Source organism: Pogona vitticeps, chromosome 2 (assembly GCF_051106095.1).
Source record: "Pogona vitticeps strain Pit_001003342236 chromosome 2, PviZW2.1, whole genome shotgun sequence".
NCBI classification, from domain to species: Eukaryota; Metazoa; Chordata; class Lepidosauria; order Squamata; family Agamidae; genus Pogona; species Pogona vitticeps.
Window position 1 is genome coordinate 155,710,755 of NC_135784.1, and position 261,215 is coordinate 155,971,969.

At 41.9% G+C, this 261,215-nt stretch overlaps 3 protein-coding genes and 1 long non-coding RNA gene across 16 annotated transcripts; 2 read left to right on the plus strand and 2 right to left on the minus strand.

The window, feature by feature from the left end:
- Positions 1–12,801: 12,801 nt before the first annotated feature.
- Positions 12,802–64,760, plus strand: TOM1L1 (target of myb1 like 1 membrane trafficking protein). Of its 2 annotated transcripts, XM_020783988.3 has the most exons (15): positions 12,863–13,063; positions 19,603–19,687; positions 24,961–25,039; positions 39,625–39,774; positions 42,184–42,303; positions 45,276–45,356; positions 47,198–47,314; positions 53,754–53,887; positions 56,592–56,652; positions 57,033–57,153; positions 58,311–58,413; positions 58,751–58,811; positions 60,553–60,631; positions 61,378–61,459; positions 63,341–64,760. In XM_020783988.3, the coding sequence occupies exons 1-15, from the start codon at positions 13,006–13,008 to the stop codon at positions 63,399–63,401; spliced, it is 1,392 nt and encodes a 463-aa protein (XP_020639647.3). In that variant the 5' UTR covers positions 12,863–13,005; the 3' UTR covers positions 63,402–64,760. The 2 variants fall into 2 exon arrangements, with proteins under 2 accessions (XP_020639656.3, XP_020639647.3); XM_020783997.3 differs by lacking the exon at positions 24,961–25,039 and having other exon boundaries at positions 12,802–13,063.
- Positions 64,761–65,962: 1,202 nt separating this feature from the next.
- COX11 (cytochrome c oxidase copper chaperone COX11) lies at positions 65,963–76,438 on the minus strand. The gene is made up of 4 exons (XM_020783978.3): positions 76,065–76,438; positions 72,409–72,564; positions 68,872–68,997; positions 65,963–68,078 (listed from the first exon to the last, which is right to left on the minus strand). Exons 1-4 carry the CDS (start codon positions 76,377–76,379, stop codon positions 67,896–67,898), a joined length of 780 nt encoding a protein of 259 aa, XP_020639637.1. The 5' UTR covers positions 76,380–76,438; the 3' UTR covers positions 65,963–67,895.
- A 19-nt stretch (positions 76,439–76,457) lies between these two features.
- Positions 76,458–223,433, plus strand: STXBP4 (syntaxin binding protein 4). 11 transcript variants are annotated; one of them, XM_078385154.1, is made up of 23 exons: positions 76,461–76,574; positions 83,724–83,824; positions 91,509–91,582; positions 91,776–91,871; positions 94,031–94,100; positions 95,904–95,978; positions 104,057–104,142; positions 106,547–106,679; positions 108,134–108,266; positions 117,276–117,382; positions 117,784–117,970; positions 121,149–121,227; positions 124,650–124,744; positions 127,677–127,773; positions 129,004–129,116; positions 131,193–131,282; positions 138,698–138,763; positions 146,630–146,806; positions 151,177–151,293; positions 152,396–152,445; positions 154,373–154,506; positions 185,296–185,353; positions 221,249–223,433. In XM_078385154.1, the coding sequence occupies exons 2-23, from the start codon at positions 83,793–83,795 to the stop codon at positions 221,361–221,363; spliced, it is 2,184 nt and encodes a 727-aa protein (XP_078241280.1). In that variant the 5' UTR covers positions 76,461–76,574; positions 83,724–83,792; the 3' UTR covers positions 221,364–223,433. The 11 variants fall into 11 exon arrangements, with proteins under 11 accessions (XP_078241284.1, XP_078241280.1, XP_078241278.1 ...); XM_078385152.1 differs by lacking the exon at positions 221,249–223,433 and adding an exon at positions 201,578–202,181; XM_078385153.1 differs by lacking the exons at positions 76,461–76,574; positions 221,249–223,433 and adding exons at positions 78,003–78,065; positions 201,578–202,181.
- Positions 223,434–248,929: 25,496 nt separating this feature from the next.
- Positions 248,930–257,912, minus strand: LOC140704620 (uncharacterized). Of its 2 annotated transcripts, XR_012083933.2 has the most exons (3): positions 257,684–257,892; positions 253,468–253,705; positions 248,930–249,934 (listed from the first exon to the last, which is right to left on the minus strand). It is a non-coding gene; the product is annotated as an uncharacterized LOC140704620 (long non-coding RNA). The 2 variants fall into 2 exon arrangements; XR_013541555.1 differs by having other exon boundaries at positions 248,930–253,705; positions 257,684–257,912.
- Positions 257,913–261,215: the final 3,303 nt, after the last annotated feature.

Here is a 261,215-nt window from a genome sequence, read left to right on the forward strand (position 1 = left end):
GTGTAGCAACTGTAAAGGACTTCAGCATAAAGGAGAAGTGGGGGAAGGCCTCTCTTCCAGAAATAACCTTTTTGTGCCTGATGCAGAAAATCCAGTTAGTGCCCCATAAAACACAGCAATTTTTTTTAAAAAAGGAAAGGAAAAAGACTGATGAAATTGCTGCCTCAGGGAGAATGGCCTCTCCTGGGGCCATATTTAAAGCTGCAAGGTTGATCTGGGCCCAAAAATGGAAAAATCAGGATATTCTGAAGGTAGAGGAGCTGTTGAAAATTATTAGAAATTGCAGAAATTGACAGTTTGTCAGAAGCATTATGTGAGAACCCGAGAATATAGGTTTAACCTATAGGTTAAATAGGTTAAAGAAAGCTGGAAAAAATTTTTATGATTCGGCCCAGAAACAAACAGGAGTAGAGAATAGAATATATGTTATGGATTTTAGTATTTTAACACAGTCATGGAGTCAAGATTATATTAGATATTATATTATTGTAAACACTTCTCTATGTTTATGTTTTGTTTTGTCTTGTTTTTCTTTCCCTTTTCCCTCTGTATTTGTATTCCCTTGATTGTTGTGTGTTTGTTATATAATAATTTTTTTAAAAAAAATTAAAAAGATTAAGAGGTGAAATTAGGTTCAATTGAGACTAGAGAACTGAGGAGATTCAGAAAGACCAGAACTAATAAGAACCTCCTCCTGCTATTGATCATCATGGATAACCTGGCCATCTGATTCAGCCAGTCACTCCCTCAGTTTCCAAAGGCTGTTCTGATGTCTACAACTGCTTTCTCCATATCAATGACATGGTGTTATGGAGAGCATATGGTATATACCACAGAGGTAGTCAAGTGTATCATCTGTGAAGCAATTAAAAAATCCCTCATTTGAACATCATCTGATGACTCAACTAGGTGAATTTAGGGAATTCACTGTCCCGTAACCTCCCACATCTCAATGTCTGTGGTGCTATATAGTACTGATCAGCCATATTAATTGGTATGAATCATGAGTGTTCAAGAAAACACGTTGGTTAAAATCCTTTTGCTTAGTTTAATAAGTTGCAGTAGAATAAGCCCATCAGGCACCTGCTCTCCGAAGTTAAAGAAGTTCTCTCTCTGAGATGCAGGGGGACTTCCCTTTGCTCCGAGGAAGGATGGAGTTGGTGGGGAGAAAACCACCACCCCTGCTGCCTTTGGCAAATGGGGAATTTAGGAGTGGACTTTTTTTTTTAATTTGCAACAGAAGAGTTGAAAGGCTGGGCTGCATTTAGTGCCAGGATGCAGCCCGGTCTGACCTGTGTTTACTCAGAAGTCAGTCTCACTTGCTTGTGTGGTCTTTATCCTATGTATGGCTAAAGTAGAAGCTTCTGAGAAAACTGAAAAAAAGTGAAGGCTGGAGTGCCCTGGTGACAATTTGGGGCAAATTATGTGATTACATTACTGAGGGGAAAAGTAAACCAATATGCCCTCATAAACAGCACCAAACAGCAAGGCAAATGCCTGTCTGAACAAGCCAGACATAGCAACTAGAGTAGGCCCATTTGAATCAATGGAACCTATAGAGGAGTTGACTCACCAAATACCCTGATTCAATGGGCCTACTCTAGTGTAACATATTATGTTAGGCAACAAGATTCTAGCCAATTTGATATAGTTCCCCCATCCTCCTGACAGGCAAGAAATTCCAGGTGCAGCTATCAGTTTTTGCATCCTTTCAGTGGAAGATCACCAAGACTTTATGGCGAGGCTACATAAACAGACACTTTGTAGTCTGAGGCAAATGATATGATTCTCCCACTCCACTTCCCAATCCATGTAAAAATTCACTTTGACTAGACTAGCAGTTGAATCTTACTTCCCCACTATAGGTACATCTTTCTTAAACGTACCTAGCAAGTTCAAGATATGACTTGTGAATTAAGGATTTCTTATTTGCTCACAGATCATACACCTGGCTATTTCTGTGTAAATCAACATTATCATTCCACCCACCCACCCTCTGGAGAAGCAACATGGTAAACGAATTATATGTTTGCAAGGGTTATATATATCTGAATTTCTAAGATTTATAATAAAAGGCCATAAAAACACCCGAAGGTGAAAACTATTGTGCTATAAATAACAGGAGGATATGAATACTGTCTCATATTATATTTGCTGAACCACAAAGGACTGACCTGTTCTAAGCCATCCCTTGCATTCTAGGATTTCTGCAAAGGGGGAAAATAAAAGGCTGTGACCTGGGAAGGGGGAGTTATTCTCACCATTAACTTTAGAATTTGATGACCTTCAGTGTGCAGACAAAGCTTCTACTGGCTAGTTGGCTTTCTTGCTTGCTTGCTTCTTTCCTCCCTTTTGCCCTCTCCTGGGGCCATGCTCAGGGAAATCACACGTTAGAAGTGTGGAAGATGTCCTGTTAATGCCAACAATCAATTGTCTGGCTTGCACCCACCCATTGAACAGGCACACAAAGTAGGAAGAAATATGATCCTGTAAATAAAACTAGGAAGAAGCATTAAAAAAAAACCCAAAAGATAGGCATTTAAAAAATGAAAGAAAGTAGAAACACCTACTTTGATCTATTCAAACATTCCACCCAAGAGATCAGTCACGCATCCCTCATTCATACATCCCGGGAAAACAGTGTAACATTCATTCACTTCTAGGTGGCAGAATCCCCACTGGATTCTCGAGCACAAGTCAGGTCAATGGGCATGGGCACCCCTGAGAATCACTGCGGTGACCCGTTAATCGCCAGCTACAATAGAATGAATTTTACACCATTTGCCTTCAGCATGCATTAAAAAGGGACAGGATTTCAGCCACTCAGTCTCTGTGTAGCTGCCTAAATGGAAAAGCAAAAACCTAGCCAGCCTGATAACCAATGTACCACCTGCACCCTGCCACGCCTGAATGCAGAAAGGCTACTTGCTTGGGTGGATGGGGAATAAACAGAATCTAATGAGTTCAATCTGAATGATCTCCAGGGAATTCTTAATCATTAGCATTTCCAGGACAGGTTTTCATTGTCACTGGGGCTTCATCTGTCAATAACTTTTGGTTCCTGTGGTTCCTTTTCCTTGTCCCCAGTGTCAAATTGTGACATTTAACCCCCAGTACCAGAGCAAACTTACATGATTTGCAGGGGTGTATCTTACCAACACAACCTAACAGGGGCTCTTGAACTTCCTGTTTCCTGATTTGGAAACTCAGAATAATTATTGTTTTCCATTGTTTAGATGCTTTTGAACAACTCCAGCATGTATACCTGATAACAACAGATTATCCTCAGTACAAAGAGATCTTCTTTAACCTTAAAACTAAAAGAATGTGCTGGTTATTAGATATCTTGTGGTGAGCTCAGTCGCTTTCTTCTTGGGGAGAAATATAGTTAGGCATCCTTCAGTCTCGAGAGACTACGGTAACGTGCTCTGTATGGAAGACTTGGAACAGCGCCTAGTGTGGCTGAGGCCGATTCGAGAGTGACAATCTCTTCCACACTGAAGACAAATCCAATCTGTCCCCAGTCCAGCTCCCTGGTTTTGCTGCTTTTGTGACTTCCTCTTTGCCTCGGCCTGCTGGGCAAGGGTCTCTTCAAATTGGGAGAGGACATGATGCACCGCCTGCTAATGTCTTAACAAATGTCATTAATGGTAATAAAATTAATGTTACATGCAATTCCCCAGCTCTATTTAGAACGTCAGGCTTAGCTAGGAATTGGGGAGGGGGGCTCTTTACTTTCTCAAAGGCTGATGGCTTTTGCATTACAGATTCCCCAGAATCATAGTCCATGTCATCAAGAAACCATCTTTGAACCATTGGTCCCTATAAGGAGACACTTCCTGCTTATCCAGTGTCATTTATATCAACCACTTCCACCCCAAAGGATATGTCTGGCATGGCTGATATTCACGACATAAACACTGTAATAGTAGCATCCCTCAGCACATAAAGGCCTATTATCTGACTACAAAGCTTAGTATGGTCAGGAGACGGAGCTATGGGTTGACATAATAAGAATGACATCCTGTTGCCACGTTTGTAGGTCTTCCTTTGCTATCTCAATGCACTCAGCCTTCAGCTTATAAGTAGGTAAACAGATAGCAAACCCAACATTTCTCTTCCTGAAATGGCAAGGTTCCTCAGTCACGCAAAACAAAAGCAAACACAGTGCCATCCTAACCATGTTTAGTAAGCAGTGCCGCTGAGTTTGGGAGTGTGTGTGTGTTACTCCCTGAAAGCAGTGACTAGAACCTTGCCTTTAATAATTATGCTTTGAATCTGTCCTTCATGTGCCTCACCTATTACGAGTAAAACTGTCCAAGCCACAGATTTAAATTCTGATTTGATAGTACAGAAGGTGTCCATCAATCCTACCTGCATCCAGCTGTCAAAGGCAATTACGCTTTATGGCTATTTTGTTCACAGCCTTTCCAGAGTTCTGTAACCACTTACTGCATTGGCCCAAGACTGTGGTGTTTACATTAAGTACAGCACAGTTAATTATGACGCCTCTACTTTCTGTAAGACATACGTTCACAGCATCTCCTTGACAGTACAGATTAATCTACTTCTCCTTTCCTCTACTCATGAGAGAGGCAAGCTTAGGTCAGCAACATCTCCTACATCTGTCACCTTTCGGTCTTCAGGTGCCCCTCAGGCTGGCGTCTTACGTTTGAACTGGGCTCAGGATCTATAGGGATCGTTTCTAAACATGGTTTAGCCAACTATCAGATATTCTTTTTCTTTTTTAAAAAAAATAAGTAAGGTCACTTAAGATCCCATATGAGGATGTCTCAGGGTCATTTAAATGTCTGGCCAACTTATTAGTTTGATCCCTGAATAATTTTTTTTAAAAATGATGAAAAGAATCTGTAAATTCAGTTGGCATGCCAAAAATGCAAATCTCTTTGTTTTATTTTTTAAAAGGAGGGGTCTTTGAGTACTTTCAGGCAAGTTTGTTTTAAGTGAAATCCTTGTCTTGTTCCCAGAATTTTACAGTAGATCTTGAACGCATGACACTAGTCTAACAACAACAACAACCATCATTATTATCTTAGAACTACAGAGCTGGAAGGGATCCTATGGATCATGGAGTCCAACCTCCAGTCCAGGAGGCACAGCCCAACCTCTGACTCCACATCCAGAGACTTAGGCCACTGAGCTATCCAATCTTCCTGTGTTTTCCTAAAAGGTAACTACTTTTTTTGATTACCTTAATTTCCAACAAATAAATAAATTAGTTAATTAAAAGTTACTAAATACATGTGAAGATGGAGGTGACAGTAAAAGAAGGGAATGAGCCGTTCCCTCACACGTCTGAGGCAGGAAGAAGTGATAATGTAATAAATACCATGACTAGAGAGATGGCAGGTCTAAATACAGGAAGAGGAGGAGCAGGAGAGATGGAGAATGAGGAGGCAGGAAAGAGAGAAAGAGGGGCAGAAGTTTTCCTGATGACCGAGGAGGAGGAAAAAGGAGAGAGGAGAAGTTGGGGATCAGAGGAGTGGGTTAATCCGGAACATGAGGAGAAGAAGAAAGAAGGAGAGGGACCTGATGTATTCAATGCACTGGGAAGGGAAGAAGTAAAGAGAGAGAGATGGAAGATTTGTGCATGACAAGGCGGTCATGGTATAGAAGTTCAGCTGGGAGAAATCAACCCCTTAGAATGGACCGTTTAAATGTATCCATGGACACAAAGTCCTAGGAAGAAGGTGGTCCATCTGGAACCAATTCCACCAGCTCAGATGCCTCAAGAAGAAGATTGGGCCTGTTACCATTACCGTGGGACCACCTGCATGGTGTTGAGTGGTCCAATGAGGAAACTGGCCGACAAAGAGAAGTTCGGACCATCCCTGCGTTAAGAGGTGAAGAGTTAAATTATGGACTTTCGTTAACATGGACTGAGTTTCCGCTAGAAGCTAGTCCTGTTGGACCTACTGAGGTTATTGTTGATTCTCCTACTACATTTGTTAATAAAAGTTTGATTGAAAGAAATATGACTCTCATGGTTAATCCCACCAAAAAAGAGGAACTGCTCAGTTTTGCTGCTGAACCCAATCACAATAGAGAATAGTCCCATAGTGTATTTTGATCTGTTACACAAGGCTGACTGACACTGAAAGCACCTTCTATGGCATCAATAATGTGGTAGACCACACTTTTATGAATTTTTTATAAAGTATTTAAAAATAGAGATGGTATGTGGGATTATTGGTCTGTGGTTGCTTGGATTTATCCAAGGGCACTCCTTAACTCTGCGAAATTGGGATCGTCCCTCCCATCCCTCCCTCCCCCTGAGAACACTGACCTGCAAATTAGAACAATATATTGGTTTTTAGTCTCTTAGTCCAAAATTGACAATACTACACACTCCAATGAACTGCTGGATAGCTTAGTGATTTAGGTATGTGGTTGGGAGTTTGATCCCCTACTGGTCCTCCTTGACAGGGGCTGGACGTGCAGCTCTGCAGTCATCTGATAATAATGTGCCCATTGGCATCCGGGTCCTCCATGCTGCATCTTAAAAGAAAAACAAAAAACGATGGATAGTAAGTGTCTTCAAAGTAACTCTTCGTTGTGTACAGTTGCCATCTGTCCAGGAAATAAGTAGAGGTTTGATGATGTGCCAGCATCAGCAGGTGAACTTTTTCCTGACACTGGATGTGGTTGGATGGCTAAATATTGTGTTCATATCCAGCACTTGCTTAAACTCACAATTCCCAACCACAATCCTTTGAAGAAAGTCAAGGTAGTTGATCTTGGGGCAAGAACCACCTGTCACTCAATATAGGCTCTGCAACACCAAAGATCCTGCCTCCAGTGTTTGCAGTTTTAAAGGATAGCCAGGTGATGGGGGAAAGCCACTGCCAAGAGTCCACCTCTCTGTGACATCCAGGAGAGTCCCTTACAGCCAAACAGAGAGGCCAATACACAAGACAGACCAAGAATCAGTGGTCGGAATCCAATTACAACTTTATGCTTGCATGAGTGAAATGGCATAGGTTGTGGCAGCACATCGCCATTTGTTCACAAATGTGTCTCTGGGTGTGAGCTTCCTTGCACAACATTTGCTGTCATAATTTGAACTATTGCATTTACACCAGCATAATTTAGTGTTTGGATGCTGGCCTACGTTGGTATAAAACTGTTGTATACTCCTTATGTAAATAGACTTTCTGACATAGGCTGCTTTATTTGTGCATACTGATGTACTGAGGTGATCAAGGGGACAATCTCTGTTTTCAGGAAATCTGTATTTTGCTGAGTGTTCTTAATAAGACCACAATATTTTTTTCAAACAAGTCTAGTTTTCCACAATGCAACATTTGTCCTTCCGGTCTCCCAGCCTGCACAATTAAATGGAAACATGTTTGCTGTGAAAACAAATGAAAACAGAGTAGCCAAGAAATATTACCATCAAAACAACAATGAAAAACTCCTCATTTTCCCTCTCACATGCAATGGGGCCTGAGGGGATCAACCTAAGTTGCATCAAAGGTAGTGGCACCATCTCTCCTTCAGAGATTCAGCAAAGGCAACTGGTGAGGACTGATGAGAACAAAATTTTACTATTGTTCTTAATGTATTTGTTTAATGCTTTTTAAATATTGTAGTAATTTATTATTAGGCTTTTAGCTTTGTTTCTTTTAATACTCTAAGACACCTTGGATCCTTGGGGGGAGGGGAAGCACCATATATATGATATATATATGGTGCTTTCCCCCCCCCCAAAGGATTCAAGGGATCCTTGTCATATTTATATAATGATGATATATGATTTCCAGGTATCAGCCATTGGTGCCAGCTATGCTAATGAAAGAACCCTGTGACTTATCAATAGTGAAAGAAATGCAGACTTATTTCTTTCTCACAAAAACAAAGAATACCATTCAGTCTTTTGGGTAACAACAAAACCACAACCGGGAAATGCACAACAAAAGTTTTATGGGAGAAAACACAAACACATTCTAAAATGTAAAGTGTTCTGGCATAAGAGGCTTGTGACTGAAGATGATGTTTCACATGGAAAGTTTCACATTTCAGATCTTTATTTTTTACCTTAATACATTTTTGCTTTGCATTTGCGGTCATGGCTTCATTGTCATCCAAAAGATTTATGCATTCCATTGCCAGTGTATCTATCTGTTAGGAGCTATTGCTCATCTTGGTTGATACCATATTTGGAGAGTTGAACAATCAGGCCTGAGAAACGTTTCCCAGCAAAAGATCAGCAACTGGCAGCTGCTGGACAAAATCAGCTTCCATGGATAGTGCCTGGGTCAAGCTTAACAATGAGCAGCTCCACGTTCTGTTCCTTTTCATGGCAGTAGCAGCTTGCAATTCAGAGACAACCAGGAGAGGTTCAGGTATTAAAGGAGTAGAATGCAGCTGCTGTAACTTCAATCACAGAGAGGTGCTTACCACAAGCACTGAAAAATGACACTAATAAACTTTATCTGCCACTCCACTATCTTTTTTTCAGACTAAAAATCCCAGAATTCCTCAGCAGTGGACATACCAGTTGAGCGATTCTGAAAACTGTTCAGTGTAGCAAGTCGTAACTAGAGCAGGCTCACTGCAATCAATGGAAGAGTTGACGTAGTAAATCTCCACTGATTCTATGGGCCTACTCTAGCTGCGACTTACAACAGGATTTCAGCCAGTGTATAAATATCCCACCACAGCCTAGCTGATCAATAATCTCCTACACCCACAAAATTCAACAAGTACTCTCCTCTTGTTCTTGTTTACATAATAAATATTTTTCTAATGTGTCATGATAATTCACTTGTAGGATCATAGGAGTGGATGGATGAACCTGCCTTCTGCTTCTGGCAGCTCATTTAGTCCACTCAACCTTTAACCTTGACCCTGAGTTGATAACAAAACACAGAGACACCTCCTTACAAATCCAATTGAAAAACAGTTATTGGTGACTCAAGTGAGCGAGCACAGCTGTGTACTTCAAGGAAAGGCAAATAAACATAGTATTGTATCCTAGAAAGCCTCCTAAATATGGTGTTTAGTTGCAACTCTATACAGACCTGGGATGAAATCCTGTTGAACTTAATAAAACTTCCTCCTTCAGAGTTACATGTATGGAACTACACTCTTAATGAGGAATTGATAAGTCACAGGGTCTGTAAATGTGGGGAGGGGAAAATCTAGGTCCCATGCTCCAGGAAAGGTGAGTCATTCTCACAGCAGTGTAGCTCCATTGTCTAATGCAGTACTTCAAAATGGCCCTATGAAATCATCAATTTTACAACATGAGTCTTGAATTGGTGAAGTTCCAGCCCATTTTCTTGGAGAAAGTTGAGAATCACTGCTCCAGAGATATAAACAACTCTGGATGGGGACTTCTTATTTGTATACACTGGCACAGGTGACCAGCTCGATTACCACCCACCCCTAGAACCTGCCAGACCACTTACTGCACAGCGTGCATGACTCAGGGTGTCACCCTCTGTGCCCCAATCATGGCAACAGCCTGGCTGACGCAACCCCGCCTCCCTGCTCACCCGGCCATTCTGGCAAGGGGGTGGGAGGATGTGTCTCCCTGTTCAACTGTGGAGTGGCCCGGTGAGCAGAGAGGCAGAGCTTCAACAACCAGATTACTGCTGTAATTGGGACACATAAGATGATGCTGGCCATGCACGTCACACAGCAAGTAGTCTGGAGGGGAACCGGGGTGGGTGGGTGTTAATCAGGTCGGCCACCTGTGCCAGTGGGCTTTGTATTTGTATAGGAATGCGAAGCCCTCATGTTTACTCTGGATATATAATGTTCAAAATTGATTTTAGCATAAATCCGCAGATGATACACATGATACACATGAGAACCTGTGTGATGTAAGCTGGGTATATTAATTTTGGTAAGTCACTACTCATCCCAAGTCTCTATGCAATCTGTACTTTCAAAATATTTTCAGTTGGGCAAAAAATAAATTGTTGAGCAATCCAAGTTCTGTAATCATACAAGCTAAATTATACAACCTATATTAATAATATAAATATGTATTAAAAATTTTCATACTTAATTTTAAAAAAAACCACACTCTTTGGCTTATTTTTATGACTTTGACCATAAGGGTCAAGGGACTAAGTGGAAAATCTATCACATCACTCACGTGTTCTTAGTTTGCTACTTTTCTAGCTTTGGCAGCTTCGCATTGCTCACATCCATCTTTGTATCTATAAGGACTAGAAACTAGTAGTGGTCAGAGGTCCTCTGATCTTTGTAAATGGCAACCTGGTTTCCTTTAGGGCAGTAGTCCCCAACCTTAGTCCTCCAGATGTTCTTGGACTTCAACTCCCAGAAATCCTGGTCAGCAGAGGTAGTCGTGAAGGCTTCTGGGAGTTGTAGTCCAATAACATCTGGAGGCCCAAGGTTGAAGACCATTGCCTTAGAGCATAAGAGCGAGCCCTAAGGAAAGCCGCATCCACCATCTTTGCAAAGATGGCAGTGGTGACAGAGGCCAAGGAAATGATGCAATGGGGGCAGTGGGAAGGAGGTGGAGGGCAGGCTGTTGGGGAGCAGGGGCTAGCCTACCCTAGCCCTTCCTTCTCTGCCTATGGGCTGCTGATCTCTGGCTACAGGGATGCGTAAAATGGGTAACTATTCATCCCTTCGTATTCACTGAGGTCTGCATAACTGACGAATATGAAGAGAAGAATATTTGACAAATCAGCGATTTCTGACTAATATTGTGACTCTTTATTTGCCCCCATGTCTACTGACAGCTCTACAAAATAGATGCCAGAGCAGTTGCAAGGGGATATAAAAAGCACCAAATGTCTGCTGTATTAATTTCAATTTTCCCCTTCCACAGGTCAAATAGCTGACCTTTTTTTAAAACACTGTTTGGGACTTGAAGAATCTGTTGGGGTGTTGCTCTGACCCAGGGGTGGCAAGGAGCTCCCTGCTCTACCCACAATAACCCAATTCCCTTGGGTTTGTTCTGTATTTACACATCTGTCAGAGTGCACATGCCTCCCAGAAACTTGTTCAAAATATTAAGGGTTTGAGAAGAAACCTAAAATGCTCAGAGAGCTGAATTCTCCACCTAGGACCATATCCTGATCATTATCAGAAAACAAAAATATGTATTTGCTGTTTTAATAGTTACTGAAAGAATGCATAGATAATATGACATGGTGCATCATAAACATTTGAAAAGCACAATTATGTTGAGATGTTCTAGAAAGACCCTTTTAAGGATACCATTATCTCTAGAAGTCCACTCAGTGGACACACCCAGACTGTGGAATGTCCTCCCTTCACAACCACAATGTAAGTTCCCATAGTTCCTGCTTATCAGAAAGAGGACGAAGGCGCATTCAAAACGGCTTTGATGGTTTTTAACAAAATTATGGAATGTATTTGTTTGCCTGGCTAATTTGCTTTCAATGATGATTTTAATGGAGGCCCGTCCATTGAATACAAGAGCAAAGGGTCATTGCCCACAAGGGGCTCAGCGAGTCCACTCTTCCCTTCCTGTTTTCTTCCAGCCTGTATAGGAAAGCTTGCCTGCCTGCTTGCCTTGCTGAGTGAATACCTGTGAAAACATATATCAATGCCTACCTCTGGCCTGGCTCTTCTTGTCTAATCAACACTGCACTTTGTAACTACGTTAGTCATCTTGAGCCTTGCACGTTTCACAAAAAGGCAAATGAACAAATAGATAACGCAGCTAAACAAATACAAATGAACAAATAAAATAGTATGACGATGCCACTTCATTCAAATGACTGGCGAGTATCCACCAAAAATGGGGAAACTTAGAAAACATCTGTGAAACTTCAACGGTGATATAAAGTACTGTATCATCATTTCTATGATGGGAAGTTAAGTCCCTCCAAGTTTTCCAGAACTTGCATAGCATGGTATGGGAGACTTTAACTGCTAAGGCAGAAGCATTAAACAGTGATTTTTAGCACAGGATGCAGATGGCTCAAAAGGGTGACCGACATTAAAGGGAACGCATAAAGGTCAAAAACTCATAAGACGCAGAACATCGGAATGCTTCTATCAGTTGGGGGCCCCACAAAAAGTACATATTACGGTATTACAGTTGATCCTTCCAAGTAAAAGAAGTGGGGGGGAATGAAGGAAGGTTAGGGAATTCTCAGCTGAAACGCCTCGCGGACAGGGAAGGATGCAATATATTTTAATTAAATATATTGCATTTTAATTGTTTTGTCTTTTTTTTTTTGGTATTTTAAATGTTGTAAGCCGTCCAGAGACCATTGGGTAGTGTGGGCGGCAGATAAGCTAAATAAATAAATAAATAATACAGCACCATCAGTGTTTAGAGCTGCCATAGCCAAAGCCAAGCTCGGATCAAGGATCAGGCCCAACCTCCGGCAAGAGAGGAGCAAAAGGAAGTAAGCCAGTTCCGCAAGAACATACTGTGTATTTCAGGAGCTAAATGGAAAAGGGAGCACGACGGGCGAAACTAAGCCCCTTTCCCGCGCTCGGCAAGGCGAGAGGAAGTCCCACCCCCGCTTGGGCGAAGCGCAACTGGCAAGCCCTCCTCCGAGGATCCCTGCCTTTTGTAACGCCGAGGCTGGAGGGGGGAGAGGAGGCGGGCCGTGTCGTTCTCGAACACCAGGGACGCGCCCAGACAAGGTCAGGCTCGGGCCAGAGCCGCGCCCTCTGCCCGGGTCGGATCGGCTTGGAGGGAGAGCGCGGGCGGGCGGGCGGGCCGGGGGGGGGGCGCGCTCTTTGCTCTCTCGCTGCCGCGACGCTTTCGTTTCCAACCCGCGGCGGGCTGGATCTCCGCGGGCAGCACGTGATTCCCGGCCAGGAGCCAGTGGGACGCTCTTGACGGCGATCATCATCATCACCACCACCTGGAGGGGGCGGCTCCTGGACTCCTCCTTGCTCAGATCCCCAGCCGGCGGAGGAGCAACTGGCGGGGATCGCCAGACGGCCGGAGGTTGACATCGGAGGTGGCGGGGGGTTCCTTGGGCGCGCCTGGAAGCTCGGGGAGAGGAGCGAGCCATGGCTTTCGGGAAGAGCCAGAAAGATCCTTTCGGCACAGCCGTGGGCCACTTGATAGGTAAGCGGTGCCAGGCGGCGAGCTTTCCCCCTCCTTGGACTTCGTAAAGCAGCGGGCAACTTGGAGCCGGCGCTGCGTTTGGCCAAGGGCGGCGGGAGGATGGTGCTGGGGCAGAAGGGTCCCCCCGTCCGGGTATGACTAGGCAAGACCCGGGAGGAATACCCCCCCCCCAATGCGAGGTGCTGCCTGTCCCTGTGTCTGTCCTCCTGATGGGTGTGGGGCGACAACTCCCAATCCACCGTGGGAATGGGGATGGGGGTGGGAGGCGGAAGGCACCGCAGTCAGCGGCGGGCAGAAAGAGCCCTTGCCCCAGGTGAGCGTTCGCGCACCCATCCAGGCACATTCACACACAATGGCAATCCGTTTTCTGCCTTTGGTGAGGAGGCACATGGGGGGGGAAGGATGGCTGTGGGTAGCCTGAGGGCAGGGGCAGCACTGCTTTGACCAAACGGACCGGCTGAGATCCTTGGCGATTGACCTTCTTCACCTCCTACCTGGTGCCACCTTTGGGTAGACTCCTTTCTTCCTCGATGTAGATAAGGAGGGGACGGAAAGAGCTTCCTCTTCTGCCTTTGGTCCTACCAAGGATGGCTGGACGAAAAAGAAATTAAACTTCGTGCACCTTTAATAAACTGTATGGAGGGGGAAATTTCAGCACATGTAGCTTGTGTGCAAAGCGGCACCTGCTCAAACTTCCTCTTCTAAGCAACTGTTAACAATGCGGGAAGCCCAGTGTCTTTTTTTCATCAGGCCACCGGGCTCAGACTAGAAATACCGGACAGCTTCTGATTGAGGCTCCTATCAAGGTGCTGTGGTTTTCTTGTCAGGGCAGGCCAAGGCAATCCAACACATGGCACCAGCTCCTGTTGATGTTTTTTTTTTCCTGGCCGGTGGGGGATACCTGGTGGGACTGGGACACCCAGTCTGTTATTCGTTTCCTTGCTGTTGGGCTATCACCTCTCCAGCTCCTGAAGGGATTCCCAGGCTTTGAAAAGCTCTCCTGTTGTCAGAAATCAAACAGCTTCATTCTAATCTTCCTCTGCCGCCTTCTTTTTAAAAAGTTGTTTTTTGGGGAGGCACTCATTGTACTTTAGCAACACTGACAGGAACAGACTTTACTTTCTTAAGGCTGATAGGAAAAAAAGGCATTGGGGCCCTTGTGAGGACAGGGAAGTTGACACCCTCTTTCTGGAAGGGCTGAAGTCACTAGAGAGAACTTTAGTAAAAGTAGCTGGGGATCAGAAGAGGTTTTGCCTGCCTGTTCTGAATTGCTTCCTCCAAAACAAAGAGCCTTCCCTCCATTTTGGGCCGGTCCTTTCAGTGCTTCTAAAGAGGCCAATTGCAGACAATTCGGGCTTGTTTTAGTTTTGGCCTGGTGACAGATGGAGTTCTTCCTTTCCTTGGGACCCCCCCCCCCCTCCAGTCACATGCCTTAATATGGGACCAAGAACATCAGGGGCTCCTGTCTGGGTTAGCTTTTAAGGCAGGGAGCCTTTGGATTTTCAGGTTTCTTAAGTGATAAGAGATTATAGGACTTGTATTACAAAACAGTTAGAGGGGCAAAGTTTTTGCCACCCTTCCTTGGTAAGCTACTTCGAAAGTGACTTCTGGTTTTGACTTTTGGCCACCAGGACCTATTTGTCAGTTCCCTTTTGCCACCCCTTTTCATCTCATTTAAAGAGACTGCAAGTCACTGCTGTGTAATTTATTTATTTATTTATTTATTTATTTATTTATTTATTTATTTATTTATTTATTTATTTATTTATTTATACATACATACATACATACATACATACATACCCCACCTATCTGGACCACCAGACCATTCTAGACGGCTGTATGTATTGATGACGGAAAACACTGCATGATTTACCTCCTGTTTACATTTCTTCCAGCAGGAACAGGCATTACAGGTAGCCCCTGATAAGAAGAGGGGGTTCTATAGGCTGAGCACACAGAAAGAGTGTTTCTCACCTTGCTATGTATTGCGTTTGGCATTTAGGGCTTGAATATGGCAGTCCTTTGAAGTTTGATACTCCCTCAGTCTTTTGTGCATCTGGCGCTAATCATGGACTATTTATAACATCATCTTCTGCCCTTGGTTGTGTGAGCAGTGAGAGAGCTGCAGATATTATTTATTTTTTGGTGACGTGTACATCCTGCAGTGTGGATTCAAGGCAGTCCTCCTCACAACAACCCCGTGAGGTAGATCAAACTGAGCAACAGTGACCTGCCCAGGTCACTCAGAGAGATTCTTGACTCACCAGGACTAGAATCAGATTCTGCTAAGGCTTGGTCCAACTTGTAACCATTGTACCACACAGACTGTCAGAGACAGTTCTTTACATTGATCAACATACCAGATACAGGGTTGCCGCTTTCTGGAAAGTCTGGGAAATAGAAATTGGTCAGGGAAATTGGTCTGAAATCCAGAAAAGTCAGGGAAATTGTGATCAAAATATATTCAAGCCGTGGACTTTTTACCTGCTTCTGCAAGAGCTGCCTCTGTTCTTGTGGCAACTGGAATAGATAAATAGCAGAATACAAGTGAAACTTCATGATGCCCTTTCCCAGCCCCACCTTTTTCTCAGCTCTACCCTCAGCCACCAGCCTCATGCGTTTGTTGAGCTCTGACCCTGTATAATTTCCAAGGTCTGCCTGTAGCATTTGCAAAGCAAGGCCAGTTTAAACATTTAGCAAGATACAAATTTTAAACATCTAACTGTTTTCATCCCTACCTGCTAGTACTGCATTCCACTGTGTGAGAGTGAGGCCGAGACTAGAGAGCCTCTCGGTGGAGTGACATCCCTTCCACAGACAAGAGAAAGAAAGGTTCAGACTTCTCCCATTCACGCTCCTCGGAAAAGAGAACAATGGGGTGCCGATATCCGGGAACTGGAGCAAGAGTTACGCAGGCTAGAGATAGGGTGACCCATCCCGACAGAATTGGCGGGAAGAGACAGACATCAGAGGGTGGAGATAGAAGCAGGAATGGCAGGGATAAAAAGGGACAATAGTCAGTTACCGCCAGGTTGGGAATGGGTCTGGCTACAAAACCCTTGGACAGGGGTTTGGGAACACCTAAGAGTACCCAAGGAAGAAGCCGATTACCGCCACAGGAGAGAAATCCCCCCCCCATACCATCTTACTGGGGAGAGGCAGAGGCTCGAGAGTGGTGGTGGAGGTTGAGAGAGAAGAAGGAAAAGGTGGAAAGGGAAAAGAGAGGAGGGTTGACATGGAGGGTAGAGAAGATGAGGAGGAGAAACTATCCAGAGGACCCTGGGCGACCCTTTCTCCCACCAGAGATGATGGATGGGCAAAATTCGCAGAGAAGGAAACCGTTCCCTTGTTGGAAGGACAGACCAGAGAGGTTCTAAGGGAAGAACCAGTGATGGCCTGGCCTGGCCCGTGGAACGCATCCAGAATCAACCCTTTTTTTGAAGAAGTGTGGAAGCCCCTGTCTGACCCATTAGTGGCAGGTGAAAAGTTATGGGACCCACTTCTTGATACCAGACTCCTGTTGAATAATCCAATAAACCTTTCTCCTGATTCAAAATCAAAAAGTCCTCCTGGTTCCTTTAAAGAAATGTCGGATCCAAAATACGAGCCCTCACAAACTGACATAAAAAGATGAGCACGTTTTGGGGTCATGCTTGTGCATGGAATGGATGTTTTGTCTCCTGCTAAAAATGTTGTGTCATTTGTTAGCATTGAGAAATGACGTTTGTATCTTGGTGTAATTTTTGGTGCAATTGCAAAACAGATGTTGCTGCAGTTAATGTTGAAAGAAGCTGATATTAAATCTCTTTCTTTGACAACTATTTTTGGAGTTGAAACTTGTGTAATTGTAGAGAGGAACATTTCAATAAGACTTGCATTAAAGCAATACAACCTGTTCATTTTTTAACTTGTGGTTATATTTGAATGGTGGTGAGGGAAATTGACAAATGTTGGTCAGGGAAATGAAAAATAAAATTTCAGTGGCAACCTGCAGATAAAAACTGGCTCTCAGTGTTTATACTTTCTCTCCTCTGTCTTCCGTCCTTTCACCTAGTGGTCCTTCTTCCTTACCCTGTGTTGTCCCAAGAGACTGGAGGCAATGAAAAGGAGAAATTCAGTTTCCCTCTTGGAGTTTGTGTTTTAACAGCTGTCTTTTTTCTTAGCCAAGGCACAGGTGCCATCTGCTAAAAAAAATCCCCTCTTTATACAGCAGTTAAGAAAGGATAGAAAGCTTTGCACAATCCCATATTCTCAGTTGCTGATGACTTGTGACTCACTTCTAAAATTTGGGTCTTTCTTCATTTGTATTGGGGCACTGCAGAATTTAAAATTATGGGTGTATAGGAAACATAGGTAAAATTAAATTTTTAAAAAATGTTAAGATAATTAGACTGTTTTTGACTGGAAACAGGCTACTTTGATAGCATTTTGTTGGTTATTTGCTCGATCTTTTTTGGTACACATAAGTGTTGCACCGATTGAGTTTCTCCACAGTCTCAGAAAATTTCTCCTGTATCCAAGTAGCCCCATTTTACTTGATTATTCTTTATCTTCCCACTTTGCTTCAATGTCTGTTCAGTGACTTCCAGATGATCCAGCTAGAGTCTTGTCCTTCCGTATTCATTCATTTGGCAAGGTGTGTTGTTTTTGGTCTCTATAGGTTTATCTTAGCTCGAGATGTGTGCAGAAAACCTTTCCTCTAGGGGTTGGTGTCCATGAAGTGTTATTACCTTATTTTGTTCATTTGTTAGTACGTCTCAATGTACAGCTGGAGGGGCAATGCCAGCCAAATCATAAACATTTTCAGTTGTGGATAGATTTCAGAAGCCAGCAATAATCCTGCATGATTCATTGAGAGCCACATTCACTTGTTATATCATTTGTATTCTGTTGTGGAGTAACATGGGGACAACGCTGTTGTGATTGTTTATGGGTGTGCATTCCCATGTGACCCATTCAGTTTCCTAAGTATGTTATTTCTGGCAGCAGTTTTTTGTTTGGTTTTTAGACAATGTTTTTTGTAGGTCACAGTTCGATCCAGAATGATGCCCAAATACTTTGGGGTAGGGCACTGTTCTAAAATCTTGCCTTCCCGGCTAACTTGGAGCTTCCTCCCTACTTATTTATTTATTTAATTTATTGAATTTATACCCCGCCCATCTAGTCAACTGACTACTCTGGGCGGCTAACAACATATAGTATAAACAATTTAAAATATAGAAACAAAGCAATGCATTAATAGACAGTGCTCAAGATGGAAAAAAGTAAATCAAGTGGTGGCTGGAGGGAAGGCTTCCCTAAACAGCCAGGTTTTCAATTGGCCTTTGAAAATACCCAGCGAAGGGGTCATACAGATCTCAGAAGGGAGGTTATTCCAAAGGTGAGGAGCCACTGCTGAGAAGGCCCCGTTTCTTGTTTTTTCCTTCCGGGCCTCCCTCGGCGTTAGGCTCCTCGACCTCACCTCCTGGCTAGATCAAATGATACAAATAGATTTAGGTGGGAGGAGGTGTTCCGTCAGATATCGAGGCCCTAAACCGTTTAGGGCTTTATACGTAAGCATTAGAACTTTGAAATCAACGCGAAACCGAACGGGCCGAACTTCTCTGTTCTATAAGCAGAAGGTACAGATTTGTGTTTTTAAAGGGTTTGGTTTCAGCTGGTTGTTTTTATTATATAAGGAAATATGTTCTCATGCAGAGGTTAGCTGGTGCTCAATGGCCTCAAAAGTTTCCCTGGACTGTCAAGGCAAGATCATCAGCATAGATGAAATTCTTGGAGTATGGGAACCTCAGTTGATCATTTAAGTAATGGTGCTGGGAGGCTACCCTGTAGGAGACTGTTTCTTAGATTTCTCCAGGAACTGTGCCTCCTTTGAAATTCAACAAAGAATCTTCCATTTTGAAGTAGAATGGCACAGTTTCTACTAATCCAGGATCTTTGGTAAGGAGACAGAGCTTTTTGAGCAGCAGTTGATAATGGACAGTATCATATGCTGGTATAAGGCCGACAAATGCTGCTCCAGCCATATTATGTGTTTCAAAACCATCTTTTATATGCTGGTTTGTATTTAAGACTTAAGCCATATAGGCAGGATGGATTTGATTTAAATCACAATTAATTTTTTTAAAAAATCAGGGTTGTTTGAGGACTTAAATAAAAAATCATGTTTTATTTAAATCAATTTGGTTTTAAAAGAATCGTTGATTTTTATCCACCCTTTCCATGAGCCATCAAGTGACGCAGGAGATGCAATAGAAATATATTGGTTAAGTCCACTGAATTCATCCATGTCCAGTCAGATGAATTTCTTAGCTTTAAACCTTGACAGATGCTTATTTTCTCCCTGCTATTGTTTTATTTTTCCAAGGAATGACATTTTCTTTACAAAGTTACACATTTTCTTTATAAAGTTGCAAAATGTAAATGAAAACATCACCATCTTTGAAATAACCAAGGGCATTGTTCTGGATTGCCCTAAAATGCATAGGGGCATTGACTGGTGAGCTTGTAATTTAAAGAAATCTTTGTTTTCCCAGAAAAAAGTACTTTTGGAGCACTGCAGACAGAAGAATGGGGTCAGTTCATGCACATCTGCGACTTAATCAACACAACAGAAGAAGGGTAAGCTGGTTAATCAGTTTTAGAAAGTTTGCCCTGTCAAGATATCCCTACCTCCAGTTTTAGAATTTTGACTCTGTACTGAAATAAAGACCCTTTTTTTTTCTTTGTGAACTTTTGCACTTGCCATGCTTTGGTCTCTCTGTTAAGCTAAGCAAAGTACTAAAAATGTAAGAGCAGGTGATACCTGTATTAGACAAGTTTTTTTTAAAAAAAATCAAATGAACAGCTGGCTTTCAATGTTGATCCATCTTCTGCAGGCTGTGTAGTAGGTTTTTGTGGATCGTGCTGTTTGTGTTTGTGTGTGTGTAAATGTAAGTCTCTGTGTAAGTTACTTTTTTGGAGCATAACTTCCAGAATCTCCCAGCCATGGCCAGTAACTTTTAAGCTCTTTTTAAAAACAAATCAGTAAAGACTCCTGTATGGGGAATTTTCCCCTGGTAGAGTAAGTAGTTGTTGAGACCTGACGCAGTGTTTTCCAGTTCACTTTGAAGTTGGCAAGTTTCCCACAGCCTGGTTGCTGTGCCTTGAAACTTTATAAGCAGCAGATAACAAGTGACAATGTTTATCTCCCTGTTGCAAAAAAGTTCCCTTCTAGTTTCTCATTAAAGACACAGCTACGAATTATCCTATTTTCACTAGCTCCTATTATCACTAGCTAGCATAACCCATGGTGAGGACTGCTAGGAGCTGGAGTCCCATCACATTCCTGGGGCAGAGCAACTATGAAAGCAGTGTGACTTGGTAGGTCTGTGTCTTTTCCATGCCTCTGCACAAGGAAGAAAGCCACTGTTGCCTGTCTTGTGGCAGAACCAAATCTGTGCTTTCTCACTGGCGTTTTTCTTTTAACTAAACAATTCTGAAGGGCAGCAAGTTGGGGAAGGCTGCCCAAAGTTCAGACTGTAATTAAGATGCAGTGGATATTCTTCTCAGCTGCTCATTCCTGCGTGCAGATGACAGGCCAGGCCAATGAGAATGAATGCTTAGTCTCGCAGCTCTGAACCTTTTCCTTTATGAGAGTTTTCTTTGGATTACTGTAAGCAAGATTTTTAAAACATATTTGCAAGCCTTATGGCTGAAGGGAGTCAAATTGCCAGCTTGCCTGTTGTTGTCAGTAAACATTTTCACCATGTGGTGAATGCATCTGACATTTCATATATGGCAGCCATAACAAAGGGAAGAGATCCACCACTGTGAGCGTTTGCCCTTCTTCCTCTCTGCAGTTGGCTCAACCATTTTACCTGCATTTCACTGGCCAATCAGGGTAGTGCCCAACAGTCCACTTGCAGTCCCCTCATGGATCACCAGAGGCTTTGCATCCCAGTTTGGGAACCACAGCTTTTGAGTGTTGGTACAGCCCTGTGCAGATTTAGTAGGAACTAAACCACATACTGTTCAGCTTCTAGATAGGCCTTGAATTGCATACCACATAGATATACAGTACCTAGGATTTGGTTTTTTGTTTTGGTTTGATGTCATAAATGTATCCTCTGACCTTCATTGTAAAAAATACCAAATGCTTCTAGGGTGACTTGTGGACATCGCCATTAAAATTGACACAATAATTTTGATGATCCCTCTGCTTATATTGACCAACAGTGTTGTTCTCCAACCCATGCCCAGAGAGTGGCCTCACTAACATTTCAGATCTGTAGACTCCTTGGACTTAAAAGTAATAGCAATTTACGTTGAAGGTTTGAAATTGTGTGGTTCTCCAGATCTGTATTGAACTACAACTTCCAGCATTCCCCACCCTAGGCTATTCTGGAAAGGGGCTGATTGGCATTGTAGTCTTAACAACATGTGGAGCGCCATGCCTTTCTCCAGCCTTGACTTAGGCAGTGGCTTCAGGGACTCTGCTGTTTTCTCTGTGTGGCAAAACAGTCCTCTCTGCTGAGACAAAGGAATTACATATCCAAAGGCTGGTCACTTCATAGCAAAAGGTTTGTGGGCTTGAGTGTTCCTTGATCCTACCGTTTAATTGAGATGGGCAGCAAAGATATCTCTAACGTTAAGAGAACAATCATTGGCAACAGACCTGCCTTAGCCCTTGCCCTACCTCTTGAACTGAGTGTTTTCCCCATAGTGGTTGGCAGTGGTTCCCAACCCTGGGTCCCCAGGTGTTCCTGGACTAAATCTCCCAGAAGCCTTCACTACTAGCTGTGCTGGCCAGCGTTTCTGGGAGTTGGAGTCCACGAAGGGACCCAAGGTTGGGAACCATTGTCATAGAGAAAGCTTAGCTTCTATTCATGTGAAATCCTTCTCTTACACATTCTTTCACTTCTGTGTCATTATCAACCTCCAGAAAAAAAATATGGTGCTGCCAGTGTCTCCCAGCCTGCTAAGCCTTTACATTTTTCCTTAGCTCCATCAACTCAAAACTTTTCTTCCTTCAGAATTTTGTTCTTACAAGCCACAGTAGTAACTATAATGGGAGTGGCCTTATATTGGTGGCTTGTTGGCTGATTGTGCTTGTACTTGGCTCTAAAACACAAAAGCTCCCACAGCAGTAGTTCATCTGCTGTATCTTTTTTTTAAAATGCAAGTTAAATCCAGCCTTCAGGATTACAATCTGAAAAGACATAGCATGCAAGGGAAAGGGGTGAGAAGGGAAAAGGAGAACAAGAAAACTGGCACAGCTTCCTGACCCTGGCTAAAATCCAATAGTAAGTTCTAACTAGAGTAGGCCCATTGAGTCAGCAGATTTTACAGAGGAGTTGACTCACCAAATCCCCTCTAATTCAAGGGGCCTACATCTAGTTGTGGCATGCTACTGGATTTCAGCACCTCTGAGGTCGCTCAGCAAGGCTGACATGGTTGCTAGGTGACCGTTGGGCAGAAGCAAAGCCCAGAGGAATCGTCTTCCTAGGAGGTCCTGCTTTCCTGCTTTCCTTCAGCAGCCACTGAAGAAAGCTTGGAATATCTGGAAAATATATTCCTCTGAGTACCCATTGTAACAAGGGACTAATCATCATCATTTTAGAACTGCACATCTGGAAGGGGCCGTATAGTTCATCAAGTCCAGCCCTTTTCAAGGAGGCACAGTGGGGAACTGAACTCCCAACATTTGGCCCCACCACCAGATACCTAAACCACTGAGCTATCCAGTGAATACTCTTGCTTTGTTTATGAGCCACTGCTGAAGAAAACAGTCCTGGGCTAGGTGATCATTGTGTGATCCCCCCCCCCCCCGAAGATCACAGACTGAGTGCTAGCTAGCTGGAACATGTGATATTCTCCTTTCCCCTAACATGATATTGTAACCAAGTGTTCTTCTTTAAGTACGTATAGTCACTGTCAACACTGGAAAGAAAAAGACACATTCATATGTCTAGGAAGTGCCTCAGTCCTCCTTTGGTGCAGAATTTTGAAAGTCAGGAGCAGGTTTTCTTCTTGCTTCTACCTCGCCCTAGAAAAATGTGTGTCTGTAAACATGGATGTGCATCTCATCCCCTGTAGTGCAGCCATACATGAGGTGGCGTTCAGTTGTTTATCTGCTAGCATATAAAAAAATTGCCTGGATTGTTTTGAAGTTTCCTATAATTACACTGGAAGGGAGCCAGGATGCTACTCCGGCGGCTGCTGTTGACACCCCTAGTCTTGCATAATTCACCACCAGAGTTTTGATAGGCCGATGTAATGTTATGAGCCTTTGACCCCACAGAGTGGGAGAGAGCATTTAGGCAACCAGCTCCTTCTTTTCAATAACTTCCATCTGATGCAAGCATGAAAGCAGAGATTGGTTGAATGAATTACACCTCCTTTAATGGTGTGGTTGTGTTATGTGATATTTAAATACCATGTATGGTTATTATTGAATCTACATTTAAATGGATCCCACTGCATAGGGAAGAGATATGGCATTCTGTTTTCTATGAAGGTTTTCAGTGTAGTGTGCAGATCTCTTACAGTACACTTACCAGGTGCAAACAGAAATACAAATCTCACAAGAGTATTGTTTGGGACTGCAGAAACCATTGGCTGTACTGGTTGCAGGATTTTGGGAGTTGTAGTCTAGAAATAATATTTTCAAAGCTCTGTAACAGCAAGAGCAAACATGACCTTTCCGTCTTGCATTATTTGTATTTGGTACGTAATGACGCATATGTCTTGCCAGTTCCAACACTGTACTGTGACCAAAAGTCAGCACTCGGGATTCTTTGGCTATGAAGACTCCTAGCAGAGATCTAGAGATTGGAGGAGGTTAAATTACTGAAGGCTGGGGATATTGGTGGTTACTAGCAGCACAGCATGGGTTAGAGCTAGGGTGGATTAAAATAAATGTTTTTTTTTTAAAAAAAATTAATCAAATTGATTTAAATTATGATTAAAATTGTGATTCCAGTTTTAAAAAAATCATTTTAAATCTAAATTGGGATTTAAATTTGGATTTAAATCAAATTCTCCCATTGGAACTATGGATGGGTTCCTCCCTACTGTCTAAATGAAGGCTATTGTGGCGGCATTGACACCCAACATTGGCAATACAGGAGTGAATGAAGGTGTTATAATAGTTCTTTCTGCTGTTATTGTTTTTCTTGAAGCTGAGGTAAGCAGTGACATTTTAGAAGGAACTTGGGAATTGCTGAAGTTGCTCTAGTTTGTATCAGATGACAAACCCTAATTAGTTGTCATCAGAGGATAAGCCCAAAGATGTCTGACTTGACATTATAGGTTATTCTGAGGTGGTTAAAATATTAAGGCTACATGTTATACTGCAAATGATGCTTTTTTGTCTGCCTTAACGTTCTCTGAATACCCTTTTCATTTAGTCATATGAATACTATGACTGTCTTTTGCACCAGTAGAGTAGGAGTGGGATACTTGTAGACATGAGATGTTAAATATTAATACCCATCATTCTGGCTATTAGAAATTGAGGATGATGGGAGACTGAGTCCAACATCTGGAGATCAACAAGTTTCCCTTGCCCTTGCTATAGGGAGAAATAACACACTGCACATGGAGGACCCATGAAGGTATAAACAAAACCTGCCAGCCACCCCAAAACTGTGGGGGTTCAGTCTTTAGTTACAGGGAAATGTCACCTCCAGTTGTACACCTTCTTGGAGTAGACCCGTGTGTACTGAAATGCAGGATAGTTATCTCAGTCTTCTTTTCAGTTTTGTGAAATTGGTATTCTGCATTTCACCTAGAAATAAATGCAGCAGCACATGAGTTCCCATACCCTTGCTTAATATTACTGAGTCAGGAACATGTTAAATCAATATTTCTTTTTTCTCTCTCTTTTTTCCTTTTGTTTCTCATGACCTCAGACCCAAGGATGCTGTCAGAGCATTAAGGAAAAGACTTTCAAAAAACTGCAATCATGTTGAGATCCGTCTTACACTGTCTGTGAGTACAAAACTCTTGGTTAAAGAGTTTTTGAACGGGTTGACTCAATACTGCTGACACTAGGAGAGAGAGAGAGAGAGAGAGAGAGAGAGAGAGAGAGAGAGAGAGAGAGAGAGAGAGAGAGAGATGTTCTTTGAATCAAAGCCAGGGTGGTGAGTGGAGGGGAACATACTTGTTTAGAAATGCCCACAAGAAGAAGAACCTCATGGGGAAGAGATGATCTTTTCTGAGCCGTACTTCGTGGAATGCAATCTGGGTTAGAGAGAAGCAAACTATTGTTGCTTGTGGAAGCATCAGCAGCATAACCTCTTGACCAGAGCCTGGAAAAAGTTTATCTTTTGAACTACAGTTCCCAGCATTCCCCAGCCATGCTGTGATCATGATGGCTGGGGATGCTGGGAATTTTAATCATAACTAAGCCGCCCAGGGACCTCTGGGTAGAGTGGGCGGCATATAAATTAAATAAATAAATAAATAAATAAATAAATAAATAAATAAATAAATAAATAAATAAATAAATAAATAAATAAATAAATAAACAAACAAACAAACTTTCTTATAAAGACTAGTTAAAAATGAGTGGTTTTTTAAATCAAAAAATTCTGATTTTTTTTGAAAAAGGAATTTTTTAAATTCAAATAAGATTTCAAAAAGTGTAGTTAAAGTGCTATTTCATTTTTAAAAAAATGCTATATGATGATAAATTTAATTTTAAATCAGAATCCTGACTGTGTAAAGCCAATCACATAAGCAACTCTATTTCTTCAGCCGGGTGTCTATGACATTCCCTCACATCCACTCATTGAATCAACAGTCCTGCACCCAGTGGAGAACTGGAGGGAAAGCCATTACACAGATGCCCTTCCATGCACAGTTTCCCCTAATAAGGATTTTGGCCCATGCATTAGCACTCAAAGATGTGATTATGGAATACTACTTAGAAATTATAACTGGAGAGGAGCAGATAATATAATCTTTTTGGAAGGGTTTTGTAAATAACAGACCAATAATTCTTGGATTGAAGACTCAATTTTATGGGACTCTAGAGGTTTCTGTACAGATTGTTAGACTGATCTTTCTGCCTCCCTTAGTACTCAGTCTACTAGATACCATCAGAACAATTTCTAGTTCTCAAACTGCTTTTGTATCTGTCAGAGCAGTGCTAACAGATCTGGTGTTGTTGTTTTTACGTTTTCCTTACCTTTCTCTTTGAAAATGCATTAGGTGAGATATTAGAAGTGCTTGTGAATAAGATGATTATTAGAGGTTGTGTCAATCTGGGCAAAAAGATTGTAAAATAAAATATGTATTAAGATCATAGCATTCAGGACTACCTTTTTTGGTGAGGGGAGTCTTTTTGAATAGAAATTTAAATCAATTAAATTTAAATCAAATCCCCCTGCTTTTAATGTTTGATTTCCATCTTCCCCGAACTGACCAGAGGAATAAGACAAGATGATAAGGAAGAGAAGGCAATCCACATGTGGAAGCATTCAGAAATGAAGCATTTGATCCTCTTCCAACTTCTGAGTTGTATATTGCTGGGGACCACTGTAAAGTCACTATTCCTTTCAAGGCACAAGCAGTGCACGCCTGCAAAATGAGCATACTAGTTTGGGATCCTGGAAGTTTATTCAGACCCAAAATCTCTAAAAATTGTGTATTTATTGGAGAGGAAGGGCTTGTGAGCTGTGTGCAAAGGGCCCATCCTTTATTGCCGTAGCATCGTTGTAGGCCACCCATACAATGCGGTGCTTTAATATTTTACTCAGAAAAATGCCTTCTTTTCTTTTTCTCAGATTAAGGAAAGGGTAAGTGTCATGTCATATTCAGGATGTTGTTGTTTCCGTGCCAACCCATTTCCACCTTGCAGATTTCCATAGTTTAATGACGTGACAAGATGGGGTTCCATGTTGTTACTAATGCTAAATAAAATCAGTTGAAGGTTCTTCCAGATGGCGCTGCTGTTACTCTTACTGTTACTGTTACTGTCGGTTGGTCATGAAAAAGCTCAGGGCTCACCAGGATACATGTCCAAACTGCATTTTTAAAAATTACTTCTCTGAAAGCCTCTTCTCCCCTAACAAAATCTGGATGTCTTTTACAAACCTAGAATTCTCCTTTCTGGAGTCAAGTTGTTTGAGTTTTTGTGTGAAATTAGAACCTAATTAAAAGCTTCTGACCAGGGACACTTCACAGTCAGGTACATTTTGGAGAACTAATGCTCCATCTGAAAGAGTCCTTAGGCAGATACCCTGAACCACACATAAACATTAATAGCTCTGACTCAAATATAGGTGCACAGGTGAGAGGTCCTGAAGTTACAGTACAAGGAGATACCCCTGAGCAAGAATCCTAGGTTTCTTTATTACTTTATTGTAGGCAGATGAAATGCCCGCCCACTGCTAGAAAAATGTCTGTAGACATCCCAGGTTAAGGCAACAATCCTATGTTCACTTATCAGGCCTGACGTCTAAGTAACACATCCTAAACTGGCCTGCAAATTTGTCATATAGCAATGAAAGAAACTAGAATTGTATATTATAGACATAGAATGTCTCCTAGCCCCATTAAAGAACCAGCCTGTGTGGCCTTGGGCAAGCTGCACGGGCCCAGGGTGCCCTCAGAAGAAGGGAATGGGAAACCACTTCTGACGACGTTGCTGTAAGCTGGAATCATCCTAATAGCATGTAATTTTTATTTTGTGTGTCCTCACCAAAACGGGCGACAAAATGGAGCAGAGGAATGCAGTGTTGGGAAACATTACATTAATATCTTGATAGTTTTCTTAGTCTTGGAAAACAAGAAACACAGAATAGACATTTGATTAAAAGGCTCTTTTTTAACTGGCCAAATCTTCGAGTGAAACTTGAAAAAGAAAAAAGAAATAAATGTTTCCTAATGAGGTCATGATATCCTTTTAGCTGTAATCATACCTGCTCTGTTGAAGAAAAACAAGTTGGGACAGATGTTAATTATATGGGGATTAAAATGTAATGGCAGCAGGCATCATAAATACTATTGTAGTAGTGAACATTTTTACCTTAGCCAAAAAAAAAGAAAAAAGAAAAAGAAAAGAAAAGGATACAACACTATTTATCAGTGTGATGGTGAGGGGATCCCACAACTGGCAAAGCAGTCTCTCTCTGTATACCCCAGATCAGCTTTGAAGGGCTGAGGGGCCTTTCCAGATCAATTCTGAGAGGGGGGGTGTCACAGGAAACAGGAAAGCTTGGGGAAGTCCCTTTGTGCAAGCAGATTTCTCCTTGCCTAATACTGGATGTGGCCCAAAGAATTTCACACAGAGAACCCTCTGTTGTGCAGCCAGGGAATAAAAAAAAAGGCTGGATAGAGTTGCATAAAACAGGTAGCACAGAAAGAAGGCATAAAGAGCAGCTTCAGCATAGAAGAGTGGTTGTTTATCTCTTACAACCAATAAATAGCAGGGAGTTTTGTTTTTATTCATGATTCTCTAACAACATTCCGTATTATGTAGGTTTTGCAGCCTAACCCTATATCTCAAATGTTGTGACAAACAGTGTACAGCTTTGCCAAGGATGAACTGCATATTTGGAAGAGCTGGTGTTGTAGTTGCTGCAGACCCAGCAAACAAGCAGGGCAGTCTCTGGGCTTCTGGTCCGATGAGGCCGTTACTCTCGGATGGAAAAAAAAGAGAAAAATCTGAATGAATCAAAACAGAAAACAAAAAGAATGTCCAAAAATGGACTTCTGATGTCCTAATCCAGAATAAGTGGGGTTTTTTTTTGTGTGTGTTTTTGCTGGCTTGACCTGCCATTCCCAGGGTCTAATCTAGCCATGTGTTGTCATATAGTGATGGGTTGGGTAGTTTGTGTATTGGCCCACCCTGTCGTTTTCAACAAGGATAGGGCCAAAGACAGCCTTGCGTAGCTGTCAGCCCATTTGTGTGACCCTACCCCCCCCCCTTGATCCTCATCACCAGAATTTTTGTGTGGGGGGGATTAAATAGTATGTCTCCTAGCCCCATCAAAGTTAACCACCTCTAGTTTAGACCTACATAAATGTTGTCTGAGTCAGACATGTATGACTCCCTTTGTTGTTTGGTAAATGATATAGTCACAGCCAACGGCAAAGGTGAGCACAGTTACCTTATTGGTCATAGTTTCTTATGCACCTGTATGGAATTTGGGGAATTTGTTTTTCAAAAGCATTATTTGCATACGATAGGAAGTAATTAGTGAACAGGTTGACTGGCAATATTGTATTCTGTTATGAGCTAAGCTGCAGAAATCTGAATTTAATGAACGTTTTTGGGGTTGGCTAAGGATTTGGATCTGTTTTTCCTGAAGTTACAGAACCACAATGACTGGTAGATATATTATGACTCTGAATGAGTATATTTTCTTCAATTGTTTTCCCTATTTAGTTAGCTTCCTGAAAGCATGCAACATTTTCTAGATAAATATTTTGGGCTAGAAGGTGTCCCCCACCCGCATAATTTTCACATAATTTACTCTCCTGTTCTGCTTTTCTTCTTGACATTGAAAAAAATCAAAGATATTCATTTTAATTCAGCCAGTTGAAGCAATAAATCACATGTGGCTCAGTAATTGTGAAGATTGCAAAAGCATTATTGGGATTTTGCATCTTATGGAGAAAAATATCAAGAAATTCTGTCCATAGTTATTCTACTCATTGGTGATTGAAGCCTGAAATACTTGGGATACAAGCTAATCCATCCTGCCAGCTCCACCATTAGTGAAGGCCAGTGGATCTGAAGTGTGGGGTAAGGCAGAAAAGTTCTGACGAAGCTTGAAGACTGACATATTGATTGTATGCAAGCTTTTGTGGACCATAGTTCTAGTGGACAGTCCAAATGAACAGGTGGTTATCATCTGTCTTGGTCTGTGTGAGTAGCAGTAATGTTGTTGTCAATTCTAAGCCTTTCAGTGTTTACCTTTGAGTTTTAAATTGCCCTGTTGTAAAAGTAAAGGACCCATTGCCCTGCCAACGTAGCTGGAATACGACCTGGTCATATCTGACCATTAGCTTTTCTGGGGCTGATGGGAATTGGAATCCAACAGCATCTGAAGTGCCACAGAGTTTCCAAAACTGTTGTTGTACCTTGAATGTTTTCTCCAACCCAGTTTACCACTAGAAATCCTTTCTGAGATGAAAGTGCTACATTTATTTCTTTATCTGGTGTATAAGTTAAGTGTACATACATAAAATAAGCAAGATCACAATTCTAACTCTGCCAAATTTCAGGGTTCACATTGTTACTCAGCCTTCACTTGACTGGATCATGGGCGTTTCTGAGCATACAAGCAAACAGGATCTGTCTATTAGCTTTCCGGGACAATAGAATACTTCACTGTATGTTCTCTACTTCAGCAGCTTCTAGAGATTATACACAGTGCTCAGTGGAGTTCTTGCCATACATGCATGTGCTCTGTTACTCCTGCCATCTTGTTGGAAAGGATTGTGGCGGACATTTGTGAGGAGACAGTTTTGATTTGGGGGTATGATTAAAATTCTCTGAATGTGTAAAAGTTGCTACTACAACGTTCCACCCTCTTCTTTGCAATTCTGAGTCACTGTTATACATACATTTATGTTTAGTTCTTTAATACACATGTTTGCCTAACAGAAACAGCTTCTGCTTCCGCTTGGCATGGAGCCTCCGTATCAAAGTTGGCTGCCTTACTGTTTACTTTTCCTGCATGCTGAGCACACTCTGCTCCAGTTGGTGAGAGGAATTATGATAACATGTCTCATTGCCTTGAGATGTGTTATCTAAGAATTTATCCTGCAAATGTAACTGTGGTTTTTCCATTATGTGATGTGTAGGGAGGAGAAGACTCCATTTATATTTTCCTGTTACATGAATGGTGGTGCTTGATAACACCACTGACTGGCTGGAAGCAACTGCTGTTGAATCAGTAACAGAGCACATTAGTAGCTCAGACAGGGCAGCCAAAAGCCTTCCTGCTCCTACCTCATTCCAGGTTTTTAACTGAGACCTTAGTCTCTTTGGGACTGAGGTGAATTCTATGACTGGGTAAATGGAAACCAAGGCTGAAGTCTGAGGAAGCAATTCTGTCACATTGCATGATCAAAGAAGGAGAGGAAAGGGAGTAAAGGACTGAGAGAAGTAGACTGCAAGACTTAAATGGTTCAGGATTAGGACAGGGTGGGTGCCCCCCAATCTCAGGCTGCCCTTCCATCCCACTTGCTCTGAGAGAGGAAGACCACACCTCTTTTGGACCAGGATTCACTTGACCAGGAGAGATTTGATCCCGTGAGGAGGCTATATAAGAAATTGGAGAGGGCCAGCTGTGGGAGATCCTTTTTTTCCTGTTTTCTTTTTTGGGTTGAAGATTCAGTTTTTCTCAGAGTTCACAGAAGTGTTTATTGGGCTTTTGGCACATACTTTCTTTCCATGGTTTTGGTAGATTGTGAGATAGTGCTGCTGCTTCTTTATACTTCCTGCAGCCTTCATCAGATATTGCTGCTTTTGTTAAGTTGGCAGTTGGTGGCCGGGGGGGGGGGGCATTGTCCTCTGTGGCAGCCATTTTGCTTTCTCTGCTGGATGCAGAGAAGGAACCGGTACTTGATCCTTCCTATGACAGTCCATTCACTTGCCTGCATGAAATTCTCTGCCCCCCAAAAGTGCTTGCATTCAGAATCAAATTATAATGGGAAAAAACATTCAAGAAAGCAGTTTTTTTCTCCTCTCAGTTTCACATTATTCCTTGAAATTCATTGGTAATAATAGTTCAGGACATCATAAGACCTGTTAAATTAATGTATTACATTCACTGACAAACCAGCCATTTTTGGATGTTCTCATTCTTCAGGATCAAAGCTCTAAATTGGATGTGTGAATGTCTATGATCAGCAGGCTCTTCCACAGCTAAATTCCCCCACCCACGAAATATGCACAGAGGGAGAGGCAGAACTTGCAGTTGTAGCTGTGCTTCCCACGTCTTCTGTTTACCTCATAGGCTTCCTAAAGGGACTAGCACTTTTGTATTGGAAGTGGAAAGCAGGTGGGCTCAAATTGCTGCCCTCCAGATGTTTCCAGAAGACAGATCCCAGTATTCCTCATTATTAGGTTTGCTTCTGACCGCTGAGAGGAGTCGCAGGCCAGGAGCATTGCAGAGGGCTGCACTTTGCCCATGCCTGACATGGACTTTTAGTCTGATCCAGTCTCGCCTGCTTGATTTTTCCAGATGTTTTGAATGTAGGTGGCATGACTGGAAGTTGTAACGTAAAACATCTGGAAGGCAGCAGGTTGGGAAAGGCTATTCTGACAGTAGAACTCTTAAATTCATATATGAACCCATGTGATTTAGTTTTGATTATGAATTGGCTGTATTTATGTAACCTTTTCTTGATAATTAACAAGATTACCCAGTTTCAAGGGTTGAACGTGCTCAATTCCTTGTTTTTTAAAAAATCCACATTCTTTGTTCTTGCTTACAGTTTTATAGTGGCTGGATGTATATGAAATTTCAAGAACTGTCTCCTGAATTGTCATTCTTTACAATTTCTGTATTTTAGGCTCTGGATCTCTTTTATACAGTATAGATGAAACAGTTACAACTCTTGAACGTTGAAAATACTTGACACAGATGAAGTGGGAAGGAGGATTGCTTTCAGCTAGGCAATCAAGATGGCTGCTTGATAGTCAGCCTCCTTTAGTATAAACAAATTCTGGGTGTGTCAAACCTGTTTTCATTATAGGTTATTGGCTTTCTGTGAAAACCAAAAGAACTGCTGATTTCACTGGCACTGTAACAGTGTCTTTGGCCCTTTGCCAGTGGGATTGTACGATATCTGCTGTAGTGGAAAGTGTTAATTGAAGGGCTCAGGTGCTTCTTGTCATTATAAAGAAGAATAGTGGGATTTTTGCATCCTCCCACTCAGATCATAGTTCACAGATTTTTGTATTGCCAGCACCATGACTTTCCCAAGGAGGATTATACAAGTAGACTGGGCAGAATTACCAGGAAACTTTTTTAGGGCAAAGGTGGGATAACAAATCAGTGGTTTTGTAAATGCAGCAAATTCATTCCATTTCCAGGAACATCAGTGGATGCTGTGGGATTTATTGCTGCAAGTATAGGAATGGGCCAGATATGCACTAATGCACCACATATATCTATCTTTTTTAATGAGAAGCATTTTACAGATATACTTATTTCCCCTAGATTGAAACTGAGTTAACTTCTTAACATCCCAGCTCTGAAGCTTATTGAGCAAGAGTGAAAGGGATCATGTGATGTAATGTATATATTGTGTGTCTACGCACTTACATCACATATATATATAGAAGTGCTACCATATTGAGCTAAGCTAGAAGTCACTTCCTTGGTGTTTATTTTGCTACATCTGTGAAGTTTGTTTCCTTTAGATCTGAGAAATATGTGGCTGCACAGATACCATTAGACTGAAGCAGCCGCAAACTCTATTTAGCATAGTTAACAACATGGGCTTGCTCTGCTTTCTATGCAGAGATTGTTGCTGGTATGAACCACTCTGTTTCCCATGTTATGCCAACAGACTGGTACCATTAGGGTATCGCCTAGTAACTTAAGAGGCTTGAAAGGTATAGCAGAGAATTAAAACACCTTTAGACATTTGGAATGAAAGCATGCTATGCCTTACTTACCGAAGACATTGTTGCATTTAATATACCTATGATGTAATATTTCTTGGAATCCTTCTAATCCAATAATTGTTCCCTTTCTGGTTGCTGCGTTATACAACTGCACGTTTATGGAACACATAAGGCAGCTAAGTAAAAATACTGAGTGCACACCATCAAGTCAAACCAGACATACCAGACATAATTTCTAAAAGAAAAGAAATCATAGAGATAGATATTTCAGCCTGTGGAATAGCTTGCCCTGGAAGTTGTTGGAATTACCCTCTTTTAAGCAAGTTGCCATACAGGCTTCTGGTCTGACAACTATTATATCTTAGCACATCGAATGATTTCTGCCTTGTTCTGAAATATTACTTGGGAATCCAGAGTTTTGCTGCTAGCTTTGTGGTTCTCGACAGTGCAACTGTAATTACTCCTCCTTTTACATTATGACCTGTGGGCAAAATTCTGTTCGCTGAATGGTAGCCCAGTTTCCCAAGGCTTCAGCATGTGGGTTGAACATTTATAAATTCAGGTTTCCTTCCCAGATACTGGAGATTCACTGTTTCTCTTTGCCTGCAAACTTCACTTGCCCAGGGCACAGAAACTGCAGCAGCTTCCCCCCCCCCCCATAACTGCGCAATAGGCTGCTGAAATGTCGTTACGGTGCTGAAGGAAATGGCACGTTTTATTTGAAAAACAGTCCCCCAGAGCAAGCGCCGAAACCTGAATCCAGGATTTCCTTGTTGCTTGCTAAGGAATCAAGGCAACCCACTGCTGTTTGGCCACCCATAATAATAATAAAAAAAACAGTGCTCGCCCTCACTGCCTGAACATCCTATCTCTTAAGGTTGTTTCTCTCATCTATTTAATTCTTTAAAAGGCAAAATATTGTACTCCTATATGGAATAAATACATAAACACACATTTGGCTTTTCATGCTTACACACTGCCTTTCTGCCTATAAGGACTCCCGTGGCAGTTCAAGATCTTGACTATACACTGAAAATACAATATTTAACAATTTATTGGTTTTTCTATGTGTAGTTTTGTCAGTCTGTGAGGTGCTGTGAGCAAGGCAACTAATGAACAGCAGTTAAAAGTGACCAGAATACATAAGAAGCATCCCTCCCTCTGAGACTCAGGGCTATAACATGAGGGAGGAGAGTGCTTTTGATGTTACATGGGTTGGGCCCTCTGTGATGTCATAGAGGCAGGACAGTCGGGGGTCTGGAACTGCTGCTGAGCCAGGTTATTGTGGAAATGGGCACAGGGGAATCTGAGTAAATGGGCTGGGAATCTGGGTAAAGCCTAGCTAACCAGGTTATATGGCAATGAGGGGCGAGGAAGGAATCTTTGAGCAGGCAGTAAAAAGGACCCAGCAGGCACGTGGTTGTCGTCATTCCTACTGGGGCTCCTACCCTGTAACTATAATATGCTGGTCGCATGGAGAGTTTCCCCAACTGCTACCAGCACTTCTGGAACACTTGCTGCAGCCCATGGGGTTGAAGCCACCCACTGTCTCTCCAGTCGGCTCCCAACTCCTGGCTGTTAGGCAAGCCATTATTATGCAAGTGTGACACACATTCAGATTGAGGTGAGGTATGGAGTCCTGGCACTAGCTGGGAATGGGCAGAGATGAATGCCCAGGCCTTAAATCCATTACACAAATCCAAAGAATTCTGCTCCTCTAGTGGTGCTCACAGTGAGGTTTGTCTCCGTGCTTGGAGACCCAGGGAAGCATAGCTGTTCCTGAGATATCAGCTGGAGATAGGAAGCCTGGCAACCCATTCATTTTCAGATCTTTTCAGTAGACAGTAGAGGAATTTTTGATCTGGCACAAGATGTAGGGTGGAAAGGGTCTGCATAGAAAAGCTTCCTTGAGTCCTTCAGCTTGTGAAGGGTCTATATATTGCACATTTTGCGGTTTCCTGTACATAACAAGGAATCTATACCAAACACAAGTAGATGTCAATTGGTTTGTAACACATAACATCTGCTTATAATAATAACTGTGTTTTGTCGAATCATGTTTGACTCGTATGGCCCTTCCCAGGATTTTTTAGACATCAAGTACTCGGACATGGCTTACCAGTCTGTCGTCCTGGTAGTGATCTGGGACTGTGCAGCTTGCCCGAAGCCACATGGGTGGCAGGGCACATAACAACCCTGTCCTGTGTCCCAAGTGATCTTGACTGGCCCCCTCCTGCAAGGCATGGTGGCGACTTGAAACATCCACCCCAGGCACTCCAACACACTGAGCTCTACCAGCTTCCTCTCGGCTTATATCTTAGAAAAAGGTGATTCCGTGCAAGTAGAGAACCTTTGCCATCATGTCAGGAGCCTCTTGCTTGAAAGAACTGATGAACTTGTCTGACTGTGCCAGGGAGTGGGATGGAGAACAAGGGTTGGATGGTAAATATGTTTCACTTGTGTGAATGTTTTAGTGTGGCTGAAGAATAATTGAAGACCTAATTGTAGCATTCTTTTGTTACCCAAATCATTGTTACTGTGGAAGTAACTTCCATCCGTTCACTTGCAAATGCCTTAAAAATATGCATCCTCATGAATTCATCCTCTCTTGCTAGCTCATAAACTGCCTCGAAAGCAGTGGGAAGGTTTTGCTGCTGTAATGGAGTGTGGGATCTGACCCATTAATTACAGTAGTTCTGCTCCAAAGGGCATCTGTTCAGCCTTTCCTGTCAAGAGGGAACACACGAAAGGGAGATGCCAACCTAAGTCCTTCCTGCAATCTGCAGAAAATGCTTTGCCATCATTCTCTTCAAGGACTCTCTATAGCCAGATAGGTTGATTAGCATGTCTTTCATTCATGCTGGCTTTTCAAAAGCACAGTTCAAGCCAAGGCTTTTGGGAAAGTCCTGCTTGCTGGCTTAGCTTTTCAAAGGGGGCCCTTCTCCCCTTCTTTTCTTCTTTTTTTAAAAATGTTCTGCATCCTTTAAGTTTTGGGTTTTTTTCCCTTTCTAATTATTTTGGCTACCACAGCATCTTTCTCTGCCTGCCTCCATTGAGGAAAAGAATAGTCTTCAAAATCCAGAGTGAGGAAGGTTGCTTTTAAAATGTTGCTGCACAGTCAAAGCCTACATGATGAAAGCATGCCGTACTCTCCCTGAATACAATCTTACCTACACTACAGCAAACACACTTGAATTATTTATTGGCACCTCTGCCATATTGAAGATTTTTTTTACTTCAATGTGCAGAGTGGGCAACGCTGGCCCTAGCCTTGGGGAATTGCCACAGCTAAAGAATTGAGCCGATGATTAACAGTGCTGCTCATTTTTAACACTTTTCATTGTGTGTGTCTCAAGTACAGTGGTAACAAAATGGCCTCATTCAGGTGTAACGCTAGGCTATGGTGTGTCACTACACAAATAAGCCTCAAATCGGTGCACTTCCTTCTCCTCTCCTGGGGAAGAACAGAATAAAAGCTTGGGCTTCCTTTTTAAACTAAGTGATTGAGTCTTATGTCCAAACCTTGATAAACGGTGATAAGTCTTATTCTTTAGGGAAACAAAGGAATTTTAGACACCATGTTCTCTAAGCCATAATCAAATTAGTCATAGGGGCTAAGATTCTGTTGGAGAAAGCCATCCATGCATGAGGACAACAGTGCAAAAGGTTTCTCCTTCTCTCTGGTCATCTGTCACACACAGAGGATCTCTCAACTGGAGGAGGTTGAAGGGTATGATGGACACCTGCAGAGCTGTCACTTCCATGATTACTTAATTGCACTACATGATCCTACAGCATCCTGGCCAATGTGGGGTTTAGATATAATTTAATAAGCCCCAGTTAACTGAAGGAAGTAGTGCAGGCTTCCAGCTTCTTCACAGGATTTATGCATCTAATGCTGCAAACTGTACAGCATATAACTCTACATGTCAAAGTTGTGTTTTAGTGTTTTTGCTCTGAACACACCCTTGTTGAAGCTGGGAAGGATATTATTCAGTCATGATGACAGGATGATTTTCTTATTACATTATTCAGCCCCTGGGATGCTGTTCTTTTTTCTCTGTGCTGCTGTTGTATTCTTGAAAGCCTGGCAGCCCTATTATTCATTTTCCTGAAATAAATCAGAAATATTTCAATCTGTTCCTTTAGACAGTGGTTCCCAACCTTGGGTCCCCATATGTTCTTGGACTACAGCTCCTGGAAATTCTAGCCAGCATAGCTAGTGGTGAAGTTTTAGTTTGGAGACTCCAAGGTTGGGAAGTGCTGCTTTAAGATATGGTCGTTTTGCTTTTCCATTCCATTTCATATCCTCAGTATGGCTGGGTGGAATTCCTGCTGACTACAGCTACAGTGTAATAATAATAATAATAATAATAATAATAATAATAATAATAATAATAATAATAATAATAATAATAATGATAATAATGATAATGATGATGATGATGATGATGATGATGATGATGATGATGATGATAATAATAATAATAATAATAATAATAATAATAATAATAATAATAATAATAATAATAATAATAATAATAATAATAATAATAATAATAAATAGATGATGTCATTGTTCAGAGTCTTATTGGTTGGTTACATTGACACAAATACTGTGGTGTGAATTGCAGCATCAAATTCCACTAATTATTGTGGCTGGTATTTCCCCTCTTTTACTCACTCATGTGACTAGTGTATAAGAAGAGATGTAAGCAATTATTTGTTAACCAGTGCTAATTTGCACTGCAGTTTACACCATTGTACTTACACCAGCATAACTAATCAGTAAAATTCTGGGTCATTATAGCCAAAATTCTGTTGCTTAATGCAGTAAATCACACTAGAGTAGGCCCATTGAACAGTGGTATTTAACTCCTCTGTAAGTTTGTTTGATTCAAATGGGCCTACTCGAACCACGACTTACAGAGTAAGTCACAACTAGAGAAAGCGTATTCAGTCCATGGAACATATAGAGCAGTGGTCCCAAACCTTAGGCCTCCAGATGTTCTTGGACTACAACTCCCAGAAGCCTTCACCATCACCTCTGCTGGCCAGAATTTCTGGGAGCTGTAGTCCAAGAACATGGAGGCCCAAGGTAGGAGACCACTGGTATAGAGGCATGGACTCAACAAATTCCCACTGATTCAGAGGGCCTACTCTAAGCAACGGGATTTTGGCCAGTACATAATATAATGAAAACATGAATGGAATCTGAATGCACCCTTCTTGGTTGTTTCTGCTGCCTCAAGGTTCAGAGGCAGCAGTGCCTATGCCGGGTGGCAGCTTCTGGAGATTGTCACCCCGAAAAGGTAGCTTTTCCAAGCTCTGGGTCAAAGCGTTAATTGAGGATGACTGTTGCCTTCACAACTTTGGTAAGCCTGGTGGTGAAATAAGATGATGCCCTTTATAAGCTCTTACATAAAAGGCCACTAGCAGACCTTTGACTAAGAAAGCTTTAGCAGAATGAGAGAAAATCTAGGATGACAGCTGGGTCTGGGATGCCAGTGATGTGGGAAGCAGTCCTGGAGGAGATGAAAGTTTGGGGGCAAGGACTTGTGTAGTCCTCCAAGGGACTTGGGTGGTATTAAGAATTCTCATGTCTTCAAATCAATTTTCTAGTGGTTAGTCAACAAAGCTATGGTAGGACCTCTCTCTGTGTGCGTGCCATCAAGTCAGTTCTGAATTAGGGCAACCTTTTTCAGGATTTTCCAAGTAGATTGTTCAGAAGTGGTTGAGCATTTCCTTCTTCTGGGGTCACCCTGGGACTGAGCACCTTGTCCATGACTACACAGGCTGGCACAGTGGGAAATCAAATTCTCATCTTCTAGCTCTGCAGCCAGACACCTAAACCACTGAGCTATTTAGACAGCATGTGGGATTCCTGCTAAAGAATTGGAATTAAATGAAGGTGCTTGGAGTGCTGATATAAAAAGTCTTCATAACCGGGTGTGTGTGTGTGTGAAATGTCTCCTTACAGCTCCTCGAGATGTGCATGCAGAACTGTGGCCCAAGCTTCCAGTCTTTGGTTGTGAGAAGAGATTTCTGTAAAAACAGGCTAGTGAAGTTGCTGAATCCAAGGTTCAACCTGCCGGTGGATCTGCAGGAAAAAATCTTGACCTTTATCATGGTAAGCTGAACGCCCACACCCAGCGACCCACCTTTTCTTCTGCAGATGAAAGCACTGTGGGAGTAATAAATATTTCATGACGACTGCCTTTTGCCGTGCAGGGGAAAACACTGAGCAGAGCCTCCAGCTCGTTTGTCCTCCATCTCCCTTAAGCTGTATATGGAGAGCAGCCAATACAGGGCTGTGGAGAGAGCAAGGAAGCTGGAGACAAGAAGAGCACAACAGAGCAGGCTTCCAGCCCTGCTTTTAAGCCATTCCTTTGTGGCCGTATGAAGCTGCCCATAAAGCCAAATGTTTGGGAGCGAGTGCCCCACGGAGTCTCGTTTTCCATGCTGACTCCAGCCAGCTGATGCCTTTTAAGGCAGGCTGGCAATGCCAAGCCAGGTCCTCCGAGTTTGCCCTGCCTCCAGGGGCTCTGCTAAAGGTGCTCCTTCTGCTCCTTCCTCCTCCCTCTTCTGGTTCACAAGGTGGGACTGGAGTGCCTAGTGAGACATCTCAGTCTCCAGGGAGTGTTTGGAGCGGGTGGGCTGAAGAGTGCCACACCTTTCCCGTACCCTCACCCTTTAGCAGGCCACAAGGGGACCTATGCACTGGGCCAGGGGGTTCTGGATGTCCAGTGGCTACACTTCTCAAAGGGCCCTTTTTCTGTCTGTTTCCACTCCTTCCTTCCCCTCAGGGTCTGCTGAGGGTGGGAAGTCTGAGTTTGAGTTCCCCTTGTTTTCCTCCTCATCTTCCTTTAAGCTCAGGCCCCGCCAACACAGCCATACCTCCCACTCCCCCTACAGGTGTGGATTATTGAGTCACAGAGTTAGTTATTTGTTCAGGTCTCAGACCTCCTTTTAAAGGGCAGTGAATGGATTGAGCTGAAGCAGATTATAGAACTGCAAGAATAGGTGACCCCTTTATTAAACTACTAAAAATATATCAAACAATATGCAAGCTTTCATGGGTCAAGTCCACTTCTTCAGGCTATGCACCAATATGTTATGGAGAATGCAGAAAAATTATAAATGAAAGTATCCAAAATTAATGTGGAGTAGGGTCCTCTCTCCATGATATTGTAAATGCATCTCAGAGGAATGGATTGTCCAAGCTGGGACAATTCCTGCTGCGTCCTCTGTAAATAACTGGAATATATTCATCTGTGGCTACATTCTTCCTCTTCATTCTGAGTGAGTCTAGGCTGATTCACACCCCTATTTTTGAGGTTGGAGGTAATCATAAATCATTTATTTGCACAATGAAGTACGGTCTTGTGAAAGTGCTTCCATGTGATAACATCAGTATTTAACATGTCCTACAGCCTGTTGGATAATTACCCTTTTGAACCCCATTGTGAAATACAGCCTTGCCTTGTATAGGGACTTTCAGAAGAACACCTTTTACTATGCCACAGGAAATTGTCTTCTGTAATATTTTGCAAGAGCAAAATATTCAGAAGAACTCATTGCAGCCAATCCAGGCTTCTTAGAAGCCCGCATGCAGGACAGAGAGGCAAAGCACCCCTCTTCTTCTAAGGTAATAACAGGAGCATGGCTAGGACAGACACTTGTGCAGTTGCCCTTCTGTAGCCATGTAACGCAACAGGAATCTGGTTGATATCATTACTGGCCATTTATCTGTGAAGATTCTCAGTCATCCAGGTGAGATTATCTGGAAGTTGAGTCATGGCATCTAGATTTCTTTCTTATTAGGTTGAATCATTTCGCTACTCATCCAAGTAGCTTCCTCAGTGTGAGGAGAGTGATATGTCCCACTGGTCTGAATAGGCTTGTTAGAAGGACTGGGGGTGAGTGAATATCCCACTTCTGCAGTCCTTCACCCATTGTCATGGATCATTTACTGTTAATGGTCACATCCAGGGGGATGTGAAACCAACATGGAGGATATATCGGAGATCTCCTACCAACTCTCCTCAGACTGAAGAAGCTACTCGGATGAGTAGCGAAACATTTCAACCTAATAAAGAAATTCAGTTGCCATGACTCAACTTCCAGATATTGGCCATTTCACTTCAAATGTTCAGTTCTTTCTCTAATTACAGAATTTTCCATTTATAACTCCAGATGGACTGCAACTCCCACCAGTCTTCACCATCAGTTGTGCCATCTAGGGCTAATGGGAGTTGCAATCCAGCAAATTTGGAAGGGCCACAACTTAAGTATACCCACTACCGAATGTGTCAAGATGTTCACTGAACTGTTCACCCTCATGGTGAGGACTGTTCCATTGATCCTTTTTGGGAACATGCATGTAGAGTCGTATCACAAGACCACTTGTAGGTTCGTGAAAATGGGAGGTTTAGGGGGGGAATCTCATTTTGATGAATTTGTAACTTCAAGTGTTATCTTGCTTGAGGAAAAGAAACTTCATTCACTGTCAGTAGCTGTTGCCTTTCTTCACCAACAGACCTGGGCCCGAGGATTTCAGGGTGCTGTGGATGTGAGTGAAGTCAAAGAGGTTTACTTGGAGCTTCTGAAGAAAGGAGTTGAATTTCCATTCTATGAGATCAGCAAGGGGTCAACCAAGGTAGGGTCTTATCCTGGTGGCTGCTGATTGGTAACAGGATATGTTGTTGTTGCTTAGTCTTTAGTCGTATCCAGCTCTTCATGACCCCATGGACCAGAGCACGCCAGGCCCTCCTGTCTTCCACTGCCTCCCGGAGTTGGGTCAGATTCATGTTGGTAGCTTTGGTGACACTGTCCAACCATCTTGTCCTCTGACGTCTCCTTCTCCTCTTGCCTTCACACTTTCCCAACATCTTTTCCAGGGAGTCTATTCTTTTCATGAGATGGCCAGAGGTTATACACATTGCAAAATCTCCACACACCGGGAAGGGATGCTGATTAATAATCCACATTTTACACAATCACCTGCTTTGCTGAGGAAACCAGTCCTACCTTTCTGCCTTGGAGCATTTAAGAAAAAAGAGTGGGAGGCCTGTTTTTCTTAAACAGGAAATGTAGAGGCTGAGGCTCTCCAGAGCTGCTCACGAGGTCCGTAGAATTGTACTTTCTTCTTTAGGTTAAAGGAAATGAAGCATCTGGACTGCCCTGCAGGCTGTTTGTCTCCATCAAAACAAAAACAAAACCCAACATGTGCTGGCAGACTACAGGAGATTATTTGGAAGGGAAGGGAGGATTACAAAATAGAATCATAAAGCACATGATATACGTGAAAAGTATTGAAATGTTTTTTCCCAGCCCTCACACTGGTTGTCATGTTCTGATGGTTTCATCTCTTTTAATATAGGCATAGAACAAGTCTCATTTAATTGATTACTTATTTCTCATTATAAGTATTGTCTGTACAGTGGTGCCCCACTTGACGATGACTCCGCTTGACGACAAAATTGCTTTACGATGCCTTTTTTGCAATCACTGTAGTGATCGCAAAATGATATTCCAATAGGGTTTTTTTCACTTGACGATGAATAGTTCCCTGCTTCGGGAACCGATTTTTTCACATAACAACAATTTACAAACAGCTGATCGCAGTTCGCAAAATGGCTCCCCACTGTTTTGCTGACCTATTTTCACAAGACAGGAATCGGAAATTGGCCACCCTAAGGAGGATCTTCGCAGGACTATCAGGTATTTCCCCCATTGGAATGCATTGACCAGTTTTCAATGCATTCCAATGGTTTTTTTTTTCACTTGGCGATGATTTCGCTGTACAGTGATTTTGCTGGAACGCATTATCGTTGTCAAGCGGGGCACCACTGTACCTGTATCTAGCTATAGAGCATATTTGCCTATCACAACTGAATACGTCTGTTATTTACTCTATGTAATGTAGGGCTGCATAAGCAAACAGCTGTTTCCTTAACAGTTCATACTGTAAGTGCATACTGGGCTGGAGGGAAAAATGTCCTCCTCCATATTCTGCAGTCAGAAGCCATACTGTCAGCAGAAGGACTTAGTTAGCTCCCATCCTTACTGTTGATTGTTACTGATTGTACTGCACGTTGCAGTGCTCTGGACTGCGGAGTTGCAGCTCCTTTTTGATGGATCCCTCTAATTCTTACTTTCATCTGCAGAATCCATTATGGTGATACCCAGTGTGGTATAGTGCAGTGGTTCTTAACCTTTGTTACTCAGGTGTTTTTGAACTGCAACTCCCAGAAGCCCCAGCCAGCAAAGCTGATGGTGAAGGCTTCTGGGAGTTGCAGTCCAAAAACATCAGAATAAGAAAGGTTAAGAACCAGTGGTATAGTGGATAGAACAACGGACTAGGACTTAGGAGGCCTGGGTTTGAATCCCTGGTCAGAGCTGGGGGCATGGAACAGGAAAAGTCACTTCTTAAATATCTCACTTACCTTAAAAACCCTACTTTCGACTTGTGCCACCAAGCCCAGCTTGATAGCAAATAATAAAAACAAAAGCAGAGCCTCAAGAGTTGGTCACTGAGCTGTCTAACCTGTGAGAGGGTCAAGTGTGAAAATGAGGTCCATGATGTACTGCAGTATGCAAAAGGGTGTAATCCTGAGAAATATTTAGCCTCCTTTGCCAACAGAAAATAATCAGTCATGCTGTTTTTGAAACAAACAAAACATGTCCGTGATTCCATTCAATAGGCAGGGCCTTCCAAAGGTCAGTAAGCCAGGCCCTACTTCATATATCAATAGGCCTGTCTGAGCAACATGTCCACACATCTTCTGCCCACTTAAACCTTTAGACCCTAAAAGCAGGACCTGATTAACAAGGTGGGAGTGGGGAGCTGAGCAGCCAGACTATATTTTCGGACAAAACATTGATAGTTTTCTGCTACACATGGGAATCTGAAACTGGTCAGAGTTGTGATTACTTCTGTATAGTGTTAGTCTTGTTGGATAGGCATAGGCGTCTCTTTTTCTGGACAAAGAGATGAGATACAGTTCGAGGTTAGGACACACACCCTTCTTATACGTAACAGTTTCCTTAGAGTAGCCTCCGTAAGAAGTCTGTAGACCTTGCTGTTTATTCTGAATGATTTAAGTAGTCGCAAATCAACACTCGCTAATTCAACAGGTTAAACCGTTTCACACTTTCAAAATTAACAATGACTGACTTTTGCAGTTTCTAACAGTTAAAACCAATGAATTAATTTTCAAATCTAGCTTATCAAAATCTAGTTATTGGCCTGTTCTGATGCCCTAAAAGTGATACATAAAGTATTTGATGACAGTCTAAGTTCATTCCATACATTTAATATCTTTCCACACTTCTTAAATAGTTTGTCTCCAGTATGAAGAGACTCTTCACCCAACACACTTTTCTTAAAAAAACAAAGACCAGTGACATTCCTGAGCAGCAAGATGTAGTGAGCATTGTGTGTCTTGGGTTCTATTGTTCAGATAAAACATGGCAGGAAGTGGCTGTTGCAAGAATCCTCTCACATGTGTTAATGTGTGTGTTCAAAGAGTGACAACTTCTTTGAGCATTGTCTTCTGGTGGTATTTCTCTGGTTTAAACTCAAGGGGGAAAAGCACAAAACCCTAATTTATATTTATATATTCACAGCCCTTGTCCAACGGTACCTCCACGAAGGTATTATCAAGAGCACTTTCACCAACTGCAGTCATAACATTGATTCCTGAACAGGTAAAAAAAACCTGTTGTTCATTTTAATACTTTGCTGGCCAAAATAAAGTGCTTCTGGCACTGTTGACCCTGATTATTGGTTGCCATGGATTCTTCCTGTACAAACGTTGGGACAGCGAATTGTGGCTGGAAAAGCATGGGAAGCTTCTTATCGATGTATTTATTTATTTATTTATTTATTTGATTTATATCCCGCTCATCTGGTAAATCTATACCACTCTGAGCGGCTAACAGAAACATATATACAATTATAATAAAATAAATTAAAAATATCAATTAACAGAAAATGACAAAAATCATAAATAATCGTAAATAATAAATAGATAAAGAAGAGAAAAATAAATTAAGTTAGATTAGGTGCTGGCAGGAGGGAAGGCCTTGACATAGAGCCATGTTTTTAGTTGAGTTTTGAATGTACCCAGCGTAGGGGCCGCACGAATCTCAGGAGGGAGATTGTTCCAAAGGCGAGGAGCCACTGCCGAGAAGGCCCGGTTTCGTGTCTTCTCCCTCCGGGCCTCCCTCGGCGTCAGGCTCCTCAGCCTCACCTCCTGGGTCGCGCGGGTGGTCCGGGTAGAACTTGGTGGGTGAAGGCATTCCGCCAAGTATCGAGGTCCCAAACCGTTTAGGGCCTTATAAGTGAGCATTAAAACTTTGAAGTCAATACGGAAACGAATGGGCAGCCAATGCAGTCTAGCCAGGATAGGAGAAATGTGATGGAATTTTCTCCCTCCGGTAAGGAGTCTGGCTGCTGCATTCTGCACCATCTGAAGTTTCCGTATCAGCCTCAAAGGTAGCCCCACGTAGAGCGCGTTGCAGTGATCTAATCTTGAGATTACGAGCGTGTGTACTAAGGTGGTGAGCGCCCCCGTGTCGAGATAGGGCCGCAGCCGGGCAATCCGCCAAAGGTGGAAAAAGGCGGAGCGGACAACCGATGCCACCTGTGTTTCCATGGTGAGCGTCGGGTCCAAATGTATGCCCAAGCTGCGGACCCCACTCACCGGAGCCAGGGTGGTCCCCCCAAACGAGAGAGAGCCAACCAAGCCACCAACCACGGGGGGGCCCACCCTCAGGACTTCCGTCTTGTCCGGGTTCAGCTGCAGGCCATTTTCCTGCATCCATTCCAGTACAGTCCCCAGGCAGCGCTGAAGGGACAGGACGGCATCACCTGCAGTTGGTAAAAAGGAGATGTAGAGCTGGGTGTCATCAGCATACTGATGACACAGCGCTCCACACCCCCTGATGACCCCCGCTAGCGGTCTCATATAGATGTTAAATAGCATTGGGGAGATAATCGACCCCTGTGGAACCCCACAGTTGGAGTTCCACGGGGCCGAGACACTCTCCCCAAGCTGAACTCTCTGGGGGTGGTCCTCCAAGAAGGAACGGAGCCAGGCTAATGCCAGGTCACCGATTCCCAACTCGGAGAGCCTCCCCAGGAGGATACCGTGGTCGATGGTATCGAAGGCCGCCGAAATATCGAGGAGGACCAGCAGAGACGTTTTGCCCTTGTCGGTCTCCCTCAGCAGGTCATCATGCAGGGCGACCAATGCCGTCTCTGTACCGTGACGCGGCCTGAAGCCCGACTGGAACGGATCCAGGGCATCTGTTTCATCCAGGAGTGCCTGAAGCTGGTCTGCCACCACCCTCTCCACCGCTGTCTGATTGGAGATTATTCTAGAGAAGCTGTGTTGATTTTTTTTCCAAAAGCAGAAGGAAAAATAAAAAAATTAAAAGAATGTCATTTTCCTCGGAATTTAAAACATGCATTTCTTAATTTTAATTAGGACTACCACTTGATAGTTGCTTCCTAATATTTTTTGCCATTTTGTTGCCTCAAACAGGTTGGAAAGCTCTACAGTGAACTGGATATGGTCAAAATGAATGTGAGGGTCATGTCAGCAATCTTGAAGGAAAACGTCCCTGGCTCTGAAAATCCAGATGATATGGAGCTGTTACAGGTAGTGTGTGCCTTTTTTTTTTCCCCTTAGGTATTTAGTGGGAAATAGAGCTGATAGAATGTGTGTGTTTAGTCGTTTAGTCGTGTCCGACTCTTCGTGACCCCATGGACCAGAGCACGCCAGGCCCTCCTGTCTTCTACTGCCTCCCGGAGTTGTGTCAGGTTCATGTTGGTTGCTTCGCAGACACTGTCCAGCCATCTCATCCTCGGTCGTACCCTTCTCCTCTTGCCATCACACTTTCCCAACATCAGGGTCTTTTCCAGGGAGTCTTTTCTTCTCATTAGATGGCCAAAGTACTGGAGCCTCAGCTTCAGGATCTGTCCTTCCAGTGAGCACTCAGGGTTGATTTCCTTTAGAACTGATAGGTTTGTTCTCCTTGCAGTCCAGGGGATTCTCAAGAGCCTCCTCCAGCACCACAATTCAAAGGCATCAATTCTTCGGCGGTCTGCTTTCTTTATGGTCCAGCTCTCACTTCCATACATCACGACAGGAAAAACCATAGCTTTAACTATTCGGACTTTTGTTGGCAAGGTGATGTCTCTGCTTTTCAAGATGCTGTCCAGATTTGCCATCGCTTTCCTCCCAAGAAGAAGGCGCCTTTTAATTTCAGGGCTGCTGTCTCCATCTGCAGTGATCATGGAGCCCAGGAAGATAAAATTTGACACTGCCTCCATATCTTCCCCTTCTATTTCCCAGGAGGTGATGGGACCAGTGGCCATGATCTTATTTTTTTTGATGTTGAGTTTCAGACCGTTTTTTGCACTCTCCTCTTTCACTCTCATTACAAGGTTCTTTAATTCCTCCTCACTTTCTGCCATCAGAGTGGTATCATCTGCATATCGGAGGTTGTTGATATTTCTTCCGGCAATCTTAATTCCGGCTTGGGTTTCTTCCAGTCCAGCCTTCCGCATGATGTATTCTGCATATAAGTTAAATAAGCTGGGGGACAATATACAGCCTTGCCGTACTCCTTTCCCAATTTTGAACCACTCAGTTGTTCCATGACCAGTTCTAACTGTTGCTTCCTGTCCCACATATAGGTTTCTCAGGAGACAGATAAAGTGGTCAGGCACTCCCATTTCTTTAAGAACTTGCCATAGTTTGCTGTGGTCCACACAGTCAAAGGCTTTCGCATAGTCAATGAAGCAGAAGTAGATATTTTTCTGGAACTCTCTGGCTTTCTCCATAATCCAGCGCAAGTTAGCAATTTGGTCTCGAGTTCCTCTGCCTCTTCGGAATCCAGCTTGTACTTCTGGGAGTTCTCGGTCCACATACTGCTGAAGCCTACCTTGGAGGATTTTGAGCATAACCTTGCTAGCGTGCGAAATGAGTGCAATTGTACGGTAGTTGGAGCATTCTTTGGCACTGCCTTTCTTTGGGATTGGGATGTAGACTGATCTTTTCCAATCCTCTGGCCACTGTTGAGTTTTCCAAACTTGCTGGCATATTGAATGTAGCACCTTAACAGCATCATCTTTCAAGATTTTAAATAGTTCAACTGGAATGCCATCACCTCCACTGGCCTTGTTGTTAGCCAGGCTTTCTAAGGCCCACTTGATTTCGCTCTCCAGGGTGTCTGGCTCAAGGTCAGCAACTACATTGTCTGGGTTGTCCGGGATATCCACATCTTTCTGATGTAATTCCTCCGTGTATTCTTGCCACCTCTTCTTGACGTCTTCTGCTTCTGTTAGGTCCCTCCCATTTTTGTCTTTTATCATGTTCATCTTTGCGCAAAATGTTCCTCTAATATGTCCAATTTTCCTGAACAGATCTCTGGTCTTTCCTTTTCTGTTATCTTCCTCTATTTCTTTGCATTGTTCATTTAAGAAGGCCCTCTTGTCTCTCCTTGCTATTCTTTGGAAGTCTGAATTCAAGTTTCTGTAACTTTCCCTATCTCCCTTGCATTTTGCTTCCCTTCTCCTCTCTGCTATTTCTAAGGCCTCGTTGGACAGCCACTTTGCTTTCTTGCATTTCCTTTTCTTTGGGATGGTTTTCGTTGCTGCCTCCTGGACAATGTTACGAGCCTCTATCCAAAGTTCTTCAGGCACTCTGTCCACCAAATCTAGTTCCTTAAATCTGTTCTTTACTTCCACTGTGTATTCATAAGGGATTTGGTTTAGATTATACCTGAGTGGCCCAGTGGTTTTTCCTAATCTCTTCAGTCTAAGCTTGAATTTTGCTATGAGAAGCTGATGATCAGAACCGCAGTCAGCTCCAGGTCTTGTTTTTGCTGACTGTATAGAGCTTCTCCATCTTTGGCCGCAGAGAATATAATCAATCTGATTTCGATATTGCCCATCTGGTGATTTCCATGTATAGAGTCGCCTCTTGTGTTGTTGGAAAAGAGTGTTTGTGATGACCAGCTTATTCTCTTGACAAAACTCTATTAGCCTTTGTCCTGCTTCGTTCTGAACTCCAAGGCCAAACTTCCCTGTTGTTCCTTTTATCTCTTGGCTCCCTACTTTAGCATTCCAGTCCCCTAGAATGAGAAGAACATCTTTCTTTGGTGTCAGTTCTAGAAGGTGTTGTAAATCTTCATAGAATTGTTCAATTTCAGTCTCCTCAGCAATGCTGGTTGGTGCATAAACTTGGATTATTGTGATGTTGAATGGTCTGCCTTGGATTCGTATTGACATCATTCTATCATTTTTGAGATTGTATCCCATTACAGCTTTTCCCACTCTTTTGTGTGATAGAATATTTTTTTGCTGATAGAATATGGGGCCATAAATCCTAAACTCCGAAACTAGATTACTGAAGAGTAGTTCCAGTTCCACCTTGATGGAGGGTCAGAGCAGGTCACCCTACAAACCCTGCCCCCATCTCCATCATGGTCTTCTCTGGCAAGGTCAGCAGCGTGCAGGAAGGGTGAGTGGACCCAAAGCTTTTACATTTCCTCTCCTCTTTCCTTCACATTCTCTGACATTAGAGCTCTGTAAAATTTTCCACAGAGACACAGAAGGGGTTCCAGAGTCAAATCTCCCCGCTGAGGTTAGAGTTCTGTCTCTGATTTCAGAGGGGGAATCCATTTCCTACTGTGACACTCTCCCAGAGCCAATAGGTTTGTTCTCTTAAGTCAGTCTGTGGAAATCGCTGATAAAAATTGAGCTTATTTCAAAAAAGAGAGTGTGTTTTCTTCATCTTAAGCAGCTAGGGATGAGGAGAAGGGCAAAGCTGACACAGAATATCTGAAATTTGGGACACACAAGTTAATGTTATCAGCGTCTAGATATATGCAGGACCACTGGATCAGTACCCACAGTTTTACTTATCCTCTGCCTGAAAATATTAACCCCCCCCCCCCCCAGAAATATGTGTTTCCAAGCAGTGTGACCAGAACTGAGCAAATATTACGCAGTATATAAGGTTTACTTTATCCATGATATCTGGCATCTTTGGGTCAGGGGCCTGGATACCGTGGTCCTACTGCATAAATATTTCCCTGCTTGGAGGGACTGAATTCAGTGATAGGTGAGAGTTTCCCTGAATTTATGGACGTTTGCAACATTTTTCTGGAGCAACCAACCCACAGAGGGAGGAGCTTTGTTTACCAGACTTCAAACATTCCCAATAAGTAAGTACATTGTTTTCTCCTCACCTCGCAACTTAACAAAAACAGCATCATTAAAAAGAGAAGCGTGCCACCTCCCTAGTAAAAGGTTTGTGAGAAGCTCATTTCCTCCCCCATATCTATAATACAGAGAGATATTTGTGTGTGGGTGTGATCTTCCCTCCAAAGATGGAGGATCCTGGTTCAAGCAGGGGGTGTGGGTGTGGACTGATCTACAGCTGAATTTCCCCATTCACCCAGGCCAGGTGAGGAGCAGGCAGCCAAATACCTTCAGGTATTTTACTCCCTGTACAGAAGGGGCCCTTTTTGTAAGCATCTCTGAGCTTCTGGCTGGAGGTGATCTGGAGATCATTTTCTAGCCCTGAGGCAGATGGAGAGCCATTGAAGTACTTAGGATGATGGAACAAGATCTTACAGCGGATGCTAGTCAAGACATGTTTTGTTTTAAAATCTTGGATCAATTTTTGGAAGGCCAGGGAAAATGGTGATGATATGGGATGATGGCTAAACACCCAAAAACACTGCTGACTATCAGATGTTTTGAGCAAGCAATAAAAGCTAGCTGGCTCCATCATGCTCTGCATCTTGTGTCTCCTGGTGATTAAATGCTGGATTTGATGGATGTATCCACCACACATGTGGTGGCGCTGTGGGTTAAACCGCAGAAGCCTCTGTGCTGCAAGGTTGGAAGACCAGCAGTCATAAGATTGAATCCATGCGACGGAGTGAGCCCCGTCGCTTGTCCCAGCTCCCGCCAACCTAGCAGTTCGAAAGCATATAAAAATGCGGGTAGATAAATAGGTACCACCACGGTGGGAAGGTAACGGCGTTCTATGTCCAGTTGCACTGGAAACAGACCATGGAAACTATCTATGGACAAACGCCGGCTCTATGGCTTGGAAAACGGGGATGAGCACCATGCCCTAAAGTCGGACCCGACTGGACTAAATGTCAAGGGGAACCTTTACCTTTACCTATCCACCACACAGCCACTATTTGGCATTCTTGTGGTGGTTTCTTTTCTTTCCTTCTCCTATGACTGCTGCTGGCCTGCTTTTATTTCTACCCACACCCTTTCTCTCTCTCTCTCTCTCTCTCTCTCTCTCTCTCTCTCTCTCTCTCTCTCATGCATGCATGCATCTGCACGTGTGCGTGTACACACACACACACACACACACACACACAGAGAGAGGGAGAGAGAGAGAGAAAGTTGTGACTTAGCATGACAGCAGGCTTTTTCATAGACGGCCTGTCTGAGTACAAAACAAGGTAAGGAAAAGCACCACGTAGATCCCTATGGGAATGGGCCAGGGCATCTGGATGACATCTGTAGTCGAGATGCCTTGGACTACAACTCCCATAAGCTCCAACCAACACAGCCAATGGCCATGGCAGACAGAGAATGTGAAAGGTGTATGTCTAGAGAAGGTTGGAGACAGCCTTGATGTTTCAGATCATTTAGCCTCAGAAAAGATTATGTTAGGTGCAGGGGTTATTGTGGCAATTTTTGGAAGTACATATGGCAGGGAAGAACTTTTTCTCCCTGTCCCATCCAACAGGTCAGGGGCCACCCAGTGAAATGAATCAGCTAGATATTCAGGACAGGCAACGGGAAGTCCAGTTTGGCGCATAATGTTATTGCTGCTGTAGGGTGTGAGGATGACTGCAGGTTCTGATGGTTTAAAATGAGGCTAGACAAAATCTTAGAGGGTATGCCTGTTAGTCATGACAGCTAAACGGAGCAGAGCTTGGAGGAGTTACCTTTTGTACTGCGGCTCTCAGAAGCATCTAGCTAGTTGGCCACTATTGGAAACAGAGTACAAAAGTAGGTACACACTCCGAGATGATGAATAAGCTCCTTTGTCTATTAGGTTCTTTTTTTTTAAAGACAGTTTGAGATGCCGTGACATGTTTTGTCATCTTGTGCATACTTGGCATTCCAGAGGTGGAAGCAGAGCTGTGGCATCCAGATAATCCAAGCCACTGAGTCACTCGGCATGGTACAAACACAACCAAGTAAAACTGGCCCATTAGACCCAGGAAAACATACATATACAGACACTGTAATTACAACATTCAGCCTAAGTGCAGTGAACAAAATACATAATGATTTCTGAAGGCCAACCAGGAATGTGGGAAGTATTCCGTGCTGTGTAGAAACGCTGCACAAGTTATATGTTTCTGACTTCATCCTGTTCCTAGGAGAAGACGCCACTTCCTTTTTTCATCTCTGTCATCCCTGGGTAGTCCCAGTCTGCCCATAGGAAATGTTCACGCCGTTTCAGCAAGATATGGAGGCATCATATCTTGATGCTCGTCCCTGCTTGCCTTACACCCTACCCCGTTTACAACTCTTAGCTGCCCTCTTCAGCATCTGAAGCTCACTCTTATGACCACTTTCAACCATCAGTGGACAAGAGAGTTGAGAGGAAGTAAAAGAGCAGAGGTTGGGCAAGAGTACTCGGCAAGCAAACTAGAGAGAGGAGATATCAGAAGGAATTGGGAAAACGGAATGAAAATTCTCCTGTAAGCAAATGCTTCTCAACATGGAGCCTTTTAAAAACCCTAATCTAGGGTTTCTGAAACTTGGATCCCCACATGTTCTTGGACTGAAACTCCTAGAAGCCCTCATCACTAGCTGTGCTGGCCAGGATTTCTGGGAGCTGTAGTCCAAGAACATCTGGGGACCCAAAGTTGGGAACCACTGCCCAAAGCAAAGGATCTAATGGAAAGTAATGACCTAAATGTACTAATTGCTTGTCTTCCAAATACCTATGTTTGTGTGTAGTGGTGTAATTTAAGGTGCCTCTAGCATCCACTATATCATTCATATGTTAAGAATCAATTTCTTCTTCTGTCCCTCCGCAGAAACTATACAAGACATGTAGGATAATGCAGGAGAGAATCATGGAACTGTTAGCAAATGTGCAGAATGAAGATGTAATTACTGAACTGATACAAGTGAATGAAAATCTGAACAATGTATTACTGGGACATGAAAGGTAAAATTATTCTATCCAAACTGATATCTCATGTCTTGTAGATGCAGGCTCTGACCATAAGTAGCTGTGACTGAGCTAACAAAGGGCCTGCTTAGATGTTGCTTTTCCTGTGGAGTGCTTCCTCAGGGAAGCATTCGCTCTCTTGCCCTCACCTTTTCACTGAGGGGAGCAGCGAAGAACTGGAGCAAGCAGTCCCATACCTGGTAGCTGAACTTGGGATCTCTCTCTGGTGTTTGAAGATGAGCCTACGTTCTGGGACTGCAGAACCTCCCATTTTATTGTCCTCACAACAAGGAGCTCCTAATTTGTCCCCAGAAAGAAGGAAAATAATATTGGAAGACATCCCATATATCCATTGTAAACCCTGTGGGTGACATCTGGTTTATTTTCTGCACACTGGGCAGCATGAAACCTTTAAATATATGTGGAGTTGATACAGTAGACGCAAATACCAGCCTCTCTTGAAAAGTTTATCTGAGACACTTTGGCAAATGTTCTGCTCTTGAAGTTGGTGGAAACTGAGGGATAAATGAGAATTTTTTAAAATATATATACAGTGGTGCCTCACATAACGAGTGCACTGTATAGCGATGTTTCCGTATAGCGATCCCTTTTTCGGGATCGCTATACGGAAACATACCCGATCGTCGCAATGGGGAAAACCCGCATTGCGAAGATCGGGTATTGCGGTGGCCATTTTGGAGCCGCCGAACAGCTGTTCGGCGGCTCCAAAATGGCCGCCGGAAGCCCGGAAATGGCTGCCGGCAGCCGTTTTCACGCCGTGCCCTCGCTTAGCGAAGGCGCGAAAATGGCTGCCGGCAATTGGAATCCTCGCTGAACGGGTAAGTAAGAAAGGTATTGGAATGCATTAAACTAAGTTTAATGCGTTTCAATACATTTTCCCTACCCGTTTAGCGACGATTTCGCATAGCGAGGGTTAATCCGGAACGGATTAACCTCGCTATGCGGGGCACCACTGTATATATATTCTCTATGATAAGCCTGTCTTTCCTTCATTGACAGGGTTTTTCTCAGAGAGGCACACCTCAGCAACAGAAGTTCTGATACCTCCTCCCTTTCAATATGGGGATGCAGTCTCAAACTTGATTTAACAATCTTTTTTAAAAAATGGCAGAGTCTTTACTAAAATTAAATACCGTTAAATTTGTGTCTGCATTTTGTTGTGCTGCCAAAAATGCACATGTACATGAGGACTTAGTATGTGGGAAGAGCTTCCATATTGCAGGAATAAAACCTCACAAGATCTCAGAGTTTGAATTTTAATTCTGAAATTCAAATCAGACCTAGATAAAAACATAGCAGAATCCATTTTCCTCTAAGGAAGCAATGGTAAGACCTGGAATTTGTGTCAAATGCTACACCATCATTTTCATACTGTGAATTTTGATATGTCTTTTTTCCAAAAATGTCTGAAAACATTTTCTTGCCGTGATTAATCACTTTCGAAGTGGGCTTGCTCAGGTTGGTTACCTTTGTGTAAGCTACATCAGTTCAATTAAATTTGGTCACAAATTGAAATGGTGAGCAGATTCTACTCGCTTTCCTCATTTGTCATGCCAACTCTTAGCGACTCTAAGTTGCTCATTATTATGAGGCTTCTCCTAGTTGTTTGTAGTTTGCTGCCATGGCTTTAATGGACCCCTAGCTGTCACCATGGCATTCCCTTCCATAGCTAGAACAATAAACCTTTTCCCAGGCTCCTAATTTAAAGATCCCAAATGAACCTGATGTGAAGTACAAATAGCACCATTGAAATCACGGAAACTACGGATATGCACTGAACCTCCCTGCAATTTGAAGGAAAGAATAAGGTGTAGTTTTTGATGTTGCATAATGGCAGCCTCTCTTTATAGGTTTGCAGTGCTGTTTTGAAAGTGTTTTAGGAAGTACTACTAATAGAAGTAGTACAATAAGATTATATTAAGTAGGCCCCAGTGCCTGGGCAGGATTTGTTCCTAACCAGATAGCCCAGCACAGATGACAGGAACACAGAATGCAGGCTGCCTCTGCCACAAAAATGGGTCACATAGACCTTTCCATTCCAATCCAATAGTGCAAGACTTTGGTGCTTGTGTGCTCCTCAACCACCCTCATGCTTCAGACTGTCCTGTTGTGTGCACTGGTATTGAATATCTGTGTTATACTGGTTTTTTAAAAGCACACTATAAATTCCCAGTGTTCTGCAATGTTCTCCTTTCTTGTTCTCCATTTTTCAAGTCTTCTAGGTGTGCTGTGCTTTACCTTAACAGTTCTGTTGTGCTGTGCAGAACTGGATGTGATGTGCTGGTTGTTGCAACTACTCATGCCTATTATTTTGAAACAGATTTTTGTTGTAGTAGTTAAAGTCTTTTCATTTCTTTTCATTTTCCTTTGGTATATCACCTCTGGCTTATCGCTTCTTAAGCAGCGCCCAGAACTGTACTGTACCGTATCAACCGATTTTGCGCAGTATGGTTAACTGGGAATTGACAGGTCTCCTGCATAAACATGGAATAATGTCCTTAAAAAGGCATAATTTAACTTAATCAAGCCCAAATATATAGAATGAAATAAATTTGTTTGATTTACTATGTTTGAAGATTTGAAGATCAGAGGTTTAAAGCAAATGGTTACAAAATACTCCCTTTGTTTACCCCAAATTCGTGGCTTAGAAGCAAAGAACTAATGGTACTGTTTTATACAGGTTCGCTCGAAACAGAGTACGGTTCTTGGAGAATCAAAGGATTCAAAATGAACGCACAGCGGTAAGCAGACAATTTTACTGGCCCCAAACCCCCTGATATTGCTGTATTCTGGTGGTCTCTTGAATTATTATACACTGTTAGTGCCTTTGAAGTCCAGGTGACTCCGAGGTACGTTCAGTGTACCCAGTGGGGCACTAACTCCTAAGCAAGGATTGCAGGCTTATACAATATTCAGCAGAGGACAAAGTGTCAATACCTGTTCCACCATAACTGGATAAGTAATCAAAGACCTTGGTGGATGAGGGAATACAGCATAGTTGCTTTGATCAACTTCAACAATGCATCACCGTTGTTGAAATGGCTTATTGTAAAGTGGATGTTTGATGTGTGGTTAACAGGCGACACTGGGTAGAACCTCTGGCCTCCATCTTAATTTTCAGGTCAATGGCAACCAGCCGTCTGCTCCTTCTTGTGATTTGCTCGACCTCGAAACCAGTGTTCCTGCTGCTGTGCCAAATCCCGGGAGAGCCAACCCAGTGACTCCTCAGTCATCAGAGCAGAGTGAGTGAAGAACATAGATGGCTTAATGTTTTAACAGAATACTACAGACCTAGTGGGAAGGATGGAAATGAGTTTCAGTGGCGCTCATAATCTCTGCACTTGGGCAGAAAAGCTGTGTTATGAAGGACAAACATGAGACATGTTGACAAATAGGTAACCCAACAGAGCTTTGCTTCCACCTAGATTTCCATCCTCTTCCTTCCTAGCTGTGTCAGTGTTCTGGGTCTTCTCGTATGTTTTTCAGGTGGAAAATAATTATACTCAAGTTTCAAGTATTTTTTTAGGTTTAGTGCCCGTAGGCCATACACCATGTCAAGTTTCAGAGTTTAAAAATACATTAAAACAAAACTTAGTCACATCAACAACACCATTTTTGAAAGAATGATATTAATGCTTAATACAGCATTCCACATTCTTATTGGCACAATCTGTCAGGCACTGGAACTCCTCTATCAGGGACCAACTTATTAGCAGTACTTACTGTGGTTGAAAAGCAGGGACATCATTCTGAGGCAATTTCTTTGTCTTCACAGATGGCCCGTAGCTAGTGCCAGCACCATAGAGGGGGCAGAGGTCAGCAGATACCTTGCTTCTGTCACCCTACAATACATGTATACCATTCTGCCCAGTTAGTTGCAGAACTTGTGTCATTCACATGGCTCTCTTCCCTGTATCACCATTGCCCAGTTGACTGGAGTGCTGTTTAGGAGAAGGCTAAAAACGTGGGGAACATACATAAACATTCCTGAGGAAATAAATGTGTACAGATGGGATATGGGGATGAGTGTAAGGACTTCTTCTGATTTTGTCTTATTTTGCTTAACTCTTACTGTGGTTTCCTCACAGGCCTCTGTTTGTAATACACTAGGGACCAAAGCAGTTGTGCCATCAGGCAATCAGTTTGTTTGTTCGTATAGTTGCTCCATTCTTCCATAAAACAGGACTGATCTTGTTGGTAGTTTGTTTTTAACATACCAGTGTGTGTAACGTTATGGGAAACGGAATGGTCTTCCACACTCACATTGTGTCCCCAGTTTCTATTGTCTCACTTCACATACTGGGGAGATTTTGGTCCCGAGTTCACAGATTTACAAGGGGGAAAATTCTTCTGAGTCTAATACCAACCTTCCCTCTGCTGCTTTATTTCTGTTTTGAAGACTGCCAGACACAGAGCGCGGCTGTTCCGACCTACCATCCAGCTCACCCACCACTTTATCCTCAGCTAAGCCAACTCCTACCTACAAATGCTCCACAGTCTTCGTAAGTAGCAATTTTAAAGTAATATAAACACTGAGGTGGGGTCTGAAGGTTGACTTACATAGATGGCAATGAAGAGGCCAGAAAACGTCCTCTCTTTGGAAACTTCTCAAATAACGGAATAGACATTTAACTGATCCAGCCCTTAATCCTTCATTTTGTAGACTAATTCATGGGAAAGCAAGTATGTAGCATGTGGACAAAGAGATGGATAGAAACGGAGGCCAGGAGCTCATGAGGCTTCCAGATATCTGGTGGTCTTGTGCTGCTCTGAAGATGAGATAAGGAATTTCGGTTACGATTTCTCAGAGACTTCTAACGCCTTCATTTCTTCTTTTAGGTTCTCAGCTGAACCACTGAGCACGTGCCAAAGCTTCACAGGTGGCCAAACCTATGTCAATGTGAGCAGCAAACCATTTGTCAGTCTTGGTTCACTTACTCTAAAAACAACAACAAAACACCTCCTAGACTTTCTTAATATGCACAGGCAGAAGGTGATCTGGCCAGTTCATTCTCAGAATTACTGTGAAGCTCCTCCAATGCCTCGAGGGCCATTCAAGACCAGTCCAACACTGCAGAGTTTGCCTGTGGATACGATCCTGGTCTTTTGACAGCAGCTATGGATGGTCACCTAATAACTCATCCTGCCAACAGAATGGTGTCAGTTGATGGAATAAGGAATGGGTTCCCTCTCCCCTCTTGCACCCCCAGTCTGACTCAGCAGATTGGGGAGCCTGTGGAGTAGATGTGAGGGAAGCACATAAGGCTGCAGATCAAGGCAGAATCTGGTTGCATGATTCTGCATTTAACTCAAGGACAGAGCCCTCCTATGAGTGCTGAGGTTACTTTGAGAGCCAATCCTTATGTATCCAAAAAACAGCACCATCTACACACAGGTGGAAAGAGATCACAATGCTCAGATTTAAAAAAATGCTCATATCATTAATAATAATATTGACACGTCTTCTCTAAAGATCTCTGGACAGCTCATGGTAAAATCAGCTTAAATACCAAATGACACAAACCTATTAAAGAAATATAAATGCAGCTGCAGTATTAGCAACAAAAACTCCAGAGCTATACTGTAATTTTAAAATTGGGAGGCCCAGAGCTTGGTAAAGGGTCAAAAAGAAAAAAAATATTCTTTGCCTGTCACTGCAAAGGAGGCAAATGTAGTAGTAGGGAAATATTACTGCAGGGGGTGAGGGAGGTGCCAAAAGACCTTTGACAAAGTAACACAGGGAACGGACCACCCATGGGATCTCACCTGCTTCCTTCTCAGTCTTCGCGGTTAGGCCTGGGTGTAGTTCCATGCACCCTTCCTGGCCCATGACTTGTCTCCTACTCCTAGCACCGGCGACCCAAAGGGGGCAGTGCTTAACGTGATGGAGCCAATAGGCTTGGCACTTTGGTTTCCAGTGCTTCTTTTACAAAGGGATAGGCTGGTTCTCCCTCTGGGGTAACAGGTAGTCTGGTACAATCCATGGGGCCCAATGTCAGGGGATGTCTGCACAGATCCAATCTAATTTCCCTCGAAGGCTCCACCAGTGTGCCTAGTTCGGTCTCTTTGTCCCCCCTGCTCACTGTTGTCGTCACTGTGCTCCTGATCCTGAAGTATTTCCCCCATGGTTGTACCTTCCTCAGGTTCCTCCCTCTCTCCCTATGGCCCTTTCATGTGTCAGTCATTTGTCCCTCCTGATATTTCCACATGCCTCTCATGTGTGGTGAACAGCTTCTGACCTTCTGGGCTCTCCATCATGATACTCCCTGTCAGTTGTGCCAGGATCCCTAGGCATGTGAAGAGACTCAATGTGTAGCAGAAGCTTTTCTCTTCAGACAGCCCTATCGCTGTGGATGCAGCTCTAGAGCCCAGCTGAACCACTGCCTCAATACTAGCTGAATACAGAGGATTCTGTAATGAGCGCAATCAGGATTACTGTATTTCAGTCTGGATTGATGGAAGCCTTGACCATATTTCTCTTAATAGGATTGTTGTTGGTTTTTACTATAGAAAATAGCGCAATAAACTAAACAAAGTGGTGTAGGGGTTTTGAGGGTTTTTTTTAAACTTGTGTTCCTGCATAGCTGACTTAATTAATTTCATTTACATAAGTAAACACTTGACTTAATTCATTTCCGTAGGTAAACACATACTTTAATCCAGTACCTTTGCATCCTGTGAGCATTCAGAGTAATGGTTCAAAAGATGCCCCACCAGCAGGTAAGTCTAAATAACTGCAGTGATTTGCAGTTAGAATTGTCTGCATAGTTCAGGCATAAGCATGTCCGACTTTACAAAAACAGGTGCTGTCCCATCCTTATGTCCACATGTGGACAGTCCTTATTTACAGAGGCAGGGATGATATCTTGAGTTACCAGTGTAGTCTTGCTGCCCCATTCTAAACTGCATGCACCTTGATCTTCATAGGAACCTGCTCAACACATACCTGAATGCGGAAGGCAACATTCTGCATTACAGCTTATTTCCAGCCACAGTTCAGCTTGGTTCTATTGCTGTGGTACATTTTACTAGTTCAAATTTGCTTTGATGTTTAATCATTAAAATGTTCTCACATTTAGGTTTGGGTTCAGTCTGTGTGTTCCGTGTCTAGCTGGCCACGTGACAACGGAAACTGTCTTTGGACAAAATGCTGACTCTATGGCTTGGAAACGGGGATGAGCACCGCCCCCTAGAGTCGAACACGACTGGACAAAAATTGTCAAGGGGAACCTTTACCTTTACCTTCAGTCTTTGCTACGTTTGCCTGTTCCCTTGCTCTGAGAGGTGCTACCTCACACCTGTGCCTTGCGTGTATTTTACCTTTTACCCTACAGTTACAGTAGAAGGTGATAGTGAGGATAATTATATTTTGTCACTTCTAATTAAATAACATAAGAAACAAGGTTTTAAAATGTTGATTAAAAATGTTTGTTTGTCTATTTGGTCCCTGTCTTTCTTTCTTCCAGACTTCTCAAAAAACAGCTCACAGCCTCCTAATTATTATGAGCTGATGGAATTTGATCCTTTGGCTCCTAGTGATAAATCAGAGTAAGTAGTCTGTTGAATGGCTAAGGCATTGCTTGCTTTTTAAAAATTGCCTAGGTCAACAAATGCATAGTCTATCCTATATTAATGGAGCAGAGGTAGAATACACTTGCTTAGGTCAGTGATGGTGACCATAAAGTTTGGGCAGGAGTGGCGCAATGTGCTTCCCTGAAGGTGCATGTTCGCCAACCAGTTGCAGGTACAGAACGTACTGGTTTGTATCTATTGGCATCCATCTGTCAGTGGAAGACATCACTGGTGGAAAAGACTCCATTCTGCAAACACCATCCACATTTATTTTGATGAGTTTGTTTGTTTGTTTATTTATAGTGGTGCCCCGCATAATGGGCACCCCGTTTAATGACGAATCTGCATAGCGATGTTTTTTTTGCGATCGTTTTTGCGATCGCATTGCGATGTTTTAAATGGTAAAACATCACTTTGCGATGATCGGTAAACTGTTTCGCTTACCGATTTTCGCATAGTGATGTTTTTAGAACAGCTGATTGGCGGTTCCAAAATGGCCGCTGGGTTAAAAAAAGGCCGCCCGCTGTGTTTTCACGCCCATTCCTCGCTTACTGGGCAGCAAAAATGGTGGCCGTATGGAGGATTTTCGCATAACGGTGAGTTTTTTGCCCATAGGAATGCATTAAACGTGTTTTGATGCATTCCTATGGGCTTTTTTGTTTCGTATAGCGACGATTCCACATAGCGATGATTTTTCCAGAACGGATTATCGTCACTATGCGGGGCGCCACTGTATTTATTTATTTATTTATTCAATTTATATCCCGCCCATCTGGTATATTCTACCACTCTGGGCGGCTTACAGAATATCAAAACAATTAAAAAACATAAAAACATTAGCATACAACAATAACAAATAGTGCAGGAATAAATAAATAATAAATAGCAAAGCAAAAGAAATCATTAGTTGACAGGAGGGAAGGCCTGGATGTACATCTATGTTTTCAGCTGGCTTGAAGACCCTCTGAAACAGATTTGGGGTTATGCGGGTGTGTGTGGAAAAGAGAGTAGACGTGTGACATTGTGTGGGTCCTATTACATTTAAGTTCAGTAGATAATTTATCATGGTTTTCATGTCACTGACCCTCCATTGCCTCCTAAGAGCTGTTTCTGTTTTTCACCAATTTACACTTTATATGGTCACCTAATCACAACCCCCACATTTTGTCCAGCAAGGATCTTTCATGAACAAAGTTTCACTTACAGAAGTGTGGATCCAAATCATGGGAAAGCAGTAAGGCAACTGAGGAGACGGATGCAACTTCAGTCTTTATTGATTAGCAACAAGAGGTGTGCAGTTTTGAGCAGCTAAGGTTAGGTGGGACAAAAACATTACTGAATCCAAAAAATTGAGATGCCACTTTAATCCATCACAAACTGAAAATACAGTACCTTTAGTCGTAATGAAATTATATAGACCCATTACAGAAAGTGAGGTAACATAAAATTGTTTTGGATTCTGGGGGTAGTGCATAGCCACTCTTTTCTACTACGAAGAAGCAGTTATTGGGAGGGGGAGGACTTAAAGGAGTTTTATGTTGTCCATTCCATATTTCCAGCTTCTAGTGAAGTATCTGGTTGAAGACCAGAGGTTTGGAGTTCAATTCCCCACAGTGTCTCCAGGGATAAGACCCCACCTGTGTAGCCTTGGGCAAGGTGCACAGTCCCAGGATGCCCCCTGAAGAAGGGAATGGCAAAGCACCCCTGAGTACTCTATACCTAGAAAACCCTGACAAGGTTTGCCTTAGTCAGAATTGACTTGATGGAGCACACAGAGAGTTCCTACCATAGCTTTGTTGACTAAACATTAGAATATTTCATACCACTAACTAATGATTATTTTTGCTTTGATTTCAGACCTATTTATGAAGAAATCGATGCACACCTCTTCAAAGCAAATGTTCACAGCAGTTGCTAGAAGCAGATGTCTTAAGAGGACAATTTATCTTTACCAGCATTAACGACTGTCTTGACAACACCCAATATGTTAGTAAAAAGACAAAGATTTTTCTGTAGCGAAAAGGATATCTTGCAAAAGATATGGATGAATGACATTGTTCTGCTGAGTACATGTTAAGTCAGTGTCTCTTGCATAGCCTACCTTAAGTGCATTATATTAGGTTTCATGGATCACTAAGGGTACATGGTTCTGTGGCTGCGTACTTTGGACCAAAAGACATGTTTCTAAAATAAATAAACACCATTTTACTTGGGAGCATAAGAACCAGATCACAACTACCATAACCAAGGTGCTTTTATTTCTTATCCATTTCATCTAGTTACAAATGTAAACTTTTTGCACAGGAAGAACAGGATGAGCAATTCGTTCATAGGTATGAAATGCAATTTCACTAGAAACAGTTTTTAAAAAGCAGGGACTGGGAATCAGCAACTGGATACTTAAGTCCAGGTCAAGTCTCTTGAGCATCAGCTGTTGTGCAATAGCTAGGGCTGTAAGATTTACCGGTGGTCAGCTTTACAAAAGAGATCTCTGCCTCAAGGATGAGGGGTGGTGTTGCTCTCTGGTCTTGGCTGTAATATATAGAGGGCCACGTATTCCTGAACCCCTGCTGTGTTTCCTCCTCAATGTACTCCCAACCTAGCTGCTGCCCATGCATGCAGGTATTCAGAAGTTAGATACCTTTCCTGGTCTGATGGTGGCTAATCACTACAGCACATTTCCATAAACAGATATCAATATGCTAGTTGTCTTAAGCATGCACAAGCTATGGAAAAAGTACACAATGTGAATCACTGACAAGGTTATAAGAGGGTTTTGCCACTTCTGTCTTGCCACCATTTGAATCTCTTTTATAAATATATTTGTTCCCTGTGGAAGAATACACCCAGTTGTGGCTGCATTCTATTGGAGTATCTCTGATATGGCATTTACTAAGTGGAGATGGGAGATGGGGTGGAAGGCCCCACCATTATGGTACTTTGGAGTCACTTTGCTCTTCTGTTATTGTTGCATCTTTCCCCTGTCTTTGGGAACTCAGGGTGTCTTTAAGCAATAACATTCTTTGAAAAGATGGGTTCAAAGACTAGAAAGGCAACTGGAGTAAGTGCCTTCATTCCAATTACAAGTAAAATGTGCATTTGTCAGAGATCACACCTGAACTTTAGTAATAAGTGTCATTACAGTTAACCACTCAATAAATGCTTCAGCATGGTAAATGGGTACATGTTAAATCTCACTACTGTGTATATAATATTTAATTATATTTTACAACTATTATGTTTTTGTACAATCTAATTAAACAATCTGGGAAACTGAGTTATTACTGTGTTGATGGATGGTTCTATTACAAATACAGCTCCATTTTATCCTCCTCTGGATTTGTTTTTAACTAACCTTTGGCATCTCATGTGTAACACTTCTTCTCATGCCTTATTCTCTTTATTTGCTCTGATGTAACCCAGCTTCCGGCTGAGATTTCTGTTGTGTTCTCACTGCTTCTTCAGAACCATATTTCTGATATTATCAGGTAGGTTCTCTGGCCACATGTATGAATCCAACATGCATGCTGAGAATACATGTGTAAGAGGGGCCTTTGAGCCTTGACAACAGTGTGCAGAAACACTGTTTTCAGTCACTCACAAAGATATTGCCTGGAGAGATGCAGTATTGCTGAATACACAAGAATCAGCAGTCACAATAAGGGCACTGAATACTTCTGAACTTCAAATATTGTTCATCAACTTTCTGTCTGCCAGAGCTCCTAAGATGATGATAATAGTGTGTATAAAACTGAGAACCAGTGAAACATACAAAATAAAAGGAAAAACTAGAGGAATAGAATAAAAGCTCCATGAAATGGACTTAACAAAAATAACAATGCACACTTGCTGTGAGAGCAGTGGCTATGAGGTTTTTAAAAACTAAGGCGCAGTTGCAACTATAATAAGTTGGGTTTAGATCCAAGAAATCATAGGGGCTGGAACTAGGTAAATATGGAGTGCTGAGGCTTTTCAGAAGGAGAGAGAAGGTAGTTCCTGGAGGATTCAGAGATCAAGCCAAAAAAGATTACGAGTAGTCTGTTGCAATGTAAATCAAGTGCCAATGTTTATGCTAGGTCACTGGGAGACTGAGCATCCACCAACAAACTGGAGTAAAGATGACCCTAATATTTCCCTGACAACACATACATGAAAGAATTAACAGACTAGGAAGCTACAACTTGTAGCACAAGAAGCTCAAGAAAAATGAGAGCTTCAAAGATAGCTTTTTTCCTGAATCATATTAAGATCTAGCATGAAACTGTAGCAACTGCTGTAGAAAGTCAGTGGCAAAAGTTTGATTTGCTGGGTTCATGGTTGACAGAAATCGTGACTTTTCAGAGAAAACAAAATAAGGAGGTATTCTGGTCTCCACAGATTATCCACAGAGCTCAGGATTGGGCTAAGCAAAATTCAGAAAGCTATTTCAGGAAATAAAAACAAAAATGAAGAACAGAGTTCATGCATGAAGTCTCAGGATTTTTATATAGGCATGTTTTATTCATTCCTTGTAAAATAAATCTATTCAGACAGAATAAGCCTATACCTAACAAAATATACAGGACACTAAAGCCTCAGGCAAAAACACAATTAGTCCACTAGCATGATTCCTAGTAATAATTTTTTTACACCTAGAATATATAATTTATGAGACAGAACTATATAGCCATACCAAATGTTTTTGTGTTATCTCAGACTATATAAAAAATTAATGTAAGAGAGTTGCTCTCTATGGTCTGCTTCAGACACTAAATTTAGAGTGAATGTCTGAAATTAATGTAATCTGCAGAAAAACTGCCAAATCCTCTACTAGTACTGATTATCATATTTTAAGTACAAAGATCTACCACTTTCTCACTCCAAACTTTTACAGCAAAACTAGGCTTCATCTCCTTATAAATATACAGTTTCCTAAAACTGGAAACATCATGTTACTGCACAAGGCAACTGCATTTACTCAGAATGTGTTGTGCTCTTCAACAATGTTCATCAACCCTTCAGAATGATATCTATTTGTGAACAGTCAAAAGTTTTATTTTACAGATGCTGAAAGTCTATTCTCTTAACCACCCAGTATACATTGTCATTTGAAAAAAACAATGACAAAAGGCACATTGAAAGAAGGCAATCGTGCTTAAAATGACAGAAAGCAAAAGCAGAACAGAATTCAAGTATCAATATACCACTGGATCACTTTATGTTAATAAGCACTAACAGGCGAGGTTAATGGGGAATATCTACTTTCAGCTACTAGGTGCTGCTGAACTAATACTTGGACTGGGGGTGGGGTGGGAAATAAATAATGAGATTTTTAAATCAGATGTCTTACAGGAACTGTCTGCCATTTTTTCTGACTTGATTTCAGGCTACTCACTGAACTGGGAGCTGAGGTACCACGGTCAAAATGTCTGCTGCACGGAACAGCTGAATTTCAGTATATTTTTATTATACCATGCAATCTGTATTTTCATGAAAACACCACACAAACTTTATTAGACAATATTACCTCTGATACAATGTACACAGCTAAACACATATCTCATAGTGTTACATTTATAAGCCTGTAACCATACAAGTTACATCATTTTTTTTTTCCCCCATTTGGGCGCCTATTTATAAAACTTATTTTCCTCCAAAGCTCTCTAAACCATTAGGAATTTTTAGTGCTTCATAACTACTGCCACCAAATTCATAATGTACACTACCCAAACTCCTATCAGTTATACCCTCAAGAGTAACCCAAACCAGTTAACTTTGAGTCAAACTTCCTGTTTAAAGAATCAGCATAGATATTAACTGTGCAGAGACTCAGGCAACTTAGCACATAGCATGTTATATCTGTCTTAACCCCTTGAAGCAATTCACTTCCAGTAGCCACAATGTTTGCATTATGCTGGCCTAAAACTGCTAGATTTTGGCCACTGTTTAGACAGATGTACTTGTGAAGACAAACTATTAAAATAATTCATTATGCACATTTGCTTATCAATCATCTTCACAATCATGGTTCCTGTAGGCCAATATTAAGTATCACACTTCCAAAAGAACCAAACATCTGCTTGCATGCAATATCTAAAGCAGGGGTCTCCAAACTACACCCCGCGAGCCATATCCAGCCCACCTTGCCATTTTATCCAGTGTGTTCCCTTCAGCCTGTGCATGGGCTGGCAGGCAGGGGCTGTGGGCGGAGGGGGCGTGCACACCCTCCTGTTCCTTCGGCCCTCAAAGATGTTGAAAATATCCGGTGTGGCCCTCACAGACAAAAGTTTGGAGATCCCTGATCTAAAGCATATATTTGCTTTTCAGTTTTTCAGCATCTTCCTCCTGAGGTCAGAAATGTGCTTTGCACAGTCTTTAGGTCATCAGTATTGAACAGAACAAACATTTCTAATAGAGTCCAGATGGCGTTCTGTTAGTTAAAACCTGGGAGTGCCAATTCCGATCCTCCTTTTGCTTCGAAAAAGGTGTAGGAAAGAGTGATCAAATTACAATTCACTAGCCTTCCATTTTCCACAATTTCAGGATCAATGTAGAAAAATACAGGCATATCCACTTCTTCATGGGGATTAAGTAGCTGTTCTTCAAAACAAAAGCACTGCATATTGGAGGGAAGATTTTTTAAAAATGTTCAGTGCTACATCAACACTTACACAACAGTCTCTTTCTAAGCTAGCCTTCAGTTATAGGTTAGATATTATGCCGAAATGCTCCCTATAATAATTTCATTTGCATTTTGTTAAGACAAAGTTCATGCCTTATTTAGTTAGTTATTTTATTCATATCCCACTTTTCTCCTCAAAAGGACCCAAGGTGGCCTACAATAAACAAACAATATTAAAGGCTACAAAAAGTATTACAATATTTTGAAAAATAATTAACTAGCTAGTAAATTGAAAAACAATTTCACAAAAATTCTTTCTAAACTGTTAAGTATTTATTTACCTTCCCACTATTAAGTCATTCATCTTCTGGCAACTATAGTGCCTGCCTAAGTATAAAGTATATAAAGAAGCAGTAGCACCATATCTGAAGTGCCACTAATGAAACTTGCATTTTTGTGTGTGTGCACTTGGGAAAGATGGAATATTCTGAACTACTGCAACCACACTGATTTACTCTGTTACAGATAATGTAACAAAACCGCCAAAGAGGCCCCTTCCATAACAGCAAAGGATGGACCCTCCTTTTGAGTCAAGGGGAAAGAGTCACATTATATCAATATGAGGAAACCTTGGGGGTGGTGCTTGTGATATGCCTAATCCTAAGCACTGCTGCCATCACAGATAAATAAAAAATCAGATGCCTGCTATACTATATTGGAAAATTTTAGTTAACCAGAGAAGTATAACAACAACTTCCCACTCTTGGAAACATCAGACTTCACTTACCTGTATCTTGTTAAAATACTGTCCAGCTTCAAAAGGAACCACGTTGTAGGTAGAAACTCCAATTACTGGTTTATCAGTGGGGTTCTTTGCTTTGTAAAATGCCAATGCAGTCTCTCCTGGAACAACCTGTAAGAAAAAGTTTCCATAGTGACTCCCCTTATTCCCCCATATGCATGGGCTTTAATTTCTTTGTATTTAAAATAACAAGAGTCAATTCAAGATACGTGAAGCCACTTATCCTCCAGCCATTTTTGGCATTTTGAGTTAAAATGTTTCCAATATTCCACTCCAAAGTATTGCTAAACCAGGAACTACCTAAACTTCAAAGGAGATTTTTCTTCCTGGGCAAATGTGGCACTGAATTCTAGCAAAGGAGAGCCTCTGCAGAGTGCTGGTATAACATTCCACTCAGTGGCACTAAAAGACTACTATTTCTGTCAGGAGCATGAGTATGTATGCAGACATGCCAGCCACACAGTGCCATGCTGCTGTGCATCTTCTCTAAGCAAAGAGGCAAACCCAGGGAAGTTGAGCCTTCTTGCCCAGAGGCAATCTTTTGAAGCCACTGACAGCAATCTAATTAGAAAACTCATCCGTGCAACAGGGAATAAGCCTACTGCAGACAAAGCAAAACATATTTTGAAACGTGAACAAGACAATACACCAACCGCAACAATTGGGGTGGGTGGGAGAGTGGGTAATTAATTAATCAGTATACAGTACATATTATTCTCTCCTGCATCACTGGCATCATTTATTTGAGCTAGAGATGTAGGTGCACTCAGAATGAGAAGCTACAGAAGTAATTCTCTGCACATCTGACTCTTAGTGGTAAAAGGACAGGGCCTGCTGAAACTTCTTTGCTTCTATAAGCTCGAGACCTGACAGTGCACAGTATAGCAAGCAGTTAAACCAAGAGCCTTTCATGCCGGTACTCTTGTTTGGCATGACTAGTCACAAGAGCATTATGTGAAAAGGCCACAAAAAGTAATATTGAACCATAAGACACTCCCTTTATACAGAGGGAGGACATCCTTTCAATGGCTTGTCCCTTGCACCCACCTCGATAGGCAGGATCTTACAGCCAATGTTTGAGCAGTGTCTTTTACAAACTTTATCTCATATACCTGACTGTGCCTAACAGCCACTGTCGATGGCAGAGTCTTCCTACCATGTGTGGAAATGCTGCAATCTCCCTCCCATGGGCAGGGGCCTGCTGTCATGCAGACTGTTGCTGTTTGACCTGGGATTTGGGCTAGAAGGAACTAGATGATTTCTAGCTGCTTTGGGGATTCTGTCTGGATTGTCTGTGGTCTCTGTATTGGGATTTGTTGTACAAAAGGAACAGGACTCTTGCCTAGCACCTTTTATATCTCTACAGGCTATGGAAGGCAACACCTTTTTTAAGCCACAATACACTTTGTCTTTGTTCTCAATAACTCTGCAAATAATTTAGAGCCCTCGAAGCTTGCAAATATTAGGTTGGTATCAGCAGCAGAAGCAGCAGCTTCAGAGTTCGCCTGCCAGTGTCTGAGTCATACATGATGACGTACCAGAATAGCAGCCTCTTGTGGCCTGCATGAAATTGAATGGAGTCCAGACTAGTATCTGCTGAAAAGGCAGAAACTTTAAAGGCAGAAGCTTTGACAAATTTGTTCAGTCCCTGTCTGAGCTTAATGTCACCCTTGGCAAGATTACTTAACACATCCTTGGCCCAGAAGAACACTGCTCTTGCCATAACAGAGGCTCCTGTAGAGGTCTGAATGACTGTAGAAAGGGCCTTGTGATCCTTTCTTATAAGCGGAGTCTACCTTGATTTCTAAGACCATCTTCTCCAGCCACTATACTGTATATACGGAGGATCAGACCAGAGCATCCATCCAGGGGCACCTGTTGGCTGTAAGTAACAGAAGTAACTTCTGTTACTAATATACTGGTAGTAACGGGGTCCCCAGGAGACTGCAGACATCTCCCACTCTAATAACTGCCATGTAGATGCTAGGAAAGGGGAATTCTGAAGAAGAGGGGGCTTTTTAAACAACTTTCCCTGAGGCAAGTCAAAACAGACTTGGCTGGAGCGTCTGGGTCTTTCAAATTAATTTTTGTTTTTTAAACTGGAGTTCTGGTGGCCTTCTGTAGCAGCAGCACAAAATCTTTAGGCTAAAACAATCTGCAAGAGGAGAAGGGAGAAGCTCCCCTATCCATTTTCTGGATAAGCCTGCCCCTATCCCACCCTCAGATGGCTTTCCATCTTCTGCCTGTGAAGCTGAGAGGAAATCATCCCTGAGGGCAATTCCCATCTGGAGATGTTAGGGAAGGTAGGAGACATGTGAGCTGAAGGGCATATAGCCCATTCCGATCTTAAGAACCTTGGAATGTGGGGCCCCTCCTCTGCAGTCATTGGCTCCTGTTCTTGACAGCTCCTCCCTCCCTCTGCACATAAGTGGTTGTGTGGGAAAAGATGCACACAGCTCCTCTGTCTCTTTCTTGGCAGGTATATGGAAGCTAGAGAAGAGGGCTCTCCACCTTGTCACAAGGCCCTGTCTTCCACCAGCTATAAAGATGGGGAGGAACTGGGGAAAGAGGATCTTTTCCACACCTTAAGGCTCTCTGCCCCCTCTAGACTTCTGGACAGAGACAGGTGGGGGCTGGGGAGACAACTGGCATTTCTTTTGTTACAACAGCCCTGATTAGGAGCAGAACTTCGGGTGCAGGGCATAGCCTTCAGTCATCTGGGGAGAAGGTGAGGAGGTCTGCTGCTGGGTTTTTACCCCAGAGACTCTTCTATTTCACCTGTTAGTTCCTGTGAAGCTTCGGTAGGTGCATGGGAAAAGCCCAATCTGTGGGCTTCCTCCTGGCACAGGAAGCAATTTGACAGCCCTCTTTTCCCTGGTGCAGTAGGCCAAGGCTCCATCTCAGGTTCAGCCACAGGTCTACTCACTGGACCAGCAAATTGGCTGAGAGCCCCAAACTGTCCTCCTGATCTGACTAGAGGGTGAGAGAAGAAAGAACAGAAAAGTAGAGGCAAGAAGCTGATTGCAGCCCCTGGGTTTCCCTCATTAATAGAGGAAGCTGGGAGCTCAAAAGTAGCCATGAGATTTTCAGATTTTCCCCCCACTATAACTGCCATACTCCATTAGGAATTCTCCCATGCAAAATTCTGGCACCTGTGGCCATAAAAACTAAAGTCCTCATAAGAGTCTCAGGACACCCCCCTCCCAAGGCCCAGCATGTTCTTCTCTGCAGCCACTGTGGAGGGAGACAATGGGTGGGGACTTGCTAAGCTCCATAGGTACTAAAAGGCAGTGGTTCCCAATCTTGGGTCCCCAGATGTTCCTGGACTACAACTCCCAGAAATCCTGGCCAGCACAGCTAGTGGTGAAGGCTTCTGGGAGTTTTAATCCAAGAACATCTGGGAACCCAAGGTTAGAAACCACTGCAAAGGGTTGTGGAACTGGTTCTCTCCTTCCACCCATGGTATGAAAATTGGAAGTTACAGTATATAAATACTCATCTACCAAACTTTGAATTACTTACATATATTTCAGTCTGCTGAGGCCTGAAATTCCAATTCAGAGTTGAGTGTACATCTGCATTGAAGGTGACCTTAATGACATGATCTTTTACAGGTTCCATTGCCTCAACCTTGTCTGTGCCAGTCTCTAATTTTGTTGTTCCACCATATCCACTAACCTTAAAAGAAAATTAACTGTAATTAACAAATAGAATGATTAAAAATAACAAATGATTAAAAATAACAAATTAATGAGAATCAGTCTTATCAATTAAAAAATCTTTTATCCTGCACTACAGACCATGAATCTGTACTGTAGCTTTTGGTAATGAATTGCAGTTTTATATATGTGTTGTGGGAAGAACTATTGTGGGAAGAACCCAATCATACAGCTTAAGTGGTTCATTCACACATTCTATTCTAGGATTATACAGTGTGGAGGAAGTTTTCTTTCTAACCATTTTCTCCACAGCACATGTAATTTTATAGTTCTCTGTCATAATCTCCTTAATTTTTTTCTTGAAACGTTTCCAAACAAGGCCTCTGCCTGCTAGAAAATCACTTTAATCACTCTGATTGTTTTATCTGCCATTTTCTAGTTTGTATACAATGCTCCAAATTGGGTTTCACAAGAGATTTCTATACAGGTACTACAACACTACCAAATGTATTTTATCTCTCTCTCTTTCTTTGTAATCCCCATCATGGAATTTGCTTTTTCCCAGGATACCCACTGTACATCAAGTTTTAACTGAGTTGTCCACCATGGTCTCAAAATCGCTTTCTTTCTACATCTCTGCCAGCTCTCACTCATACAGTGTATACATTACATCAGGATCTTCCCATCTTAATTGTGAAGTTTCATTAAAACAGAACTAATACATTTATGTTCAAGGGTTCCTCAAGAAACACAGTCACCAGTATAAGAAAAAAGTTTATTGCAAATATAAATGTTCAATGACTGATGTATCCAGTCATCACTCCAGCAAACGAAAGCAAACACATGGCTTCTGGATTCCAAGGTCCCCAAGAGTACCACTGCCATTGCAAGGACTAAATATTTCCTGCACACAAGTTAGTTCATCATTTTGGGTCCTCAGATGTTCTTGGACTAAAACTTCCAGAGGCCTTCACCACTAGCTGTGCTGGCAGGATTTCTGGGAGTTGTAGTCCAAGAACAGCTGGGGACCCCAGGTTGGGATCCACAGACTTAGAGCATGGCTACTAGTGTAGAAGTCCCACTACAGTCCTTCCATGGATAGACCAATGTGACATAGCAGAAATTTATTGCTCATGAGTCTTTATTTAAATTCCTTTCACTACACTACATTCCACGTCTCACTTATGGTTGCTCACGCTGAATTGCCATTTCATTTCCCATTTGCCCAGCTTGGAGAAATCCCGCCAGAGTTCTCTGCAATCTTTTTTTATGTTCCTCATTCTGAATGACGTGGTGTTGTCAACCACCTTGGCCACTTCATTGTTACCCTAACACTATGCCATTTCTGACCAAGTTCAAAAGCACCAAGTCCTGATACCAATCTTTGGGAAACACCACCTCATAACTTCTATTTTGTGAAAACTCAATTTTCCTCTATCTGCTCCTGATCCCTAAAAGGTTCTGGCCTCTTTGCAGATCAATACAATTCCATGAATAGGTTTACTCAGGAGTCTTTGATTAGGGACTATGCCAGGGGTGGGCAATTAATTTCTATAGGGGGCCACGTGAAAAATCTGAACTGTGTTTGGGGGCCGAACCAATTTTTTGTTGTTGTTTAGTTGTGTCTGACTCTTCGTGATCCCATAGACCAGAGCACAACAGGCCCTCCTGTCTTCCACTGCCCCCGGAATTTGTTCAAATTCAGGTTCGTAGCTTCGATAACACTGTCCAAACTGGGAGCACACAAAGTGGGGGCATGGAGAGGTCACTGGTTCTGAAGGTGGGAGGCAGGTAGAATTGTGTGGCTGTAACTTGAAAGGAGAAGTGGGGTGTGGACCGGGAAGGAAGGAAGGAGAGAGACAGAATGAAAGAAGGAAGGCAAGAAAGGAAAAGAGAAGGAAGGCAAGAAAGGAAAAGAGAAAGAAGGAAAAAGAGAGGGAAGGAAGGAAGGAAAGAAAGAAAAAGAGAAGGAAGGAAGGACGGGAAGGAGAGAGTGCTGTAATCATGCACTGGAGAAATCACGGTGGGGTCTGTGTAGAGATCCTGAGAATAAGAGTGGGGAGAACTATATGGTAGAGGGCACTTCCTGGGCACAGAAAGAAGTCCACTGGATGGTGGTGGGAAGCACTGAGAAGACCCCCATCTGCCGGCGACTCCCCCCGCCTCCCCCCTTACCTCTTTCTACCAGGTTGTCGAGGTGGAAATATTACTTGCTGGCTGTCAACACCCAAAGAGGGCTCGCCTGTCCTCCAGCAGCAGCAGGCCCCTGCGGGGGGGGGGGGGCGCTAGTGCACTGATGCCGCCGCCGCCGCCTCGTAAGGGCAAGTGGAGCAGCAGCAGCAGGAGGCAGCGGTGCTGCTTGGGCGAGCAGGCATTGCCAGCGCGCTCCTCGCAGCTCTCCCAGTGGCGCCACAGGTCGGTCTCGTACCAGTGGTCTGTGAAGATGGCTGTGACGAGCAGCGCCAAGGAGCAGAGGCAGAGTGACAGGCTGAGCATGCCCACCAGCACCCACCCGCTCCCCATGGCAGCCTCACCCCTTCAGCAGATGTCCCTCCGGCCCTCAGAGAGCCCGTGCATCATGGCCAGAGGGGAGGCCGAGAGGGAGCACCTGCTGGCGCACGGGCGCCCGCACTCTCTCATCCGCCCAAGCCACGGAGTGGGCAGGTGGCAGCAATGATAGTGGCGGCGAAGGTGGTGGCGCTGTCCATCCTGTGCTTCTGGTCCACTCCCGATGGGCAGGCCACACCACAAAAAGGACAGCATGAGCACCTGCAGCACCTCTCGCCCACCGCCAGGCTTTCTGCCATGCTGGGTGACCGGAGCTGCAGCTCCAGCTCAGGAGCAACAACCGGCGGGCCGGGCTGGAGCAGCTCATGGGCCGTATGTGGCCCACGGGCCACACTTTGTCCAGGTCTGGACTATTCCAAAAGCTTTTCACAAGTTTAAGTGCCTTATCTGTGACCAGCCGCCCCCCACTCGTTACCTCTCTTGCTATTTATTTATTTATTTATTTATTCTATTTATATCCCACCCATCTGCCATATTGTACCACTCTGGGTGGCTATACAAATGAGGGTTAAATCTTCCTCCAGATTGTATACCATAACCTAGAAAAAGGGGTCTGAGTTCATCAGGGAAGGTGAGGGCATCACGAAGAGGCTATATGGTTACAAATCTAGGCTTCTCGCCATGTCACTCTAGGCGCGATGCTCAGAGCTGACACTCCAGATTTAAGACACATCCATTTTCTTCAGGAACGCGCAGTCTCTCTTCAGAAGAAGACAACGGACAGCTCCAAGGGGGGAAAAGTTAAGCAAAACTACTGCTGCTCTTCAACTGGAGCAACTGAAAGACGTTCATCCAAAGTCCTTTTTTCGGCTCCACAGCAACCCCGCCCAGGCAGCCAAGGAAGAGCACCTAAGAGGCGCGGGCGTGCGCGACAGGTCCAAGGTCACCCGGGACTTTCTCGGGCTTGAACCCAAGCCTCTGAGAGGCCCCACCCGTCCAGCATCTTCTCACCTGGCAGAACAGGCGATAAAGCGGCACCGACGCGTAAGACAGGCCCACCATGCCCACGGCCGCGGCCACCAGGTAGGAGGCCACCGTCTTGTTCTGGCGTTCCCGGAACTTCTCCTCCTGTTCCCGCCGCCACTGCCGCTGCTGTTCTTGACGCTCTGCCCAGAGGGGGTCCGTGCTGTTCCCGCGCCGCCCCGCCGGGACCGCTCGGCCCTTGCCAGGGAGGCACAGCCAAGCCCGCCATGGACCCCCTCCTCGCGTCGTCACCCTGGACAACGGGATGCCGGCACAGACCCATCCTCGTGCGAAAAGACCCATGTTTTCTTTCCCCCTGTCACGTGGGCTCTCCTTTGATTTCCCCCGCCTCCTCCCGCATGCGCAGATGCGCTGGACAAATCTCGCGAGAATACAGAGCGACGCCGCGACGAAGCCACGGGCGGGGATTGTCGTCGCCTTGCTGCCGGGATCTCCTTGCCAGATAACACGCCCTACGGTGGCCGCAGGGGCGGAGGGGTGAGTTTGCGTTCTTGTCACCTCTCCTGCCTCGTGGCCCCGCCCCTCTCCGTGGTTGAAAGGCAGGAGGTTCTCCTTGCCGGGTTAGTGGGGGGGAGATGGTGAGCGACACCTGAGGGCTGGGCAAAGGGGGGGGGATGCATGCATCTCCACGGACGCCCTTGTCTCTCTCCCCCGCCCCCCGGCAACGCTTTCGGCTAATCTCGGGGAAACTCTCGGAGCCTGGAAATAAAAAAGCAGCCCATCTGGTTTCCAGGGGATGAGGTGGCATCCTTGGCACGCAGGAAGGGGGTCAGCACGCCTGGTTATACTGTATCCCCTAAGCTTGCCTCCCCACCCCGAAACTCTGAGAAGAGTGCCAAAATAGGACTGCCGTTTCTTCTCTGCCTATTGCCTTACTTTCGAGCTGCTGTTAACTTGCCTGTATTTTATAACTTCCTGATTTGGTTTTATGCAACATTACATGGAGGCGTGATGGCATAGGAGGCAGAAAGTGCGGGGACACTTATATTTTCGGATTAAAGGGTTGAGAAGCACCTGTGGTTCTCCAGATGTGTGTGAACTGCAACTCCCATCATTCCTGCCTGTGGACCATTCCTGCCGGGGGTGGTTGCACGTCTCTGTCTTCCCCCTCCCTCATCCACCCACCTCATTTGTCTTGGATGTCGACTCTGCAAAAGCCCAGGCCAGTACTGTATAGCTAGTGGTAAAGGACAGCCAGAGAACAAGGCAGGCATCGTTAATACAGTCTAAAACTATTACAAGCAGTTTGGAAGGATGGCTTGAAGAGCCATTACTTTAACCATTTCCTCAGAAGAGCAAGACATTGGACTGGTCACAATGTTAAATGAATGAGCATACAGTACATCCTCCTGTGTGTCATACACTACAGTACCTGGAAGGCCAAATGCTGCTTTGACCCCATACTGGAGCCCAGGCTTCAGTGTCCGTCTCATATTTTGGATCTTTGCCACACACGTTAGATACCCCTCTATTCAAAATAATACATTGGTTGTATATGCCACTGAATTTCCTTCTTAACTCACGGTGGTGCACTTGGCTTTCTTTCTCTCCATTTTATTCTAAACACCAAGCCAAAAACCTATGAGACAGGGCAGGTTGAAAGAGAGTGGTTTGCCCAGTTACAGACCTTCCCTGTAATGTTACTGAATCTAGATCTCCTGTGCCCCAGCTCAACATCCTAACCATTAAGCCAAATAGGTTCTCCAACTGTCTGACATCTCTGAACTTAGTGGAGTTTACTTCTGGGTAAAGAATAAGATTTGTTGAGTTTTCTCTGAGTTTAAAGCTATGATGGCAAACCGACTTACTGATTGTCTTTGCTGCAGTTCATTCTTGTCTTTTGTCACATCATTTGAACAGAATATAGAGCTGATTTAACTACAATACTGCAGTCAAACCTCTGCTCATTACCCAAGTTCAATCCCAGGTAGCCAGTTTGAGGTTCACTCAGCCTTCCGTCCTTCTAAGGTCGGTAAATTGAGTACCAGCTTTCGGGGGGGGGGCAATGTGTAGCCTGCAAAATTAAATTGTATATTGCCCAGAAAGTGCTTTTAAGTGTATTGGGTGGTATATAAGCAGCACACTTTGCTTTGCTTCTTGTTTTAGGACTCGTGAATAATTTTCCTTAAAAAAAAATTAAGCTGTTTGAATATACTGTATGTTATGCTTAGGACTTAAAATAAATAAGTTGGGGTGGTGGCAGCAATATGTCCTCCTAAAAATAGAGGGGTTTTTTTATTTCGACCATTTTGCCTTTGCTAGCAATAGTGTGATTCTGCAACTAATCTCAAACTTTTGGCATCTGTGAAATTGCTCATTAGGGAGTAACAAGCACACACTGTAAGATTTATTAATATCTTATAATTTAACAATAAACTGAAATTAATATGTTTGATTGTGTACTTGATAGAGAATTATGGATTATTACTGAAGTAATTTAACGGTAGTACTAACACCTCCTATACATGTCCAGTATAACATGAATGGCTCTGTAATTTCTGCATCTCAGTGCATCTATCTAACCTATATCCTACATGAATATATTATCTCTGTCTCGTTAGAGACATATATAGTAGTAGTAAAACATAAATGTTCTTGGTTGCAACAGAGTTTATGTTAGTATTTTCAGTAACCAAGATAATGAAGTTTTTAAAATAACATTTTATTAGTTTTTCCCTATATCTACATTCAATTTGTGCTTGTTAAACATTGTGTTACATAGGTTTGCTTATAATGATCTATTTTCACGTTTTGGTGATTTAATCAATATACAGTGCTCTCAAAATCCTCTAGTATAATACCTAATAAAAGCAATTCTAGTTTCAAATCTATATAATTTTGACACAATTTTATACCAATAATAACTAAATAAATTCCTAACACATAGTAAATATTATATAAAGCATTTATGTAGATTTTCTTTATATAATTGTTTAGCTATTTCTACCTCCACATTTTCTGTCATGTCTATATCAATATCATATCTAATACAGTGGTGCCTCGCATAGCGAGGTTAATCCGTTCCGGATTAACCTTCGCTATAGCGAAACATCGCTGAACGGGACAGGGAAAGCCATTGGAACGCATTAAACATTGTTTAATGCGTTCCAAAAGGCTCCTTTACTCACCGTTCAGCGAGATTTCCTATGGCTGGCAGCCATTTTTGCGCCCTCGTTAAGCAAGGGGAGGGCGCGAAAACGCTGCGCGTGGCCATTTTGAGGCTTCCGGCGGCCATTTTGTCTGCCAAACAGCTGATCGTCGGAGCTTCGTTTTGCGAAGATCGGTAAGCGAAACGCTTACCGATCTTCGCAAAGCGAATTTCTCCCTATCTGAAGCTCGTTGAGCGATCGCATTAGCGATCCAAAAAAAGGATCGCTATGCGATTTCATCGTTATACGGTGCGCTCGTTAAGCGAGGCACCACTGTATATATTAATTAAGTACTATTTGTTTTACCTCACCTTAAGAACTGCCATTTTATGCCTTTACCCTAATTAGTGATCCCTTATTTCAATTTAATCCCCTTTTCTAATACAGTATACAGTGGTGCCTTGACTTACGAACTTAATCCATATTGGAACGGTGTTCGTAAGCAAAAATGTTCATAGGTCAAAGCACCATTTCCCATAGGAATACATTGAAAACCAATTAATCCGTTCTGGCCGAAGAAAAAACTACCCCCCAAAATAAAAAATAAAACACTGCAAGCCCCTGGGGCTGTAAAAAACAAAACAAATCTCAAAATAAACAGAAACATAACCCCACCAGCCCAATTCCACCCTGCAAAATATTTTAAAAAATAGATTTAAAAAAGGACCTTACCTCCGCAGCTGCTGCTAAGAAGCCTCCCGGACTCCAGCCACTGCTGCCAGGCCAGGGCTTCTCTGCCACCATGGGAGACCTCCCACAGGTCCCCTGCCACCAACGATTGCCACCTTCGGAGGCCTCCCAGGGCTTTCCTGCCACCATGGGAGACCTCCCGGGGGGGCCCTGCTGCTGCCTATCGTTGCCTTGAGGCTTTCCCGGGGGGGGGGGTAGACTGGGCCTACCAGGGGAAGCCCTCCCTTGGTAGTAGGCCCGGTCTACGCCCCAGGAAAGCATGAAGGTGGCAATCAGCGACGTACCCCCGTGAGGTCTCCCATGGCGGCAGGGAAGCCCAGGGAGGCCTTGGAAGGCAGCAATGGCAGCAGCGCCAGAAGCCTGGGAGGCTGAGCCTCACTTTCCCTAACTGTTGGGGCGAAAGAGCTACAAAGAAGCAGCCTCTTTGCCATCAACGGTTATGTTTTTTGAATTTCCTGCCCCTTTTCCCTGCCTTTGTTTTGTTCGTACATCAAAGCTCCGGCCGCAAGTCAAAGCAAAATTGTGCAGCCGGAGCTGTTTATAAGTCAAATTGTTCGTAAGTCAGGGTGTTTGTAAGTCAAGACACCACTGTATAAGATATGTCTCCTTACAATTCCAGAGGTTAGGTGTATATATGCTTTTCAACGTTGAGGGCCACCTTAATGGAGAGCCTCATGGCGCAGTGGTTAAACTGCTGTACTGCCACCAAAACTGTGCTCACGACCTGGGGTTCAATCCCAGGTAGTGGCTCAAGGTTGACTCAGCCTTCTATCCTTCCGAGGTCGGTAAAATGAGTACCCAGCTTGCTGGGGGGGGGGGGAAATGTGTAGCCTGCATAATTAACTTGTAAACTGCCCAGAGAGTGTTTGAAGCACTATAGAGCGGTATATAAGCAGCCCGCTTTGCTTTTTCGCTTTTTAATATTTTTTCATTTACATTTTTTCTAAGTAACTCCTTCTCTTGTTTGTCTTTTCCCAATTCTTATTCCTATCTCTAAAAATTCTGCTGTCCCTTGTACCATCTGAGAATATTTTATACACTTGAGCTATTTCCAATAGACCTTCCAAGCTATTTTTAATTAATTCTGCTGGTTCTCTCCCCTTATCTTCCTTTAGCACACCTAAGAATCTTCTCATCTCCAGGGTTAGAGTTAGGTCTCCTAAATTTTCTGATTTCCTCCAGCCCCTCTTTGGTTGGCATACATCATCCATCATCCCCACATTTCTTTGTTCATTATTCCCTGTCTCCTGTTGAATATAGTCCTTCCTTAACTGCTCATTTAATGATTTTTCCTCTTCGTTGTGGGATCTTAGTATTTCTAAAATTGCTTGAAGATTAGATTTTGTTTCATCCCCAAATTTTTCTTGTTTTGTAGCATTATGTCCCAAGATGTTAAATAATTATATTCCAAGTGAAATATGTCTACTTGCTTAAAGTAATCAGTCCAGTGCCATCAATAATTGCTTCAATAAGTCCACTTTAATAAATTGATCATCTTTAGTGTTAAATTTGAATCCAGTCTCAGACACAAAGTGACAGTTCAGTTCACTCAGTGTTTGTATTCATGGCCTAATGTATTTTGTAATCCAGCCCCGGATGTGGTCCATTCCAATATTAATTCTATTCTGGTCTGTGTTCCAGTCAAGTTCAGAATCCAGGATACATCCAAATATTTTTATTGGTCCACATAGGTCCATATTAGCCAGATATATATTCCAAGATGAATTGTCTTTGTTCAGATCTCAGCAAAGTATAGTTTAAAACTTCTGCTTTGGCAGGCTTAGACTTTCCAGGGTTAGTTTGTCTATGTTTCAGTCAGTTCTCGGGGGGAAAAAGGGAAATCAAAACAATTTCTAAGCTTAAGATGGCCATAGAGTGTTCAAGGTTATTGTTCTAGGCTTTTTGCCAATGCTGTAGATAGCCATATAACATAACCATAACTTAACAAGTTTAATTCCCAGAGTTGTTTAGCTAATAATGATTTTAAGAGAAAGATTTCCTAAATTTCTAACACCAAAGTAATACGAAACTTACTTCCTTGAAGTATAATTAAATGTCTAATTAGTGTCCAGTTTATTTTCATTGCATCTCTTTGTGTCTTCTTCCCTCTCTCTGTGACAAACCCAGACCTACTGGAGGATGCCACACTTTCACTAAGCTGCCACCAACCATTCCCTGTAAGGAGTCACACAGACCAGGAATGGATTTTTAACAAATAACAGGAGTAAGGTTTATTTAAATAACACACAGGGAAAATAAAATGATCAAGTGAATAAGATACAGTAACGTGGCTTAGTCTCAATCATACATACACCAGTTTGGTTCACACAGAACACCTTTAAATAAAGCACAGACCCTGAACCTATCAGTTCTGGCTACCCATAAAGACACCTGAACCTATCAGGTAGGTACTGACTGACACACAGTAGTACCCTGTCTGACACACAGACTCCCACACCAGCTTCTTCCCTCAGCTTCTTCTCCAGCTTCTCCTAACTTCTCCACACAAACTCCACATATATATACAGTACAGCCCCTCCTCCTGATGTCCCGCCTTCCACTCCCCATAGGATGGAACTTTCCCTCCAAACCCATGACAGACAGGTAACATCAGTGCTGTATGTAACACCTCCCCTCTTTATAAGTTGTTTTGTAGGGGGAAAGTTAAAGTGCTTTTCTCCAAAAAAACAACCTGGATCCAAAACATACAAAAACAGTTATACAATAACATACAATACCATACTTACTCTAGGATAAACATATCAATTAGGCATTTAAACATTTACCATTTACAATACATCAAGTTACCTTTATTCATACAAACCAAGCATGTTTAATAAACAAGTACATTTAACCTTTTGTCACCAAAATATATACATAGTCCATGTTTCTTCGCCGTCTTCATTCTTCGGGTCTTCTTGACAAGGCGTCAGCAACACAGTTCACTGACCCTCTGACCACTTTCACTTCAAAGTCATAGTCTTGCAGGTTTAAAGCCCACCTCATAAGTTTACTATTGTGGGTTTTCATTGTTGTTTAGCTAATAATGATTTTAAGAGAAAGATTTCCTAAATTTCTAACACCAAAGTAATACGAAACTTACTTCCTTGAAGTATAATTAAATGTCTAATTAGTGTCCAGTTTATTTTCATTGCATCTCTTTGTGTCTTCTTCCCTCTCTCCATATTTACCAGTGCTCTATAAGTGGTGGGGATAAGAGACACTTATTTCTCTTGTAGGGACTATCTTGTCCAGGGATAGTCATAAAGCAGTATAGTTATTATATTTTATCTCAGATATAATAACAACGTTAATTAGCTGATTTATCACTTCTCTGTTGCTGGCTGCCGATGACTTGCAAGCGAGCTATTCAGGTGCTTGTTTCTGCCCACTGTTGATTGGGGAGTTTCCTGGATCAAAATGGTGGTAACCGCCATCACCTCCATGATCAACAGGCTTCCCCAGTTCACCAACTCTTTGAGGTGGTTTTACCCTCCTGGTGGGTCCTAAAAAGGTCAGAATTCAGCCCAGGAGCCAGAGCTGTCTCCTCCTCCTGCTGTCTCATTGCACTGTCAAGCCGGAAGTTCCAAAGATAATGAAGTTTTTATTTTGCAGTTACCCTGCCTTAGTTGTAGAACTATGGACTTTAATAGACGTTCCCAACAATGAGAGCTAGAAGGATCTCTGTTTGGAAGTGCTATGTATGTTAGTTTAATAAAAAAAATTTACTCCACAATACAATTTACTCCACATGAAACCTTAAGAGATGTTTTATTATCTTTGACAGACAAGTGTTAATTTGGGTTGTGGACCAGACAGGACTCAGCATTATTAATGACAGAATTTGTACATACAGATGGCATCCATAGATGAAAATAACCCTCAAAAGTAAGTCACATATGATTCATTGCATGGTATAGAACAATAAGTACAGACCTGCAACCAACTGTTTAACAGGTTGCTAAAGCTAATCCTAGCCTGAAGAGGATATCTGCACACTATGTTATATGTTCAAACATCTATTTATTACATTCATGTATTACATCAGCTTTTCCCACCCTGGTGCTCTCTGAATACCTTGGGCTACAAGTCCGATTATCCCCAGCCATCATGGAGACAACTGGGTCCAGGAAGGCTGCTTGCATGTTTTAGACTTACATCTTCTAAATGAGGATGTGTGGAATCTGTTCATTTTGGTGGTATTTCTGTTCTATTTAATAAAGCCAGATACTCATGGAAACTTCATGGAGTGTTTCATGTGTCTGCCAGATGTTCTGGAAATCTTCTGCAGATGTATTCATTCTGCAAATTTTAAGGAAAATATATTCTCCCATGCTTTCCTGCAAAGTTGTTTGGGCATGCAGTCCTAGAAAGTTTATCTACTCGTTACAGGTAATCTTGTCTAAACTATGAAAGCAGCATGAAGTGCAGTGAATTTTGGAGGACATGACACATAGAGCATGGTTTATATTGCTCTTTAGTTTTATCTCTGTGGTGAAAGAATATTCATGGACTCAATGTGTGTGTGCGCGTGCGTGCACATGTGTGTTACGTTTCTTTGTTTTCTTTGATTTATTAGTTGTGGGTATTCTTGAAGGTTTTCACGGCCAGGATCTGATGGTTATTGTAGATTTTTCAGGCTGTTTGGCCGTGTTCCAGAGGTTTCTCTTCCTAATGTTTTGCCAGTCCCTGTGGCCAGCATCTTCAGAAGACAGGCGTTAGAATTCTGTCTGTGTTCTGGTGTAGTATGTGGAATAGTTGAGTACTGTATTTGTAGCTGTGGGATCAGTTTTTTGTCTTTTTCGTGAGATTGGGTGATTATGGTGATCAGGGTGTTTTTTGTTATGGGTGTATTGTTGTGATAACAGCAGCAATCATTATGTCAGACTATACCGGGAAGCCACTGAAATTCACAAACATCAGCAAAGCTTCAACAACAAAAAAGAAAGTATAAAATTCAACAAAGCCTGGCTCCCAGCATTGAAAAATAGAGCCTGCAAAAAGGTCAACAAACTACCCAGCCACAAGGACCAGTAATCACTGCACACAAAAGACTACCAAACGACACCCATCAATTACAGTGACAGATCATCTCCCCCTTATCACAACAAGAACCAGAAACTAAAAGTGAAACTTTCCCAGCTATTGGTGTCGGGCAGGTGATTCTGTGTACGGCTGTATCTGAAACCACAGAAGATGACTTCTAAGAGGACAGTTTTTAAAATGCAGTAGCTGGATTTCAGACTTCATCCTGACTTCGTTCTATGGCTATCACCAGCTGCTGGAGACAAATGCAAAGGTTATTGTAAAGTGTGTTGCAAAACCTTTGAACTAAGTAATATGGAAACTAGAGCTGCAAAGTATCATGCACAAGGACCATTACATCAGAAGAACCTGAAAGTTCAATCAAGTCAACAGTCCATCACAATATGTTTAGGTTCAAAGCCAAGTACAAGTTCAGATAGTAAAATCAGAGAGAGTGAAGCGACAGCCCCTGCGAAAACTGGAAAAGATTGTCAGAGTGACGAAAACAGCAAAGAATTACCTACCACACAAACTAGTATGGCTGCCTGTGTAATCAAGGACTGTGTTAGGAAAGCAGAGTGCCTGTGGGCTTTGCAACTGGTGATGAAGATGCCATTTAACTCTTGTAACAACATCAGTGAGTTATTCAAGCAAAAGTTCTCAGATACTGTAGCCAGATAGCTCAACAGTTTCATCTTGGAAAAAAACAAAAGCAACGTATCTTGTTGCTTCTGGCTTGGGACCATATTTCTCTGATCCTTTACTGAAACAGCTGAAACAGTGCCAGAAATATGTTATCTGTTTTAATGAAGCTCCAAATAAGGTGGTTCAAAAGGGACAGATGGATTTAGTGGTTTGTTTTTGGGATGATTACTGTCATAAAGTTTCCACACAGTATCTAACCAGTGTTTTTCTTCAAACTGCTACTCCTGAAGACCTTCTTCAAAAGTTTCAAGAAGGCATTTTTTCTTTATCAGTTGCAAAAGTATTACGGGTATTTATGGATGGGCCAAATGTAAATCACCTTTTTCTAACTTTGACTGTAAAGGAGAAGGAAAAGAATTGATTGGCTTTAGAACTTGTACCTTTCATGTTGTACATGGGCCTTTTAAAACAGGATTGCAAGTAGTGAATCAGTCTTACGCAACATATACTATCTGTTCAAAGATTACTCAGCTAGGAGGGCATCATACACTGCTATGACTGGAAGCACATTATTTCCCCTGAGGTTTTGCTCCACTATGTGGTTGGATAATGTTAAGTGCCTTGATAGAGAGAGCGATGACTGTTTTTGACAACATCAAGAAGTTGTCAAAAAACAGCCAGGTGTTTCTTGAAGCAGGGTGCAAGGGTCATTTACTTATCTACAGTATCAGGACTTTATAGGGAGACTGCTGATGGAGGCTGGTTTATTAGAATTGTTGGGGTTCTGTCCCACCTCAGGCTTTGGCTCCCTCCAGCTCCTTCCTGCCTCCTTACCTGAAGCAGGTGTCCAGGGATCCCACCTCTGTCTCCTTCCTGCTGAACTCCCTGCTTTGTCACAATCCATGTGAGTTGAGATGGGGAGGAGGCGAAAAGAGGAAAGCAGCACCTGTTAAGAAAATTTTTAAATGGCAGGGTCTACAGTGTGTTTTTCGGCTCTTAAGCTGAATTGTGGGTTGAATGAATGGGCTGAGGGTGAGTAATTGAGCTCATGCTGCTCAATGCCTTTATACAAATGCGTACGTTTACTTGGTTCTACTGCTGTTCAAAGTTAATGTAGTGGCCACCAGTTGCCACTGAAAACTGCACAGTCTTCAAAGTTTATACTGGATTAGTTGGTGATGTATCCGATTAAATACAGAGGAAGAAGATCAGAGTTTTGTTAAAGATACAAAACAGTATCTTTTATAGCATTTTTATGTAGCATCTTCGAGCAGCCTGTTTTGGCTAACTCAACCTCCGGGTGTAACAGATTATGTGTTTATGGGATAGTTAATACAGTCTGATCAGCAGATTGTTCCAAAGAGACACTAAGTGGTCTGTAAATTGTGTTTGAGAAGAAGGTTGCAGGAGGTTAATTCCATTGTAAGCCAAAAATGCTTGCTCATTAGAAGTCCCTTTGGAGATGGAAATGTGGAGTTGTATACTCCAACTGAGGGGGGAAAAACAGGTCATCTTTGCAACACTTAAAAAGCATCTCTGTAGGCTCACAGATTTTACAGGAAGCAAAGAGAGAGAGAGAGAGAAGGCTAAGTACTGCCCTCATAGGTGACTCGACCCATGTGACAGGCAGGATTTCAGAGATTAACTCGAAAGAGATATCATTTCAGTCTGCTGAGATTATTTTAGGAACAGAAAGTGTGCCGGATATCTGCTTTGCGCTACTGAACCTTCCAGTGCCTTTTATTAAGTTTTTGCTTTTTGTTTTGTTTTTTATATTGGTATTAATTGTTCTGTCAAAATGCCTCTTCTGTCACCAGTGGATGAACAAAAACCAGAACATTTTGATGGGCTCTCCCTGTTGTACTGGTATGGTAAATAATTAGACTTTAGAGAGCTGTTTTAATTTCTGATAAAAATTTGAAGTCTATTGTATAAATTGAGGTATTTTCATTGTTATAGACTTTTAAAATTGTTGGAGATTCCTTGTTTAACATCATAATAATAGTTTACCATTCATACTCCTGTAATTCAATGAACATATTTGTTGCTGCAGTGGTGTAATTTAAACACAAGGGGGTATTTTGTTTTATTTTTAGTTTTTTTCCTTATATTGGCTTTACTGTTGCAAGTTTCCCTGGATGCCTTGCTCATCAGTGCAGATAAGTGATTCATAAATATTAGAAATCAGTTTAATCAAACTATTTATTATAATGATTTGTATTATTAATTAAATTCCTATCAACTCTCCCTTCCCCTGTGATGTATATTTAGCTTATTTTAAAACAGAAAATGGATAAAGAATATGTGCTTTCATAATATCTCAAACCTTTAATAAGTTTGTGGCATTAGAAAATGACTTTAAACAGTTTTTCCTGGGGAACTGCTACTTGTCCCAATAAGGCAGATAATTGCATAATTTAATTGATTTGTTTATTTATTTATAATATTTATATAGGCTACAAAGAATAATATGACTCAAAACAACAAAATGTAGGAAAAACTTCTTATTGTAGTGGTAAATCCATACTTAGTAAATTATTGTCTTCTATTTGTGGGTAATCAAAATGGAATATGCAGAATTTTTACTGAAATCAAAGGGGCTTCTCCAGATTGTATGATGAGGGTACTGTGTGATCCCAGGTTCACCCCAACTGGAATGTGAGCCTATGCTTTGTTGTTAATTTCTTATTAAGACAATATAACTTGCCTTTTAGGGAAGAATTGGAATTAGCAAAATTTGGAGGAGTTACCTCTTTCGGTGACAGCTCCCAGAATCTCCCATCAGATATGGCTGCCAGATGGAGAATTCCTGGAATTTTTGTTTTAAAAACAACCCAAAGCTCTTCTAATTAGACATTTGTTAGTCTGTGGTGAATAAAAATACTGCCAGAGGACTAAATACTGATTGTCTTGGGCTGTGGGAACTTTCTTTCTTTCTTTCTTTCTTTCTTTCTTTCTTTCTTTCTTTCTTTCTTTCTTTCTTTCTTTCTTTCTTTCTTTCTTTCTTTCTTTCTTTCTTTCTTTCTTTCTTTCTTTCTTTCTTTCTTTCTTTCTTTCTTTCTTTCTTTCTTTCTTTCTTTCTTTCTTTCTTTCTTTCTTCCTTCCTTCCTTCCTACCTACCTACCTACCTACCTACCTACCTACCTACCTACCTACCCACCTACCTACCTACCTACCTACCTACCTACCTACCTACCTACCTACCTACCTACCTACCTACCTACCTACCTACAGCCAGAAGGATGGAAGGGAGTTACTTCTTTCCTGACAGCTGAATACCAAGAATGATGATTCTTGGCTCTGGATGCCCAAGGCATCATTGACCTTTATAGCTAGGAGGCAACATGGAAGTTGTAAAAGCACTAGTAGCATGTCCACTGCTCTTTTCATTCATACATTCATTCATTTTGGTGGCATATTATCGTGACAAGTGCCCATCTTGGCTCTGGATTAAAGAGACAGTCACAGGAGCTGTGAAGTTGGCATTGTGCTGTGTAAATACATTACCACCCTCTCAGAGGGCACAGAACAGGAAACAGTAAAAGGAGAGCAGTACAGTTGGGATTACTTTCTTTTACATGTTTGTAAAACTGCTTTGAAACTGAGGAAAATGGCCAGGACAATATTCTTTCCAGTTCTTCTGAGTCTGTATGTGTAGTTTTAAGATCAAACCTGTCTCTTGTCTTTAAAGGGATGACATGTACATTAATGTGAGTCTGAAGATACTTTTAAGATTCAGAGGAAGAGTATTATATTGGCTGGTGACAAGCAGAGGGAATCCTTTTTACGTACAGCTACTGTATTTATAAGGTTTCCCCTAGATAATCACTGGAACAGGGAAGCATATTGACAGCAATGCTCACTCATGTCAGCAAAGTGTGTTAGCATAATCAACACATTATTTCACCAAGAATAATGCAGTGCTTTAATTCATGGGAAGCCAAACTTCCTTTTTGTGGAATCTATTTTGCTTTCTTTAAGAATTTCTTTGATTGGAGCCAAATGTGAGATGGTGGCTCAGGAGACAGAGCAGTGATAGCTAGTACCCACTGTAGTCTCCCACTGTAGTCGACAGAATGGAAGGCACACCAACTAATGGTGGACAAAACTGGAGTGCAAGTTGATACACGCACACGTACAGAGACATGTGTAGGCAAACATTCACGCGTACACGCCCAGTAAACCCCCCTGCTTCTGATAAGGAGGCAGATAGAAGAGGGGTGCCTAGAGGGAGCCTGAGGTAGGTTGGCACTCTAGTTGACCTTGTAAATGAGCTGCTGCTGAGGCAACCGGTCGCCTGAACCCCATGGATCAGAACTTCGAACAGTTTCTTTCTTGAACTTGAATTCCCAGAATTTTCCAGCCAGCCTATTGTAATCCAAAGAAGCAACTTCTCCAAGCTCTGCTATGATGCATAATATTAAGATTATATACACACACAAATGCAAATAATGAGCTACAAGAAATTGGTTGTTTGAATAGGCTGACTTAGATCTAATATTGCCATTTTTAAAAACGGATGTGATCACCGGTCCTTGTGGTTGGGTAGAGTTCATTGACCTTTTTGTAGGCTGTGTTTTTCAGTGCTGGGAGCCAAGCTTTGTTGAGTTTTAGACTTTCTTCTTTTTTGTTGAGGCTTTGCTGATGTTAGTGGATTTTAGTGGCTTTCCTTTGTAGTCTAACATAATGATTGCTGGTTTTGTCCAGTGCTTCTGTGTTTTGAAATAGGATTTCATGTCCAGTTTGTTTCAGGGCATGTTCAGCTGCTGCCAATTTTTCTGGTTGTTTTAGTCTGCAGTGTCAATGAAAAAAAGGTCAACAAACTGTACCCAACCACAAGGACCAGTGATCACTGCACACAAAAGACTAGCTAATGACACCCATCAATCACAGTGAAAAATCATCCCCCCTTATCACAACAATAGCCCAATAACAAAAAATACCCTAATCACCACAACCACCCAATCTCTTGAAAAGGACAAAAAGCTGATCCCACAGCTACAAATACTCAACTGTCCCACACACTACACCAGAACACAGACAGAGATCTAACTCCTGTCCTCTGAAGATGCCGGCCAAAGAGACTGGTGAAATGTTAGGAAGAAAAACCTCTGGAATATGGCCAAACAGTCCAAAAACCTACAACAGCTGTCGGATCCCGGCCATGAAAGCCTTCGAATATATTGGAATATTTATTTATTGAAAAAAAATCCATGTATAACCAAAACCATGTTGTTCAGAGCTATACAATTCAAGAGAGAAGTGTATATAGGTAAGTACACAAAATTAAAAGTACTACATATGCATGAAACACTAAAACTGTAAATAAATGCTTTTATTCAGTACCTTTTCTACAGTAAAGCAGGTGGACATGGTGGCGCTGCAGGTTAAACTGCAGAATCCTCTGTGCTGCAAGGTCAGAAGACCTGCAGTCGTAAGATTGAATCCACACAATAGAGTAAGCTCCCATCGCGCTTGTCCCAGCTCCTGCCAACCCAGCAGTTTCAAAGCATGCAAATGCAAATAGATAAATAGGTACCACGTCAGTGGGAAGATAACGGCATTCAGTGTCTAGTTGTGCTGGCTTTGAAACAGGGATGAGCACCATGCCCTAGAGTCGAACACGACTGAACAAATTGTCAAGGGGAGCCTTTACTTTTACCTAAAGCAGGTGGAGTGTTTTCTGAAGTCATTGAGAAGTAACTTCAGTTGTGGGTTTTATACCTTGGAAGAAATATATTTTAATATATATTGGATAATACATTGAACGTTTTCTCATTATGAGGTTTCCTCCCCCTGACTTCCTTAATTTCTATGATGTTTGTGTATGCAGGCATCTCCGTTGACATTTAATGTAGTTCATCCACTCTGAAATCTGTCATTTTCCTTTCCTTTTCAAAAGGACTATTATGGGCCCTCATGGAATCAATCGAGCTATACATCGCGTTGCATTTTCGGGCTGCCAAAATGGATTAGGTAATTAGATTATGCATACTATTTACTCTAATACACTCTGAGTGTTGTCACTGTCCCCCTCCTGGGCACTAGCAGGCCACTCTGAAGTAGACAGGAGTTGAAATCCATAAAAGTATTTAGCAGTGATTTTGAGATGTTACTGCAAGGGAGGAAATAACCTGCTTATCTCTTGCTTCTTTTCCTTGCTCAACAGGCATTAAAATTATCGGAGGCTATCGAGAGCAATCTGAAGAAGACTGTGGGATTTTCATAAAGAGGATATTGCCCGGGGGGATAGCTGCAGTAGATAGTAAATAATTACTTTTCATGTACTCTTGGTTGCCAGCACTGCTTCTAACAACTGTATCATTTTATATATTGCTCTTTTCTTCTTTTTTTTTCATTTTTCATTGTACATGTGGGGGACAATGAGAGAGGTTCTGCTCATCATCAGGCTGGTGGCACACCTGTCCTAATATGGATTGCAGTCTCTCTTGTTCACATACAGTAATATTTGAGGAAAGGGTTCAGTTTTGTGCACTTGGGATCCTGTTCACATACTGGTTGCTGTGATCTCACCAGAGGAGAAAGTTGACAAGTTTCAGATAACAAGTTTACTTCCTGCCAGCTAGTTAGAATAATTGGAGATTTGGAAATTGAGCAAAAATTTCACTTAGAAGTTACAAAGGAAATTAGCTTTCAGTTCTTCAGAACTCTTCATCAGGTAAAAGATATCTGATGAATTGTGGCCTTGGGATAGAGGTAAATAGTTTTTAAAAATTAAGCCAGGTGATCTACAGATGGCTCATGAATAGAGATGGGCACAAACCGGAGAACCAGTGGTTCATGGGTACCCATGGACTATCATGAGCTCCCCGAAATATGAACTAGTTTGCAGTTCATTTTGCAGGTACAGTGGGGTCTTGACTTGAGAACTTAATCCGTATTGGAAGGCGGTTCACAAGTCAAAAAGTTCTCTGGTCAAATCTGCATTTCCCATAGGAATGCATTGAGAACCATTTGATCCGTCCGTCCATAGAAACTAATGGGAAGCTGCTATTCCGCCTTCGGACACTAGAGGGGGATATTTTGTTTCTTTTTTTTCTTAGGCCAAGAAAGGTTCAGGGAAGGCAGGGAAAATACAGTCCAGGCAGTACAGTACCAGGCAGTCGGAAGACTGTCTCCCAGTCCACTCTCTAAACGCTGGGAGGTGTGAGGAAGCAGACAGGCACCCTTTTCACTGGCCAACAGTTAAATGAAAGTTCACATTTTGCACTTTCCCTGCCTCCCATGTGGTTTTTTTTTCAGTTCTTAACTCAAATCTAAGTACTTAAGTCAAGTCAATATTTTCCTATGAGAGTGGTTCTTAAGTCAAAATGTTCTTCACTCGAGCTGTTCTTAAGTCAAGACCCCACTGTACATGGAAGGGGGGGGTGCAGGCATCTTGTTTTGCTGAAGCAACAACTGCTGTGAAGCCAGAGGTTGGGAGTTCGATTTCCTACTATGCCTCCTTGACAAGGACTGGACTTGATGATCCATAGGGTCCCTTCCAACTCTACAGTTCTGAGGTTATTAAGGCTAAAACGAAGTGCTGAGGGGAAAAAAGTTGGATTTTTTTTCCTCTTGATAAAGCAGGATCCCCGAACCAAACCACAAACCAACCCAGTTTGTGTTTTTTTCTGGTTCATGGTTTGTTTTATGCCCTTCTCTACTCATGAAGCCGGACTGCTGATGAGACAAAATAGAGTTTAGATGCCACAGGAGGCAGCAGGGACAAAGGCATTCATTTTGGGGGACTATCCATGCTTTTCAGACAAACCACTGACTTGCTCTGCTCCTCACCCCCCATAGATCAAAAGCCAGTAGCCTTTGGGTGAGATGAGACCTCTTTGTGGATTTGCAGCAGAAAAAAAATGTGATGCAAAATCTCAGGCTTTACATCTGCAAAATAGGAGGGGAATTCTTGCTAAGTTAAAGAGTTAGTTACAGCCACATTGGTGGTTATGCCTAGGGAATTGAAAAATCAGTTCCATCACATGGAAACACCTCAAGGCAGCAGAATTTCTCTCAGGCAACTGATTAGGGCATTTTGAAAAGCAAGGGCTTCTCCCACCCCACCCCCAAAAATTATTTCTTGGCTTGTGATAGCAATTCCATGTTTATAATTGTTCACGTGGCCACTGCAACTTCTCCCAGCATAGACACTATGGCAAAAGACAGAATTACAGATAACATTATGGATTATTGTGATGTCTTGTCATTCTATACAAATAATGCAGTCATTTGTATCCCTGCCACAGGGGAACTAACCCTGTACCTGTGAAGTTTTCAGAAGTGTATTACAAATAATTCTGCCACCTTATATAGTAAAAATGACAGAAGGTTGTCATTATGAGCAAAGTCTTTGTTTAGTGTTTCTTTTCCCCTGTAACTCGATTACCGTTCACCAGTAGCTTCTTTCTTTTTAAGGTCGATTGCTTATTGGAGACATGCTTTTAGAAGTCAATGGTGAAAATCTGGTTGGGGTAACTAATGAAAGGTATGCTTTAGAGGTTCAAAATTGAATGTAGGTCAAGATCTTAATGTTTGTATATTCTGATCCAAATTAAGTGTAAAAGGATAAATATCTCTTAAGTGGATTAGGGATATTTGTATACAAATACAAATATCCCTGCACAGCTGGACTTAATGAGAGTCCAGCCCCTGGGGCCAGACCATCCACTCATGCATCTGGTGGGATTCTTCCAGTCACTCTCAGAGTGCCGCTCTCTTCCTGCTCAGCTGGCCACTTGGCAACCGTGCAGAGAGACTCGTCCTCCATCCCCTTTCCTGGAGTGGCTAGCTGAATGCAAAGAGACCGGGGCTCCATGAATGGTTGGAAGGATGAGTAAGGTCACTGCCAGATGTGTGAGTGGATGGTCCGGGCCCTCATTAAGTCCAGCTGCATGGGGATATTTGCATTCATATACAAATACCCCCACCTCTACTCTTAAGGTTGGCAGGCTATTTTCCTCTTGTACTAGAGCTGAATAGTCAAACTTCTCTAACTTGAACAGAGGTCTGCAGTGGACAACATGTGATATCTCAGTTTTCATATTGTTCAGTTCCTGAGCTTTTAAAAAGAACATTAAATCAAATATATTTTTGAAAATATGAAGGTAGAATGGGTCTACTACAAGGCCTGTTTAGGTAGATTGTTGGCCTGTTTAGGTAGACAAAGGCATATCTTGCCTGTTTATATTTTAGACAGCCCAGTGGCTGTCTAAAATATAAACAGGCCCAGTGGCTGTCTAAAAATACAAAATACAAATCCAGGCTGCCTCCCTGCCCCCTTCCCATTGCCTTCCTATATTTTTCCTGCCACTGCTTCCTCCACCGCCGCTGCCATCTTGAGAGGCAGCCAGCTTCCATAGGTTGGCTGCCTGTGTGCATGGCCTGTCTCTCAGCTGACAGGTGGGCTCATGCACACAGGCACCTAGCTAATTGTTAAAAAACAAAAGAAAAGAACAATAATATTTTTTTTTAGCAGCTGCCTTTCAACTGAGAGTTGGGCATAGGTGCAGATGCAGAGATAGTCTCCCTAGATGGTGGCGGCAGCAGAACAAAGTAGAGAGGCAACGGGGGCAGTCGGAAGGGGGCTAGGGGCAGGCTATGGAGGGAACAAATCAGGAAATTCATTGGGGGAAAGTTTGTTGGTTTAGGAAAGTTTGGGATCTCTAGTTTTGACGAACCCTAACTGACCCAAATCAACAAACCAGCCATTTCTGATGAATTGAAGCACTTGAGGAATTTGCTCTCATATTCCTGTGAGGTGAATTTCAGTGCCTTGAAACTATGTTTTCCAGAGAGAAATCTAATTAGTTCTAGAGGTGGGTTGATTTTCTAGTAGTAACATTCAATTAAGTTCACATGCAAAATGATTTGTTCCAGAGTCTGTCATTTTAACAGAAACATTATTGGCACCTGAATGTGTTTAAATATTGAATATGAAAATACATTTAGTAGACCATGCTTCCAAACAAAGGTTCTTAGGGTTGTGCCTTATTTTGCCAGGAAAAGAATAAAGCCTAGATAGATAATTGTATATACCGCTCCATAAGACGCACCTTTCCATAAGACGCATCAATTTTTTAGGAGAAGAAAATAGGAAAATATAATCTGTTTTCTTCGCTCCATAAAACGCACAGACTTTCCACCCCCCTGTTTTGTGGGGGAAAAAGTGTGTCTTATGGTGCGAAAAATACGGAAAGTGATAGTATAAATTATTAAATTGCATCCAGTAAATCTTGTCCAGCACCTTACTAAAGGAAACCAGTACATGTAACTTCTTTGAACTCCACAGAGCTGTTGACATCTTGCGAACAGCATCAGCAACCAGTCATATGTCTTTACTTGTTGCCAGAGATGATGAAGCAAGGTAAGAAAATGTCTGATTTTTCTAATTTTCTGATTCTGCTAGGAGAAAAAAATAATGTTGAGAGTGGCCATAAATATTGGTGAGTGCCACTGCAACTTTTCTTCTATCTTAATATATCCTTTCCCTTACCTCTCTTTTTATTAATGGAAGAATTTTCTCACAAAATACATTCATCGCTCTCCTCTGTTTTCCTACAGATTGGTTTTAAGGAAACAATACATTCCCTCCATTGAAGGAGGGAAGAACAAATTATAGAGACAAAACACAGCATTTGTTTCAATAAGAATATTTTTGTGGCTCAGACTTCCCTTGCATCCCCTGGCCACATCTTTTAAATCAAAAGAGATGTAAAACTACTATGAAATCATCAGTATATGCTGTGATATTCGTCTTGATCTATTACTGAAAAGTGAAGTCTGGCTAATCATCTCTTTCCCTTGTTAGCTCTAAACTTTCAGTCCATCTTATTTATTGCACTTAGTCTCCTGCTGCATAAACATCCATGAGAATGCCCAGTTCGATTTTCCGTATCATATCATTGTAGTTCAGCTGCTGCAGACAAGTATGTCAAGACCCTCTTTGCATCAGATTCTCTCTGATTTAATTAATTCTTCTTTCAATCAATCAATCAATCAGTCGGGACCAAATTGGATATTATGTAGGGGAAACTGATATCCCAGCATGACCAGGAGTACTAAAGATTACTTTTAGGGAAGGCTTTCATAAGGCAACAATCATGCTTGTCTCTTCTTGTGGCTCCTGATTTCCCCCTTGCAAATGTTCTACTCTTTGTGGGTTTTTTCCCCCTCTGGCCATTCTCAGTTCTGATTTTGAACCCTGACAAGGTTTCATGTCTGTTAGGCAGGGGTTGTTACTGGTAGCTGAATGCAGGAATGCTTGCTGGTGCTGTGTTGGATTATCCCTACCAGATGTGCAAACTCTTGATCATAATGATTAAAAGGGCAGAGGGAGTTATACATCGTTGGATGTATATCATTTTGACATACGCACTCGGTGGATAGTATGCTTAGGCTGCAAAGGCTCACCAAAAGAAAAGAAAAGAAAAGAAAAAAAGCTTACTTCAGTACAAATGCAGTGAGTCTAGAGAAGCCACTTCAATTTGGAGGTGAACCTGACTGTGTTTTTTCAGAATCATCTCTGCAGTGAAAGGCTTTCTGCCTGTTTGTTCTGTGAGATCACTCACCCTTCTTTGCAGCCTTTGTACCTTCTTTAGTCACTGAACCATGGAAATTTAAAATCACAGTATAAAGAACCAACAATATTTCATATATACGTGAACAAGCAAGATGTGAACACATATAATGTCAACACTTGTTTGTAATGCACATCTGCTTACAAGTCTGTTTAAAGGGTGACAGCCCCCCCCAAAAAACCATTTCCAAAATATTTTACAGACTTTCTGTGACAACTCAATGAAACCAAATAAAAAGGAAAATGCTGCTAATTTTCCACTGCCACCAATATTTTGTGTGATCCTATGATTTTTCTTCCTTTTATTATTTGTTGGTTACAGACATTTTCTTTAATGCCTAGCCTTTTCCTATTCTGCAACTAAAGTCCTTTCTAAATCTGCATTCAGCGAAGGAATGCTGACCTAGTTTTCTATAACAATCTTGAATAATTAAAACCCACCAGCACTTTTGTCATTCCAGTAGACTTCAGTAGTGAAGGGCATTAGACTCCTTGTCAAGCTCCTTTAGGGTCTGTTTATAGAGCACTGAGTTAACTCTTTCTTAAGGTAGCTGTTTGGTGCTGTGATTTTCACAACAGCTAATGCATATTTGTATTCCTTTATGGATATTCCATATCTTGGTTGAAGTTCTGTATGCTAGGAGAACTGCCTTGTCTGCAACCTTCATCTGTCCTATAAAGTTTCCCTATCCAATTGGGAAAGCTTTTACAGACAGCCACATTTTCTTCCTAATGCCACACCTACTTTTCTAATTTGTGGGTGTGGATATTGCAGTCTCAGGTTTGTAGCAATTCCTCTGCCCCCTTATTTCCTTTTCCCTCGTCTGTCCCCTTATTTCCTTTCTCTTAATTTTATTTTGGTGTATACACTTCTCCCTTTAACAATGTTGGGGTTAGGGCCCGTTGCCCCAGTACCATGTGTTCTGAGCCTTAAAGGTACTTATCACTCCCTGATTGAGGCTGAATTAGAAATGCTCTGTTTGGGGGCAAGTAGACCACTTCAACGCCTTCAGCATTGAACTCATGCCCCTTGTTCCGAGTGGCCAGGGACACAATATTTATTGGGAAAAAAATCTGTGTATAACTAAAACCATGCTGCTCAGACCCGTGCAAGAAATATGCCCCTTTTCTGTGCTTTCTAGCATGTTCCCATCCTCCTCCTATTTATGGAAATAACTAGGGCAAGATGGAACATATAGAAGAAAAGTAAATAATATTCTGTCTTCATTTTCTATCCTGGCGTTTTGGAAATTTGCCCTGCACCTCTTGTCCCTTTCTCTGCCTTCCAGTTTAAGCACACGGTGTGCATAGCCTTGGGTTCTGCTTTATTTACAGTATATCACAGAAGTGAGTACACCCCTTCACATTTAATAATTATTTTAGTATATCTTTTCATGTGACAACACTGAAGAAATGACATTTGGCTACAGTGTAAAGCAGTGAGTATACAGCTTGTGTAACACCGTAAATGTGCTGTCCCCTCAAAATAATGTAACACACAGCCATTAATGTCTAAACCGCTGGCAACAAAAATGAGTACACGCCTAAATGACAGTGTCCAAACTGGGCCCAAATAGCCCTTTTCCCTCCCTTTGGAAAATAGACATATGAGTGCTGCCAGTATTGCTGCAGAGGTTGAAGGGGTGGGGGTCAGCCTGTCAGTGTTCAGACCATACACTGCACGCTGCATCAATTTGGTCTCCATGGCTGTTGTCCCAGAAGGAAACCTCTTCTGAAGATGATGCACAAGAAAGCCCACATACGATTTGCTGCAGATAAGCAGACTAAGGACATGGATTTCTGGAACTGTGTCCTGTGGTCCAGTGAGACCAAGATAAACTTATTTGGTTCAGATGGTGTCAAGTGTGTGTGTGGTGGCAACCAGGTAAGGAGTACAAAGACAAGTGTGTCGTGCCTACAGTCAACCATGATGGTGGGAGTGTCATGGTGTGGGGCTGCATGAGTGCTGCCGGCACTGGGGAGCTACAGTTCATTGAGGGAACCATGAATGCCAGCATGTACTGTGACATACTGAAGCACAGCATGAACCCCTCCCTTCAAAGACTGGGCCACAGGGCAGTATTACAACATGGTAACGACCCCAAACACATATCCAAAACGATCACTGCCTTGCTAAAGAAGCTGAGGGTAAAGATGATGGGATGGCCAAGCATGTCTCCAGACCTGAACCCTATTGAGCATCTGTGGGGCATCCTGAAATAGAAAGTGGAGGTCCGCAAGGTCTCTAACATCCACCAGCTCTATGGTGTCGTCATGGAGGAGTGGAAAAAGACTCCAGTGGCAACCTGTGAAGCTCTGGTGAACTCTGTACCCAAGAGGGTTAAGACAGTGCTGGAAAATAATGGTGGCCACACAAAATATTGACACTGTGTCCCCAATTTGGACATTGTCACTTAGGGGTGTACTCACTTTTGTTGCCAGCGGTTTCAACATTAATGGCTGTGTGTTGCGTTATTTTGCGGGGACAGGACATTTACAGTGCTACACAAGCTGTATACTCACTGCTTTACATTGTAGCCAAGTGTCATTTCTTCAGTGTTGTTACATGAAAAGATATACTAAAATGTTTATGAAATGTGAGGGGTGTACTCTCTTCTGTGATATACTTTATTTATTGCATGCCTGTGTCTCCTTTCTCCTGACAATAGGGCTCACAAATCAATAAAAAAGAATTAAAAATAATATGTGAGCAGCAATTAAAAATTATTAAACAAAGAATTATTAAAGCCATCATATAAAGCAAATTAAGTAATATAAAAACACATTCAAAAGGTGTATTAGCAGTAAATGTAGGGCAACTAGCAGTGTTAAAAGGGATGCCAACAGCTTAGATATTGAATGGGGTCCCCTAGCAACACCTTCTAAGTTTGCTTTTCTAGAAAGGAGTGGAACCACTTCAAAACAGTACCTCCAAGTCTCATCCCAGAAAAATAACGCAGAAGGATACCATGGTCATTGATAATGAAAGCTGCTGAAGGTCTAGCAGAACCAACAGGGACACCTTTCCGCTGTTTAGTTCCTGGTGTAGGTCATTTACCAAGCTGACCAAAGCTGTCCCATAATCAGGCCTGATCCAGATAATCCCTGGAGTTGAGAAGTCGACACTCACCCTTTCCCAAAAACGAACTACTGGAGACTGGCTGATAATTATCTGATATGGTGGTGTTCAAAAACACCTTTTTCAGTAGACCTTTTACAACTTCATGCTTTAAGCATGCCAGCTGCCTATCTTGCTGCAAGGAGGCATATATTATACCTCTTATTCATGCAGCTAGTCCTCCTCTGACAGCATTTGTAAGTGAGGAACAGCAAGGCACATGTGGTGTGCTTCCGCTTTCCAAGGATCCTGTCCACATTGCTAAGGCTGCACAGACTTGACAGGTATTTGTTATAACAGAACAAGCAGGAGCCAAAGTTACATCCACATGACATGTATTGACTGCAGCATCCATATCAGAGTGAATATGAAAATCTGCAAAATGCCATGCAAATTCTTCACAGTGGGCTGTTGATTAGTCAGTATCCTGTTCATGTGGGGTAGCATGTATAAGCCCCTTACCACCCAGAACAACTCTGCTGGTCTGATGTGTACAGACACAGTGGTTGCAGAGAATGTATTTGTTTATTTACTTACTTACTCCCCCCCTCTCTCACACACATGCACGCGCACACAGACACAGACACACACACACACACACACACACAGAGGTTGTTCACAACATATGATAAAATCAGAGTGTACAACTACAGTGTACAATAAATACAATAAAAAAATCTGGTTTCTAGCTAAACCAATAAACCTACCTATAAACAATTATACAAGTTAAAATACATTTAAACATGTCAGGTCAATAGTTCTATACTAGTAGAAGGCAACTTTATATAATTCCATCTTGATTAGTTTCCTAAAAACTGTGTGTGTGCGTGCGTGCGTGCGTGCGTGTGTGTGTGTGCATGCGTATGCGCCTGGCGAATCTCTGGAGAAAGCTTGTTCCAGAGGGAAGGGGGCACCACCAAGAAAGCTCAGTTAGTGGTGCTAGCTCTTTTGGCCTCCTTGGTTTTCACAAATTTTAACATCAGGGACTGCAAGGAACCGGTGGGACAGATAGCTATTTTGTGAGAGAGACATTCCACCAATATTGAGGTCCTAAACCATTAAGGGCTTTGTAGGTCATGTGCAGCAGCATCTTGGACTGGGCATGGAAACTAACAGGGAGCCAATAAAAGCATGTCAAGACTGGCATTATGTATTCATATCTGCTGGTGCCTGAAATCAATCTGGCAGCCACATTTTGGACCTGCTGAAGTGTCTGTGGTGTCTTCTACAGCAACTCTGCATAGAGAGTGTTACAATAGTCTATTTTACAGATTGCCAGCTCAGGAACCAATGTGGTTACACATTTCTTATCCAGATAGGGGCACTTTTGGACAATCAGCCAAAATTAATAAAAGGCACTCCTGGCCACAGCAGATATTTGCACCTCCGTAGAGAGAACTAGGTCCAAGAGTATCCCAAAGCTTTGAACCCAATCCTTCAGGAAGAGTGTATCCCCATCGAGGCCAGGTGAATGTTGTTATAACTGGCCCAGTGAACCACCCAACTCAGGATCTCCATCGTATCTGGATTCGGTGTCAGTTTTTTGGCTCTCATTTAGTCCATGATTGATGCCGAGCAGTGCTCAAGAACCTGTACAGTATCATTTGCAGATGAAGAAAAGGAAAAATAGAGCTGCATGTCATCAGTGTACTGATGACAACAAACTCCAAATGTTCATATCATTTCTCCCAGTGTATTCATATAGATATTAAAAAGCATTGGGGAAACAGCTACAGCTATCACTTCCCCAAGGTGTACCATTTTAGATCAGCCCTCAAGGAAGGACTGGAACCATTAAGAAATGTGGCAGGGAGTCCTAAACTTTATAGCTGTCTCAGAAGGATACCATGGTTGACAATATCAAAGGCGACAGAAAAATCCAGGAGGACCAGCAGGATTATACTCTTCGCAGTAGACAATGCCATGGAATAGGCCTTTCAATGTGTTGTCGCTTATGTTTGGTAGAACTTGCTCGAAGTTTCCCTCCAACAGTACTCTATTCTCTGTCCCTATTTTTTCATCATCACCAGCTCACTAGTAAAGCAGTTTGGCTCCGTTCCATGAAAGGGCATGCTTGGGAGCAGTAGGGTCTGCAGCCCCGGCCATTTCCCTATTCCAGAAGTTGGCCAGGATTTCAACAGGAATACCTGCCAAGGTGACAGGGAACTCCTGAAAAGCCATCAGAGAACCATTTGGATCCAGCTTCTGTGCCAGCCACCTTAATTAGTCCCCACCCCCACCAGGACTCTATCCTATACATTTTTGTGCTTTGAGAGATTTATCTAAGTGTGAAGTGTCCTTGGCTTTTGGTTCTCACTTTAAATTAGAATGAAAGGAAATGCAGGAGTAATCCAATTTACTTGGCATCAGAGATGTGATTAGAGTTTGTGTGAGGGTGATGGTAAGAACAGAAAGCCCAAAGTGTGTGTGTCCTTGTGAGATTAGACCCTTGAAAGTTAATTTCCGTTTAGAGAAAGGATGTCTTGACTTGTTTGACATCTTGACAAGCTGAGTGTTGGCTTAATATCTTCCACCTCAAGAGAACCTTCAGTCGGTCAGCAATGGCAAGTGTTTGTACTGTTAAATGTATTTGAGGCATTTGTTTCAAAGATTAGATTTGCACTGGATCACTGGTTCTTAACCTTGGGTTACTCAGGAGTTTTGGACTGCAACTCCCAGAAGCCTTCACCACCAACTGTGCTGGCTGGGGTTTCTGGGAGTTGCAGTTCAAAAACATCCGAGTAACAAAGGTTAAGAACCACTGCACTGGATGATCTTTGATGTAAATCTGACCCCGCATCACTCGTGACCCATTCCCAGAGGTTAACCTGTCAACAGCATATACATGCAACCCCTCATGTTGGCAGGAGAATTAACCTACAGTAGAAGAGAGGGAGAAAAAACCAGCTTTGCTAACGGACATCCACCAAGTACATTGAATTGCAATACGCATAGTCAGCATCTGGTTGGAAATGATGCGGTTTATATCCCAGCAGTGCTGGAGAGCAGCAGCTGACAGACTGTTCTAGAATTGCTAACTCCTGCTTCTAGTGAGTTGGGAAGAGGTGCAGCAGTGCAGCTATTAGCTGCCACATAATAGGTGAAGCAGAAACCCAAGATTTTGCCCCTCAGTTTCCTGAAAACCCTTGAAATAATGCATTTTGAAGTGACATCAGAGGGTGTGTGTGTATATCTAAAGAGAGAGAAATGTGGACAAAATGTGGCTTAGTTATGATCCTCTGCCCCCAAAATGCATTTTTACTCTAGGGAGTATTATGAGACTTTTTTCATGTTTTTCTCCCTATGAGGTGTTTTAGGGCCAGAGAAGGGTTGGGTTTTGTTCATCAGAATTGTAAGTGATTTCCAATCATTTCCAATTTTTTAAAGAAGATCTCTCTTGGGCCTAAAACTGCCCACATAGATGAACTTTTTCCTAGAAGATGGGAAATTTTGTTTTGCTTTTGTTCTGGTTTCTTGAGTTGTTTGTTTTTTGAGGGGGAGTCCCTCTGGAGTGTAGGAGGGCTCCCTGAACGCCAAGTGTGGGCTCATATGGCTCCTGGACCTTTGGTAGTTTCCAACCATGTCTGTGTGCAAGTGTGTATTTATGTGTATGGATATATGTACTGTATATGCTTGAATGTGTATACAGCATATGTGCACGTATACAGTATGTATCTATGTGTGCTTGTATAGAGAGGAAGTAGAGACGGATACTGACATGCATGTATTGTCTGCCTGTTTGTTCCAGGAACCAATTCCTAGACCTAATGGAGAGGTACAGCTCACAAAGCAACACAAGCTCTGAAAGGAGTTCTCCAACACAACTGCTGGCAGGTGAGCTGCTAGTTATATCTTCAGTATAAAGAATAAGAGAATAGTAAAAGATGCTCAGTGGCCTGATGCCCTCTATTAATATTTCAGGTTGGTAGAAATGTTTGCATGAATTGGAAGGCAGACCTTTAGCCCAGATTTTATGTGTGTGTGTGTGTGTGGGGGGGGTTGATGTCTGATATACAAAACAGATGTCTCTGTTCAATCAATACTTTAAAAATATTTTTATTTTTCACTAGGGGTTGACCATGAAATAAGTGCAGTATTGCCCTCTAGGGGTTCATTCACACATTACTGGATAGTTTGAGAACGTATTGAGTCCCGTACCTTGCCATTTGAGAAGGCTTTATGCCAGAACCTGGAGACCTTGCTTTAAAAAAAAATCTTCCAGAATTTGGGAGGGAATTTAGGAGTTCTAGCTGAAAAAAGCAAATTTTCTAATCTATATTTTGTGCAGTGTGTCAGGTTATCTTGGGCTGACACTGCTTAATAGTTGCTGCTATATTATAACTATAAAAGCAAGAGAGCACCACCCAGCCAAAGTGCTCACAGCTACTTCATGTTGTCAGGTTGCACACATTTTAACTATCTTACTGATTTGAAATGGCAGAATCAGGGTCTATACCTTGTGCTACATAGATAAATTAAAATTAGAGATGGTGGTATTTGTGTTTGTATACAAATACAAATATCCCCACATAGGTGGCGTTAACGAGGGTCTAGCCCAATGGGGCCAGACAGCCCACTCACCGATCTGATGCGGATGTGGACGGCATGATTCTACCAATGGCTCCGCACTGCGCAATCCACTCACCACTCCTGGCAGGAGGCAGGAGGACAAGCCTCACTGCAAGATCGAAGAGTGGCAAGTGGATCACGCGCTGTGGAGCCATTGGTAGAATTGCACCATCTGTGGCAGATCGGTGAGTGGACCGCCTGGCCCCATGGGGCTGGGCCCTCATTAACACCACCTGTGCGGGGATATTCTTGTACCCCCATCTCTAATTGAAATCCTTCATTTTTTCCCAACAGAGAACTTGACTACTGTTAATTTCTTCCACAGTGGAACATCTTACAAAGTTGTCTTATTATAAATAGAGTACTCAGATTTTGGTCCCTTGTTTATGCAAATTTGCTGGACACCATTACCTTTATTAGCGTTAAACTGGGGTTAATGAGAAATAAAGTGCTCCAGAGACTGAAGTAGCTTAGTATTTGATCACAAAGGACCGTTTCCTGACCTACCATTCTACCAAAGTGAAGCTCTGTTCTGCATCTTCTCACCTGTTACATGATCATGCAATTCGTTGTTTCCCTTGGGACAATCCTGTCCTTATTTAGTAAGCATAGGATCAAGATCTGTGACTCTGGTCCGTTAAAGGGGCAGCACCTAAGGGGTAATTGCCTGATACTGAACAGTGGGAAATATTCAAGAGAGCTATTTTATGACTTTTCAAAAAGGAATGATTCCAAAAATGATCTGTAATAGGACACTGAGGGGCAAAAATGCAATTTAGCCATGTGCAAGAAGTTCAGGGTGTGCATAAGTGAATAGCAGAGGCCCGTGTATAACAAAAGGAGCCCTTTGCAGGGTTGTGTTACACTTGTGGTTTTTCTTCACTTGGAAATTGGCCAGAACAATGGTCATTTTACTCCGTTCAAATATTTCCTTTACACATTTGCCTACACAAGGATAATTGGAGTAGGATCATGCTTTCAGCCCCCAGCATGGTGTGGCATACTTGCTTTGCCCATCTGCTCTTCAGCTCTGTGTATGCAGTGTGGAGGTTTATCGGAGGAAAGCTGCAGATGAGCAACTGCTCCCATGTCAGTACCCTGTCTGACTAAGACTGGGATTTTTTGAGGTGGGGTGCAAGGAGCTCATAGGATGCGTTGTCAGTAGGCCTCCTTGTGTATGCAGATGTGATATTAGGTCCACAGTAGGTGGACAGCTGCTGACTTGGCTAGTTTAGGACATGGGGAGATGTCGTCTATAAAAGCAACAATATTGTTTCTCCTCCTTGCCCTACTCACTCTCCACTGTGGGCAGAAAGAAAGAGGAGTCAGCCTCGTTCTGCTGCCCTGATTTATCCTATAGCAGAAAAGTCTATAGCTGCCAGTCTACTTCTGGGCAGGTAATCAGTATTTTGAACTTCCACTACTACTGGGAGTAATTTTTTTATCCCTTCTAATGTGAGAGGAAGGATGCCAATTTCAAAGAAAACTAGGGCATGGAATAAGGAAGAGTTGGTTTCAGATCATGACAAATGTAACTCATGGCACAGATTTTTGGTCTCTTTTCTATAGCATGTTTTGCTTACTACTGTATCTGAAAATCTGTGCATTATTGAGGAGGTTGCTTGTTGTGAAAAATGTTTATTTTTTGCTTGTCTTTTCTTTCTCTGAGGTAAATCTACTGACAACCTCTCCTCAGCGTCATCCTCAAGGTCAACAAGTCCTCAGCTGTTGCATCCAAGGGACTGTACTACAAACCACCATGGAAAGACCACTGTAGCGACTGCCTTTCAAGCCACCACAAAGTAAATTGGAACAGTGTTTATAAAACTGTTTGTCATAAGCATATAGTGGGAAACAACAAGGTATAAAGGGGGCACATCATAAAAAGGCTATTGTGTCAGAAGATACCTTGTCATTCTAGGTGATGTGAGTTGCCAAAACTGAAAGAAAGTTTTTTTAAAGATGATATTTATGTAACTGTGCTCTTTCCTTTCAAGTATGTAGAGCAATAGGCCATGTGGTCACATCCTCCAGCCTGCCACCTAATATTTTTCTGTAAATGCTCTGGTCAGTTTGAATACTTAACACTATGAAGTAGGGAAAAGTTGTCCTCCTGCTAACATCAGCTGTAGCCTGCTTGGCAGTGATAAAGATTATGGGAGCTGTAGTCTAAACCAGCTTTTGGAAGGCCAAAAATACTCTCTCCCAATATGTAGGGATATAAGAACCTGCCTTTACATGGACATGATATTTGCCTTTCTAGCCCAGTGCTGTATCTTAGCCTGGTTGCTTCTTAGCCTCTAAATTCCTATGAAAGCAGTAAGTTCTTCACACATGGCTTTTCCATTTTGGCTTTATTTTTTGTAAAGTATATCATGACATGCTGTAATATGTCATGTGTTGTTATTCATCTGAGGTGGTATTTATCTAATTTTCAGACCTGCTAAGCACCAGATGATTTTTATTGTGTCCTGATAGGTTAAACCATAAAATTCAAAGAGGGCGTGCTTTCTTTTTCACATGATAGTATGTTTCCTCTCTGCTGGACTTCCCCTTGTGCTCTATTCCCAAGGTGATCAAAATGTTTAGTATTTATATCATTATGACTTCATGAAATTCAACTTCTGTGTGTGTTCACACACAGAAGTGTTCACACCTAGAGATGGGGTGCACGTTTCACTTTGTACATGAAATTTTAGGAAGCTGTGCATTATCTCCTACTAGTAACCCCTTTGTGTTTTCTCCCCACTTCTGTTTTGTTTTATTTTGGGATATTAATCAGAGAAATTCTTGAAGGCAGGAAAGACAGACAAGCAGCATGGTGCCTTTTGATTAGGATCTGTAGGAACTCTCCGTGGAAGCTCCCAGGATAAAAAATTGGATTCCAGAATGGTTTTGTTTGGCTGCTTTGCTTTTAAAGGCAAATTGCATAGTGGAGTTTTCTCTAGCCCCAGTTAACAGATCTGTCTGCATTAGGCCTTACTCAGAAGGTTTCAATCTGTGTAGTCCTGAATGATCCCACTTCTCTTGTTTGCTATTTGTGCCAATAAGCATCTACAGTCACCCTCCTTGGATAGAGGGTGGTGATAGTGAAGTGTCCTGCTTTAAATTTAAGCATCTGAGAACAAGAGAGTTGTCAAAGTGTTTTGATGACACAACAAAGGAGACGTTTGATACAGGCTGGCCTTCGGGTTTGTACTGTTTTTCCCCAGCCACTGACCTTTTAAAGCTAACTTTGTTTTCTCTTCTTGTCTAGTGACAGTGCATTTCAGATTATCACCGTTTCCAAGGGAACAGGCCTCGGCTTGAACATTGTAGGAGGCATTAACAGGAATGAAGGGCCCTTGGTGTATATTCTGGAAGTTATTCCTGGAGGTGATTGTCACAAGGTAGAGAAGGGGTGGGAGAAGGCTTGTTCTGTTCACTCTTTTTTATCTTGCAGTCCACTCTTATATGGGGTGTGAAGGAGGAAATATTGGTGAGTATGTTGCTGGAGCTGCCATCCCTACCCAGCCAGCATGTGAGCAAACCAGGGAGAGGATTATTTAAGTAGCTTTTCAACTGTTGTAAGTGGTCTTCAAGATTATGGTGGGTTTGCAGTGGTTGCAAAACAGGGAAGATGCAACCTATCGTTGGGAATCTTTCATTTCTTCTTGCAGGAAGATTCTTAGCTCTACCAGTCCAACCACAGTTTTGCAGTTAAATTAAGAAAGAATCAAGACCTCTTGTTTTGAGGGAGGGGCAGACAAGCAGGACGTTTAAACACACACTTGAAATGGATTTTGGAGGGATCTGTTCATTGCCATATCAGTTAACAAAAAGCCTCTTATTTGGACAAGGATTTGGGGGCAGCAGTTTGTCAGAAATTGTCTATATGGGCAAGCCAAGAGCTGTGGAACTAGCCAGATGTCACAACAGAAGGACAATCTGGGAGATAAGCTCCAAGAGTAAGCCAGAAGTCATGACTGAAGGACAAAGTGAGGGGAGGAAATAACCAGAGCTAATAAAATCCATGGCTGTAATCCAGTTGTAAGTCATAGCTAGAGTAGACCCACTCACCAGATCCCCACTGAGTGTGAGCCTATTATAGTTGTGACTTACCAGCCCATATTCCTTGAGTAAGGCTCAACTGGAATAGGAAGCCTTGTTTTATTGTTACACTCCTTTCTCTCTCAAAGGATCCAATAGCCAACAGTATCCGTTCAGGGCCAGAAGGTTTTTTTCTCGATAGTCTTCTCTCTGCGATCCAGTGCCATGCCGTATGGAGCAGCTGTGCTGACGGAGGGAGAAGGTGGGGAGTGGTGACTCTGATTAGGCAGACAGTTAATCTGCTCTGAGTGTTAGACTGAATTGGAGAGGAGTTATGTGACAGGATCACTCCTGATGTTCCAACTAATACCTGCCCTTGCAAAATCAAGAGTCACTGATTTTGAAGCTCATTCTTTCTGCTGCTCCTGTTCAGGATGGTGCCTTTCCTTACCTCCCTGATTCAGCAGCAGAAAATGATCAAAGGCAACATTGCTGAAAGAAAGAGTGGTGGTAGAAATACACCAGCTCAGCAAGCAGTTGGCAACGCCTGGCTTTCCTTTGCTCTGGGAAAGCCCAGAAGCAAACCTCTTTTTGCTTTCTTCTGCCACAACAAGGTTTCTAAGGCAGAGCCATGCCTGCTGTTGCGAAAGACAGACTAGTGGAGGCTATGGGTACGAGGAATAGACTCACTATGTAGATCACCCTGCTTGATTTTCTGTTAGGTTTTTTTAAAAAAAGAATTAAGCACATTACTATGGAAATGCATACAAATTTTGCTCCATTTCTCAGACGTTCATCTGCTACTTCTTTTTTTATTTTTATTTTTTCATCTTGGAGCTGTTACAAATACCAAGGTAGATAAATTCTGGATCAGTGTAATCCTAGCCTATTGCTGATGACATCTTGCAGCTTCTGGCTACTAGTGCTGGACACAAGAGGCCTGGAGAGGCAGAGAGGATGCACCTGGTATAAAAGTGCTGTGCTTTATAGGAACAGAAGCCTTGGTTAAAACTTGTATTGGTTCCCACCACCCTTCACCAGAATTTAGAAAGCTACTTCAGCAAGCAGTTAGTTGCACCTTAGATGTAAGCCATCACTGCACATTTATTAGTTGCTGCTGTCATTACAGTCTTTAACTCTGCTGTTTCTCAAAAGTAATTAAAACAATGTTATTTTTAAGGGGAAAAAATCTAGGTGCTACAAGCTTGTGCCCTATCTTACAAAATGCACTCTTCTCGTGCATTTTGCTGTTGCCTCAAACCCCCAAGGAGAAGATGTGGTAGCAGCACAGGTCACAGAGCAAAATAGTGAACCACATCTGAGTTCTTTATACCAAGAAAATCCTGTGAGGTACTAGTTCCCCTCTGTTCAGCACTGGTTAGGCTTTATCTTGAGTGCTGTGACCAGTTCTGGATACTGCACTTCAAGAAGGATTCTGACAGATTTCGTTTGACAAACTTCTTAACTATTAGAGCAGTACTATAATCGAACCAATTACCTTGAGAAGTTGTGAATCCTCAAATTTAGACAACCACCTGATTGATATACTTTGATTTGTATTCCTGCACTGAACAGTGAGTTGGACTCGATGGCCTTATAGGCCCTTTCCAACTTCACAATTTTATGATACCATGTTCCTTTTGTTTCTTACCCATTTTTATTAATGTAGATGCTCTTGATGGGGCAACCAAGTTCATCCTTCTGTATTTTAGTCCAGGAATGTGCATTTTTTAAATATACTGCAACTCCACTTCCCTTTCTGTTCTTTTTGAACAATCTATATACTTTGATTGCTGTGTCAGTCATGGAAGTTATTCCACCAAGTTTTAGTTATCTTTGTCAAGTCATATTTATCCTCCTGAACTAAGATTTCTTGTTTCTTTCCCATACTCTTGGCATATGTATATAAACACTTTATATTGTATGATTTGTGGCCTGCTATCCTCCATAAATTTTTATGAAGGTTATTATTGGCCCCCATTAGAGCTACTCGGTCTGTTCCTCTTATTGTGCATAAGCCATCATCTCTCTTTACCTCTGAGTTTGCTTCTCTCTTCCCCTTTCTGTTCAGTTTAAAGCCTTCCTGGCCAAACGTATTCTTCTCAGTCCTTGTGAGGCACAACCTATCACTTTCCAGCAGTCCATCTTCTAGGAAGCTTCACCCGTCATCCCAAAAACCAAATTTCTCCCATTGACACCACCTTCGTAGTCAGTCATTCACTTGGAGTATTTCCCTTTCCCTTTTTATTCTTCTAATGAGTACTGGTACTATGGACAAGAAGACCATCTGGACCCCAAAATCCTTGAGTTACCTTCCCAGAGTTTCAAAGTCTGATGTTGTTCATTTTGGATGTCTCCACATGGACGAGAAGCAAGGAATATGTATCTGCAGGCTTTATGAGTGATAGCAACCCTCCTGTTGCAAATCTAATCTCCCCACACATACACACACACACACAAGAGACAGCATACCTGGTGGGTCTGTCTGCTGATTTGGATCTTTCCAGCACATTTCAGTTTCAGTCCCACACAGTAGGGAGTCTCCTACTACAGCTACGATGCTTCTTTTTGCAGAGTGTGGGTTCAGTGACTCTGCTTGGCTGAGCTTTGTCCTTCCATAGGGCCTCCTGTATGTCTTCCTCTGCATTCTGTCTGTCAGACGGCTCTTCAAGTTAGGAGCAAAAGAAGGAGTAGACCTTCTTCAAGTAGTTGTGCAGCTGCACTGGTGAAGAGAGGGTGCTCCTTCCTTCGCTCCTAACTGTGACTCTTTTCCATGGTGCCTTCTCCACCATGGTTGTTCTCTCCCCAGCATTCTCCTCCTCTGCTTTGTCTTGCAGTTCTTCCACCTCCAAGTGCCTTCGTTGCTGCTGCTGCTCCTCCTCCTCCTCCTTGAGGGCTCTGTCTATGTACTCTTCATCTTCTCTTATAGCCTGAAGTTTAGCAACTCACTGTTCCAAATTCTCTTACTTTTTCTTCCAACATTGCAAAGTTTGCACTTGTTGCATGTGTATGCTGTGTTGTTCTTAAGCATGAAGACAGACACTGCACACAGTCTGCAGCTCACCGCCACCAAAGTGTCTCTTCCCTCCACAATCTCTATTATTTTTTTACTTTCTCCTATTTATATATGAATGCCCTTTCCTTTGTCTTATCTGCCTCAAAAGATGCTGAGGAAGTCCACTAATATATAACTCTTTGCCTTTGTCTCCTTGGTCCCCCCTTTTCTTTTCTTTTTTCCTCCAGCAAACCCTTTCCTTACTACTTTTCCTTACTACTTCTCCCCGCAACAAGCTCCTGTTAGCTCTCGTTGTTCACTTACTCTATGGTCTGTCTCAGTTTTATTCCTCTGCTTTGCTCTGTTAGGAGTCAGCAAAGAGAAAGCGAACCAGGTTAGCATTGTTTAGGATTGTAGCTCTTATAGGTGGCAATTTTATGTCTTCCCAATCATCTCTCCATTTCCTTTCCAGTTTGTATATGTTTGGGATTAGATCTCTGCATTATCTAATCCAACCCTGTTCTTAGAGAGAGGCAGTTCTTCATCTAGAACAAAACTGACTAATAACCTGCCCATTTTGTGTGGTTCTCCAAGGTATAGGAGTTAACATTCTCCCTTCTGTTACTAACCCTTTTTATAGCTAGAAGAATCTTGAAGTTCTCAACAAATCTCCTTGGCCGTTTAAAGCTTTTGCTTCTTCTTTGAAAGAAGAAAAGCCAGGATAAGAAGTTATTCCCATGCTTTATATGTACCTTTTCTTAGATGTTTTTGGGGAAAGAATCAACATATTTCTTCGACTTGAATGTACCAGTCCTTATAGTTATTGCTCATAAACTTCCATTTATCATCTTTGTGCCTTCTCTGTAAATCCTTTTCAGGTTTTTATTACCCTTCCTGAATTCCAATGCCTGGAACCGAACATAATGTACCTACTGAGTTTCACTAGTGCCAAGTGTTACTGTACCTAGGCCTTGGAATTTGGAAACAGCACACCACTTAATACAAGCTAAAGCAATGTTTTCCTTTTGTGCCATAGTATTGCCTTGCTTACTACTCCTGCTTATACAAGTGCTGTCAGAACAGCTGCTTCCTCTTCAGGAGTCTTGCATTTTGCATTTGTGAGTTTGTGCGAATTACTGTGCAGTTTCCAATGGGTAATTAAAGTCAGTTTGTTGGTGTGATCAGCATTTCAACATGCAGTTGCTAATCCAGTGGGTAAAAGGGTAAAGCTAATGCTGAAGACAGTATCCAGATTTCTCCCATCTAGCAGTGCTAGAGGTAGGGTGAGTGGGAAAAAAGGCAGTAGCAACAGCAACTGCATTAATAGTTCAAAACAAAATATATCTTCATGTGGTACTCAGGAGAGGATCACCTTCCCCTCTCTTTATGCTTCCAGTTTTACACCTATGGGGAAAAAAACATATGCAGTATCTTCTCCACCATAGCACCCTCTTGACAGCTCCTGCCATTCTTAACCATTGGCCAAACCATTGGGTCTGATGGAGAGTGAAGTCCATAGCATTTGGAGGCAACTACTTATCAAAGGCATGGTGTAGATTGTGGGTATCAACTAATCTGTGTGGTGGGTGGAGGAATGGCTGTTTCAATATATCAGTTTGACATATTTCAGCACACTCTTCCCAATAATCCAATAAATGTATTATTCTAGATAGTCCTCTGAGCCTGTTGTGGCACTTAGCCTGTTGTTGCACATTCATTGAAGTGAGTTATCAGTTCCTTGTTATTGACTCAATTGCCAAGGTCTAATTTCAGTTATCACTTAGATCCAACAAAGCTCCAAACAATTAATTCTGGTTTAGACTTTGGCCATGAGGACCCCCAAATGCAGTGTAGATGCACTCTACCAGCTCCAATGTACATGAATAGAAAACAGAGGACACATCTTCTTGGGCATCCCCCCAAGTCCCCCCCCCCCCAATCATTGCTTTTTAAATTCATACTGCTTCATGACTCTGAATGTGAGTAAGCCAAAATGGATGAGAGTGGCCAGAAATAAATTAGAATTATAAAAATATGACAGGTATTAAAAACCAACTTGTTTTTAATGTGAACCCAGTCTAATTTGGGTCTTGTTTTGTTTATAATGATGTTGTTGGGAGCATGGTCTCAATACAGATCCATGTGTACCTTCTCCTTCAATCTTGTTTTCTTGAGCTTCACAACTTGGTATGTGGAGGGACGTTATGGTGGGCCCTCTATTATAACATGGAGCCTTCTGTGAACTTGTTTTGGGCGATGGGGTGCAGGAAACATGTAGCTCTCCAGAGGCTGTTAGACAGCAAGTCTTATCAGCCATGACCCAGTATAGCCACCAGTGAGAGTTTCTGGGAATTGCGATTGAATACCTGGAAGTACCTGGAAGGGACGTGGTGGTGCTGCAGGTTAAACCGCAGAAGCCTCTGTGCTGTAAGATCTGTAGATCTTCAGCTGTAAGTTCGAATCCACGCAACAGAGTAAGTACCCGTCGCTTGTCCCAGCTCCCGGACCACTTCGGTGGGAAGGTAACAGCGTTCGTATCTAAGTCGCACTGGCCATGTGACCACGGAAGATTGTCTTCGGACAAAACGCTGGCTTGGAAACGGGGATGAGCACTGCCCCCTAGAGTCGAACACGACTGGACAAAAATTGTCAAGGGGAACCTTTACCTTTACCTTTACCTTACCTGGAAGTCCAGTGGTTGCCAGCCCTGCTTTTTGATATAGCCTATGTCTGCTGGAAGCCATGAGAAAGGACTTTTCTTTTTCTTTTTAGCCAAGGCATCAGGAATCATAGGGACTCCATCTCCCTTGGTTGCTGGCAGTTCTGCACGCACAATGTTGTGGCTTGTTACAACCACAGACTTTGCAAACTCCTGTCTTATACTTTTATTACTGCCATGTTCATTTCAGCTAGGGAAAAGGAACAGGAAGGGAGGACAGTGAAGATGGCAGTTCAAAGCAGGGAATGAGGGCAAAATGACTCCATATCAAGCTAGCTCTGGAGTTGATGGGAGTTTGGGGCCTGATTTGACACCTGCGGGAAGTAGGGATGTTGCCATGGCAACACTCTCCTTTTTGAGCCACCTTCTGCGTTTCTTTTTCAACACTCTTTCCTGGCCCTAGTTACAGCAAAAGCCGTTCTAAAACCCGCTCGGTTTTCAGAGAGAAATATCCTGCACACAGAGATCTCCTCTTGTTGTGTATATGGTGTCCGTTGCCCTTAGCTACGGGGACATTTTATGTCAAACAAACATGAGCATAGTTATAGCACAGAAAGAATATACATTGCTGTCAAAGAAGTTTTTAATTTCCTGTGTTCAAATTTTATTGAATTTATTGGGAGGGATTAATTTGTAGTTGTTTAACCAATCCTTAAGAACATGAAGGTAATTCCTTTTTCCCTTCACGATGTGTTCCACAGTTTTTGCTGGGAAATAGTTTCCAGCGGAGACGGTGCTGTTGACCACCAGTGCCACTAGAGGTCAGCATTGCGTTGATACTCATTGGTGGATAAAAAGAAGTAATTTGGAGGCATTTGGGCCAAGCCAGAAATGATTATTAAAGAACACAACAGATGTTATTGCAGACTGATACAGTGGCTGAGGTTTTAAACCATCAAGTGTGAACCAATCTAAGGCAGAATCTTCTGGAGCAAAGCAGAAATCACGACACAAATCTTTGTATATAAAATACTGTTGGATGAAAAATTAAAAATCAATGTATGTGGTTAAGGATGTATATAGCTCATTATCTTCAGCAGATCTGAGACTACAGACCTTACCTGGGTTCCCAAAGATGCTGCACCCTGCAGCCCCTCTCATGATTTGATGGGTGCCAAATTGGAGAAGGCTGCACTAGCTTAATGAGATAAAAATCTTTATACAAGCAGGATGCAATTGTGACTGGTGTCTGTATGCCCTGATCCAGATGTTCACCAAAAGTGCATGTATAGTGGTTAAAATCATATCCCTTACTCCAAACCTCTCTGATAACAAATTAATCCAGCTCAGAACTGGATTAACTGGTACAGAAACATCTCTGTAGCTTAATTCTAAAACAAAACTACCATCTGTGTCCAATTTTATGCCCAGTGAAATTCCACTGACATCTCTCTGAACTGTTATTTTAAATCAGAAAGAAAGAAGGGGGAAATCCAAGCTTTATAGCAACAAATCTGTTCACCAAGATTTTCATGCTAACCTCTCGTCAGTACGCCCAGTATTGCTTGATTATCCCCTTTCATATTCCTTCCCCATACTTTTCATCCTTTCATTTTTGCATGATTATCGTTTTCATTTACTGCAGATCACAATAAATCTCTGTTTTAATACAATACCTAGCCTAAATAGAGGCAATAGGGTATCACTTTTGCCAATCCCACTTCTTATCTTGCATTTTAATAACCTTTTGAGTTGCTGTTATGTTCTGGATTTTAGCTGGATTTTAGCTCTTGCCTAAAGCAGCACTTCCAAACGAAACTGCTCTCCCAGGCACAGTGGGTCAGCTCTTCTACCAGTTCAGGATAGATGTCAGCACATGGCGTTTTAAAATTCCCTGTGCATGGAACAGTAGCATGTCAGGCAGAAAGCCCAAGGAGAATTCCTCCCTCGACTGTATGAGCTCTGAACAGTGGAATTGTTTTATTTTTGAAGAACGTTAAAGCACCCTACTTCATTTTGATCCACAGGAGACGATTGCATGACATATATTTTCAAAGAGTAATGCAGTATCGACCCAACTCCGGGAGGCAATGGAAGACAGGAGGGCCTGGCGTGCTCTGGTCCATGGGGTCACGAAGAGTCGGTCACAACGTAACGACTAAACAACAATGCAGTTGTGCTCTTGCAGCTCTCTTCCTTTGCATGTACACGTATTAATGCATAGGTCAAAAAGCCATCAAGTCTCTTGGGGCAGGAGTCTGGTAGGGCAGCAAATTTCAGCTATTCATACCTGGTAAACTAGACTAGTATGCCTGTAAAAGCCACTTTAAATATATATATAGTGACACTACAAAACAACAACAACCAGTTTCTGCTTCTGGTGAACAAACTGGACACCATTGCTTGGGCATGAGATCAGGGAAAAGGGTAAGGGCCAAAAAGCCATTAGTTTAAACAGGGCAGTTGTGTGCCAGAGCCCTCTCCCTTCCACCCACCGCTCCACAATATCGCAGTGTATAAAGAAAGCAGGCCCAGTCTGGCACTTCAATAAATCAATCCTGGCTAGTCCCTTCTCTAATAGTGTCTCTCCATACAGCCTGACAGATTGAATAACCCAGCTTTCCATGGGAGTTATAGATTTCAAAAGCTTGTGGTGACCTTTTGGGGCTGATGGGGAAAAACAGTGCTAAATGCTGTCCTTGTCGCTCTTGTTAGGATGGCCGGCTGAGATCTGGGGACCAGCTTGTATCTATTAACAAGGAATCATTGATTGGAGTCACTCACGAAGAGGCGAGAAATCTAATCAATAGGACCAAGCTAAGGTAAGTCCTGCACCACAAAGCCAGAATCCTGAACCTGGCATTTTACCCTCCGTTATTTCCCGTGACCTCTTTAGCCCTCTCTATTCCAGAAAGAATTGTGGGCACATATTAGTAAAAATGCTTTCAAATTAATGATACAGAACTGGCAGCTACTAGAAATAAGCCCTTGCATGTTAACTTGCATTGTAAGCTTTTAAGAGAAAAAGAAATGCATGCAAATTGTAGTTTTCCCCTTTTAAAACAGCAACTCCCAGTGCTACATTAGAAGGTGCATGGAAAAAGCTGAGGTGGCATAGAGAGTGAAAGAGAGCAACAGCTTCAGAAAGGGTGCTTATTATAATTTTTAATTGTTCTAGGATGATACCTGTAGGCAACTCTTCTTCTTCTTTTTTCCCATTTAGATCAAATTCCTCTTGGGAGATAGCTTTCATTCGACATGAAACTTCTCCCAGCCAAGTGGAAACTACGCAGCCCTCCTCCGGTCATTTAGTGTCAAGCACATGCAGACAGCAGCACACTCCGTTGGCACTCAGTTTGCCTTTATCTCCTAATGAGAACCTTACTTCAAAGATGTCTGTTTTGAATGTGGTCAGTATCCTCTTTAGCCCATACGAAGAGTCACTGTGTCAAAATTTTATCTCTTCATAGGAAATAACTCTTCTTGTTTAGAACAAAGGCAGAAAACTTTTGACTTTCCGAATGTTTTGGATTTTCAAAAGTCTCAGAAAGCCTGGCTAGATTGGCCAGAAATGAAGGATTATGAGGCTTCCAGCCCAAAACATCTTCAAGCCAAACTTCTCGCTGGCCTCAGTTTAAAGCAATGGTTCCCAACCATATGTCCCCAGAATTTCTTGGACTAAAATTCCCAGAAGCCTTCACCACTAGCTGTGCTTGCTAGGATTTCTGGGAGTTGTAATCCAAAGAACATCTGGGAACCCAAGATTGGGAACCATTGGTTTAAAGTAAGATTGTTGTCACCCTTCACAATGCTGTGGAATGGGGGACTTTTAGTGGGTGGGGAGTGTTCGGGGAATTTTATGTGTGTGCATGTGTCTGGTCTCTGGGTGTCTGTGAATTTCGTTGTATGGGTATACTGTGTATATACTTACAATGACAATAAATTATGATGATGATGATGATGATGATGATGATGATGATGATGATGATGATGATGATGATGATGATGATGATGATGATGATGATGATGTTTTAGAGCAGTGGTCCCAACATTTTTGACACCAAGGACCAGTTTAGTTGAAGACCATTCTCCCAAGGGCAGGGGGGGGCAGAGAGGTATTTGTTATGCAGTAGGTTGTTGGAGGATAGCTTTGAATCGAGTTCACAAAGGAAATGGCAAGCAGGAGTAGGAGGGAAGCTGCAATTGAAGCTCCGCCTCCTGTCAGATCAGCAGCAGCTTAGAACCTATCAGGAGTGCAGGCTCCTATGAGATTCTGATGCCACAGGCACAGCTGATCTAGCAGCAGCAGGAAGGGAGCAGGGAGCGAAGCTCCGCCTCCTGTCAGACCACCACCAGCATTAGAACCTAATAGGAGCATGCTGACAGGAGGCGAGCTTCACTTGCCACTCCCCTCCTGCTTGCTGCTCATCTGTCCCACCTTCCCAGTCCTTCCAAGGCCATGGACCGGGACTGGTTGGGGACCACTGTTTTAGAGTATTATTCATTCATGGAATAATCTAGTGTAATAAATGTTCCCATTTTAAATAAGCAGTGTTTACAGAGGTCACCTGCCTTAGATGATGCCTAGATTGGATTTAGAAAAAAGGTTTTTGTTTGTTCATTCATTTTGTTAATGTATTTTCTACTGATGCTTTCAATGTGGTTTGCATTTGAAAATAATGGTATACAATATTTGATGAAAACGGTACAAAAGAGATGGGGAAGATGTGGCCAGGAGGTGAAATCACGTATCAGCATGTGTATAATCCATTGTCATGCTCAGAACTGCCAGATGAACCCCACAGGATGCGATGTGTAATTTATTTTGCCATGGTATGAGCATTCCTAAACACATTGTGCTACATTCCTGACACATAACTTACACTAAAAAATCTACAAAATATAAGATATTTAGGATAACTGCATATATTGGTCTGGAAGGTACAAAAGAGCTCAGTTTGCATTAGAATTGATCAGAATGAAACTCTTCAAACTCTCTTAGGGTAGAATCTCTTTCTTGCCCCTGATTAATGCAGCCCTTGAAAATAAAGTTTGCTTCTATTTGTATGGAGTCTCCTCTTCATTGTCATCTAGCCAGCCTTCGACAAAGCTGCAAATTATGCCTCCTGTCAGCCCAGGTCAAGGTGCATAGCATCCAACACCAGCCATTTTATACAGCTATCTACACATGGACATCACCAGATGGGCAATACGGAAATCAGATTGATTATGTTCTCTGCAGACAAAGATGGAAAAGCTCTATACAGGAAGCAACAATTAGAACTGGAAATGGAACAACTGATTGATTCAAAATTAGGAAAGGAGTACGACAAGGCTGTATATTGTCCCCTTTATTTAACTTATATGCAGAATACATCATGCGAAAGGCTGGACTGGAGGAATCCCAAACCGGAATTAAGATTGCCAGAAGAAATATCAACAACCTCCAATATGCAGATGATACCACTCTGATGGCAGAAAGTGAGGAGGAATTAAAGAACCTCTTAATGAGGGTGAAAGAGGAGAGTGCAAAAATGGTCTGAAGCTCAACATCAAAAAAACTAAGACCATGGCCACTGGTCCCATCACCTCCTGGGAAATAGAAGGGGAAGATATGGAGGCAGTGACAGATTTTACTTTCTTGGGCTCCATGATCATTGCAGACGGAGACAGCAGCCCCGAAATTAAAAGAAGCCTGCTTCTTGGGAGGAAAGCGATGACAAACCTCAACAGCATCTTAAAAAGCAGACATCACCTTGTCGACAAAGGTCTGCATAGTCAAAGCTATGGTTTTTCCAGTAGCCTACTAGGAAAAAGCAGTTGTAAAATCAAGCCAGCTGGAGTAGAATTACTTAGCTATCATTCCTCCATCAAAGGTCCCCTTGTTACACATCATAGGTTGGCGAGATGGATAATGGAATATACCATCCCCTTTTTGTGGCTGTTGGTTACGACTGGTGACTGTCAGTAGGCTCAGCCTGCATAATAAGTTGCTTTTGGCTTGCATCCTTTTTATAATGTCCCTTACTCACAGCATATAATTCTGTTCTTTCCACAACTTATTGATTAAACTAACGATTAGACGAACAATTGAACCTCTAGACTGCCCATCTGACCGATGGTCACTCTGGGCAGAGTACAACAGTAAAAACTAACTATACAGCATACACTATAGCTCCATCACTACATTTGATGAGTCAGTGTGAGAATTGTTGACAGAAGTGAGCAGAGCAAAGGGAGAACAGACATGTCCACATACTAACTCCTCCGGTATTGTTTGAGGAATTGTTTTTTGCCTACTTTTCCACACGGGTTTCTGATCCTCATGCTATGGCAGAGATAGGGAACCTATGGCCTCCCAAATGTTGGACTCCAACTCCCATCAACCCAAGTCAGTATGACCAGCAGTCGCAGACAGTGTAAACCTATAAAATGGTAACATCTGGTGGGCCAGACAGGTTTCCTATTGCTCCTATAAAATTTGTGGTTTGGAACAAGTGTATGCTTTCAGATGACATATGTTTTTAGACTGGTCCTTGACCTACTTTAGTAAATGGCACTTCCTAATTTTCTGTTTTTCTTTCATAGATGAAAACTGGATTCAAGAAGAGAGAAGAACAATCTTCAGCATTTTCTTCAAACAGTTCCATTGACATGTCCGCTGGGGGTAAATGCTCATTCATTTGTTTCCCCTTGCTGTCCCTCTCTTTCCGCTACTGCTTTTTCATATAAGTAACATGTAATGTGTTTTATTTTCCTTTTAAAATGTCTCCATATGAGCCATTTTTTTTTATTTGAATGAAAGTCTAAAATGAATGAATTGTCCACCAGTTCCTTTGCAATGTAGTGACTCTTGGCTGTTTTATGAGACAGCTGAACAACAATGGGCTGCCCTTGCTTGCAGCATTTGATTGCATCGATACAGCTATAATACAGACTTTTATACAACATAATTGGGGCTACCGGTCCCAGAGCACAGTCCTAAGTGTTCGTTTTGTTAAAGTTTATTTGCTTTCAGACCAGCCATCCCTAATTGGCACTGTCCAGATGTTTTGTACTGATCCCTGACCATCATCCTTGCCTATTGCCCATGATGGCTGGTGCTAAGAGTTGTAACCCAAATCTTTGGTCTCTAAAACACCTGTCAGGTGCCTCCCTAGATGTGTTGGAATACAATTCCCATCATCCCTTCTTATCAGCCATTCTATCTGTGCAAGAGCACATATGGGGAGGTGCCAGGTTGGATGAAACTGTTCTAAAAGCAGATGACACAACAGTCTTGTTGACAGTCATCTGCACTTCTGTCATGGAATGTGGGATAGAAAGGAATTGGATGGAGAGAGAGAGAGTCTTTGTGTGTGTCTATGTGTTAGGATCCTATCAGATATTGGGTCTCTCTTGAAGCCTATGAAATGTCCCTTTGAAATACCCTAGAGTGCACATTTGGGTATGTTCTCAAATGCATCCATCATTCTCATAACAAGAGTTAAATCCAATAACTTGGCTGGAATCCTGCATGAATTGGGGTTGTGCTAGAGAACAGCCCAGAATAGTCTACATACAGGGGTGGGCAAAATGTGGCCCTCCAGATGTTGTTGAACTGCAACTCCCGTAATTCCTAGCCCACACAGCCAGTAGTGAGGAGAGTTGGGCCTAGCCCACACAGTGAGGAATGTTGGGATTTGCAGTTCAGCAATATCTGGAGGGCTGTACTTTGCCCAGGTCTGGTCTACAATCTGTGGGGGTTCTGTGGCTGATGTGCAGAAGTTCTTCTGCCAACAAATGGCTATGGAAAGGCTTTCTTGAAGGCAGATATTGTTGGTAATCAGTAGGGTTATTTGGCATAGTATAGTGAAAAACACTATATATCAAGATCAAGTTGCTATAGAAACTAAATGCCATAGCATTCTGCTTGTATACTGATATGACCATGTGTGATGAAGGGCATCACTGGGTGTTAGCTGGTACTGCATTTTGTTTTTTACATCTGGCAAAGCATATCTTATAGAGAAGGCAGAGACTTAGCTATGGCCAGTAATGGTAGTATATCCTTATTTTGTTTCTGAGTCATTGCCCTTGTCTTAAAGCAGCCATCGCCAACCTTGGGTATCCAGATATTGTATTCTTGAAGGCTTCCATGGCCGGGATCTTATGGTTGTTATAGATTTTTCAGCCTGTCTAGCCATGTTCTTGAGGTTTTTCTTCCTAACATTTCGCCAGTCTCTGTGGCTGGCATCTTCAGAGGACAGGAGTCAGAACTCTGTCTGTGCTCTGGTGCAGTTGGGAGCCAGGCAACAAAGCCTGGCTCGCAGCACTGAAAAACACAGCCTGCAAAAGGTCAACAAACTCTACCCAGTGATTACTGCACCCTAAAGACTAGCCAACAACACCTATCAATCATAGCAGTGACAGATCATCTCTCCCCCTTATCACAACAATACACCCACAACAAAAAACCCGCTGATCGCCATATGTCTCCTGAAAAAGGATAAAAAGCTGATCCCACAGCTATACTCAACTATCCCACAAACTGTACCAGAGCACAGACAGAGTTCTGACTCCTGTCCTCTGAAGATGCCGGCCACAGAAACTGGCAAAACATTAGGAAGAAAAACCTCAAGAACACAGCAGACAGCCTGAAAAACCCGCAACAATATCATTTCCAGATATTCTTGGACTAAAACTCCCAGAAGCCTCCAACACTAGTTGTGCTATCCAGGATTTCTGGGAGTTGTAGTCCAAGAACATCTAGGAACCCAAGTTTGGCAACCACTGATTTAAAGGGACAGGTGTCAAAACAAAAATGTGTGCAGTTCACACATAGGCAATTCCCATGAATTTTGTCCTAGAGTTCTACGTAGCCAGGTGAATAGTTGGGAACTGTTTCAGTGAATGTAGAAGATAAAATAAGTTGAGAGAAGGAGGAGGAAGATTTTTTCCAGAATTGTGGATGCAGTCATAGTTATCTCTGGGTTTTTTTAAATAGATAATACTTTGTGGAGCACCTTTGTGTAGGTTGAATTCAGTCCAGTAGGAAGGAAGAATCTAGAAGTATCTTTATGTCCCATTGAATCTAGAAGTATGTGGATTATGGCTGAGTTTGTGGTGGACATTCAAAACATTGTTCAAAGTTATAAGTGTATACTTAGTCTAACAGTTTTGGTACGTTTGAAGGGGGGGGATAGTCCCATTAAACATCACACCCTTGGTCCCATAAGAAGTGTGACTGTCTTTGGACAAACAAACAAAAACATTCTTAATGGTATATATGCAATTCTGGGCAGCTAAAAAGCTGAGCAAGGATCTTTTGGTCACTAGTGGCCAACTACATTTAGCATTTTTATGATTAAAAACTGCCTATTGATTTGAACTGATAAAAGGGAAAACTACAAGTAATGCAGTAAACTGAACTGCTGGCACTAGAGGAGAAGGCAGCCGAATCCTCCAGGGAAGCCTAAGATCTTCCCTGCATTATCCAGTCACTGAAGCATTAGGGAGGGCCCAGATGGAAATCACCACACTCTATATGTTTCTCCATGCAGCAGCTCTTCCTGTCATTTTGTGGTACTGTAGAGAAAAGAAAAAAGATTTGCATTGCTGCTGAAGTGTTAGTAGTGCTCTGGAACATTATTTTCTTCCTTGTTCTCTCCCTCAGCTTAATTTATTAAACTTTGCTGAAATAATGCAGTGGATAGTTCGCTCTGCACCCCCACCTCGCCCCAGATCGCAACCAAATTCCATTTCTTCCCTCATTTATGGGAATTAACAAGCAAACAGAGATCTGGAAACACAGAAACAATGGAGTGAGGATGATGGGCATTGGAATATATCCTAAGTGGTGCAGGATAGGTTGGTCCCAGTCTTTATGCTCTTTATTCAGGCATAGAGCAGGTGGGGGGCTTCACGCATCCTTGAAGCTTGTGTTATGGCACTACATAATGTCCAAATCCCATAATAAGCATGGGAGTTAATTCATGTGGCCAGGTTGATGAGCATGAGTTGTTTGAACAGTGGGAGTTAAGAACACATCCTTCAAGCAAAAGAAGCCCAATTAAATTATCAATTCACATGCAACCTGTTGTCTCTTAGCTGTTGGCCCCACCTGGAGTGATGATTACGGACTACAGAGGAGGAAAATTTCTCTAAACCCTGCAGTTCGTCTCAAAGTAGATAAACTAGAGACTGTAAGTGTCTTCCATTTTTTTTTCCTTTTTGTTCTGAATTTTGCAGCAGAAAATGATTGCTGCACATACCGGTATTCCTGCTATTGAAATTGCTCTTCCACTTGGATTGATAATGTATTTATCAAATTTATGATTTGCCATGTTGGATCACCACTGATGTTTGATGAAATAATTATTTGGGAAGCATAGAATTCTTGTCGGCCAGTCATTGGCTGAAACTTAACAAATCTGTACTTAAATTCATATGTGCAGTTATTTGTAAACTGCTATGTTTATAGAACCCTTGGTTCTAAGTTGAATCTTATTAGGCAAACCATACTCTAGTAGTGACATTCCATTTTTAAATATACAAAATCCTTAGCTGAAACAGTGGAAAGTCAGCTGTGCTTAAAACCCATTAAATCAATAGGACCTGCTAGTTGTGTAACTAATTTATGTCCCATTGATTTCAGTGGGACTTTAATACGATACAGCTTTCTTTGGCTTTAGCCCTTGTTATCCTTACTTTTAAAAATGGAGTCAGACTAGTTTATTTCTAATGATCTCTGAAATTCACAAAATATTACTGTTTGTCTTCAGCCAAAGTAAATTGACTAACCCATATTGGCCAACAGTCATAAGCACTTTGTGGCTACAGCACGGAATTGTTCTGTTTGTTCTTGTTGCCAAGAAAATTAATTCAGCAAGGATTTTTTGGACTCCACTAGAGACCTCACACAGGATAAATGAGAAAGAGTGTACTGAAAAATAAGTAGGAAAATTTACCTTTTAGTTTAGGGAAAGAAAAATACTAGATTGTTTTTTAGCAGGATTGCGGTGCTGAAACTGTAGTGAGAATGTTCACTTTGGGTGCGTTTCCCATAAATTCCTAGTAGGTTTCACAGACGGAAGTGCATTGCAAATTGACTTTTCAGAAGAGTTCAGGAGCGCTCCACCCTCCTGGGTCCCGCTTAACACTTGCTGGGAGCTGCATCACATGTCACAAGCCACCTCCTTGTAGAGGGAGCAGGATTTCAGGCAGTGGTTACTTTGGGAGGAGGGCAGAATGCTAAAGCATACAATTTGGCTGTTACATTGGAGTAGGGGACAGCACACAATGGGATAGCCTTGACAGTATGGAGAAGTTGTTGGTTGTAGGCTAGCATCCACCCATGATTCACAGGGCAGTGGCAGTGACTGCAAGTGAATTCTCTGGAAATTGGTGCTCCTTGCACTGGATCAGGGCAAGTATGAGGGTTCAGGATTTGAACTTTTCAGTCTCGCAACTTTTACATTGGCTAACAAAACAAACATACAGTAGATCTGAAGGCAAACTGGAAAATAAATGGAGAGAGAGGCTGATTTACTTCCCAAGTAGTGCACAAATGTTCATTTTGTCCCATTGTCCTCTTTGTTTCAAACAGGATTGGTAGGAGGTTTTCTGTTAAAATGATGCAGATGCCTCTAAAGCCTGTTTACCAGACTTAAAGGCTGAAATTCTGTTGCGTGAGGTATGCAGAAGGCAAAAGTGTAACACTTAGTCATTTCTAGTTGGCATTTAACAAGTCCCCACAGGGATTCTCAGTGGTCTATGTGCCCACTAGCTTGGCACACATACAAGAATCCCAGAGTGGACTTATTAATTGCTGGCCAAAGTGACTGAATGTTAAGCTGTTTCCTTTCTACATGCATAGCAAAGCGACAGGATTTTAGCCATCGGTGACATGAGTATGCATACCCTTATCCCTATTTTTAACTCTCTAAGGAATAAATTACCATCTGTTCCCAACCTTAGACAGATTTCTGAGAAGGGATCATGTACACTGCAGCAGTTTGATAGTGACTTTTGTTCTGCTTGCTTTTAAAATTAATCTTGCAAGGAATGTATGGCAAATTGCTGGCAGGGCAAAGTGGGAGTGTCTTAAACAAGAACCTTGAGCTCTACTAGCTTCAGTCATCCAGACATCTCAGTCCTTGTAAGGCTGTAGTACGAGCTGGCCAGCTAATCCCATTGCCTGAATATAGTCAGCTGACCTCAGAAGCAAATGGAGACATGTCAGCTCCCATGACATCATCATTAATTCATAGCCTAATCTGCTTGATCGGATTTACAGCTTGTGTCCATGACTATTTTTTTCTCTGGCCCTGGGTTCATGATTCCCTGATTTCATGCCAGACCCTGTAGCCTGCTTGTGACCACGTTGCATCACAAAAATGGAAACCTCGTAGGACAAAAAAAATCACAAGAAAGAAATACATTTATCACCAAAAAGGGGAACATTTTTGCCTTAAAAGCTCCATATACTAGTTTAAGCTAATATATTCATTTATGTCATAATTAGCTATATCTGCTGTATTTTCAGTAGAATTACCATAGTAGAACAGAAGTTTGACCAGGTGATTGCCTTGGTTCCAGTATAGGCAGAAAAGTGGAATTTGATTTAAATCAATAAAGCATAATGCTGAGTAACCTCCTAATATTTTCTCCAGCTCACCAGCTCATCAGTATACTTAGAAAATAGTATTTACTTTGTCTTATATCTTTCAATGTTATTGAAATACATCCATTAAGAATTAAATACTCACCAATTCTACCCATCAAGAACTGACAAATTATATTTTATTTTTAAATTCTTAGAATAGTATCGATCCCTTATATTAAATGCATCGCAAAACAATTCAAATAAAATAAAATAAATTCATTCATTTGGATCAACTGTAGAATTCAGTCAACATACTTAATTCCATATTATTAAAATTGGTAACCTAAAGCACTGAGAAGAACATAGGATAGCTGATCACAGGGTACTGCCCCCCAACTGCTGAGCCATTGCCCCATTGCACATATAATAATGGTGTTACCGAGCCATAAAGCAAGAGGGAACACTCATCAGCTTAAGCTGGAATACTTGGATCTAAATACTTTTCCTTTCACAACAAATTCTTCGTTTAGGCTCTGAATTATCTTGGGATTCAACCCACAAGAGAACAGGAAGATGTGCTAAGGGAGCAGCTACCAAAAGATTCTTCAGGAACAGTGTCTTTTGGAGGTAATTATTTGAGGAGAATGCTTGTATAATCTAACAGGGAAATCCTTCCATCTGTTAGTTATTACTGTGATTACAAAAACAGGTTTTCATGGTATTCTGTGAGGTATGAGATTGGTTTTCTCTTTATAGTATTGTGGTCTGTTTTCCTGGACAGCAGTGCATTAATAGTTATTGCATTATAAACAAACTCCATTTTTGATTACCATACATGGGAGTTAGCTGTGTTAGGATGACTTCTGAATTAAAAACCAGCTCCTCCTGTACTTCAGTCTCATCTTACCTGAGTAAGTGCAGAATACTTGAAAAGGATAGGTAAATTTATAATTTGGGATAGTGTTTGCAGCTGGTCATCTGCTGCTGTTGCGCCCATGTCCTGTTGGTGGGCCTTCCATAGGCAGCTGTTGGCCTCTGTGTGAACAGAAGGTTGAACCAGGTAGGTTGGTGGTCTGACCCAGCAGCTTTTGTGCTTGCCAGTGAAAAATAAGCAGTGCATGTGGAGAGCAAGTACAAATCTGTCTGACTGCTTGCTCCAAGGAGAATAGATCTGCCAAATCTGTGGGACTTAGATAAATGTTTACTTGCCATTCAGCAGTTGATTGGATGGGTTTGCACTAGTAGGTATTAGCAGTGAGATTGGAGTCCTAGCTTGCAAGCTTAGATTTCATGGCCAATTATGTTTTACGCTAAAGAGGATGATTCAAAATTAATCTGTATCTATGGTAGAAGGGAGGAAAAAATCAAATCACAAGCTGCCTTGTGTGAACTGAGCTTTTCTCTTAGGAAATACTGAGCTTGCTAAACATTAAAATAATGATTCAAGGGATTAAAATGCTATTTCAAAGAATCTTCCTAGCAGTGTCCTTCTAAAAAAAAGACTTTTGATCAGTGGGTGAGTGGGTTGGTTGGTTAGTTGGTTGTTTTGGGGTCTGTAGATCCCAAAATACCCTGCCAACATGCCCACTGCAAATTCTGGGAGCTGTAAAAGTAACTTCTCCAAGCTGTGTACAAACTTGATTGCCTACCGTGGAAGGGGTGATACAGAGTATTGCCCGAAAGGATGACATAAAACAGTCTTTGGAAAGAGAGAATTAAACATCTGGAAGAAATAGTAAATGTTAATGAGGCTGTGGGAAGTTGGAAGAAAATGGCTTTGTTTTACTTTAATTTATTTGATTCTGTTTTATTAGCAATAGTTCCTATGGGCTTTTACTGATGTGGCCTCTTTTTCAGATTTTGTTCAGGTGGCCAAAAATCTATTTAGTTTGCATCTGGATGGGACAGGTGGGACTGCAGGACCCACTAGAAGTGGTTTCCATGACATTGGCAGATTATTAGAATCACAGGTAAATGGTGCAACTTTCTTTCTAGATCTCATGGTATGTGTCAAATATAGTTGTTAATAGAGCTTATTGGTTTAAATCTGATGAAGCTTTAAAATTTTAGTTCAGCTCATTTAACCTGACTTTATACCATTTTTAAAAACCATGGTATTTTAAACTCGTGGTCTTTATACACTTAGTGTGGGGGTTAATTTTCCACCATATATCATTTGGCCTCCCCTGTTCTAAAAATGTCCAACAATGCCCAAAATATAGAAGGAAGTATACTTCTGTTTTGATTTTTAAATATAAGGAGAGAAACTCATTATTTCTGGAGAACTCCCAAGAGTGGGTGAGGGACATGTTTGGCCCATTTCTTTTCGCATAGGAATACAGTGGTGCCTCGTTTAGCGACGTTAATCCATTCCGGAAAAAATGTTGCTAAGCGAAAACATCGCGAAGCGAAATTAAAAAGCCCATAGAAACCCATTAAAACGCGATTAATGCGTTCCTATGGGCTTAAAACCTCACCTTTAAGCGAAAATCCTCCATAATGCCGCCATCTTTGCTGCCTCTTAAGCGAGGAAAAACAGCAGGCGGCCATTTTTTTCCCTGGTGGCCATTTTGAAACCGCCGATCAGCTGTTTAAAAAGGGTCGCTTTGCCATGATTGCTTCCCTGCGATCATCGCAAAGTGAAAAAAACCCATAGCGACCATCGCAAAGCGATCGCTTTTGCGATCGCAAAAACTCCGTCGCTAAGCGATTTCGTCGCTCAACGGAGCGATCGCTATGCGAGGCACCACTGTATTAGGAGACTCTGGGCTATAAAAGTGCTCCTGTGGGCATGAAAGCCACAGACTTCACTTTGCTTTTCCACACAGTAGTGTGAGAGACAAATACCCTAGATCAAGATGCACCAAATTATGGAAAGGATTATTTTCAACTGTTCAGTTACTATAACATTCGTAGTTAACATCATGATTACAGTTTCATCTACCAATGTAATTTTTATTTGTATTTGTTTTCACACTTTAACCAATTCCTATAATCATAAAAAATTTTAAAATGTTATTATAGCTTATCTTAAATGATAAATAGAAAAGCAGAATGCCTGTAAATGTACATAAGTCCTTCTCAGAAAAAGTAGAATATCATAGAGGGAATAATTTCATTAATAGAGAGACTGGTGGGATATAAAATAGGAACAGTTGAGAATCACTATTTTGAGGAAGCTACAAAACAGAGTGTAATTGCTGGAAATGCTTGTAAATTGGTATAGAGCATTGTAGTGGATTTTTAAGTGGGCACCATGTAAAGTATTAATGTATTGGTCAATTTCTTTAAAATTATTTTCCTTGGTGGGAAATTAGACTCCACCAAGAACAGGGGGTGTTTCAGTTAACACTCCAGGGCCTAGAAATAGTCTCTCAAGAGAGGGGCAAACATCTGCCTTTCTAGGAGCAGGTTAAAAGAAAAAAAAAATCTGAAAACACTCAACAGTTCTTGAAAACTAATTGCTTTAGACATGTTTTGCATTGTTTACAGGTCATTCTTGCTGCTGCTGCTACTACTGCTAATATTTTTTTAAGTTTAATGTATTGTATCACTTTTAGTTTTGTTGTTATTTTCATAGCTGATTTTGTGTATTAACTTTGTAGCAGCAAAAGCTATGTATATACTTAGTTCCAGTCATGCAGTGAGACTTGCTTCCAGATAAGTGTGCATAGGATTATGGCCTTTACCCCACTATGTGATGTGGCGACTTATGATGTAAAAATAAAGTTTTTCCTTGTGACCTTTGGTTAAAAATCCATTCCCTCATTAAGACGTTGATAAGACATCTTAATTATGGATCTGTATAAATACAGGCAGGTTTCCTAGACTTAGTTTTTTCCTTTGATTTTACATTTATCGTTTTGCATATTGATTTGTGTAATATGAAAATCTAGGATTCTTTATGAACAAAATTGGGTTAGAGAAAGTCTAAATAACATTGTGATAGATTAACTTTGCTTAAGTGTTTTTGTAGTAAATTATGATGTTCATGTGTTCACAATCTCTCCCTCCCCCGCACCCCCATTCTGTTGCAATATATACAGTTTATATCCTGTGATCGTTCAGAAAAAGATGAGCTGGAAGAACTTAGGAAAGAGAAAAATGAAGCTTTAAAAGAAATATGTAAACTAAAGGTAACTTTTTCTTTTGCTTATTAATATCTCTGCTTATTGTTACTCATTTTAATCATCTCTCTAAAGCTGATATGGTTGCTAACAGCACAAACTTCAGTTGCTGGCTGCTAAAAAGCATTTTCCTGCGGGAACCTGCTTTGGGGGAGTAAAACTCAGACATTCGAAATCCACTCTTCACTAAACTTAGAGGGGTTGGGGAGGAGAGTCAACTGAAGATGCTTGTTCTATTCATGAACAAATCCATTTCATTTAAGTCTGTGCCTTGATTACCAAGATTTTAGTCATTTAATTTTACCAGTTCAAATGGATGAAATAAAAAAAAAATATAAAAATCAAATGGTAGTTTGGAAGCAGAAAACGTTCTGCACTGATATGAGACCAAAAGAGCAGTGTTCCTCAGGCACTTGCACATGTGTGGTTTTGTTCTTATGTTCAAGGCAATATGATACAGTGCTGCCTCAACTTACAACCATAATCCATTCCAGAAGATGGCCGTAACTCAAAATAGTCGTAAGTCGATACATGCATTCCCGTAGGAATGCATGGGAACGCAATTAAAAAAATTACACCCAAAAAAATAAAATAAAAATATAACACTGAAAGCCAAATAGGAACGTGCTGGGGCTGCAACACACACACACACACACACACACACACACACACACACACACACACACACACACACACACACACACACACACACACACACACACACACACACACACACACAGAGAGAGAGACAGAAATAAACAGCAAGAAAAACACACCAAAAAACAAATGACACAGCACACAAACATAATCCCCCCCCTCAGCCCAAAACCACGCTGCAAAACCCACCCAGAACAGTTTTTAAGCAAAGCATGCTGCTGCTTTTAAAAAGCAAGAAGCAGCATCTTACCTTACCAGGCAGTCCCAAACCTCCTCTGATGGTCTCTGCGAGCCAATGCTGCCCCTGCTGCTGGTGTCCTCACGCCGCCTCCAGAATCGGCACATGCAGCTGCTCGCCGGGGCAGCCACGTCAGGCCCCGGTGCTCCTCGCTGCCCTCCATGGGCCATCGGTACATTTGAATTTCCCACCATTGGCCCCCGGAGGGTGGCGAGGAGCACTGAGGCCCGATGCAGCTATCCCGGTGAGTAGTCGCTGCTGCCGGAGCTGGAGGCAGTGCCGGGGACCAGCAGCCGTGGCTGCATCAGCTGCAGAGGGTGGTGAGGAGCGCCAAGGGATGCCCCCGCCTCCCCTCACCGCTGCATCCCTTTTGCCTAAGCGCTAGGGTGAAAGAGCTACAAAGAAGCAACCTCTTCGCCACCAACGGTTAGCACATTTGAATATTCCACCCCCTTTCCCTGCTTGTTTTTGGTTGTAACTCAAAATGGTCGTAAGTAGGGATGTAAGTCGAGGCACCACTGTAGTCCTAATCAGTAATGATTAGGCCTGGGTTCAAACCTTTTCTTTCCCCGAAATCCACTAAACTCCATTGGAAGGGTCATCCTTCCTCAGCCTGACCTATGCCACAGGGTTGTTGGAAGGAAAGTGGTCAAGGCATCTACCCTGCTCTTAGCGGAGCTACATTCCATTCTTCTGAGAATGCCCTCGGATTGCAGATTTTCCAAGGCCACACAGGCTGTCTCTTGTCACAGGAGGTACAGTAAGGAATCAAACTCCAGTCCAGATACCTATCCAGTCAGTCTGGTTGTTACAAATCTATTCTTATTTTCACATTCTCTGTCCAGGGCCTGCAAATTCCTGAATAATTCAAATTTCTTCTCCTTTGTACAATGTTTTAAACCACATCTTAAAAATCAGTGATAAGCTGAATTTGTCTGATCTATAAAACTAATTTCTTCTGAATCACACTGAGCCAAGTTTCCCAGTAGTAAGTAAGGTAATAGATATGTATTCTATTTCTATTAAATATATAAGTGCATTTTTAAAAAGACCTCTTTAAACCGTTACTTATTATAGGCATTTAATTTTCTACTGACAGGTTTCCTACTCTGTAATTTATGTTTAATAATGCTCTGCAAACTTTTATAATCACTGCTCCTATGTGATTGCCTGCAGTAAGACTTGATTTGTTCAGTAATAATAGAACATTTCTGATTATATCCCTTGGCCTGGTCCCCAGGACAAAATCCTTCTATGATAAGCCTTTGCTGGTGGTCACAAGCATTACTGCCATTGCTACCAACTACAGTTGAAGTGTTGGTTCATTTTTAATTTGTAGCTGCACTTGTTTTAATTTTGTAATTTTTAAAAAGATGCCTTACTGCACTGGTTTTCAACCTTTTTCAATCCGTGGACTGATTCAGCGGGGGGGGGAGGGAGGAGGAGGCATGAGTGGGGTGTGGGTGGGGCATGTCTGCATCCATGAGTGCCAAGGCGGGGCATCTGTGCCTGCATGGGTGGGGCATCCATGCATAGGTGGGCAGGGCATGCGTGCGTGCATGCATGTGGGGGCATGTCTGTTTCTGCATCCATGGGAGAGGTGTGCGTGTGTCAGTGCATGTATGTGGGGGGGCATACTTGTGTGCATGGAGGGGGTCGTGCGGGAGCAGGAGATCTGTCTCCATGGTGGTCCTACCAAGGCCACAGACTGGTAGTGGGCCGCGGACTGGGTGTTGGGGACCCCGGCCTTACTGGACTTGGGCATTCAACCTTTAATTAGGTAAAATTCAGAGAGAATATCTAGCTATGCCACCTTGGCTAGGCATGGTAGAAGTTGGAATCTGGCCTACCTAGCAGATTACCATTCATCTTGTGAAGTAAGGCAGGAGAAGAGACGGAAGGAAGCTTTGCTTAATACAGGGGTCAGGGAACTTTTTTACCTTTTACCCCCCAAAAAATTTATATACGCCGACATTACCCCCTTGATTCGAAAGGAAGGAAATCATACATTATTTGAATTAAAAATATTATTGAATCTACACAGGCTGTGTACTGAACTAGCAGGATGCTCCAAATTTGATAAAGATGTGAACTATTTTTGCTGGAACATATTGCACTCCAGCCATGGTGTGGTATAGGGAGTAGTAAGGTGTCTAACGTTCCTAGTAAGTTGCATTAAATTTTTGCTAGCTCGCAGAGGATTTAATCATCATCAGTGGCTGCCAGAGTGGTGCTAGCAATGACATGCTTGCTAGAGACAGCCAACGCAGAATTGGGGGGGGGGGGGGGCTTTCCCTACCATTTTAATCATTCTATGTGTGGTGTGCAAAAAGGAACAAACCAGGCTAAAGGTCATGTCACCCACCCTGGTGCCACAGCCCAGTATCAAAGGACCAGTGTGCTTTTTTATCATCATCAATGGAAAACTCAGCAGTGGCCAGAGGATTGGAAAAGATCAGTCTACATCCCAATGCCAAAGAAGGGAAGTGCCAAAGAATGCTCCAACTACCATACAATTGCACTCATTTCACACGCTAGCAAGGTTATGCTCAAAATCCTACAAGGTAGGCTTCATCAGTATGTGCACCGAGAACTCCCAGAAGTACAAGCGGGATTCCGAAGGGGCAGAGGAACTAGAGACCAAATTGCTAACATGCGCTGGATTATGAAGAAAGCCAGAGAGTTCCAGAAAAACATCTACAGTACTTCTGTTTCATTGACTATGCAAAAGCATGGCAGAAAGTGAGGAGGACTTAAAGAAGCGCTTAATGAGGGTAAAAGAGGAGAATGCAAAAAAAGATCTGAAGCTCAACATCAAAAAAACTAAGATCATGGCCACTGGTCCCATCACCTCCTGGCAAATAGAAGGGGAAGATATGGAGGCAGTGACAGATTTTACTTTCTTGGGCTCCACGATCACTGCAGAGGGTGACAGCACTCATGAGATTCAAAGCCTGGTTCTTGGAAGGAAAGCAATGATAAACCTAGACAGCACCTTAAAAAGCCACCCTTTTCCCTTCACCTTAATTCATTCTTGCCTGTTCATTTTCACAGTTTTGAGTCAAGTCTCTCTCTCTCTCTCTCTCTCTCTCTCTCTCTCTCTCTCTCTCTCTCTCTCTCTCTCACACACACACACACACACCCATCCATCCATCCATCAATCCATCCACCCACCTTCCCTCCATTTCCTCCCTCCATTTTGTACATTTAAATAAGCTTGATGAAGTCCTCAGTCTCTCACACCTTTCTTCTCTCCTTTCCCTTGCTTTGCTCCGTGCTCCTTTCCCTCCTCCTGCTTGTTTGCAGTCATTTCCGGAGGAAGCAGTCATTCAGAAGCCCTGGATTGATTGATTGCCCGGGGCTAATCCCCAGCTGTAACCAATTAGGGAGGCTTATCTTCCGATCTACTGAAAGGACAGAGCATTTAGAAGTGCCCCTGCTGCAACGAAGGAAGTAGGCTTACAATTTGAGCTTTGGCGGCATAGGGTGGGGGTGGGAGGGAGGGGGGGTAGCAGTCTGCTCATTACCCCCAGGATTTTCACTTTTACCCAATTTGGGGTAATTTACCCCGTTCCCCGACCTATGGCTTAATATGTTTCAAACAGTTCTTCTTCGTGGCCTCTGTGAATCACGCCCTAGGTGATTCGCGCCTGTACAGAGCCTCATCAGAAGATTCTAGAGCTTCTGTGGTAGCAATGAACACATTAGAATAAGTCCCTCCCCACCTATATAAGTACCTTGGCACTAAGCGTCCCCTTTCAGCTATGTCAACCGCTGCTTAATAGTAAGCAAACAATGGTGTGACAGAGGGGAGGAAACAATAGCTTCTAGTTAGAAGATTAATTTACAGGTACATACAGACTGAGTCCCTACACTCCTAAATCTAAGAACAGCAGAGAAGATCTTCCCTGACTTGCTTTTGAGGAGGTCCCCTGATCTACGCTCAACATCAGGAAGAGCTGCAGGTGAGAGGAGATCTACCTCTGCCGTCATGTCATTTCCCTTATGACAGTGTAAGTTATAAGACAGGATTGTGGTTACAGTTTGAGCAACCTCTGAATTCTAAGTGCATTTCATGGGCCGTGCTCTGCACAGTCTAACACAAGTTAAGTACATTGCAAAAAGAAGGGTTTTTTCCCCCTGAATCTGAGTCTGTCTCCCTGTTGCAGAATTACTGTTCTTGCAGTCAAGATTTAAAGTGAAATTACAGTTGAGGGCTAGGGATCTTTCTGTGCCAAGTTATCCCTGCACGTGTATGGGGTGAAAAAACATCCCTCCTACTGATAATGACTGCCTGTAGAATTAGGGTAGTAGGTAACTCTCTTCGTCCAGGAGGTGTAACATGCTGTGTTCACAAGGCATAGTTGCATGGCCATTGAACTGCTTGGAAGAAGAGGTATGAATGACGCTAACACTTCATTTCATGGAGTCCTCAATGAAGCTGCAGATAGTAACAATCCGTTACCATCAACTGACACATTGAATTTTTTTCATCTTTTGGTTTTAAAATGTTAACTTGTAAAGTAGAATATTGGCTTCAGCTGTTATTTTCTAAAATACTTTGCTCCTCGCCCTTTTCTTTTCCTTTCTTTTCCTTTCTGCCATTAACATAACCATCCTAGGGTGAAGGTTCCCCTTGACAGTTTGTCCAGTTGCTCATAACCAATGTTTAAGTACTGGGCCAGATTTTATACTGGTACTAGATACTTGTTTATTGTAATACAACTGCCTACATAACAGATGTAGTGGTAGGAATCCTTAGTTTTTCTGGATGCAGAGAAGACAGGGATACAACAAAATAGAAGCGTACAAAGACCTCTTTTTCCTTCAAAACTGTGAGTGTTTTAAATCCTATCTAGATAAAACTATCATAGGGACAGATGGTTCACCTTCATGATCCCTCTTTATGTGTTCACTGGAAGGATTAAAAACAGCATGCGAGGAAGGGAGTGTACTAGGTCTGTCTCCTATTGTTTTTGCTCTCCAAATGGGGAGAGCAATCGTCTAAAAAGAAAGCTGCTGCACTGAGCGCAAGACTACACTGTTAAATTGGGAGCTGGACCAAGTTTTTAGAAATCTATTTAGTGTCATGTGTTTTTTTTGTTGTTGTTGTTGATGTGCACATCCACAAGGGCCACCTTAGGTCCTTTTTACGGAGAAAGGTGGGATAATAATATTTTAAATAAATAAAAGAAATCAGTAGTTAGATGGTAAGATATGTGGTACATTGGGACTTTAGTGTTCCAGGTCCTTTCCCCCCCAGTTTTTGCTCTGTGCTGGGAAGTTAATTCTTTACCTGATTCTTCAGGGAGAGCTGATGCCAGACTCAGCAACTTTTATTTAGCACAACTAGTATCAGCAGCGTACAACACAGCCCACAACTATTCAAACAGCCATTTCCTCTGGCCTCTGCCCTTTAAGAATAATCATATCTGGTAAATTGCTTTTTAATATTTTTTTTAATATTAAGTTCTGCACTAGCATAACGGTAGATAGATGGAAGTGCTAAAATAGAAACAGATAGGGGTTAAAAAAAAAGGAAGAGTTTGGACTGCAGGGTGTACAATAATCCAAAATCCGTTGTACTCAGTAAACCCTGCAAAGCGCACAGACGCTATTTATAGGTGATTGGATATGCCACATCAGGTAAAATGAAACACAACCAGAAGTGATTCAAAGTAAACAACTCCTAAGCAGGCATTTAAAAAACTAGCTTTCTGCTTGGTGAGGGGAAGTGTGCTTTGCTGTGCCTTGTATAGTTGGAGACTTTTAATTTCAATCATGCCAAATCTAACACAGAAACATGAGTATATCACCATGTAATCACACCCACAGAGGTTTTCCATCTAGTTAGGTAGGACTTCTGAGGAGAGGCTCCATGTACAGAGGACAGTGTTGCTTCCTTCAAGTTAGTTCCTTGTCAACTGTTGGAAGTATTGATGAACTATTGTCTATTCCCATCAAAGTTATTTTTCTCTCTCTTGACTTGTAAGTTGTCAATCTTTTGATAGCTCTTAGATTTTGGACAGAATCACAAAGGCCTAAAACTGAGCTAGCCAGAGGTAATGGCCTGAAGGATTCAGAGGTCTGTCACTGGTGTGTGTGTGTGTGTGTGGGGTCTTTACAAATGTCTCCATTTTTCCATGTACGGGGAGGCTCAGGACTATTTCAACCTCTGGGAGGCTCTTACCAAATAAGGACCTATGAAAAGATTTCCAGAAAATTAGGCAAGATCCTAAAAGATCACTTATGTAGAAATGGATAGAGGAAAATGTATTCTGTTTCTGGAGGCAGAAGAGATAGTGGGGTGTTGTCCCTGGATCAAACAATGTGAACATCAGAATAAACTCCATGTAACTGAATCCTCCTTTTTAAGGCAACTCAAGTCACTTGCTGGCAGCAGCTGTAGCAACAAGTGACAAGTCCAGTTAGATTTACTTGAAATCACATGACAGTGAATCAAAGGACAAAAACAGAGTCTTAGAATTGACTGCTTAATTAACTTCTCTCTCTCTCTATGTACTTTCAGGAAGAACTGGCAGAGTCAGAGCGCCTGAGAAAACATCTAGCTGAAGAGTTACAGAGTACCAAGCAAGTAAGTGGAAAGTTGGTCAAGTCTTGTGGGTCCCCTTTCCCACCGCCATCACATAACTCTGTTTTGTACTTTCATGAATGATTCTTATAATTAATAATGATTAAGGGGTTTCTTCCTCCTAAAAATCAAATTATGTCCTAAAAAGATATATATAGTCTGTAGAGAATTCTGTGTGTTTTTGCAAAAATTTTAATTCCACTCAAAGGTAGAGTGGTGCCAGGGTACACAGAGCTGAAACCTAGGGACTTCCTGTGATGTCGATTGCCACCCTTACCTCCCACAAAGTCTTGCTTGGAACTTAGATGCAGCCCTCACAGTAGGTGTGACAAAAACTGATTGGTTTTTCTGGGGAACAGGATGCTATTGAATATTATACCTTTTCAGTGCAAATTATTTGAGGGTTGTTTGATCCTTCGCTTTTCAAAAGACCATATCTTCATTTTTTAGCCTTTTGTTTCTGATTGGAAAAGATCAGTCTACATCCCAATGCCAAAAAAGGGAAGTGCCAAAGAATGCTCCAACTACCGTACAATTGCACTCATTTCACACGCTAGCAAGGTTATTCTCAAAATCCTACAAGGCAGGCTTCAGCAGCATGTGGACCGAGAACTCCCAGAAGTACAAGCTGGAACCTGAAGGAGCAGAGGAACTAGAGACCAAATTGCTAACTTGCGCTGGATTATGGAGAAAGTCAGAGAGTTCCGGAAAATCATCTACAGTACTTCTGTTTCATTGACTATGCAAAAGCATGGCAGAAAGTGAGGAGGACTTAAAGAAGCTCTTAATGAGGGTAAAAGAGGAGAGTGCAAAAAAAGATCTGAAGCTCAACATCAAAAAAACTAAGATCATGGCCACTGGTCTCATCACCTCCTGGCAAATAGAAGGGGAAGATATGGAGGCAGTGACAGATTTTACTTTCTAGGGAACAGGGACAAACATGTCACCTTTGAACAGTACAGAGTTTTTAAAGGAAATGTAACGTATGCTGCCATGTCCCCAGAACACATGTCACTTCCACATATGACATTTCTAGCCATAAATACAATATAACAATATTATTAGAATAACTTGGTAAATCTTTCTGAGCAAGAGTGCTTCTTGCTGACTTCCATGACGCATGGCTCTGCAGCATGATTCCAGAGCCTAGACACACCCAGCCTAGATGTCTTCATAAGGACTAGAAGTCTGAGAGATCAGAAGCTAAGCATCAGAAAGGAGGGGCTTGTGGATAAAGGAGGCAAGTAATAGGACTGGAATGGGGAAGGGAGTCTGCCCTAGAAGCTGAAAATCCACACACATAGTAGAGCAAGGGTAGGCAACCTCCTGAGGTTATGAGACTGCAAGTGGCTAACCCCACAATTTGAGGGGCTGCTTCTGTGACCTCCAGCTTCAATTATCTTTTCATTACAAACTTTTTAAAATGGTTGAGGCCCCTTTGCCGCTCTTCTGGCAATTTTAAAAATAAGTTCGACTTACGAACTTAATCCGTATTGGAACGGCGTTCATACGTCGAAAAGTTCGTAAGTTGAAGCACCGTTTCCCATTGAAATGCATGGGAACAGGAGTAATCTGTTCCAGCATTTAAAAAAAAATATCAAAAATAAAAATACAACAGAGCAAGTCCCACGCTGGGACTGCAAAAAAAAAACCCACACACCTCCTGGGGGTCCCCCGCCACCACGATTGGCGCCTTCAGGCTTTTCCAAGGGGTAGACCAGGCCTACTAGGGAAGGCCTAAGGAGGGCTTCCCCTGGTAGGCCCGGTCTACCCCCCGGGAAAGCCTGGTAGACCGGGCCTACCAGGGAAGAGCTTTCCTGAAGAAGCCCTTCCCTGGCGGGAAATTTAAAATTGCTCCCCCACTGCCGTGATCAAACCCCCAGGAGGTCTCCCAGGGCTTCCCTGCCACCATCGGAGGCCTCCTGGCGGTCCCTTTTCCTAACCATTGGGGCGAAAGAGCAGCCTCTTCACCACCAACAGTTTGAATGGAACGAAAAAAAGGCAGGGGAAATTTGAATTTCCCACCCTTTCCCCCTGCCTTTTTTTCATTTATAAGTCAAGGCTCGGTTTGTAAGTCAATGCAAACTTTTGCGAACAAAGCCATTCGTAGGTTTAAATGTTCATAGTTAAGGACATTTGTAAGTCGAGGTATCACTGTAATATGACAGAGTGAGAAACCCATGGATTCTTTGAAATCTGGCTAAATTCCCCCTCATGTCTGCTAAGAGGCTACAAGATAACTTTTTGAGCCCCCTGAAATTGTTTTCCAAAAATTAATTTGTGGGATGAAAATGCTGCTGGGGGGCCTTGTCCTGCGTACCCTAATAGTAGAGAGAAGTGAGGAGCTGCAGCCACAGTCCTTCTACCAAGGCAGGAAAAAATGGGGCTTATTTATTTTATTTATTTATTTATTTATTAAATTTATACCCCGCCCCTCTAGACCATGTCTACTCGGGGCGGCTTACAACTCTAAGCAAGCAAAAGCAGAGCAACTGAACACAGTTGCAGGCCATTTACCACCCACCCTGTTGAAAAATTATACCGGCTTAATGCCAAGCTGTGCAATTAATTTGTGAAAGCAAATACCTACGCTGACTTCTCAACTGCAGTAGTGCCATTTTGCTAATAAAATGTGTGCTGATGGACTTAGGCTGGAGGGTAACAGTGGGGGAGTTATGGCTGAAATAGTTCACATCTGATAAGAAACTAGTGCTCAGCTTCAGCATCTGCTTCCTCTGGAAGGGTTTTAGTTTCATTGGGCAGAGTGTAGAGACAGACTCATACACACATCCGCCCCCCCTGAAAATGCCAATTGTGTATTCTCTAGAAAGCTGCATTTCATTATTTATTTTTGATATAACACTGTGATTTTTAAGTTCAAGACAATAACGGTTTCTAGGTTTTATTCTCTCCCTCCACCCTTCAGATAAATGAGCAGAATTAAATTCTGCCTGCAAGAGAGATAAAGGCGGCCTTGAATTTTATTGGTCATGTTTTTAGCCCATGCTTATAGCCTCATTAAAGGAACATCTTTCGTGTACAATGAAGCACCTTTGATATTGCTCTGTCTGTAAATCTGTAATAATTGAGCAATCAATGAGCAGATTATCTGCAGAGGAAGTGGACTGTGGTATATAAATAGTAATGCAGAACAATTTAATTCTGCTTGTTTTCCTTTGACTTTTTCCTCTGAAAGACCTTCGAAGCTGCCTCCACCATGTCAGACTAGTGATTGCTATAGCTCACTATTAGGTGTAAATATATATGTATATATATATTTAAAGGCAAAGCATGCTGCTTATATACCACCCTATTGTGCTTAAACCACTCTGGGCGGTTTCCAAGTTACCGTAATTATGCAGGTTGCACATTGTTCCCCACCCACCCCAGTGAGCTTTCAGACAGCCTACCTCAGCCCTGCCTGGAGGTAGCCAGGATTGAACCTGGCACCTTTTGCATTCAAAGCCCCGTGCCTACTACAGAACTGCAATTCTTCCCTCTTCTCTGCCCAAACAGTCCAGCCTGCTGATCATAATAAAACACACTCCTGCTCTGACAAATAAGAAATATGAAGGAAGTTTGTGTAGAGATTGTTGTTGTTGTGTTTTATAAAGTGTATACAGGGTTTAAGAAGGAGAGCTACCTCTGCAACAGATTTTCATTTCCTTGCATGCAAAGAAGATTGAGCTGTGAATCACCTTTCAAAATGTTCAAAGGTGACATCTGAATTTCTATTTGCTTGGGCTGACTTTTACAATAGATATGTTGCAATGATTCAGCTAATCGCTAATCGTAGTAATAAAAGCTGACCGGATAGCTCAGTGGTTTAGGTATCTGGCTGTGTAGGAAGAGGTTGGGAGTTCAATTTCCCACTCTGCCTTCTGTCAGTGGGACCAACCTGTATGGCCTTGAGCAAGCTGCACAGTCCTAGGAGACCCGCAGAAGAAGGGAGTGGTACACCACTTCTGTGCATTATCCACCTAGAAAACCTTGGGAAAGGTTGCCATAAATCAGAATTGACTTAATGGCATATAATTAAAATTAATCATAGTAAAAAAAAACAATGTGTGAGGTTAACAGATTTTTCCCTTCAGGCAAATTTCAGAATGTAGTCATTCCATAACAGTAAGGATTTGTTTTTCTTTTGATAAACCTTGAGTAATTTTTTTTCTCTCGAGGCAAATATAAAGTTAGAATACAGTAATTTGATGATGGAAATTTAGCTCTAAAATAAGAGTATGGGTGGGCAACATATGCCCCTCTTGGTGTTTGACCACTGCTCCTATCGATCCTCACCCTTTGCTGTGTTACCTGAGCTTTCTAGGACTTGTAGTCCAGCATCATACCATACAATTGCATTCATTTCACACCCTAGCAAGGTTATGCTCAAAATCCTACAAGGCAGGCTTCAGCAGTATGTGGACCGAGAACTCCCAGAAGTACAAGCTGGATTTCGAAGGGGCAAAGGAACTAGAGACCAAATTGCTAACATGCGCTGGATTATAGAGAAAGCCAGAGAGTTCCAGAAAAACATCTACTTCTGCTTCATTGACTACGCTAAAGCCTTTGACTGTGCGGACCACAGCAAACTATGACAAGTTCTTAAAGAAATGGGAGTTCCTGACCACCTTATCTGTCTCCTGGGAAATCTATATGTGGGACAAGAAGGAAGTTAAAACTGGATATGGAACAACTGATTAGTTCAAAATTGGGAAAGGAGTACAAGGCTATATATTGTCTCCCTGCTTATTTAACTTATAAGCGGAATACATCATGCAAAAGGCTGGACTGGAGGAATCCCAAACCGGAATTAAGATTGCCGGAAGAAATATCAACAACCTCCAATATGCAGATGATGCCACTCTGATGGCAGAAAGTGAGGAGGAATTAAAGAACCTCTTAATGAGAGTGAAAAAGGAGAGCGCAAAAAATGGTCTGAAGCTCAACATCAAAAAAACTAACATCATGGCCACTGGCCCCATCACCTCCTGCCAAATAGAAGGGGAAGATATGGAGGCAGTGACAGATTATACTTTCTTGGGCTCCATGATCACTGCAGATGGTGACAGCTGCCCCGAAATTAAAAGACGCCTGCTTCTTGGGAGGAAAGTGATGTCAAACCTAGACAGCTTCTTAAAAAGCAGAGATATCACCTTGCCAACGAAAGTCACATTTATGTTTTTTTCCTGTAGTGATGTATGGAAGCAAGAGTTGGACCATAAAGAAAGCTAACCGCCAAAGAATTGATGTTTTTGAATTGTGGTGCTGGAGGAGGCTCTTGAGAGTCCCCTGGATGTTAGGAAAGTGAGGGCAAGAAGAGAAGGAGACAACAGAGGTTGGAGAGGGTCACTGAAGCGACCAACATGAATTTGACCCAACTCCGGGAGGCAGTGGAAGACAGGAGGGTCTGGTGTGCTCTGGTCCATGGGGTCACAAAGAGTCGGACACAACTAAATAGCTAAACAACAACAATCATGTGGAGGGCTATATGTTGACCATCCCTGCTTTAGAGGTTTGCCACATTTTGTAGAATCTGTTTCTATTTTTGTCAGATCTGAAGTAGACAGAACCAGAGATCAATTGATTAATTCACATCTTACTAAACTCTTTAATTGCAGACTTTTCATGCACAAAAAGCAAAACAAAAGCAGTCATTATTTAATGGTTTCATTGATTGCTTCATTGACTTTTCAACCATATAATTAATTTTGTTGTGTAAATATTTTCTTCTGTTTTCTGAGAGAGAATGCAATGAGTTTGCCAAATTTCCAAGACCAGGCTTTCTTGTCAAGGCCACCTGTTTGTGAAAGTTCCATTCCTTTCAGAATATATTCATTAGAATAATTGCTATTGAAGACTGGGTTCTAATTTACAAAGTCGCTTCAAGAACAAGAGAGTTGGGAATATGTTTCTTCATACTGTGGTTTAGCTTGGCTAGACTATCAAGAAACTAGATCGAATTGACTTAGAAGCCAGCTCTAATTCATGGGCTATTTGTAAGCAGTACCTGAACTCTAGGATCCTGTCACAGAGCAAAAGGTTTTATTTTTCATAATAAAATTTAGCTGTTCTGGAAACTTGTAGTTTTTAACAGTACTTCTAGTGCGACCCCAGAGAAGAAGAGTATATTCTCAGAGACCAAGGAGCTAAAGAGCAAATATTAGTTCCACTTTAGTAGGACATATCTTCAGCAAATTAAATTGTAGATGTATACCGTTTTTGCATTTTCTCAAGCTTTTTGGCTTCTTAAGTACATTATTTTGATCTGTGTCATATGTTTGAGTTACGCAAACTAGTAGCTCTTGAGTAGCTGTGGACTGAAAGCCTCAGATAGCATGGATTATTTTTATTTATTTATTTATTTATTGTATTTATACCCCGCCTATCTAGTCATTTCGACCACTCTAGGCGGCTTACAACATAAAGGATAACAAGTTCAAGAAAAATTTATAATAATTAATTAATCAAATGATTATGGATTATAGTCTGAAGTACAACATACATGGGTGACTGTCACACCCCTTCTGTGTGCTCTCAGTGTCAGTCCTCCTTTTGCCTTGTTACTGTGTAGGTGATGGTATCTTAAAATGAACAGAGTAAGGAAAGAAAGAAAGAAAGAAAGAAAGAAAGAAAGAAAGAAAGAAAGAAAGAAAGAAAGAAAGAAAGAAACTCCTTTTCTACCTGTTAACCCAGGATGACAATTAGATCAGATCAGATAAGGTGATGCTTGAACTATCCCTAAGAGCTCGGCAAAACTTTACAGATCTCTAGGGAAAAATCAGAAGCCTATGTTTGTCACAGCTGGGATTATCCCAAAAGGAAAAGGTTAACTTCAGAATGAAACCAAATAATTACAGAAAACCAGATCAAAATTCATCTGATTATAAAGGTATACTGCAATAATTCCAAGTAACATAACTGATATAATTTTATAACCTTTATTTATCTTTATTGCTTCTGTGTTCCACAAACACAACTTACTCCAGAACTGTTGTAAAAATACAAAGGTTTTACAGATATAAAAAATGGTGTGTGCAAAAATACTTTAAAATATTTTAAAACTAAACTTAAGTTGTAAATGACAAATACTTTACTCAAAATTCAATCCAAAATACAGTAAAATATCTTTTAAGAGTAAAAAAGAATAACAAGAATTATTCCATTGCATTCTAAAAATGTAAGAGCTTATAGCCTATGAAGGCACATTTAAAAACAGAAGACAAAGAATGCAACTGTTAAAATATGGAAGTTCTTAAAAGTAAAAATATCTAAAAGAAAATAGCATTCATAGCCTCTAGGCACATTAAGAACACGTATAAAATAATTCTAAGTTCTGATCCAGCTGGACCAATTTGTATTTATAGAAGAAAATCCATGTTGATCATTTACTGTCACTGTTTTGTTGCTGCTACAGGATTTTTGTCTTCTCATGTCTGGTGCCCAGAATGGCATGGAGTTGTGCTGATGTGATGAATTCTGAATTTGTGGCTGTATGTCTTATTTCCCTATATGTATAATTCACTCAGTTGTTCGCATATCCCCCAATTTGGAAATGATCTCAATTTGTTCAGCTATCAGGAATTGTTATTATTCAGTAACCTTGCTCAGCTGGCTAATTGTTTTGAAGTGACTATAGTAAACTATTATTCAAGCCTCAATTTTAAAAGCACTTTCATTTTCAGGGCTACTTTTTCTATGACCCCCCCCTTAATGATTTCTACTCTGTACACATACAGATACATACACATTTCAAACCTTGACAATTAGTTGGGAATAGTTTTGTACAGTTAAGAAGAAAATGAGCCCTTCCTGCACCTCCAAAGTTACCTTGGGCAGTACGTTTTTAACATAGAATTTTGATCCCTGTAGGAAGTCAAGGCATCAGTGGAGGAGACGAGAGCCTTGCGAAGCAGAATCCATCTTGCAGAAGCTGCACAAAAGCAAGCTTGTGGTATGGAAATGGACTATGAAGAAGTAATCCGCCTGTTGGAGGTAGAAATCTCTAAACTAAAGGCTCAGCTTGTCGACCACGGTGGCCAAAATAAAGTAAGCACCTCAGTAGTCTCTCGTAGGGTTGCCATGGTTTCCTCGCTGTTGTCATGTATCTTGTTTTTCATTTTTCTTTCATCTGCTCTCCTCAAGTAGGTCACCGCTTGTCTTGTGTTACCCAATAGGTAGAATGATGTGTTGTGAAAATGAAGGCTGAGGGATGAGAGTAAGATTAGGACTAGGATTTTTCCCCCCTTTGGAAATCTCTCTTTCTTGGAAAAACGCAAGTAACAACTTTGTCTGGGTCATCTGCCAAAATACACACAACTCAAGCATAAATATTATGGAATTTATAATACATCAAGTTGCTCTTCTGATTTCATTTGATGAATATGTTGGCTGAAAACATTGGTTTTATGATATAATTTATGAAATACTAGAAAAGTAAGGCAATAATGCTGTATTCACTTACCAGGGAGTAAGTCCCGGTGCTCCAAGGTATAGCCATTAGTGTTGCATCCTTAGGCTTTTTCTTTCCAGGTTTTTCAAAATATTCACATTTTTGTCTGGATTCGCCCTTGTTACCCCTGTTTTCCTGAAAGTAAGACCTAACCTGAAAATAAGCTCTAGTATGATTTTTCAGGATGCTCGTAATATGAGCCCTACCCCAAAAATAAGCCCCAGATAAGTGAAACTCCACCATTGTGCAGCAACCAGAAGAAGATAACATGATTGTATTTGAGTAAATGTAGATTGTTGTACATGAAAAAATAGAACATCTCCTGAAAATAAACCTTAATTCATTTATTGGAGCAAAAATTAATAGAAGACCCTGTGTTATTTTGGGGGAAACACAGTAGTATACATGCAATGCTTAATCAGGGTTTGTTGTATCTGAGAGTTGTGACATGTTTCTCAAAAACACACAAAGTGTGTGTGTGTGCGTGTCTGTGCTGTGCTGTGCTGTGCTATCAAGTCAGAACTGATGTATAACGACCCTAACAGGGCTTTCAAGGTATGTGAAGGAGTGGGTTTTTTTAAATTCCACTCTCCCAGTGAGTTTCATGGCCATGTTCTCTGGAGTCCTTAGTCTATCACGCTAACCACTATAACGCACACAAATATTAGGAAGTGGTGTAAAAAAGAGACTTCCTGTGTAGATTCCGGTTTATTGAGCTTTAAAACATAGATAATATCAATGTGGTGGAAACATTTTGTTTCGAACTCAGTAGCCTTCAGCTTCTAGTATTCAAAATGCAAGGACAAGATCCCAGACATGGAGGCTACTTTGTGCAGTAACTCATGTTGAATTCCAGGGCCAAGGTTGCCACTGCCTTCAAGAGCAGAAATATCTTGGGACAGCTCTGTCCATATGCATTACCTCATGTATAGTCTAGTCTGTCCTGTTGTACTACAGTCCATATAGTCAATTTACTTCTGACTCTGGGCATAGAATGGAAGATGGAGATTGATAATTAAGTACAGTGGTGCCTCGCTTAACGAGCGCTTTGTTTAATGACGAATTCGCTTAGCGATGACTTCTTCGGAGCGCTCTTACGCTCCGTTTAACGATGTTCCCTATGGGCGATTTTTGCATAGCGATGTTTGGGACCATGCTTCGCATAGCGATGACAGTTTGGGTCCCCCTGTTTTGCTTAACGATGGTTTTGACAGCCTCATGTTGGCTGGTTTTTAAATGTTTAAAAATGTTTTAAAATGTTTAGAATGCTTGAAATCATAAGTGCACTTAATAAACCCTTTATTAAACTAATTTGACTTTGTTCTGACTCTTTTTTAATTTGTTGTTGAATTTCCCCCCCCCATTGAGATGCATTGAATAGGTTTCAATGCATTTCAATTGGGGAACCGCGTTTTGCTTAGCAATGTTTCCTATGGCGATTTTCGCTTAAGGACGGCAATTCATTCCTATTGGAATGGATTATCCGGTTTTCAATGCATTTCAATGGGAAACCGCGTTTCGCTTAGCGATGTTTTCCCATAGCGACGATTTTTTTGGAACCAATTAAAATCGTTAAGCGAGGCACCACTGTACAGATATCTTCATGCAGCATTTGCAGTGTTAAATCTGTTGTAAAGAGCCTCCTTGGCTAAAATTAGCTTGGGTTGTAGAAGAATGAGTCACTCTTAATAATTCCTGTATTGTGCCGGCTTTCTCTAAAGTCACAATCATTTTCTGTTCATCAAAGGATTGCTTCATTGATAAAGTCTCAGCAGTGTCCAGGGAGTAGAAGTAAAATGGACTTGTAAAGGATGTGAACAGTGAACTAGGATCAGACCATAATTTGTTGCATCACTTTACCGTGAGGCCATGTAGCTCTTCTTTGAAGAGGAAAAAATAGTGATTACATAAAACAGAAATGTGGCTTTAGTCTTACCTTCTTGTGATGCACAGTATCAGGGAGAAACTGTATGTTAGATAAAGGTAAAGGTTCCCCTTGACATTTTTAGTTCAGTCGTGTCCGACTCTAGGGGGCGGTGCTTATCCCCGTTTCAAAGCCGTAGAGCCAGCGCTTGTCCGAAGACAGTTTCCGTGGTCATGTGGCCAGTGTGACTAGACACGGAACACCATTACCTTCCCACCAAGGTGGTACCTATTTATCTACTCGCATTTACATGCTTCCGAACTGCTAGGTTGGCAGGAGCTGGGACAAGCAACGGGAGCTCACTCTGTCGCATGGATTTGATCTTACAACTGCTGCTCTTCTGCCCTTGCAGCACAGAGGCTTCTGCGGTTTAACCCGCAGCGCCATGTCCCACTAGAAACTGTATGTTACCCTTGATTTAATTAATTAAATAATTTTTGCACTTTGCCATGCAGCCATATTGTCACTCTGGCTGATGTATAGTAATCACTCAAACAAACAAAAAACTAAAAATGCCACCAAAACAGTATTGGTCCTCATATTTATTTGTTTGTTTGTTTACAATATTTTTAACCCACCTTTCTCCTTAAAAAGGACCGAAGGTGGATTACAACAATCAAAATAAAGTATTTGAGTTAGTGACAATGGATATAACTGTACAATACTAAAAGAATCTATCAATACAAAACCAAAAAACATAAGTATCCCCAAAACACATTTTAAAAAAACCCATTTGGCAACCATTCACTCAGGGAAAGTCGAGTGATTTCTTCCACAATGTTCCTGTGCCCAGACAGTGCTTTTCCCCATCATCTACAGCCAAAGATGTAGAGGAGGGCTAGAGAAACTATTCAACATCATGTCATCAGGATATTGTTTATTGGTTTAAAGATGTTTACCTCATCTTCAGCTGGAAAACATAGCTCTCAGTGTGTCATACAAATAATCCAAAAGAAGAATTTTGTAGTACCTTGAAGATTTGTTTGGCATTCACGGAGAGTAGGCCACTTCATCAGGTGCATGAAAATGAGCTACTGCTTACAAAAACTCATGCCAAGTAAAATTTGAGAGTCTTCAATGTAGTACAAGGGTGGTTTGGGGAAAATAGGCTACTATTCATCTTGAAGTTTTCATAAAGCTAAGATAGTTCGTGCATACTGGCTTACACCATAAAATGAACAACACAAAAGGAAAAGTTCCTGGGACGGAGGAGGAAAATAGAGTGCCCTTTTTCTCTGTAGTTCCAGGGCAATATGACATTTGAGCCTAATTAATTGTTTTCTGGAATAGTCATTTCTGTTCACCATCCATAAGGTCAACATTGGCCTACTCTCTCTGGTAGCACAGATATCCATCTTTCTTACACTAAGAAGAAAAAATGATTTTTTCTTTCAAGGACACTTGTACAGAAAGAGCAAAATTCCTCAGGGCCCAAGATATTTTGTTTTATGAGGCAGAAAATATCCCCTGTCTTCCCCCAGTTCCAGCTGCATGGATGGATAGTAGTCTCTGTCTTTCATACTGATTGGCACAGCGTCTTCCATCACACCTGATATTGGCAAGCGGACAGAGCAGGCCAGATGATCTACACTGCTCAGCCCTCCAGTACCTTGCTTCAACTTTTGCCTCCAGATGCCACCTGAAGCAGCAGCTTCAACCTATTCAAAGGTGCAGCAGTTCTCCTATGTGTCTTTACTATCATCAAGTAGCCACAATTCACAAGGATTCTGCGATATCTGTTTCTGGGCAAAGCCCATAGGCATCCATAAGCATCTTGGTGTCACTGTAATATACAGATCCTTTCTTGGTTACACAAGAAACAATGATTTTGTGAGTTACAGATGAAGGAATTGTGAATGGAATGTCTTCGAGGACATTCGGCTCATCTGTTTGCCCCATGTAGTCATTTTCCTACTCTTGGCATAGTCTTTGGATATTAGAAGGAATGCTGCTGTTCCACTTTTAGGAAGAACTGAAAACATTTATCAACATTAAGTTTCCACACGTCAAGTTTTGTGGCCTAGCTGAATTTCTTTTTCCTAGGACAGTGTCCAAGATTTAAGGAAGAGGATTACCGTGCTCGACTGCCAGCTGAGAAAATCTGAAACAGCCAAGAAAGCTTTTGAGGTGGCAACTGAAAAGTTACTGCAGTTTGTTGAGGTAATGGTGTTTTCCAGCAATGTTCCTCTTTTGAAAGGAACAAAGCATATGGATTATATTATTTTCACCACAATGTTCTTATTCCTCAGGATGTCAGGGCTAGGGCCGGGCATATTAAGTCAAGAAAAGATTAATTAATTGAGACTTGTGGAGACCAGATTTAAGCAAAGTGTAGCGGGATGGTCTTCTTAGAAAAGTAGTTGGGCAACTGTGGCCTTCTGATGGTTGCTGTGCTGTAACTCTCTTCATCCTTCCCCACTGGCTATGCTAGTTAGGCTTGAGGGAAGTTGCACTGCCGTAATCTCGGGGGGTGGCACTTACTGTGCATCCCTTTATTAGGCCTAGTAAGCACTCCGTTCTCTTCTGCAATGGTCTTGTTGCAGCCTTAAAAGACTGCCTAGAAAGCGTAATTTGGCTAAAACCAGGGCCGCTTGGTATATGTACTGTATGTGTTTGAGGGGACGCTTGTAGATTTCATTGTGCTCCTCCTCTACACACACACACACAATCACACACACACACAATCACACACACACACACACACACACACACTCCATTCTTCCCGAAATTTGAGCATTGAGCTCAGGATAGTCCAAGGTCTTGTATGAATAAAAATAGAATGGGAAATGGATAAGAACAGAATGAGGCAATGGCTTGGTCATGTCCAAATCAAACAGGACCAAGCTTTCATTCTCTCTCTCATCTTAGCACTTGTGTCACTACAACCACAAAATCTTCCTTTTGACCCAGAAATACAAGTACTATGGACTGTGTGTGGGCTTTGTTGCTTAGAGATCATAGAATACCAGGTAAAAATCTGAGACTGGCTGGCTTCTGTGCTGTGTACGCTGATACAACAACCGCCGTTCAGGCCTTCAGAGAATCAAGCCGTTATCGCAGTGAAGACAGCTAGACAGCCAGTTAAGATGAACAGCATCTTTGCTGTTGGTTTTGGTGGAATATGAATTGCATGGAAGAGGTCTAAGGTGGTTAAGCGCAAGGTAGACAGGGCTGCATCTGTTCTGTGGACTGTACAAGAAAAGAAAGAGAAAATGTAGGAACCTTTCAAAGATTGTAACTAAACTCCTCTGTTTGTCAATAGATTGTACCTGAAGTGCTATCAGAAAGCTCCACCTCCACAACCAACCTGAGGTAAGACTACGTAAGATTTGGATTTGCTGTTGAGATTAATTTGGCAACATGATAATACTGGAAAAAACTGATAAGGGGGCTTTAAAGCTTTGCGCATTTTGCCTTTACTCTTTCTATGGCTAATTCCTTGTAGCGTTTTTGATCTGCAGAATTTTTTTTTCATCTTTAATACTTGCAGTGCCCTCCCTAGTAAGAGAAATATCCCTGCTTTTCACACACTGGGAGCTGGGGGAAAGCATTATGTGCCCAAGGTTGGCACATTTGAGTCTTACAGTTGAGAGGATGAATGAAAGCCATCTCAAGCCCAGCTGTCCACTGAGTCACTATTATTATTATTATTATTATTATTATTATTATTATTATTATTATTATTATTATTATTATTATTATTATTATTATTATTATTATTATTATTATTATTATCATCATCATCATCATCATCATCATCATCATCATCATCATCATCATCATCATCATCATCATTATTATTATTATTATTATTATTATTATTATTATTATTATTATTATTATTATTATTATTATTATTATATCCCGCCCACCTGGTCTGGTGGACCGCTCCTCCTGAGCATCAGTCCCAATAAACCTGGGGATACCATTTGAGTTTAGGGTTAAAATACCAATGGCCGTTCACCTTTTATTGATACAGATATGTGTTTGATAGACAGTCTTCAACACCTTAAGCCACACACCTGGCTTTGTATTGCACTCCAGTGGGAGTGCAAGAAAATGTGACTTTTTGAAGCTGTCTGAAACTGTGTCTTGCCATTTATCTTGCTGCCACAGTACTACTGTCTGTGAGTGATAATGGCTCTCCGTTGCCTTGAGGCTTTCTAAGCTCCATCACCTAAGATCCTTTAAACTGGAAATGCTGTTTGGTTGAAACTGGGGCCTTCTGCATGCAAAGTGTATGCTCTCCAATTGAGCTATAATCTGCAGCTAGAGACCCTGCTACACGTTGATTTTAGAAAGAATCACAGCCAGTAAACACGGGGGTACAGTGGTTCCTGCCAAATAGCTTGAGGAATGCATTCCATTTTCAATTACCTGTTGGAATTTATTCAACCCAGAGTGTTTGCTTGTTCTTTTTTGTTGTTGTTTTTTATGGGCAGCCTCCATAAAAAAACAAAAACAAAAGAGCCAAAAGGTTGTCTTACAGCCATTTGGAAGAAGCCAGAGTTTTCCAGGGGCTGCTTGATACAGTTTTTGTTCACCTGCCCCTTAGCTTTCTCCGCTAAAATTATTCATCTGGGGAAAAAGCAAAGATGTACAGACTTCAGGCTTTCACAGATTTGAGTTTGTTTTAGGCTCCTAGCTTGAGACTCACTAGCTGGTTCCAAATGAAAAATGGCAGCTTTGAATTAAGGATGAGAGTACCTCTGAGCAGTCCTTCTGTCTAGGAATTTGTTTTTAGGCTTGGAAGAAAGCTCCATTTTTTTAAGCCACAAGCCAGCTCCTGGTTTACTTCTAAGCATTCTTCATTATGGTAGTCTAATTGGTATGTAGAAACCTGTTTTACTGTTAGCTTTAAATAATTAGGGAGCCACCAGTAGGTCCAGTATAAGACATATAAGGGTTTCTGGTGTACCTTCTGCCTTCCTTAAGAACTTGTAGACAATGGTCAAAGTGAGTGCCAAAGCTGCCTTTCACTTTTCACACTGGATGGTCTGGCTTCCCTCTCCCTCTGTGTACATTCTGCAACCAAATTCTTAGTTTAGAATCAGAACGAATAGCAGTAGTTTACATTGATCAGTGTTGCAGGCTCAGAACAGAATGTTCTTGTAAGTTTTGATTACTGTTGTGACCCAGTTATATGTGAAAATGAATGATATGCATGCAGTATCATGAACAGAAATAATGTAGTATGCAAGATAAAACATTCTGGCCTTTTCATATATCTCTTTTTCAGTGACAGAAAAGCCACATTCTCTTCAAAAACCCTACTTGCACATCTGGGAAGGAATGGCCGCAGTATCCAAGCATCTCTTGCAACTGAAGCCAAAGAACTTGCTAGATCCGTCCGTGCCATTCTGGAAGCAGATTGTAAGTCTTATACGACTTTTCCCTTTTCTTTTTCTTTTTTCTTGGCAATTTAAAAGAGGAACATTTGGCTTGCAGGTTTTGCCTTGACTCCAGTGGGTGGTTTTTCAAAAGAAAGGAAAATATTAGTAAGTTAAATGCTCAAATGTGGACAATGATTTTGGTAATTCCAGTATTTATACATTGGAATTATACATGCCATCACAGAAATACGAAACTACAGGTGTTTGCAAACATTCATGTTCCGTAATTGCAGGTATTATAGCATGCTCTATTGTTTCACTTCAGACATTTCGTGAAATTTCAGTGGAGAGTAAATGGTGGAAAAGAACTACATCTCTTAGTTCAAACATTCAAACAGAAGCAACTTGATGAGTACATACTACTTATTCCAAGTGCTTTTCCTATGAGTAGCATGCTACCTAAAAGCATGACAGAAACAAAACAAGTATAATCAGTATAACAGTAACAAAGGAAAATACAATCAGAAGACTAAGAAATTCATTTCAGTATGATCTTTTTGCACATTTCACCACACGTTGGTCTTTAAGGCTGCACAACACTTTTTGCTCTTTTTGTTTTCATTATATATACTAAAACTTGCCAACGTAAGTATTTAAGAATTAGCTCCATAGCGGCTTCGCAGAAAGGAATACCTAACATTACAGGTAACATTTCCCTAAATATCTTTTACATTTGAAGGCAGTGGATGTGGGTGAAGGGTTTTGCATAGGGTCATTTGCCAGCTTTCAGTGTGGTCATCTTCAGTTTTCTTCAAGGAAAGCGTTAACTATAGATGGAAAAAGGAACTGAGTGAATTGCCCCATACACATATTCGTTCTCTCTCTTTCTCTCTGTCTCTCTCTCTCTCTCTCTCTCTCTCACACACACACACACACACACACACACACACACTCACACTCAACACACACTATGATATCCAAATGCTATCAGAGTCTTTTAAAGACTATCTGGTTTATTGTAGCACTAGAGCCCACTTTGTCAGATCATTCCATCTACCTTCTCTTGCATATCTTCTGTTAAATGAAAGATTTGTGGTTGCATCTGAAGAAACCATAGTCATCTCTTCCTTTCAGAAAATAGCAATATTTAGAATGAATTTAGAAGACTATTTGCAGGTGAGTGTTTATGTATAGGAGAGCTATTTCTGTTCAGCTCAGTTAACATAAGAACATAAGAAGAGCCCTGCTGGATCAGGCCAAGGGCCCATCCAGTCCAGCTTCCTGTATCTCACAATAGCCCCACCAGATGCCTCTGGGAGCACACGAGGCAACTAGATAACTCTCTCCTGATACCTGAGTTCAAAAAGCTGGGACAAATTAAAAGGCACACAAACTATCCAAAAGGCAAGTACTACTCTCCCTGCAAATAAGGGGCAGAGAAAGACTTCTACAACAAAATCATTGACCATAATTATATGATTTTATGTTTTCAGTGTAAATTTTAGTTGTAGAAATGTGAACCACTGCTAATTAATATTTCTCTGAAATGTGAAAGAAGGGCACAAGAAATGTCAATGAGGTAAGCATTTAACAATAAACAATTTCACTTAGCAGCTGCCCAAAAATAAAATATATTTTGTTGTCCCTCTTTGTATTTGTACAAATTGCTACATTTACACAGACAGGAGAAATGTGCAGACAGTGTGATAGATTAACAGAATTTTAGAAGTTTATTTTAGTCAAGAATTCTACCCTGCAAAAATCTTTTTTCCAAAGCAAATCTGTAAAATATTCAGGGCAAAGCTATTTTAATGTGATGTTATTAACACATTTTTTTCTTAATATATGTTTTCTGTGAATGATTATGAACATCATCCTCTTAGTCTTGATTGCATTTGTTCAGGAACTCTTTCAGGATTTTAGAGACAGCAGAAATATTTCCAGAATGGTAAAAATGTAATTTCCCTTTTTAATTTGTATTTAATCATAACAGTCATATTTTTTTCTCTTTAACTATAGAGAACATTATTTCATATTCTGGAGCCTATTGAGAGAAATAATCATTAGCCTTCTTTATTTAATCAGGATGAATTTTCTAACTCACTGAAGGTCATATTATCTATCATAACAAAAGAGTTTACAGAATCCTGAATTATACCGGAAAAGTAAATTCTATGTAATACAATCCTTGAATATGATGAATGTTTTGAATGAAAACCAGGTCAAAGCAAGATACAGGGCAGCTCCTGCAGGGTCTCTTGGGGCCTCTTCGAGCTCTGCAATTCTGTAATTCTACTTTGTATAGTCCTCTTGCATTGCAAATGAATGCACCATCCCATTTTCTGATGGGGTTTAGACTTTCAGTTGCCTTCCCTATCACAGTGAACATATTTTCAAATCTTAAAAATAGTGATCCTTCATTGTCATGGATATGGGCACTAAGCAACCAAATATGGCTTGCTGAACCCATTTGTAAAACCAGATTCCACATGGAATATATCTGCATAGAACACAACTACAAAGAGTAACCTTAATCTGGAAAATAAGATTTGTATGATTTTCCAGATTAATGTTACTCTTTGTAGTTTCTCACAGATAACATTCTATGTGGAACCTGGTTCTGATCACTTACTTACTTACTTACTTACTTACTTACTTACTTACTTACTTACTTACTTACTTACTTACTTACTTATTTATTTATATCCCGCCCATCTGGTCTGGTCGACCACATGAGGGCTATAAGGGCATCCAGCTAGATGCATTCATTGATGATTGTCTTCATTTTCTAGGGAAGCAAGATACAGTAGGAATTATAATTCACATTTTCCTGAACATATTCCTGTAATTCTCTTACATTTACAAATTATTATAATGTAATTTGGGATTTAGTTCAGCATTTTATAAATATGATTTTATAAATGTGCAAGATTTCTTTGTTAAGCATCTCCTACCACCAAAGGATAGATTATTTAAAAGTCTTGTCATAATCTATTTATAAACAAACCCTATTAATTTAAATGAGGTTATATAGTTGGGTTGCAGGCCATATCCAGCTGTTATCCAGAACACATTAAGCTAGTATTATTTTAGATGTTTTTGTTTTCACTCATATTACTGGCATTATCATTACCATCATTAAAATACTACTATAAATTTTCGCTGCTTTATTTATTTATTTATTTATTTATTTATTTATTTAATTAATTAATTAATTAATACCCCACCTATCTGGCTTTAATTAAGCAGTGAGCATATATTTTATTTATTATATATTTATTTATTTTATTTATATGCCGCCCACTCTACCCAGAGGTCTCTGGGCGGCTTACAACAATTAAAATTCAATACAGTAAAAGATAAAATGATTAAAATACAATTAAAATACAATTAAAATACAATTAAAATTGCCATCGGACCCACAGCTAATGTTATTTCAATTACCCACAGCTAATATTATTTCAATTATATGACAGCTCCAGTCTCAGAGGGAAGGATTAAAATCTCAACAACCCCAAGCTTCTGATCTTTTCTGAATATCTTGATATGCAGTATCTATAAATGTGGCCATATCATTTGAATTAGTGGCAGTTTTTAAGCACAGTGTATAAGAGTGAAGAAACTAACATCCACTTTTGCTTGGATGCACCCCATGGCTGATGGACTCAAACTATGTAGCCTAATATGTTCTAGTCTTACAGCAATCTGTATGTCAAATCCAGAGTGGGTAGAAAATTATGGGACAAAGGAGTGCAGTTGGCAAGTAAGACATTCACACAAAGTCATGTTCAAGCAATAGAATGGAGTTTGAGGAAGCTCATTGAATGATATTTTATTTATTTATTTTTTATCTGTGTGTGCTGCTGCAGTGAATTTCATCACTGGACATCAGAAGATGGCTTCTAATCTATGTTAAGACTTCAAGACAAAAATATTAATTTCAATGGCTATAGTATGTAGTCAAAGGCAACATAGATTATTTGGTTTTCTCTGAGGAAAAAAAGAGGCACCCCAGAGTTATATTGCAGAGTTCTGGATGATTAATTACAGGGTTCCTTTGTCTTCTAAAATGGAAATGAGAAAAATGGTTTGTGAAGCTTAAGGCCAGCCATATTTCAAAATGAGTTCCTTACCTTCTTAGAGAAGATAGCCTTCCTTCTGTACCTTCTGTGTATAGGAGTGCTTAAATAATGTAGCTGATGTTCATCATCAATTGCTATGACTTCCTAACAAGCCAGGAGAACTTGTATCAGAGGAATAAAGGTATGATGGAAGGCTAGTGTGACTTGATGACATCATTTGTCATCACAGAAATGTATCTAATGCACAATGTTACCATTTTAGAAGCAATAAATAATCCTTTTTTAAAAAAAATCAGCCTAGTTCTAACAGTTTTTTAGCAAAGGTCATGTTTGGAGAGGTGGAGAGAATGTGGAGGAAGATGTTCTGTCACATTAAATTATATCCAGCAGCCTGCACGAGAAGTCATGCAAGACAAACCTTTCATTCTAAATGCAGCTAAGGACTAACATCTGGTTGTGTCAACTATAATAGGTAGAAATTGGTTAGAAAGCTCTCGGGGTAGGGGATAGGTCCATTTTGTGAACCTGTCAGTTAAAAATAGCTCTGTGGCAAAGGATTTAAAGATTGAACATCATTCCTCAGAGTCCACTCTTACTTCGGGGAAATTGGGTGTGCACATGTGCAAACTGAAGACTTTGGGATTAAAGAATTAAAGCATTCCAAGCTATTTGGAAAACAAATAACAGCGAAGCAGACTAAACAGTCAGACATCTCTACCTCTAAATCTTTCCGATTGTTCAGCTTTTAGGCATTTGTCATTGTAGCAGTCAACCTGTGTTTGGTTCCATTTCTGAACTTGCACTGTTTCTCTTACCTGCTCACCAACCCACCCATCCCGCTCACAGACACACAGTTCTCTTCCAAAAGACTTTACTTGTGCTTTGAGACAATATGCTTGTTGTTCCACAGTTCCACGTGAAAGCTCAGCTCAGGTTGGTGCGTGGTACATCTTGGACGTTGCAGTCTGGTAAAGAAACTCACTTTCTGAGAGTCTTAGCTTTTCCTGAAGATGAAATGTTTCTGGTTTTCAATGTGACCTTAAGAAGGCTTTTAAGAAATGCAGTGGTTGTTGAACACTTAGTGATAAAAGAGCCAAAGGGAGTCATGACGTGATATAAGAGCTAGAGTGTCTGTTCCCTTTGCCTTCTGTGTAAGTAACACACACTGTTCTAGTGCTCACTGCCTTTTTCTTTGCTGACATTCTTCAGCTACTTCAACATTTTTTTCAACTATTTAAGCTCTTGTAGTAGCCCTCTGCAACTGCTAGTGGAATCATAGAACACTAAATCCAAAAGGTAATTGAATGAGCAGAAGGGTTTACTGTATTCACAGGGGAGTGGAAGCTAGAATTCTTGACAGTGCTACCTTCATGCTACATCCTCCTTGTTCTAGAATGTCCCCACATTTTCTTAAGAGTAAATCAGACAGAAGGACATCAAAAGCTTGTGGAGTGAAGAGAGAGGCAGAAGAGCTCTGTTCCATGAATAGAATGGAAGGTACCATCCTGAAAAGAACTATCACACTAGTCTTCCTTGCCTCTCAGTCATTAGTTCTTCCTGACCCTTCTGAACAGTGAATATGCTTGCACTGATATACAGGCATCAGTCTACCAGCATCCCTAAATGCATCATGTCTAAATGCATCACCAGCATCATGCTGGCTGATGCTGATGATTGAGAGCATCCAACAAGATCTTAAAGCCCACAGTGTCCCTGTCCTTATGCTTTAAAAAAACAAACAAACTTGTATTTTGCTTCTGGGGGAAAAGGCAAAGTTTACTGTTTGACAGAATAAGGCAGTCAGCTCAGAGAGAAGAGGAGTCTGGATATCAAGAAAGCTCCCAAATTATTAGATACTTATTTTGTTCTATTTTTATTGCTGGGGATGGAGAGAGCCGCTTGTGAGCTGTCCTGCCTTGTGTGCCAAAATAATTTGACTGATTTAGGTGCTTTATGTTCTGACTGAGGTGCTATCCTTTGCTGCTTTTCTTCAGTCAGCAAATATCTTGGGAAGGTTCTCGAAAAAGTGCTTCTTTCTAAAAGACTTCTCTTTGAAAGTGTATCTGGTTGTGTACTGGCAAGATTAGCCCTCAGAATCTTGAACCAGTTTAGAAATATTTAGAAATATGCATCATCCCAAAACGTAACCCTTTCTGCTAATTTATACTCAGCACTTTTTGCTGTAAGATATTGGCGGAAATCCTGTTATACACTACTGATATGATCAGTCACAGTGGTTTTTCAAAAATTAAAAATTCTGGACCCTTTATTTTATTTTATAAAATTAAAAAATCTGATACACATCCCTGATACAAACCTAATGAATCCTGTCTCTCCCATGGGATCCCTTTCATTGTGGGGAAAGCCATTAAAATCATGGGATAAGAAGGAGTCCTTAATTTTATAAAGTCATTACCAGTTTAGGTGCATATTTCAAAATGTTATAAAAACAATGCTCAGTAATGAATGCAATAAACACATTTTTGCAAATGTGCTTAGGAAATGTAAACAGTCGAAATATACTTTTTGCAGATAAGGCTGCACAGCTAGATTTTCTTCTCTGTGCTATGTGAAACAACCCACACCTCAGTTTCATTTTGATATGAACTCAGTCCTTCTCAGTGTGGAACTCTCCATTTGTTTTCAGTTATCGTTAACAAGGTCAGCACTCAGTGCCTTTAAAGTACCTTCAGCACATCAATCATTATTTAAATTATCATTAACAATGTCTTCAACACCATACTCAACAGGAACAAGAACAAGGAAAGAAGTGAGAAGATTCCGCTAATGAAAACCAACTCTGTTACCAATCAGGTTGGGACATAGTGTTGTTTGCACTCAGTAGAACGTTTTGGAAAACATGTTAGCCCTTATTTCAAATCATGGTTATGAACTACCAAGGGCTTTGAAGTTGTCCATCAACAGTTAGCAAAGTGAACAGCAGGCACACATCTTACTTAATCACAGTCTTTGATATATATGATATATTCTATTTAATTTACAGTATTGAATTTTAGATTTGCTTCTTTCTATACAAAGAAGTGGAAATATTGTACACATCCATTTCATCTTTTCCTCTTTTTTGAATGATGAATTTCCTCCCTTTTAATGAAATGTAAGTGGCCATTTGCCTCTGCTAAAGTTTTAGAAGTATTCATAAAGACTGTCAGTCATCCAGGTGAGGTTATCAGGAATTTGAGTCATGGCAACCGGACTTCTTTCTTATTAGGCTGAAACATTTTGCTACTCATCCAAGTAGCTTCTTCAGTCTGAGGAGAGTTGGTGGGAGACCCTGATATATCCTCCACATTGGTTTTAGGCTCTCGTTAGATGGACAAAGGATGGGGGTAGTGAATGAAAATCCCACCTGTGCATTCCCTCTCCACCCATTGCCATTTGTTGTGAACAGTAGTCTTTCTGATGGGTGTGTTCCTGATCTTTCTGGGGATGGATGAAAGGGCAGCATGATGAATAGGAGACAGATTGTATCTAAGGCCTCCACCCCTGTTGAGTGAGGGATTTTCTGTGTGCATATATATGGCCTCCCTGATCCCTCTCTCAAACCACCTATTTTCTTGGTCCAAAATGAGTACATCGTGGTCATCAACTGAGTGTCCTTTGTCTCAGATTGTTCCGTTGTCCTGCTGAGTCAGGACATTGCCTTGTTAAAGGCCCATTTTGGATATGCACGGGCCATAAGGGCTGTCTTCATATGTCTGTCTTCCTTCTTCTTAGCTTCTGTGGAGGTGGGGATGTTTCTTGCTCTGTGGTTAATGTCCTGATGACCCCTAGCTTGTGTTGCAATGAGTTATGAGTCAAACCTCAGGTATTGATCAGTGTGTGTAGGTTTTTTGTAGATTTCTATTCTTAAGCTGTCATTGGATCGTATGATGACTGCACAGTCCAGGAAAGCCAGCTGGTTGTCTTTGGTGTCTTCCCTGGTGAACTTGATATTTGGGTCCACTATGTTTATGTGGTCTGCGAAGGCCTGTACTTGATCTTCACCCCGGTGTCAACCACATACCTGAGCCAATAGGTCGAAGTCGTCCCCTAGAAGGTGTTTAGTGCCTTCTTTTCCACTTATTTCACGTACAAGTTGGCAACAATGGGCGACACTGGGGGGAGCCCATGAGACAGCCATGTTTCTGTCTGTCAAAGTCCCCTCTGTAGGTGAAGCAAGTGGTGCTCAGGCACAGATCCAGAGGAGCAGGCATATCTGGTCTGGGTTGAAGCTGCTCCTGGTGGAGAGTGTGTTGTCTTCTTCCAGTCTCCTTTTTACAGTTGTTATGGCATTGGGGGGTGGAAATGCTGCTGAAGACCTCAGTAGAAAGGTACAATTTGGGGGGCAATTTCAAAAGTTCCTCTTTCCATCTACAGTACAATGAAGCTTTTGGAGGCTGGAGGAAACAAGTGTCAACAGTGGAGACCCCCCTAGGACTGTGTAAGGACATGACTAGTCCTAAAAATATTTCTTGTTCTTGATTATTTTCTGAGCTCCTACTCTTAACCATGCAGAGACTTTCTGCAGAGACTTCCTAAGAGATTGCATGGCTTCCTTCAATGATGTGATCCTAGACTCTTTTCCCCCCCTCTTCCACCTCCTGTTTTTTCATCTGCTACTTTTGCTTAGGGAATCACCAAATTCTGCACTGCTCTGTCTCCTTTTCTGGAAAAACCTAAGCAGAATTTGGGGAGACACCATGCAGCTCAGCGCCATTTCAGCACAGGAAAGATGCCCTCACAAGCAGAATTGTAATAATGTAAAAGTTGAATTTACAAAAACCACAAATTGGTGCCTCTTATGAATGAAATGATGTGAGATTCATATCCCTGGTGCTGCGTACCCAATGTGATTTTCTCTTCTGTGACTTGTATCCTAAGCTTCTTAACTGAGCAACAAGCTCCACTATGTTCAGTGGGATTTCCTTCCTAGTAGATATTCTTAGCATTGCATATTGCCAGCTTTGGCAAACAGTTACTAACAAGCATTAATTGCTATAATTAACTGCCCATATAACTCAGTTACAGAGTAAGTGAGCACTTTATAATACCATTGCAATGAAAAATAACATGTACTTCAATCCTGACTCAAAGATGTGCTGGCTGTAGAGAATTAGAATGAGCAGAAATCTCTCAACCAGCAGTAATTTCCTTATGCTGGCAGAAGTGCCTTTGGGTCTCTAGAACCTGCATCTGAATCTACCACCAGAGGAGCTGATTCAGAAATTTGCCACCAGATTCAGATCTTCCACCAGAGCTGCTCTCCCAGCTAAGATGTCCTAGCAGGAAAACCAAAAAGGGAGAAGAAATGTGTGTGTGGCCCGCGGGGTGGGGGGGATTAAGAGGTTGGACTGAGGGAAGCTCCAAATTGTGCCAAATCTATGCCTCCTCCTCAGGAACAAGCCTCTGTGCCAGCCCAAAGTTAGATCAAGGTGAGTTCTAGGTAATTTCCAGCATTCTCAGGTAGGGAAGGTGGATTCGTGTTGACTCAGTGGGACCCTTGGCCTTCTTGAAGGTAGTATTGCACTGCGATGTTGCAGTCATGGGCACAGTCACAAGGATGTAAATCCCAACAAAGTCAATGAGTCTTGGATGTAGGAGAGCTTTGCAGTGTTCCTTTGGTTCTTTTGTTTTCTCAGCTTAGCAATCAGGCCTGGTGCTTTTTAGGAATAAATGTCATCAAATTAAGTGTTACTGCCAATAGCCACAACTCAGGATGTGAATCTTGCAAAAAAAAAAAAATCAATTGCATTTTAAAAAAAATTCAAATTTCAACAAGTGCCTGCTAATGAGGAATTCTCTTTGGAGCAGATGAGGCATCTGCTCTACTTGCCACACACAGTGCGAATGCCAGCTAGCTAGCTACTGAATGACAGCATCAAAATGACCTTTTTACTGAATTTTAAACATGCCTTATGAGTCCATTATGAACACTAAGCTCTTAAGAGAAACATGCAGAACAGTGTTTGTGGTTCTGTTTTACTCTCTCCATGTAATACGTTCATGGAATGTCTTTTGTAGATAATAGAGAAAAGAGGTCAGTGGTTTGCCCGTGTCAGGATCTGTAGTCATCATGGTGTGGTTCTTAAAAGACATAATACATTGCTCTTTAAATATTTACAGTCCGCATAAAAGTTTAAACTGCACAGGGAGCAGATGTTCTACCATGTATTGATTCATCTATAATCCCAAAGTCACCGGGATGCTGCAATCTTTGCATCTGGCATTGTGTAATCTAAACGCCTTAGGTTGATTTGGGTCTGACTTTTCCTTTAAAGTATACCGTAAGCTACTTTATCACATTTCTATGAGAGTGACCCTCCTCCCAAAAATAGGTATAAACATTAATGAAAGATGACCAAATACCCAGGGAGGAATCCTCGTTCAGTTGCCATGTGCCACATATGCATATACTGAAAGAGATGCTAGTTACATTTGATTTGGGATTTTCAAAGATCTGTCAAGTCTACCATGAAATTTAGAACAGTTTCTGTCCTCTTAGCTGGGTTGTCATTAGTTTTTGCCATCACTTACTTAGCTGTGCTTCTTATCTTGTCAGTTAGGAGCTCCAACCTGTTTCTTACAGAATGCTGTCCTCTGAAGATGCCGGCCACAGAGACTGGTGAAACATTAGGAAGAACAACCTTAGAACACGGCCAAAGAGCCCGAAAAACCCACAACAACCACTGTTTCTTAGCCTTTCTTCCATTAGATGTCTTACTGAGTTGTCCTGCCTCCAGTGCTTTCAAGCTACTTGCTCATGGTGGAGACCTGTTTGCAACTGTCTGCTCTTCTGGCCGGTTAACTCCACGATCAGATCCCCTAACCATCTGTCTTCTAGTAGCAGCCAGGGAAGCGTTCTTTGGTGCCAACAGGCCAGTGATGCCTACCTGCCTGCCTGCCCCCATTGCACTGTCAAGTCACTGGTGCTCCACAGCTTGCTTGTGGGTTGGCTGTTGAATTCCAACACCACCAAACAACTGTTTAGTTCCATGCACAAATCCTGTTGATACAAGCTTTGAGCAGTAAGAGATGATTGTTGTAGGTTTTTTGGGCTGTTTGGCCATGTTCTGGAGGTTTTTCTTCCTAACATTTCACCAGCCTCTGTGGCTGGCATCTTCAGAGAACAGGAGACAGAACTCTGTCTGTCGAGAATACAGTAAGAGATGACTTTCACTTATAACAAATATTAAGACGGGGGCACAAAACAGGATGGTATCTAACTGAATCCTCTACATGCAAAGACTCTGAGAGAAAAAAAACGCTGCTGCTCTCACCCTCATGATGAGCAGGAGAAGTAGATTGATAGCCGCTAACAGTCAAATATTATAAATAAGAAGCTAATGCAACCTGCCCAGCAGAAATACAAAATACTAAAGTAGGCGTCCTTGTTGCAAAAAGCAGTTGGGTTCAGAGTAGCTATTTTCTGGGTCCCTGGTTCTTAAGAGTCAGGTTGCCGCCTAGCCCTCTTCAGCCCATTTATTAAGCTTTTAGTATGCACATCCCTACCTGCTGTTGTTTGCTTACTTCAAGCAGCCTTATGATAGCTCACATAAGGTTGCACAGTAGTCAGATATAGAGCACATGTGTTTACTGCAGGCAGCCAAGTTCCCACAACTCACGATGATCCTTGGGACAACAAGTCAATGAGTAGTCTGATAGATTTGAGAAATATTGCTCTAAGCTATTTGGAAACAAAATTTCACTAATATTCTAAAGATGGTTTATTCTCATGTCCCTTGTTAATTGTCAGAGCTGGCTCACATAATTTGCTGACATATCACTACCCTGTTTCCCTGAAAATAAGACCTAACCTGAAAATAAGCCCTAGTATGATTTTTCAGGATACTCGTAATATAAGCCCTACCCCAAAAATAAGCCATACAGTAGTTAAGTGAAAGCCTGCCTTCCACCATTGTGCAGCAACCAGAAGAAGATGACACGGCTGTATTTGCATAAATGCAGATTGTTGTACATGGAAAAAATAAAACATCCCCTGAAAATAAGCTCTAATGCGTTTTTTGGAGCAAAAATTAATATAAGATCTTGTCTTATTTTCGGAGAAACATGGTATAAAGCTCTTCTGTTTTTCTGGACTTTGGACCCATCCCACCAACCACCAGGAACAGGCTCCTGCAACAGCACAGTTTAAGGGGAACGGCAGGAAAACTAGATGCTATGTGTTTTTGACAGGGTTGCTTTTTAAAAGAAAGTTGCATAGCTTTGAGACAATGGACCTTCTTGAGAATACCGTCCAGCATCCCAACAGGCTAGCACTCATCATAGTATGCATGCTATAAGAATGAAGATCACAATCAGAGTGGAGAGCATACAAACTTAAATGCAAAGTGTTGTTGGTGTAAATAACAATACCAAAGAAAATCCAGCAACCAAGCATGCTATGGAGTTTTTTAATCAAGAAATTTCTGTGCATGACAAACTCGAGTTGCAGATGAAAAATATGTGTTGAATGTTAATTCACAGTATACTGTCATTGTTATGGATTTTCTCATTTCTAACCAGTGAAACTATGAAAGGGTGATATTCTGATAGAGGCAGAATTTTTTAAACTTAAGTGGGGGGAAACTTGACGGAGGATGCTGATTTTGCCAGTCTGCTTATGTTTTCTACATGTAATTCAGATAAGGGTTCTTACATCAAGTGGATCTGCATTTTGTACCGAGGACCTGTCAGGTTACCAACAAAAGAGAAATCAAAGGGCTCATTGTTCTGACTGGTGTAAGAAGGACTTTCTCCAAGGCATCTTGAATGAGCCTGATTTACTGGTAAATGAGGAAACCATCTTGAAACTCATGTTTGGACACAGATGCAGATTTAGGGAAAAAACAAGAAGTCCTTGAAAGAAAGAAAAAAGAACTAATTTAGGTGTTTGTATTAATGACAAACTTGTTTGTTGCTCTGGGACAATATAAACCTTAACGTTTGACTTTTGTAATAAAAGAAAATAAATCTAGAAGTGATTGAAAATGTATAGCATCACTAATTTTATGTCAGACACACACACACACACACACACACACACACACACACACCCCATGTCACAACAAGTAAATTGGATGGATATAAGAAGAGAACTGGGGTCTTTATGCTCAGGAAATGTAGGTGGTGTTAAATTTCTGCCTTGGATTGAAAAAAAGATGGTGTTATTTATAAAACCGCCTTCTCCACCCTCTGCAGTGCTCAAGGCACTGTACAGTGTAACTGCAACAATAAAAAACATGCACAGACAGCACAAACAAAATATAGCATTGAAATCACCCGTGGAAAGAGAAGTAAAAGAAAAGCCAAATCTTAGTTTTGCTCAGATAAACATGCATAAAAACAAAAGAATATATACAAATGGAGAAAAAAAAACTCTTCAGATACAGATAAGGGGGAAATCTCTTCATATGGTGTGTTGAGCTCGTGTTGTGTTCTCTAGAGACAAAGATGTTTCCAAAGTAGGTTCATTGTGGAAGGAACATGAAATACCCAAGACGTGAGATAGCATTACTGTTGTGATGGAGAGTGATGGCTAGGCCAGATTTCATGCTAATAATGATGTGGGGCTATTTGGAGATTAGTGGTGTACATTGAATGAATGTATTTATTACGGTCCAGTGACCATCTCATAAAACATTATATGGCTAAAGTATACAAAATGCAATTTTAAAAAGTGCAACCAGTTCATAAAACATATTATATGGCTGAAATATACAAAATGCAATTTAAAAAGTTTACAACAGATAATTAATTGTGTACCAGTTGTAATATATGGAGAGAATCAGTTACTGTACAGCATTTTTATAGCTATCCTTTGAACCATTGGATCATCTGGGGGAAAACTGGTTTGGACAGGGTCTTTGGGGTATAGGGAGTCCTTCCTACATATTTGTAAACATTTGTAAACATTTTGTCCCTTCGGTTGGGACCACAACATTATTCTACACTCAACAATAAACCACTCTCACACTAAAACCAATCAACCTGTGACCTCAGGAGACTATAAGGGCACACTGTGCCATTGCTGCTGCACAAAATTTTGCTGCAAAGTGCGTAATAAGGGAGCCTTGATCGGAAAGAAGTAGCTTGATGTAAAATTCATCAGGTCTCCCTGGATATCTGAGAATAATTGGTCTCAAAAGGTTGGTACGTAGATCTCTGTGGAAAAGACAGTACAGTAAAACATGACCTACAGTTTCCATTTGGCCATCATTACATGGACACAGACAATCCGAGATAGGTGTATGTTGAAATCTTCCCTCCAAGAGCTTAGAGGGTAAAACATTAAGTCTCACTAATGAGAAGGCTCTTCTGGTCTTTGTTGTCATTGTGCTAGTCAAATATGAAGATATTGTAAAGGCATTATTAGTGACAACACTGTATTTGCCTGACTGGCTCATATGCTCTTGAAGTTTTATGTCCCACGTTCTTCGTTTGAGTGCTGCTTTAGCATCAACATGCCCCATCGCCAAGAGAACATTGGTGGAAAAAACCATTTGCCTTATTTCTTTTGTGAGTTGGAGTTTCCAGTCTGATTGAAAGGAATCATAAAGTAACATCTGTGCCAAGCCTTCAGAAGAGAAGAGAAGTAGAGATGGGGACAAATATAAAAACGGATCGGCTTTTTCAACTAAAATAGCTGATTAATTAAATATTTTTTCATATTTGTGGGTTCCAAAGACCCCCACAAATACAAAGAGATGAATATTTACCAGTTTTTATTCATCCTTCCTATTTAAAAAAAACCAACCATTTTGCCTGCCGGCCGCCAATCAGCTGATTGGAGGCAGAAAGGCAGGCAGCCCCTCACAGCCCCCCAAGCCCTCACCCCTCCCCCACCCCCTTCCTTTCCCTACCTTAGCCCTCCCCCACTGACACCCCCTTACCTTAATCACCGCTGCCGAGGTCTCCTTCTGGCCTCTCAACAACGGCATGTAAAAAGGGAGACTGGCTGCCCTTTACAAAGATGGCGGCTGTGGCTTCATTTCGGGTAGGGAAGCTGCAGCTGCCATCCTTGCAAAGGCCAGCCTGGATTCCCTTAAGGTAAGGGTGACCATTTATGTGGACCACTTTACTCGGGCAGCTCTTATTCGGTTGTCCACAGGAGGGCCAATTTTCTGTCTGCAAATACTTTAGCAGCTCTGCAGTTGATTGATACGGACAAAGGGAAGTGATCACTCTCAGGGAGTGAGATAACATTACTGTCATGATGGAGAGAGATGGCTAGGCCAGATTTCATGCTAATAATGTTGTGGGGCTATTTGGAGATAAGTGGTGTGCATTGCACCTAGTTCTTGATGGTGTTCTAGCAATCGGAGCAAGAACTTACTTATCTTTCAAGTTATCCTTTCTCTGTTTTCCTAGGTTCTTTTTATGGACATTGTAACTGTACTCCTAATTCAAAACTGAGGTTAAGTGCTCCGTGTTTTGTTCCCACACCTATCATACCTTTGACTTGCACTGTCTCTGCAGTCCTCTCTTGATTTGGCCACAAAAGCTCACATTAAAATAAAGCAGTTAGCCACAACATTTTTGTCTTCTTTATTTTATTTTATTTTATTTTATCTTATTTTATTTTATTGCCTGATATATGCACAAATCAGGTCTCTCTATGCATCCAGATGTACACATTTCAAGCCTTCATCTTAGACAACAGGAAACAGTGCAAACACCAGCTCCCATTACCACATCTGATTTATTTGTCTGTTGTTGGGTGTACAGTGGGGTCTCTACTTAAGAACGTCCCTACTTAAGAACAATCCAACTTAAGAACAGCTCCATTTGCTAAATTTTGTTTCTACTTGAGAACAGAAATCCAAGATAAGAACAGGAAAAAAAAACCTTTCCTGCTCTTTTTTTAACCTTAGGTCATCTTAGGTTAAAAAAAAAATTCTCCCCATAGTGGTAGAGTACGTATTAACCAGCTCTGGTTAATGTACGAACGCACCTCTACATAACAAAAAAACAGCCAGAACGGATTAATTGGTTTTCAGTCCATTCCTATGGGAAATTTTGCTTCAACTTAAGAACATTTCAACTTAAGAACACCATTCCAAAACAGATTAAGTTCTTAAGTAGAGGTTCCACTGTAGTTTCTATGGATGGAAAAGAGCAGATACTGATTAAATGGTTTTCAATGCATTCCTATGGGAAATGCAGATTCAACATAAGAACTTTTCAACTTGAGAACCACCTTCCAATACGGATTAAGTTCTTAAGTACAGACCCCACTGTACTTTGTATTAAATTTTTCCATTTAAAATGATGTTAAAATATGGTGTTATAGAATTTGTAAGAAAAATCAGTTAAAACACATTGAATTAATTTGATAGAAAACTAGCAGTGGAGAGAGGAATAATCTAAAGCTACGGAAATTCCAAACAAAGGCAGCAGCCATCCTAGGGGAAAAAATGTCCTTTTAAAAAAGTGGGAGAGGAGTAATCACGTTAATCTGTTACCGCAGAAACAACAGAGAGTCTTGTGGTATTTTAAAGACTAAGAGCTTGTGTTTGCCACAAGTTTTTAAGGAAGTGGGCTACAGTCCATGAAGGCAATCGGTAAATAAAGTTTGTCAATCTAAGCTACCACAAGACATTTTGTCCTTTTAAAATACGATTATCTTCAACTTAGTAAGTATGCAAACTACCCGTGTAAGAAGATCTTACCCTGAGTATCTCCAGTGACAAATGTTTTGAACAACACACTTGTCATCAGTCATTTCTCTTTTGTGATTAGATATATCCCCATGGCTATTGAAATGGCTTGGAAGTTTGGGCACAGCGGCAACTGAGACTGGATTTGTGGTTGTTTGTGCTCTCTTACGGCAATCATCTGAGGATTTTGGAAGTATGTGAGATAGTCAAGGAACTATTTGCCTTTGTCACCCCCAACTAAGGTTCCATAGGAAAGTCTGGATTTGAACCCAGGTCTTCTGGTTCATAGTCTGACGTTCCATCTGCTATTCTAGCTCTTGACTGGGAGTGCAGTGTGTGTAATTGAATCAAGCCTATTCCTGTAGTGTCTGTTCCCGTGGTGGTTTAAAGAAACCTCAGTAGGCAAGTGACAAAGCAAAGGGAGGTTTGATGTTGATATCAAAGAGAAGGGTTGTAACATAGTGATAACTCTTGTTTTTACATCTCACTGTGTAATAAGTGGAAGGAAGTGCAAAAGTAATACATAGTTTTTGTGCTTGAGGAGTTTCATGGGATGGTGAGGATGTGCCCTAGCTTTTGGTCAGTTTGATTATGTATTCATAGAGGGTATTGACAAGAGAAGAGCTTGAGCAGGTAGTAATAGACCTGAAGGCTTTAGTGAAGGTCCTTCTGCTAAATAAGTTATGGTTGCAGTTTGAAACTTTAATGTTCTTGACATTTATTGATTTTGAACTTGTGACACAGTACTTGGTCAAATAGCAATTTCTTAGAATTACTCTGTGCATTATATGTAGGCTTTTCTATGAAAGAATTATCTGCTCAGGAGATCCATGGGGTATCTTGAAAAACCGAATCACCATATAAAGCATTAGTGCTTCCAGATTAGGCTTTTATTCTACAATCAGCCTAACTCAGTCACTGTTTACAAGAGGTCCAGACCACAGCGTCTTCCATTTGCAATTCTTCTTTCCAGCTACTACTTCTGACATTTGCTGTTATCACTAGGTGCAACCCAGCACATAGTCAATTAGCAGCAACAAGCCATACAACCCTTACTAACAGGATTCCAGACCTGGTTGGAAATGTGCAGGAAAAAATTGGTGTGATGATATTTTTATCTCAAGTTCAGCATCCCCCTGTAACCACTGCAAAACATACGTAGCCAGTTGGTGCTTACTTCTAAATTTAGATGTCACCACTGGATGAGTTAAGAATAATGTGTGTGTTTTTAAAATTATACTTATATTTTAAAATCACATGTGTCAGTGAATAATATAAAATGACAATGACAGAGGTGGGTGGAGAGTATAATAGGTGACAAAGAAAAATTACTCCACTAAGGAAAAGAGGCAGATGAATTCCAAAGCAAAGATGGCAATCAAAATTTGAAGTGTTCCTCTAAATCAAAGCATATGAATGTAAAATTAAGAGTTATATGGAAAGACCTCTGTTTCCCTAGTAACAATTTTAAAATGTGGTCCAGTAGGACTTACTCAACTTCAGATTTATAGGTCTCTGTGAATCACAAATGTTATTCTGTCTGTGCCTGCACAAAACTCCTCAAAACATTCTAGATCCTAAAGGTCCATTAAGCTAATCCACTCTATTGCACATGCTCCCCTGTGCGACAGGATCCTCAGTTCCCTTTCAGCCGCAGCAGAGGAAACACCCCTCTCAGAGTGTCCTTTAGCCTCTTTCACCTTCAAGTTGTGTACATACTCCTTACCTGTGGTTTGTTGTCTCCCTGTCCTTCATTTTATTCTTGTTGTCATTGTAAGACATCTGTCCTGAAAAGAAAGGAAAGAAAGAAAGAAAAATGTATTAGTTTCACCCAGCCTTCTATAACCTTTGCAGGCCCATTCAAAAGGTGTACCGTTTGTACTAATAAAATACCCCTCACTGACAGACACTTGAAGTGCCTTTACTGCTTGGGTGAGGGCCCAAGACCCATCACTGTACATATCTAGGGAGAGCTTCCTGTTGTGGATCTGAGGCCAGCCATTAAACACTACATTACCTAAAACCGAACTTTATTGCTCAAGTCAGATTTTTGATGTTTTCTTCTAAGTTTGGTCAATTTCTCTTTTATCAAAGCAGATTTTATGTTAAAGCTTTCAATTAAGAGCCATTTTGTTTCCACCTTGGAGGCCATTTAAATTATGAAAATTGAATTTCATTATACAGGGGGGGCAGAGCAAATGAGAAACTGCTGATGTTGGAGGGTCTAGGCTTCAGCCTGAAGGTCTGCTCAAGAAGAACTATGTAAAACAGGGGAAATGGGCAGGAAGGTAGGAGTAAGAAAATACAGCCACTGAAGTAACACCACCGACTTAATTTATATTCTGTTCTCTTCATATAATACTTGATGATTGACTTTGCTTTAAGTATACATTTCAGGCTCTGCTGGCTTCAACTGGCTGAGTACAACAATTGCTCACATTTGATTGCTATCCACAGAGCCAGGTAAAGGTGTTTTATTACTTTCCTTAGTGCAGTGTGCTCATTTCTTCCAATATTAAACTCCTGCTTGGATTAGAAATTAGGCTCAGCTGGATCTACTCCCTTCTGGATTTAATGACCAACTGCAGCCCATGAAGTTTGCTCTGATTTTCAATTGTGGAAACTCCTATTTGACAAGGACCTGTTGCTCTTTGAGGACAATGGAGTTGAAGACAATAACAGCGACAAAGAATTTCTATTTTAGCCTTGAAAAATAACGCCGTCTCCCGCCAAACCCATTCATACTTATTGATTGATTGATTGATTGATTATTGGATTTTTATCCCGCCCTTCTAGACAGAAGTCTCACAATATATTAAACACAAAACAGATTTAAAAACAATAATTAAAATCTACAGGAATAATATAATCAAGATGGGAGAGTGAACGGCAGAAGACAAGAAAAATAAAAATTAAGTATTGGCAGGTAAATTAAAAGTTAATTAAATACTTTTAATTTTTCAAGACAGTAAGTTAAAAAGACTTTATTTATACACATAAGAGGTTTGTTGGCAGGGGAGGAATGATTACTAATGCATGTTCATGCTATTCCTCCCTAAGTTGAAACTGCTTCAAGATGCACAGAGCTCCAAAACATGCCTGAGCGCCAGATTATCCTTGTCCTTTCAATCATTGTTAGCCCCAAGGGCAAGGCTTGCTGTGTTAGCCCATCCTGCCCCGACACAGTGCATTTCAATATCAGATGTGGTTTACTTGATGTTTCCATTTCTGAAGTGCCTTCTCATCTAAACCAGCAGCAACAACAAACATGAAGATCCACTGCTTAAAATGGAATCTGCAATGCAGACAGAAAGAATGGAATGTCCCTTTAGCAGAGCCTTATTAAGATGAAAATGCATACTAGTTTACAAGGAGAAATGGCTTAAGGAATGGAGAGGCACGCAAGGTTGAAGAGATGCATTTTTTTAGTAAAACTCAGTGTTTTGAATCTTCTTGTATAGTGGTGAATGATGTTTAGTAAAAGGTGCCAAGAATATTTACCCAACATGCATTATCAAATCACAAAAGAAATGGTTCCTACACAATAACAGAGCTTGCCATTGGAATTGAGAAGACGTGATACAAAGTTTTTAATATATAAATACGATATTAGAGACAATGTCAGAGAACTAAAATACAGACTTCTTTCAGGCTGCGATTTAGAATCCAAGGTGACAATTACTAATGAAGCTTAAAATTGAATACCATGAAAAATACAGGTTAGGACTTAGGATGGCAGTTCAGCAGTGCAATTTGTGACCAGCGGAAGTCTTGGGCTGAACCCAAAGCAGGATTGAACAGAGAATTGGTTCTGTGATCCTTGCTGTGTGACATGAGGCCTTTGCAGTTTTGTTCTGAAGTTTTCGAATCGAGTTTTTTACTACAGTGGAAGAAAGGGAAAAATAACAAGGAAATGGAGAGGTCAGTAAACAAGAGAGGAGTGTGAGCATCTGAAATGACAAGGTGGCATCCTCCACATTCCAAAAACAAAAAGCCTGATTAGATGGACAGCTGATTCTTGCTGCAGCACAAGAAATTAGACAACATGCCCCACAACACCTGAAAGCGGATGGCTAGCCTGAGGGGTATGGAGCAAGTTGCTTGAGCTAGTGGTGTGTCAGCCCTGTTGTTTCATTTGTAAATAAGAAGTTGGAGGATAACACAGCCAAAAACCATGGGTTTGAGGAGGGTCATGGAGCAGGACAGAGAAGTCACACCGTTAGAAGGTCCCTGGAAGCAGATCTAGGTATAAGAGGCAGGTAAACGGAGAGCTGGAAGAACAATTTAAGCTTGAACAGGGGACCTTTGTGTGTGTGTGTGTGTGTGTGTGTGAAGCAGTTGGACTGGAGGCTAGAGGCAAGTGTGTGTTTAAGCGCAGCCTCCTAACCATTGCTGGGCTGCTGGGAGGAGAGATCACTTCTGCACCAGTGGGCAAACCAAGCTTGCTAGAGAGGAAGGAATCCCCCTTCCTTCTGAGAAGCCAGCACAGAAATGCAGCAGGCAAATTGAAGAGAGGAGCGTGAAATTGTCTGCTTATCTTCTGGCAATCCCCCAGGAGACTAGTAAAGGCTTTTTGCAAGCCAGTAACTTCCTCAGGCTTCTTTACAAGGTCAGGCTGAGGGTCACAGGAAGGAACAACTGAAAACAAGGCAGAAAAAGAAGAGCAGGAGCCATGGAGAGCTTTACAGGAAGACTTTGGAGTTAATGCTGGACTCAGGGGTAGGACGATTATTTTTAAAAAAAGAGAAAAATCGGAAGAGAAATATTCTATATATCTTGAGCAGTAAAGAAATGGGATGTTTTAGGTAGTGTGGATCTTAGCACATGTGAAAGAACAAAGTGTGATAGATGAAGGAAGAAGGAAGAATAAGGTTGCAGCATTTATCAAGGTAGAAGATACCCATAGGTATCTCAAACTTTACCATTATGACTCTCTTAAAAATGAAAAGGTTATGTTAATTTTCAGCCATAAATGAAGGTGTATCTGGAAGGCAGTTTTCCACTCCTTTGCTTTGCAAAAGGAAAGTCTTTATGTCTTCATTGCCCTAAAGTGTTACATTAGAGGCAACATCAAGTCCCTGTAAATATTATTGCCAAGCTCGGTTGTCTTTATGCTCCTCTACCCCAATCCCTGATATGGAACCACCTTGGATATTTAACTTCCATAAATTGCATTACATTTCCTCTGCACATGTCCAACCATGGAATTTAGCAGCATGTGAGTAGGCTGAAGGCTTTGGAAAGCAAAGGAAAAAAAGAAAAAGTGGGCTACTTGTATTCTTGAAGTGAAGGTTAGTCATCTGCAGCTTCTTGGTTAGAAGGTGTACCAGGAGATTGTGGCTGCCCCAGAGGAGGCCCTATTTCTTAGGTCCCAGAAGGGACCCCAACCAAATGTAATGAATCAATGAACTCACACAAGAAAATATGCTGCCTCAGGGTTACTCAAGCAGCAGCAATGAAGATAATTTTGTGCGAAAACAGAAAGCAGAGATGCTGCAAAAACAGATCAATGACTTAGATAAGGCTGTCTAAATTATATGGTGAGAATCACACAAAAGGAACAGGTCAGAATGTCTTCTGTGAAATAGATTGTGGCTGCTGTCATACTGTGAAAAGTGTGGGATAGGATTCTTGATATCTTAGCAGCCTGCATAATATTCATGCAGAATTGCTGAAAGCCTGTCTTTAATCAGTAGTTAGTTCATTTGGAAAGCAGTTACCCAGAGCATAGAAGTAACTAGTTATAAAATGAGTTACTATGGGTTAAATTATTTTCCTGATAAGAAATGTAGAATTGCATTATGACTAACTTGTGTAGATTTATGTTGCTGGATTACAGCTTCCAGAATTTCCCAGTCAGTCCAGCCATCATGTGAAATTCTATGACTTGTAGTCCAAAACCACAAATCTTTAATTACAAATGTAACTTAAAAGGGGATAGCTTCACTCTCTATTAGGTCTAACTGTAATGTTTACAGTTAAAGTGTGGATTTTATACTACAGGCCAGTAGCTTGCAGCATCCAAATGTTTATTTCTAAGTAACTTAAGGTAATTTCAAAGAAACAGGACAACGTAAAAGCACTTTTTGAACTTTTAATTATTGTAGTAATTAACTATTGGGGGTTGGAAGTTTAGTTGTAAGTAATAATTTTTAAAAAGTAACTTTTAAATAACTTTCTGGCTGTAAAGAAATAACCCCAACATCATACTTCTATGATTAAACAAACAGCCTAGCATTATGGCAATCTAAAAATGACTGTGTGGATTTTATAATATTTGGCAAGCATGGGCATTTTAAGAAACTTGGGCTACTGCTGCTGCTCTATCTTCTTCTGTTCTTTGCAATGTTGTAAAATAGAATGCAATGTACAACTCACTGTGTCCCTTTTCTTTGCCTCACATGATTGGCCAGTGAGGGTGAGGCAGTGTGCAATATGATGATGATATATCCCATGTTGTATATTTATTTTATTTTAACTTATTCCATGTACTGTATATCCTCCTTTCTCTTCTCTCTCCAATGAAACTTAAGGCAGCATAATGATCTGTCACATTGCACTTTAATAGGAAGAAGGGGAGGGAGATGAGGAAAAGTAGCAGGAAATACACAGCTAAAGTATAGCTGACAGATGGCTAACCAACCTCTGTCTGGAAAACTACTACAACAACAATATCCACCAGTGTCCAAGGTACTCCCACTATCATACTGTGCTTACGATGTAGAAGTTGATTCTTTAAACCAGAAAGTTCTTAAGGTTTAGTCAAAATCTTCTTTCTTATATTCTTTGATTTAGGCCGTAGCCTTCAGAACAATAGAAGGCAAAGTTGTTCCATCTTTCATGCGACACCCAGATATTTGAAGGTAGCTGTCATGTCATCTATCAGTTTTCTCTTCTTAAGACTAAATATTACAAACTCTCCCAATGGTCCATCATAGAGCTTGCTTTGCAGATCATTTTCATCTTGGTTGCTCTCTTCTACTAGTCATTTATACCGTTCTTATAAGAATTGATGCTTTTGAATTGGGGTGCTGGAGGAGACTGCAAGGAGAACAAACTTATCCATTTTAAAGGAAATCAACCCTGAGTGCTCACTGGAAGGACAGATCCTGAGGCTGAGGCTCCAATACTTTGGCCATCTCATGAGAAGAGAAGACTCCCTGGAAAAGACCCTGATGTTGGGAAAGTGTGAGGTCAAGAGGAGAAGAGGACGACAGAGGATGAGATGGTTAGACAGTGTCATCGAAGATCCCAACATGAATTTGACCAAACTCTGGGAGGCAGTGGAAGACAGGAGGGCCTGGCATGCTCTGGTCCATGAGGTCACGAAGAGTCAGACACAACTTAAAGACTAAACAACAAAATATCCTTCTTAAAGTGGTCATTTATACCCTTCTTAAAGTGCAATGCCCAATTGTAAACACAGTACTCCAGGTGTGGCCTGGCTGAAAGAATAGTGGTATCACTTCCCTTGATCTGGACACTGTACTTTCCACTGAAGTTAGTCTAGAATTGCATTAGGTTTTTGTGCAACTGCATCAGACTGCTAAATTGTGTTTATATTCTGGTCTGCTAAGATTCTTAAGAGTATTTCTGTCAAGATAGTAATTTAGTAATGCATTGGATTTTTACTAACTAGGTATCTCTTATGAAGTACTTTTAATCTACTTTGGCCTAGTTGTTCAGTCTTTGACATGTTAAGGTCACCCTAAATCTTTATTCAGTCTTCTGAGATAATTATCTGCCCTTCCAGTTTGGTATTATTTGCAGTTATATAAATATTTCCTCTACTGCTTTATCCAGGGTGTTTTATAAAGATGTAGAATACTTGCTCTCTTTGTGCAGGTAATGAAGATTTTATTTCAGAGAGGTTTTTTTTTTTACCAGTGGGGTGTTTACGATGTCATTGTGTACTTTCAATCTGAAGTGCTGTGTCTGACAGAACTGTGTCATACAAATATTCCCAGTGTATGTAGATCAATGTTCAGTACTAGTACTGAATGGAGCCCTTAATTCTCACTAAAATCAATTCCTGGTTGCCCTAGAACTGTGGGTGGATATTTTGTTGCTACAATTACTGAAAATGGAAGTGAGAAGCCCTACTCTAAATCACCTAAAATCCACCAGTAGACCCAGATCTGTCTTGTAATTATGTCTTCCCCTATCCAATGGCTCGCTTTGAGATAGAAAGGAGAATTAAAATGGAATTGTCCATTCTTAATTCTTAACTGCAATTTTGGCATTAGTCTTATAGCTACTTACATTGTGGTAAATCCATTGTATACAATGGGACTTATTTCTGACTAAATTTCATTTAGGAACTTGCATGGGACATTTGATCTATATTGCAACAGATAAAGAAACCAAATAACAAATATTTGAGAACCTAAAATAGCAAAAATCAAAGGGCAAACTTTGAGAAAGTAAAAATAAGTAGAATGGCAAAATATAGTGAGGAAAGTGAGAGTCAGCCTCAGGAAGGGCACTCTCGGTATCAAACTCAGATGCCTTTTATTAGAGAGATGAACACAACTAAGAAAGTCAGTAGACAACCAGGAGCAATGGAATCAATACTGACAAGCCAAGAAGGCTTGACTTTCCATTGGACGGGGACCATCTACTCAGAAATGATCAGCAGTTAGAAGGAATGAAGACAAAGAGGTAAAAAATGGAATTAAAATGTAGGGTTCCAACTCCCTGGTCTTCCATTTAAGTGTTGGGAGGGAGATGTATCCTGGAATAACATGACTGTGGGAGCGGGAATGGAACACTAGTACAGCTGCATCCTGGAAATGAAAGTTGGGAGTCCCCTCTGTGCACACACTTCATTGGAAAATAGACACACTGGACAAGGAGAAGTGAGCCATGGCGTATCAGATCAGTTTTTCTCTGTGTGTTGTCATTGTCACTGCATCACAGAAAGAAATTCAGCTAAAGAGTTGATACCCATTCACACTTCTGGAGAGGCCAGGAGTGCAGAGAACAGCATGACCCCTTTGTTCCAGCTACTCCTGCTTTCTTCTGCTGCAGTCAAGTTTCCATCAAGTTGAGCTCTTAAATATGAGGGAAACTGGGTTTCCTTCCAAATAGGACACTTATGTTTCCTGCCTTTTCAGCTGTATGGAAAGGGTGGCAGTGGTGGAATCAGTTGTGCTGAAAGAAGGATCTTCCATATCACTGCGGGGAAAACTGGAGCTGGATTGTGCACATATTGTACGTCTTGCAAGGTTTTCAAACACATAATTGATGAAACATCCATTCCTGGGGGACTCTTCCTCTAAGTCTGCAGCTTTAAAATGCTCTATCTCCAGCAAGGGCATTTGCATCAACAAGGCATAACAACATTGTCCTGAATCAAATGACATGGATTCCATGCGCTAACCTTCTCCAGCCTGGTGCCTGCCTCATACATTGTGGATTGCATGGCTCATCATCCCCAGTCACAATGACTTGCAGGGTTGTAAAACACCTGAAGGGTACTGGATTGGGGAAAGATTCCATAGGGTTTGCAAGAGGATTTGGGGCAGATTAAATGAGATATAATCCCAGGCTATCAGGATTCTTAAATGCAGTGCATAAAACAAGAGCATGTCCTAGAATCAGAAATGAGAAATGTTAACTGCTTTAGACTACGTAATCCCATAGACAACATGGCAGTTCTGAGAGCACTGATCCAAAAAATAATTTTTCTCAGCTTTGCCTAGACTGCCCTTTTTTCAGCTGCTACCACCTTGACTGCACAAGGAAAACTCCATGAGATACCAGAGCTGCCTTTCAGAAACTACTCTGCTCTTAAGAAACTGCCCTTACAATTCTGAGATACAGTGGTGCCCCGCTTGACGATGATAATCCGTTCCAGGAAAATCGCTGTTAAGCGAAATCGTCATCAAGCAAAAAAAAAAAAAAAATTGAATGTGTTGAAAACCTGTTAATGCGTTCCAATGGGTAAATACCTTATCGTCCAGCGAAGATCACCATAGAAAACCACCAATCAGCTGTTTAAAATCACTGTCTTCCGAAGCAGGGGTCTGGAAAACAGCCATTTTGCGAAGGGAGGGAAGCCATTTTATGAAGGGAAGCCATTTTGCGGAGCCGGAAAAACCATCGTTTAGTGAACAAACGGTTCACGAAACAGTCTCCTAATCAATGTCAAGTGAAAAAAACCCATAGGAACCATTGTTTTGCGATCGCAATAGCAATCACAAAAAACTCATTGTAAAGCGATTTCGATGTCATGCGGGGTAAGCGTCAAGCGGGGCACCACTGTAATACAAAGCTTTGAGAAGGTGCAAAAATCCCTTTAAAAAATATTGCTGATTGGCTTGGCAATCTTAACCAAGCCATTGCTCTCCGAAAACAGCTCCCATATTTCCCTAGTCGAGATGACCATGCTAGCTGGTATTGATTTTATTTACAATTTTTAATATGATACTCGTTTAATTCTTTTAAAATATTTGTATACTTGCTATGTTTAGCTTTTAAATGTTATCTTTGTAATGATATAAGCTGCCTTGGGGTCCTTTTAAGGAGAAAGGTGTGGTGAAAATATTTTGAATGATGGAAAGGATGGGAGAAAACATCCGAATGGCTCTGGTTTGGGGATGTCTAGCGTAAAAGTTACTGCAGCTTTTCCACAGTGAAATGTGACATAAACTAACCCCTGGGAAAATCAAATAGTGTGGAAATCTAACAGGTTAATCAGCAATTAGAAGTGCCAAGAATTGGGCCATGAAACGCCAGGATTTGCCACTTTGACAGGAGCACAGAATAGCTGTCCAAAAAAAGATAGGATGCATTGCAGCCTATTAAAAGACTATGAAATGATATTATATGTTGTTGTTGTTTTACAATATGGGATTTGGTGTTCATTGTTTTGTCCTTGAAAAAAGTCCAGAAACCAAGTTGGACAAAGAGGTAGATCAGACAGGCTGACATTATCTGTGCACATTTTCATTGATTCTGTGGCTAGAGCCTAACACCAGCCTAAAGCATGTTCATAATTCAACCCTCAATAGCTGTCTTCTTAGGGAGAAAGTTTATTCTTCTCAATGAAGCTCCCAGATAAGTGTATCTGAGAGGGTGACGTGGGACACTTGGAATTTCCAAAGCAGCCCACAGCTTTTGCTAACTCGCTGCAGATGGCAGCATTCCTTCCTGCAAAGAATGTGGTGCCAGAACATATAGAGTTGGGATGAAACTGAGAAGGTGCCCTGGCAGACAAGTGACTGCAAAACGTTTTGGAGAGATTTGTGCCTGACTGTGGCGTATAGCTTTTACCCCCGAAGATGACTCTTGTGGGCATGTTGCTTGACCTGACTGAGTGAAAATTCATTGGCTCGCACACCCTTTTGTGTTTTGTTCTAGGCATTTATTGGCATCATTTTTTCACTAAGCCAACTTCTTTAGAAACACTTTCATGGCTTGGCTATTTATAGCCTGTGGCAGTTGCCCAATGAAATCAAGCTCCTTTCTCCAGACAGAAATTCAATCAAGGCTGGAATAAATTATGAAGGAATTTATTTTCAAATTGGCACTGGGGCACAGACTTACAAATTAAGCTGTTCACTTGTAATGCTCCAGCTTTTTGTGCTTCATAAAAAAGCCTTCGTGCAGCATACGCAAAGCCTGCCAAGGCTTTCAGAACCCCTTGAGGAGAGCCGGCTGAAAGCACAGTGCACGAAGAACATTGTTTTCTGTCAACAAGCATTGTGTAAGCTGCCTGCATTGAAGTCTATAAATGTTGCACTATACCAAATGAATAGCAAGTTGATAAAGAGCCAAGGTCTGTATTTGTAGACATCATGGGAAACATGCACCTTCAAGAGATAGAACTGCATGAGAAACTGTTTCATGGCTTCATAGGAAAGTTCACATTCAGTGCAGGATCAAGTTAGATGCCTATCTGCAGAACAGTTTGGCTGATGAGGGATTTATAGTCCCAACACTTCCATCTTGGAAGCAGGAGCTGGCACTTGCTAAGGTCCTGCTAAGATTTGCACCCTAGGTGAAGGTGCAATTGAGACCAATCCTGTAAATGCTGTGATCCTGAGTGTTCTCCTTGCTTCACAGCCTGCTCATCACCCGTCTCTGAGTGAGCAAACAATGGTGGTGAACAAGAATCTAGAGCAAAAAAACTGTTTGACTTGCCCATTCCCTGTGTTTGAGGATCAGAGGAAGAAAGTGAGCATATAGACAACGGCAAAAGAAAAAGGGGCCCAAGGCCGGACAAGACAATTATGGTTGAAGGATTGACCCAGACATGGAGCCAGCATCATTTTGAAATGTTGTATGTTTCAGAATAATTTCTTAAAGCAAATGTTCTACTCCAGGGATCCAAATCCATCCCTAACATTCCTGGATCCCCTCAGCATCACTACCCCATAGCAACTGCATTCAAACAAACAAACAAACCTATTTTGGGGGCACAAGTGGGCTTTTCTAGTGTAGAAAACATATTTTTATAAGACAAGACAGGGAGGGTCAGGGCCACAAAACTAGGTGTAAGTGCATTTACACCTCCAGGCTCTAGGGATGGACTTGTACAAGCCCTGGGCCTCTGGATGTTGGGCCTCACTTGAACTCGAAGTACCGTATGTCTTCAATAGACATTTCTGCCAATTTCAGACTACTGTGTAAGTCTGACTTAAAAGTTGAGTCTGCAAATTTGTAGATAGTTTAGGTACCTGGCTGCAGAGCCAGAGGCTGGGAGTTTGATCCCCCACTGTGCCTCCTATGTGGCCTTGGGCAAGCTGCACAGCTCCAGGACGTGCGCGCACACACACACACACACAAAGAAGAAGTATTCTCTACTTGGAAAATCCTGAAAAGTTGTGACTTGACGGCACATGATTGTTATTATAAAAGGACTAAGAACAACAACAATAAAATTAAAAGACAATTAAGGAAAGTGACAATCGAGATTCATCAAATAATAAGCAGTATGATATCTTTTCTCTCTCCCTCCACACAAAGTTTGGATCAACACTTGAAGTCTGAAACTGATTGTCAACAGAAGAGATTGGGGTTCTTCATTCAGCATGCAATTAGCTATAAGTTCGTTGCTGCTCGATGTTGAGAATGACACTTAGGTAGTAAAATAAAAAAGGAAAAAAAGGAAAGGTTTATGTCACAGTAAGAAGAGAAGTCGAGGAGGGAGCTAGATTTTCATCATATGGTGCATTTTTTCTCCATGTTCTAATAATCCTTACAAAAAGTTTGCAGGGTAGGCAAATGCTGTTACTGCCATACAAGGGATGAGAGCCACAGATTAGTTTGCCAGAGGACGTTTATGTCAAAAGTGCAGTTTAAATAAGTGTTTTCCTAGTTGTAGCATATGCCCACCAGTTTTTTTATAGCTAAAAAATTTAGCCTTTTCTTTTCTAAATTTAGCATATATCAGCAGATTCATCCTGATTTCTAGTTCTTCACCTGTGTTGCTTCTCCAAAGCCTTTTTCACACTTTCCTCTCAATTGATCCTGTTTTCCCCCAAAAACCTATTTCTGATACATCCAGAAAACAGCCTTTTAATTTTTCAATAGAACTGTATTGTGTTATCCCAATAAGTCCTTGCTTTCAGCAGTTGCCTGATTTGCAAATATCTAGGGGAAAGTAACTGTTTGCCACTCGTTTAACAGGACAGTTTTGTATATAACAGCGCCTGGCTGATTAACAGTGAGATGGTTCTCAGAATTCCGACTACTGTCTGTATGATATTGACAACTAATTGTGTCAAAACCAATATTTCATTGACACAACAGCCACTGCAGCTGCTGTATGCAGTCAGCATGGGGGACATTTTTGTAAAACATGGGAGTTATGTTTATGATGATTAAATAAATGATGAATTCCTTGAAAATTCAGTTCATATATTATGGCTGAAAACCATTATATATATTTAAGTAAAACAATTTATACTAAAAACTTCTGTAGTATGCAATTGTTATTTTTATACTAAAAAGTTGTGTAGTATGCAATTCATTCGCTGTTATTTAAAGCAATATAAGTTGGTGCTGTGTTATGAGTAGTCAGAGTGATTCATACTAATGTTTGGCTTTGTTTTTATCTCTTCACCCCTCCCCTAATTGACCTAGGTCTGCCTTATGGATGGGAAGAAGCCTATACAGCAGATGGGATCAAATACTTCATCAAGTAAGTGCTTTCAATGACTGTCTGAAAAGAATTATTATTAGTGCATCTCTAAGAAAGCAAGCAAAAATATTTTATCTCAAGCCAAGAAAAAAAAAGTCTTGAAATGTTCTGGGCAGTATTGGCCCAAATCCTGTTGTTTAGTGTAATAAATTGCACTAGAGTGGTTCCATTGAATAAACTGGTGTTTGGTGAGTTAGTTCCTCCATAAGTTCCATTGATTCAAATAGGCCTACTTTAGCTGTGACATACTTTCGATAAGTTCCATTGATTCAAATAGGCCTACTTTAGCTGTGACATACTTTAGCATAGTAAATTGCAGTTAGAGTGTATGCATTTGAATCACTGGAAGTTGCAGAGAAGCTGACTCACTAAATCCTCATTGTTTCAGTGGTCCTACTCTATTGTGATTTACTACACAAAGCAAGAAGATTTGGGGTAATGACAATAAATAGCTCTATCAGATGTGTATTATAATAAATGTATATCCTTTATTATCTTCACCTAACAAGGAAAAGAACTCTCTAGTTGACTTACTTTTGGAAGCATCAAAATTGTAAAGTTTCTAAAACTTGAGGATGCTAAAATAAAATTTAGCTGCTATTTAAGTCATTGACAGTTCAGCTGATAGGATGTCTAGCAGTAAGGTCTGGAAAGTATAGCTCCAGTGTGTCCCTTTGAAACACCATGCTGAAGCCAATCGAATAATACCTTTTTGAGTCTGGAATTAAAGAGTTTGCAGGGGGATTGTTGTTGTTTGCATCATTTTGTTTTGTTTTTTGAGTTGTCAGTGTGGATTAGAACAGTTCTCTCTTGACTGTTGTTCATGCATCTGTAGAGGTTTGGTAGTATAATAATGGAGATTAAAAACAGCAGCCGAACTCAAAGCTCTTAACTAAAAGAAGGAGAGATAATGCATTATATCTGCATGAGAGTGTAACTATGATATTGTGTACTGCAGCACAGCAAATCAACATTCCACAAGATAATTCTAAAAATGAGGCAACCCAAACAAAAAAAACATATAACTTTGAAAGTGGGTTTCAGATCAGCATCACATTGGGTTTTCAAATTATGGTTGTTTTTTAAAAAGTAAAACTATTCCCCCATTCAGAAAAACGTGATCTCAAATAGACTAAATAAATTGAAAAGACCAATCTTGCTTATCTTGAAAAAGAATGGTTGACTTCACCTAGTTTTTTAATTGGAAAGAATCCAGGTTACAGCAGGTGAAATGTTTATCCTCAATTAAGGTATTTCAAAAGGGAGAAACTGTGACTTTGTTATAACATTGTGCATGCATGGTACAGGTTTGCCAGCAAGAGCTTCATGAAATTATTCATTGTTTACATTGTTGGCCACAGGAGGGAGATGTGTGGAGAGCTACAAGGGAACTAAGCGTCACATAAACAGAGTTAAAAGACAGCTTTTCTTTAAAGAGTGTTTTAAAAAGCAGGTTTAATCTGAAGAAAATAACAAAGTGGCCATCCTCCAGAAGGGTGGTGGTGGTGGTTCTTCCTTCGTACTGCTCCCATCTTCCTAGCAATATTGTCTTTTCCAGCAAGTTCTGCTCAGGTCTTGAAATCTTACAGTTGTGGATTCCTTTCTTGAGCCCATCCATCTTACATTAAGTCTTCCCTTTCCCCTTTTACCTCCCACCACCACTTTTCCCAAAAACATTTCTTTTCTGGTCTGTTCTATATTCTCATTACATGTACAGAATAGGATAGCTTCAGTTTACTCATTTTTTACTCAAGAGTTCTTAGCTGTCTTGATTGATCACCCACTTATTTCTCTTTCTGGTGGTCTGTGGTATCTGTAAGGCTCACATCCTGCACCTCTGATTCTATGCCCCTCTGCTCTGTTTTTCTCCACTGTTCATCTTTTACATACTATGGATGATTTTAACCTTAGTTTCAAGTGACAGATTTTGCTAACTCCTAGCCTCTCTTCTTTTTTTATTTCAAAAAGCACAGGGACATCTTTTAGAAAATACACAGGCAACATGTTTGTAGGCCTTTGTAATTGGAAGATAGGTTTCTAGTTTACATCCTGAAGAGCAGGCATGACAGCCTTAGTTTGCCTCAGAGGTCAAAGAGTGTGTGTGTTTCTCTGTTGTATGTGTTGCACTTACTCACACTTTTGTGTCATCATTTCATTGAGTCCAAAATAGGTCTTCAAAATATTTTGGCACAGATTGACTACAGATACATCCAAGCTGTTGTTCTTCTGTCCTTTCACAGCAACGATGAGTCTATGTGCTCATCTTCTGGGATCTTCTAGCACCTTCTACAGGAGGGAAGTTTCTGTTGAAATTTGTGTGCATGTATATGTGCACTTACAGTTTTAAAAACCAGGAAATACAGTTCAATAAATACCTTGGGAACTTGTTGAAAAAACAGCCCTGACAGTTGCTTTGTGTTTGGGTGAGAAGTGGTGAACTGAGGAAGAAGAAGAAGTCAGATTCTGGGATGTCCCCCTGCTTGGTCTCCCTTTGCAAATGATAGTGAGCCCAAGAGGGCATCCTGTAGATCAACTTGACCACTGACACAGGATACATCAACATTTCGGGTGATCTTTGCTATGTAAAGTTTGGCATCTTTTTTCCTTCTAGCAATGTGAGATGTGATATTGTGCTGCAATATTGGGCCCTTCCTAGCATTTTGAATTGTGGATAAGGACGCATGATATCCCACATTCATAAACCAGAGGCTTCTTGGAGAATTTAATCAACCACATTCCAGTGACTGTGCTGCCTCTAGTAATAGCAAGGAGCTCTAGCAGAACCCCAGCCTATGTTAGCCAGAACTGCTACTCTCACCTGCATCACCCAGTGACTCCAATTCTGCTTTGTGCTACTGTATACCAAAAGAAAGCCCAGTTCTCAGATTATGGCAGTGATAGAAGGGAAGTGCTGGCCTCTAATCAATCCACACCAGCACTATAGTTGCAAATTTAAATGAGCAGCATTCTTCCATAATAGACACACACATGCACTTTTCATGGGTATTCCCCATCCTTCCTGATTGTGCATACACACACATTCACATACACCAAATTATAATTTAGCTGCAAATTTGGGGATGGGTAGGAATCCCTGGGGAAGGAAAGGAAAAGCTGCCTTCCAGAGACCATGACCCCATTTCATCTTGCACAGCTTATGAAATGTGGAGGCAGAAACAGCTGCTGCAGTTTTCCTACTGTGCCTCCCAGTGCTTCCACCCTTCTTCTTTCTCCTGGGTTTAGCAAAACACATACACACGGATGGAGGAGAAGAAGAGAACTTTTTCCAACCAGCCCAGTGAGTGAGTTGCAGAATGGCTGCTTTTCTGTGTTTTTAGCTAACATCTAATGTGCGCACACTGACAAAGAGCAGGATGCAGAAAGCCAAGCAGCACCCAAGGCATCCTTATCAGGCCAGCAGGCAAGCATTCAAGTGTGTGAGGACAATTCGGCTGTCTCCGCCTTCGATGTAGTATGAGGTGGGACAAGATTTCTCCTTCACCCAATGGGGAAAACAGCCTAAGTGAGGGGGGGAATGATACCCCTATGAGATGTAAAGGGAGAGTGGTGTTGAAGAAGGGGACAGCTAGAAGAGACACAAGCCCATGGCTACCTGAGCAGAGGAGATGAAAGGAGTGATCTGACACAGCCAATAGAGTAATAGTTCCCAGCCTTGGGTCCCCAAATGTTCTGGGACTACAACTTCAAGAAATCCTGGCCAACATAGCTAGTAGTGAGGGCTCCTGGGACTTTTAGTCCTGGAACATCTGGGGACTCAAGGTTGGGATCCACTGCAATAGGGTTGACCTGGAAGGTTCTTGGCTGCAAGAAAAGTGTCACTGATTCAACACAAGCAGATACACATAGGGTGGCATGATTACACCACTGGTCAATACCCACCTGCATGGATCCCAAGTAGGAAGAGAACAGTAGGTCGAATGCAATTCTGGTTTGCTTCAGGATTTTTTTAATGTTTTTTTTTTTTTGCAGTAAGCATACAGACAGCTATCTCTCCAAAACAGTCCAGTTGTTTGTTCCCACAATTTTGACAAACTGCAGTTCATATCTCTGCAACATCAATTCAGAGTTCAATAATTTTTGCGTGGCCAAAAGTTCATGGGCTAATTGAAAATGTGTCCAGGTTCATCATCACATGGTAAGGAGAAAGCATTCTGCAGAGGAGATTGGGATGTCTCCCCAATATTTACTGTGGTTGGAGAAAAGATCCAGTGAAACCCTTAAAGAATGGCAGCTGAGGTATAAAATGCCCTTTTCTCTATTCGGGGTTTAGGTTAAAAACTGTGAAATCTTAAGTAGTGCATTGAAATAGCACTGAGCCCCAAGACTCCAGATTAGTCTTTTTCATAGAAGCCGTGGCATCCCAAGACACTTTGTGGCCTGAATTGAAGCCCATGTACCACATCCCTTTGCATATGCACGCACAGATATTTATTTATTCATTTATTGGATTTCTATCCCACCCATGTAGACCAAAGGTCTACTCTGGGCATTTTACAAATTTAAAAACAATAAAACCAGTAAGCATATTTTATAAATCCAAGGTGGCGAAAGTATAAGAAATTAAGATACGGCAGGAAGGAAAGCCTGCCCAAATAACCAGGTTTTAAGTTTATTCCTGATAAACTTAATATGTTCACATTACGCATTGCCGAGGCCATTTTAAAACTTGGTGCCTTGAGGGTTGTTATAAAAGCTATTCTTATGTAAATTGGTGCAAAATGTTTTTTCGCTGTGATGATGATGATGATGATGTCTTGCACCATTTGGGCACCAATTCCTGCTGTCATGTGGCACCCGTAAATGCATCTGTTCCTCTTAAAACAGGTAACGTCACTCTGTTGAAGAGGAGGAGAAGCCCAGATTCAAACACATACTGCAGGAAACACTACCATAGGTCTCACAATAATGAAAATTTTGTGATACTGAAAGCTCTTTTCTTGGCGCATCTCCAAGGTTATCTGGTGGCGAGTGGGGGGGGGGAATCAGTTTCTTAGCATTTCTGTTTTCTGGTTTGCAGTTCCTCTCCTGTAACTGCCTGTGCTTATCATGCATTATAGTGATAGTACAAAAGATACTTCCTGGGAGATTTTTTTCAGAGGGAGGGAGCAGAGTGTGCTTTGTCTCTGACTTACATGTTCGTGTGTGTGTTTGTATGCACATGTGTCTATATACACTTGTCCTTCACGGTTGTACTGAGTCCCTTTAACAATTGCACTCTTCTCAATGTTATAAGGGCAAACTTGTATTATCAAAGCAGAAAGATTAAGGGGAAAATGTGCATGTGCAATGGAATGTCATCTGCAATTGACAAAAAAAAGTGAGATGGCTGTGCAAAGGCCTTTCCAAGATCCCTTCTGAGACTTCAGGCGGAGGTGACATTGAGACCGGGCTGCAGTCACTTACCATCTTGATACATGCTGTCAGATATCGCAAAACTTGAAAAGGCACAATCCTCTGGAGAGAGCTGGGTTTGTGCTTCTTTTAAGACACAAAGAACCAAGATCAATCCCATTTCCTCATTTGTTCTTTCAGCCTAATTAAAGGATTTTCTTAATCATTTCCCTTTTGGGTGGACAGGTCCTCAAAGAGTTTGACAGATGGAAGGCTTCTTGAAATGAATATTACAGACCTGAGAGAGATTTGGTCTTTGCTGGAAGATGTTTTAAAGTTAAATATGTCAAGAATAGCTTGTAAATGGACTTTTGTACCATCCATATCTGGTAGCATCTTGGCAGCAGTGTCACAGGGATGCTACCGAGAGCTCTCCACGTCTCCACTGAATACACAGGGCTCTATGGGACAAGCAGTGCCCCATTCTTCTGTCAAAGGAAGGGTTTGATTCCATGGACAATATGAAACACTGTTGTGCTGCAATCTGCTTTTTTTTAAAAAAACACCACTTTTTAAAAAGGTGTCTACATGATGTAAACACAAGACCTGATTACTTTGCCAGGAAAGCGTGTTTTATGGTGACCACTGAGCTAAACTACTATTCAGCTAGAGGGTCATTTAAAATAGCACACATTTGAAACTCAAATTATTCCATTCATTTCTGCATATGTACACCCCTCTGTCGCTGCGAACCTTGTAATGAGAGTGAAAGAGGAGAGTGCAAAAAACGGTCTGAAACTCAACATCAAAAAAACTAAGATCATGGCCACTGGTCCCATCACCTCCTGGGAAATAGAAGGGGAAGATATGGAGGCAGTGTCAAATTTTATCTTCCTGGGCTCCATGATCACTGCAGATGGAGACAGCAGCCCTGAAATTAAAAGGCGCCTTCTTCTTGGGAGGAAAGCGATGACAAATCTTGACAGCATCTTGAAAAGCAGAGACATCACCTTGCCAACAAAAGTCCGAATAGTCAGAGCTATGGTTTTTCCTGTCATGATGTATGGAAGTGAGAGCTGGACCATAAAGAAAGCAGACCGCCGAAGAATTGATGCCTTTGAATTGTGGTGCTGGAGGAGGCTCTTGAGAGTCCCCTGGACTGCAAGGAGAACAAACCTATCAGTTCTAAAGGAAATCAACCCTGAATGCTCACTTGAAGGACAGATCCTGAAGCTGAGGCTCCAGTACTTTGGCCATCTCATGAGAAGAAAAGAGTCCTTGGAAAAAACCTTGATGTTAGGAAGGTGTGATGGCAAGAGGAGAAGGGGACGGCCGAGGATGAGATGGCTGGACAGTGTCTGCGAAGCAACCAACATGAACCTGACACAACTCCGGGAGGCAGTAGAAGACAGGAGGGCCTGGCGTGCTCTGGTCCATGGGGTCACGAAGAGTCGGACACGACTAAACGACTAAACACACACACACACACTATCGCTGCAAATAGCATCTTTTGGTAACCAGCAGGGGCAGTGGGAGAGGTAGCAGGAAGGAAGGAGGAATGGGTGCAAGATCTGCTTGCAAAGCTGTTTGTAGAAAGTTTTGATACTTCCGTCCCTTTAAGAATGTTTTTTCTGATCTCTGGGCTCCTGCGAGAGAGAGGGAGGGAGGGAAAGGGACTGAAGGGAAATAAAGGGAAGGGCTAGAAGGAGAAAAAGATGTTGGGGGGGAAGGAGATGTGCATCCCAACCAGAATGCTCCCTAGGACACACCTTGTTCCTACCATAAAGGCAGGTGGTAGGGAAGTGAAATGCAAGGAAGCTGACATGAGAGGCAAGTATTTATTACTGACATGTCTCTGTTTTGCGGGGGAAAGAGACCCAAACACACAACCTCACACAGGGACTGTCTTTGCCAGCCACCTCCCAGGTAGGAATGCAAGGAGACACAGACAGCGAATCATAATAACACAAGATGACACATGACTTTAAATCATAGCAAAAAAAAAAAAACTCCTATACTTATCACAGGGTTAATCAGTAATGCAGATAAACCCAAAGTTTAAAATGGGATGATCTTTCTGTTTTAAGTAAATATAGTAGCTTCTGTTTTTATTCCACTTCATGTGTGCTTTGCTCACTGCTTACTTTGTATTGTGGGAAGCATGTGAGTCTTACATTCCCTGTGTTTCTTTATGTTGCCATTTCTCATGCTTTTCTTGCTGTCCTCATGTCTATACATAATTTTGATTGTGCCATGCTGACTGGATATATAGAGCAGAAGAAGATCCTTCTTTGCCAGTGTGGTCCATCATTGCTGAGCCCATTAGACATTAAATCTTCTAGACAATACAGAAATTGTTGCTATGTGCCATCAGCTGAGAACGGCTTATACCATGTTTCCCCAAAAGTAAGACAGGGTCTTATTTTGCTCCAAAAATGCATTTGGCTTATTTTCAGGGGATGTTTTAATTTTTTTCATGGACAACAATCTATATTTATTCAAATACAGTCATGTCATCTTCTGGTTGCTGCACAATGGCATAGGGTGGGGTTTCAATTAAATGGGGCTTATTTTGGGGTTGGACTTATATTACAAGCATCCTGAAAAATCATACTAGAGCTTATTTTCAGGTTAGCCTTATTTTCAGGGAAACAGGGTAGCAACCCTAATAAGGCTGCTTTCAAGTGTTTATATTTATATATATTCTAAAAATGCGGGGACTTATAGCCTAATAAGGCACATTTTAAAAGCAAAAGGCAGAGAATACATCTCTAAAAATATTATAGTTTTTAAGAATAAAAAATATTTTAAAGAAAATGACTTTCTTAGCCTCTAGGCATATTAAAATGAAAATAATTCCAAATCTCACCCAGCCAAACCAGTTTGAATCTATGGAGGAAAATCCATATTACTTGTTGTTGCTGGCTTCTGGAAATGAAGCCTGCATGGTTGTTGTTAGTATCTCATGTGTTTATGCCTTTATCACCCTATAACTACAGTTCTAGCAGTTCTTTACTTGTCACTTCAAACTATAAACATTATTTTCTCCAGGGACCTGGAGAAAAGTTTTTCAATAGGAAATTCTTTTGTTCCTGCAGTCTTTGTAACTCCAGGGGTCTATAACTTGGAATCTGAGAAGCTGCTACTATGGAGATATCACAATTGTTTTAGCTAAAATTTTGCAGTTTTGAGGACTAAGACTCTACAGCATAAAGTATTTGATGCACCAGTGTCCTGTAACACCAGAATATTGATATCACCAAGGTATTAGAACTACAAAGAGTATAAACTATAGGACTTGCAAACACCACCTCCATATTTACACATTGCAGAATAAACACAAACAACTGTCAGGATTATTATGGTGCAGTGATCTTGTTCAACAGGAAAGCTAACTATTTGTTTTACAATGGCTATAGTAAACTATAATTCAAGCTTCAATTTTTTTCAGGGCTACTTTTTCTATACCCTCTTTAATTATTTTAACACTCTAACATCTTGAAATGACTGCTGGCCTTATCCTTCATTAATTTCTTTAATATTCTTTTAAAGCCATAAAAGCCAGTGGCCATTGATATAGTATGTGTGTAGCATGTAAAAATGAAATCGATCATTATATCACCCATGCAGTAATCAGGCAGGAGACTTCTCAAAATGGAGTTTATTTTAGAGTTCAAACTGGTAAACAGCCACCATCACACAAATCAGCATATATGTGTAGATAATTCAAATGTTTGGGATATTCCTTGTTGCCCTGAGGGATCTCAGCTTGACTGCTCCTTTTGTTCATAGATACTTAAAAGCACAACCCTACTCACATCAACTGAGACATAAACTCCACTGAATTGAGCAGGATTTATGCCCCAATAGATATCTGTAGGAATGCAGCTTTAATTGCTTAGTACACCAGGATTATTCCACAAATGCAGTTCAAGAACAATTGCATAACAGAAGGAAATCCATTCCTTAGAAACTGCTGGCTTCACAGAATTACAGAAAGCAAAATATTTCTTCAGTTAAACCACCTAAAATTCTAAAATGTATCTTTCTTGTATCTTTCTATTTGATCAGTCTCTAGGTTTGATGTAGTGGGTACAGTGATGGACGAGGATTCAGGAGATCTGGGTTCAAAACTCAGGAGTGGGGGGAATGGAATTAATAGATGTATTCCTTAAATATCTCACTTACTTTCAAGGCTCTATTAGAATTCCTATAATTGGGTTCTGACTTGATGGCAAATAGCACACATGGTCTATAGATTAATCATGTTCTTTTATTTTGTTTTGGCAACTAAGAATTTGGACTCCGCTTGAAGTACATGGCTCTGCTCACAAGCACATAACTTGTCTGTGGGATCCTGTTTTGCCATTCATATTCTTCCTGCTTGGGTCATATAGCGATCTGGATGATAGAGACTAGGGAGCTAAGAGATTCTGTCTGCAGCCAGAAACTAGCCAAGGTGAGCGTTTACTCCCTTTGAAAGTCTAGCAGTCTGTCTTTAGTACTTCACAAAATTCCTCAAGAATCAGCACAGTAGGGTTAGGAGAGAAGTGACCTATACTTTTGTTGTTGTTGTTTAGTTGTTTAATTGTGTCCGACTCTTCGTGACCCCATGGACAAGAGCACGCCAGGCCCTCCTATCTTCAAATTCATGTTGGTTGCTTCAACGACACTGTCCAACCATCTCATCCTCTGTCGTCCCCTTCTCCTCTTTCCTTCACACTTTCCTAATATCAGGGTCTTTTCCAAGGAGTCTTCTCTTCTCATGAGATGGCCAAAATATTGGAGCCTGAGCTTCAGAATCTGTCCTTCCAGTGAGCACTCAGGGTTGATTTCTTTTATAATGGATAGGTTTGTCCTCTTTGCAGTCCAGGGGACTCTCAAGAGTCTCCTCCAGCACCACAGTTCAAAAGCATCAATTCTTTGGCGGTCAGCTTTCTTTATGGTCCAGCTCTCACTTCCATACATCACTACAGGAAAAGCCATAGCTTTGACTATTCGGACTTTTGTTGGAAAGGTGATGTCCCTGCTTTTTAAGATGCCCAGAAGATGTTCTCCGATTTCTACCAGTCTTGCCTCTACGGGAGGAGGGAGAAGAGGATTTTAATTTCCAAAAGAAATTAAAGCGAAAATACAGTATAACCACAAAAATATCCAATGCCATTATTTCATTTTTTAAAAATTAGGTACATCTGCTTGTAACATTGCTTTTAGTCTAAACAACTGGAACCAGCAACAAAATATTGTAGTGTGCAGCACGTTCCCATCCAATGTTCTAGCCAGCGAGGTCTGCCTATTGCCAGATAGTCCGTTTCATCTCTCTCCTTTGGGCAAAATGCACAGTCCCGGGGTGCCACTAGAAGAGGGGAAGAGTAAGCCACATCTGAGTATTTGCTATACAGAAAACCCTGAAAAGAGCTGCCATGAGTCAGAAGAGCCACCATTCTGTAGCCACAGAGCATACCTGGTTCTACCAGAACTGCTTCTATTCCCTCTTCCTTTCATTCCTTTTTCCTAAAGAGCCTTTCTATTTCTGCAAAATTCAGAAAGCCTGCCCTCTAAATGTCTTGATGTACTAAAAATCATGCAAGTCAGAATAGAGTGACCTTGGCTGACCTCTTAAGACTGATCCACACATTATATTACATTATCCAATATCTCATTGTCCTAGCAAGTTCCGTCCTGAACTTGTGAACTGCCTGAGTTAAAATGTGTTGTATTTGAGGCAGTAGCTAATTATCTCAAACTTCTGTTTGTGATATTTGATCTGCAGTGGCTGCTTTACAAAATACTTATGGGCAGAGCCCAATGAGTGATGCACATATATGTGTTAATTTCCTCTTACCGCTCTTTGCTCTTTCAGCATGTTATTTCTGTGGTCATGAAAGCATTTGCATGGAAGTATAATTCACAATAAAATTATAAGAGTTTTAGACCTGTACAGTGCTTCTTCATAGATCGTTATATATATATTTCATAAATATTCATATGTACTTTTCAAAATCAGATCCTTATTTCTTTGTCTACACCAAAATGCTAAAGAACAAATCCTGGCAAAACATACTAGGAGAAATCTGTTCTACACTAATATGAAAAGTCATGGTGTGCATTCCAAAGGAACTGCGTTCCATGTTAAAACATGTTTGCATGTCTGGAAATGATGTTTCAGAATCCTTCTCCCCCTATCAGTCACTGCACCAGACTAGATAAGGAACCACTCTTGCAATCAGCAGTGATGTAAAAGGCTTCTTTAAAATAGATACCAGGCTCAGAGTGCCCAATTCATATTAAGGCCTTGCTGGAGGTATATATGGTGTCTTTAGCTTTTTTGTTCTCTGAGGCCATGCTATTCTGGATGCAGGCACTCACACCATATATCTGTGTTGGAAGAAAATCTTGAATCAATACAAGCGGACACATTATTCAGTCCTGTAATAGTGTTGCCAGAGTAAATATGGGGACAAAACCAGCTCCTGGATTTCTTATAGTATCTGGTCTTGGAAGAAGAGACTTGTTGCTCAATTTACACTTGGATGGAAGTGGCCGTCCTGGATAAACAAGGTCAATCCTGAGCCTAAGGCTGTCAAACTGTTAAGGAGACACTACAACACATGCAATAGGGGATGACCACAAAAGGAACCTGCATAGAGACCCAAAAGACATCCAACGGGAGCTTATGGCACTCAGAGTTTGAAATGTTACTTTTTTGGTTTACTATAGCTCCCAAGGCTGGCTGGCTAGCTCCGTGGTTTAAGTGTCTGGCTATGGAGCCACCGGTTGGGAGTTCGAATCTTCACTGTGCCTCCTGCAAGTAGAGCCAGCCTGTGTGACCTTGGGCAGACAAGCTGCACAGTCCCAGGGCACACCTAAAAGAAGGGAAGGGTAAACCACTCCTGAGCACTCTCTACCTGGAAAACCCTGAAAAAGTAAAAGAGTCGGATTGACAGCACGTGATTGTTATTTTAGCTCCCAAAATCCTGTAGCCAGTATAGGATGATATTGTAGGTATCTGCAGCATGAATCCACTATCTGTATCTTGCAAAAATAGGAAATATTGGTATCATGTTGAAAATCCATGACGTGCATGCACGTATGTGTGCATGTGTTAAGCAAAAAGGTCCTGTGCAGTTAGTGCATGGACGGGGTGGGGTGTGTATTCAGCTGCTATTGTTCTTTTCCATTCTCTGAATAATTTTTACACCAGCCATTTATCTGCCCGGAGTTAAACATTTCAAAGCAAGTCTTACCATGGATTGGCCGTCATCCTTCGACACTGGTCACCTGTGACCCAGATTCAAAAGAAAGCTGCCATCCACTTATAAAGGTATTCTTTCTCTGGAGGAGAACATACTTAGAAATGCTTCTAATCAGATGATCCCATTCAGTAGGCTTTAATATAACTGTTGTGTGTTTAAATAAGGATTAATGGAATGGTTGGTACTTAACAGCACGACTGCTAATACTGTCTGTAACCCTCTTGGATCGCTTGGCTGTGAATTTCAGTCCCTTCTTTTGCTCTCCTGTATTTGAAATAGCTGCAGCTATGAGGGCTGCAGAACTATTTCACCAGTGGTCTTTTTCCAAGGAACAAATTTAGATATAGAACAGGTCTTGGTTGTCATGACGATTATAATTTCCCAAATCTTATAGCGTTAAGTTACTGCATCTGAATCCTCTAACTTTCTATGAATGGGAACTGGAGGTGCCGTGGATTTAATTAGGAGTTTATAGCATGCAAGTACAATGATGCAGTTCTTGTTTTGTTATAGATGCCCAACTCTTTTAAATGCCAGGTATGTTCCTCAGTAGCTAGGTAGGTCAGTTCCATGAATTTCAATAATTCCTAATTGAATACAATAAATAGTCCAGGAATATGGTAGCTGAATATCCTATTAGCCATAACCTGATGCTAAATCTGTATAAATTATCATTGAGGGAAATATTTATTTGAATGAGATATTTATCCTGTTCTTAGCAGACATACCAAAATGAAACGCGGCATGAGAAACAGAAGCTTAGAAAGAGCCAGACCAGCTGGTGTGTGTTGCATTTTACCATGGCACACATTTCTGTAAATAACAGACAGGAATAAAACATTTATACAAAGACATCCTGATGGGGAAAACATTCCTGACCTGTATGAACTGGAGCTCCTCAAACAATGAAACATGGAAGTGAATGTTTCAATCATTCAGTTTAATTTATGAGTTGCCTAGTAATGTCAGATTATATACATAATGGATTCATTCAGTCTGCTTCACATACCGTGGGAGGCAGTTGTCTGTACATAAAAACCACATTTCAGTCCAGCAGTCCTGTAGGTACCAACTGCATCTTTAAACCCAGTGAAACATTGGTTTGCCTATTATTTCCCAGCAACTTTGCAGATTAATAACATAAGGGTTAACCGCCTGACCTGAGGCTGCAGTAGAAACGTCACATGTGTAGGAGCACCATGGGTGAGCTTTAAGTGGCAGTCACATGGCTCCTAGTTCAGTCTATTAATGGCTGGAACAATCAAACCTCTGTTGCATTCCAAGGGGCTGTAGAAACACATCTGCATAATGTTTGTCTTAGAGAGTAAAAACACTCAGACAACTCACCTGATCCCTGTGGTACTGGAGAGATTTTCTCCTCAGCTCTTTGAGCCACACTGCTGAAGGGTACAACTAAGACAGGCATAAGCAAAATAGTTTACTTGACCATACACTCATTTTTCAGTCCCTGAGCACTTGGCACTTCATTCACTAAGATTTTCCCTTGGGGATAAAAGCTGGACTAGAATAAGTGGAGGCCACACCACACAGTAGTACAGATGCCATTCATTCAAATAGAACATGTGCAGCCGTACATCCTGATGTGTACAATAACTGCAATATGAGAAAGAAGTCAGGACTCTTGTACCTTTAGCAGCTTGAATCATAACTTAGTGCTACTGCAATTCCATCCTCCACACAGTTAGGAAAGGTGGAAAAGCCCTTGCCTCTTTTCCATGAGGCTATTCTAGTGCATGGATCTACTGGTGCTCTTGGTTCTGCTAGCACCAGACCTCATGAACACATGAAGGAAGCAGGAATTGTAGTGATTGAAGGATTATCACAAGATTCTGTAGTGGTTTATAAATCTGTTCCCTGAGAACAAATCATCCGGTATATTATCTAAAACCATTCTCCAGCAACTGCTGAAGTGAGTTTAAGAGATGCTGTTAACATGTCAGTTGAAAACGGTGATGTTGCAGCTGCGGTTTTGATTGTAGCACAGTTTCAAACTTTTCCGGGGCCTGGTGGTACATTGATTAAACTGCTGTATTGCAGCCAAAATTGTGCTCACAAGCCGGGGTTCAATCCCAAGTAGCTGGCTCAAGGTTGACTCAGCCTTCTACCAAGGTCAGTAAAATGAGTACTCAGCTCATGGGGGAGGGGGCAATGTGTAGCCAGCATAATTAACTTGCAAACCACCCAGAGAGTGCTTTAAGTGCTATGGGGTGGTATATAAGCAGCACACTTTACTCTCTTTTTTCTGTAATCCCTAGGTGAATGCAATCAGCAAAATAAATTCAGAACATATTATCTTTCCATTCAAGCCATATTGACTCATATGTAGTATAATATCTTATTTTACACATTTTTGACACCTTGCTCCCACGTCTAATTCACACAGAGAAGTCAACAAATACAAATAACTGCTCTGGTAAGAAAGACTCATCAGTAGCAGAAAAGTATTTACTTTTGCTATGAAAACAAATAACCACAGCGATATGCAGTTATTAAAGTACATGGCTCATTGTTCAAGCAGGGGAGGAGCTTACTACATTTTGAAGGGAGGAGCTGTCCCTGCTTTGACTGTAAGCCTCCTCTACTAACTAGCATGACTTACCACAGAAATGTGCCTCATATGAAAGGCAAAAATTTAATTAGGAGAATATATCGTGAAGTCACTGTTGGTTGTCTAGGTTGGTTTTCTCAAAAGTGGAAATTGTACTGACCAACTTGTACAAGGGTGGTGATTTTAGCCACATGTAGAATGATGCCAACGTTCCGTGTATAGCTGCGTTGGCCACGTGACAACGGAAACTGTCTTCGGACAAACGCTGGCTCTACGGCTTGGAAACGGGGATGAGCACCGCCCCCTAGAGTTGGACACGACTGACTAAATGTCAAGGGGAACCTTTACCTTACCTAGAACAATGGCACCAGAACATGGCATGATCCATCTAATGCTGGGTCTTCTTTTGTGTCCTCTGTATGAGAACAATGAAAGTGCTTTATTGAAGGTCTCCAGCCATGTACAGAACATTCTTTATTCTGCCTTCTCGTTTTCTTTCCTTTCCCCACCCTGTATACCTACCAAATCTCACCTAGGATAAACTGCTCCAAAATAAAAACTCTTTGTTAATAGATGCCCCACTGATTTCAGTCAGAGAACAACACATAGGCTTAATGCTGTCCTACTTAAAAAAACCAGTGCGAAGATCCTTGCAAGGGTACACTTCCAGTGTAAGTATCACTCCGTGTGTACCACGGTGATGATACAGGACCTATCTCATCGTCTCATTCCAGGATGTGGAAACAGATCAATTTGAAACTTGTGACATTATATATCATAGCTATCTAGCTGTAGGAATTGCTGGGGGAGCAGAGTCCATTGTAACAGGTTGACTCTAGTGTCCTCTGTTTAGAAAAAAATGTGTTTTCAATGTCTCTGGTTTCAGAGAAAAGATATAGAGGAGTCTTTTCTTTTGTTTTGCTGTTTTTAAAGTACAAAGAACCTGTCATCTTGAATGGGCTAAAGTAACCCAGGCAGTAGTAGTCATGCCAAAAAGTTCTAGAATACACCACCCTAAGCAGTCCCTTCTGTCCTCCTACATTTCAGGTTTGCCATATTGCAGCTCAGCATCATGAGGCAAACTCTCAAAAAGTTGGTAAGGTCTTGCTATCCTCCCACATCCACCCACTGCTGGCATATGTGTAAAATTTCAAAGGATTTTGCCCCATCTGATTGACTTTGCTACCTGCTTTCTCAAAAACGGCAAGATCCAACACTTTCAGTCACATGGTATACCTTCCCAGGCAACGGGCAGAAATGTTTTAGATTTAAAAATATTCCTGGAAGTCTTGGTGTAGATTCACAGTTTTTTATGATTTGGAAAACCCTCTTAAATTGCAGCCGTCCTTCCATTCGGAAATAGGCCTCACCTCTTTTTATTTATCCAAGAAAATCAGAAGTCTCATAGCACCTCTAAGACTAATTAGTTTTTATTTTTCATAAACTTTTCTGTGTTTAAATTCTTTTGTTTTTTTTTTTAAATAAAAATTAAAATAAACACCTGTTAATCTTAAAGGTGCTAAAAGATTTCTGGTTTCTCTTGTGTTACTACTGACTAGCTCTGCTATGGGCTAAATATTATTCACCTAGTTCAGGCGAAGATAGCATAGATACTTATACACATTTATTTAAAATATTCCTGCACCACAGTTCCATCACAAACTTGTATTCCTGAGTGTTTATGCAAAAGAAAAGGAAACCTACAATCCTAAACACCTTGCATCATCACAGAGAGAGCTGGTCCAAGATTAACCCCAAGCTGTGAACCTAATTCTTCAAGGGGTGTGTAACCCCATCAGAGCCAGCTGACTGGTCTTACAATTCTCCCAACAGTTGGATTTCCATCTTATCTGGATTCAGTTTCATTTCACTGTCCTTTGTCCAAACTACTAACAATGTCAGGCAGTGCTCAGGGACGTGTACAGCATCACTAGCAGATGAAGAAAAGGAGAAAGACAGCTGTATGTCATCCTTGTATTTATAAGAATGAACTCCAAATTTTCATGTAGCTACATATAGATATTAAAAAACGTTGGGGAGATGGCAGGTCCCTGAGGGACCCCCTAATGGAGGTCCAAAAGGTTTAGGCATTGCCTCCCCAAGCTGTACCATCTGGAATCTACCCTTGAAGAAGCCCTAAACTCAAAAGCCATCTTGAAAGGATACTGTGGTGGGCAATACCAAAGGCCACAGAAAGATCCTAGCAGACCAGCATGGTTACATTCTCCCTGTCTGCCACCTTTAGGAGATCATCTTACAGGATGACCAGTGCCGTTTCACTACCATGGTGCAGCCTGAACCTCAACTGAAATGGATCTAGGCTATCCATTTCCTCAAAGAACCCTGGTCAGCCACCACTTTCTCAGTCAACATGGAATGTTGGCAATGAGCCTATAATAACTAAACTTGGTTTCTTTGGAATGGGCCTCATAACGGTTCATTTAAACTGAAAGGTAAATGACCTTTCCATAGTTGGTTAGGCATCCTTCAGTCTCGAGAGACTATGGTATTGTACTCTGCATGGAGGACTTAGAACAGCATGTAGTGTGGTTGAGAAGGCCAATTCGAGAGTGACAATCCCTTCCACACTGAGGACAAATACAATCTGTATCTCATCTAGCTCCCTGATTTTGCTGCTTTCGGGACTGCCTCTTTGCCTCGGCCTGCTGGACAAGGGTCTCTTTAAATTGGGAGAGGCCGTGATGCACCACCTGCCTCCAGGCTGAACGCTCAGATGTCAAGGTTTCCCATCTGTTGAGATCCATTTCCAAGGCCTTTAGATCCCACTTGCAGATGTCCTTGTATCACATCTGTGGTCTCCCTCTGGGGTGATGTCCCTGCACTAATTCTCCATATAGGAGATCTTTTGGAATCCGACCATCAGCCATTCTTACAACATGCCCAAGACGTTGCTGTTTCAGTAATGTATACATGCTAAAAATTCCAGCTCGATCTAGGACTACTCTATTTGGGACTTTGTCCTGCCAGGTAATGCCAAAAATCCGTTGGAGACAACGCATATCGAACATGTTCAGCTTTCTCTCCTGCTGTGCATGAAGGGTCCAGGACTCACTGCAGTACAGGAGTGTGCTCAGGACACAGGTTCTATAGACCTGGTTCTTCAGCATGGTCTCTGTGAATCACACATTTGGGTTAAATCAGCACCTACACTGGAACTTCGCAACCTTCTAGAGCTTTTCTGAAAAAGATACAAAGTTCAGATTGCCCCTTGCACACATGCTCCATCCTCCCTTCCGTCTCCAGTTCCTTTTTTCTGCCATTGTGCTAGGAACGTTTTCGGACAGAGCTCTCTTTTTTGATCAAATTGGCGATTTTGGACTGTATTTTTGACTATTCTTGCTTCTGTTGCCCCTTTATCTTGGACTGCTTTGACTACTCTTTTGCCTGACGGACTTTGGCTCTTGTTTGACCGGTTTTTTCCCCACGCTTTGTGGATTCCCTGATTGCCAGGCTGATTGCCTCAGCGGGAAGCACCACTACCAGCTCAGCGGGAGGCTCCATTATCCACTTATCTCCTAATTACCGCGAGAACTCAGGCTCCTATAGCCTACTGTGTACTGTTTTATATCCCCGTCAGGCCTTTTTAGTAAATATAAGGTGTGCTCCAGGAAGATACCCTTTTATGATAAGCATAGTCTTTGTTTATTTTGTTTGGGAGACACGCACAATACTTCTACCTGCCGCCATTGTAAATAATTTACTAAAGCTGCTTTGAAAGCGCGCCAGCAGAGACTTAAGCTTTATCTTTGGGAAAAGACTCTGTTTGCAACCCATCCCTCAGAGATGGAGACTTCCTCCAATCCTTCAGGAACCCCTCGTTCTGAGACAACTGTGTCTCTCCCCTCTACTTCTACTTCCAAGTCATCTAAGCCCGCTAAGAAAGCCACCTCAGGTCTCTCCTTCTACATCTTAGGTGCCTATTTCCAAGGACGTTGCAAAGACTAAAAAACAGGTGGGACAGCCTAAGAAGTCCAAGGCTAAAGAGGTCACCACTCTTCCACCTGTTACACCTTCACTGCCTTTGCCAATTTTGGAGGATTCTTCAAGGGATCAGGAATCCCTGTCTGAAGCGGCTCCGTCTTTGCCTCTCTCCCAGCAACCTGAGGCACCGCTTGAGCCTGGGCATTCACCCAGCCCAGACAAAGTTAAGGAGGCTGTGTTATCCAGCCCTCATTCTGCCCATCTTGGCCATGCATCTGCTGGCCGGATGACTGAGACTCTGCATTCCCCCCTCTTGCTCCCCGAGGAGAGATTTTCCTCCTCGCAAAAAGGGGTCGAAAAGGCGGCATTCTTCTTCCAATTGATGTTGTGTTTCTGACGTGGAGACTTCTCGACATCGGAAGAGACATGGGCATGAACGATCTGGGCACAGTCATTCAGGATGAAGGAGGACAAAACATCAACGTCGACATTATGATACCGATTCGACGTCGTCGTCCTTCTCCTCTAGTTACCGCAGGCACAGAAGGAGGTGCTATTCTCCCTCTTCGACCTCAAGTTCTTCACCTTCTCCCCGTCGACGTCGACAGGCTCATAATACTCTGCCTACTATGAATATGAAGGCCTCTAAAAAGACTTCTTCTACCTCGACGTCGAGGGCTAAGAGCACCCAACAAACTACTCAGCTCTCCTTAGCTGAGACTGCTGTGCATAGAGTCCCATCGGATGAAGATGACCAGCTTTGCCAAGTGTCTTCCAATCAGGATGAGGAGGTGTTCTCTCCATTACAAGCTCAGTCACCAGTGGAGGCGGACTCCTTCAAGTCAGATACAGGGAATCCCCATCCATCCTCTCCCTTTGAGGATTTCTCTTCTTATTCACAAATGGTGACCAGAATGGCTAGTGTTTTGAAAATGAAAACACAACTTCCACCTCCTCCAACAGATGATCCCATTTTTGGAGACATCGATCGAGAGTCTTCTCAACCACTTAGCCTCAATTACATTTCCCAGTTGTTTACTCTAATTATGGACGCTTGCTCTCAACCTTTCTTATCCAAGCATCCTGCTCCCAACTCTGTCATTGTCCATGCAAATGCATCTAAAGCTTAAGGGAGACCACATGTTACTCCCACCAATAAAGAATGCAGGAAGATGGATGTTTTGGGTAGAAAAATTTGCAACTTCCAGTCCTTCCTCCTGAAAATATGCAATTACCAGGCAGCAATGGGAGCATATCAGAAGCATCTCTGGAATAAAGTGCTACCAGCGCTTCAGGTTGCTCCTGAGGATATCAGGCAAGAGTGTTTAAATGCTCATGCTGAAGCTATGACGTTATCCAAGCACCAACGTTTAGCTTCTAGACATGCCACAGATGTTTCTGCCAAAACATTGAACTCTGCCATAACCCTTCGATGCCATGCCTGGCTCAGGGCATCTGGTATTATTGAGGACGTGAAGAAGCAAAAAAGGTTTATTTAACGAAAAGACTGATGAATCACTCAAGTCCATACATGAAAGCAAGAAAACTGCTAAATCGTATACAGTTCACCAGCAGCCTTGTTTCCAAAAACAACAATGGCAAAGGCAATTTCTGCAGCAGCAGTATCATCAGCAGGCTTCTCAAGGCCTTTCAGGAGTTCTCAAGGTAGATCTTCTCAACAGTCTTCTACCGCTCCACCCTTCAAACAGCAAACATCACATAAGTGTCAATCTTATCATCCACCTATCAAAAAATCCAAGCAGTACCTTTGACTTAATCAACCCTCTGCTTCAGGATCATCACACACGGCTTGCCCCATTTTACCACAATTGGCAAAGGATATCAAAAGACAACTGGGTTATGAACATCATCAGATTCAGCTACCGGCTAGAGTTGGTAGAACTTCCTCCTCTAGGGCATCTGCGAGTGACAACATCCAATCCCACCCTGGAGGAGGAGGTTCTCACTCTACTCCAAAAGAATGCAATACAGCAGGTCCCTCGTCAAGACATTCTCAAGGGGTTTTACTCCCGCTATTTCACCGTTCCAAAAAAGGATGGAGGTCTCAGGCCCATACTGGGTCTCAGGGACCTCAACACTTACCTTCAGCCACGCCGGTTCCGGATGGTCACCCTGGAGTCCATCGTGCACCTGTTGAGAAAGGGAGATTGGTTTGTGGTTATAGACCTGAAGGACGCATACTTCCATATCACCATACACCATCATCACAGGAAGTATCTGCGGCTCATAATCAACAACAAGGTTTACCAGTATGCAGCCTTACCATTCGGCTTAACAACGGTGCCACGCACGTTTACAAAGTGCATGGCTCCAGTGGCTGTATTTCTACGTCTACAGGGAATAAAAGGATTCCCGTACATCGACGATTGGCTCATAGTGTCGCCATCTAGATGGAAAGCTATTCAGGACACCACATTCACCCTCCACACTCTACAGAGTCTAGGCCTCACCATAAATTTCGAGAAATCCACCCTAAAGCCTTCTCGAGTTATGAGTTACATAGGAGCAACACTGGACTCCAGAAAGGCAAGGCTCTTCCTTCCTCCAGAGCGCACCCACAAGCTACAGACCGCACTTCAAAAGTTTCAACTGCACTCACTAGTGTCATCACACATCACACAACATCTGCTGGGCCTCATGGCCTCAACTACAGCATCCTTACCACACGCCAGGCTAAAGATGCGATCGCTACAGGCGTGGTTTCTCCACCATTTCGACCCAATGTTAGAGGATCCCAGGAAGAAGATCCTAGTCACCCCAGAGGTGGCAAAACAACTAGAGCGGTGGCGTTTCCTTCCTCACCTACTAATGGGCTGCCCATTTCGGCCTCTACAACTCTGTGCAAGTAACAACAGATGCGAGCCCCACCGGTTGGGGAGCCCATTGCAACGGTCATAACATACATGCCCTCTGGTCACATCATCAAAGAGGACTCCACATCAACCATCTGGAGATGCTAGCAGTAATCAAATCGTTCGGGGCCTTCCTGCCACTGATACAGGTTCGTGGTGTACAAGTTGTAACAGACAACACCACGACCTTGTACTACATCAACAAACAAGGCAGAACAAGATCCTTGTCCCTTCTCTACCTTGCAGTGCACCCGTGGGAGCAGTGTTGCCACCATCACATTTACCCAGTGGCAATTCACATATCAACATCAGAGAACCAACTGGCAGACAAGCTGAGTCACCGGAGGGGACAATCCCACGAGTGGGAACTGGACGCCGATGTGTTCCAGATGCTGTGCTCCAGATGGGGTCACCCGGTCATCGACTTACTTGCTACTCACAAGAACAGGAAGTACGAGAGGTAGGCATCTCGAGCGGGCAGGGGTCCCAGCTCCCTAGGGGATGCCTTCATGATACCATGGCAGAACCACCTTCTCTACCTGTTCCCACCGATCCCTCTGATCCAGAGATCTCTAGTCCGGATCAGACAGCAGAAGTCGTCAGCAATCCTCGTAGCACGCTTCTGGCCGCGTCAACCGTGGTTTTCTACTCTGGAGGAATTAGCCACCAAGATATTCAGACTTCCACCAGTGCCACATCTACTGACGCAGGATTCAGGGAGTGTTCTACATCCAGGCCTCAACTCCCTCCACCTAGCAGCATGGAAGATTTGCCTGAAATCAGAGAGTTGTTAGACAAATCTAAAAAACCATCTACTGTTCTTTTATACAAATACAAGTGGAATAATTTACTTCGTTTTGCCACTGTTAGAAATCTCCAAACTTCTCCAGTTTCCCTACAGATTTTACTCATTTATCTCAAACATCTTTTTGATCTCGGTCTTACCTTGTTGACTCTCAAGGTGTACATTTCTGCAAGAGTCTCTTTCCAGCCCAGAGATTCAGAATCTTTATGTCTTTTTTCTCATCCTACACTGAAAGCATTCTTAAAAGGACTAATCAATATTTGCCCTCCTACAAGGCCTCCAGTACCTCAGTGGTCCCTCACATTGGTCCTACAATCACTCATGAAGCATCCATTTGAACCTATGGCTTCGTGTGTTGTCAAGTTTCTTTCTCTAAAGACTCTGTTTCTAGTTGCAATTACGTCTGTTAGATGAGCAAGTGATTTGGTAGCTTTAGGGTCTGATCTTCCTTACCTGCAATTCTTTAAGGACAAAGTTATGTTGTTTCCAGATGTTTTGTTCCTGCCTAAAATTGTTACAGATTTTCACCTCAATCAACCTATATTGTTAACTACCTTGTTTTCTGATCCTTCATCTGACGTTGAAAAGATGCTCCATTCCCTGGATGTTAGAAGGGCATTAGCATACTATGTTTCCAAGAAAAAGGACTTTCGGAAACCTGAAAGACTCTTCCTGTGCTTCTTTGGACCACACAAGGGTTGTGCAGCATCATCTTCTACGTTGTCAAGGTGGCTCGTCTCCACTATTACTCTTGCCTATCAACTTGCAAGTAAAGAGGTGCCTTAAAGTCTTAAGGGTCATTCTACAAGGTCCATGGCAACATCTGCTGCCTTATTGCGTGGTGTGGACATCCCAGACATCTGTAAGGCAGCTACATGGTCCAGAGTGTCCACATTTGTCACCCACTACAGACTGGACTTTCGGGCAAAGAAGGATACAAGTTTTGGAAAGGCTGTCTTGACATCTGTCCTGCAGTAACGGCCCTCCTTCCGGTAAGTTAGCTTGCTAGTCACCCAAATGTGTGATTCACAGAGACCACGCTGAAGAAAGAGAGGTTACTTACCTGTAACCATGGTTCTTCAAGTGGATCTCTGTGAATTCACGCATTCCCACCCGGCCTCCCCACTATCCGTCACTGCTTGTCTTTTACCAAGTTCTTACTCTAACAATGGTGGATAAATGGAACCGGAGACGGGGGGAATGGAGCATGCATGCAAAGGGCAATCTGAACTTTGTATCTTTTTCAGAAAAGCTCTAGAAGGTTCCGAAGTTCCAGCGCAGGCGCTGATTTAACCCAAATGTGTGAATTCACAGAGATCCACTTGAAGAACCATGGTTACAGGTAAGTAACCTCTCTATTTTGGTGTATGCCGTCAGCTTCTTATTGAGCCATACTCTCTTTGTGAGTGTTGAGAACATGGTAGCTGCTTTGCCAATAGGTTTGTCCAGCACATTAATAATGTAAGTGGTACATTCTATTGTCATTTTCTTTCCTGATTATAAGAGCCACAGTGACCAAGGATCTAGTGCGGAGGTAGTGGCTTTGTCCATGTCATCAGGCCATAGTAGCTGAAAGGTCCTTATGAATGCATCCCACTGAACCCTTCCAGACAAGGCTTTTATGATGCACTTGCTGTGTCTCATTCGTGGAACTGGAGGGGAGATGGATCCAAAGGACAATGTAATCTATTTACAACCATGATATGTTTTCCCACCTCTTCTTCCATCTCATTTTATTTTCACACCTACTGTAAAAATCCATTAGTAAGGAAGAACAAAATGGTTACACAAGATCTTGTGTCTTGGCAACATTTAGGAGTTTTCTGTCTGGAAGCACCCTGGATCTGACTTCTGAATAAACAGTGAATTTGGGACCTTAAAACAGCCAGCTGGTTGGGCAGCCAAATACGTACTGAGCACTGCAGGGAAGACTTTTCTCAGAAAGTACGTCTGTCTACAGCTACAGTGTGCTTAGTACAAAGGAGACAGCAGTGTGTTTGTGGATTCTCAGGAATCTGGGAGACAGACTGCATATATACTTTTCAACTGTTTCCTAGTTGCCCTTACTTTTTCCAGATGTATTTAATCCTAGAAGAACCAAAGAAATGTTGAATGGCAACTATAGATAATGTGAGAGGGAAATACGGGGTCAGTACCATGGGTGAGATGGTTGGATGCTTGCTAAAGTCTGCACCTCTCCAGGGGCCCCATCTGCTGATGGCATTATGTCCCTAACTCAGCAGTCATTCCTCTTTGCTGTTAATCTTTGTCTACGTGCCCTCTCTGAGAGGGTACACAGTGACAAGCCTAAAATGATTGAGAACGTTCTTCTGCTTGCCTCACACACTCAGTCTGGGTGAAGGATTGGGATCTGAAGAGAGAAGACAAGCAGACAAACAGCAGAAGCAAACATGAAGAGGAGGTGAACCTACCCACTCTGGCAGCCAGTTCGCTGAGAGCATCTTACCCAAGGGACCCTCAAAACATGGAGCCAGTGCTGCTGAAGGACAAGGGTACTGAAGAGTTGCAGAACTGCTTGATGGTTCAGACTACCTTCCATAATCTCAAGAGACTCTCTCTCTCTCTCTCTCTCTTATTGATCAAAAAGATAACTGTATGGTTCCAACCTCTGCTTCCACCAGCACACAAACATGGCATCCTGAGCATAGGCTCCGTTGTCTGGTGTTTTGTTTTTCTTGTGCTTGTCCTTGTTAGCTTGTTCCTGTTTTTCCTTCAGGAGGACTGGCGTGTTAAGAATTTTGTTCATTTATGGTTGCTCCAGAGATTAAGATTGTCATTCTTCAGGGTTTGGCCCCATTTACCATTCTCTTGAATTGGCCCTTTTGGTTGGGAATGATGGAAGTGATAACTGAACACATCTATAATATAAAGTCATAGAAGGCTGTTTTAGAATTCCAGGTAGGAATGTCAGGTGAGGATATGTGCTTTTGTTTGGAGCCAGTTTACAAAAATTGCCTAGTAGTTGGAGGATATGAAGCTCCTGATGAAAAGTCTCTTTTGTTTCCCCTGTCCTCTGCTTTATCATGCCACTACCTAGCTTAATGGGGAGTACTGGAGAAAGCTTGTGTGTATTTGTAGCAGTTTGGCCATTCCTAAGAGAGAGAATCATTTTACAGAGCTGGAAGGGATCCTATGGGTCATCAAGTCCAGCCCCTATCAAGGAGACACAGTGGGAAATCAAACTCCCAACCTCTTGCTCTGCAGCCAGATACCTACACCACTGAGCTCCCCAGCAATTCATATATCCCATTAACTTTCTATTTTCTTTCTCATAGGGCTGGGGGCTGGCAAAAGCTGGAAAGCATTCACAGATAAACATGGCACATCTCAGAACACAAAGAAATTACTTTTTTTTTTTTTTTGCTTTTTAAAAGGACTTTAGCAAATGCTTCTTGGGATATGTCTTTTTTGGATGTGGGTTTCTTTCACCTGGACTAGCATGGTTAACCCTTTTTTATTTTCTGAAATCCAAGTACCACAGAAAAATGCTGACCCACACCAAACAGATCCAACAATACCTCGGCATCCATCTAGTCTGGTAACAACATTGCTCTTCATTCCTATTAATCCTTCACCTAGTTGCTCACTCTTCCCTCCATCAATTTTCCTTCCCTCGCCTTCTATCTTGGTCTATTGCACTGGAAAATCCTTGCCTATTACTTTTCCCTTCCTTCCCTGCTATGTCTTTCTCTTCCTATGCCCTGCCACCCCCCACCCCCCAACATCAAAATGAATTGGATAAAGATAAAGCAAGCCTCACTAACTTCCTTCCTTTCTAACTGTTCCCCCCCCCCAAGTCAATATTTTCTTCTGACCGGGGGCCAGTTGGCTACCAAATAAACAGAAGTTATTAAAAGAAATGTTGACGTTTACGGTCAAACCATCTGGTTTTGATTGCAAAAATAAGTTACTTCCCAAGCTGTTGGCATGTTCTGGGCCCCTTCAGATTGTCTCTGCCAGCTGCTCAGGGAAGAGATTTACTGTACTTGCTTCAATTTTTCTTCTTCTGCTTTCTTTGGATCAAGCGTTCCCCCTGAAAAAGCAAAAAGCAAAAGAACTGCAATTAAGTTGAGAGTGGCTTAATCCCATGAGGGATAAGGACAGCAGCATTTTGTGCTTTTAGAAGACAATGCCATGTTTGTTTATTTCTCTTGGAGCTCACCCTGTTTTCCAAGGAACTTATAATGGCAATGTATACACTCATCAGCACAGCAGCCACCACCCTGTGAGGCACACTGTCATGAGCAAGAGTCATTTTGCCCATCATCACTTTGCTAATTTCATAGATAAGGGAGATACTTAAACTCAGCTTTGTTGAATTCACTCAACACTGCAACCACCATCTACTGCTCATTTTCTGTATAATTTATTGAGAACAAATTAGGCATCTGGCTGCAGAACCAGTGGCTAGTTCAATTTCCCACAGTGTATATGCCAGAAGAGCTAGCTTGTGTAACCCTGGGCAAGCTGCTTAGTCCCAGAGTGTCCTCAGAAGAAGGGAAAGGTAAACTATTTCTGAAAACCTTAAAAAGAGTTGCTGTACATTGAAATGGACTTCTCCTTTCCTTTATCATCATGATAGAACTGCAGAGTTGGAAGAGGCCCCAGGAGGCACAATGTGAAATTTTCTCCACAACCAGAATAGTATATTTTATGTGGCTCTATACACATTGTAGACATGAGATTGTTGCAGAGTCATCCTGGCCTCCAGTGGGAGGGAGTTCCAAAGTCTGGGAGTAGCAACAGAGAAGGCCCTCTTCTGTATACCCACCAAACACACCTGTGAAGGTGGTGGGACTGAAAGAAAGGCTTCTCCTTATGATCGTAACACTCAGGTGGGCTCATAAAAGGAGATGCGGTCCTTGAGATAGCTTGGAACCAAGCCATTTAGGGCTTTATGGGTTAGAACAAGCACTTTGGATTGCCAGCCAGTGAAGCTGTTGTAACATGGGGGTTAGCAATCTGGCTGTGGTGTTTTGGACCAGCTAAAGTTTCCAGATACTTTCCAGAGGCAGACCCAGGTAGAGTGTGTTACAGTAATCCAGCTGGAATGTCAATATGAGGCATGTGTTACCAATGGCCAGATCAGACCTCTCCAGGAATGGACACAGTTAGCACACTAGTTTAAATTGTGCGGTACTGGCGACTGCCCGAACTTGGGCATCCAGGCTCAGAGATGAATCCAGGAGCATCCTCAAGCTCCACACCTGTGTTTTTGGAGGTAGCATAACTCCATCCAGCACAGGCTGAATCCCTGTTCCTTGATCTGCCTTCTGACAGGTTGCTGTTTAAGTGCAGAGACAGATATGCTACAGAAATAGCCCATAGTCCTCTGAATGATTATTTACTTTAAACTGTTTACTCTTGGTTAATTGTTCTGGAGTTGACATTGCTATATGTACATTTGTATAGAAATGTGTTGCAAGTGTTGTTTTCTGAAAGCTGCATCTTTCAACTTCTCAAGGGAGAGAGGTTGGTGATTTCCTGTTCTGATGGCAAACATTTCTGTTTTCTTGCAATTAAGAGGGCAGTTCTCAACAGGCAAGATGACTGAAGGCCAGCTGAGCTGAAACAAGGCCAGCTGAAGCTGTGCTGAATCCGGTCTCTTGCAGCCTACAAGGGGTTGGCCTATACTTAAAGCTTCTCTTGTGTTGGCTGACTTCAGACCAGCATGATGCCTGTGTCCTTGGGTTAGAGGAGGTCTAGATTTGCTGTAACTGGAGTTCTCCCTTGTTTCTCACCTCCACCCATCCTTTGACTCTTCTGGCAGATATTAGCAGAACAGTTCTGCTGGCAGTCCTTCTCCTAATCCTTACACTGATGACCACCAGAACATTTCTGCTGGCACTGAGGCCAGGAGATGCCTATCCCTAATCATTTACAGCAATCACATTTGTAAGTGAGGATTGTTCTGTAAATTAGCATCTGTATTTTTTTAAAAATTATGACCTTTTGAAAAGACATTTAGGGCTTCCAATGTGACTTCAAATAGTTATTTTGACAGTTCTGTTGGTAACGCCAGTCAATTCAGTATTTTCCCATAGAAAGAAATTGCCAAGACATCTAGTTTAAAACTTCAAATGGATTTTTTGTTCATGGTGTGTGTCTTGTAGGAGGATATGTAGAGGTAAGTGAGAAATGTTTTGACATGCATTTGAATGCATACTTATCAGGTGCACACGCATAGTCTTTTGCACAAACATGTATACAGTTTTATGGCAACATTTGTGTTGTCCTGAATTTTGAAGTGCCATTTGTAAATATAAAAATATGCAAAGAAGTGTATATTAGGAGAGAGTATACATAAAATATGGATAAAGCTAAATAAGAGGTTTTGTTTATGATTCTGTATATCTTTTTACAGAGAGTTAAAACAAAACCTCAGCTATGGCGTGCCTTTTTCTAATTGTGCATCACGCAATTTGCCTATTTCTCAGCTAGAAAATATCAGTATTTTTGAGCTGCTGAAGTAGTTAGTGGCTTCCAAAAGGGGGGAAAGCAAAGACCTCACTTGATTCATGGTTAGTCATTCTTTGTGTTAGATACCCAGATGTACAGGAATACAGATGCATGTTTTTGAATTTGTAATGTATAGCTGTAGCTTCATTACTCCCCCTCTTCCCCACACAGACACAATTCTTCATCTGGTTCTGGTTTTGGTTCTGCATGGAAGTAAAACAAAATAAACTCCACAAGGTTGAAAATAGCCACACCCTGATTTTAACGCAGAAACACTTTCTTGAGTCATTGGGGAACCCTGGGCTTAGCCTTTCCAGCGGCCCCAACGTGTGTGTAGGACATCTGTTTTCACAGCCCAAATTCTCCCACTTGATGCAATCTCAGAGGATGCGAATTTACACTTAAACCTTGTTCCACCCCATCCATCCTTGTTCCTTGGTGTTTCTCCCCCACAAGGCAGAGAGGATGTATTCCCAATATGAAAATGTTCCAACAAACAGTAAATCTGGGATTATCTCATCAGACTGATTATGTCAAAGCTGTTTAGCCACAGCACTCTCAGCAAGCTATATATAAGTGACAAAGCCAGTCCTAATCATTCTATACGGAAACAATCTGGGTATATTGTGTGCATGGGATTATGACTCCTATATGGACTTAGTGTTTCTTTCTAAGCATTTGATTCCTAATTAGGGGGCAAGGTCAAATATGAAGAGGCAAAGGTCCCAGTCTAGGGTACTGCAGAAGTTCAAGGTGCACACGTTACCTCATGTGAATAAGGGCTGTCTTGACAGTGAAGCTGTGGGCACACACTGAAGACCAAGGAGGCAGCTCTGGATAGCAACTGTTTCTGTTGTAACAGGGAGCTGCTGCATAGCTCAGTGGCTTAGGTCTCTGGCTGCGGAGCCAGAGGTTGGGAGTTCGATTCTTCCCACTGGGCCTCCTTGACAGGAGCTGGACTGGATGAGCCATAGGGTCCTTACCAGCTCTGCATATTGTCCCATCCACCTCTGTGACAACCATGGATTTATCTGTTTTCTTTTTTATTTGAAAGATTTATAAGCTGCCTTTACCCCCCCCCCTTTCAAAATGAAATACAAATAAGTGTTCAGTCAGTTGTGACAGCCAGCCCTGTTTTTAATGGTTGGGCTTGATTAGAACCATCTAATCAAGTGGACCTATTCATACTAATGGCTCCTGCTAATATCCTGAAGTGGCTTAATAAGTGAGCCACTTCAGGATATTGACAAATTAATTACTTCCCCTGCTCAGCAGAAGGTGGGGGAAGTGATTTTTAAATTATATTTAGCCAATCACTGATGTGCTGCATCAGTTATGAATCTCTGTTCCAGCAAGCAAGCTTACAAGTGGGGGAGGGGATTTCTTCTTGTCTGCCTGCTAGCCAGCCAACTAGCCAGCTACCTAGCCTGCTTGAGGTTGCTTTGATTGCTTGGCAACCATTTGCCGCCCTTTTTCCTCAGGAAATGATCTCATAAATATATTTTAAAAAGAAAGGGGGGAAAGCCACACACAGGAGTGAGCTTCAAAATTGACCAGACATGCCTCAGATTTGACCAGATGCATGGTGGCTCTCCAGCATCAAGCTCTCCAGTCTCTCCATGGCTCTGGAAGCACCTCTTCTCCTTCTATCCCAGGGGTCTCCAAACTACAGCCCATGAGCCACATCTGGCCCACCTTGCTGTTTTCTCTGGTCCGTTCCCTTAACCCCATGTGTATGCACGTGTGTGGTGGTGAGGCGGGGGCTTGTGTGCATGGGCGAGGTGTGTATGTGTGTCTGCATCTGCACACGTGTGCATGCGTGTGCGCAGGCTTAGGGTGCATGCATATGTGCGTACATGCACACACGCATATGTGGATGTGCATATTCCTGTTCCTTAGACCCTCTAAGATCTTTAAAGTATCTGTTGTGGCCCTCAGGGTCAAAAGTTTGGAGACCCCTGCTCTATTCTCACCCTGGCTTCTCTTTTTCCTAAACAAACAAAACCAGATTCCTCCCTTCACATATAGCTTTCCCAGCAATTTTGCTTTGCAATACTGCCTCATCTTAAAAGCGCCAGTTAAGAAACAGTCCACAGTTGAATCAAGGGCAGTGACTTTAACTGCAGGCAGTTTCTTTACCGTTTTTTTTATAGAGAAAGCAAGGGGTGGGGGAATTATAACTGCTGCAGTGAATCAGTGATTGTCTGTATACAGTCAGAACAAAAAATATATATTTGTTCTTTTTGCTTCCCCTGCCCTCTACTTAACAGGATAAATGATTAATTTGCCAATATCTTGAAGCGTTTCCCTTATTAAGCCACTTCACATTATCAGCATATTGAAAGAGGAAGCTTTTCTATGGTCTGTTCCCAGCAATCACACACCCTGGAGACAAGCCAAAGAAAAGGGATCTTTCCTGCACAAAAAAGGAGGAGCCCCTTGACAGGGGTCAGAAAGGTGGGAGTAGAAACACTCTGGGGGGCAAGTCCATGCCCTCTAGCAAAGGCGTCATCTGATCCTCGTCTTTAAGAGCCCACCAGCCCATCCCTGCAGTTCTCCACACAGCAGACTAAAAGCCCATGTTGTCAACCTCCTAGTTCGTTTGCACTTTACTCAAGGCCTCAATCAAAATTGTCCCTTTCCCAATTTACAGAAATTCCCCTTTTCACCTTGATATTTTTACTTTGACCAAGTAACCAAGCAACCATGGCTGGGCCCACTTAATATTGTCTGCTTTTAAGTACAAATGCATTCAGCCTCCTTGATGGGTAAACGAAATCAAAATGAGCCATGAGGGGCATTAAATACTCATTTAATTTCTCATTTCTGTTGAGTATTTAATTATTTTAAGATGCTTTACAGATAATTTAGTCAGTGATGCTTCATTGTGTATATTAAATTTGTTTATCAGACAGAATGCACTTTGAGCTCTCAGCTGAGAGAGAACTGAAACAGAAATTGAAATTAGTAGTACTACAATTGATCAACAAATAAATAAAGGTACAATTAGCCATCATAATTGCCTTTATTGTTTAGCATAGCCTTTGAATAGGCCATAAAAATCATTTTGAACTCTCTGGGCTAGATCTGCAGGCATTAAAGCCAGTCGAAGGGAAGCCCTCCATCAGCCACGTCTTGATGGTCTTGTCCCGTCTCCATTCAACTAGCAATCCTAGCAGAAACTTCAGTCGCGAGTGGAGCAGATATATTTTTGGACTCTCTGCTCAAGAGATGGATTAATCTAATTAAAGCAGCTCAGGTTTGAGATTTAAAGGAGTTCCTGGCTCCAGGTTTATATACTGTGGTCAGTTATAGTAAGGCAACCCCTCTGATATTTGGGGTCAATTATAGTAGCGTAACCCTAACCCACCCACCGATTCTCATGCTCATTTTAACATGAGCTTGGTACAACCAAGCAAAGGGCAGGAATAGATGGGCAATACGTCACAATCCATTCATCCTCCTCAGAACAGAACAATCTCTCCCTTGATAAGTCAGGGCTGTCGTCCGATGACGCAAAAGCTAGCCTTCAGCTATTCAAAAGATTTGCCGGCAGGACAGATGGCTGTGCAGAGAATGGAACAGCCTTTCCATCCATTTCAGTGGACTCTGCGTGAAACCCGTGGGACAAAGAGGGTGCTGGGTCTTCTCTTTGCCTGCAATTAGCCCTGGCTTGCTTTGCCCTTCCTCTGTCTTCATGCAGCCCCACCATGTGCATTGTTTTCTTCCTGAATTGACTACATGTCAATTTTGCAAGGAGATTTTTGAGCTCTTGCTCGGCTTATTCACAGCCCACCACGAGGCATTTCCATGGGATAAAGGCTAGTAATCCTCAGCTGTACTCAGATGATTTTTTTGCCTGAAGAAAATCTACACAAATGTGTGGATAATGTGTTTTCCCTCGTGTATTGTCAGACTACAAGCCCCATTGCCCCCATTTATTGGCTGTGATGGTTAGGGCTTATGGGAGATGCAGTCCAACAATATCTGGAAGAACACAAGTATCCAACTCCTGGCCTGTGCCATGTTGCTGAGTAATACTTTATGCCGTGGGACGACTTATTCTAGTTCTGCTAAACACACGCAGAGCAGGAGGATGGGGAGATGTCATGGACTACACTCTGATAAAATATCCACACATTATCTTGGAGGTAGCGTCCGGTGGATTTTTTTTCTGTTTAAGTAACATTTGTTTAAGTAAATTAGCTACCAAAGCTGGTGTACTTGAACTTTAAAAGTATTAATTTTCCAGCTAAAGGCTGTGTCATCTTTTATTATCTCCTTGATCTTTGTTGGGATATTTATTTTTAAAATACTGCATTTAGATACTTTTTATATGTTGAGGACAGAGACTGTAACTTACTTAGCTTATGTGTAAATCCAGCCCTCAGCGAGCCTCCTTCATGAGGAGAAACTGTCCAGAGAAAATGGAACTTTTCCTAGAAGGTATCTTTCCAAACTCCTGGTACTGTGGACAACCAATGTAATGGGAGAACAGCTTGCTTTTGGACCCGCCTTCTTTCTTGTGGTTCTGTTGCCTCTGTGTTCCCCTCAGTCTCACTCTTCCCATTTCTCAGTTAGGCAAAGGGGAAAGTGGCAAAGAGATTCTTCTGTGGGGTCAGCAAGCAGTTGCTTCCCTCAACTTCAACACTCGTATGTGGAATTGAGGCAGACGTACTGAAACACAAAGCTAAGGCTAAGTCTCATGGAATGAAAGGGACTTGTTAAGTCAACATTTCCTCCAATAGATTCATTTAGTGTTGCTCTCAATTTGGGACTGTAGTCGTGATCAGCACATGCCACTTTTATCTGAAACTGAAAAGAGTTGTGCTCTGCACATAGGAATGAACATAGCCCATAGCTGGGTTTATTATTCCTCATGCCCTGTATATTCCCAGTGCTCATTATAAATCTCAGGTTCTCAGTAATCTCTGTTGCACACTGGGCTTGCCATAAATGGCCTTTTCAGCCCCCAGTTTTCTCCAGCTTTTCCCCCCCTTGTGTTGGTGCTGTCAAGTTCTTATTTCTGGTTGCGTAACCAATGTCCACTGAGTGTTTGCAGTTACTGTTGAATGCACAATTGGAATCAATAAATTTAGCTTCCAAATAAATATTGGTAGTTTTGGACAGGGTCTCTTTAAAATTAGTTTTTGTTATCAGTCTATGCATCCTGAGCAGTTACACTTAAAGCCAGATAAGCTACTTCAGAGTGTCCTTCCCCCACCCCACTTTGAATGTTAAGGTCATATATACACTTCAGGCTTATTGCATGTATGCTACAGCAATACAACCATGACCATTAATTCTTATTTTAACAATTGCATAGACCTTGTAGCCTATGACGCATTTTGTGGCTCTTGGTTTTCTCGTAAATTAAGTCGACTTGTTGAAAATCACGGGCTGGAACCCTGTGTACACCTGTTTGGGAATAAGCTCTGTGGAACTCACGGCTATGAAACAGAGTTTGAATTTAGATCCCTCTGTTTGCTTACCTGAATTTGAGGTCAAAGAGGCCCGAAGAAATGTTCCTTTTAATACAATACACGTGGGACCTACAACCAACCGCATCCTGTGTGGAGTGCTCTTGTTCGGGATCCCTGTTCCGCCAGCCTTCTGCTTCTTCTCTTAGGAGGCTCCATTCTAGCCCTCCACCACTTTTCTTCCATGGGCACTCATCATTCTGTGTTCATAAAACATGCTCCCTAGTCATTTGGTTGTCTTGAAATGTCTTCTTTTCCCTAAAGATTTCATTGTAAAGACCTTCAAAGCCTGAGATTGTCTGCTGTTGCCTCTTTTACATGTGGGTGGAACCATTTTGGCTACATAAAGATTGACACACATTGAAGGAGACCGCTATTTGCTTATACAATATTCTGCTTGAGTTAGCAGGGCAGAGGAGCTGTCTCTCCTTAATTATTCCTAAGCCATGCAATCGGATTAAGATATAGTGATCCGACCTAAGAGCAGCCAAGACGTTTTGAGAAAACGGATTTGTCTCAGTCAGTGTCTTCACATGTTAACTGGACCAGTTGCTGTTTTCCTCTCTTTTTACACTCCAAATTGGGACCCACTGTTTACATGACAAGAGTACTGTATCTCTACTACTTTCCCCAGTGTCAAAGTCCCTTACATTTGAAAGGAAAAGGAACATATCTGGGCATGTAAATAAAATACATGGGTGGAAATGTTGGCTACTGTAGCTGTTGTGTGTGTTCATCAACACTTTTCATCTTTCCTTCCTTTGCTGTGAATATTGTGGAAAAATTAGCTACCTAGAATCCACCTTTGTTGGCAGGGATAGAATCTAGGAATGTGATGTGACTGGGACTTGAAAGGGGAAAAACTTGCCAGTCTTAAACTAATATCACACGATTCCAGGAATGTTTCAATTAAAACAAAACCAGAATTTGACAGATTACACATCCTGCCCCTCTTTTAGTTTTAAAGGCAGGGCAATTTGAGCAAGGCTTTGCTCATTAGAGCAAGACTAGGGAGTATGACTCTTTCTGCCATGAGAGAGGAACAACTTGTTTCTTGTTTCTCACCAAGTTATGAGCATTTAAAGAACAATGCCTTGGGTGGGCCAGTCAATTTAATTGTGTTTCTGTTCTTCTCCAGCCACGTGACACAGACAACATCCTGGGTCCACCCTGTCACCAGTGTTCTTGCCTTGCCCTGCTCGGAAGAAACAGAGGATGATGGCTTCAGAGAGCTTCCGGATCCTAAAAGCTGAGAATAGCCACTGGTGCGCTTTTGTTTCCAGACAGTTATCAAAAGATGATCTACTCCCAGTAGCCTAGTATTAATGATTTAGATCTGTTTGAAGCAGTGGGAAACTGTGCTGTTGGTTGTACGGGACAGGGCTGATGGACTAATTAACCACCCTTCATCTGTATCCATATCTGGGTAAACCTCTCTGCATGGACCAAACGTTGATGTTAACATGTGTTAAGCCACCAGTACTGCAAATTCATCTGGTCTTTTATTTTTAAAAGAACTGTCCAAACTTGATTTTCCTCCTGAAACTTATTGGACATTTGCAGAAATCAAAAACAGTACCTTTTTCAACCACCACTCCTAGAATTGCCCAGTGAGTAGGGGCACGGGCATACTGGCTGCAAGGTTTCTGGGAGTTGTAGTCCAACTAATGACTTTTCCAAGCTCTGGTCATACATATTTCTGTGACCTATATCTATAAAAACCAGTGCCCAAAATCTTGTTCATGCATTTGAGCAGCCTTCCCCAGCCAGGATCACTCTGGGCATTTTAGAGTACAGTTTCTGTACAGTTCAGGAAAAACGTAACTGTTGGAGCAGCACAACAATGGAACCAATTACCTTGGGAGGTGGTGAGGGCTCCAAAGCTGGACGCATTTATAGAAAATTGGGCAACCATCTGTCAGATCTGCTTTGATTTAGATTCCTGCATTGAGCAGGGGGTTAGACTCAATGGCCTTATGGGCCCCTTCCAGCTCTATGATTCGAGGTAATGATTGGCCATGCAGTCTGCAGCTGACGAGAGTAAAAAATGAAGATGTCTGAAGGAATATGTTTGGTGAAGGCTGACCACAGGGCCTTGAAACAAAAACCCAGAATGGCGCCATGGCGATAGGAATGATTCTCAGTAGTTGTGCCATTCATTTGTATGGGGGCTCATATAGACGTAGTGCCTGTCTCATATGCACCCCTCTATATGATTCCCCCATACAAATGAATGGCTTCCATGTTGACAAAGGTACACCACTGCAACTGGGACAACATTTTAGCATGAGCCAAACCTGTCCTCCAGTGACAGAAATTCCAAAGGATAGCAGAATCATTGCACAGATTTCCTTGCGCATTTCATTCCTCCATGCACACCCTATCTAGCATCTTGACAAGCTGCTTGGCAGAAGATGGGGCAGAATATTTCTGAGTAAGATGGAGTAGCCTTGAAGTCAAGACGTATTCTTGTGAGCAAGACAGACCTAAATGTAGGTCTGGAACATTAAAAAAAATACTTTGCTGACCATGGTTTTACTGCCTTCAGAGACCCTAAATCTGTGATAGGCATCTTTCACAGAGAATTCTCAGCCCTCTTGGATAAAAGCAGTTTTCACAGTCCATGGAGAAAACATGATAACTAAACAGACTTAAAATCTGTAGCATATATGTAATCCAGTTGAGCCTGCCGTTCTCCTTGGTAAGTCAGACACCATCTCCATCATGTACTTATGATATTAAATTAATGGTTGATCTTCTGAGTAGCAGTACAGTTATTACATGTTCCAAGTCCCAAAATCTTCAGTTTCATAGTCTTTCTAGTCCATGCATGAACTGAGTAATTAGATCAACTCTTTTATCTTACTAATGGGCATAGTTACAATCATTACGCAAGCATACACACACACATCAGATAGCAGTGGAGCAACCTGGAGATGTTCCTCTTTCTTCACTTACTAATTAATGGATTCTCAGAAGTAGGTCGCTCTGTCCATCGTGCTGCTGCTTTATCCCAGAATCACTTTCCTGGTCAGATAAGCTGCTATCAGTTCTTTTTTTTTTTTTTTAATTGCCATGCTGTGATGCTTGGTAGGTACGTGTTAAAGCAGATTATGCTGCCCATTTAAAAACAACAAGATGTCCCAACACTGCTTTGTTTTCCTTTCTGCTTTAAGACATAAAATAATTTTCATTCCACAGAGATTTGTAAATAGAGAATGTAGACTCAGGTTATAATGCCTCAATAATTTGTAACTAGTATTTTAAAAGAAACCATGTTCTTTTAGCATTTTTATAACAAAGTAAATTGCTCTAACTTTTAACTTGTGTTTTTTGCATTTTTTGCACCCATGGGTGTCTCTGTGTGTGTGTGTGTGTGTGTGTGTGTGTGTGTGTGTGTGTGTGTGTGTGTGTGTGTGTGTGTGTGTGTGTGTGTGTGTGTGTGTGTGTGTGTGTGTGTGTGTGTGTGTGTGTGTGTGTGTGTGTGTGTGTGTGAGAGAGAGAGAGAGAGAGAGAGAGAGAGAGAGAGAGAGAGAGAGAGAGAGAGACTAAAATATTCTCAACTCTATACCAGGTGCTCAGTAATCAATAGCAACAATGGAGATTGCCCACTTTAAGCTCCAAGGGGGATGCTACTGGGGGGAAGGTTTTGACCTTCCTGCCCTTATGCACTGAATCTGATCAAAATGCTTGTATATGCTTGTTTTAAAAATGTGGAGGTGGAGGAGGTGGTCATGGCTTCCTTGTGTACCGTGTGTTTAACATGGCTCCTTTTCTAAGCTTCACTCTTCTTTGCTCTTGGCACGTGATTGACTAAAGAAGCAGTCTACTATCTTTGCATTCATTCACACTGTGAATCAGTGGGCTTTGTCTCCTGAAATTTGGGAGGGAACTACTTAATTTTTCCCCAAGCTGTGCTTGACAATCACAAGGGCTAGAAGCCTTTTTGTATCACAGCATGCCAGCTTCCAGTGGCCTAAAGATGATGCATGCAATACATGGCATATGACAAACCTCCACACAAACATACTTCTCTATATGTTTCAGGGGGTATGTTGGCTCAGTGCACCTCCTTTTTCATGTGCACTCTACCTGACGTTAGTGGACCATCCATTGAAAAAGAGGGGAGTTCCATGTCCTCATCCGAGTTCTCGAGTCAGCAGGAAACCATCAGGTGGTTGTAAAATATAATTCACAGAGTGTCTTAAAAATATAATTCATATCTAGCACCAACAGAAAACTCAAAACACACTATTTTATTTTATTTTAATCCTGCCTTTCTCCCCTAATGAAGAGTAGAGCATCTCTTCTTATGCATATTAACCTCTACCTGCTTGAAAAAGAAGCAAATTTGGAATAACAATGCCTGGTAGAATTAAAAGGTAGAGGCAGGAGCACATGTCAAGAAAAGGAGGGGTATCAGATGTGATGGTCACTCCTTTGAAATCTTTTTTGTATTGAAAGATAGCATTTACACATTCAGCTTGACCAAAAGGGTCAAGGTATCATCTTACAGATTCTCCTCTCTATGCAGACAAAACCCCTCACAGGTCTTTTTGTTGTCTTTGAACTTAGAGCAGACATACATGGAACAAGGTAGTAGTCTTTACAGTGGACCCTCTACTTAAGGAATTAATCCGTATTGGAATGGTGGCTGCAAGTCGAAAAGTCTGTAAGTCGAATCTCCATTGACCTACAATGCACTGAAAACCGATTAATCCCATAACCAGTGGTTTTTATTCTATTTTTATTCCATTTTGGGTTTTTTTCTGGTCTGTAAGTCGATTCTCTGGCTGCAAGTCGAATCTAAATTTTGCAGTCAGAGAAGTCTGTAACTTGAAAAGTCTGTAAGTCGAGCCGTCTGTAAGTCGAGGGTCCACTGTATGTTAGCAAAACAGGAAATAAAATTTAGATCAGAGCTTCAACTCTATTACTTTTTACAGCTAAGTTGCCTTTAATATTATTGTTCCTCCCATTATGCAAATATTTGTATGTTATTAGTATGTTCCATTTCAGATCTTACCAACAAACTGGAAAAATTTGGAAAATCTTCTCTGTTTCCCTCTAGTGGCCATCTCTGATATTGCCCCTTGAAAATTCTAAATATAAAACATAAAGTTTGAATTATTTTGCCTTTGGCATTTGTAAAAGAATGGCACAAAACCTCCATAAATGCCTATAAAATATCTTACAGTGCCCTTAATATTTCTATGCTGTGCTGATCCTTCATGTTTTTAGGGAGAACATGACAGTTCCATACACACAAGATGACAGAACACTTGTCAGTATCTGTACATGATCCTTCACTGATTTAATTTTTCTGACCACAGAGATTGAAATTGTTTTGAGCACAGTAAGACTGTCAGACATGCTAACAATACTGACCTGATTCACCCTTTCATGTGTGCAGTAAATGAGAGAAAAAATTATCACTCTGTATATGTACATGGTCAAGTGCAGACACTCCATTCTAGGGGTGGGGGGGACACACGTGGGCCAGACCGGGAAATATTTTGTGCATTTTCATGACTGTTATTTATACATTTCTACAAAATGCAGATTACTGGAAGATGCAGTATGTGTTGCCTTCTCACACGAACCAGCAAATGTAGCATTGGGCAGGTTTGTTTGTGTGTGGAAGGGGGTGTGTTTTTTTTTATTTTTATTTTATATAGTCTTTTTCTGCTAGCAGAGTGTATGCATGTGCTTTGCTTCAAAAGGGAAAGGTCTTCACCCGCTTGCAGAACAGCAAAGATGGGGCCATCCTGGCTTCTCATGGGAGGGGGTTCCAGAGTCTGGGAGCAGCCACAGAGAAGGTCTGCTCCTGTGTCCCCACCAAGAGCACCTGTGAAGGTGGTGGGACTGAGAAGAAAGGCCTCCTCTGACAATCTCATCACTCGAGCATGCTCAAAAATGAAGATGCGGTTGTGAGATAGCGTGGACACAAGCTGTTTCAGGCTTTATAGGTTAGAAGTATAACTTTGAATTCTGCCTGGAGATGGATCTGTAGCCAGGAGGGCTGCTGTAACGGGGTTTGTGTGATCCCTGTGTCTAGCCCCAGTTAGCAGTCCGGCTGTTGCATTTTGTACCCACTGAAGTTTCCTGACCCTTTCCATAGGCAGCTCCTATGTAACGAAGGCACGTGTCACCACGACCAAATCATACCTCTCCACAAATGGGCCAGCTGGCATACTAATTTAGGGAACTACATGACGCAGTGGTTAAATGTTCTACTGCAGCCAAAACTGTGCTCACAACCTAGGGTTCAATCCCAGGTAGCTGGCTCAAGATTGACTCAGCCTTCTATCCTTCCGAGGTTGGTAAAATGAGTACCGCAGGTGTAGCCTGCATAATTAACTTTCAAACCACTCAGACAGTGCTTTAAGCTTTTTCGGGCAGTATATAAGCAATACGCTTTGGTGTTGTTGTTTGTTTGTTTGTTTGTTTGTTTGTTTGTTTGTTTGTTTGACTTTAGTCTTAACTGTGCAAATGCACTCTGGGTGACAGCCAAAACCTGGACATCCAGACTCAGAGACAAATCCAGGAGCACTCCCTCCCCCCTCCCAGTTGTGCACTTGGGATTTCAGGGGGAATGTCACTCCATCCAGCAAATGCTGCATCCAGAAACACATCGTGTCTCAGTGTCACACTACAATTACTCTTTCAAAGCCTGAGAAATCTTTAGCAGATCATCTACCCACACTAAATGCAGAACATAAAAAGTATTTGATTGTTATGTTCTATACTGTATTTAGTATTTTCAAGGTGCAATATCAGAGCTGACCACTAGAGGGAAACGCAGAGGATTTTCCTGTATTTTTCTGGTACAGTATTGATGTTCTTTCCCACCCAAAATCAAGGCAACAATTATTTACCACCCTTCGGCCCAAGCAAAACATGCCCCCCTGCCATTTCTACCCATTTATTCTAGTCTATAAAGAGAATTCAGGTGCAGTTAGCAGTGAGAATTTTCTCTTGCGCATACATAAGTCTCTCAGATTTAGGCCATCTTTGCTACTAACAGTCCTGAGAAACCTTAGTGCTGTGACACACAGTCATTTAATGTGATACGCTACTCAGCCTGCAGTGGAGAGGCAGTGCTGACTCTCTAACAAGGAATCTGATGAACTACAGTAATTGGTATACAATTGGTGACTGACTACAAACGGATTTTGGGATACTCCATGTTGTCAGCATTTCTGCCAGCCTTTGCATTGTAAATTGCAGCTACCCTGCCTCCACTAGCTTTCTGCCAGTTCTAAGGAGAAAAGATGAAACCAGTGTGATGAACTTAAACTCTTTCAAGGCTTTCATGTTAAATCCCTTGTTCACTCGTCCTGTTTAGTATTCAGTCAGAAGACCAGAATCAGCTTTTAAAGCTGTTAATTGCTGGCAGCAAAATGATCAGATGATGCAGTACAATAATAATGATGGAGAAGAAGAGGAAGAAGACCTTGTTTATCACCAAGACTCAATCTGGTGCATTGTTGCATGCGGCATAGCCTCACCCCATTTTCTTCTAAGTTTTATTCCCCAGATTTGTTTGAATGTAGCAGAAATATACAAAATTTCTTTAAAAAGTGATAGCACAGAGATGAACTCAAATATACAAAAGCTGACAGTAGTTTTTGGGAAATACTGTAATGCTTTTCTACCCTACTAGCCTTAATTCTCTGAAAACCAGAAAACAAAACAAAACTATTGTCACACAAGTGGTGGACCACACCACCCAGACCAGGAGGTGTTATGGTTGGGCCTTCTCACTGGAGGTATGGCAAGGATTCAAACTCCCAGCCCTTGACTCCACAACCAGATGCTCTAACCCACTGAGCTACACCAGCTCTGTATGGAAATTGGACAAGTATACTTTGTTAGCAAGGAATCCGGAAAGATCTCTGAGGGCTTTCCTTTAACTATTGAACACCTGACATTGTAGTGTGTAGAGAAGTTTAAGCCTTCCCTTTCTGGCCATCATCTGCGTAAAATACCACCACCACAGGTACAGTCATTTCAGTAGGGGTGAAAAACTCTCTCTTTCATTTCTGAGAGTTCGCCTCACCCCTCCTCAAATGCTAATTGCTGTGTAGGTGTGGGCAATTTTCTACCAAGACTCAGTGAGAAGGAAAAGGTTAAACCTCACTTCATATGCCATGCAGATCACATTTCTACCTGGCATTTCACCATCATCATCATCATTTAACTATGGTGTTGACTGCTAATCATGTCTGAAATGTAATGTACAGCCAGGCCATGAGCCCATCCACAACATAATGTTTCCAAGCAGCCAAAGCTGGGTGCAAAATGCTATCTGCTCGGTGTGAACTGTAACATAACTTCCATCTGATGCCAGTAAAGCTGAGAGAGAAAGAGAGAATAAGGCTCTCCAAAAACATAACTCAGAAGACTTTTCTTCTCGGAAGACTTTTCTTAAACAGATTTTATTTTCCCTGGAAAGCTAAAGGACGGAAGCCGCAACAGGAAAACAGAGGAAGGCAATAAATGGAAGACAGGGTGACTGGACAATTAAAAAGTCACAAGTTTGAAGAGCCCAGTGTGTCTGTGACACCTCGTAGATAACCATAGTTCAAGAAGAAGATAACAGCTGGAGCCATGGAGAGGCAGGGAGTAGAACATCCTGAAATAAGATCACTCTCCCTTCTAAATCAGGGGCAGGCAACTTGCAGCTCTCCAGATGTCGCTGAACTACATAAACCGTCCTTCCCAGCCAGCACAGGCCATGGCGAAGGATGTCGTGAGCAGCTGTCTGACAACATCTGGAAGGGCACCAGTTGCCCACTTCTGCTCATACATTTTGCAGTTCAGCCCTCAGTATTTCCAGCCCTGACTGTCTCCCTCCTCCCGCATCGCTTAAGTGTTCTCTTTTCTACCTTTACCATCTTTTCCTGGCACCCATACCAGGAAGGGGAGGAAGGCAGGAGTGACAAAACTTGACTGACAAGTGGAGCTGCATCAGGAGAACCAGAAGGTGAAGAAGGGTCAAAGGTACAACAGCATTCCACTACTTAATTAAGTTGTTCAAAGTAGGAGGGAGAGTCAGATATGAGGAAGTTGAGTCAGGTGAGCCATTCACATGAATGTGTCACTTCACCTGAGTGCAGCTGAGTTGCACAGGCATGACCTTGACTTCCCTGTTCTTTGGCTATGAAAGGCAGCCATCACCTGACCTTGGTGGCTCTCTCAACTGGGATAGCCACCAACCACAGAATCGTTGCCAGTGACTCTGGAACAAGCACGCAATGGCCATTTATTCAAGAAAGGAATCGGGAGGCATATCTGTACTGAAATCAATAAGTGGTGACACCACCGCCATTCGGGGCTCTGCGTATGGTTTTAGATTGCACCTGTTCAGCCCACAGAGCCACTCAGCATTTATTTGAAACCTCCACCAGTGAGCACAGACCCATTGGCATCTGCAGATCGCTTTGGCTACAGAAATGTGATGTGGCTTCCATGGAACCCAGAAAGCCATTCTGTGTTACAGAATAAGCCCAGAACTGTCTACTCCAGCCAGTGATGGCTCTTTGGGGTCTCAGGGAAAAGCCGTTTCTACTGTCCCTACCCCTGGAGGCTGGATGGACATGGGTACAAATTTCACGTCAGCAGCAAGTTAAAACACGGCTCTTCATCCTTTGGGTTCGAAGGATCTTGGCTGGAGTGGGTTGTGAAGTTCTTGTAACATGTATGGTTTTCATGGTTGTGAACAGTTTTTAAGTGCTTAAATTGTAGTATAGCTTCTAAACTGTTTTCAGTTTCTTTTAAATAACTGAGTATGTTTTAAACTGTTCAAACTGTTCTTGGCATACCGCGCCCTGAGATCTTGTGATACAGGGTAGGATATAAATATTCTGAATAAATAAGGAACAGAATAAATCTGCTACAATTTTCTTCTTTTAACTACTGTTGCTACAGATTGAACCTGAGGGTTGCTGTCTACAAATGCTGTAACCTACAATGAGCTACGGTCTCTGCCTTAGTCTCAGTAAGAGTGAGCATCTAGGGAGAATTTTGGCCTAGCTTTCTGCCTTCAGCAGTGGCCAACTGGATTGTCCTGGTGTCATCACTATCAAAGTGTCATCCATAGTGTTCCTCCCCACATGCAAAAACTGAGATAAAACCTCAGTTAAAAGTGGACCTACCTTTTTTTTTCTTCCCCTCCATTCTTTAGAGAAAGACAACAATGGAGGAAAAGGTGTCATGTTCCATGGATGGCAACATATCCCCTTTTAAGGAACACAGTCTTCCAAAGTGTGTCAATGATAATCCTCTTTTTGCCTGAATCAGTCCACCACGTGAGTCGTTTGATTTTAACTAAGCTTGTGCAATAAGGATTCCAGTACCTTCGAATACCTTACCACCTTGAACAAATTCAAAGCTCCAGGGCAGGATGAACTGCATCTGAGAATACTGAAGGAACTGACTGAAGAACTCTCCGAACCGCTCTCCATTATTTTCTTGAAATCATGGGGAACGGGGGAAGTGCCAGAGTACTGGAGGAGGGCCAATGTTGTCGCTATCTTCAAAAAGGGCAAAAAAAGAGGAAGCTGGGAACTACAGGCCAGTCAGCATGACATCAATTCCAAGCAAAATTCTGGAACAGATCATAAAGCGGTCATTGTGTAAGCACCTAGAAAACAATGCTGTAATAACCAGAAGCCAACATGCCAAACTAATTTGATCTCATTTTTTGATCAGGTAACCTCCCTGATAGACAAGAGGGAATGCTGTAGACGTAGTATATCTTGACTTCAGCAAAGCTTTTACAAAATGCCCCATGATATCCTGATTAGCAGCTAACTAAGTATGGGCTCAATAGATCAAGTGTCATGTGGATATACAATTGGCTACAGAATCATACTCAGAAGATGATGATTAATTGGTCCTTCTCTAACTAGGAGGAGGTAAGTAATGGGGTGCCCCAAGGCTCAGTCCTGGGTCTGGTGCTCTTCAATATTTTTATTAATGACTTGGATGAGGGAGTTCAGGGAATGCTTGTCAGATTTGCAGATGATACCAAATTGGGCAGAATAGCTAATACCCTAGAAGACAGAAACAAAAATTCAAAATGACCTTGATAGGATGGAGTACTGGGCTGAAAGCAACAGAATGAAATTCAACAGGGATAATTGTAAAGTACTGCACCTCGGAAAAAGAAACCAATTGCACAGTTACAAGATGGGGGGGGGATACCTGGCTCAGCAAAACTATGAGCAAGAAGGATCTTGGAATTGTCATAGATCACAAGCTAAATATGAGCCAACAATGAGATGTGGCTACAGAAAAAGCCAAATTGTATTTTAGGCTACATTAATAGAAGTATGGTTTCCAAATCCCGTGAGGTGCTAGTCCCCTCTATTCAGCACTGGTTAGGCCTCACCTTGATTAATGTGTCCAGTTCTGGACACCACACTTCAAAGGATGCTAACAAATAGGAGCAAGTTCAGAGGAGGGCAACAAAGATGATGAGGGGGCTGGAAACCAAGCCTTATGAGGAAAGGCTGAAAGAACTGGGCATGTTTAGCCTTCAGAAAAGAAGACTGAGGGGTGATATGATAGCACCTTTCAAATATTTGAAAGGTTGTCATACAGAGGAGGGGCAAGATCTGTTGTCGATCATCCCAGAGTGCAGGACACATAATAATGGGCTCAAAGGAAGCCAGATTTCAATTGAATATCAGGAAAAACTTCATTTTAGAGCAGTACGACAGTGGATCCAGTTACCTTGGGAGTTGGTGAGTGCTACAACACTGGAGACATTCAAGAAAAACTTAGATAATCACCTGGCAGCTTGTAGCGTTCACCCCTTGTTATGCAAAATAAGTCATGTATTATTCATGTCTATGCAAATGTGGTGGAGAGGCCGAGGCGAGAGTGAGGTTAAAAGGCAGAGCCTGAGAGGAGGAGTCAGTCAGTGAAGAGTCAGTCGAGAGTCAGAGTCAGAGAGTCAGAAGAGATAGAGATTGAGTTAGAGGCTGGTTAAGATAATTAGATAGAGAAAGTGGAAATTATATGGCAAGAGAATAGCATGTTGTACATCTGAAGAACATCTGTGATTATTATGAACTTTGCTACATTTCAATAAATAAGTTCTGTGTGCATTTATCAGACAAGAGTTTGGACAAAATGTCTTTTATATTGTGGATAGAGGTAATCCACTGGTGGCAGTGAGGGAAACCTTTGGAACCTTTGTGAGGGCACTAAAAATTAGATGCTTCATAGAGGTGAATGTCACAATTGGTGTCCAGTGGTGGAATGTGAAAGAATCCAGTCAAGCAAGAATTAAAAGTAAATGTTCTTTGAGTCAAGGGCACCTTTTAGTCAGAGGTCTGTGGTAAAGAAGTGGGTTACCTGCTAGAGCTTTAGTGGTGAAGCTTAGTGGAGGGGCTTCTGATCCCAGATCTGGGGGGACTAAAGATAGGGAACAGCTCTGAAGGGAAAATTCCTTTTGAGGTTACCTCAGGATTTGAACAGACCTAGTGGGCTAGCTTAAAATCCAAGGCTCTGAGTGTTAAGGGAGCGCTTGTGAATAAAAAGCAGAAGCCAGGGTCAGAACAGGTCTGAGGGGAAAGGAACTTAAAAAGCAGAGGCTTGAAAACAGAATTTGTTTTGTGTCTGGAGGGAAGAAGGTTGTCTCAGACCAAGAAACATCATGGCTGGTGCAGTGCCAGAAAAAGTGTAGCCATCTTTAGCTGCCAAGTGAGAGCTACATAGTACACCAGAAAAATACTGGGAAAAAGAAAACAGCAGTAAAAAGTGTTTTTTAAAAAGAAGCCTGACTAACTCTTCAATAGGAGCCAGCTCTTATCAATCAAAGTACATACTTATGCCACCCAAAAGAACTAAAAAGCCAGTAATTGAGGTAATTGATCCTCAAAAGGCACAAGGTTTACCTCAGGAAGTGGAAGGAAATGGAGACCCTCTAGCTGTGGAACAGGAGGAGACTCATGAGGGTGCCTCAGGGAGAGAAGGTGATCTAATCTCCTAAGATTTTAAAAAATGGAAATTGCAACAAGAATTTACATTGAAGGAATTAGAAATTAGAGAAAAAGCCAGAGCTAAGGAGAAAGCTAAGGAACTACAGCTCAAGGAATTAGAGATTATGGAGAAAGAAAAGGCCAGACAAAAGGAAATAGATTTTGAAACGGGGAAAGAAAGGGCCAGAGAAAAGGAGAGGGCTGAGGCCAGACAAATGGCATTTGAACAAGAAAATAGACAAAGCAAAATGGAATTAAGGCAAAGAGAAATGAAATTTCAGATACAAATGAAACAATTAGAATTAGCCTCTCAAAATAACAACAATAATAACAGTACTAATGAGGGAAATCTCTCAAAGATTGATCTGAAGAAATTTCCCCAATATAGAAAAGGAAACTGCCCTGAATCTTTCCTCATCTCATTTGAGAGAGCATGCTGAGACGTTAATGTTAAGGATGATGGTTTTGAGATCCCAAATAAGTGGAGATTTAGCTGAGCTGTATTCTCAGATGCTTACAGAAAAATGGTATTTTCTAGATTTGGCATCAATGCAAAACACCTGAGGTGAAAATTTCATTCCCTGACCAAAAAACCTGAGGAATCTTATTCCCAGCTAGGGGCTAAACTGCTGAAATGTTTGGAAATGTGGATGCAACATGCAAATGTCACTTCTCTTGAGAAGATGAAAAATGTGATTGGGTTGGAATAATTTTATTCTATCTTGCCTGGGGAATTGCATTACAGTGGTGCCTCGCATAGCGATCGCTCCGTTTAGCGATGAAATTGCTTTGTGATGGACTTTTTGCCATCGCAAGAGCAATCGCTTTGCGATGGCCCCTATGGGGAAAATTCACTTTCCAATGATCGCGGGGGAGTGCTCCCCCACGATCATCGCAAAGGCCCACCCATCACCTGTTCCAAAAAGTGAGCCCTTGGGCTGCTCCCGGAGAAGCGCTTTGCCGTGAGCAGCCCAAAGGCCCACCCATCAGCTGTTCCAAAAGGCGAGCCTTTGGGCTTCTCCTGGAGAAGCGCTTCGCCGCGAGTAGCCTAAAGGCTCGCTTTTTGGAACAGCTGCCAGGCGGGCCTTTGTGATGATCATGGGGGAGCGCTCCCCCGTGAGCAACCCAAAGGCCCACTGGTCGGTGGGAGTGGGGGTGCTCTGGATTGGCACCTCGGGAGGAGGGAGGGAGGGAGGGAAGGAGGGGCGAAGGGCCTGGCCCTGATTCCCACCCGCATCCCTGGGGCGGGTGCTGAGCCAGAGTGCTGCAAAGGAGGAGGCGCCCACCCGGGACCGGAATCAGGGCGGCAGCGGCTGGACGGGGGGCACCAGAGGGGGGCTCACCCCGTCTGCACCCCGGGAGAGCCCTGCCAAGGAGACCGGGTGTCCGGGGCTGGCTGGCCATCAGTGGCCCGCCCCTTCCCAGCTGCCTGCCTCTGAGCCCTCGCTGGCTGGAGACGGCCACGCTCCGTCCCCCTCGCTCTTGCCCAGCCATGGAGACCGGGCATCCGGGGCTGGCTGGCTGGCTGTCAGTGGCATGCCCCTTCCTGGCTGCCTGCCTCTGAGCCCTCATTGGCTGGAGATGGCCGCACTCCCTCCCCCTCGCTCTCACCCAGCCATGGAGACCGGGCGTCCGGGGCTGGCTGGCTGGCTGGCGGTGCTTTGCCATGATCAGTTCCCTGCTTGGGGAACCGATCATAGCAAAGCAAGGCTTTTTATAACAGCTGATCAGCAGTTTCAAAATGGCCGCCCGCTGTTTTCTGGAATGGATACCTCGCTTAAGAGGCACCAGAAATGGCCGCCTCTATGGAGGATCTTCGCTTAAAGGTGAGTTTTTAGCCCATAGGAACGCATTAATCGCATTTTAATGCGTTTCTATGGGCTTTTTCTTTTCGCTTAATGGTGAAATCACTTAGCGACGGTTTTTCCGGAACGAATTAACCTCGCTAAGTGAGGTACCACTGTATTTAGTTAAGGATAAAAATCCTAAAAATCTATTAGAAGCAGGTGAAACCCCTGATTACATTGGGGAGATTTGAAATCACAGGTTCTCCAAGGTAAATTATAACAAATAGAACTGGGACAATAATAAGAAACTATTTAATAAAAATTGCCTCAGCAAAACAACAGGAAAAGAAGGCCAGGGTAGTACTTCACCTAAATTAGCACGGCCTAGTTCTCAGACCCAAATGAACTGTGAGGAAAACGTAAAGTTGAACAGATCGCCTCAGAATGAGAGAAGGTCTTACAAGTGCTACAACTGTGGAGAGTTTGGTCACTTACAATTCAATTGTATGAAAAATAAATTTAGGAATGAGAAGGATGATAATCAGCCCAAGAAGGTTTACTGTTTTAAACCAGCAGAAGCCAGCTGAGAAAAGCAGTAAACAAGGTTCTGTCTCCATGGCAACTGGCACATAAAATTCTGATCTGCCACTAGCCCAGGTCGTTCATTGTTTTCTAGTAAAGGCAGAAGATATTTTAGTTCATAACCCTGGTGAGAGGATTCTTATTAATGAGGAGTCTGTTGCAGGAGTGGTTGATACTTGTTCTAATACAACCCTGTGTCATCCTGATATGATTCTTAAAGAACAAATTCTCCCAAACCAGACTGTTTCCATCAAGGGAATAAGTTCTACTTGGTGATTTTACCCATGGCTAAAGTGAAAATAAACTATAGAGATTGGATCAGGAATTAGGACGTGGCAATTTCTGATCAAATTCCTGAACCTTGTTTAATTGGGCTAGATCTCACTAAGCATGTGCAGAGTGCTTGAGAAGTAACAGGTTCCCTGAGAGAGCAGTTAACAATATCTGAAGGAAAAATGGAATCTCAAACCAGGGATGCCTTACCTTAGAACAGAACCATGAGGTAACCAAAATGGCTGATGAGGTTATTTTGAAACCCCTAATGATCCTTCCTGTATTGAGGAACAGAAGGTAGTACCTTGAATGACTGTACCACAAAAGTTAGAGAGAATCCCATTCCACTGACCCCTGAACACCCAGCGGGGTCTATGACTGATAAAGACCTGATATATAGAGAGAGTTTACTTCTGACAGAGCATGTTAAGAGTGCTTTTGTACTTACACGCTCACAAGGGGACCAGAAATCACCCACTGCAGCAGAATTGGATACAGCAGCAGAGGGAAGCCTGGAGGTAAAAAGTATCTTTGGAAGTCAGCCTAATTATCATTCAGAAGCTGATCTTATACTTCTAAAGAATCCAAATAAAAATAGTTTGGCTCAGGAGCAGAAGGAGGAAATTAGTTTGGTAGGTTGTTTTGAACCAGCCACCAGTACACCCACTTTATTATCTCCTGAATTCCCTGAAAGGTCTTGCCTGAATAAGGAGCTTTTATATAAAAAAGTCCTTAGAAGTGGCAGAGCCAAGCTTGGGAAGTAGTACTGAAAAAGAGAAAGGCTTGTATGAAGCCCAGTAAAGAGTATTCTGTCCTGAGGACCCACTAGTAGAACTGAGAACTATAAAGGGGAGAAAATTGCTTTTGGCAGGGGCAGAGCAAGTAGACCTTAAAACCTTGCAAGGCAACCCCCTATCTAGTGTATCACTGAATAAAGAAATAGAATCAGCTAACATACTCCGTGCCTCTAAAACAAACCTATCATTTGTTGCACTTAAAAGAAACTTGCCTGAGAATCGTAAAGTGAAATCATAAAGTGACCCATAATAGTGGTCCCCCACATAGGGAAAACGTTTCAATGAAAATACTTGTGAGTGAATGTGTGAGTGAGGAGGAAGGTGTAAGAGGGACGCATCCAGAGATGTTCAGGAGGAGGAGAGGGAATTGGCTACCCTTTCCCCAGCTGAGAAAGTGAAGCCCCAAGCCAGACTTAAAGTAAACGTCACTAACAAATGACAAGCAGAGCAGTATGACAGTGGAACCAGTTACCTCGGGAGTTGGTGAGTGCTCCAACACTTTTGAACGTCACACACCTATGCTTTGATTTCTATGAATTACTGAAGATTTCTCCCAGTGGGGCAATCCCTATGTCAGCAGCAGCAAGTCAAATACCAAATGGGAGCTCCGTGGGCAGAATATTATGGTCCTCCATAGATAACCTCCCAGATGGAGATCAGGGATCTTGATATCTGCCCATCCACATTTACTATTGCACGGAATCCCTGTGGCACCTTTTATGATTTGGTTCTCTGAGTTTCATAGTCATGATCTTTCCTGTTCAGGTGAGATTCAATGGAATTCTTAACTGTAAAAGTCATTTTAAATTTCTGGCCTGTACACATATATCAGCGCCTACAATTATATGCATGTTAAGGTTCCCTTTTTAATGATGTGTGTGTGGTCACTCTACTAATTGTTTAAGGGTCATATATAGCTGGCAGTCAGTTGCCAAGCAAATGCAAACTTGGGTACACATACTATTTTAAATAAAAATTAATTAAACAATTTTGAAAATCTCCATCCCTGCCCTATCCCATCATAATGATGCCAGAGGGGAAACAGCTTGTCCTTGCTTTTAAGTTCTGCCCACGTTCCTCCTTGATCACACTCCTAACACTGACTCTCATTTTCATATCTCATGATCGTGCATGCTAACTTCACAACAGTTGCATACCAACAATGATTTCACTCTTCTTTTTCTTTTATCCTGGCTGGCTCCTGTGAAGTTAGAATTCAGCCCTAGGAAGACTGGCATTTGCTAAAGAAAGTTGGAAGAAATCTATTAGATGGCCATTTCTAGAAGACACCCAAAGGGCTCTTGAACTATTTTGGGCATCCCTAATGCACTCTTTGGAGAGATTCCAAAGGATCATAAGACTTTGGCAAAACCAAAATAATAAAGTAGCCACATGCAATTCTTATTCGGGAAATAATCAAATTTCTTTTCATGTGACATTTCTCTCAGATGTAGAAGCATTAAGACATGCAGCTGTGTAATGGCTTCATTTTCCCAGGTGCTAATTTCTTCCCTTCTCCATAAAATCTCAGTGACTTGGTTTGACATCCCTTGGCAAGATCAGGAACCGTCAGGATCAGATCTTTTCAGTTTTTGTAGAAGCAAATATAATGATTGATAATACACAAAAAGGTTGCATAAACTTCAAAAAACTACTGTATCCAATTCTGCTGCAATGCTGTTCCCCTTGCAAATCAGGTGGTCTTTAAAACATGCAGCTGAACAAGAAAAGCTGCAAGAACTGGACTGGGCTTCAGGTGTGAAGGCAGTCTGAGGACTGAAGCCAAAAGTGATGGATTCTAAAGCGTCTCATTATAGAAGGGGACTTGAACTCCCACAGAGCTGTTTGCAAATGCACCTTTGACAGCCTTAGTATGGAGGGATCAGTTAGTTATGCCATTCTCCAGTCTGTCAGCAGTTCTGGTACACACACACACAGAGAGAGACTGATTAAATGCTTTCTGGTCATACCGAGCAGCATGAAGAGGATTTTCTGTTCCTCTTGTTGCGTGACTGGGCCATGAGACCTGAGGCTCCAGTCTCAAGAGCAGGCAATAAAGAGGTGGATCAGGGGAAGGCATAGAGCAATGGGATAGAATGTGCTCCCCTTCCCATGACAGATGTACCCTCCCAAAACCAAGAGCAAAAAGTAAGACACCAACACTAGAAGTGTCTTTGTTTATTTTTCGTTCCACTGGAAGCAGTGGGGAGAATAAAAAAGTGCCACAAGATCTAAAGTAAAAAACCAAGGGGTGGCATGGTGACAAGTAGGAAAAACAAGGTGGGCATGGGCACACCCCAAATTTCAGTACAAGGATCTTTATTAGTTAAACAGTGTCTCCCCAGTTCTCACAGTTGTACAGTATTCATCTTTGAATTCCTTTGCACAGAATTAATTTCTCAAAGGAAATAAGGAAGGAAAAAGGAAACAAATATCATTCATATGCTCAGCCTTCTGCTTCCTATTCCTTCCTGAAGAAAATTTCTACCCACTGCCATAACATTTTTTTTAAAAGCCTATGCATTAAAAAAACCTCTAGATACAGTGATCATCTAAACCAGGGGTTTCCAACCTTGGGTACCCCAGATGTTCTTGGACTAATCCTCCCAGAAGCCTTCACCCCTTGCTGGGCTGGCCAGGATTTCTGGGAGCTGTAATCCAAGACCATCAGGGGATAGAGGGTTGGGGATCAATGGTCTTAACTGACCTCTTCACCCCCTTGAATGCCAGCTTCAGTCCATGAGCCCTCTGTGTCGGGAACTTTAGCAGGGCCCCTGGCTGTAGGATCAGAGTACCTTCAGCCATTTAGGCAAGGTGGATTGTGTCTGTCCAGAGTCTGGTGTTGATGGGGGACCAAAGGCTGCATGTTCACATACATGGAGCAGTGTAGGACAGAGGCAACATACACTTCTCTCTTCCCCCACATTTATGAATGTGGGCAAACACCTGCTATATTTATAGCAAATGAGTGTTAGTTCAATGATTACAAGCTGGAGTGAGGGAGCTATCCACATTTTTTTTAAAAAAATTCCAACCTTTGGTATAATGTAATTAGAGATGGGCATGAACTGCCAGTTCAGTGATTCTGCCATCGGCCCAACAGGTGTTCCATGGTTCCGAGCCCCAGCTCCTTCAGGGGATGCCCATTTAGAGGCAGCACCTGGTTCCGAACCAGCACAAACCGCCAAACTACTGGTTTCTGCCCATTTTTCACTGAACGAACCCAGCCATGTCCTAGCCACTGTTCAGTTTGGAGAAGACAGTAACAGCTATGTGGAGCCCTGCCTTTCAAGGGGGAAGAGACAAGTTGGCCCATTGTAACATAAACAGAGACTTACATGAACTCATGTAATCTGACACATATTCAAATACTTTAATAATCTTCTCTGTGATATTGGCAAGAATTTGGAAAAATATATATCTTTTTCTGGACTGTAACTCTGAGAATCCCCCAAACAGCATCGCCTCTGGCCTTGCTGGTTGGAGTATTCTGGGACTCGTCATCCAGAAAAGTTCTCTTATTGTCTGGGAGATTCTCCATGCAGCCAAGTAGTTGTTGACTAAAAAGTAGAGTTGAACCTGTTTCAAGCTGTGCTATAAAGCCAAGATGTTGACATGAACATCTGGGATGAATTACGAACATTCCATTTTCTCTCTCTTTGAGAAAGGAAGTGAGAGGGGTTTCAAATATTTCGAGTACAAATCAGCCACAGCAAGGTCCAGAGAAAACACAAAATTGTGCCGGCTGGACAGCAATTGTCCACAGTAAATTGTGCCTAGCAAATGCAGTCCTTTACCCATTGTGAAGAATTGTACAGTACACATTAAAATAGGGAAGGTCAAGTGCACACAGCTTTCTTGGTTAGCTATCGGGACTAAGAAAGAGACTTTCCAAATGATTCACACTGGAAAATTACAAGTTTCCATGCTTCTCCTTTAACAATTGGTGTCGGTTGGGAACATCTCCTCTACCTGCTACTAATGGTGCAATTCCCCTTAACTGTGATGGCATAGGCATGCCAGGTATCCAGCGTGCTCATGGAAAGCCATTGGGCCCCTTTAAGATGGCTGAGAAATAAAGCACCCAGATGTTTAAACCCAGAAGTTGAACCCATGAGTTCAGCCAGGAAAACCAGCTGTCACCAGCTCAGCAGTGCCAGAGGCTCACTACACCCACGGTAACCCTTCCCTGCATACAGGAATCACTCCAGACTAGCTCCAAAAGAGAGTAATCCTGCCACTGGCTGGTTAGCGTTTTCTGGTTCATCATCCAATTGCCAGAAAATTGCTCACACCTGGCCATGATACAAGGGGACCAAAACAAGAGGTAGATCTGTACTTGTCTGATTCCACCCTAACTTAGCAGGAGTTCTTCCCTGCCTCAAAATTCTCCAGACTGATCACTTTTCATTTTCTTTTTCTTTTTTTAATGAACATTTTAGCAATAGGAACTGAGAACAAATGGAACAAATGTAACTTTCAACTAAAAATGACTAATCATTTGATTGGGTGTATATTATATACAAGTTAAACATTAAGCCAAATAATATGTACATTGGAAGATTTGTTTTTCTTCATTGGGGTTAGTTATCTAATAAAAACACAAATTATACTAAATAAACTGTACAGCACACATTCACATCGCACTGAGCTTCAAATGACTTTGGTCTCATATATAACACTTAATGTGTTATTACTTGGTAGCTATATGACTTAAAGATGTGAAGTTCTTAAGGATATGTGATCACTGTACAGGTAAGTGGTAACTGGTTTCTTAAATGTCCACCTAGAAGCACAACATTTTGATATATGGGGTTGTTGGGCCGGAAGTCCTGTTTAGCTGCGGATTCAAGGAAGGGGAACCATTTAATGACAAAATTACATTCTCTAGCACAGATGTCCGCCTCCAGTAAAGTGTTGGAGATTTTGTCCATGATGAAGTGGTCCCAGATTTTTTGAAGCCATTGGTGTTCCATGGGGGGCATTCAAGACTTGAATTTAATAGCAATTACTTGTTTACCAACAGCTAATAAAGTGACAATTAACTCTCTAGTGTGCCACAATGATGCCTTCCCATGCCAATAATGTAGAAAGATAACTTCCAGCATCAAGGGGATCTTGTGACCCAAGATGGATTTGATATGAGGAAATCTGGTAGACCAGAATTTTTTAATGATGTCACGTTGCCACCAGCAATGTGCATAGGAGGCTGGCTGGCCACAATTCTTCCAGCTCAGTAAAGAGTAAGTCAGCATCATTTTAGCTAGTTTTTGTAGAGTGTAGTACCAGTTTGTCAATATATATGTTTTGGATTATAAGCAAATGGACTATATTCAGAGCTTGGAAATACTGTAACTAGATGCAAGTAACATGTGATATGTAACTAATGCAAGTTACACATTATATATAATTAATAACCTTTCTCTCAGTCCCACCACCACCACCACCACAGGTGCACTTGGTGGGGACACAGGAGGGGGGGCCTTTTCTGTTGCTGCTTCCAGACTCTGGAACTCCCTCCCACAGGAGGCCAAGCTGGTCCCCTTCTTTGCTGTCCTTTCGCAAGCAGACAAAGACCTTTTAATGATGTAAGCCATCTTGGGTCCTTCTTTAAGGAGAAAAGTGGGGTAAAATATTTTAAATGAATGAATATTTCCTTTGCAATAGGTAGTGCATAACTAAGTTATCTTGTGCTTGTAAGTTACAATGTCACTCTCTTTTTTTGGAGTTTCAAACCAAATACTAAATGTTTTTAGTTACTTTTATTGTTATAGGGAGGTAACACTACTTAAGTGTGTTTTGTACTGCTTATAATATAAATAATAATAAGTCCTTTTGGCCGATACAGTAATAGCAAGCTTACTTATTGCCATCCATGTGCCAAAGCTCCTCACAAGGTAGGTTGTCTTGTTGTGTTGGAGGCTCGCAAGGGGAAGAGAAAAAGCAGGGAAGAGCTCGCCTTTAAAAATAACTGGAACCAAAAAAACATTTCCATCAACATGTTGTGCTAACAAAGTAACACAGCCCACCCCATGTCTTTCATTGCATGGATCCAAACCTTGGGCAGTCTTAGCTTTAAAAAGAAGAGAGTAGGGCAGAGGAGAGGGAGGGAGAGGGGGTAGGAGGGACGTCCTCATCGCTCCCATATTTACAAAGTGTCCGAAGTGTCCCTGCTATTCCAACTCACCAGCCATCACTCCCACGAGGGCCTCTTTGGTTTTAGCTGGGCAAGGGTGTCTTTTCCAGTGAGCAGGTTGTGCTCTCACTGATGGGGATGATTCAGGAGTCTTGCCTCCCATTTGAACCTGTCCTTAGAACTCATTAGTGCTCCAAAACGTGACTTGGGCAGACTTTAGTGCCTGAGAAATCAGCCTCAAAAACAAGATCCGTGCTTGGCTCCTGAAAAAGAATCTCAAAGCAAAGCACGCTATTTCACTGGAAAAAGAGCCTCTGCTAATTTTTCCAGTGAAGAAAGTTCTGCTTCATTTGAACCACATTGTTTTTCTTATGTCAGTCTAAACACAGGCATTCATTCAAAACCTCTGTGACAACCACAAGGATTCCTTGCACCGATCATAAGAAAAGACTTACTGGGTGAGAACGGAGGTTTGTCCCAGGGGAATCCATGGCTCTCTGTTTTCAAACATCAAGTCCCATAAACTTGAGCCAGCTTAGCACATGGTTGTGGATGATGGGCCTTGTAACCCAAATCTGAAAAGCTACTGGTTGAGTTGAGAAACCTCCGGAATGCCCAGTGCTGGCTGGGAGACTCTGAAGACTTGTCTTGTCTCAATTTTTTAAAAGGAATTTTTCCTACAGTTGGTGAGGTGTAATTGGACCACTGAATCACTCCTGATAGAGAAGATTCTATTCTTGGAGAAAGTTGTCCATTGTGTCTCTGGATGTACTGCTGTTCTGGACTGGCTTCCCTTCACTCAGGAGTCACACTCTCAGATTAATGAACAGTTTAGAAATCACAGAGAGATGAACTCTTATGGCAGCTGGTTCTTCACATGAAATAAAACTCTTTTCAAGGGCAAAAGTTTTGTTGCAGAGAAAGAGGGGGGAGTGCACTTCTGTGGTCAGAACACTGAAAAACACTGAAATGTGGTTTGTTCTTTTATGTGGAAACTTCTGTATAGAGAAACATCCACCATCACAGTGCTATCTTGCTAAAGGCATTTGTTTGTTCGTTACAGCACATCAAGCAAGATATCTGAGCAAATTAAGAGTCAACATACTCTGCTCCTATTTGACATTTCCTCTAGGAAAGAGATATGTATGTAAATTCTGTATAATTAAGAGAAAATATGATCATTTTTACAGCACAGTGCACTTGCTTTGCACATGGTTAATTTGACTTAAATTAGGACTTCTTTAAAAAAACATGAATTAAAAATATGATTAATGATGTTGGCAAGCAGTCAGTTAACAAGTCTTCTGTTTTTGTTTCTCTGTGTTCCCTATGCCCACCAAAATGAAGTTGGAGGTGTGACCAAAGTGAATGGTGCACCCTGTACTGGTGCACCCTGTACTTACTGCACCTCTTGACTGGAAGGGAAGCAAACCCAGAGCAGTAACTTATCCAAAGACATAGCAGGCAACCTCCTCTAAGAGATGATCCCTCGTGTCAGGAATGACATAACCATACAGTTGCACTTGATGAGGTGCACCAGAATCACCACCTCCAATGGATATGTAAGGACACTGATCCACTCAGAGACACTCTGCCCTCGTCCCCTTATGGACAGATACAAGAATGAGGCAAAATTATAATGACTGACTAAAGGATCCATTTCATCTGACAAAGACCACGGGTTTTGCATGCAGATGACCCAGGTTTAATCCCTGGCAGCCCCAATAAAAGGAATTGGGCAATGGAAAGTGCCTTCTCAGTCTGAGGTTCTGAAGAGGCACCATAAAACAGGATAGATTATAAAAAGGTGGAACAGCGTGGGCAGACATAGTTCTTATAAATGCTTTGGATTGCCATTTCCATAGCATTATCAGTGCCGCTGACCGTATTGGTGGTGGCTTCTGAGGGCTGGAGACCAAAACACCTAGGAGGTCAAAGAAATGAAATGAGAATGGAGGACTTGGAATCATTTCTAGGTCATCCATGATAGAACCTATGTTCTTTTTCCAGTCTCCTGAGGTGAAGAAAATGGTTGACACAACCAATGCAGGGCAGTCTTGATCACTGCATAGACTTAAAGGTGACGGAAGAAGAAACTGCCATCTGTCGTATCAGTTCCATCAACATAGTGGGGCCTCACCATCTCTTAAAGCAGGGGTGTGGAAATGTGTGGCCTGCCAGATGTTGCTGGATGGCAAATGCCATGATCCCTTGCCATTCGACATGGTGACTTGGTCTGATGGCCACTGCAGTTCAACAACATCTGGAAGGCCATGAGTTGTTCACCCCTAGTCTACAGGTCCTTCACATGCTCTAACCAGGTTCTTTCCCAACCCTTTTTAACAATGTCAGAGCCTGAACATGGAAGTCTCTAGATATCATCTGATAATGAAAATCTGTGTGCAGAGATTTCCAGGTTTAGCCTCTGACCTCTTTAGGTGGGGTTGTAAAAGAGCCCAGTTTAATGTATTAGGTGATGTGATGTGATGTGACATGAGGTGACGTGATGTTACACCCTCTTCCTACTCCTTCTGAATGGCTACACACCTACAAAGGTTCCTGAGATCAGCACGCCCTGACTCTGCCTCCGTAATGGGGTTGCCCACCACTCACAAGGAGAAGCAGGAAGTTGTCTCAGCCTACAATCCCTTGTGAGAAAGAGAATTTTTTTTTTAAATTCACACCCTCCCTCTTTTCCATTCCCTCCCATGAAGGAGTAGGAGCTCTCTAAGAACTCCCTCAAAGCCCCCTTTCCAGGTGGGGCCCACCTTCCTGACTCTTGGGAAAGCCACAAAGACGTTTTAAGACAAACTGACCTTGTTTTGGGAAATGGCAGCTTTTGTGCTTTACCACAAAATGAAAATGAAAAAATCATGATTAAAGGCATAAAACTCCAGCTATTCCAAAGCAATGGGGGTAGGAATGGTGAAAGGATTTCACGGGGCCGTTGGCATCTCCTGCCCACGTGCGTTGTCTGTCTGTCTGTGTCTGTCTGTCTGTCCCACACTACTCAACAGTCCACAGTGGACAAGCTGGTGAAAAGTCAGAAAAAGAATTGCAGCAATGAAAGCCTGCAAAAAAGGTGTGTGTGTGTGAGAGAGAGAGGGGGGGGTGAAATGGAGAAAGGGAAAGAAAAGATGTCAGGAGCATAAAACTGGGCTGCTATAAGCAATTTGCCTGGATTCATTGTGACAACTCAGTGAACAAAGGAAGGCCATTTCAGAGGAAAAAGTTTGCATGGAAGTCACTGCAGTCTGGGTAGGATGGGCGCAAGAAGAATGTGTGTGTGTGTGTGTGTGTGTGTGTGTGTGTGTGTGTGTGTGTGTGTGTGTGTGTGTGGTGTGTGTGTGTGTGTGTGTGTGTGTGTGTGTATCTGTGTGTCTGTAGAGGAAGAGTTACTTTCTTCCTATTAGCATCCCCTCACTCATCCACGAGCCTTTAAAACAAACCAGTACCTTTTTAAGGGAACTATGCGGATTGAGGGGTGTGTGTGTTTCTTTTTAAAGACAGGGCAGTAAGAACGAAAACTGTTGTTCATCTGGGCCTTAGTTTAGTGGTCAGTGTCAGAAACTGTTTCTCTTTTGTGTATTGTCCTAGCCACACTCTGTGGTGAACAGCACTCAAACGTGCAGAATCCAAGCAGATAAAACTTTTGCTGCCTCAGAGTTAAGGGAACTATGAAAATCATCCATGAAGAGTTAGGCCTTGATAACGAAAAAAAAAACAGCAAAGTTCTCAGTGAGAGAAATGAACCTTAGGAGGTCTGGAAGGCATCTGGAATCATCAGAAAGGTTGTCCCTGAATACTGTAGTTTCAATAATATGCCATCATCATCATCTCACAGTATAATCCTGTGGCCTCCTTCCCTCTGATGAAGGAGCAGGGTTTGGGAGCACCGATTCTCAGGCACAGAAAAGGAGCTGTCAGGCTAGGAACTGGCACATACGCCGGGTGGTGGGTGAACTCAGGTAAAGCAGCAAGGGAACAACCTATCCATGAGACAGCTAAGGCGGAGACCCAAGAGCTGCACAGGGCAGACCTTGCACCATCACCTACAGGGCAGCCACTCAGGGCAGGCACTGTAGCCCCATCTTTCCTTATAGGACAGCAGAGACTGAAAACAAGTGCCTCTCTTGGCCCCAGTGTGCAAAAGGTGCAACCAGAGATGATCTGAGGCTATCTATCCACAGGTGCTATTAATTTGAAGATTTATTTGATTCACAGAAGATAAAGAGGGATATGATCCCATAAAAGAAAGGGATAGTATAAAAGAAATCAAAGGAAAATCAATGACTGACACACACAGTACAATGCAATGATGAAATGAAAAGTGCAAAACAGAAAAATCTGTATTAAAGTACTGTATCAGATGATTTTATAGTTAAAATCAGCCACAGTTAGCTTTTTATCAAACACTATATTTGCTCTGTATTTGCCTTTATCAAACACTATGTTTGATATATTATTAACTATATTAACCTTCTACCAGCCCTCTAGTCGAAGCTCACTATGTTCCAGCCTAATGTTTAAGAAAGAAAGACATATAGCTACCTTTTCCAAGAAACAGGTTTCCTGAAGATTCAGGGGGATATGCAGGAAAATTGATCCAGAAAATAAAAAGGGAAAATGTAAAATAAAGTAGTAAAATTATTCTACACATAAAATCATGTGTGTGTGCAGGAGAGGTGTAGACTCTCCAAGAAGTAGTAATTTAACCCGTTGTAAAAAAAAAAAACAAAAAAAAAGGCTTCTTTCAGAATCAAGACAAACTAAGGCCTCAGAGCATTCAAAATGTGCAAAAGTAAAAATTGAGAAAAAGTGAAGTGAGATGCATCTGCATGTGAGGATGATGTGAGTGTGAATGCATGGGATTCTGTACAGTATCTCCTTGTAAGGAGGTGCCTTGGTTGCATACAGTGACTCTTTGAGGTGTTCTCCCAAAGGAATCAGAGATAGCCTTTCTTTCCTCACAATCAGCTAAATACTGAGGTCCCTTTCATTGGGCTCAGGAAACAGTCTTTAGCTGTGACACATCTATTTGTGGAGGCCGGACTCTGGCTCTGTCCCTGGGGTGTTCTGATGAATCCAGTAAGATTTGTCTAATTCCAATAAGGAGATGGGAATTCTGAGATTGAATCAGTGCCCCTGCCTTCCCTTTCACTCCCTCAGAAAGGAGAATTGTTGGTAGGCAGCTGCAGGCATCCTGCCCATTATGGGACACCTCCGTGGAGTTGCTCCAAAAACCATCCTCCCGTCTGTAGTGACTCCAGAGCAGTTCAAATGAGGTCGGTCGGTCACCCATGAAAGTACACGTACTTGTCTCCTTGTTGTTTCAAGCCTTGACTGTAAACTTTGGCAGGAGGGGGAGGGGAAACCGCCGATTAGTCTTTCATCCCATAGGCCCTCAAGTGATGACTAACAAGACCAATTTTTCTGAGAACTGAAATGCAACTTGGAACCAGCCCAGGTTGTTTTGTGAGCTGCTTTTGCCCTCCACCCAGAAAGCTGTTCCAAACCTGTCTCTCCCACATGCTGTTCCTCTGAAATACAAGCAGGGCGAAGCACGGCAGCACGGTGGCGGTGGGTGGAGGAAGGACTGTTCATTCACAGAATAACTTTTATTGGGAATAATGACAACTGATGATAAAATTACTCCTGCCAAAAGCAGAATGGAAACACACACACACACACACACACACACACACACACACACACACACACACACACACACACACACACACACACACACACACACACACACACACACACACACACACACACACACACACACACACACACACACACACACACACCAGGGTGAAGGCTTTGCACAGTTAAGCTGCTCCATATGGCCTCAGACCTGAGGTTCCCAACCTTGGGCCACCCTGATTTTTTCTTTTAGACTGCAGTTCCCAGAAACCCTGGCCAGCACAGCTGGTGGGGAAACCTTCTGGAATTGCAGTCCAAGACTACCCGGATGACCCAAGGTTGGGAACCACTGCCTCCAGACTATTTCTTGTGCATGGTGAGTTTCTGCAGAACACTCTGATTTTACGTATACACGAACACCTTAAAGATCTCCAGTGAAGTACTGATTTCAAAGAAGCAGACATGTTAGCAAAATTAGGTGGGGGGGAGAGAAAAAGAAGAAAAATTAAGCAAGAACAATACGTGGCACCTCACAGATGAACAAAGTAGTTTCAGTGTGAGCTGAGTGCTCAAACTATGTCCTCTGTATGGTTGTTGTGGGTCTTTTGGTTGTTGTGGGTCTTTGCTCTGAGAGCACAGAGTGCTGTCCTCTGAAGATGCCGGCCACAGAGACTGGCGAAACGTCAGGAAGAACAACCTTCAGAACACGGCCAAAGAGCATGAAAGACCCACAACAACCATTAGATCCCGGCCGTGAAAGCCTTCGCCAATATGTCCTCTGTATTTTGACAGATTCCTCTTGACCATTGAAGGTGCAAATAATAGTCCGAGTCAAAATGTATCATAGACACAGGAATGGGCCTACCAAGGTGTTAGTTACTTAAAATTGCAGGGTGATAAGCTTTGTGCCAGGTAGACTGGACTCGATGGAAGAGTCTCTTCCAGCTCTGCAGTTCTAATATTATTATACACCACTGTATATCCAACAAAGCTATTGTTTCTGGGTTGGTTGGTTTTAAATAGCCATTGCAAATTGGAAAATGGCTCCAAGCAACTCAATGGAAAATAAACCCTGAAGGTTATGTATAACAGTGGTCCCCAACCTTGGGCCTCCAGATGTTCTTGGACTTCAACTCCCAGAAATCCTGGCCAGCACAGATGGTGGTGAAGGCTTCTGTTTAAGCCCAGAAACAAATACTCTAAATTACAGCCATGGACTGAGAAGCTGACACTAAAACGCAGATGAAGTCCTTCATTTTATTTTCTCCAAGTTTCATAACTCTACCCCCAATTCTCAAGCTCTTCCCATTCTGTTAATGAAGAGGTTTGATATGTTCTTCTTTTTTGTCAGAAAGCAAATGAAATTCTCAAACATCTACGTAGACTGGTTAATTTCAACAGTTACCTTTATTTCCAGTACGAAGAAGACTAGCTGGCTAGATAGCTCAGCGATTGAGGTATCTGGCTGCGGAGACAGAGGTTGGGAGTTCAATTCCCCACTGGGCTTCCTGTGGAGAAAAGCCAGCCTGTGTGGCCTTGGGCAAGCTGAACAGTCACGTGGTGCCTCCAGAAGAAGGGAAGGGTAAGCCACTGTTCAGTATTCTCTACCTGGAAAGGGTAGCTATGAGTCAGAATAGATTTAATGGTACATGATTATTATACAGTATTATTATTATTATGAGAAAGATTGTGTTGTGCCTAGCTTCCACAGAAATGTTAAAAGACAAGGAACCTGTCAGAAAAAAAGACAACAAGTATAATTAGCTTCACAAATATGCTTTAATACATAGGGATTCAAATCCAAATTTTTAAAGAATTAAGCACTTGGAGGACCAAGACTGCGTGGACAAATCTACCGGTTTCAGTTCCCCCCACATTCTGATGTTTGTTTTGTTTTTGCCACATTTAAGAATAACTTTGCATATTTTGGAAAGTTCTTATAAAAAGAGAGCCATATGAAATTCCTAGCCATCCTTACTTTATAACATTGTTTTAAATGGCTAAGAATAAACTTTATGGGAGTAACTGGCAGCTTTATTACACAATGGATTTTCTCAGATTTTATTTTACTTCATTTGTCACGAGAATATATATTGCAAAACCTCAAAGATTTCAAAACACAAACACACATTCATGTACACTCCTATGTGTGCATATGTTTCTGCACATATACATTACACACAACACCCACCAACCCAGAGAGGCTAGTGTCCAGTTTGGAGTGTGTGAATTGTTGAAGCTTTTCCCCACAGTGGCAGATCCATGTCATGTGACCGATCATGCAACTGGTTGCACAAGTGACCTCACAACCAATGTGGAGGCGTTCGGGAGAAACTTAGACAACCACCTGGCAGATATCTTTTGATTTGCATTCCTGTATCGAGCAGGGTGTTGGACTTGATGGCCTTCGTGACCCCTTCCAGCTTCACTATTCTATGATTCTATGAAACAAGACATACAATGAGGAGTTTGCTGAAATATGACAGATGCTGGCACAATTGCCTTTCTGCAATTGTGCAATGTAACAGAAAGACACACATATACAACACAATATTGTATTGTACTGGGACAAAAACGACATCAGCTACAAGAAGTAGAGGCTAGGACATTTCTGTATGAAACTGAAATACACGCACAATAAGCACAATGACCACTCAGAAAAGTCACAATCGGCATTAAAAATTAATACAATCACAAAACAAAATACAAACACCCTTAAAAGCTTTTCAGGGAAAAATACTACACATTGCTGAGCAATAACTAAAAGTCCCACTCTGCTGAAGACCTCCAACAACTCATGAATCGTTTTAGCAAGGCCTGCCAAGATTTTGGACTAACAATCAGCCTAAAGAAAACACAAGTCATGGGCCAGGGCATGGACTCACCTCCCTCCATTACCATCTCCACACAAGAATTGGAGGTTGTTCATGACTTTGTCTATCTTGGCTCAACAATCTCTGACACACTCTCTCTAGATGTTGAGCTGGATAAACGCATTGGCCAAATTCAAAGAGAGTATGGCTCAATAAGAAGCTGACGACATATACCAAGTTCCAGGTCTATAGAGCCTGTGTCTTGAGCACACTCCTGTACTAGAGTAAGTCCTGGACCCTTTGTGCATGGCAGGAGAGGAAGCTGAACACATTCGATATGCATTGTCTCCAACAGATTTTTGGTATCACCTGGCAGGACAAAGTCCCAAATAGAGTAGTCCTGGATCGAGCTGGAATTTTTACCATGTATACATTACTGAAACAGCAATGTCTTGGGCATGTTGTAAGAATGGCTGATGGTCGGATTCCAGAGGATCTCCTGTATGGAGAATTAGTGCAGGGAAATCGCCCCAGAGGGAGACCACAGCCGCGATACAAGGACATCTGCAAGTGGGATCTGAAGGCCTTAGGAATGGACCTCAACAGATGGGAAACCTTGACATCTGAGCGCTCAGCCTGGAGGCAGGCGGTGCATCATGGCCTCTCCCAATTTGGAGAGACCCTTGTCCAACAGGCCGAGGTAAAGAGACAGTCCCGAAAGCAGCAAAATCAGCAAGCTGGACAAGGGACAGACTGTATTTGTCATCAGTGTGGAAGGGATTGTCACTCTCGAATCAGTCTCCTCAGCCACACTAAATGCTGTTCCAAGACCTCCATACAGAGCACGTTACCATAGTCTCTTGAGGCTGAAGGATGCCTAACATAACAACAACTAAAAGTATTGTACTGTATAGTTTGATAACAATGCTTTTTAGTATTAAGTTGCATCAGTTCTGTGGGCTGAGATTTCTGCAGACATACACAGGACTGCACTGTAAAAATGCCTAAATACAAAACCGATTCACACTTTCATGTGTTGATTAAATGAGAAGGACTAATAATAAGAGTGTAAGAATGGCATCTTTCCTACTCTTGGCTGAACACAGTACCTAACATGGAGCCCTTCTAGCTGAAGGAATGGTGCCTAGAGATTTCATTTCTGCAGTAGCTTATGGAGAAATCATTTATGCAGATATGTGTGTGCTGGTTGTTTTCGTGATGCTTTTGGTAATACAAAGTGAAAGAAGGAGGTCAGACAGAGGCAGAGGTCAGTAAAATGCCTAGTCATTTCTTGCAATTTCTGCTATTTTATCTGAAAGTGCAATGCTGACAGTTATCCCAAGCAGCATGCTCCCATTGGTCTCTGACATCAAAGCCCCACTCGTGTAAACGCTGTCCCAAGATTCTTGCAAATTGCAAAACATATTTCTTTCCCTGACTGCATTACACTTCACAGAGAAATATAAACACCTTCCCCCAAGCTGAACAAAATAGGAGCTGCCAACTTCACAGCAGGTGAGATGTTTATGGAAGAACTATTCAAAGATGCTCTCCTATTTATGTGTTGCTCTTTTGGTAAAATTCCCATTATAAGTTTACACAAAATTTAAATGTTTGGTTTTTTATCTCAAAAATCTCCTCATTTTTCAAGCACATTTCCAACTGAAAGTTGGTTTTTTATCAGTTCACATCTAGGTAGACTCCTTTCATCCCGTTCAGTCCAGGACCTTGCCTTCTATAAAATATAAAATAACCCAGATTTTCTTCATACCTAGGCATATAAGAAACTGCATTTTGGTCTTCCAGCCCGGTAATGTTTGACACTGACTGACAGCATCTCTCAAGGTTTTAGGCAGCTTTTCCAGCCTTACTTGGAGGGGCCAGGTATCAAATGTAAATACTTTCTGTACACAAAACATATATTCCATCACTAAGACCAGAAACAGGGATAGCCTATGGTTAGAAAAGAAACATTCTTAACTACTGAAGGCCTATGAGTTGCTGTTCTTGCTTGTGGGGGTAAAGAAATCAGTTGGCTCTCTTGGTGGTGCTGAAGGAGATTATTCTGAAATCTGATTATGCAAACCTGAGAAGCTCCTCAATTACTTCTCTCCAACATTCATGTGCTTTACAGCAGTGGTCCTCAACCTTGGGCCTCCAGATGTTCTTGGACTACAACTCCCAGAAGCCTTCACCACCACCTCTGCTAGCCAGGATTTCTGGGAATTGAAGTCCAAGAACATCTGGAGGCCCAAGGTTGGGGACCACTGTTTTACAGTATAATGATGTGTTACTTCTAACCAACGTTTCTGGCCTGACCTGCCATACCTAAAGATTTTCTTCTTATATGTGAGCATTTCATCTTCCCTGTCTTTTTTCTTTTTTCCAGAAAAAGCCTTTGATTGGTTTTTATCTCCCAGGCGCTTTCTCTCTTCTTTGTCTCTTCAATGTCTCCCAAGGTCTAAATTTGAAGAAAACGGTTTTCCAACTCAGCTAAAGTTAAAAGAAGAAGAAGTTTTCAGGGACTACAATTTCCACGAGCCTGCAGCCTGAAGGATTTTGGGAGCTGTCAACAGAAAAAAGGTAAGGTTTGCAAGCTCTATACAAAAAGAAACACTTTTTTTAAAAAAAGATCAATAAAATGGAAAGAGTTAAGCATATGCATACCCTAACTCACCCATGAAATTAAAAGAATGCAGAATCAAATAACACCCTAGAATGAATCCAAGAAAGGGAAGAGAGAGAGGTGGGTGGGGTTTTTTTAACCTATAGCAAACATGTTCATGCAAAACATTGGCCTGTGCCGTGTCCCATCCATGTGGGCGGAGGCTATTTAGTTATTTCCGGTGGCAGCTGCCTTCACACAGCAGTCTGGCTGTATTCAGTAACTCACCTCACTGGATTCCTTCATCTTGCTGCAAGCTCTGTTATTTGGAGGTTTGTTGTGTCATAGAAAAAAAATCCCCATTTCAAGTCCCTCCCTTCGATTCATTAAGGGAGAAAACTATGCATGTCTTCACTTTCTCAAATTCCTCTCCGCCACATGTCCAAACAGAGGCAGCAAAAGCATGTTATGTGGCACCTTACAGAGTAACAGATGTTCTACAACACAATCTTTCATAAACCACAGACCACTTCAAGTGTCACCCCAAATTTCAGATGCATATATGTAGTAGGTAGCTCAGGGAACGGAATTACAGTGGGGTCTTGACTTGAGAACTTAATCCGTATTGGAAGGCGGTTCTCAAGTCAAAAAGTCTGTAAGTCAAGTCTTCATTGACCTACAGTGCATTGAAAACCGATTAATCCCGTAAAAGGCCGTTTGTGTTCCATTTTGGTTTTTTTCTGGTCTCTAAGTCAAATCTCAGTCTGCAAGTCAAACCTAAATTTTGCGGCCAGAGAAGTCTGTAACTCAAAAAGTCTGTAAGTCAAGCCGTCTGTAAGTCAAGGGTCCACTGTAGCTCAGGGCACTGAAATTAAATGCAGAAAAATACTGAGAGTGAGAATTACATTGTTAACATTGGCTATTTGCAAAACTGTTGCTCTTCCTCTGACATTTTGTTTCCCATACGTTGTTGTTGACTTGTGGTGACCCTATGAATTAGAAACCTCTGGAAAGGTCCTCTCATCAAAAGATCTGCTCAACTCTTGCAAACTCAAGGCTGTTATGACTTCTTTTATTGAGTCAATCCATATCTTACTTGGCCTTCTGGTCTTTTCATTGCCTTCAAGCTTTCCCAGCATTATTGTGTTTTCAAGTGTCTTGTGATGTGCCCAAAGTACATAGCATGAGTTCAGCAGTTTTTGCTGCCAAGGAGAGTTCAGGCTTGATTTAATCTCAGATCCACTTATTCATCTTTCTAGTGGCCCATGGTATCCACAATGTCCCTCCTTCCGGCACATTATTTTGAACAAATCAATTTTTTTCCTGTCAGCTTTCTTCACTGTCCAAATTTCACATCCGCACATAGTAACTGGGAATACAATTGTGTGGATGATCCTTGCCTTGGTCTCCAGTGACACATATTTATACTTGGAGATCTTTTCTAGTTCCATCATAGCTGCCTGTCCGAGTCCCAGTCTTCTTCTGATTTATTGGCTTCAATCCCGATTTGGATCGATGACTGATTTTTTAAAAAATCTACAGTATTTCTACATTATTTATATTAAAGTTCTGTAATTCTTTGTAGATGTTATTCCCTACTATGCCTACTTTAAACTTAGTGGCAAAAATGACCCTGAATCTGAAATGCTGCCCCACTGATTTTAGAATATTGTCATTTTTATATCCAGCTTATATCCATTTATTATGTTGCATAAAGATTGGTCTTTTGTCTTGCATGAAAGGGCATTTCTGGTAGAAGACAGTGTGTATCTAATCGGAGGGAGAGCAAATAAATGAAGCCCTGACATTGTGGATGACATTATCAGTCCAGTTCTCATGTGTCCAAAATACCAGAAGAGCAACAAGCTCAACAAATCATGCAAAAATTTAGTACAGAGGTTCCTCATGTGGATATAGTAAACCTGCAAGACCCTGTTCTTTAAACCTCTTCCTACATGAAGACTGGCACAGTCTCTGTTCAAATTTGCCAAACATACAATACAAGAATGGCCAGTTTTAACACAGAGTATTTAAAAACTTCAATGTTTTATCATTTTGAGGCAAAATATAGCTACCTCACTCCCGCCAACCTAGCGGTTCGAAAGCATGCAAATGCAAGTAGATAAATAGGGACCACTTCGGTGGGAAGGTAACAGCGTTCCGTGTCTAAGTCGCACTGGCCATGTGACCACGGAAGTTTGTCTTCGGACAAACGCTGGCTCTGTGGCTTGGAAACGGGGATGAGCACCGCCCCCTAGAGTCGAACACGACTGGACAAAAATTGTCAAGGGGAACCTTTACCTTTTACCTTATAGCTACCTCATTGACAGAACGATCAACCAATCAGTCATTCTCCACCTAGAAATACCCTGGATTTATTTATGTTATTTATGCCATAACATGGATCTCACCTGGGCCTCACCTCACCAAGAATTCCAGATATTAAAATATTTCTGAAACAGGGCCAACTGCCTTGGCAGAAAACAAATTCCAAATCCCATACTGAGCTGGCTTCATTGTAGGTCAACCAGAAAGGCCCTAAAAGTGGGCAGACACATAAAAATGTGAAAGCTTTTTGGAGTGTATTCTCTCTTCAGCAGGTGAGAGGTGAAAGTTCAGTGTAAGGAAAGGGAAACACATGGGAGGAAAGTTGATCTTAAGTTTCTGTTGTCCACTTGTTTCAGGATGTGATTTTTCTCTCATTTACTAGTACTTTTCCTTTTAATATACATACTGTACTCTTCCTTCTTCCAAGACTCCCTTCAAAGTGTTCGCGAAGGCTTTCATGGCCGGGATCTGATGGTTGTTGTGGGTTTTTCGGGCTCTTTGGCCATGTTCTGAAGGTTGTTCTTCCTGACATTTCACCAACTGTACTGTCCTCTGAAGATACCGGCCACAGAGACTGGCAAAACGTTAGGAAGAACAACCTTCAGAACACGGCCAAAGAGCTCGAAAAACCCACAACAACCATTCCCTTCAAATCTTTATTATTACACCTAGCTTTTCACTAAGTGGACCAGTTGCTGGTTTTGAAAAAATTAGTAAGAGCTACATCGTTGACAGGCAGAATAGAGCTTCATTCTTCTGGTTTGAAAAAAGCACAACAGAAGTACAGTTTTGGATTTCCTAAAATTATCAAACTTGATTATCATATCAAATGGTTTGTAAACTAATGCAGTGATATTTACTGGTGGAAGAAAGATGGAATTATATATGAATCCAATATAAATGGGCTACATATATATTTATTGAATGTAATTATCATTATGTACTTATAAGCGTACTTATGTACTTATGTACATTATGTACTTATAAACGCTTATATGAATGCAAACTCATGCTTTTCTATGAAGCAAAACAAACAATCCCACATCCCAAGAGAAGCAATTTTCATGCCACATGTACTGCAAGCGGTGGCTTCAGACCATTTCTTTGCCTGCTGTGTTTTTTAAATTTTATTTATTTATTTATTTATTTATTTATTTATAGAATTAGCGGAGAAGGAGACCGTTGGGCCTCCAAGCCCGCTCCTCGTTATTTGACAGTAACAAGTCGTGTTTAAATCAAAGGGTACTGCTGCTTTCATGCAGCTGTGGTTGGGAGCAGGATGTTCATCTGATAAAATGCCGGAAGGCTTTGCTCCCTCGCGGGGCTCCAGAGCAACCCAGCCCGTCAAAACATCGCATTCGCCTTTCCAAATTGTTCCCTTCCCGGGACTTCCCCAGCCCCCAACAGAATACTACACTTGGCAGCCGAGTCTTCAGTACACGCCGCAGTACTGTGGCGCCCTCCCTTCCTTTATTTTCATAGCTCTCCTTTTGCCCCGCCCTCCCCTTTACATCCAATCACCTCCACGCTTTCATGGAAACCTTCTCTCCGCCCCCCCCCCCCGTTCTTCAATATTTCCTATAATGGCCCCGCCCCGTGTTCTAAACTCACAGGCCAACCATCTCGTCGGGGGGCCCCCAGATGCAAAGAGGAGAACTCGCGCTGATACTCTCTCTGCGGGACCGCTTCCTATTGGTGCAAAGTAGGTCAACCCCCCCCCACCGCCCTGGCTCTCTCACGTGACCACGTCTGTCAGCGCCTCCGCCTGAGTGTGGACGGACGGGGCACCTCAACGTGGGAGTACAGCTGAGCGGGCGGGGTTTGTCAAGGCGGAGCGCGACTCTCTGGTTGGCCATCCGTTAAATTAATCTAATGTGTTGCGGTCGGCTCGTATTGAGAAGGCGCGGGTGCTTCTTTCTTGGTTAAGGCGCCGCTTCCTCCTCCTCCTTTCCAAGGTACTATGGGTATGCTGGTTAGTCTAGCAGCAATGCTGGAGCTGGTATCTTTTAAATTTCCATATGATCCAGTTAAGATGTTTACTGAAGGGTCTGCTCGCTCCTGAAAAATTTGGGAGCCTGGCAAAAAGTAGTGCATTCATGGAAAAGAAAATTTACCAGCGCCTGCCTAGCAGCAACCCATGAGGGCGCTTCCATGTTCAGCAATAATATACCCAAATACCAGATTCTGCAGGGAAGAGGTGTAAAGAAAGAAGGATAAGTAACTTAGTTTTGCTGTGCTTGTAAACTTCTCAGGAATAGAAGCCAAAAAGTGGACTGTAGGGCTAGGCAGTGAAAAACACTATGACTGCGTGTTGTTGGTCTTCACTCTTCCCACCATTTCCATTTTCTTTTAGCCGATGTGTTGTTGAAAGAAGAGAGCATTGGTTGATTGCTTGGTTTTTTGGAGGGCAAGGAGTTGTAAAAACTGAATGAAAAATGAAATTAACTCCATTCCCTGTTTCTGTGGTGCAGCTTGGACTACATTGCAACAGTGTTCTACAAAGTATCACCTTTGTCCAAGCAACAATGTTTATTAATTTATTTTTGTATGTATTTGTTTTTAACCTATTTTTATCTTGCCTTTCTCCTTAAAAAAAAGACCCAAGGTGGCTAACATCATTACAAACACACTATTAAAACCTAAAAGCAATAAATTATTGAAATATTAAGGAAGAATTAATAACATTATATTAGAAATGTCAGGTAAAAGCATTTCTAAAAACTGATTTACAAGGGAGAAAATGCAAACGATCCTGTTTAAAATCCTCTCCTAGCCAGTAAGTCACTAAGGAAAAGCGTGCTTGAAGAGAAAGGTCTTTAAGGAAGGACAGCAAAGATGCCCCATCAGAGCAGCCTGACCTGTGGGGAGGAGTTCCAGAGTCTGGGAGCAGCAACAGAGAATATGCACTCCTGTAATCCCATCATGTGCATCCCCATCAAGTTGCACCTCTGAAAAATTGCTGTCATTTTTTTTATAAAGTTACCAGTCAGCAAGCAGAAATTGAACTATTTTAGCATGTTGTGCTTGTGAATTTATTCTTGCTTACGATGCAGCAATTAAGAGGACAGAAATTCTGGGTACGAGAGAGGCAGCTGTGCCCAGACATGATGTCATGGAGTCAGGGCTTGCAAGGTTAAACTCCAGAGACTTTCTAAGTAGCAGCTGTGGTACCTTCTACTACCTCACTCAACCTTCCCTGTTTCCTCTGTATCTGGGTGCAACCCCCACAGTAGCTGGGATAGAAATTTATTTTTTGCAGGCATAGGATAATATTACATGCAAAGTGTTTGAGGGTTGTGGGGTCTCAAATGGACAAGTAAGGCCATTAAGGGCACATCCAGATGGCCGTATAGCTCTCTGTGTGAATTGTATATATCCTATTGATGCACCCACTATTTTAGATAAATTAGATACATTGGCAGTATTATTTGTACAGTATTTTGCTAGGTGGGTACATTGCTGTTTCACAATATCACTTACTTTATTTAACAAAAAAAGGGGGGGGAAGAAAATCACCATGAATGACATCTGTGGTGAAGGGGGCGGGAAGGAAATGTAAGTAATTGAAAGGGGAACAAATTGGAGTGATCTAAAGACTTGTCCGAACCCTTCTCATGGGAGAAGTAGTGTTAATCAGTGTGAATGGAAGGATCACTCAACTGAGAGGTAAAATAGATCACACAAAGGATATAAATCTTCTAAGCCTCAATTAGACTGCTCCGACCTCTCCTATCTGGACATGACCTAACATTATAAAATCCATATTCTCAGTTGTTGGTACAAACCAATCCAGTTGCCTGCAGTCTTTTGCACTGTTCTTGAGTACTACTCAACTGACCACTATACTCTGCTGCCCAGAGACATGTACAAGACCAAGAGAGCTCTGCTAAATATTATTTCATGTGCAAAATAAGGAAACTCTACAGTCATTTGAAAAGCAGCAGTGTCTGTCTTATCCAATGTAGGGCATGTCTTTAAGGTGCCTCAACATTTCAGTCTTGTTTTGTGTGTATGCGTGAGAGAGTAAGTGATCAGTAGAGTTTAAGCAGGATGGGGTCACCCATGGCTTTGCCAATGCTGGACTGCAACCTCCATTGTTCTTGACCATTGCCCATTATGGCTGCAGATGATGAGATTTGGGATCCCAAAACATCTAGAAAGCTGTAGGTTAGCCTTTAGGACCTAGAACCTAGGTAGAGAAGGTTGCACCCTTTTAAATCTGCTTCTTTAGAGAGGGGAGCTTTTCACTACCCTCTGTTTCATTTACAAGTTACTCATTGAAGACCCCTGAAATTGTCAAAATTGCCCTTGACCCAGGACCTAAGCTGGTTTTTCCCCCTACCCTGTCACTTTGGATTTGTTTCCTACTGGAGCAATGCTTCAACGGACAGCATTGTTGATGGAATCAGAGAAGCAAGTGGCATTGTTAAATCATGGGCATATGGGCACGGACTCCTGTCCACTGTCCAGGACATTGCCGCCACCATACAACATCACAACCCAAGTAACAGTACACAGCAGCTAAAGGCAGCTCCAACCCAGGACAGTGGTCATTAGATCATGACAAGGCCAACCATTTTGTGTGCTTATGTGTGTATGCATTAAATATATGTTTAGCATCAGGTTTTCAGTGGCAATCACAAATATAAATTATGAACAGGGTAATAAAAAGCCCCTCTGGTTCTCATTAGGTTTGCCAGCTTCTGTATTTTTAATGGCAACATAACTGCCACAAATTAATATGGAAATTTCCTGCTCACTGTATACCCAAGCTGGTGGCAGTGATGGGGAACCTACAGAAGTTGTCATGTGCTTGTCAGGAAATGTAAACTTACACACATGACCAATTAGCCATATAAACAGGTCATGCTGCTCTTCCACAAAAGTTCTCGGTGGACTGGAGAGAGAAAAAAACAATTGATGTTGAAATCATATAAATCAAGCCCACAGTGGTTAAGAGGTGAAAGTAGGAGATACTTCCATTCAGTAATTAGTACTTGTTAATTGCATGAATTGATGGTGGTACAGGAGAGCATTTCTTCCACAAGCTCCTTATGTGCCTCCTTCCCATCCCATAACCATCCCTTAGAAAAGTGGCTTGAGATTACAGAAAGGACTGTATCCTGTGCTTCTGTGCATGAAA

What these genes read in the sequence shown, in the direction of transcription:
- TOM1L1 (XM_020783988.3), top strand. Translation starts at nt 13,006, where the DNA reads ATGGCTTTCGGGAAGAGCCAGAAAGATCCTTTCGGCACAGCCGTGGGC. An exon ending in TCAGCAAGGGGTCAACCAAG is followed by an intron (nt 42,304 to 45,275) that starts GTAGGGTCTTAT and finishes ATATATTCACAG; the next exon opens with CCCTTGTCCAACGGTACCTC. An exon ending in TCCTCAGTCATCAGAGCAGA is followed by an intron (nt 57,154 to 58,310) that starts GTGAGTGAAGAA and finishes TCTGTTTTGAAG; the next exon opens with ACTGCCAGACACAGAGCGCG.
- COX11 (XM_020783978.3), bottom strand. Translation starts at nt 76,379, where the DNA reads ATGGGTCTTTTCGCACGAGGATGGGTCTGTGCCGGCATCCCGTTGTCC. An exon ending in CTCAGCAGACTGAAATATAT is followed by an intron (nt 68,998 to 72,408) that starts GTAAGTAATTCA and finishes TTTTTCTTACAG; the next exon opens with GTTGTTCCAGGAGAGACTGC. An exon ending in AGTATTTTAACAAGATACAG is followed by an intron (nt 68,079 to 68,871) that starts GTAAGTGAAGTC and finishes TCCAATATGCAG; the next exon opens with TGCTTTTGTTTTGAAGAACA.
- STXBP4 (XM_078385149.1), top strand. Translation starts at nt 87,405, where the DNA reads ATGCCTCTTCTGTCACCAGTGGATGAACAAAAACCAGAACATTTTGAT. An exon ending in ATCAATAGGACCAAGCTAAG is followed by an intron (nt 117,383 to 117,783) that starts GTAAGTCCTGCA and finishes TTTCCCATTTAG; the next exon opens with ATCAAATTCCTCTTGGGAGA. An exon ending in AGTTACAGAGTACCAAGCAA is followed by an intron (nt 138,764 to 146,629) that starts GTAAGTGGAAAG and finishes TGATCCCTGTAG; the next exon opens with GAAGTCAAGGCATCAGTGGA.